We start from the raw sequence: 288358 nt of genomic DNA on the forward strand, positions 1-288358 counted from the left end.
GTGAGGGTGTAGATACAACCAATTGCATGTGGAGGGAAGATGATTTAACCACTAGGGTTGATCCACTACATGGGAAATTGCTTTAATGTCATGGAGATCACAAAATTCCTCATCCTGGTATTTTGCCTTGGAAACCACGGGGGATCAAAGGAAGAGAATGTCGTTTGCCATCTTTAAACATGATTCTTTCTAATAGAGAAAGATGCTTTTGCAGTCATGAAAACTGAATTTACACAGAGAGGCCCTAAAAGCCAAGCTCAAAACCTTCCAGAGGTTGTGGTTGCATGTTCCATCAAATTCAGAATAATGGTGTGTGCCTAAGAAAAGCCATGCCTTGCTCTTTGCCAGCCAGGAGGGACACAGAGGACACACAGCTGGGACCTACGAGGGTTGGGCTGGATTTTTTTTCCATACTTCTCAGGTGACCTTCATCAAACCCACTTACATTCATTTCTGAGCAGTGATTGGGGTTTCTCACGTGGAAGATGTTTTTTGGTGGATTTGGGATTATCCTCACCTCTACAGACACAGAATAAATGTAATTGTCTGCTTTTCCCTTTCCCCAGCCCTCACAAGCTGTTTTCCTGATTTCTGGCTGAACCCACAGAAAGATCCAGTGGAAGTCAACACAAACAGCTTCACTTCTCAGAACAGGCCAGAGCATCAGACCCCCTAAATTTTAAATGAAAATGGTTAATCCATGCAGAAAGAGGGACAAATATAGCCTGGACCTGTCATTTCCAGTTGAAGGTTCGGCCTTTATCAGCAGTGTCAGCACTGGGTGTAAATCAGTTTAAGGAGGGGCTGAGTGGCCAAACTGGCCCTATGGACATGGAAAAGCTCACTGACCTCTTGCTGAGATCTATTTTCACTGCCTGATATTCGTGTGCATCAAATAATGTCTTTGATGTGAACAATTATGGTTCACTTGTGGTTGCCTGCTGGGCTTTTCTCCAGCACAGAGGAAGGCTTGTGCTTTGTCCTGAGCAATAAAGATGATTGCTGGAGGATATTCCAGCAGCAATCTGTATTTGTGTGTGGGGTTGTACGTTCATGTGAACGCAGGAATCATCTCACACCTGTGGATTGTGACAAAATGATCACAGTGTGGTCATGATTTCATGGTTGTCACCTCCACCCATCAGTCCTGCCTCCAAAGGACCATCCATGCACCCAGCTCGTGCAGTGGAGGAGGTTTTGGGGTCAATTATGTTGGATTTGGCACTGGTTCTTCTGCTGGCAGTGATGTTCTCAAATAAGGTCTCCTCAGAACTCCCATCTACTTGAAGATGTCACTGCTCACTTTGTGCCACATGTCCCTGGGATCCTGGGACAACCCAGCATCTGTCTGAGGACTAAATGGCCTTTAAAGGTCTAAAGGACTTTAAAGGACTAAATGGCCTTTAAAAGTCCCTTCCAACATTAATATTTCTATGATTCTCTGATTTTAACAGTGATTTGGTCTGTCTGGTTAACCTTTCAAATTATGAGGTCATTATGCTTAACTCTAAGCAAGAACCTCCCCAGCTCACAACTTCCTTCTTAGTTTTCCTTCTCTATGTCTTCTCCAGGATTGTGAGGAATAAATTAAAATATCAGGTGGAACACCTCAAACACAATGTCTTCACGATGGTTTTATTGCTTGTTTCCAGCAGTGTCAACCACAGAGAAGAACCCCCTCTGAAGCAAGGAGGTGAACCAAATACAAAGGAAAAAAACAATTAAAAGAAAAAAATAAAATATAGCCATTTCGTTGCATATGTACAGAGTCAGACCAAAAATAAATAACATCAGGCAAAAGGCCATGGAACAAGGCAGAGATTTCACCTGTGCTGAGCAAGCAAGCCTGTTCTTGCTGGCATGGAGGGTACATCACAAGCACCTGGTACAGAGAAGCCCACGCAGACAGAGATCTCTGCTCACAGCCCGTGCCCATCACCCTCTGCTGCCAAAGCCAATTTACAGGAGGGCAGAGCAGAGGAGTTCACAGCTGGAGGGAGAAGGGTCAGCTGGCACCAGCTGCTGACCCACAGCTTGAGGTGTTTGAAACAGGCTCTGAAAAATGCACTTTGGAGTTCAAAACTGCCTTTCTGAACTCGGTTGATCATCATCATCATCTGAGTATCAAAAATGTGGTGTTTATTCTTTTTTTTTTTTCTTTTTAAATGTGCTCTTCAGATTTCCTCTATGTACAAATGTACAATATCCACAAAACTTGGGTATAAAACACTGGTGCTCTGCTGCTGCCAAAGTGTGTGTCCTCAGGGTCTGGCCCTCAGAACACAAGTGGGCATTATTTTCCTTACAGACCTGTCCCAAATGTTTGTTTTCTCCCCTGTGATTTCACAGTATTCTAGAAATGACCAGAATTTCAAACCCAGGGCTCTTCAGGATATAGGACAACATGCAAGTTAGGACATTCAGGAACGGGTGGAAAAGGTGGTCTGTGCTCCCAAGAAACTCCAGATTAAAGGCCATCTGTGCATCTGCACAGGTCTCCAGGGGAAATAATGAGGTCAGTCACTTTAATTATACATAATAACAAGGTCCGTCACTGTTTTGTACCTCATCAGACTAAAATGCAAATTGGGTTTGGAGAGGGGATGAAAAGCTGACTGACTGAAAGGAAATGGATTGAAATCCACAATTTGGGACATCTGACTCCACCTGCTGTCATGGATGTATTTTCTGAAAAATACTTTTGCCAGGATTTTTCTCCTGAGAAGCTGAGAAGCCTCAGAGGAAAAGAAAAACAATAATTATCTGCTGCTGTGGAATGCAACAGGTGCATCTGTGATTGGTCTCATGTGGTTGTTTTTAATTAATGGCCAATCACAGTCAGCTGGCTCAGACTCTCTGGTCAGTCACAAAATTTTACCATCATTCCTTTTCCTTCCTTTTGATGAAATCCTTTTCTTCTATTCTTTAGTATAGTTTTAGTATATAATTTCCTTTTAATATAATATATATCAAAAAATAATAAATCAGCCTTCTGAAACATGGAGTCAAGATTCTCATCTCTTCCCTCATCCTGGGACCCCTGTGCACACTACCACAGCCCTGCCAGTCTGGGACTTGAATCTTTCCCTTTTTCCAGCAGTTTAGTGCCTGAGTGATGCCAGCAGAGCCCTTCTGGATGGATGTGGGGGTGTGTGAGCCCCTGCTCTTTGAGGTTCATCTCCACTGAAGCAGCTCTGTGGTGCTGGCCCCATCAGCACTGCAGTGGGAAAAGTGCAAATTTGCGTTGTGGGCCAGGGAATTCAGGATTGCAATGCCTGTCCCCAGGAGTTTGGCACATTTAGGGTGCAGAGATGCCACGGGGGGGAAGCACAGGGCTGGGAGGGAAGCTGGGCTGTGCCCAGCACCCAGTGGGACACAGCAGGAGGAATGTTTCATGTGGGCTTTCCTGTTAGGGCTGCATTCACCTGCCAGAGAAGGGACATTGCTCCTGGTCCTCCTGTGCTTCCACAGGCCATTTATCAAACCAAGATGCACCTGTGTGCTCAGAGTAAAATAAGCTTCATGGAGACACACATTGGCACTTCCCAGTTTGAGATATTCCCTTTTGGTCAGAAATTATTTTGTATTTCCTTTCCCTATGTTTCCTTTCCCCTTGTTTAAACCCTGAGGTGAAGCTAGAAGGAATGGAGACAAAAAAAATCCCCCCAAACCCCTTTAATCCCTGCCATGGAGCCAATGGTGTTCATTCACTCCTGAGCTTTCTTTGGAACTTCATTTTCCTTTTGAAAAACTGCCATCAACATTTCATTAATCAGCAGGTGCATTTCTCTGTGAAAGCATTTCCATCAGATTGGAGCAGAGATTTGGGTTTAACCCTCTGCCCTGGGGCACAGACGTGACCCTCGTTGCTTTTAAGGTGAATGGGATAGAGAGATAAAAGGAAATATGATGATTTGTTCATGTATAAAATATCTTTTCTCCAGCAACACCTTCCTGGAGAAAAACATGACTTGTTTCCTAGCAAAAAACCCCAAACAAACCAAAAATAAAACAAAATGCTCAGATCTTTCAGCTTCTGGCCTTTTCCACTTTTCATTCCACAACGGCAGTAATGCTGTTGCTCCTGCATACATAACTCTGATTTTAAAAACTTGCTTGATTTTAATGCCTCTAAAATTCTGCAACAGAATGAATTTGCTAAACCCTAAACATGGTCATATTCTCATTTCTTACTGTTTGTGAGAGGGTCACAAAGCAACACAGGTCCCAGCTGAACGAAATATCTACAGTCTAATGTTAGCATTGAACCTGCTACCTCTAGACCTTGACAATAATTTATTGTTTATATTTTAATTGTTCTACACTTATGAACAAATATAATAATTCAATCCCTGAAGTATAGAACAGGAGGGGCTTACTCTGTCCCTGATGTGAAAAGGGAGTAAACAGCTCCAGAATGAAGAAAAAAGAATTATTTTGAAGGCAAATCCCAGTTTAATGCTGGTGTAATTCAGGAGTCATTGCCATGAACTGATTGGTGCAAGCAGGATCAGAATTTGGCTTTATTTATATAAAGAGTTTTGGAGCCCAAATCCATGATCCTCAAACACATCTGTGCCTTTTAACAGAGGCAGAAGAAGCTTTCACAGAATGACCAGGTTGGAAGAGACCTTCAAGGCCATCGAGTCCAACCCAGCCCCACCAGCTCAACCAAACCCTGGCACCCAGTGCCACATCCAGGCTGTGTTAAACACACCCAGGGATGGGGACTGCACCACCTCCCCGGGCAGCCATTCCACAACTTTATCACTCTTTCTGTGAAAAACTTTTCCCTGCTATCCAGCCTGTATTTCCCTTGGTGCAGCTTGAGGCTGTGTGCTCTGGGTGTGTCAGTGCTGCTGCAGACAGAGCCCAGCCCCAGCTGAGCACAGGCACCTTTCAGGAGCTGCAGAGAGTGATGGGGGCAGCCCTGAGTCTCCTTTTCTCCTTTAATACATTTTAAGAGGCACACCTCTGATCTTTGATGCAGCAAATGGATGCAATTTCCCTGCTGGGGTCTGTTTTGGGTGGGGAAGCAGCAAAAGTGCTGAGCTCTGTTCCGTGTGGGGCCAGGTCATGGGGCCAGGACAGCTTGCTCCACGTTGTCATCTGCAGTGAAGTCCTTGAATTCCATTTTATTGATGAGCTGGATGAGAAGCAGAGTAGACCAGGCCAAGTTCTGGAGCCAAATTCCTGCACTAAGCCAGTCAAACAGGGTCCAATCCCAATGTCATCATTCTCTTGATTGCTCACGTCCCCAGAGTGAGACAATTTCTCTCTTTATGAAGTGATTCCACCCCCAGCTCCTGTGTTTTCCTGGAACACAGCTGGGCTGGCAGCTTTGCACTGCTGACACTGCCATGCCTGTCACAGCAGGTCCATTCAGCAGGTTCATTTAACCCCTCAAACACCCCTGACAGCAGAAAGGAGGCATGGCTGGATGTTCAGTGATGAAATAATTGTGAGCAGGGTGCCTGGGGGCACAGCTCTGGCATGCTGATGTACTCCACAGTTTTTGAAGGAGCTCCTCAGCTTAGGGAAGATCCCATCTTCAGGTTCCTGTGTAGAACATCCTGGTGGGGAATGTGACAGGCTGCAGAGGAGCCTGTGGTGAGGGTAAATATCCAGCTGGGGTTTTTCCCTGTCACATCTCCAAAAGGCAAACCTTTCCTGGCTGTCTTTGGCATATGGCTGGTGCTGGCTTGGGTTAGCACAGGGCTGGAACACAAAAAATGCTGCAAACACACAAATTTCCTGCAAATGGAGAGGGAAAGGGAGCACAAGGAGAGGAAAGGGAAGAGCAGAGGGAAAATGCTCAGTGTGTCTCACAGGATGGCTCACAGGCCTGGAACAGATGGGAAGGGATTCCCTCACATCCCACAAAGGAGGCTGCTGGCAGTGGTGCTCCACAGCTCTGTGCTCCAGCTCCTCTGCTGCTTGGCAGGCACCTGAAATTCCAGTTCACACCTCAGTGGATGCATTCTCAAGATTGGGCAGTCTCTCCTCTGCAGCCCATCAGTTTTCTTGGGTATAAATATTTACCATGGCAGATGAACAGGGAGAATGGCTTTGCAGCCTGATGGATCCCATCTTTCCCAGGCTGACATTGCTTCAGAACTCTGAACCAGTGAGACAAAGCATTTTACACCAAGTGGAACAATTTGGAAGCTGAGACTGAATTTTCCCTTGCTCCTTCTGGGCTTCTTTGAAGTTAGTAATTCACCTGGAAAAATGCAGGTCAAATCCTTGCTTTGAACCAGGCACAGCAGCAGAAGTGGTGGTACTGGGGGGATTTCTCCAGTGTTTGCTGGGTGAGTCCTAATCCAGGTCTGAAAAAGCTCAGCAGAGCAGCACAAGCACCAAACACAAAGAGAATCACAGAATATCCTGAGTTAGAAGGGAGCCACAAGGATCATCGAGTCCAACTCCTGCTCCTCCACAGGACAACCCCAAAAGCCACACAAAACGCCTGAGAGCATCATACAAATTTTTCTTGAACTCTGCTCAGGACCACTTCAAAGGTTCTTGCTTTTGAGAACCTTCTGGATTTTAATGGGATATTGTTTGAGGGGTGTCAAGGCATAAAGGCTTCAATTCAAGAAAAGTGGGGAAAATTGGAGCATCCTCTTGTTTTCTCTGCATTTTGGGAATCGGTGAGCTGCATTTTGGTGATCTCATGGCCCGTCAGAGTTGGATCCTCACTGCTGATGTGGGCTCAGTGCAAAGTAGCCATAACAAAGCTGGCTCACACCTGGCCAGCCTGGGATCACCAGCACTGTAATTCCAGGAATTTTCATGTCTTCCTGACGTTTTAGGACCTGCAGGCTGGGTAGCCATGTGACAGGTCTGAGCTGGCTCCCTGCAGACTCAGGACTGCACCTTTGCCCGTGGTGGGTCACAGTTCCTCATGACTGCAGCCCACCACACTGTTATCAGTCCTACACCTGGATGAATGCTTTGGGAGAACCCAGCTGAGCTGATAACAGGCTCTGGGAATGGTTATGGATGGAACACTGCCCTGTCAGGACTCAGAAAGGAGCTGGATCTGCAAGTTCTCCTCCTGGGCTCAGTGTGGTTTGTTGGCATCCTTTGCTTAGGGCCAATAACCCCCAGCCCCACCAGGCTGCAGGTGCTTCCCTCCATTGAACTTTCATTTCATTGTGGAGAAACAAAGCAGAGACATTGAGATCTCTGAGCTCTAAAAGAGGAGCTCACCTCCCTCTCCAGGTGCCTGTGTTGGTGACCCAGACACTCCTTCACAAGGACATATTTTAGTAGGATTTACCCAATTACTGAGGGTGCTCATGAGCTGGGCAGGGATTTCTCACCCTCAACATAAAACTTTTTCAACCCCACTTGATGCAGTTGAGTGGGACACAGACATGAGCATCTGTATCCCTGTATTTTGAGTTTGGGACTGTGGGGTTGCCTCAAATGAGCAGGACTGGGCTTTAACATTTCTCCTTTGCCTCTCCACCACAAAAACAAGAATAAAAAAAAAACATTCTCCCTTGGTTTTAATGGAATCCATGTGCATTCTTCAAGTAGGAATTGCCCCTGTGTGGAAACTAAAAGGCCTTCAGAAAAGAGGTAAAACGCACACACACATCTTAAATATCTGGCAATGCCTTCACATAGGATGAAAGTTTCCCAGAAAAGCTGAAGAAGAAATCCATTTAATAGCTCCTGCACTCCTTCCTCCCTCCTGGAGTGCCAGTTGTGTGCTGAGACAACCTTGTCCTGATGAAAGCAATTTCACCTGCTGCTGTGACACTCATTTTTTTTTCATCTGGAGAGTGGCTCCTTATGGCAGCTCTGACTCAATTAAGGATTACAGGGCCCTGTATTTCCCTTTCCTGACAATGTGTGCTAAGCAAGTGCAAATGAATTACAGCCCAATTATTTCCCCCTGATCCCTAATGAGCCTGGGTGCATCCATGCACCGAGATCTATGGGACAACTTAAAGAGAATGAAAAAACACAGCCGTGCTCTGCTTTTGGCACCTGGCCCTGCTTTTTATACATGCAAATCATGCATGTATGTTCATGGAACACAACCAAGCAAAACACCATGTCACCAACACAGTCCTCACGCTGCTCCTTCTCAGTGATCTGCTCTTCCACAGGGTTCCTGGAAAGCTTCTGCTCCCAAGGGTGGTGGGGAAATAGCAGAACACACTGGGGCATCCTCTGAGGAGCTCTCCTGGTGCTGCAGCTTCATCTCCACCTGTGTAAAATGTGGGGGCCATGTGCTGGCCTCTCCCTTCCTGCTCATGTTCCTCCTGTCCCTTCTCCCCATGTCCCCAGCACCATCTTTGGTGCTGCATCATCACCTCTTATCCACAGGAATTTTGGCACATTCATATGTTTGGTGGTTGTTTTTTTTTTTTTTTTTGTTTTCCTGCTTCCTGCCTCTGTCTTTCCTTTACTGGCTCATTTTTTAAAAAAAAAAAAAAAAGTGCAATTTGTCTGTTTCAGAGATGCCAGTTCTGGAAAAGCCACCAAGGACTGAGGCTCTCCCTCCCTTACCCCCAGTACTTCATTATTTATGTCACACCAGCATCTCCCAGGCTGTCCTCAAGCAAGTTGGACAATTCCTCAGAGTTATCAATCCCTGAGGGCTTGAAACTGAAGCTTAAGTTGGACAATTCCTCAGAGTTATCAGTCCCTGAGGGCTCGAAACTGAAGAGTGAAAGGCCTGAAAAGAGGAAGAGCAAAAGTGTTCCTCTGCCTCTTGGCTCGTCCGATCTCATCCTGGACGCCAGCGGCTTTTCCAGTTGTGTGTCCTCTGTTGGCTCATGTGGAGCAGGTCATTTCACAGGGGTCTCTCATGGGATCACTGATTCCCGGGGATCCTCGTGTCTCAGTTTGGGATGCTCAGTGCCTGGGGAGCCTCTCACACCAGGGAGAACTCGGCCTGGAAGCCGGAGCAGCGGCGCGTCTTTGGCGAGCACTTGGTCAGCATGGAGATCTGGGTGCTGAAGTTGGTGCCGTTGCTGCCCAGGGAAGGGTGGTGGTACTTCATGTCCGAGCCCAGGAACCGCTCCAGGTGCCACCTCCGCCACTTCCTCTTGAGCTCGGCTTGCACCTGGGCATGGGAAAGAGGAAAGGCAGCACAGGGCATCACTTGGTGTTTCACAGAACTCCCAGAGGGACCAGGTTGGGAGAGACCTTCAAGGTCATCGAGTCCAACCCAGCCCCAACAGCTCAACCAAACCCTGGCACCCAGTGCCACATCCAGGCTGTGTTAAACACACCCAGGGATGGGGACTGCACCACCTCCCCGGGCAGCCATCCCAGAACTTTATCAATATTTTATCACTTTTTCTTAATACCCAACCTAAATTTCCCTTGATGCAACTTGACACTGTGTGTGGTCACATTTCTCTTCACAGAGAAAAGCAAGGCACAACTTCCCAAGGATATTTCTGGGAATCGCAGTGAGGAACCTCAGAGAAAGAAAGATCAATTCTTATCTCAATTGCTGCTCCTCTTGTTCACAAGTGGAATGCACTGTGGAAGATTTTTTACCTGAAGGGAACTGGTAATTGGATTCTGGTGTGTTTTGATTAATTGACCAATTGGATCCAGGTGTGTGTGTTGGGACTGTCACTGACAGTCAGGAGATGCTGTGCAGTTGAGTTGAGTGCTTGTGTAGATTCAGTTGAGATGCAATGTAATATAGTGTAATGTAGTACAGAATAATCTAGTATAATAAAGTAATTAATCAGCCTTCCGATATCTGATACCACTCTCCACATGCATTCATTCTGTTCTAGCTGCAAACATTAACCAAAAAAACTCTGATGGTCTGGTCTCACCTCTCCATTGAGAAAGCAGTACAGCACAGCCACCACAAACCCCTGGGGAAAGGAGAAAACAGGATTTTAGCACTGCAGACAGAGTGTAGATCCATTCATCTCCGAAAGGAGAGATCACACAACCACAGAGTTGTTCATCAAGCCCAACCATTCCCTCAGCACAGCCAAGTCCACCACTGGCCCGTGTCCCCAAGTGCCACATCCACACAGATTTTGAACACTTCCAGGTGCCAGATGTGCAGTGATAATGATGCAGACAGGGTTGTTAATAATTTACCACTGAATGAAACTTGCTGCTCAGAGCCCCATCCACCCTGGCCTTGGACATGTCAGTGATACAAAAACTGAACTGAGTTGTTTATTTTTCTCCTTAAAGTATGAAAAAACACAGAGACATCAATGTAGACAGGAACATTTTCTTTTAATTTCCTAAAATGAGGGAAAATAATCTCCTTCTGGAAGGCAAAACATAAATTTATCTTTCATCCTGGCCAGGCTGGAGTGAGTAGATTTTCCACAAAGGTACAAGAGCAATATGGGGCATGTCCAGAAAAAAACCCCTGTACAGCTCTTTGCATTTCTCCCTGGTGACAAACCTGGTGACCCAAATGGTGGCTTACCTGGAATGACCCAACCACGAGCTCAAAGACCAGCTTCACTTCTGCTTTGAAATTGTCAGGGAAGAAAGCAAACATGATGTAGTGAATGCCAAAGAGAGGGATCAGCAGCAGAGTGGACTTGGCCAGCCTCCTGTTGGAAAGACAAACATGAGCCACCAGGGGAGAGGGAAGAGGCTAAGAGGCTGAGGAATCCTGCAGCTGAGCCCTGAAATAAACCCTGAAAATTTATTATTTCTCCCTGTCCCACAGACTGCAGATGGCTGGTGATCTCAGACCTGGTGGCACCATAAAATGTGACATTTTTATTCCCAGTAGCTCCACTGGAGGTATTTCTTTCTCCCTCCTCTCTTCTTCCCCGCCCACCAGAGATCTTTTTTTCATCTCCACAAGCTAAATCATCATCTACCAATGTCTTTGTTTGCCTGGGATTTCTGAAAATTACAGCTTCTGGGAAGGAAATGGTATGTTTAGCTGGGAATAATGACAGGCTACTGCACAATGAATGTCTCCAAAGGAGGGGGATGAACAGTATTAGTGCTTAATGGCATCATGCTGGGTAATCAGGGGTTTAATTAGGAAGAGATGATAATGTATTAAATGTAATCATTATTTGAAAAGTAGCTGGCAGAAAGAAAATGAAATCAAGGGTCTAAGGATGCTTGTGGGGGTTTTGTCTCCCTTGGTCACTCCTATCTTGTGATATCTCCTCCTCTCTCAGAGGCTTCTGGATGGAATAAATCTATGGGATTTGGAATAATATAATAATATTTTGGAATAATATAATAAAATAAATGGGATTTTGGAAATATTCATTTTTCCACCTGCAACCCTATTGAAGAGGAGACGACCATCCTTTAATGCATCGAACTCCGATTTATTGATCGATCAGTCACTTTAAATAACAGTGCTAATTAACTTCATGCATATTCCAAAATCCAGGTTCACGATAGGCTAACAGAGAAAACTCTAACCACTCCTTTTGTTTTACAATACCTATAATTGTTTATTAAAAACAAAACCAGTGTTCCCACTGTGATATTAAAGGTTCCCAAAACTTCCATATCTGTTCCCAGGGTGCCATCTTTTCCCAGAGAGGGTGTTTTGCTTGTTATGGGAAGACTGTCTGAGAACCTTATTGTTTATAAAGTGATACATGAGAGAGCCTAATTGTTTATAGTAATCAGCCTGGGAACTGCTTTTGGAACTGCTTCGCAACTACCTTTTACTGTTCTCTCAAGTGTATGCCTTCATGGCCTTTTTCTTTAAGCCATGCCTGAACTAAACTCTCCACACAACCCCTCCACCTCCAAAGCCTTATCAGGCTCAGAGCTCTCAGGCCATCTTCATTTATTTGGCACCTGCAGGAGCCTCCTGGGAGGCTGATGTGGCAGCTCTGTGCAGAGGATGCTCATCCCTGTGCCTCCCAGAGCCCCTCTGTGGCTCTCCCTGGCTCTCCTCTCAACAATAAGGCTGTGATTGGAGGCTGTGGCTCATCCCAGCAAGATGAGAGCCTGCAGGGAGATGAGGAACTTTACAGGAGTTTGCCTTTCTCACATCCCTCACTAGCAGGCACATCCCTGCTCATGGGGATCCAAAATCAGAGTTCTCTGAGGAACATCAGCCTAGAGGAGGAGATGTGGTGCTACCTTTGTGTCCCACATTGACAGAGATGCTGTTTGCAACCTCCAGTGGAATAGAAAATTTCATCTGATCATTGCAGACAATACTGGGCCCTTAATTACAATATTTTCCCTCCTGGCTGGACTGTGGTGATGAAAAGGACATAAATGACAAAACTTGAGCCTTCTCCTTCAATTTGCACACCTCACACCACTCTCCTGCTCCCAACACTGAGCTTCACCAGATACTGAGTTTTAGATTTTATTCTGGCATCAAGAAAAGGGCTCTGTGATTTTTTTTTTAAAGACTCCACCACCTAAACACTGCACTCAGGAAAATCATCACCCAGTCCCAGTGTCATTTCTCCCAGGAAGCTCCAGCCTGGCTGTGCAGGAGGCAGAACTGCTTGGGGGATTGTCTGAAATTGGTTAAATCTGCTGGAAACCATGGATTCTCAAAACCTTCATTACTCTGATTCCCAGCACATCCCAGACCTTCACTCTCTGACTTGTCACACCTGGTGACAGGTAATTTTAGGAGAACATGTGTCCATTAACCTGCATGAACCTGCTCCTGTCCTTGGGACTGGGCAAGAGTGAACCAACATTTCAGTCATGCTCCTTGAAATCATAATGGAAAAGTTACTCAGAGGAATTTAATGACAATATTGATCCACAGACATGGACAGAATGGAGAGATGAATTTTGCTCCAGTTTTCTGTGGCAGAAGACAAATTCCATTTGCCTGAAATATTGTTGTCCCACTCTTGCGCATGTCCCTGTCATTTCCAGAAAACTGCTTGGGGAGACTTGTTTTTACAGCTTCCAGCACATGAAAGCCCAGTTCCCTGCCTGCAGCATTAATGAGGGAGTCAGCAGCACCCCTGAACTTCCAGCCTGCAGCTAAGCTCAGACCTTATGGAGTTGAACAATGCTGTCAGCAGGCTGTGTGTGTAGAAAACAAACAGTATAAAATACACATGAGAAGGAAGAAGAAATGCAAATGAGCTATCCAGGATGCTGTTAGTTTAAAACAGATTTATCTCAGATTTGGCAGGAGGAATGCACACAGAATCACAGAGTCATTTGGTTGGGAAAAACCTCCCAGACCATTGAGTCCAACTGATCCCCACCTTGTCCCCAGCCCAGAGCTCTGAATGCCACCTCCAGGCCTCCCTTGGACACCTCCAGGGATGGGGAGCCCACAGCCTCCCTGGGCAGCCCCTTCCAATGCTTCACAACCCTTCTGGTGAAGGAACTCCTCCTGATGTCCAACCTGAACATCTCCAGGCACAACTTGAGGCCATTTCCTCTCATCCTGTCACTTGCTGCCTGGGAGAAGAGCCTGATCCCCACATGGCTCCAACCTCCTTTCAGGGAGTTGTGGTGAGCAATAGGGTCACCCTGAGCCTCCTCTTCTCCAGGCTAAACACCCCCAGCTCCCTCAGCATTTCAGCAGCAGTTTTCTGCTAAGAACTGTTGGATCCTGCAGTCAAACCCCAGAAGTCTCCACAGATTTCTGCCTAAAAGTAAAAATCTTGGGACCACACTGAGAACTCACCTTGGTGGGATCTAAACTTAAGTTTCAGACAATTAGTATTTGTTTTCCTTGGAAAGTGTGGTGTCTTGTACCTACTGCACTGAATTCAGTCAACAGAGTTTTCCAGATGTGGCTGGTGGCCAGGTGCCATTGTACAAGGGGACAAGTGTCCCATAGGTCCTATGTCCTGTGTGACAGGTCCATGCAAGGATTGGAAGTGTCCTAAAGCGCCTGTGGCTTGGAAACCTCAAATTTTAGGGCCAGGTTGGAAGAAGCAACCTGGGATAGAGGAAGGTGTCCCTACCCATGGCAGGAGGTTAGATGAGCTTTAAGGTCCCTCCCAACCCAAAATGTTGTGGGATTCTCTAATTTTGTGAAGTGAACAACTGATTCATTCCCTAGGGGAACTGAGCCATCTTTGCAGGTGGTGAAGGAAGGTGAGCATCTGTGGATGTCAGGGTCAGTTGTCCTTCAGCAGAAGCCCCTGTAGAGCAGGTCAGTGAGGGGAGCTCTGTGTTTTACCAACACGCCCTACATGTGTTTACAAGGCAAAAAGAGCTTTCCTGGCAGCTCCACCTCACTGGAAAATGTGTCCTGAACCCAAAGCCCAGCATGACCTCTGAGATAATCTGAGCACAACTCATCAGGTGCATGTTGGCAGCACTTCTGCTGAGGTGAACAGGAGCTGGCAGTGCCAGGACAATGCTCAGTACTAGAAATTATTTAAATATGCTGATTTAATCTATGCACCTGCTGTAAACGTGGGGTGTGAAGATAAAATTCCCCATTGGAAATCCAGAAGGGCAGGTGGTAGAAAGCACAGGGTCTGGTAATGTAGGTGTGTTGTGATGACAGAAAAAATAGGTAATTGGCTTTGGCTGCTGCCAGGAAAATTAAAGTCAAAAACTGGCATTTCCTTTCAGAAATCTGAGAATCTCTTGAGGTAGATGAAATGAATAATTCACCATCACCAGAGAGAAAGTCTCAGTACTGTGGCTGGGCAGGATTTAAGGAACATGTGGTTACTTTTTCCATCCTGCAGGAAGATGAACTGAGATTTTTCAGGGTACCCAAAAGCACAGCTCCCTCAGAAGACAAAGATTTACAAGCAGTGACCATGCAGACACTGGACTCTTTTATTGAATTCTTTTCTAGGAAACATTTAATAAATATCAAGGATAGCTGAAAAGCGGAGCCAGAACAGTGGGAAGAGTCAAAAATAACCTGGTCTGGACTTTTATTTTATTTGTATTGAAGCCAGAATAAATGTATGCAAATAGACATTTCTTTCACTCTTAAAATACTGCAGCTGATACCAGCCTTGGCCACTGAGAGAGATGTTGATCTCTCTGGCATGTTGTTCATTATATAAAGCCCCATTAAGGTCAACCTCATATCCCTGGAATAAAAGTATTAAGTCAAGTAAAACTTCTAAGCCAGTGATCTTTCTCAAAAGAGAAGAGAAATGTATTAAGTTAATCCAATCTTGTTTAGAGATCTCTTTTAGGATGAGGAAAATTTGTCACAGATCCTACTGAATGGTAATTTTCTAGATCTCTTCTTTTTTTAAAAATGAGGATCAGGAAAAAAAGGCTTTATACTGTGGAGAGCAACTTTTTGTTTTACATGAGGGTCCTTCTGCCTTCAGAATCCAATAAACATTAAATATTCAAAGAAAAATTATATTTGGCTTCATGATCATTATTATTACTCTTGTTTCTTCATCATTAATCCCAGGAGAAATCCCTCTCACCTGCCACAAACTGACATAAAACCTGACCAGCTCTTTTAGTAAATGCTCCATCTCCTGATTTCTAATCTGCTTTAAGCAATTAAAATTAATTGATTTTGATCAGTGCAGACAGATGCAATCATGAAACAAGATGCAATGAAGAATTATCAAGCAGCCAGGCAGGTTTCCCGAAAAACACTTTTAGGATAGGGTTGGGAAGGTCTGGGACTTACGAATATTGGCTGGTTTCGTTGTGCCCAACATCTGGGGAATGCAGCTTCTGGACTAAGATACGGATGATGCAGATGAAGAGGATGAAGTTCACCTGTGGAGACGGGAAGAGAGGGGTAAAACATCAGCATTCTCCTCCAGGGAAAAGAGCCCATCACTAGAGGAAAACTCCTCTCACTGGAATGATTTTTGCCATGGAAGGAGCTGCCGTTTAACAAGCCATGAGCAGAGAGAGCCCCTTCTCTGGGGCAGGGAGCACATGGAAAACCGACACAGGATGATGGCATCTTGGGCCTGACATCAGCCTGCTTGGGACTTCGTGTCATACATCCCAAGTATGATGATGTCAAGCCCATAGAGCACAGCTTTGCACGACGTCCTGGAGCGCGCCCGGCGGCTCGCCAGGCGGTGTAGCAGGCCCTGGGTCTAGAAGCCTAAAGATAGGAAATGCCAAGTCATGGTGAATGGGCTAAAAAGACCCCTTTCTGCCTTTTGGAACCCCTGTTTGTCTCTCTATAACCCTGTAGGTTGCTCACCAGGCGGTGTAGCAGGCCCTGGGTCTGCAAGGGCCCTGTGGTGTGCAGAAACCTAAAGATAGGAAATGCCAAGAGTTGTGAATAGCCTAGAAAGACCCTTTTCTGCCTTTTGGAACCCCTGTTTATCTCTCTGTAAGCCTGTAGGTCCCTTTCCTTTAACCCCTGCCATTGGGCCCTTTCTGATCCCCCTGTACCCTACATAAAGGGCTTTTTTAGCCTGGTTCTGGCAGAAGAGCTGTCACTGGAACCCTTCTCAGAAGAACCAATAAAGACATTGCTGTGGAACCCCACACGGCCTTCTCCTCTCTCTACCTGCACGACGTCCTGGAGCGCGCACGGGAGGAGCCGCGTGTGGCGCCCGGTGGCTCACCAGGCGGCGTAGCAGGCCCTGGGTCTACAAGGCCCCGTGGTGTGCAGAAGCCTGAAGGTAGGAAATGCCAAGTCGTGGTGAATGGGCTAGAAAGACGCTCTTTTGCCTTTTGGAACCCTTGTTTATCTCTCTATAACCCTGTAGGTTGCTCACCAGGCGGTGTAGCAGGCCCTGGGTGTACAAGGCCCCGTGGTGTGCAGAAGCCTGAAGATAGGAAATGCCAAGCCGTGGTGAATGGGCTAGAAAGACCCCTTTTTGCCTTTTGGAACCCCTGTTTATCTCTCTGTAACCCTATAGGTCACTTTCCTTTAACCCTTGCCATTGGGCCATTTCTGATCCCCCTGTACCCTATATAAAGGGCTGGTTTTGCCTGGTTCTGGCAGAAGAGCTGTCACTGGAACCCTTCTCAGATGATTCAATAAAGACAGCTCTGTGGAACTCCAAATGGCCTTCTCCTCTCTCTCCCTGCATCTGCCTGCTGTGGCACCCAGCAAGCTGAAGGGCTGAAATCACAAAGAGCTGATAGTCACTAAAGAGATGATCTCGCTTCAGCTTGTGTCCTAGGGTGATGTTATGACGCTTGTATCCCCATCCGTGTGTTCTGGCTATGCTGGATATTATGTTCTGCGCCTTCAAGACTGGCTCTAAAGAGTGAATGTTTTGTTTTGGTTTCTTATCAGCTGCTCCCCCGCGGCTGGTGGGACACACAGACAGGGCAGTACATAGTGCTGCTTTTGCTTTTTGCTTTGCTCTCACTCTTGCTTCTGCTTTGCTTCTGCTTGCTCTTGCTTCTGCTCATTAGCTAGTTTAGCTAAACAGTCCAAATTCCTTCCTGGACTGTTTTTCCTTTCCTTTTTTGGACCAGCTCGAACCTGCTCTGGACTGGGACCTGGGAACACCAAGAATTTGCACCTTGTGGCTGCTGCAGCTGCCCCAGCACCAGAAGGACTGATAACAGAGTGACCACCCCCAAGAAAGACTTTCTGAATTTGTCATCTTTTTCAGAGCAGTGACAGAGTGGCGCCATCCAGTATTGTTCATTTTGTATGCTGGGGGTGCTGTGCCTGTTAAATAAACAGGTTCTTTCCACTCCTCTCCAAGGAATCCTTCCCAAACTGTTGGGGAGAGGGGCCCTGTGGGTTTGCTTGCTGGAGGGGCCCCCTTTGGAGATTCTCTCCCAAATTTGCCCTAAACCAGGACAGCTTGCTAAGGTTGCCTGTGGCTGAGAACTGCCTGGGAACTCAGACAGTCTCCCGAACAGGACTGTGCTATCTGGGACCCAGCAGCCTGCTGGGGACACCCTGAACCCAGCAAAGGCCGATTGAAGGCAGTGGCATGGGGCCATCTGCTGAGCGTGGTGAGCCAGGGAAACCAAACCAAACCAAACCAAACCAAACCAAACCAAACCAAACCAAACCAAACCAAACCAAACCCAGTCAAAAATTGGCATCTCCTTTCATAAATGTGAGAATCTCTCTAGGCATATGAAATGAATAATTCACCATCACCAGAGAGAATTTCTCAGTGCTATGGCTGGGCAGGATCCACTCCAGCAGGCCTCTGCTCAATCCTATTTGTTGCCATAGGATTTAGGTTTTATGTCTTTCAGATCCTGTACTGCTTTAGGGTATAGATCTAAAACTCCATAGCCTATCAGCTGCTGATCTGCTGTTTTATTCAGATAAAACAATTCCTCTCTGGTCTGAAACTCAGGGACACCTGACTGTCTCAGGCCCTCAAAAGTATAAACAGAAATGAGCAGACTGGGGGTATATGACTTAATTACCTGAAGCTGCAATTGGAGGATTTGATGCCTTGGGTTTTAGGGTTTTTTTGGTTTTTTTTTTTTTTTTTTTTTTTTTTTTTCAGGTTCTGTGCTGCTTTAGTGTGTGGGTCTGGGTTTCATATTAGGGGATGGTGGGCTCTCTTCACAGTGTAGGCAGACAAAACAATTCCTTGTCTAGCTGGGGACCAAGGACATATGATCCAAATCTCAGGCCCAAGAGCATAAACAACGTGGGCTGAAGAGAGAAAAAGGAGGATGGGACTTTATGGGCTGGAGCTATGACTGGACAATTAACTCCAAAATACAAATGAGCCAGAACTTATAAAAATATGACATCTTGTGACCAAGCCCTCTTTTGCTTCCATCTTGGAGCCATCTGGGCAGGGCCATGACTGTGGCTCCAGTACTGCCAGGGTGTGACTTTTGAAGGTTCTTCAGTAAATATCCTCTTTATTCCCCTTAACTCTGCCTAGCGTCCTTTCCAGCTGTTTAAGACATCAGTATAATCCCTGGTATGTAAATGGACCAAACTTGTAACTCTATAAAAAACTCATGACCATCATCCATCCTGGGTGTAGCCCCTCTCAGAGGTTTCTGACTGCCCAAGGTGAACCTTTGAAGGCCTTTAAAAAAAACCCACTTTTATTCTCTTAATGTTGTCTAGCCTCTGTTTCAGGAAGCCACTCCAAGGCATCATATTTGCCATGTTCTTTCTTGTGCAGCAAGGGACAGACCTCACCAAGGCAGCAGGGAATGTTCCCTCCTGGGATGTTAGACCAGAGCAGCCTGGCTGATACCCAGGTTTTAGATGGTTCTTTTCACCCCAAAATCTCACAGTGCCCCACCAATGTACTCAAGCAATGTGAACCTTATTTAATAGCAAAGGTGTAGAGGTAGGAATGGGAATGTCCTGATGGCATGAACTGAATGCAAATCTGCTTCTTTCAAGGTCCTCTCTGTTGAGTCATCCTGTTACTCATGCAACACAAACAGAAAAGCAATGACAGATTTCTGGGGACTTAGTTCAGCTACAGTTTGGCACACAACCTCTTTCTTTATCCTTTCATGGTCAGTGAATGTGCAAATGATTCTGGTTTTTAGAGGCTCAGCAGCTGGAAGGGATTGTGTTAAACCAGCCAATCTGATTCCCTGCAAAAATAGATGATAAGATTTCTTCCAGCAATTCCTACACTTATCACAACAATAGATGAATAAAACAGACTGAAGCCCACCTCTCAAACAGACACTTTTTTCAAAGCCTATGAGTGATTGGATATCCATTGCATTTCTTGGTTATGATGCACTGCTTAATCACTTCTTACCTACTTTGAGCAATTTATCACAGTTTCTGTTTGTATTTATTTCCTTAAAAAATGGTTTGTGTGTCTGATTTGGTGGGAAGTGAAATTTATTAGCCCCAAACCAGCATTATCTAGATCAACTACACTAATGATCATGGATAACACACAAGCTGCTGCAAGAAAGGCAAGAATGAAACAATTAAATTCTGACTGTGTTGGCTTGGAGAGGTCAAGAGCAGAGTGGAGTGTGTATATGGGCCTGGTATAACCTTGGAATTCCATGGCAGAAAATACAGGAATCAGGATATTGGAGAGTTGTTTAGATTATTTTTTATCCCTAGAATGTAATCAAAATAATCAATGTGTTCTCAGTGTTTAACACCTTGTACACAAGATATATCTCCTGAACCTTAAAGATCCTATAGATCTCCTCTATGTATTTCTTCCTTGTACACAAGATATATTTCATGTACCTTAAAGATCTTACAGATCTTGTATATGTATTTCTTCCTTACACTGAAATATCAGCTGTATTCCCATGGATTTGGAGGAAATGCTGCATTACCCCCTGGAGAAACCTGCTGTTCATCAGCCAGTGGCTATCATGCCCTTCATTTAGGAAAGATTTATAGGATATCTGTGAAAGGAAAATCAGGAACTGCTGGGTAAATTCTGTTTGGCAAAGAGGAAAAGATTTATTGGCCAAAAGAAAATACAGACCCATTGATCTGAGGAGAATAAAAGGGTGTGTTTTTTGACTGAAAGCTTATCTCAGGCAAGGGAAAATGCTATCTATAGCTTTCCAGGATGATATACATATTTGGAGATGTGTCATCTAAGGACTATATTTCTTTCCAGTGAGGTAAACAGAGCAAGATGTCATTATTGAAACATTCAGTCTGGAATTCCTGCATGATAAATGCTACAGAAAAACAGAAAAAAAGTCTTCTTGTAAAAGTCATAATGTACATGGAATAAGATGGATGTCTAAGGAAAGATTTCTGTTTAAAAGAGATATATTTGATTTGATTTAGGTTGCATTTTCTTTTTTGCTTCCCTTCTCACATTGTTAACTTCATTTAACAAAACTCAAAACTAAGTTTAACTCCAGTTCATTTGATCTTAAGGCTTGGAACCATGCCCAACAGAGCAATGTTCAACAAGGATGGAAGGACCCAGAGATCCTGAGAAGTGTCCTGGTTCCTATGGTCAGGATTGATCATATCCAGAGAATTAAAATAAAACACTTCTGTTGATTTTTCTGGAAATTAGCCAAATTTCCTCAGAACTTACTCCAAAAATACACAGCTGGAATGCAACTCTGTACTGCATGAAAGAGGCAAATTCCTGAGGGAATTCATCTACTCCCTTTTTATCTAAGTGGAAATTCATGGTAGGACTCATGTTAATTTGTAGTGTTGACATCTACAACTGAACAAGTCATCCTGGTCAGCTCAGAGAAACAGAACCCCTCCTAGAATGGGTCATCTGGTGGAATTCACTGATTCCTGGGGCAAAATGAGCTTTTCCTGGATGTCCAACCACATTTCTCCATCTCTCCGTGGTCGCCACCCCACCAAGGAGATGGAGGTGGTCAAAGCTACATCAAATCAGCTCCACCCTGGTGGACTGGCCATTCAAATTCCTCCTGTGGTCAATGCTGCAGGTAAGGGTGCTTATCTACAGGAGGAATTTCCTCATCTTAAAGCAGATGTTCATTGTACAGTGTGATTTTACCTGGCATGGGCATTTAAGGACATTTCTCAACACCCCTTCACCCCTCCCCAGTTAGGACTAAAGATGGCTTTGCAGCCAGCAGAACGTGCTGATACTTTACCAAAATAGACACCAAAATAGGAGTTTTAATGATCCACCAGAATGGGGATTCCACTATTTCCTCCCAGCACCTAAAAAGAAACAAAGCCAGACTTAAAACATCAAGCACAACAAGCAAGCAGGTCTGTAGCTTTCTCTTTTTTCCCTAAAAGCTCAGTTTTGCTAGTCCGGGTTGTGAAGAGGACTAAACCTTGTGTATGGACTGGGAATTGCCAAAACTTGCTGTGAGCACTGGTAGGTACCAAATATCCCAGAAGTAATGTCAATTTTTTTCCTCTTGGCCGTAGAATGGGCTGGAGGATGTCAGGCAGGATGGATGTCGGGGTGGATGGTGATTTTTCTTAATTTCTCCTACACTGAGCTCTGCTGCAGGGAAATTCTATGGAAGCCAGGAAAATCTATCAAAATCTATGAAAAGTTTCACCAGGGCTCTCCACCATTCTGGATGGAGGGGGTTTGATAAGCACAGAGCAATTGGCACCAGCAGAAAAAAAAAACAACCAAAAAACCATCACATCCTTCTGAAAAAAATACCAGCCAGTGGTGGGGTTAGTCCCATAAATCCAGCAAGCTGCACCTGAGCTATGGATGGGGTTAGAAGAGTTAAAAAAGGGTCCAGGGTGGGATTCATTTCATCCTGAAGTCAGAGCTGTCTGCACACACCGCCCCTCACCTGGGACTGCATTTTAAAGCCAAGGAGGAAATGAGAGGAAAGGACTGATATGGAAATGACTGATATTGCTTGGGACACCTTTATCTGCACAGCCAGGTGACAGAAGGTGCATTTTTAGGAAAGCATTCATGGAAATTGGGCTGCTTTCATGTAAGAATGAATTAGTGGTGCCTACTGCAGACAATTTCACCCAGATTCAGCTCCTCTAATTCCAAATTTTGGCAGGGAAGGCAGGAGGAGATGAAGAGAGGCACTTTTAGGGCACAGTTCCTCAGACCTATATTAAGCATTGACTTTAGGGTGATAAAAATTGCACTCTGTGGACTACACTGACTGAATCTGCTCTAACTCTGCAGGGAGATGGAGCAAATTTCTCACATACAGATGCTTCCAGTTAGGTGTGTGCTGCCCTTTCATTTAGAATTAAAGTGGCCCTAATTTTGTCTAGTGCACTTCATTTTTGAAATAAATTGAGACAGTTCGAATGAAGGTCACTTGCACTTGGAGTTAAAATGTTTAAATAAAGTCTCAGTGTTATTTAATAAATCTTACCTCATTAGGGTTTATTTCCTGTAATTTTTCTCTTCAGATAATGAAAAAAAAATCTGTGTAAGGTATTAATACATTCTGTAAATTCATGCTCTGTTTTACTCAGCACAAAAATGTAGGGCTTTAAAGCCCCCAGAAAATGCAAAGAATTCTGTATTTTTATTAAGAATTTTTGGAGCTTAACGGGAATATACAGCAAGAAAAACTGGCATCCAGAATGGTTAAATGCTCCTGTCTCTGTCTCATTGTAGAGGCTATTTATTAACAGAGTAAATAAGGTCAGCTTTATGCAGATAGAGTGAAACCATAAAGGAAGTGAGTTGCCCTCAGGAAATGTGCTGGCGTGACTATAAATCAAAAATGCAGTGAGAAATCTGAGCTGCTTCTTGTAGTGAAAAAGGGGCAAATCAGGACACATTTGGAGGGGAAGAATGCATGGGAGAAAATGTATTTAACTCCAGGATGCAAATGCAAGAAGTGAGGGAATGCACACTGAGGACAGAATCAGCACTTGATTCTGCCTCTCTCTGGGGTGTTTTCCTATAAACCCCTTTCCAATTACTGCAGTCTGACTGCTTGAATAAAAGCAAGAATGAGGATTTCGGGATCAAATCCTCTTTACTTGCACATATCCTTGGATAACTGTGGTGTCTCATTTTCTTAGCTGCACTCTATCTGCTTCTTATACAAAATATCAAAGGCTGCTGCTAAGTTAAAAAGGATGAAGAATAGATCCTAAAATCTGCTTGAGAAAAAAGAGGGAAAAAAGAAGGTTTAGCCTTTTCCTGTGGGAGAGAATTGGGTGTGTTTATAAATTCCCTGCTGCATGTTTAGGGTCAATTCTGCACGGTGCAAAGCTCTGCTCTGAGCATGGGGCCAAATGCAACCATCAGGGTCTGCTGAAAAATTCCCTGCAAATATCCTGGCCAAGGCACTGGGAAGTAAAGAGGGGGAGTGATTGGCCTAAAATGACATTTCAGGGAGACCTTGGAGAGCTTCCTGGCTCCTGGTGGCAGAGGAGAGGTGCCACTGCTGTTTTTTGGGTTGCTAAGGCTGCAGGACTTTCCTTGGCCATTTAAAGGATTTATAAAGGAAAATATAACTGATATAATTTCCTTATAAAGGAAATATAACTGAGTGCACAGGCTTACCCAACATCGAAAAAGTAAATCCTGACAATTGTCCAGGCAGTGATGAACACAGAGGGGGCACCTGAGGAGAGAAGAGATGGTGCTGCTGTCAGAAACCATGATCAAAAGGTTGCCTGATTTCATTGCCAGATTATTTAAAATCTGCATCATTTCCCAGGGCTGCTCTCCCTCCCTCTGCACCTCTCCTGAGTGACTGAGGGGTGCCTTCAACCCTCGAATTTTCAACCCTCACATGCCAAACTGCCATCGTTGCCTTTCCCTCCCTGTGGCCATGCAAGATCAGCTCTCTGGAACTGCTCCCAGCATGTTGAAATTCCTGTTGAAGTGCCTGGAAAAACCTTCCAGGGGCGAAATGCAAGGAACAGGGGTCACTTGAGCCACCTACAGTGTGGACACCTGTGCCTGAGGAGGTCACCACAGGTTCTTTTCAGCATCAAGGAGCAGAATTGTGTGTTTCTCACACACAGGTCATACAGCTACATTAAATGTTTGATTTAGAACAATAAAAATGAAATATCCCTGCACTCTTTTGCCCTGTAAGGGAGCCTGGAGTGCCAAATTCACAGGTGAAGCTGCCTCTGCTCCTTGCTCCATGATCTGCCACATTTGGGTGTTTTTGTCCCATCCTTGTGCTGGCTCTTTTCTCTCTCTTATCTTTGACTGGATTTAGGTTGGAAATACTCCAGGAAAGACATGTCTCTTTGCTCTGTGTTACTCACAGATTGTGTACACGTTATTACCAGTGATTTCCAAGTGCAATGGTACTAAAACCAGTAAAACCTCTAATTAGTGCATCCAAATTATTAATTCATGCATAATCCATTCCAGACCCATCCCTGATGCTCTTGCAAATGATGGATGACTGAAAGGCCAAAATATCCCTCAAGCACTTGCCATGTTCTGGAATTGCCCTTTTGCACCCAAGCAACCTCAGGACACATTAGGAGAGCAAGAAATTTCCTTTGATTTAAATCATTACCTTCATGCATTTTTCTTTAAAACCTGCCAGCTCCCCAGTGCTGAAATAAAGAATATCTGGAGCAACAGGCGAGTTTAACAAAGGTCTGACCTGAGGAACTGAAACGAGACCTGCTGCCATCATCCCTCCTTCTGCCCAGTGCATGGAGAATCATCTCTGCTTTCAGTGTGAAGGCAAGCATAGCTCCTGCCACTTTCAATGGAAGTTACTCCATGGATAATTGAGCAAATCCTGAGTCCTGGCATGTCCCTGGACATGGCACAATTTTATTTTACTTTTTCTTCTCAATATTCTTCCTTGCTCTAATTATTTCTGCTTCAGCTATTGAGAGCAGGCAGTAGAAAGCTGTTTGCTTACTTAAACATAAATCTTCAACTACATGGTATGAAAAGGGGAAAAAAATCTGTTTCCTTTTTGGAGAAATAAAAGAAGTTGATCTGGTAGGATTAATTTGCATAAGTCATAATTCAGTGGTCAGTTGCTTTGTGAAGAGCTTAATTCTCTCTTCCTTACCATTTTTCTAATTTTATTTTGCTATTTTATTTTATTTTATTTGAATTTTTAAATTTTTAAAAATTTTATTTTATTTAATTTTTTTATTTTCCTTATATGATTTTAGTTTAATTTTATTTGATGCGTTTAAGACTGGATTTGCATTAAGCTGGAGAAATCACCAATGCAGTGAGCAGGTTATCAGCATTGGCACACAGGTGATGGGATCTTAGGGCAGCTGGCTGGCCTGAATTCAGTGTCTGGGTCAATCCAGTTCTACTTTGCTAGGATCCATCCTTACAACTTAAGATCAATCCATGATATCAAATTTGGAATTCTTTCCCAATATCCAATCTAAACCTACTCTCTGTCAGTTTGAAGCCATTCCCTGTGTCCTGTCCCTCCATTCCTTGTCCCCAGTCCCTCTCCAGCTCTCCTGGAGCCCCTTTATGCCCTGCCAGGGGCTCTGAGCTCTCCCTGGAGTTGTCTCCTCTCCAGGGGAACATTCCCAGCTCTCCAGCCTGGCTCCAGCCCCTGGAGCAGCTCCATGACCTCCTCTAGAGTTGCTCCACAACCTTCTTTTTTGGGGACCCCATGGCCGGCTGCATCTCTGCAGGTGGATCTCAGATGAGGAGAGCACATCACAGAATCACCTCCCTCAACCTGCTGGTCACGTTTCTTTTGATGCAGCCCAGGACACAGCTGGGTTTTTGGGCACTTTTTGAACTCATGTCCAAACTCTCACCCACCAACCGTCCCAAATCCTTTTTGGGACTTAGAGGGGCTGAGTGCTGCCTACAACATCTGTGCTAGGGTGATGTTATGATGCTTTATCCCCATTCCTGTGTTCTGTTTATGCTGGATATCATGTTCTGTGCCTTCAAGATTGGCTCTGAAGAGTGAAATTTTTTTTTTGGTTTTGCTATCAGCCGCTCCCCCACGGCTGGAGGGGCACACAGGGCAGTACATGGTGCTGCTTTTGCTTTTTGCTTTGCTTTTCACTTTGCTATTGCTCCTGTTTTTGCTTCTGCTCATTAGTTAGTTCAGCTAGGCAGTCTGAATTTTCCCTGGACTGTTTTTCCTTTCCTTTTTTTGGACCAACTCGAACCTGCTCTGGACTGGGCCCTGGGAACAACGAGAGTTTGCACCCTGTGGCCTACCCGGGGCCTGCTCTGGGCAGCAGCTGCCCCAGTGCCAGAGGGATTGAGAACAGAGTGACCACCCCCAGAGAGACTTTCTGAATTTGTCATTCTTTTTCAGAGCAGTGTCACCCAGTATTGTTCATTCTGAGTGCTGTGGGTGCTGTGCCTGTTAAATGAACAGGTTCTTTCCACTTCCCTCTGAGGAATCCTTCCCAAACTGCTGGGGAGAGGGGCTGTGTGGGTTTGCTTGCTGCAGGGGCCCCCTTTTGGAGATTTTCTCCCAAAATTTGCCCTAAACCAGGACAACACCTCTGCCCCACCTGAGTGCCCGGGTATCTGTGCTAAATTCCTGCTAAAATCACCAGTGAAGATCCCCTCCTGGAGGAGGAGCCACGCACCCCAGCCGATCAGGATGTACCACCAGAAGTATTTCCTCTCCGAGAAGAAGGAGATGACCAGCAGGGTGTGAAGGTACAACCCCTCCACCAGCAGCCAGAAGAAGTTGGCCATGACACAGTACTGGAAGAAAACCATCATGGCCTTGCAGCCCACCTGGAAGAGAAGATATGAGCAGTGGTGAACTGTTGGAACCCTGGCTGCTGAGAATTTCTGTGATTTCTGTGCTGCCAGGCACTGACCCCCAGAGAACACTGCACTGACCTGAGGCTGTGGAGAAGTTTCCAAAATGGAATGACAGAACTGGGATTGTGGGTGTGGAGTTTGAGTAGAAGTGTGTGATATCACAGGGTGGAAAACTTAAGAGCTGAATGTTTTAGAATATAGTGATAGATATAAAGCAAAATGGAGGTTTTAAAGCAGAAACTGGTCCTTCTTCACCTTCTTCTTCATGAGTTTAAGTAGTATTGTGTAATTAGATAAAAAAATCTGCATTACAGACCATGAGTAGTTAGTTTTTAAGTTAAAAGTAAAAATAACTTGTGTCATTTCTTGATTAGACAATTTATACTTAAAAATGTCTTATAATAAAAAAGATACAGCTCCATTTTTAACTCATTAGAAATAAGTACTATTAAACTCACACTTTATGAGACTGTAATGTAAATAAGAACTAATAAACATCTGAGTCCAAACAAGAAATGCCATCTCACACATTTAATCCCAACCTTAACAAAAAAAACCCCAAAAAACCAAAACCAAGACCAAACAAAAAAAAAAAAAAAAAACAACAACAAAAGTAAAAAAATCCACATAGTGGTGCCCTGTGTTAGGAACAGCAGCACATTCCCACAAGAAAGAAATTTCCACCAAATTACCAGTGACCCTTGCTCTGGGTGTATCTTTGGGGTTGCTTTGTGCAGCACTTGAACTCCTTATGGAATGAATTCTGTGGTGAAAAGTCTACAAGAAGTTGCTCCTCTTTAGGATAAGAAGGACTGGGATATGTGTTTTTAAAATAAAGGGTAGGCAGGAGAAGCAGGGCAAGCACACAAAAGCATGCAGAGGTTTTATTGCTCTGGAAGGGGAGAGATTTGAAAAGGGAAGGTGAATTGTTTACCTTCAGGAAATGAATAATTAAACACAGTTACTTGCTGTGTGGAGATTTCACTGCAGCTCAGGTAATGGGAACAGTTCCCTTAGCAAATAAATAAATACAAACAGAAATTTCTGACACTTAAGGGCAATTTCTGACACTTGGCACCCACTGCATCATTACACATCCTCGAGGCTGGCTCAGCAATTGCCCTGCTGCTTTCAGTGGGTCTGCCTGAGTGACACCCTGCATTTTCTGAGGCAACAGTTTGCTCAATCTCTGGTTGGTGGCACTTCCCTGGTGTCCTGCATGTGTAGAATGTTTAATTTAGAGCAACAATTTTAATTTAGAGCACCAGTGACAAGACCCCATTTTCCCCTCTACTCCTCCCCTGCTGAAAGCAGTTGCTACGAAACACTGGTTAAAAGGAGAAGTGTGGAAAGAGTATTTTTCAATGCCACGTGTTTTGGGAGGAACTGTCCCCACCCCCAGGCCTAAACGCACCAGTGTTTGGCCCTGGGGACCTTGCTGGGCTCCTGATAACCATCTGGAAGGTAAACTCCCTCCCAACTCAGAATATTCTGTGCGTGACTTCAGGGGCTGCCAGGGAGGGAAGGTGGCACAGGGCTGGGCTGGCAAAGCTGGGGATGCAGCAACCTCATCCCAATGGCATCACTGTGGCATTCACATTTTCTGAAAAATCTTTTCACCCAGGATTCTTCTCCTGGGAAGCTTAGAAGCCTCAGAGAAAAAGGAAAACAATTCTTATCTCATTTGCTTCTCCTGTGTTGTGCTCCTTTGGAATGTGTTTGGAGATTGTTTACCCACAGGTGATTGTTCCATTGGATTCTGCTGGGAGTTGTTTTCACTCAATGGCCAATCAGGGCCAAGCTGTGTCAGGACTCTGGAGAGAGTCACGAGTTTTCATTATTATCTTTTTAGCATTGAGCAAATATCCTTTCTGTTTTCTTTAGTATAGTTTAGTATAGCATTCTTTAATATAATATAATATCATAAAATAATAAATTAGCCTTCTGAGAACATGGAGTCAGATTCATCATTCCTCCCTTTGTTGTGGATCCCAGCAAATACAACACATCCCCACACCCTTGGTTTCTCCCTGATATTGTGTGCACGTGGCTGTGTGACACTGCCACCCCTCCTTCCTTTTCCCCAAAGCTTGCTTGGTGTGTCTGCAGCCAGCAGGGATCTGTGTGTGAGTGAATTCCTTCATGGTTTCACTCTGTGGGTGTTTGGCCCTAATTCAGCAGCTCCCAGGTGAGACATTGCTGGAACCCAGGACATTCCTCTGGCTGCCCTGGAGGGCTCCAGACCCTGTCAGGGGGCTCAGAGCCCTTGGCACAGAGTCACAAACACCTGTGCCTTTGATTTTAGCCCATGGAAACAATCACCACCTTTGTGTGAGGAGTTACAAGCCACAAGAGTTTGAGTAGAATGATAGTGAATTTATCACAGGGTGAAAAAGTAGAATTTTGGGGATTTAGAATGGGGGTTCAAGAGGCAAGATGGAGGGATCTGGGTGTGTCCTGTCCTCCTTCTTGGCCTCCATCTTCTGCTGGGATGGTGACACTTCTGGATTGGTTTAGAGTAGAGACAGACTGTCTAACATAGGTGATAGGTATTGGAAAATTATTGTAAATAAAGTACAGGTAGGTTTTAGTATAAAAAGATAACACCACCCCAAGGGCGGTCAGTGTGCCATGAACTGACCTGCTGGACAGATCTCAGCAGGTCAGAGAAAAAATGTCATAGATAAGAGAAAATAAACAGCCTTGAAAAGCAAAGCCAAAGAACCTTGGTCATGGGGCTGGGAAAAAAAGACTTTTTAATACCTCAGGAGCCATTTCAAGCACACAAAACCCGGGAAGACACGAGGTTTGAGGGGGCAGATCTGATGCATCTCAACCACCTGCATGTAAAACAAGGATTTCCTTTGGGGACTGTGCACCAGGGGATCACTTCTGGATGGTTGCACTGAGCTCACGGCAGAGGCAGGAGCACAGCACGAGGGAAGGCTGCTCACAAGCAGTGCACGTGGTTTCTGCCCAGCAGGAAGGGAAAGGAAATCCCTCAGGAAGGGATTTCCAGCCTGACTTTGCAGAGCTATTGCTGCACAGAGAGAAAGCTGTGCTGAACTCAAGCTGTGGCAGCAGAAATTGCAGATCCAAAGCCATTCCCTCTTCTCCCAGCACTGGCAAACATCAATTTTGTGGCAGTCTCTGGCCCTAATTCCTCCCTTAAAGGGGTGGTGACTTGTCACAAAAGCTGAGGTGGATCATGGTTAGCAGTTGGATCTGATCATACCCTAGGTCTGTCCAACCTTAATAATTCTATAATTTAAATTAATTAATTTATTTTATTGTTTTATTTTTCCATGCACATGGGCAGCAGCTGAATTTTGGCAACTTCTTCTTCTCTTCCTGGGTAGCAGATAAATTCTTTACTCCTGGCTGAGGGATATTTGCTTACTTGAGCAGTTCCTACCATTCTTGGAATTTTTGGTTTTACCTGGAGAAAAGACCATTTTGTGCAGCATTTTGAGTGCATGGCAGTAATGCCTTGCAGCCAGGGATCCCGTGTGGCACTGGAAGACAGCTGGATGCACTGTCCTCTCCTTAAAATTAAATAATGACATTTTTCCACTGTCTGGGCTTGCTAGTGCTGCCAAAAGTGGGTAAGTTTAAAGCAGATTTCCATGAGAGGTGCAGTTTGATTGTTGATGATCCCATTGATCCTGTTTGACAGTGGCACATTTGGAAAACAGCCCTTCCTGGCTTTTGGAGACCTTATTCCATGCAGCACTTGGTAATGGGTCTCCACCTTCCTGATTGATTAAATTCAGCCTCAGAGAGGCTGGTTTAATGCTGGGGAATAAAATCCTCCTTTATGTAAGATTTCTTACCCTTTAGATGACAGGCACAGGGCAGAGATGAGCCATTACATCTCTAGAATTTATTTTTTTCCACAAAGAGCAGAGCTCACGATGTGTCACTGTTGAAAGACTAACATGGGCTATTTTTAGAGCAGACATTTTCAAGAGAAAAAGCTGAATTACATCACTGCTTTTGCTACTCTCTCTTCTCCCACAGGCTCATTTACAGATTATTTCCTTGCCTTTCCTCAGGGACCTTGCTGTGCTCGTGTCCACAGCAGATGTGGCAGTGAGATGGTTTTTCCCTTGGTTTTGTGGCTCCTCTCTTGTTCATCTCTTTAGAGCTGCATTAGGGATGTGTCATTTGCTTTTCCCATGAAAATCCTTCCCTTTCCACATGTGTTTCCAATGGCTGAACTCTGGGAAGGGTTCTGCCTCCAGCCAACAGGCACTGGGCTCTTGACTCCTCCTGACAAACTCTTGGAGCCCAACACTTTTGTGCTTCTCTGCAGATTCCTCACAGCCAATAAGAAAATTTAACTTTTAGTATTGTAAAAGAAAAGATTATTTCTATTGTAAAAAAAAAAAAAAAAAAAAAAAAAAGATGATTTGCTTGAGGATGGGGCCTGTCTTAGACCTGCTCAAGGGCTTTCAAGAGGAAGAACCAAAGAGAAGGGACACAAGGGTGGGGACAAGAAGGCTGAGAGACAACCCTGCCAGGCTTTTTCCTTGTGCCCATATTTTACTTTTGGATAATGTTAGCCCTGAGAAAAATATCTTTCTTTTCATTTTTTAGGTGAGTCAGCTGGTCACTACATCAGTTTTATGACCCACCTATAAAAATACAGTTCAGATGCTGGAGGCAGTAATTAGCTCAGAGCTGAATCTGCACTGAATATACATTTATCATCCTCCTCAGTGGCAGTAACTCATTCATAACTCCTGAAATTAGTCAGTCTGGACCAGCTGAGGAATTTATCAAGCTCAATAAGAACAGCTTAGTTGGACAGGAGTTGTTCTGAGTTTTTGAGGTACACACACATCCATGATCAACCTCCTGTGAATGCAACAAAACTCTATTAAAAAAGGCAATCAACTCCACAGAAATGCCAGCACAAGCCTCTCTTGCCTTCTTTAGCAGGGATAGGGCTTGTTGCAGGTTTAGGATTTGGGTTCAGGAAGGATTTAGACCACAGAAGTACAAAGGAGCACTTGAGTGATTGATACCCCACAATCTGCCACAGCTGGACTGGGAGCACTGGAGTCTCACAGCCCCAGTCACGAGAATCCCCATCCCCTGTACAGAATCATGGAATAGTTTGAGTTGGGAGGGACCTTTTAAAGGTCCCTGTATGGCCTGTCCTGTGTGTGGACACAACCCCTTTGCAGACCCCACATTCCTCCCTTGTACCCATAAACTCTGTGGCTTCCTGAGGTGTGGAAGGCTTGAGGCAGGGCACCAAGACTTCTTTAAGTCAGATTAAAGATATATTGAAGACATCCCATGCAATCCTGGTCAGTGACGCAGCTCCTGGCATTATTTATGGAGTTGGGACGGCGCATCCAGCAAAAATGTGGGCTCAGATTTGCCTCAATCCATCAGCCATGAAACCTTGAGACCTCAAAATGCTCCTTTAAGGTTCTTTGGTGCTGTAACCTGGACTACCACCAGCACTGCAGCAGGAAGAGATTTACACTGAGGTTCCTGCAGGTGTCTTCCACAGAAGACTGATAAAAACTCCTTTTCCCAGTGACAGATTTACCCAGCACTTTTGTTTTATGTTGCCCAGAAGACACAACCTGTGGAAGGGCTGCTGACTGATGGTGCTGCATTTGCACACACAGCAAAAGCTGATCTTCTCCCCAGCCTGGTCAAAGAGGATTCCTTGGCCTTATTTAAAAGCTTTTCATAGATCCCACTCATGACCTGGAAGATGGGACAGCACTGGGCAGGTATTGCCTGCTTTGGAGATGCTGAAATTAAGAATTTCCAGCACAGGGACTGGCCCAAGCCTACATGTCCATTACTATAGTTCCACTTCAGACACTCATAATCATAATTAAATTCAGGAATACATCGCTTTTGAGCTGTTACCACCTCACCCCTTCTGTTGAAACATCAACTTTAACCAAAGCATAATGAAATCTGTAATAATGATCCAGTAACCAAATAATTGCTCTGCTTGTAAGGCTACACATATGGTTAATTCCCCATCTCACTATAATGGCACTGGAATTAATATATGTGTGAAATTCCCAATAATTTTATACTCTAACTGCTCTGTCTATGGCTTAACATGGCCCACTAATTTCTGTGCATGGAGATGTCAGGATGGACTCAGTTTCCAAACAAGTTTTCAATTTTCAGAGGGGATTTTTTTCTGTTTTTAACTTAACTTTTAGTTCACAGAAGCAGAGAATCATTTGGTTTGGAAAAGACTTTCATTATCATAGAGTCCTATTGTAAGTCCAGCATGCCAAGGCCACCCCTAAACTGTGTCCTCGAGAGAGGGAAAGAGAAAGAAAAAGAAGAAAGAAAAAGAGAAATAAAAATAGAGAAAAAGAGAAAGAAAAAGAGAAATAAAAATAGAGAAAAAGAGAAAGATAAAAGAGAAAGAAAAACAAAAAGAGAAATAGAGAAATAGAGAAAGAAAGAAAGAAAGAAAGAAAGAAAGAAAGAAAGAAAGAAAGAAAGAAAGAAAGAAAGAAAGAAAGTAAAAGAAAAAGAGAAAAAGAAAAAGAAAAAGAAAAAGAAAATGAGAAAGAAAGAGAGAAAGAAAAAGAGAAAGAGAAAACAAGAAAGAAAAATAGAAAGAGAAAGAAAAAGAGAAAAAAGAGAAACAAAAAGAAGAAGAGAAAGAAGAAGAAAAAGAAAAAGAAACTAACTTATCCTAACTTAGGCTTAGCACACCCGACCCGTTGTGTAAGAACAGCAAAAAAGCAAATTAAAAACAAACAAGCTAGACTTCCTGGCAAAAAGCCATCACTTTAATTTCTTCCCTCAGTTTAATTGCAGTTGTAGACCAGGTTCAAACAGGTGGGCTATAAAAAAGCCCCACAAGTTTATGTTTGATAATCAAAGTGAATTGTCTTCAAAAACTCAAACGAGAAAATTCCTCCTAAATCAATTGGGTGCCTTTGACTCTTTCCCTCCCTATCACAGGCTGTGACAAGCAGGGAATTTCCAACAATAAATTGCTGCACTAGTGAGTGGTTCTGCAGCTTCTCCTAGGACAGAAATTTAGGATGCTAGGAACAATATCTGTGAATGAAGAAATGTGATTGAAGAAATTCTTAAAATGCCATCTTGACGGGAGCAAAGGGGCCCACGATGGACTCCACTGTGAAAGTCTCTGTGAAAGCAATTTATGATCTATCAGGACTTATGAAAAATAAAAGACCTTCATGGGAATAGTAATCTTATGTCTTGATGATGAACCTTTCAGAGGCTTCAACTCTAAGTGTAGAAATGCATTATTAACAGCACAGGCAGATCAATTTAACTGGATTCATGGCCAGTGCCTGCCTCAGGCACAGGAAAAAGGGGTCCCAAACCCACATTTTCCTGTTAATTTCCTGTTCTGCACCCATCGTGCCTTAGAAACATAATGCAAGAGCACTCTAAAGCCTTACCAGTGGCTAATTAATTCCATTTATCTTAACCTGCTTTCCTTCAGGTCACAACCCATTACATTTTCCCACACCCATCATTGCCCCGAGAGCATGCCCTGCAATTCTTGCCTCATGTCAGCTGTCACAGGGCAATTTATGAAGCCATTATAACCTGGATCTGTGTCTGGGCTCGTGGATTTGTTACCACTTCATAAAGCAGAGGTGCCATTCCCAGATGGACGAGCTGGGCTGTACAGCCTGACCCAGGCACACTCCCCTGCCTCAGCCAGGTAAGGCTTTCCTGCTCCCATCAAAACTCTGCAGCAATGGACACATCAGGAAGGAGCTTTTGGATCAGTTTCTATTTATTTCTCTTTCTATTTCTATTTCTATTTCTATTTCTATTTCTATTTCTATTTCTATTTCTATTTCTATTTCTATTTCTTTCCTTGGCCTCTTCCACCTGCAAGAAAGTTGGGCCATTGATGAATCTGCATGGAGCATTGTATTCCTTATTAGAGAATTATTTCTGCAGAAAGAGCTCAATCCAAAGTCATATGAAATCCAAAGTCATATGAAATCCAAAGTCCCAAGACTTAATTTAAAGTTAATTTAAACTTGGTTTTTCTCTGTACTTTCACCTCCTCGGTGCCAGCTGAAAATGGCAAGGCATTTATAGAAACAGAATCCCAGAATGTTTTGGGTTGGAAACCTTAAATATCAACCAGTGCCACCTCCTGCCATGGGCAGGGACACTTTTCACTGTCCGAGGGTGCTCCAAGCCTTGTCCAACCTGGCTTTGGACACTTCCAGGGATGAGGTGAGGATTTACAAGGAAATTACACGAGACAGCCTCTAATTCATGTGCAAAGCATGGCAGGGGCAGATCCTGCAGTGATTAAAATAAATTGAGTTGCACCAGTAAATTTTGTCTTGAAACAAATGGAGTTGCACCAGTGAATTTTGTATTAAAACAAATTGAGTTGCACTAGTGAGTTTTGAATTAAAATAAATGGAGTTGCACCTGTAAATTTTGTATTAAAATAAATGGAGTTGTACCACTTTACACTGATGAAAAATGTGGTGCACATGGCTGCTCTTCATGCCTTGCCCACTTCCCACGCAGGCTTCCTCAAATCCAAAACTGGATTCAGGAAGAAACTCTTTTGTCTGCTTTCCCTCACACAAGAAGCAACTTTAGCCCCGTGACTGTGATCCTCAAGGCTATTTAAGAATTTCTCTTTGCTGATTTTAACAGGGGTTATGTAACTGTCAGTCTTGAAGGACTCAGCCTATTTTGTCTCTCAGGAATTCCTGTTTGATTTTTGGGAGCTGTCTTACTTGTGAGTATTTCTGAGATGCTGATTAGCTCTGGCTGGCCTAACCTGGGTGTCAGATGACTCAGAGTTGAGTTCAGGTGTAAAAATAGAATTATTTTGGTAAATGGATGAACTGTGCCTGTTTTGTCAATCACAGGATAAAGGCACTCATGAGCACACCTGCAGTGGCAAACCAAGTCAACCACAAAGCAGCAACTAAAAAGAGAAGGCAATCAGGGTTTTAATAAAGCCCTTCCTCACCTTTTTCCTATTTTCCCTCTTTTTTGGTGTGTTGGTGGCAGCCCATGATGGTGGCACTGCTGTGTCCAGGATTACAGAATCACTTAAGTAAAGAAAATTCTTCCTCCAGAGCTCTGCCAGTCTGACCTTCATTCCTGGGTTAATTCCTTCTGCTTCCATTCCTGTTTTTTTCCTTCTGCCTACATTCCTGGGTTATTTCCTTCAGCCTCCATTCCTGTTTTTTTTCCTTCTGCCTTCATTCCTGTTTTTTTTCCTTCTGCCTTCATTCCTGTTTTTATTCCTTCTGCCTCCATTCCTGGAGTTTTTCTTCTGCCTCCATTCCTGGGTTGTTTCCTTCAGCCTCCATTCCTGTTTTTTTTTTTTTTTTTTTTTTTCCTTCTTCCTCCCTTCCTTCCCTCTCTTGCTTTGCATGATTTACAGTTCTCTAGGACTTGTTTGGGTTTTTTTTGTTTCGTTTTATTCTTTTTTTCCCTTCCTCTCTGTTTTGCTGTAAACCTTAGATTGTAGCAGTGATCATCAGATATCACACAAGGAAACAGCTGACTCTCTAATATTTGTTTTGCTTTAACACAAGTGCATAAAAAACCTTCTACAGTTCCATTTCTTCATCAGCCTGCATATCATGGTGCTCCCACATGGATCTGAGTGGGCCTCACTGCTGGAAATGAAAATGTATCTGTCCTCAACTTCCATAAATAAAATTCATTTAGGGGTCTGTAGCTGTTATCAGTTTGTCTTGAGGGAATTACAGTAAAAAAAAACCAATTTTTCACTCTGAAAATATGAGATATTCATGCAAATTCTCAACTGCTGAACTCCCACTCTCCTTTGCAAAGAATAATTTTTGTGCTGGAAATTTTTTTGTTTTACTGGAATAATACAAAAGGGACAAGATAAATGATGTGATGTCCCTTGGCTGAATCTCCAGCAAGGGCAAACTTACAAAGCTCAGAAAAAAATGTCAGCTTGAATTTAATCTGTGGAATCTGATCTTTGTTTACAGCAAACTGTTGGCTTTGTCTTCAGCAGGGCTGGAAATGTAAGTGGTTCATCATTATGATGCCATCCAGATATGACAGTAATGAAACTATATCAAAACCCATCCCTAAACCCACAAAAAAATTAAATAAAACAACGATTGAAGTGTTCAGTTCAATCCTTCTGCCACATTTGTTGTTTTGGCTGTTGTTTTCTACAGGGTGTACCCCAGGGAGAGAAGGAAAGGGGAAGATAAATTGTGGGAATGCCAAGAGGGAAGGGCACTAAAGCTAAGGAAATCAGGGAGAAAAACTGAAACTTCTAAGGAGGCCTCTTGAGTCTGGCAGGAAAACACAACCAAACCAAACCCAACCCAACCAAACCAAAATGGAAAAAACGAAGGCAAATCCAGACTGAAAAATGGTGCAATTTTCCCCACACAATGAACAATTTGCAGGTGTAAAAAAGCCACGTGCAGCAAGTTTCCCATCAGAAATGACCAATTAGTAAGACAGAACATGACCTGAGTGAGTCAAAACCAATACTGAGGAACTGAATTGAAGAATTTTTGAAGAACTCAGGGTGGGTGGTTCTACAGAGCCCTCTGAGCCTCATCATCTCCACATCCAAGTGCTTAAAGCCCCAGATGACAAACACACTCCAGCAGATGCCTGCTTTTAATCCGTTTAAGCCAACAGGATGATTCAGTTACACATAATTACAATTAAAAAGCTCCATAAGTACTTTATGAGAGAGAGGGAGCAAGTGAGTTTGGTCTCCTCATGGTACCTGGAGCAGAACGTGGTGTCTGTGGATGGCCCTCACACCCCTCTAGAAAATTCCCTGCAGGGTTTTGTTCCTTAAATTTTCCACATTCTTTCTGTGGAAAATCCCACAAAAATCCACTTTTGGAAGAGGTCATTCTAAGGATTCTCTGTTAATTTGGTGAGAGTTCTTCTCTATTTGACTTGTTATAGTATGTGTTGTGAATCTGTTAAGATTGTGTTGGTAATATATTTGCAGTCATAAGGTACTGGATAATAATAATATTATATTTAAAAATATAATATATAAAATACAAACATATAAAATATTTATAAATTTATGTATATAAATACATATAAATATATCTATATAAATATATAAAAATTATATATATAATTAAATCCATATGTAAATAGATATAAATATGTTTTTATATATATATAAATATATAATATGTAAAATATATAAAATATTATACCATTAATATAACATAATATAATATAATATAACATAATATAATATAATATAACATAATATAATATAATATAATATAATATAATATAATATAATATAATATAATATAATATAATATAATATAATATAATATAATATAATATAATATATTAATATAGACTATATTAATATATAATATATAATATATAATATATAATATATTATATATAATACAAAATATAAAATATATATTATATAATATATAATATATAGTATATAATATATTATATATTAATACATTATCTATTACATTATTAATATAATAATCATACAAAGTGTATTTCAATAGTAGGGAGAGCTTAAGCTACTCTAATTGTTTTTCTCAAGTCTTTAATTATGTCATATGTCAGTGGTACATATTTGGGATTTGTATTTTGTTTGCCATATTTTATTGGTATGGCTATTATTTGTGTGGATGTCATGTCAAAATCTCCTTCCTTTCGTGTTTTTTTTTCCTAATTTTTGCTTAATTGGTAGAATTTTGGATGTCTCTTGAAGAATCTTTTGTATTATTATCAGAGCTGGCTCTTGGAATACGAGGAAATGGGCGAATTCTCTGTTTTTATTCTGTAGGTTTGTGTCTTGCAAAGATGCAAAGGCTTTTCTTCAGGCATTGAGGGTGTATTTTCATTCCTTCATTCACTGTGCCTAGACACAAATCTAACAGACTGGGACACCTGGGAGGAGGAGAAGGAGTGAGGGACATTTACAAAGCCACCAGTGCTGAGTTCCCTTGGTGTGGGACAAGGGGCCTTGTGCAGGTTCTGGGTTTAAAGATCATTTAAACCTTCTCCATTTAGTCATAAAAACAAGCCCTGCTTGTCAGCTCAGGGTTTCTGACTAATGAAAACAGGTTGATTTTTTTCACCCAAACAGCAAGACTTTTCTTTCCCCCAGGAGAGAGTTTATCCATAAAGTAGGACCAAGGACCACACATCACTCTGCAAACATCACCCAGTGCTGGCTCACACCATCACTCAGTGATGCTCATCACATATATTTTATATTTTGGCTGCACTGGCCCTGAAATGCTTACAGCCACATTCTCAGGCACTGTGGCCCATAGAAATGCTCAATAAATTAATTTTTTGGGGTGTTTGTTCATGTTGAACTCAGTAGCAATCCAGTTCTTTTTGAGTTTATAGTGGTGGAGAGTTAAAACCACACCTGAAGTGTTCCAAACTAGGTAAAATGAAATAAAAATACAGTAAAGCCTATTAAGAAAAGGGGTTTTTATTACATATACATCTTTCTGTGTTGGAGTTTCTACTTGATTAAAGCATTGACACACTTGTTGGTGGAGAGTTTAATGTATTTTAGTGTGGCTGGAGCACAAAACATAATTTGAAGTCTTTTACTGCAGCAGGTAATATCAAATTGAGGACTTTGGTGCCTACATCAGAAATGCTGGGAGAGGTTTATATTCATTTGGATTTTATAGCCCTAAATCTGTTCTGTCCTTACCCTTTCATTCCCTAAAGGAACCGAGTGTGGTGTTTCTCTTCTAATGAAACACTTTTATTGCTTTGGGTTTGCCCTGTTCTAAACCAGAGTAGCAGTGAGAGCATTCAGCAAATTGTTTGCTCAAATCTCTCCCCAGACTGAAGGAGCTCAAGGCCACATCCATGACACACACAGCCTTCAGTGAATTGTGTACAAACATTACACACACAGCCTTCAGTGAATTGCGTATAAAATCCTGGCTATATGAATTAGCACCAGGTCTCCCAATTCAAGCTTTACCCTGCCAGTTTAAAGCACAAACTTAGCTCAAGCCAACCTAACCCAACCCAACCAACCCCACAGGAACACAGTGGATTTTACAACAATTTTTCCTAACAGATTAATGTTAGGAGAGGCATTTTGTGTCAGTGTTTTTAGACTGTGACCTAAAAATGTTGTCCAAGATGCTGGTTCAAGACTGCAAGGGGTATGCTCAGCCTAATGTGGTGGAGACAGGTTTGTCCCACATAATTTTATAACTGGTATTTATCATCCAGCCATTCACCTGAGCTGGCAATGAACTCAAAAATTTTCTGATGGGGAGAAACACAAAAATGTTGTAGCCATGGGGCACCCTGAAAGTGCAGGTATTCTGGATTCTGCAGGAAAATTCTGTATTTACACCCAGAAATGTTTCTGCATGGATGAGAAGCAAACACTGGATCCAGCAGAATCCAGGGCAAACTTCCACAGGGATGAGAGGCTGGTTCACACCCCATGGCCTGTCCTGGTATGACTCTTCTGCCAATTGGCATTGACAATTAATCTGTGGCAATTTATTCGAGTTTCCATGTCTTTCTACCCATTCATGGACCTTCAGAAGAAAATCCCATTCCAAGAATCCGGAGGGGATCACAGAGAGGAGGGAGCACACAGGGAAAGGAATCATGCTGCACACAGTTCTTGGGAAAAGCTGAGAGGAGGCTGCTCTGGGTTTCAAGGTCATTATAACAGCAGGGACAGGACTCAGGGTGAGGACACAGGAAAGCCAGCGAGCAAGGAAAAGAATGGGCAGATGGAAAAGAAACGAGAATCTTTTTATCTGGTGGTATGACATAAAAAACAGGTCCAGAGGTATCAGTATCAGCAAGCAGCTCATCTAATGCTTTGAATTTACTATGGAGAGTTCCTGGTTTTCCTTTTTTTTTTCCCCTGGAGAACTTCTGATCACATCTCTTCATTTTGGTGATTTCCATTTCCTGCCAAAATTTATTCATGACTGGTGTCCCCTGACGTCAGTGTGGCCTTTAGATAAACAGCCCTTCTCCCTCCCTAATGTTTGCTCCAGCTGATAACACTGAGTTTGAAAGGCAAAAAAATAACCCAGCTCCTTTATTCCCCTCATTTATCACCCCAGTAGGGAAATCTCACAGTTGCAGACAGCGAGCATGGGATACTGATTCAGATGAAAAATGGATGATGATGATGGTGTCTGCACAGAGATTTCCTGCCTGAAATCCTGCAGGGATCTGGTCACCTGAGCCCAGGGAACTATCCACGTGCAGGATCCTTCTCCCAAAGGATCGAACAGCATTCCAGACTCCAGGGAACAGATTAATTAGAGCCCACTGTCTGTGGGTGCACATAACACACACAGCTCATGTGGAAGTACTTATCCCATAGATAACTAAAATTTGTTATGGGAATTTGGATCTGACTCCCATCCTCATGGAAGAAAAAAGGTTTTATTGAGTCCCTAAACACTTTTGACCAGGATATCCAAGAAATTTGCATGTGGCTGGGAGATGGACACAGGACTGACAGGAGCCCCGCAGTCCTGTACAACCTCGTTGTGGGTTTGACCTGATAAAATCTTGAAGATTCAAAAACACCTCTAGGACCATCAAGTCTAACTTCAGAAAGGATTAGATATAAAATACAAATACAAACATTCTGGACTCTGATAATCAATTTATTCCTTCTCCATATAAGTCAAATGGCAGCAATCATGGATTTCTTTATCCTATGAGAAGAGGATATGAAATCTTCCCAAAGTACCACCTCACATGCATTTGCAAGGTAATTTTTGGTGCATTGCTTAAGAGGGGCAACAAAATGAGGTGGAAATTTCGAGGCTACTTACTGAACTCACAAAGCAGTGCTCAGACTCCCCACTTTCAAAAAGGATGACATCCTTGATGAAGACTGCGATGGCTCTCATGATGAAGGACATGAAGAGGTGCATGTGAATGTAATTTCGAGTACAGTGTAGTTTTCTGTTGGGAAGAAATGAAGCATTTCTGAATAGCAAATCTTCTCAAAAGCATTCTTTTTATATTTACACATTTCTTCTACTATGACATAGAGTTCCAATTAAACATTCGAAACCCTGAGACAGGCTCTGGTCTGATGAACATCACCACAAATCCACTTAAGCCTCTTTAATTCCACAGAATGTGGCAATCCATGTATCTGCAGCAGTACTGCTGCTTTTTCAATCCTCAGAAAAACAGGAAAAAATACAGGATGACAGAAAACAGGTCCATCCCCGTGCTCTCCACTGGAAAAGAAATGTTTTTGACTGTGCAGACTGTGCTCATGATAAAGGGCTTTTTTCTACAGAATGTTTCTGCTGCAATAATTCTTTTCAAAGTGAAATGTCTTTTCAAGCAGGCAAATAAATTCTTAGCATCTGTTCCCAGAATTAACACATATTACAGACTTTCTAGAATAATATGAACTATATTTTCACTTTAAAATTACTGGTTGTTAATGATACTGAGAACTACACCAGAGTTTTTCTATCCCTTGCCTGCTAATATTTTGAAGATGAATTCCAATCAAGTGGGAATTTTTTTAAAAGAGAATTTACACCAGCTAAAGTGAAAGGCCTGATAGTCTGGAAAAGGGTGCTTTGTAAGACACCAGAACCACACCAGACCTAACTCAGCAGCACAATGAAATGATCACCTCTTAATGAGCCAGTGGGCCCTGGCAGGGGTTGTTTCCATCATAATCTCTGATGATGGCAAAATAATGGGGCTGAACTGAGTCCTCTGTGCCTGCAGGCCAAGGCAAGTCAAGATAAGCTGGTTCCCACCAAGGAAAAACAGGATCCTCAATGGTTTCATCAGCCTGGCTGGCACTTTGTGCCTTGTGGAGGCTGTTGGTTGTGTCTGATTGACTCCTCCATTGTAAGAGCAGTGGAGAGAGCACTTGAGAAGTGATGAGTTCCTGAAGGGTGAGGCAAGCCTTGGTGTGAGTTACCCTTGAAAATGTGCTCTGTCTTACATGAGGAGATGGAACCTCATCCAAAGGGCTCTTCCATCCCAGCTTTTTGCTCATCTCTCTTTACATAAATTAATTTACAATAGGAGATGACATAGATGCAGACATCTTCATTGGAGGCACCCAAATTTAGATGCCTGAATCTATTGCAAAAAATAGAGAGCAAGAATTTATCCATTTGTTGCAGTGTGGGATTGCAACGCCACTTGGTGAGCTCCAGACTATCTGTCCATCCATCCATGGTCTCCTGGTCTCCTGCAGGCCCTGCATCCTATCTGCCACACTTGTGCCCATCTCAGGGACACCAGCAAGTTTAAATGGCCCTGGGTGTCTCTGTCTTGCCATAGAGTGACAGCAGGAAGTGTTTTTGGAAAAGATTTTGGGAGGAAACAGGGTGCCCAGAGAAACTGTGGATGTCCCATCCCTTGGAAGTGTCCAAGGCCAGGTTGGATGGAGCTTGGAGCAACCTGGGACAGTGGAAGGTGTCCCTGCTCATGGCAGGGGATGGAGTCAGATGATCATTAAGGTCCCTTCCAACCCAAACCATTCTGGGATTTTGTGATCCTGGATTTTTTGGATGCAATTTTGGATACCATTTTGAATTCCTACTTTAGGTAGAAATTCCCTGGTATCCATATACAGGACACTGTGGACTGTAACCTTTTAAGAGAGATCCATCATAGAGCAATCTGCCTTTGGTGAGATGAATCCCCTTAAATAATTGGATTTTTTTTACAACTCCCACACAAACGTCACAAATCACACACCAAAACACAGCCACACTGATGATGGAGGAACCTTCCTCCCTTATCCAAGACAGACTGACAGAAATCTTGGGCATCTTCCTGTAACACTCAAAACCTGCACAGCTGTCACCTTGTTCTTCCAAGTTCTTCTATGCCTTCTGATGCTACATTCTCGTAATGAAGATTCTCACGCACTTTTCCGTAAATTATTATTGTTTTACATTCTTTTCTGGAGGAGGAGAAATTTGATGGACTGCTGGTTTGCCCAGTGTCATTGGAGAGGTGGCACTTTCACCCTCCAATCCACAGTCACTTTTGAAAGTCTATAAATATTGGAGTCAGAAATTAAACTTCCCTTTCTTTTTTACCTTGGTGATTCCATCATGCGTGTCATTTTATTTCATGTCCTACAGCAACACAGCCTTATTTTGTGTCCTGTGCCCACACAGCCTGAAAATCACCAGCCTCTGAGCCCCTTCCCTGATTTTTTTTCTGCTGGTGGCCTTACCTGAAGAGACACAGGATGATCATGGCAGCTGTGAGGGCGATGAGGGACAGGGTGTGCCCGATGGTGTAGCCGGTCTTGACCGTGCCGTAGAACGCCGTTTGCTGGTGTGAAAGAAAGAAAACAGAGCTTTCAAAGAGGTCCAAAGAAATCCTAAACACAGCGTTACTGACTGCTGGGACAAGGAAATCATCATTCTCCTTTCTCTTAGAACACCTCCGACTCCTTCACCCTTTAAAATCCCATCCAGTAATGAATGTGGTGTGAGTGTGGAGAACTCATCTGGGTGCAGCAGGGCTTGGAACACTCCAAACCCAGGTTAAAATTACACAAGGGAAAGGTTCCTGCTGGAAGGAGGCTGCTTTGACACCTGCAGAGACAGCTCCAGCCTAAAACCTCGTGGAGCAGGAGTGGTCAATGCTCAGCTAAACAGTGCACGACACTGGGTCTGATGTGGTGAGAGCAGTGAAATTAATTTTATTATTATTCTGTCTGAGGACAGAACTTTCTGGGAAAATGGTTTGCGTTTTTGCTTTTGAGGGACTTACACCGTTGTTTAGGCAAGCAAAACGTTCTCACTGTTAACTCAGAAATATGTGTTAAGTGGGAAATTGGTTCATGGTTTTTCTCTTTGATAGCACACAGAGGGAATCTCTGAGCATGGCACAGCAAAGGGCTTGGATCCAACAGGGAATCCCAGTCTAAATAAAACGGGCAAATAAGTGCTCCAAAGCTCTCTAGCAACACTCTAAATCAATAGAATTTGATTTTCAGCTTGAAAAAAAAGAAGAAAAATTCAAGAGGTAAAATTATTTAGACATTTATAAATTTAAAAAAAAATCCAAGTTTTTATGAGAATCTGACTCTATTTATGGAAAATTTTATATTTTCCAGCTCTTGACTGACCCTCCTCTGCTCTTCTCGTCACCATCTTCTATAAACAACCCAAACAACCAAAACCATAAAGAGCAGGTTAGGCAGAAAATCTAAACCCAACCTTGTTTGGAGAAGTACTCTTCCATAACATCGAGGGTTGACATTTTTATGTGCTATTTTCCCAGGCTTGAACAAGTATTTGGTACTTTACAGAAGCAGGGAGGCTGGGATGAGTTTCAATCCTTTAGCATTTGCACAAGCCAGCTTGGAGAGGTGTTAAAACAAGATATTTTTCAGAGACAACACTGGTTATGTCTTTGACCACAGATCTCAGAGGTGATTTAAGCATCATGTCCTTCCAGGCACATCACTGAGAGCTTTGGGTCACTCTGAACAGATAATTCAAGGCTTTCAGGACAATTCATCTGCCTGGTCTTGCCCAGATAAAGCTCTGCAGGTGGGGCCTCACCTGAGGGGGGCAGAGGGGCAGAATGCCCCTGTGGAATCAGCCCAGGACACAATTGGATTTCTGAGCTACAGGTGCACATGGTCAGAGCGTGTTCAGCCTCTCATCCACCAGAACCCCCAAGATAAAATCTTCTTTCCAGCCTTCCTGGAGTCTCAAAGGCAGCTCTGACTTTTCTAATTAAAGCAGCTAACCTCCCTCACGTTTAATCTTTCTCTATTATCTCTATTTTTGATGGCACCAGGAGGTGCAGGACGAAGAGGCTGTCCCACACTTCATTTAGGAGAGCAAAGTAGCCCTTCTGCTTCTTAGAGTTATTCCCAGGAGCAAGTTATGCACAGAAGGTTCCTGGTGTTATTCAACAAGCAAATCCCTGCTTTCCCCTTCATATTTTATAGTGATTAATCCCTGTTGTGCAGAGAGGGATGGTTCTGCATGCAGCTTTAATGGAGGATGTGGGGTCATCTCTGCTCTGGAAACAGCACATAATGGCTTCTCACTCTTCACTGCACTTGCTAATGACAGTTGGTTCCTATTTCAGAGATATCAAAGCAGAGAATTTGACCCAAGATCATAAATGGAATTGAAATTTCACTCAGGGTCCAGATTATAAAATATTCTTATTAGGAAAGAAAGGGATGTAGATAAGTGGAGGCAATGCCTGCCAGGATGCCTGACTGTTTTACAGAATGAAATCAGGAAAATTCATCATTGTCTCTTTGACTTCTAAAAGCTTCTGCTTAATTTAACTGGAGTGTGATAATAACAATTATTCAGGGTAGGTGCTAAATTGAGATTAACTGAGATTTATTTTCCTTGGTTTCTATTCAGTAACCTCAACATTTGTCCCTTGGTTAAAAATGGGAAACATTTACAGTTTTGGGAGGAAAAAGAGAGAAATACTGATATGAAGTCTTTCAGGAGTCAAGTGTTTTGGGGTTCATGTCATTCAGCCCAAAGTCATCGGGGTTCTCTGGAGAGTAAATGAAAAGGAATTTCTTTGGAGAGAAATGTGGGCTAAACTGACCTCTGGAGGTTTCTCTATTTCACCATTTTCAGGACAAACCTGAACCATCAGAGACCTGGTGTTGGAACCCTGGATACTGAGAATTTTAGACTTTCTGTGTTGAAAGGCGCAGATCCTCAAGAGAACAATGCATTGACCTGAAGCTATAGAAAAAGCTTCCAAAATTGATTAATAACACAAAGATTGGGAGTGTGTAGCTTAAATAAAAGTGTGTGACATCACACAGTGGAACACTTAGAGTTTAAAGTTTTAGAATATAGTAATATATATAAGGCAAGATAGAAGTTTTAAAGCAGTAGCTAATCCTTCATCTTCACCTTCTTCTTCATGAGTTTAAGTAGTATTTTATAATTAGATAGAAAAGTCCACATTGCGGAACACAAGTAGTTATTAAGTTAAAAATAAAGATAATTTAATTTCTTAATGAGATAGTTTTTCCTTAAAAGACCTCATAGAGATAAACATGAAGCCATTTCGTAGCTTATTAGTGAAATACTGTAAAACTCACAACTTATAAGACTACAATAAAAATAAGAATTAATAAACATCTGAATCCAAAATACCATCCCTACATATTTAATCCCGACCCTGAACAAAGCAAAAAACCAAAATAAAACCACAAGAACCCTGGGGTGGCCCCTCTGAGCAGATGGAAGCACAGCAGGGAGAAGAGCATCACCTCTGACAGAGGAGCAGGATAACAGCCCCACTCCCCATTTGCTAATGCACCATTTCTAAAGGTCAGCTTGGAGAGGGGCTCATCATCCCTGCATGGACCCCAAGAGCAGCACTTTGGGGCCTCTATCATCTGCTGCTGTAGGCACTGCCAGAACTCACACACTGCCCTTATTTACTTTTCATTTTTTTATGTTGCTGTTTCTGACCTGAGACCAAAAGTTCATGAAGTTCTTAACTCCTGGAAGCTTATCAGCCTTTCCTAGACCTCATGTCCTGTACAGCCTGCTGGTTTTTTTTTCTCCTCCCTTTACTTCTTGCTCCCCAAACTCACTGCCAATTCAACAACAAGAAAACAAAAATCTATTCTTCTTCACAGGCTGCTGCTGCATGTTCACCCCCTCTTCAGCCACCTTTCACACAAATTGGAAGGAAAAAAAGCAAGAAAAACACGGTGGAAATCAAAGGAAAATAATTAAGAAAGAATTAAAAGAACACAATAGAAGTTCTCCTGGTAACACGGAACTCTGGCAACGCTGCAGGCTGTTGGGTGGCAGGAGCATGTCCCAGGAATTCCCAAATCCCCTGTGCAGCAGGAACACTCCAGGGTCTACTGCTGCTCAGAGTGACCCTGAGATGTGTCAGAAAGTCTCTTTTCCTGCCCAGCAGTCAAAGAAGGAGTCAGAGCTCTTCATTTCTCAGTCTCAAGGTTGTTTCTTGTGTCTTATCTATAAAATTCTTTCTCCTGTCCAGCCAAGGTCTGCTCAGCAGGTCAGTCAGAGGCACACCGGCCACCCCAGAGGTGTTGTTATCTTTTTATACTAAAAATTATGCGTACAATATTTACAATTACTTCCCAATACCTACCACCTACGTTAGACAGTGAGCTTCTACTCTAAACTGTCGCAGACATCTTTTATGGAAAATCCTTTCCTTAGGATTTTTCCTCCTGAGAAGCTGAGAGGCCTCAGGAACAAAATGTAAACATTGATTATCTGCTGCTGTGGAATGCAACAGGTGCATCTGTGATTGGTCTTGTGTGGTTGTTTCTAATTAATGGCCAATCACAGCCCAGCTGGCTTGGACAGAGAGCCCGAGCCACAAACCTTTGTTATCATTCTTTGCTATTCTATTCTTAGCCAGCCTTCTGATGAAATCCTTTCTTCTATTCTTTTAGTATAGTTTTAATGTAATGTATATCACAAAATAATAAACCAAGCCTTCTGAAACATGGAGTCAAATCCTTGTCTTCCCTCAACCTGAGACCCCTGTGAACACGGTCACACAAACCAATTTAAAAGTGCCAACATCACAGCAGAAGATGGAGGACAAGAAGAAGAAGGAGAAAGGCTGGACACGCCCAGATTCCTCCATCTTGCCCCCTGAACCCCCATTCTAAAAACCCCCAAAATCTAGTTTTTCTTGTAACAAATTCACTACCATTCTACTTAAACTGTCGTGGGCTTGTAATCCTTCATATAAGGTCGGCAATTGTTTTTTCCAAGGGCTCAGTCAAAGGCACAGGGTGTTGGGCTCTGTGCCAAGGTCTCTGAGCCCCCTGGGCAGGGGCTCGAGTCCTCCAAGGCAGCCAGAGGAGTTTCCTGGGTTCCTACAGGACACCAGCCAGAGCTCTGGGTGGGGGTCCTTGCACAGCAGAGCTGGAGCTGTGGTTTCTGCAGGCACACAGCTCAGCCTGAGGGAGGGACACTTGAGGACGTGAAGCGCTGGCTGACCCTGAGGCAGACTAAGGCTCTCTTCAGCACAGCCCTCAAGTTCTTTGTGCACCTCTGCCTTTGCTCTCTTCTGTTTCCTTTCCCACTCAGAGCTGGCTCAGATTCCCTGTTAACTCTTGGATTGCCTTGGCAATGTGTGGCCATGCACAGAGACCTCTCACCACATTGAGTCACAGACTCCCAGAATGGGTTGGGTTGGAAGGGACCTTAAAAATCATCTCACTCCACCCCTGCCATGGGCAGGGACACCTTCCACTGTCCCAGGCTGCTCCAAGCCCTCTCCAGCCTGGCCTTGGGCACTTCCCAGGATGGGACAGTCACAGCTGCTCTGGGGGCCTCACCATCCTCTCAGCGAGGAACTTCTCCCCAATTTCTCATCTAAACCTGCCCTCCTTCAGCTTAACACCATCCCTCCTTGTCCCATCACTCCATGCTCTTGTGAAAAATCCCTCTCCAGCCTTTTTTTAAGCCCCCTTTAAATACTGAAAACACATATTAATTAATTATTGAGATTCCTATGTCCAACATTCACTAACACTGAGGTATGTTTTAAACAGCAACAGAAAAAAAAAGCATGAGCAGAGGTTTAATATAAACACATTAAGCTATTATATAAAAACATAAATACTGCAACATGTGATTGCAGTGAAGTATAACTTTCCATGCATAAGCTTTTTCTTGTTGACTGTGGGACTGCTTCTGGTGATTAGTTTAGATTAGATGCTGAACTTTGAGTTAGGTGAGGTGAATCTTGCTTCTACCATTTGTTATCCTCTTTAGACTTTACCCTTCATGTCTCAGCATGCAGCAAACCAGTAACAAACTCCTTCCTGTGGAATGACAATACTCTGCAAAGCTAATTATACCCAGGTCAGTGATTGCTAATTTATACACAAATATCCCAGAGAACTTCTGGATTTTCTATCAAAATTTAGTAAAATTTCATGAAAATATGTGTTCTCTACAGTGATGTGCATATTTAGCTGTTTGGGATGTGCAGAGCAGCAAAAGATAATTTTTATCCTTTTAGAGTTTTTGATGATTATGTTGCCATAGAAAGATTGGAACCACCATATCTACTTAAGCATAAATATAAATATGGAGGGCTTGTTTCAAAGTACACTGTGGAAAATAAACACCTAAAGTTATGTGTGGGCATCATATGGACAATGATCTGATCTTCTCAGGTCCTGACATCCTGGAAATTTTGGATGCTCCATCCCTGGAAGTGTTCAAGGCCATGTTTGGAACAGCCTGGTCTAGTGGAAGGTGTCCCTGCCCGTGGCAGTGGGTGGATGGGATGATCCTGAAGTTCCTCTCCATCCCAAGCTGTGCAAACCCAGGGCACTGGGAATATTTCTGTGTCTGCTCTGGGCTGCCCTGACCCCCAGGGCAGCACTGACTCTGACCCTCATCCATGGAGAAAGTTTCCCAGACTCCAAGACAGACTGGAACCCACCAAAGTGTGCAACAGATTATAGAGAGCAGTGTGGGTGTGTCACTGGGTGAGAAATTGAGGGTTTGGGGTTTTTAGTGTGTTGTGGATGGCAGCAAGATGGAGGGCACAGGGTCTCATCCTGGGTTTCTTCTTCATGCTTCTTCTTCTTCCTTCTCCATGGGTTCGGGTGGCATTTTGTAATTGGGCAGAAAAGTCCCCATGGCAGCTCTGTGGGATCAGTTATTGGGTTAAAAGGGAAAATAATCCAGGTGTCAGCTCTTAATGGGATAGTTTAGTCTGAAAAGGCCTTGGAACAAGAGATTGTTGGCCATTTTGTGCCTTCTGATGAAAAGCTGCTGAACTCCCAGCAGTGAGACTGTTTTACTGATAAGAAATAATAAACACCTGAGTCTGAACATGAAATAACATCTCAAGTGCCTTCAATCCAGACCCAGAGAAACCCACACCTGGAACCACCAAACCATTCCATAATTCTATGAGTCTATGACATCAAAGGGAAGATAACTTCCTTGACCAAACATTTGAACTCTGCTTCCAAGGATCCTCAAGAGGATCCTTCCCTCTTGAGGAATCAGAGGGGAATGGGAAAAGTTGGGCATGGGAACATCCTACAATTCTGATATTGATCTCTGTTAAATCTTGATGTCCACCCACCCAGGTTTACAAACCTCTTCCACTGGAGTGCTGTTGGAATCATATCCACAAGCTACAGCGTAGGGTGCAGGGTACACATCTGACCAGCCCTGGCTTGTACAATTCCTGGTCACATTCCCTGCAAGAAAAGAAAACAACATTATTTAAAAAGAAACCTTCAGCTCACTGTTAAAACCACTTCTGCCTCTTGTGGTATAAATGCCAAAGCACAATTCTTGTAACACTTAGAGAAAAACTCGCATGCTTTTCCCCTGTTATTAATTTTTCATATTACACAGAGCTCATAAATGGGAGGCATCTATTCTGTTTTAAAGTCCAGACCTCAGTAGAAAAGTACATTTTAATACAGAGGTGCACACAAAACATCCCTTCAAGTGGTACCATGCTGCCAGTTGTACCCAGACCTTTGGTTCCTGGCACTGCACCAGTATTGTTTGAATGTTTTATTGTCACATTGACTTTGTTCCTGGAAAATTTTTTATCTAAACAGAGCAGTGAAGTATTTATGCCTTTCACTGTGCCTGTGAGAAGCCAGGACAGGGATAGATAAAGGGCTCATTTCACACCATGCAGATAAGGCTGGGGGTCTGGGAACCAAATGCAGTCCTCCAAACCCAGACCTTGCCTACAACTGAGCCCTGAGCAAATGTGATTCCTGAGAAATGTACTGCACTCTGGTTTGTGAACAAAACACTTCAAAATTTGGCTGTGAAGGGAGAAAATCCACACACTGGCAACCTGTATTGCCTGTTTCAACTTGCACACTCCAGGGCAGGAAGATTTCCTGGACTGTCAAGCTCGCTGAGTGCCTGGGGCCTCTGACCAGCCAAAAAGAGCTTTAATTAACACAAGAACATCTCACTCCCTCAGCCAAACTGTCAAAACTGAAGTTTACATGGCTCTTTGGTACTCAGAGCTGCCTGATCCATCCAGGACTGTAAGAGCAAAAAGCACTTTTCACTTTGTAAAACATCTCTGCTCCCTGTCCCAGCTGGACCTCAAACCCACAGCAGCTCAATCCAGCCAAAGGAGGAGAGAGCAGCACTCAGGACAAGCCTTACCCCAAGAGGTTTGTGGGCTAAAAGGCCAAGATATGGGCTTGTCAAAAAATAATAAAACAGAAATGCACCCAACAGCACATTGTAAATTCCCCCAGCACCTCCCCTGACCACCAGTGCCCACCCTGCCCACCTCACTAAAATCCCATTACTGGGGCATCCCACTGGTGCCATTCACCTCACAAAACTGGAAAACTGGTCAGTACGCCAGAATGAACAAACAGAAATAAAACTTTGCTTCTTAAGGTGAAAAATGACACCAGTGAAGCTCAAAGAGCTTTGCAAACATTTCCAACAATTGAGCTCTCTGCACACAAGAGTAAGAAAACTCCTGCAAATGCGACCAAATCAATTATTCAGCTGTGAGTCACAAAAATATTTGAGTATCACCTCCAGCAATTTCTGACACTTTAGTAATCTGAGCATCTTCCCAACCACGGGCCTGCTCTGCACGGAGAACAATCCCCTGCCTGAAGTCACTTCTCCAATCCCTGTCACAGACGGATTTTGACATTAAACTTGCTCCTCTAATCTGTCTTTGCAGCAGATCTGAATCTGGGAGGTATTGTAAAAGCAGGGCCTACAATGCAGGGAAGAATGATGAGGAGAACTCCATTGATTCAGAAGGATAATTAATCACTTCATTATATTATTATTCTATACTATATTACACTACATCTAAACTGAAACTGCACAAGTACCCAACTCAACCAAATCTCCTGACCAACCATCAGGACACAGCTTGCAGAGATGGGTCAAGAAAACAAAACACCCACACCAGAATCCCATCAAGCAAATTCCTTCAGGTAAACAATTTTCCAACACATTCAACGTGTTCCAAAACACAGGTGCAGTAGATGAGATAAGATTTGGTTTTTTTGGAAAATCATTCTTTTCTCTGCTTCTCTCAGGTTCAGAGACTGCGAATCCCACAGGGAGGGCTCTCAAAGGTGCTTTTCTTCATTTTTCCATGGGCTGCTGGCCCAGGCTTTCCCTGCATGGCCACTGTTTGCAGTTCTTTCCACCAGGGTTCATATCAGGATCATAAAGGATCTTGTGCAAACAAATCAAGGACACGACTGTTGGGTGCTTTCAGCTTTTCTGAGTTATGCAATTTCTGTTGTTTCTTCTTTGTTACAATGGATCCCATTATCTGAACTTCCCTGCTTCCCATTTCCTGCTCCAAACTCTGTTTGGGGATGGCTTAAGATTTCACGGTGGTTTTCAATCTTTGTTTCTTATTCTCAGTGAGCTAAGGTGTGCTTCTTTCAGCTTATTTTTCTCCTGTTTCTTCTTTTCAATTGCACTTCCTCACAATTTTATGATTATTTAAAAACTCTCACCTCTCTCAATACCTACAGAAATTGTCCCAATGCTTTAGCAGATGTGGAAACCAAGGTAGAAGGAAAATCAATGACAAAGCATCCGTGGGATTAAAAAACTAATTATAAAAATTACTGTGATTTTAGGGAAACAGAGGAAGAGTTTAGGGAAACTTCCCAGAGAATTTTTTCTGCTACCCTTTGCAGCTCATGTCACTTTTAGATGTGGAAATTCACACACATGTTGTGATACAAGACACCTTTCTAAAACCTCTCATGTTCACCTGACATCTGAGAGGTACAAAAAGTAAAAGACTAGAAAATAAAGATTTGATCACACCACAATTTGCCTCAAGTAATGGATGATGTCTGTCCTCAGACCAAGTAACATTTCTACTTACTGCTATTTAAAATATCACTTTCTATACTGAAAATGAGCATAAAATTTGGGAAAGTGCCTCACAAGCTTAGCTTTCCTTTGAGGTTCACAGGCTCAGGTTAGACTGAGGTATCACACAGATTTTTATGTTCCAATGTCAAATCCCAGCTCTGCTGCAGATCCCCGATAAAAATCAGACATTTTTTGTGGTCTCACTGGCTCTTGTTTTTTCCAGACTTTGGTCATAAAGTCTAATTATTTGTCAATGGAAAAGCAAAATTTTCAAAGCACCAGAAGTTGTATTTGCCCTTTTCCAGAGCTGTTTCTCATCAATTTCTGTAACACAAGTTCTCCCTAAAATAAGCACCAATGGAGTACATTGAAAATGACAGAAGCAGAAAACACAAACTTTCTGTACTTGGAATTTATCTCCAGCCTTTCAAAGCCCACTAGATTTCCCAAATATTCCCATTTCCTATCAGACTGGAGTTAAAATTTTCAAACTGTACTCCTGGATATTTAATGAGAAAGGAGACCAGGGGTTTATAATTACATGTATTTAGCAATGCAGAGTTGAGGAGATTCACTGAGAGATTGGAAGCATCCCAGTGCCTGAAGTTTGTGCTCCAGGCTCTCCTCTGTGCTTTGGAAAAAGAAGAGGAAAGTCCCTGGTGAGAGCAGAGTCCCCTCATTCTCATGGTATTAGTTAAAGCCATGAATTAATCTGGGTTTTTCTGTGGGGTTTGTATTTAATTTTATCAATGTCACAGTGGCATGACTGTTCCTAAAAGCAATGAGGTGAAGTTTTCCATTTAAAAAAAAAATTGAAAAAGCCACAACTAACTCCCATTTGTTTTAATAATAACCTCGTTTTGCCTTGCAAGAGCTCAGTTCCTGCTTTCGTAGCATCCCAGAATGGCTGAGGTTGGAAGGGACCTCTGGAGATCATCTGGCCCCAAACCCCTGCTCAGGGGTGGTCACCTAAAATTTAGGCATGACCAGATGCCTTTTGGATATTCTTGGAATCCTTCAAGGATGGAAGCTGCACAAGCAAATCTTGTCTCCATTCAGAATCATGAAATCATCAAGGAATTATTTGGGTTGGAAGGGGCCCTAAAACCCAGCTCCAACCTCCCACGAGACCCCCTTGCTGTCACTGAGAGGAATTTCCTGCCATGGTTTATTCACGACACAGCAGATGAAAAGGGAGGGGTTTGTGGAGCAGAGATAAAACCAGAACATTTTCTTTATCAGAGGTGTTTGATCTGGGTGGGAGTTAATCACTGAACACATGAACTGAATAAATGCACAGAGCTGTTGTCTTGCTCTCAATTTTTTTTCTCCTGCTTAATTTCTTTCTGCCTCTCATCTGTTTCAAACACACCCTTCAAACTCTGAGACACGTCTGAAAGTTCATGTTACAGGTGAAGTTTTACCTCTTTGATCTTCGTGGAAAAAAACCCTCTTATTGGCTTTTAATGGGAGCTTGAATTCAGACAAAGAGATCTGAGGTCAATCATGGCTCAGGGGTGTTGGGTTTTGCCCCCCTCTTGCTTTCCTTGCCCTTTTCTGTAACAATTTCTGAAGCAGAGGGGAAGGTGGTGACTGATTGCCCAGCAATCACTCCTGCTTCTCTAGCACTATATTCCATGGACATAAATCGATATTTTCAAGCAGAAACTATTAAAGCAGTAACATTTCTATTATTTACCATTCCTGAGACACTGCTGAGCCCACTGGCACATCTCTGCTTTCATTTTTATTATTGATCTGCCCCACTGTTCCTGGGAAACACTTGGAACTTGCAGACAGCTTGCACTTAGCTGGATGCTGAAGTGCTTGGGCCTGGGAAAAACTTATGGGGAAAGTCATGACAGGATAATTTCCCAATTTGCTTCCTCTGCCTCAGTTGTGGTCTCACAATATCATTCCTTCAGTACAATTTCTGCCCACTGTTTATTGTTATTTTATATTTTTGTATTTAATAGCTTCATGTCATAGTAGAGCCTTAATTTTTTAACTTGATTTTCTCCCTTTCTTGTTTTTCACATCACTTGGCCTGCAGATATTGCTGCCACATGACCAGTGCCCTGAAACTTCCTGCACCCTGTTTTTGTGGCAAAACTCCATTTTGCCTTATTTTACTCTCCCCTTCCTGCATATTTCACTTCTAAGAGTGAAGATCCTGATCCTTATTACAGATAATTCCCCCTTTCTTAACAATAACAATGTTCCCCTTGATTAGGTGATTAGGCACCTTTTGGAAACTGTTTTTTCATCCTAAAAACAGAGCTGTCAAATTATAGGAAAAGATTCTCATTAGATCTTTTGATCCTGCAATTACAGAGTTCCAGGAAACATTTAGGAAAAAAAGATGCACATTTTTGGGTAGAGGTGGAAGTGTAGCACCAATCCTTCAGAGGAGTGTGGACAAGTACTGCGAAACCTCAGGTGCAAATAAATCATGGAATCATAGAATGGTTTAGATCTTATCTAAAAGATCAAGTCCAATCATTAACCCTACACATCCATCAAACCATGTCCCCAGGTGCCACATCCACACGTTTTTGAACATTTCCAGGGATGGTGATGCCCTCCCTGATCCTCCTTTTCTCCAGGTAATTTTGCCTTTCTGATATGAAGGCACATGTGTAGAGCAGAGAACCTGAGCAGGTCAAGGGTTCTCAGTAAAGAGAACTCCAAAAAAACCACACTCAACTTCTTGGGTATTTTAATGACCATTTTGTAGCAAATAAATAATGGGTATGGTTAATGTTGGGGTTCTTTAGAGAGATGGTGTTGTCTTCTGCTCATCTGCTGCTCTCTGCTCATCCCTATCCTCATTTTATTCAATTTCTGCTCCAGTTTCAGAAGCAATGCAGAATAAAAAGTGTTCACGAAGGAGGGGAAAGGAGAGGGGAAATAAATTTAAAACACCCAAGGGAAAAAGGAGTTTGGCCAGCCCAAAACTCAGATGGATCTCACCTCTCTGAGTGGGATTCCAGAGCTTGGCTGTGCTCATCCCCACCCCTTAGGTCAATTAATCTCAGAGCTGAAGCTTAAAACCTGTCAGTGCTAATTTAATTTGTGCATGGCGGACAATTTGCTTTTGGAGAAACTGTGGGACATAAATCCCTATTACAAATGTCATCTTCCACGTGTGGAAAGAGAGCTGGAACACCCTGGTCAAGGGGTGGAAAGCAATGCACTTTAATAATGAAAGGCGCCAAAAATATTTTCATCCATCTCCCTCACATGGCACCGACGAACGTCATGAAATAATGAAAATTTTCTGGATCTGTGAATGCCATAAAAAATTAATGTCAAATGACATCAGGACAGTTTAAGGTTTTAAAATGCCACAAGACATTTTATCCTTTATTAACCATGAGATGGGATATTAGTCATTTGAACAGCTTATTCTCCATGAGGCAGGAAAATCACATCAACTCTTTGTTCCCTGGTATTTCACTCTTTTCCTGCCATAAACACATTAAAAAGATTTTCTCTGGCTCACAACTTGATAAAAGCTTCCCTGTTCCTGCAAAGGGATCAAAGAGTACGACACAAACATTACCCAGATGATTGAGTTCCTTGAAAGCTGCTCAATGACACTCACTGCTACAAAGGAAGAGCTGCTTCACAACATTTAATGGCATTAATTTTGCAGCAAATCCTATAAAACAGGAGGCAATCTTCCCCTCCCTTTATTTGAGACCATCACTGCTTTCCCGGTTTGTTGATGGTTGTGTGCAAAGTGAATCAGAGAGAATCAAAGCTGCTGCTTCTGCTTTGGGAATGGCATCAGTTGTTGTGTTGGTGCTCTGCTGAGGTGGGATTCAATCCTGTTTGAAGACATTCCCATCTGCCAGAGCCACTGTGCAATATTTTGATTGCAAATGGAGAGAAATATGTGGTTTATGGATGGCATTAAACTCATCCTGGAGTGGGAATCTAAAAACCAGATCTAAAAACCTGATCTTCATCTCTGACCACAAAACCAGCTCAGAGACAGTCACTGAGGTTTAAAAAGGCCTCTAAGAACATCAAGACCAACCATTAACCTGACACTGCCAGGTCCACACTAAACCACATTCCTATTTTTGAACACTTCCCTGGACAATGACTCCAGCACTTCCCTGGGCAGTCTGTTCCACTGCTTGACCTCCATATAAAATCAAATATACACTACATTCTCCTCATCACTCAGCTCTGGTGAGATAATGTACTAAAACGCATTTAAAAGAGATTTTCCTTGGTGTTTTACTAACTCTGCTGCTATATAAAACCCAGTGAGTGAATGCTGTGCTCAGGGGAGGGCAGAGAGCAGGAGCAGCAGGAAATTGCTACACACAGCTGATCCCATGCACAGGGGTCTTGTCCTGCAAGATGTGATATCACAGCAGCTTCTGCCTCTTCTCCCTGGGTGTTGACACAGGAATAATGAGCTACCAGGGAATTCTGGAAATGAGGAACTCAGGGCTAGAATACTGTTGGAGCCCTGGCTGCTGAGAATTTCAGATTTCTGTGTGGCCAGGCACTGACCCCCAGGAGAACACTGCACTGACCTGAGGCTGTGGAGAAGCTTCCAAAATGGAATGATAGAACTGGGATTGTGGGTGTGGAGTTTGGATAGAAGTGTGTGAGATCACAGGGTGGGAAACTCAGAGTTTAAGGGTTTAGAATACAGTAATGGATATAAAGCAAGATGGAGGTTTGGGGTGGAGGCTGTTCCTTCTTCTCCTTCTCCTTCTCTTCTCCTTCTCCTTCTCCTTCTCCTTCTCCTTCTCCTTCTCCTTCTCCTTCTCCTTCTCCTTCTCCTTCTCCTCCATGGCTTTGGGTGGTTTTGTGTAACTGGATAAAAAGTCCCCATTGCAGCCATGTGTGGTTGGTTACTGGGTTAAAAGTAAAAATCATTTAGGTGTCATTTCTTAATTGGACAGTTGATCCTTCAAAGGCCTTGCAGAGAGAGATGGGGCTCCATTTTTAGTTTGTGAGAGTGAAGTGCTGCAGAACTCAGGGTTTGTGAGAGTGTGACAGAGATAAGAACTGATAAACATCTGAGTCCCAACAAGAAATACCATCTCACACATTTAATCCTGACCCTGACAGAAAAAAAGAAGCCAAGAATCTGCAGGATAGGACTCCAGGGATTTTTAGTTTCCTTTCCGTGCCTGCAATGAATTTTGGTGTAATCTTGGGCAAGTCATCTAATCAGCATGTGCTGGTTAATGAATGAAGTGCCCAGGCCTGTTGAACAGGGGTGATATTGTCTCCCTAACCCCATTCCTAATTTATCCTGTGTGTTTGTACTACAGGCTTTAAAAATGGAGGGTCAGCTCAATACAGGATCTCCAGTGCAAAAGAACTTAATTCTCTGTTAAGGCCTTCAGGGCTTCCACAATAAAAATAGTGAAAAATAACTGTACACTACCAGGAGGCACAATCAGCCCTGTTGCTGCACGGCCCCTTGGGACCTGAGTTTTAAACTAAAGCTTCTCAGAACACCCTGAGCAGTGAGTTAAGCTACCTCCTCCATTAGCCTCCCCTGCCCATTATTTGTCAGGTTAATTCCTTGGCCTGTGGTCAGATTTGTCATTCCAGCAGAAAAAAAAACCAACCAAATTTATTACATCCAGTTCCAGCTTGTTCATTTTCTGTCAGAGACTTAATTAATGATTGTGTTAAACTGCTCATTTTGCACAACAAACACAACTGTCCCACAGGTTGATTCAATTTTCACTGCACAACATCCATATTATTGGATTTCACCAGGAGCCATTTTTGCATCCCTGAGGTGCACAGCAGTGCTGCTGCACGTGCAGGGAGGATGTTCTGATGTTTGGGAACTCATGAATGGCTTGGAAGCCTCCTTCACCTCATATCCAAACAGGACAACCCCCACGGCAGGAAGGAATGATGAGGAGGACTCCATTGATATCAGAAGGCTGATTAATTATTTTATTATACTATATTATTCTGTATTCTATTACATTACATCTATAGTGAATCTGCCAAGCACTCAACTCTGCACACATTGCACAGAATTTCATGACTGTCAGCCCACAGTCCTGACACACACACACACCTGGCCCTGATAGGCCAAGGAACAAAAACACCATCACTGTGGGTGAACAATCTCCATACTGCATTCTACTTTGGCACAACAGGTACAGAAAATGACATAAAAATATTCTTGGGAAGAATTGTACCTTGCTTTTCTCTGTGAGGAGAAATGTGGGGTTACACACTTGGCCCTGACAGGCCAAGGAACCAAAATACCAACAATCTCCACATTGCATTCTGCTTTTGCACAAACACAGGCACAGCAAATGACATAAATATTGTTTTTACTTTCTCTGAGGTTCAGAGAACGCGAATCTCAGAAATATTTTTGGGGAGAATTGTGCCTTGCTTTTCTCTGTGAAGAGAAATGTGGGGTTACACACTTGGCCCTGACAGGCCAAGGAACCAAAATACCAACAATTTCCATATTGCATTCTACTTTTGCACAAACACAGGCACAGCAAATAAGAATTGGTTTTCCTTTCTCTGAGATTCAGAGAATGTGAAACCCAGAAATATTCTTGGGAAGAATTGTGCCTCGCTTTTCTCTGTGAAGAGAAATGTGGGGTTACACACTTGGCCCTGACCGGCCAAAGAACCAAAAGACCGTCACTGCGGGTAAACAATCTCCACATTGCATTCTGCTTTTGCACAAACACAGGCACAGCAAATGACATCAATATGGTTTTTACTTTCTCTGAGGTTCAGAGAACGTGAATCTCAGAAATATTTTTGGGGAGAATTGTGCCTGGCTTTTCTCTGTGAAGAGAAATGTGGCGACAACCTCATGCCAAGAGCTGGTTTCTCCCTCATTATTGAGATGTTCCCCCCGTGGAATGATGAGGAACCCCCCTGGGAGTGAAGCTGTGGAGCAGATTTGGGATTTGCTTACCCAGGTAGGAGGTCAGGAACCTGAAATACTTGGGGCATGGCCGTACCACGACTTCTCCCACCTCTGCTTCGGGCCAGCACGTGATGTTGTCCCACTGCCTCCTGCAGCCTGGGGAAGAGACAAAAGCAGATGCTGGAGCACTCAGGAGTACTGGATGCAGCAGAACAGCTCTGCAAAGGTGTGTAGGGCCCCTCACCCCAGCACAGGCACCTTTTGGAATGAAACCCTGCTGAATATTTCCTTTAAGCACACAGCTTTCAGCTCCCCCAGTTCCTAAAATTCAGCACTGTAATTTTCCAGAAATCAGTATGGATAGAACTGCATATAAGGGCAAAAAAAAAAAAAAAAAAAAGAAAACTATGGCAAATCAGGGTTCTTGATACAAGAACAGTGTCTTCTCCTAGATTAAAAAGGTAGAAATTCCTAATTAAATATCTCTCTTCCTTGCCCTTGATGCAGTAAAACACCTGATCTGAACCTGTGAGACATGGTCCCTTTCCTTCTGTGTCTCCCCCAAATGCCATCATCTTTTCCTCCCCATTGCAGTGATTGTGCAGCTCTCACAGCAGGAAGGGGACACAGGTGACAATCAAGGGGTCAAGGACCAAAATGCCTTCACCAGAAGCAGTTTTCTTCTTTAAAAGGGAAACACAGAACACTTCTGGAGGCTTGTGGTGGTGTTCACAGGGGTCTCAGGATGAGGCAAGAGATGAGGATCCGACTCCATGTTTCAGAAGGCTGATTTATTATTTTATGATATATATTACATTAAAACTGTACTAAAAGAATAGAAGAAAGGGTTTCATCAGAAGGCTGGCTAAGAATAGAAAAGGAATGATAACAAAGGTTTGTCACTGACCGAGACAGTCGGGACAGCTGGGCTGTGATTGGTGATTAATTAGAAACATCACACGAGACCAATCCCAGATGCACCTGTTGCATTCCACAGCAGCAGATAATCAATGTTTACATTTTGTTCCTGAGGCCTCTCAGCTTCTCAGGAGAAAAAATCCTAAGGAAAGGATTTTTCATAAAATCTGTCCGTGACAGAGGCTGAGCAGGGACAGTGCTGTGGCCAGGAGAGGAGTGAGGGAAGGTGGCACATCCAGTCTGGGAATGATGAAATAACCAACACAGGGAGAAAACACAGGGGTTTGTCAAAATGAGGCATTGCTGAAGATTTTCTGGGTAGAATCAAAAGAAAAAATACCATGCCCTTTCCACAGATTTCTAATGTTTTGATTTTGCCCTTTTATTTCTCAAAAGGCATTAATAACACCCCATGCATGCTGCACTGTTGGATCATGTAATGTTAATGCTGAAGCCAAAAGGAGTTGGCAGGTTTGAATTAAAAAACAAAAAAGGACTCAAACACATTTTTACATTGATATGTCACCATTTTAAAGTTCTTAGCAGAATTTTGACATTTCCCCCCCTGCTTTGTATTTCCAAGAGCCAGGCACTTCAGTTGCTGCCTGGGTGAGATGGATGGGTTGTCAGCAGAGCTCCCTGCTTCCAGCACCTCTGCTCTCAGTTATTTGTCCCACAATAAATGTTATTTAACATTTAACAGCACATCAGATGGAAACACTCCCCCAAATGTGACTCATGAGCTGTTGAGGTCACCAGCCCCACAGGGGAGTCTGGGGTGTGAGGAACAAAGTGGTGACAAAATGTTGAGGAAATACTCCTCAAGTGCCTATGAGAACCCCTGTCAGGCTGCACTTGTTGGTAATTACACCCAAATTCCTCCTTTAAATCATCTTGTACTCCCTGAGCTAAGGAGAGGGCTGGTGTCATCACCAGGCAGATCTGTCGCAGATCAATAGAGAGCACACAGAAATGCTTTGAAGCTGAAAAAGAACCCTTAGCTGGCTTTCAAAGTGATCTTACAGGTTTTTCCTCCCCTCTTCTTCCCTGAACAAACCGAACTTTTTAAATAATGAAGTCCTGAGCTGAGTTTATCAGAGCCTGAAAAAGGGAATAACTGATGGTATCTCCTCCGTGCAGAGCTCATTAAAAGTCAGGTTTCAGGTCCTGCTATCAGGTGCCCAGCTCAGCTCTCACAGCTCACACTTATCTCCCACCAAAGAGCCAGCAGCTCCAACAGGGGCAGGATATTAAATATTCCATGGAAAATAATTCCATGGTGGAATATTTCGTGTTCTGCAATATTTTCCTCCACCAAGTGCAATGAATTGGAGTGCAGCCATTACCTCATGATAGGTTATAATACAAAATAAAAGCTATCTGATAGCATCAGATGGCTTTTTAAATGCCCTGAATTATGCACTCTGTGAGAGTTTTGGTGATCTGTATCTTTTTCTCTGTTGACATTTTTCAGCACCACCTGTGATGTGTGAAGAAAGCTTTTAGGTGCTCACTTTTGTATAAAAAGCTTCTTTTTTTTCCTGATAAAAGGAAAGTGAAACTGGCCTTGCAAGACACATAAAGTGTATTTTTACAAATTACTGCTTCTGTAAACACACCCTGCGCCTGCCTGATAGCTCTTACCACACTAATCTTCCTCACTGCTGTCCCAGACATGCTGAAAATATTTCTGCAATAAATAAAGAAGGGAATGGAAAGCAGAACTCTGGCTTTGCCTGTGAGAATCAGCAAATCTTGGAATGGTTTGGGTGGGAAGGGACCCTAAAGATCATCTCATTCCAAATCCCTGCCACTGTCCCAGGCTGCTCCAAGCCCCATCCAGCCTGGCCTGGGACACTTCCAGGGATCCAGGAGCAGCCACAGCTGCTCTGGGCACCCTGTTCTGTGTCTTTCTTGTGCTAATTATCTGCAGTTCAGGAAAATCAGTAATTTTTAGTGAATAGAAGAGAATAATTGGAGTTTAAAGAATAGGAACAATCAAAGATTGACACCTGCAAAATGCTTTGCATGCACAGTCCAGTGCTGTAATAATCTCATCACAAGTTCAGGTAAAGCTTTGTGCCCTTTCATCTGACCCAGCACACAGACAACATTTAGCAAAGAGCCTTCCAGAAAAGGGTTTTCTTCCTCCCAAACTGATGGACTTTTGTGGTGGGGTTCACAGGGGTCCCAGGATGAGGGAAGAGATGAGAATCTTGACTCCATGTTTAAGAAGGCTGATTTATTATTTTAGGATATATATTATATTAAAAGAAAATTATGTATTATAACTATCCTAAAAGAATAGAAGAAAGGGTTTCATCAGAAGGCTTGAAAGGAATAGAAAAGAAGGATAATAACATCTTGTGACTGACCAGAGAGTCTGAGCCAGCTGGACTGTGATTGGCCATTAATTAAAAACAACCAACATGGATCGATCACAGATGCACCTGTTGCATTCCACAGCAGCAGATAATTATTGTCTTTCCTTTCCTCTGAGGCTTCTCAGGAGAAAAATCCTGGCAAAGGGATTTTTCATAAAATATCATGGTGACAGACTTTATCTTGGAAAACTGCTGGGACTGGGGGCTTGGCAGGCAAAACTCCATCTGAGGGCAGAAAGAGCTGCACGGTGCCTTGAAAGAAGGAAATCCCTCCCTTCTCTGTGGCATCACTTGGATGCAGAAAAGAGGACAAGTATGGCTTGATCACATCATGTTTGGGAATGATCAGTGCTTCCCAATCAATTAATTACTTAATTAATCAGTAATATGATATGCTATGCTATGCTATGCTATGCTATGCTATGCTATAATATAATATAATATAATATAATATAATATAATATAATATAATATAATATAATATAATATAATATAATATAATATAATATAATATAATATAATATAATATAATATAATATAATATAATATAATATAATATAATATAATATAATATAATATAATATAATATAATATAATCGTTGTGTTCTACCTTCCACTCAGCGTCTGCAGGGAGGATACAAAAGTATTTATCAATCCTCACTTGGCGCAGCAAGTGGCAATGAGTTATAAACACACCTACTCTCCATTTCTATCAAAAACAACTGCTCTGCACACCTGCCTGTCCCAAAAACCAGGGGATGCACACTGCTAGAGGCTGTGCTGTGCTTTGGGAAGGATGCCAGGTGAATCTGGAGGAGCTGTATAAAAATAAATGTGTGGCTTTTCCAAGCCAGCAGCATTTACCACCTCTCTGGGTGGCATAGGTGCAGTTTTTAAAGTCAGGGTTAGGATATTGTTGGAGTTGGCTGCTGAGAATTTCAGATTTCTGTGCTGCTAGGCACTGACCCCCAGGAGAACACTGCATTGACCTGAGGCCGTGGAGAAGCTTTCAAAATGGAATGACAGAACTGGGATTGTGGGTGTGGAGTTTGGATAGAAGTGTGTGAGATCACAGGGTGGGAAACTCAGAGTTTAAGGGTTTGGAATACAGTAATGGATATAAAGCAAGATGGAGGTTTTGGGGTGGAGGCTGGTCCTTCACCTTCTCCTCCTTCTTCTTCTTCATAGGTTTGGGTGGTTTTGTGTAATTGGATAAAAAGTCCCCATTGAAGCCACCAGTGGGTGGTTATTGGGTTAAAAGTAAAAACCATTTAGGTGTCATTTCTTAATTGGACAGTTTATCCAATTAAGGATAGTTTATTTTTTATAATGACTTGTCATTACAAAAATAAACTTTAAAAATTAAATAAAAATTTTTAAAAGAAGAGGGTTTTTTCCCCATTTTAATTATTTTAACTGTGACCCCCACACCCTCAGCTTTGCCCTGCCCTTCCTTGCCAGACCCTGAGGTGCTCTCTGGAGATGAATATCTTCTCCTGGAGGGCTGCAGGGAGAAATCCTTCACTCCTCTAAGGAAGCTGGAGCTCAGATCCCTCAATCCAGCAGCTCAGCCTTCCTCTCTGCAAGCCAAATACCCCACCAGCAAGCCAAGGGCTGCCCCAGCCTCACTCAGAGCCCTCCTCTAGGAGATTCTGGCTCAGAAGCAGCTGCAGGAAACACAGTGACACAAGAGCTCTCATTTCCTCTCCCTTTGAAAGGTTGATAAACAGAAAACAGGTCAATTCTCACCCTGGTTTGCAGAACTGGCAGACTGGAGCATTAAAAACCCATTTATTGGATTCATATCTACGCTCACAGCAAACTGTGGTCGAAGCTTATCTAGGAAGCAGCAGAGAATGACTTTCCCTCATGAATAAAGATGAATTCCAGAGCTTTGGCACAGCCCTGAGATGGGACTTGGTCTGGCTGAGCAAAGAGATGAATGGCAGCAGGCTGGTACTCTCTGAAGCCAGGAGAACTCCCAGCTCAGGGAAAAACCCTTTGAGCACATCAGTCTTTCACTAAATCATAGAATTATTCAGGCTGGAAAAGGCTTCCAAGGGCATCAAGCCCAACTCTACCCTCCAAACCCTCCCACCCAATTCTCCCTAATGCTTGGGGTCACTCCAGGTCTCTTGTGGAAGACATTCCCCCACATTTTGCTCTTGGGATCCCTGTTCAGATGCAGGGAGGCCCATCTGAGCCCTGGGGTACCTCAGGAGCTCTCAGCACCCTCAGGGGTAACAGCAGGGCCAAGGCACAGATCAGCTAAGCCAGGCTGGGCCATCCCAGGGCACCACCACAGCCTGCTGTGCTGCAATAAAATCCCATTTTCACTCCAGTTTCATACCAGCAGGCAGCTCCCAAGCTCTCAGCACTGCAAATAGCCACGGGGTGACATTTATTGTCCCCCTGACAGACCCAGCCCTGTGGCTTGCCTCGTTAAAAGTGTCTCATTACAGCCAATTATCACAGCATCCATCTCCCTGTCCCAGCTGAGCTCTGATCCTCCCTCACTGAAGGGAACAGACCCCAAAGGATGGTGCCTGCACCAATCCAGAACTCAGCACCACCCATGAGTTTGAATTTAATCTCAGTGCAGGAAAACCCACCATGAGCCCTTGGTCACCTCTGCCACCACAGAGAGCAGAGACCTCCCAAATGAGGGATGATTTTCTATTTAAAAGTTGTATGAAACAATAACAAAATATCACAGATAGATTCTTTTTATGCCATAAATTTTGTAAATTAAATGCAGTTTTGATCCTGAACTCAGGAAAATTTTTGGAATTCACAATCTCCTGTGCCCACCACCCAGGGAAACCCCTGGCTCAGCACTGCCACCACAGATTCCAGAGAGCAGAGACCTCCCAAACAAGGGATGATTTTCTATTTAAAAGTTATATGAAACAATAAAAAGTATCATAGATAGATTCTTTTACTGCCATAAATTTTGTAAATTAAATGCAGGTGAATTTTGATTTGGAATTTAGGAAAATTTTTAGAATTCACAACCTCCCGCGCCCACCACCAAGGAAAACCCCTGGGTCACCACTGCCACCAGAGATTCCAGAGAGCAGAGACCTCCCAAATGAGAGGGAATTTTCTATTTAGAAGTTATATGTAATAATAAAAAATACCTTAGATACATTCTTTTTCTGCCATAAATCTTGTAAATTAAATGCAATTTGGATTTTGATTCTGAACCTAGGAAAATCTTTAGAATTCACAACTTCCTGTGCCAAGGCGCTGCACAATTTGTGTCCACTGACAGAAAAATTCTATCTTTTTCTGAATTCATTTTGAACCTGTAAATAGCCACGGGGTGACATTTATCAATTTTCTATTTAAAAGTTGTATGAAATAATAAAAAATACCATGGATAGATTTTTTTTTTGCCATAAATTTTGTAAATAAATGCAGTTGAATTTTGATTCAGAGCACAGGAAAATTTTTAGAATTCACAACCTCCCGTGCCCACCCTCCAGGAAAACCTCTGGGCCACCACAGACTCCAGAGAACAGAGACCTCCCAATTGAGGATAATTTTCTATTTGAAAGTTGTATGCAATAATAAAAAATACCACAGATGGATTCTTTTTCTCCCATAACTCCTGTAAATTAATTGCAATTGGATTTAGATTCTGAACCTAGGAAAATCTTTAGAATTCACAACCTCCTGTGCCAAGGTGTTGCATGATTTAAGTGTCCACTGGCAGAAAAATTCTATTCTTTTCTGAATTCACTTTGAACGTGCTCATTGCTGCTTTCACTAGGAACTGCTCAGTTCTTTTACAAAGACAGAAATATTCACAGCCTAACCACAGCATCCCTTTCCCTGGGGAGAAAACCCATAAAATCCTCTTTAACATCCCTCCTCGGGCATCTCTTTTTCAAACTGAAGTGTCCCAGCCCATTCAGCAGCTTCCAGCATAGAAACAGCTCCCTGTCATTTCTCCCTGGTATCCTTGGTGGGTTTAATTCTACCCCATCCTTTCCCCATCCCAAAATTCAGGATAAGTGAAAAGAGTTTGCTTTGGACTTTGCCTCAATATCTGTGGCAAGTCTGAAATTTCATTTTTCCCACAAGCTGGACTTGATGATCTTAAAGGTCTTTTCCACCCTAACAACTCCCTGATTCTGTAACAACAAATCCATTATTTACTATAAAACCTGGTTTATACTTCTGCAAGTAGAAGCTGTCCAAGCACTCAACAGGAATATATTAAAAAATAAATTTCTTCCTAAATGTTTGGAGAAATTTGACCCCAAGACATAAGAAGGAAACCTCACCTTAAAGCCCCCAGACTAATCAACATGAAAGAAATCACCAGTGACTGTTGCTGGAGGGTGATTTTTAAGCATAAAAATCTTGAAATTTTCCATCAACAACATCTATTGGGAAATAATTTATTTAAAAAAAAAAAAAAGTTTGTAATCTTTCAGCCTTTTTTAACCAACAAACTAAATAAACACTCAGCTTATTTAATCCCTCCTTTTCATAAATCAAATTTGTGAGCTGAGCCCTTCTGCCTAGCTCCAGAACATGTAAACTGAAAGAAAAGATCCAAGATTTAAGAAGGTTTACACAGGGTGTTGCCAAAACCATGACTTACCTCCTCAGCAGCCTCTAAACAAGACCTGCATGCTCCGAGACAGAGTGTGCTTAAAGGATTGCTCCAGGGTTTCCTCACTCAAATCCCTCTGCTCTGCCAGGAGTTGTACACAACTGGATGTACACACAATCAGACTTTGAATTTAGGGACCTTTCCTAGATGGATTTTCCCATATTGGCATCTCCAGAGAGAAATTCATCGTGAAGATGAGTGGCTCACCCTCTAGGAATGCTTTTCCCAACCTCACGATATTCCCCAGGTAGAAAGGGTGGAGACCATCATGAAAGTGCTCTGATAAAGTCAATATTATCAGAAAAACTAAAAGAAAAGTTGAGGAAGGAGAATCTTTTTAACCAGAAATTGCATGGGATTTGAGAGGGATAAACACAGGCTGCTGTCAGAAACAAAACTTCTGCATAGATGGATTTCATCTGAGCTCCAGATTAAATTATTAACTATCTAGAGCTCTGAAAATACTTGGAATTTATTTTCCATTGCAACAATGCCACTTCTTCCTTATTTCCAAAACCTTTGCATGGCTGTGTGCATTTATCTATTATCCCATGTTTTTAAAAAAAAAAGGAGCCAAAACTTCTGCTGGCATTTAAGTGTGGCACACTCTCCAAATTAAAACGCCTTTTCCAACATAAATTTATGTCCACTTAAGTGGCTGCTAATCCTGACAAACCCTGGGACAGCTGTTCCCAAATCAAACAAACCCTGCTGTCATTAGAGAAATTCCAGCCAGGAATCAGCAACAGCAAAACCAAGGCAAAGCCTCTACCCCTGCTGTGTTTTAAGGCAGAAAACAGATGTGTGAACATGTTAACATCTGTGGAAAGGTGAGGTTAGGGTGAAAAGCAGGGAGGTGATGAGGTGCTGTGTGGGTCTGTGCTGGAATTTCATCCTGGTTTTGGTGGGTGGGTGGGCTCACACAAGCAACTGAGGGACCACTGTTGGAAACAGGGAATTGCTGAGGTTGGAAAAACATTTTGAAGTCATTGAGGCCAAGAGTTAACCCAGCATCACTCTGTTCACCACTGAATCACTGAAATTCAACTGGGAATTAGCAGTGCTCACCGGAGAGCTGGAGCTAAATCCCAATCCCAAGCACCTGGTGATAAATCCCAATTTTCAGTGAGGCTGGGATTGCATTCCTCCCTTCTGAAATACAGAATGGTGGAATAGTTTGGGTTGAAAGGGACCTTTAAAGGTCATCTTGTTCCACCTCCTTGCCATGATTTCACCTCAGCTGGCCAAATCCCCTCCAAGCCACTGAACACCAGCACAGAGATTTTCTGTGAAATCTGTTTTTTTCCCCTACACACTTGAGCTGCTCACTAAGATTTTAAATATTTAAATATCCCTTCATTTTAAATATTTTTACCACAGGCAAGACAATCTGAACAGGATCCATCACATCCTGAAAGAGCTGCCTATACCTGGCCAGAACACACCAGAGAAACCCAAAACCAAGTGAAAATCCCTCGCCAAAAGTCATTCCCATGCCATGGGCGGTGTGTCCATGGAGCAAGGATGGGCAGAAAAAGAACCATTTTTAAGGAAATTTTGCTGATTATTGTTTCCTCAGAAAGAAACTACTGGTCTGGAAGAGCAGCTTCAGGCTGGATCAGCCAACACCAAAGTCTGGGGCTGGGTTTTACCACTGTGACATTGCTGCTCCTCCCTCATGTTTCAGGGGCCAGATTTCACACAGAAGAATCTGCAAAAGTTCTCCTCTGAAAAACCCATGGCATATTTCTATTTTGAGTTTCCAGGGATTAGGTTCCACCTCTGTAAGAGCTGCAGCATGAAGGTGTTTGGGAAGAGTCCCAGGGAGACGAGGGAATGGTGAAGGAAGACCATTTGGAAGGACCTGTCCTATTTAGGTGTATCTTGATCATTGCCAAAGAACTGGCAGAAAATTTCCTGTTAAATAAAAGGGAGCTTGACTTTGGTACTGGTCTTGCATGAGAGTCTGGGGTTTAAGGTTTTCAAGCCCCATGGCTGAATTTTCTAATGTTGTAAGAGAGGCCACCCTGTGAAGGAATGGAGGGGACTGATGCCACATGTGGGAATTGTCCAGTGCTGCTGGTCAGAGCAAGAATGAAACTAAGAGGCCCTTTGTATCACTTAGGCTGGAATAACAGGAAAAAAGTAAATTAAAAATTTATAGAAGAGAATGTGGCAAAAAGCCCAGCAGGTCCTTCTTCCTTTAGAGAGACCACCAAGTTCAAACATAATTTAGACTGAGCTAAATTGGGGTTTTTTGAGCATGATGGTAGAGGTTTGATTTAGCAGACCAGCAGCAGCCATGTAATGCCATTCCTGTTGTCCCAGGATTTTTTAAGAGGCTGTTAGATGTGGTACAAGGCTTATGAGAGCTCTACACAGCTCTGAAATGACAGAATCACAGAAGCTTTGAGGTTGGGAAAGATCCCTAAGGTCTCCAAATCCAACCACCAGCTCAGCACCACCACGTTCACCACTGATGCACATCCTCAAGTGCCACGTCCACAGATTTCCCCACCCTGCTTTGGGCACTTTCTGGAATTTTGAGCTGGATCAGCCTTCTCCAGCACCTGGAGAGCTGCTGATAACAGGATTGCCCCACAAATGCCACTGACACCTCATCTGCCCCAAGAGGGCTTGTGAAACGGCGAGGTGAGAATTCACTTGAACTTTTCCAAGCAAGGAACTATTAATTATTTCTTATCTTGCTGCACTATAAACAGATGGTGATGAATAAACAGGCTCCTAATTTAAACTTCATCAATGTTTTTTTCCAGCTTGATTTTTAATTTCCATATGTTCACTGCTTCTCCTCCCATCAAACTTGATTTGACTTCTTTAGGGGGGGACTGACAGAGACCCCCCCAGGCTCCAAATTTGGCTTTTTTTAGCCAGCCTTCACTGTGGAGCAGCAAAAGCAAAATTCAGAGTTTAAACAACATGGGCCATTTCCCACCTGGATTTTTTTCCATGCCACAATGGTGATGATGACCTTGCAGAACTCATCTCTATCTCACAGGTGTGAGGCATGTGCAAGGTAGCAGACGTGAACAGACATTGAGAGGGGAAATGCCACTATTTTTCCTGTGTTTTCCATTTTCCAGGCTTTTTTTATTGGGTTTTGTTATGTTTCCAAGACAGACAGGCTTAGAGAGCAACCAAAAATTGCAGCATTGAAGGACCAGGGGTATCAGACCAGGTTGGATGGGGCTTGGAGCAACCTGGGATAGTGGAAGGTGTCCCTGCCCATGGAAAGGGGATTGAAAGGAAAATATCTTTAAGGAGGTTGGAAGGAGATGATCTTTAAGGTCCCTTCCAACCCAAACCACTCCATGGCTCTGTGATTCCACAAAGGCCATGCTCCCTGCATATCTTGGTCTCCAGAGCTGCTCATCCCACCCAGACACGAGTCATGGTTCCTTATTCAGCTGTTATCCCCTAAATAACTCTGCTGCTTCTGAAAGAGTATCTGATTGCAGAGCAAATTAATTAGCAATAATGGGATAAACAGATAATGAGCTGAGCCAGCCGACCTAGACCTGACTGATTTTCCTGCCTTTTTTTAAAAAAGAGAGGGCTACTCTTTAAAATTTATTATCATTTAATTTGTGTGCTTCGGTTTAAGCTGAACTGTTTGTAAATTAAAACCGTGGAGAAGCGAAGCTTTCTCCAAAAAAAATAAAACAACAAACCAAAAACAAAGCAGAAATACTCCTTTGTGCATGACATAAAAGAGGCAAGTGAAAGTGGTGATTCCTGCCTTGCAGGCATCAGGAGCTCAGCAGAGGGAGGGATTTGCCTCTGTCTGTGATTCTGGGAAGGAAATCCTCTTCTTGCAGCCCTTGGGAGAGCTTCCCTCCTGCTGCTCAGTGCATTGTCAGCTGAGCAGCCACTGTGCTGCACACAAATATCCTGCAAAAAGCACCTGGAGCTGAATCCCAGTTTTCAGTGAGGCTGGGATTGCATTCCTCCCTTCTGAAATGGTGGAATAGTTTGGGTTGAAAGGGACCTTTAAAGGTCATCTTGTTCCACTCCCTTACCATGATTTCACCTCAGCTGGCCAAATCCCCTCCAAGCCACTGAACACCAGCATAGAGATTTTCTGTGAAATCTGTTTTTTTTTTTTCCCTACACACTTGAGCTGCTCACTGAGATTTTAAATGTTTAAATATCCCTTCATTTTAAATATTTTGACAACAGGCAAGACAATCTGAACAAGATTCATCACATCCTGAAAGAGCTGCTACACCTGGCCAGAACACACCAGGGATACCCAAAACCAAGTGAAAATCCCTTGCTAAAAGTCATTCCCATGCCATGGCTGTGTGTCCACGTAAATCTGGTCTCTGTCGACCTATTCCTGATTTTAGTGGCAAAGAACCCACTCCTGTGTTAAATCACATATTGTATTTGTGATAGATGAGTAATGCAATGATTGACTCTCACAATTAATGGACAAATATCACGGATACAGGTTAAGAAAAGTTTTATAGATTTATGGTTATGTTGTACTATTGCATTTGTGCTAGATGAGTAATGTGATGACTGACTCTCACAATTAATGGACAAATATCATGGATATAGGTTAAGAAAAGTGTATAGATTTGTAGTTATGTTGTACCCCCTCACGTGGTTTATCAAGGGACAGCTGGAGTTGGCACATCTGGGAGGGCTGGCTTGTCACTATGGAACATCTGGGCTCTAACCAGGATTTGAGGAGGAGATCTCCACCACTGGACAGCAAAGAAGGGGCTGATGGACAGAACTTTGGGAGGGGTCAAAGGGTTAAACAGGGAAAACCTCGATTGTGAGGGGGCTGAGCAATGGCAGGGAAAATCTTTTGCTCCCAGCGCTGTAACATTTTTTCTTTATTCATCCTTCTCTTGTATTTTTGCTAAGGTTTAATAAACCTTCCTGAACTATGAAAAGTGAGTATCTATTTCTCCCACATTTGATGTCTTTGCCAGTTATTTCAGCATGGAAAGAACACCAGGGCAGGGGAGTGTGCAAGGCCAGTCCTGCTCACCAAATCCAGCTCTGTCCTGCAACACAACTGCACCCCACACACCCTTCCACAAACTGGGCAAGCTCTGCCATGAAGTCCATAAAACTCTCCTTCCTGCACACCTGCAGAGAGGCTGCTAGGTCTCCTCTGATGGTAACAAACTTCCTTAAAAGCCCAGACTTTGATCTTCGTGCTGTTTGGTTCTCCTCTGTACACTCGGCCAGCTCCAACTGCTTTTCCCTGTGGACTTCCCCCTCGCTGCATCCTCTGCAGCCTTTCCTGTGATGGAAAACTGTGGGAACCCAGGAAACTCCTCTGGCTGCCCTGGAGGACTCGAGACCCTGCCCAGGGGGCTCAGAGACCCTGGCACAGAGCCCAACACCCTGTGCCTTTGATTGAGCGCTTGGAAAAAACAATTACCAACCTTATATGGAGAATTACAAGCCACAAAAGTATATAAGCAGAATGACAGTGAATTTATCACGGGGTGAAAAATAGATTTTTTGGGTTTTTAGAAGGGGGGTTCAGGGGGCAAGATGGAGGGATCTGGACGTGTCCAGCCTTTCTCCTTCTTCTTCTTGGCCTCCATCTTCTGCTGTGATGGTGGCACTTTTGGATTGGTTTAGAGTAGAAGCTCACTGTCTAACATAGGTGATAGGGATTGGAAAGGAATTGTAAATATTGTACACGTAGTTTTTAGTATAAAGACATAACAGTGCCCTGGGGGCAGGCAGAGTGCCTGGACTGTCCTGCTGGATGGACCTCAGATGGACAGGAGGAAAAGTTTTATAGATAAGGAACAATAAACAACCTTGAGACCGAGAAAGGAAGAGCTCTGAATCCTTCTTTAACCACCAGGCTGGGAAAAGAGACTTTGTGACACATCTCAGGGTCACTCTGAGCAGCGAGAGACCCCGAGAGAAAACAAATTAAATAAACTTCTCCTCATCAGAGTTAGGCAGCATTTAGTGACCCCTGGGCTGTAGAATCACAGAATCGTCAGGGTTGGAAGAGACCTTTAAAATTATCGAGTCCAATTGTCAAACTTCCTAAAATATGGGTAAATCCACAAATAATGAATCATTCTCCTAAAAGGGAATAGATTTACATGGATCATCTCCTTCCAATCCCCTGCCATGGGCAGGGACACCTTCCCAGGTTGCTCCAAGCCCCATCCAGCCTGGCTTTGGACACTTCTAGGGATGGCAGAAATTTAATCTGAAAAGAAACCTGGATTTGATGCATGTTCAGCCCCGTGAGGAAGGGGTGGGTGTTTGAAGACAAAAAAAAAAAACAAAAACAATGGGTTAAGAAGGTCACTGTTGTTTATCAGTGGAAATCCACCTGCTCAACCCCAGCCAGTGATCAACCTCAGCACCATCAAGTGCTCTTAACAAGTGACTAATCTGCCTGACACATCAAATTACAGCTGTGATTAAGCTCCTCTGATCAATACCATTGATAATGGCTCCTAAACAGAGCTTTCTTTCCAGAATGTACCGAGACACTGTGTTTATTTCCACTCTTTTGATTAGAAAGGATAATAAAACACTCGTTAAACCTCAAGTGGTTCTCCTTTTCCTGAAAAGGTGTGGGAAGCAAAGAAGGCAACACAACCACCTGGCCATAAATCAAAGTGTAACACTGCAGATCACAGGGAGCCTCAATTTTCCATCCAATTTGCAGGATGCTTGCCATCCTCCTGTTCTGGAGGATGGAACGGGGTTAAAATCATGTTCTTCCTCAGAGTTGTACTAGGATTTCTCTTTCCAGCAACACTCAGATGAAACAGTCATCACCTTCATAGGATCTCATGTCATCACCTTCATGAGATTTCTCTCCAGCAAACTCCCCCCTTGCCCCCACCCATCAAAGTTCAAAGTTTGATTTTACAGCTCAGGCACATTTATTGAGTTCTGGGGCCCCACTCCAGAAAAAAAACATCTTCTTTGACCTACTTGTGCTCACATTCTGTGAACAGTCTGAAGGGGAAACACATCCTATGTAGGCACTTGGAAATGGTCAGTGCACACAGCATTTAACAGAGTTCTCCACACATTCATCCACATCACCCATTTAAGAGCCAACAATTCTGCTTTTTTCTGTTGCCCCCAGGGCAGTTGTGAATGTCTGGATAATAAATTCAGGTATTGAGCTCCTAAACACCTGCTGATGTTTTGGGTAAATGGATGCCAAATGCATTCCACAAAGGAAGGGACCTTAAAATCATCTCCTTCCATGGGCAGGGACACCTTCCACTGTCCCAGATTGTTCCAAGCTCCATCCTTGGGCACTTCCAGGGATGGAGCAGCCACAGCTTCTCTATGAGAGGAATGATGGATTTGTCTTTCCAAACAAGCTGTGGGTCTGCTGGTGGATAAAACCAGCACTGAGAGAGAAAAGAAACAATGGGAAGGATTCCACTGGCTGAGGAATGGAAAAAGAGATTTGCTTTTACAAATCAGCTTAAGGTTTGCTGATAATTGAAATTAAACATTGAAAGATTAAAGAAACAATGGGGAAGAAAAACCCCTAAATTCCACAAGAATTAAAAATTAAAAGGGAGGGTTATACATTAGAGGGAAATCTTTGGTATCAGGGAGTCTGAACCTCTCAAGTACCTCAGCCAATGGGGAAAGCGAGAGGGAAGAGCAGGTGGGAAATTGGGATAAAAAGGAGGCTGTGTTCTCCAAAAGTTTGAGAGACCCAGGGGAATGCCCCATGGCCTCTCCCTTTATTAGAATAAGGCCAAAAAGGACTCCTCTCTCTCCTTTTTGGACATAAACCTCTGGTGTTTGTGGATTAATTTTCCTGACATCTGGAAACCTGTGTCAGGCCTCACCACCCTCACAGGAAAGAATTTCTTCCTATTATCCAGTCTAAACCTGTCCTCTTTCAGTTGGAAGCCATTCCCCTTTGTCATTCCAGTTCCAGTACTGTATTCACGGACAAAACCATTTTCCTGTGCTTAAATCTGCAATTTCTGAATCAATCCAATTCATCAGTAATGACCAGTGGAGATTTTTCCCAGTCCAATATTTCAGCATTCCAGGGAATGATGCAGTCCGACATTTCAGCATTTCAGGGAAAAAACCTCTCCAAAGGATTTCTATGTACTGGCTTTGGGCATTAATGACTTGCAACGTGGCTGTGTGTCTTTACTTCAGAATTGGGAAAAATATTTCCAATAATTAAATTCTGTTGTTACAGGGAAAAGAAAAGAAAAAAAAAGAAAAGAAAAGAAAAGAAAAGAAAAGAAAAGAAAAGAAAAGAAAAAAAAAAAAAAAAAACAAAGAAAAAAAAAAGGAAGAAAAAAAGAAAGAAAAAAAAAGAAAGAAAAAAAAAAAGAAAGAAAAAAAAGAGCTGTTGTGGATTATAGTTTCCAATGAGAAAAAATCATTTTGGAAAAGCAGAAAAAGCACCATCACTTCAACTATTTATTCTCCTTTTAATGTATTGTATTTAATTAAATTTCTTTAAATATCCATGAAAACTAAATTAAGCATTTAGCTGGCTTTCAGATGAAGGTTTTTATCCACCCTGAGTTCTCCCTTTACTGGATTCCAGAAGAACATTTCTTCAAAAGACTCCATTTAAATGTACAAAGACACTTGAAACAGCTTCCTAATCAAAGCCAAGCATCCCTTAGCAGATAAAAGCAGGGGCCAAAAGCCTTCCTGGCACCCAGGAAGCTCCTCCTGGGATCAGCTTGTCCCAGGATTCTGCTCCATCAGAGCAGTCCTTCACTCTGTGGCCTGGCTGCAATCATTGCCAGTGGAGACTTTCCTCTTCCACTTTTCCCTCTTTTGGGAGGAGGGATGAAAATCTCAAGCAGGATTTCAGATTCATCTTCCCAGCAAAAAATGATCCCTTTTTTTTTTTTTTTTTGGATTCTGGCAGTCTCATCTAGGCTCCTACTCACCTTATACTGGCAGATGTGGGGTTGGTAACTTGAGAGAGGCATTTGGAGGGGGAGAGATCCAAGTGGATGCCTTAATTTGGAGTTCTGGCAGCTCTGCTGCAGGACAGGGTGGGATGGGATGGGATGGGATGGGGTGGGATGGGACAGGATAACCCCAAAACCTTCCTCCTTTCCTAATCACTTTAGCAGGAAGAGGGTTAAGGAGACTGAAGACCCTTCCAGGGGGATTTCTCAGCGTGGTGAGTGCTCCATGGACAAGGAGAGGATCTCAGCTGCCTGTCCCAACTGCAGAAATACTTCACAGCCTTGGAGCACCCTCTGCTCCACCATGAGGACAGGAGCAATTTTGGCATAGGGAAGGGAGGGCAGTTCAATCAAAGGAGATGGTCACAATGACTTCTCTTGAAGTTATCTGAGGCCTGGAAGAACTTTAGGCTTTCAGCTCCCAAGGAAAAATTGGAAAAATTCCAGTTCAAGGAGGTGGACTGTCGCAGACAGTCTTTTCATTAAAAATCTTTCCTTAAGATGTTTTCCTCCTGAGAAGCTGAGAGGCCTCAGGGGTGTAAATAATAATTGTCTGCTGCTGTGGAATGCAACAGGTGCATCTGGGATTGGTCTCATGTAGATGTTTGTAATTAATGGCCAATCACAGTCAGCTGGCTCGGACAGAGAGTCTGAGGCAGCTGCCTTTGTTATCATTCTTTCCTATTCTATTCTTAGCCAGCCTTCTGAGACGAAACTTTTCCTTCTATTCTTTAGTATAGTTTCAATCTAATATACATCATAAAATAATTAATCAAGCTTTCTATTAACATGGAGTCAGATCTACGTCTCTTCCCTCATCCCAAGACCCCTGTGACCACCATCACTGTGGACCACCGTGATTAAACCCACTGGAACACCTCAGTCAGGCATTCCCAGCCAGGAGGCTGCAGGGGAAGCTGCAGAGCTGCTGGAACTCTTGTCTGGCTTTGGAAGCACCAAAGCTTCCAAAGCAGCTGGAGGAATCCTTGCTGCAGCAGCAGGAGGGCTGGGAAACGGGCAGGACGAGGCAGCTGTGAGGCTGAGGGAGGTGGGTGTGCCGGCGGGGAGGGACAGCAGCGTTGCCATACCTGCGGTGCGGTTGTCCCAGGTGAGCTCCGCCAGGCACTGGCTGCGCTCCTCCTCGATCTCCTGCATGATGCTGCACTCGGGCCGCGTGCTGGACGCCTGCAGGGAGGGCACAGAGGGACACAGTGAGCAGAGCCCATCCCCAGGGAGGCATTCCTGGGCATTCCTGGCCTCGTGGGGCAGGCTGGAGCTCTCCAGGACCATTGCACGGATCTGCACCCAGAGCAACCCAGAGCTGCTGAAAAAAAAAATCAGCATTTCTCTCCATTTCCTTAGGAAAAAAAACCCCACAACCTATTTTTTTTTTTTTTTCTGATGATCAATGTGATAATTCACTTGTGGGGAATTTTGGAAGGATTCAAGATGCAGCCTCTGAATTGTTTTTGATGATGTGGTTTATTTTTCTTATCTTCCACATGGGCAGGAAAGGTGAGTTCAGCTCACATCTTCACAGCATGGCTCAGGAGGTCACCAAACCCTTAGTTACAAGACCTTTTAAGGAGTTATTGACCAATAAAACACTGCCAACAAGGATTATTTATGGTTTTAACCCAATCCTTGAATATTTAGTTTTATGGACCCATGCTACAGTGTGAGCTTTCTGAGCCAATTTTGTTATGACACACAAATCCACAGTACTGCATTCTAAACTTGTTTACATCTGTAACCACTTCTATTTTTTCTATATCTTAAACTCTAAAACTCTAAACTTTCCTCTTCTCAGCTTAACATGTTTCTGCTTTAAACTATAAATCCACATTCTTGCTTCTGTCACCCAAGTTTGGAAGCCTTTTCCAAGGTCTCAGCTCAAATCCTGGGTTAAATTCTAAGCTTTGGCTTCCCAAAGTTCTGAGAGTTCCCTGAATTTTGGATTCCAACAGATGAGGAGCAATTCTGCTGCTCTATGCTCTGGGAACCCTGCCTGGCTAACCAGCACCACCAGCTATGTAGGGCAGGGCAGATTTAATATTTATGCCAGGAGCAGTGGGACCTGCGCTTCGTGGTTTATTCCCTGGCTCTCACACTGATTCAAAGCACAACAAACCCCAAATCAAATAAGAGCAGGATCTCTGATGCAGATTAGGAGATCAAGGAGCTAAAAAGGAGGAAATTCCCAGTGAGAAGGCTTTTCCCCCTCAAGTGGTTTCTCCTCAGTCAGCCCTAATCAAGTCTGTAATACAACAGTGGCTATAAATGTTGAGGTAATTAATTGTGGACTCCTCACAACGTGCAATTCATGAACTGCCTCAATCATAAAACGTGGGAATGGTGATTTTTTAATTCCAAAAACAGGAACTCATGCATTTCTCAGTGTCCCCTTGTCACCAACACACTCTCAGGTTGGAGGGGACACCTTGACCATTGCCATGGCCAGAAACTGAGGCTGCTGCAACCCCAGCTCTTCTAAAGGGATTGCAAAGGGCATTCAACAGGGAGAAAAATGGATTTGGAGAAAAATGGATTTGGAGAAAAATGGAGCTGGATTTTCAGAAATCCAGCTGCAAAGAGGTGGAGAGAAGGGAATGATGTCAAGAGAGCCAAGCCTTGGCTTGAGTTCACGCTGTCCCTGTTAAATGTAATGTGGGAAAAAACATCAGTGGGGTGAACTTCAGGAACAGATCATGAGGACACAGGAGAAGTGATTGATTCAGTGTTCCCTCTTGGGATAACCATGTATTTTAATCAGAAATAGGCAGAGAAAATAAATTAAGAAAACAAAAATAATTTCCTGTCTCGTTTCAAAATACGTCAAGTTATTGCTCTGTTGATATATTTGCCAGTCAAGGTTTTAAGACATAAAAAGTCCAGCAATCCTTTGAAGGAACAATTGTTTGATGTAAAATTGGGTTAAGATTAAAAAAAAATTTAACACAATAAATTAATCTCACCATTTCCTATTAACCTATCCTGCTCTCTTCCCTGTTTCATGCCATGCCTGGTTTAGATTTTAATTTCCTTTAGGTTGGGAGTGGGCCTTGATTAGTAGTGTATAAACAAATAATTGTGGTTTTCTAGTCAAATTAAAAATAAATAAAAATACAAACACCAGAAGAAGGGGAATCATTTGGAGCTGTCTTCGTTCTCAAATATTTCTTTTCCCCAAAGGGAAACAGATCTTTGGAAATTTCATCTTGGCTCATCTGAAATACCATAGAGTTATTTTGTTTTGATTTACAGTTCTTCTTGCCATTTTATTTTAACCTTAAAAAAGCACAAGGGGAAGCGTGAGAGATTTGCAGAACACTTGCTGGAAAAATAAAGATTGAAATGTTTTCAAAACATTCTGACTTTTTCAAGGGGAAGTTTTAACTCTCTGGACTTAAACGTTTGCCAAATTCATCTCACGTCTATAAATACCTCTGGTTTTCACTTTATAAATTAATTAATTCATACTACTCTAACTTTGATCAGGGTTGGCAAAGCACTCTGTAGTTCTACAACAGATCTGAATTTTTTTTAGGCTGAAGACTTTACTCCAAGCCCACTAGCAAGTACTTCACTGCCACTTCTTCCCTTCACTAAAATCTCATGCCTGAGTTGGATAATTGTATATTCACCTCAATGGTCTAATATTTACTTCTGAGTCACTGGTTTTATCACCTTTAAAAAAACAAGTGAGCTTCTGTTTTGAAAAGTGGGGTTGTGACAGGCTCAGGTAAATTTGATTATATGTAGAATCTTTAAAATCTCATCATTTTTCGCCATACAATCCAAAAGAAAATGCATCTATTGTGAGAGGCTCAGGTAAATTTGATTACGCATAGAATCTTTAAAATCACATCTTTTTTTTTTTTTTTTGCTATACAATCCAAAAGAAAATATATATCTATGATAGGCAAAAGTCTGAAAAAAGAGTGTCCAGCAGCTAAATACCAAAATACAGAAGATCTTGGATTTGTGGTGCTGGTGCTGACTTCTTGTGAGCTTTCAGGGAAGGTGGGCGCTCACAACAACTCCACATAAAACTGCAGGTTGAGGGCAGAGGGGCTGGAAAAGGTCCTGGGGGCGCTGGTGACAGCAGCTGAACATCAGCCCAGGTGTGCCCAGGTGGGCAGGAAGGGCACTGGCCCTTGGATTGGACAGGAACTGGGGGTCCTGCAGGACCAGGGTGGGAATTGTCCCCTGTGCTGGGCACTGGTGAGGCCACACCTCCAACCTGGGGTCAGTTTGGGGCTCCTCATGACCAGAAGGACACTGAGGGGCTGGAGGGTGTCCAGAGATGGGAATGCAGCTGGAGAAGGGGCTGGAGCACCAGGAGAGGCACTGGTGAGGCCACACCTCAAATCCTGGGGTCAGTTTGGGGCTCCTCATGACCAGAAGGACACTGAGGGTCTGGAGGGTGTCCAGTGATGGGAATGGAGATGGGGAAAGATCTGGAGCACCAGGAGAGGCTCAGGGAGCTCAGTCTGGAGAAAAGTTGCGGCTCTGCACAGCTCCTGACAGGAGGGGACAGCCAGGTGTGCCCTGCTCCCAAGCGACAAGTGACAGGACAAGAGGGGAACAACCTCAATCATCACCAGGGGATGTTTAGTTTGGATATCAGGGAAAATGCCTTCACTGAAAGGGCTGTCGCTATAGGACAGGAAAGAACACAAGCTCACACCTCTGTTCTCAAGGTGAAGGAAAAAAAGGGAAGTTTATTTTCTGACTCCAACATTTATAGTTTTCTAAAAGTGACAGCGGATTGGAGGGTGACAGTGCCACCTCTCCAATGACACTGGACAAACCAACAGTCCATCAACTTTCTCCTCCTCCATAAAGGAATGCAAAACAATGAGTTATTTACAGAAAGTGTGTGAGAAAGTTCACTACAAGAATGTCAACATCTGAAAGCTTAGAAAATCTTAAAAAACCAGAGTGACAAAGGGTTAACCCTGGCACAGGCTGCCCAGGGCAGCGGTTGAGTCACCATCCTCTGGGGACACTTAAAAGCCATGTAGATGTGGCCCTTGGGGACACGAGTGAGTGGTGGCCTTGGCAGTGCTGGGCTAATGATCTTGGAGATCTTCCCCAACCTTAATGATTTTATGGTCCCATAAAGAAAGAGTTGGATGTATCTCAGCTCCTCTGTCAGTGGGACACATCATCCCTCAGTTTTAGCTGAGTCAGAGCTCTATGTTTAGTCTGACCTGATTTTTTTTTAACCATTCCTCCAAGTCCACAGAGAGCAAGCAAACCCCAGCTCTGAAGGCTTTCATCCCACTCCACTGCCTGTGCTTGGATGGCTCCAAACTTAACCAGCCAGCACTCAGCTGGAAAAGGTCAGTGATGTGTGAATTTAATGCCCACAGAGCTTTAACTCAATCAAGGTCAACAAACAGATTCACACTGGAGCACCTGGAGGTTATGGCTCATTTTTCACATTAACTAAAGGAGTAAATAAATAACTCTATCACTCCTCCTTCAACCTCCTCAGTGATAACAGCAATAACCCTCACATGTCACAGCAGTCACTGATACAGGCTGAGAAAGGCAGGTGGAATAAAAATAACACAAAAATATCACAGTTTTGACATCATTAGGAAACACACAGTGTGGGTTTTTTTGCTGGGGGGTCATCAGGGAACAAGTGCAGCTGCCTTAATTCCCCCCTCCCAAGTGACAAAATGCTCATGAGGTTGGGAAGAGCCCTGAAGAACAGTCAGTCCTGCCTAGCAAGAGGAGGAGCTAAAAAATTATCTTTCTTTGATCTATTCCTCCTGGAAAAGTTGAATTAAACTTTACAGACAGCTTTGTACAAACTCACTTTACTAATTCTCCATTTCTAGGAGAATTAGTAAAGTGAGTTGGTACAAAGCTGTCTGTGAAGTCGAATTCTTCTCATTTTTACTATGTTGTGTTGTTCTGTTTGGGTTTTTTCCTATGGAAAAGGCAGAGATTTTGGGTTTTGGCCTCTTTCACTGCAGTGGGCAACTGGCCACACAGACAAAGGGCTGGGGAACACACGAGTTCACTTTTCCCATCCAAGAAGTAAATATAAAGCAAAAAACACAACAAGCTCTGGTTAGCTCATGTCAACATCAGAGGGTGAGCTGTAATCCAGTTTCTTGGGAATACCCATTGTGGGTGAGGCTGAAATGTGTTAACCACCCCTCCAATCCCCCCTGGCATGCCCCAAACACCCTGTAAAGGTGTGTTGGGTTCGTCAGGGGTTTTCCCCCTCTGAAAGATGAAGGGAATGTTCCTCTGGATGTGATTTCTTGCAGCCCTGAGCTCTGCAGCAGCTCTCACGTAACAAGGAGTTGTAACCAAAGTCTTTAGTAATGAGAGTTTTCCTTCCCAACAGATCCCAGGGATTGTTAGAGGATTACTGAGCAGTCTTGCCGCTGCAAATAAAGCCTTTGTGTACGCTCCTTAATGAAACACAATTCCAAAGACTGCCAAGACTTGGAGGAGCTGCAGAAGTGTTTAGTCTCATCTGCAGGGCCAGAATATCCAGGGGACACGTGGCAGCTGCTCAGAGACAGGTGGGAGCCACAGGAGAAGGGCTGTGAGCTCAGCGCGCCCCTCTCCCCTGATCTCAGGTGTGGGAAATGGATCTGTAGGGAATTCTGCAAGCCTGGCAGAAGGCTCACACAGTGTGTGCATCTGTGTGCAAACCTCGGGATAAAAAATACTGATTTAGAAATAACATTGAATAAGACAGCGTTGACAGAGAAACAGAACTACACACAAGTTTCAAAAGATAACCTTACAAATAGGACTGGGTACTTTGGAGAAATAGAATAGGAAAGATGCATTGTAGTGAGACCCACAAAAAGTAATTTTAGTTGACTGGCTTTAAAGCATTTACAGCATGGTGTGGCTAAAGCTGATAGGCCAAGGAACACTTTATAATGTATTGTAATTAGGAAAGAGTTAGCTTCTAATTATAAAAACGTAAATTATAACATCTCTATTGTCTCACCCTTCACATAAAACTAAAAAAAAATTAAAAATTAAAACACCTCAATTACCCCATCTTTAAAGGAAAAATAAAAAACAAAAACAAAAAAAAACCACCAAAAAACCCCCAAAAAACAAAACAAAACAAAAAAAAACCCAAAAAAACCCAAAAAAAACCCAAAAAACCAAAAAAAACCCCCACCAAAACCCAAACCAACCAAACAAAAAAACCCCAAAAATAAAACAAAAACAAGACCAAAAAACCCCAAAATGAAAACAACACCCAGGGTATTATTCCCGGGCTCACTTGGAGCGCACTGGTTGGAGACTCCGGAGATGAGAACCAGGGTGACCATAGGAATAAGAGGATTTGGGGTCAAACCGAGGAGGAGAACTGAGAAGTTTCAGATGATGCAATCCCACCCCTCAGCCATTTCTGCTCAGCTCAGTGGACACGGGTTCACTCCCAGCTCTAAGTGACAATTTCTCCCCGTCCCCGCTTCCCAGAGCTCCTGCGAAAACAGGAATGCAACGAGACAAGAGCAAGTCGGTTCCAAGAGTTTCTGTAACTTGACTTCAGTCACTGCTTGAGGTTGAGATGGAGTTTCTTAACCCTTTCTCATGTGAACCACAAAGGAAATGAAAGATTTGAGCAGGCAGGTCTTATTTCAAGCATCAGAAAATAACCTCCCTCTGGCTTTCATCCGTACTCTTTATTTGTAGGAACACAGGGCTGAAGGGACTTCTCTCAAAACAACCCTGGCTTTGATTTCTTCCCTAACTTCATTCAGCTCTGTGTTAAAACTTGATTTTTAGATCCTTTTTTGTTTTTTTTTTTCCTTTTAGACATCCTCAGGAAAATACAGCTTTATTCCTAAAACTCCTCTCAGTCAGCCAAAAAATACAGTGTAAAAGGGCAAGAATGAGAAAAGGAAGACACCAAGGATTTTTTTTCCTATAGTGATGACTGACACAATTTCCAACAATAAGGCTGTCAAAAGCTGCAAAAGCTCCAATGCCCTGGGGAAAATAAACTTTGTAAAAGGGAGTATTTATGAAGTATTATAATTATTTGCTCTTCTGAAGGACCATTGTGTAAGAATCCAAAACCATGTTACAAATGTCGTGAAGTAAATTTTAAATATCAGTAATATAGACAGAATGAGAGATAAATCCAAGTTTAAAACACCCCAAACCTTCTGTGTGCCCTTTGTAGGATCAGTCCAGAAAGATTTGCAAACCCAGTGATTTTTAAACAGAGAAAAGTTATTTTCTCTTGTGTTGTAAATAAATTTCTGTGACCAAGCAGCAGTGAGGGACCATGGGCAGCAGCACATGTCCCTGGGAGACTTCCCCAAATAAGAGTGTTGCAGACATCTTTTATGGAAAATCCTTTCCTTAGGATTTTTCCTCCTGAGAAGCTGAGAGACCTCAGGAACAAAATGTAAACAATGATTATCTGCTGCTGTGGAATGCAACAGGTGCATCTGGGATTGGTCTCATGTGGTTGTTTCTAATTAATGGCCAATTTCAGCACAGCTGACTCAGACAGAGAGCCAAGCCACAAACCTTTGTTATCATTCTTTTCTAGTCTATTCTTAGCCAGCCTTCTGATGAAATCCTTTCTTCTATTCTTTTAGTACAGTTTTAATGTAATATATATCATAAAATAATAAATCAGCCTTCTGAAACACAGAGTCAGGTCCTCATCTCTTCCCTCAACCCAAGAACCCCTGTGAACACGGTCACAAAAGAGGCCCAGGCAAATTCCCAAATCTCCTGAGTCCCACTTAGCTGCTCAAACCACTGCACTTTATCATCCTGCCAAACATAATCCTGCCAATGACTGATCCATCATCAGACAAGGAAAGCAGATGTCTTTTCCCAGCTCATCCTGTCAAACAAAGGCAACTTGGCCAAATCCATCCAGCAGCTTGGAGGCTCAGAGCCCCCTTTTAGTCAGATTCTCCCATTTCTGTGGGAGATTTCAGGGAAAAAGGAGAGTTCTGCAAAGGGCTTGGAGAGCCCCAGGGAAAGGGAAGCTGAGCAGCTGTGCTCCTTAACTCCTTAGGGACAAGCTTGCAAATGTCTCTGCTGGGAAAAAAGAGAGGAGTTGAGGTTTTTAAGGAAGAGAATGTCGCAGACATCTTTTATGAAAAATCCTTTCCTTAGGATTTTTCCTCCTGAGAAGCTGGGAGGCCTCAGGAATAAAATGTAAACATTGATTATCTGCTGCTGTGGAATGCAACAGGTGCATCTGGGATTGGCCCATGTTGGATGTTTCTAATTAATGGCCAATCACAGTCAGCGGGCTTGGACAGAGAGCTGAGCCACAAACCTTTGTTATCATTCTTTCCTATTCTATTCTTAGCCAGCCTTCTGATGAAATCCTTTCTTCTATTCTTTTAGTATAGTTTTAATGTAATATATATCATAAAATAATAAATCAGCCCTCTGAAACATGGAGTCAGATCCTCATCTCTTCCCTCATCCTGAGACCCCTGTGAACACTGCCACAAAGAGAACCCTGGAAAATCAGTTATGACACACATCCAGAAGGGAGGCAGCACCTGAGTGAATTCAAATGAGCAGGAGACAGCTCTGATGGCTGGGTGAGCACCTTCTGCTCCTTAAATTACCAGCTGGAGTAGCCAAGGAGGAGTTTCCTCTCCAGGAAGCTCAGAGTGAGGATCTGAATCCAGGCTGGAATAGAGGGATGCTGCAACACTGGCCTCAGCAGTGCTTAGATCTGCATTAAAGCGCTGCAAAATCCCTCATGGCTGAGGGAAAATGAGAGGAACAACAATAATTATCCCAAAAAGAGTAGGGACAGAAAAGAGGGAAAGAAGTGGGCTCCACTACCTGGAGTGCAAATCAACTTGTAGTTTTCCCTGAATTACTGATCATTGACTACTCTTAATTTCCTTTCCCCTTTGGGGAGGGAAGTCTGTTCTTTATAATAAAAATGTTCCAAAATTTACCCATTAAACTATTTAAACCTTCTGGATGAAATTCAACTCCAAAGCTGCTCAAATTCAACTCAAATCTGCTCAGTCAATGACAGGAACAACAGGAAGACAAAGGGAGATTCAGATACAGACCTGCCTGACCCCCAGGGCTTCAGGAACAGGATTTGGAGACCTGTGGGCAAAAATGATGTGTTTGTAATGTAAACATATACATCTTCACACTGATTGTGCTTCCTCACCCGAAGAGAGAAGCAGGAACTTTCAGGGCAGGAGTAACTCCAAACTGAAGGAACTGTCCAAAGCAGGCAAAAGAAAACTGTAGTGCTCCATCCAGGGAGCCTGAGGCTGGGTGGGTGCCCACTGTGCCAATATCTGAAGTTAAATGAGTCAAACCCCACAGACCTAGGCTCATCTAAACAAAATCATTCCCCTCCAGACATCCAGCCCCATCCTCCCCTGGAATGCCCCAAGAGCCTGTGGAGATGGCACCTGGCAGGATCCCTATAAAGAAGTTGAGTGAATACTTGTGAGCACTCTGATTTGTTCACAGGCTGGGTTTTCACTCCAAGATACAACAACTCTGACATGCTGCTGTCCAGGAAAGGCCCAGGGCTCCAGCAGAACGTGCAGGTAAGCTGTTAATGCTGTCCTGAATTTCTGTTCATCCAGCACTGAGTCATCTCCTGAGCAGCCACCTCTTCACTGCCGTGCACAGGAAAAATGCTTCCTAATTCAGAAGGGACTGAAAAACCTCAGATCCCAATTCCTGACAGTCTCCATCCATCCCTCCATCCATCCATCCATCCATCCATCCATCCATCCATCCATCCATCCATCCATCCATCCATCCATCATCCATCCATCCATCCATCCATCCATCCATCCATCCATCCATCCATCCATCCATCTCCATCCATCCATCTCCATCCATCCATCTCCATCCATCCATCCATCCATCCATCCATCCATCCATCCATCCATCCATCCATCAAACCATCCATCCATCATCCATCCATCCATCCATCCATCATCCATCCATCCATCCATCCATCCATCCATCCATCCATCCATCTCCATCCATCCATCCATCCATCCATCCATCCATCCATTCATCCATCCATCCATCTCCATCCATCCATCTCCATCCATCCATCTCCATCCATCCATCCATCCATCCATCCATCCATCCATCCATCCATCCATCCATCTCCATCCATCCATCCATCCATCCATCCATCCATCCATCCATCCATCCATCCATCTCCATCCATCCATCCATCCATCCATCCATCCATCCATCCATCCATCCATCCATCTCCATCCATCCATCCATCCATCCATCCATCCATCCATCCATCCATCCATCATCCATCCATCCATCCATCCATCCATCCATCCATCCATCCATCTCCATCCATCCATCTCCATCCATCCATCCATCCATCCATCCATCCATCCATCCATCCATCCATCCATCCATCCATCACCCCACCCAGCCCTGCCTGCTCTCCACTCCAGTCCATTCCAGCTGTGCCACCTGAGTCTTGTTTTCTTCCTGAATCCAACCCTGATGCCATCCCCAGCAGGTCCACCTGCCATGACATTCAGCCCTGGAGCTGAACTCAGATCTGCCCAGCTTCCCCAGAGAGCTGGGAGGCTTTTTGGGTCAGGATATTGCAGGGGGGATCCCAAATCCAGAGGAGCTGAGTCTGGCAGGTTGTCCAGAAGAATCCTTAACCTGGCAGGTGGGAGATCAGTGCAGAGCCTGGCACAAAATTAAGAGCTTGATATGAACCACAGTGAAGTCCTGAGGCTCTCTTCTCTTCTCTTCTCTTCTCTTCTCTTCTCTTCTCTTCTCTTCTCTTCTCTTCTCTTCTCTTCTCTTCTCTTCTCTTCTCTTCTCTTCTCTTCTCTTCTCTTCTCATTCCCCAGACCTCTCCCACTGCCTGGGATTGGTGTACACACATCACATCCACAAAACCTTTGTTAAACAGGACCCCAGAGGCCTCCTGCAAGGCTGGGTATTGGATGTCACTTATAACCAGGGAGCTGGACAAAGCAAACCGGGCATTCTCCAGTTGTCAGCAAAGCTGCGGTGGTTTGGTCTGAGGAACAGCAGTTTTGGTCACAAAGAGGCAGCTCCTGTTCAGTTTTAGGGGAAGTGAAAGCCCTGAGGTTGTCCAGAAATCCAGTGCAACCACACCACCAGGAAAGGAAGGGCTGGGGTGACAGACACCAGGCTTGCCCTGCATCCCTGCTGGAAACCCTCACAGCTGGAATAAGCACCTGGAGCTTCACCTGGAGCTCTGGGGATGTCTGGAGAGGAGGCAGATCCTGTTCACAGCTACTCACTGCTTTTTTTTTTAATGCATTCATTTAAGGACAGCAAAGGGAAATGTTACAGAACAGCTTTAAACTGAAAGAGAGTAGGTTTTGATTGGGTATTGGGAAGGAAACAATTCACTGGGGAGGCCCTGGCACAGGTTGTCCAGGGAATTTGTGGCTGCCTCATCCCTGGAAGTGTCCAAGGCCAGGTTGGATGGGGTTTGGAGCACCCTGGGACAGTGGAAGGTTTAGTGTCGGTATCACATCCAGAAGAGCAATCAGGAAGAGAAAGAAACAAGAAACAGTGAAAACAAGAAAAAGAGAATGCATAAAATAATCCTTCCCATGGGCTGTGTTGTGGCCCTATTCACAGGGGTCTTAGGTTGAGAGAAGAGACGAGGATCTGACTCCATGTTTCAGAAGCTGATTTATTATTTTATGATATATATTACATTAAAACTATACTAAAAAAAATAGAAGAAAGCCAGCCTTCTGATGAAATCCTAAGAATAGAATAAGAAAGAATGATAACAAAGGTTTGTGGCTCAGCTCTCTGTCCGAGCCAGCTGAGTGTGATTGGCCATTAATTAGAAACAACCACATGAGACCAATCCCAGATGCACCTGTTGCATTCCACAGCAGCAGATAATCAATGTTTACATTTTGTTCCTGAGGCCTCTCAGCTTCTCAGGAGGAAAAATCCTGAGGAAAGGATTTTTCATAAAAGATGTCTGTGACACTGGGTTATCCAGCAGTCACCACAGTGCCCTTCTAGAACACAGACTGGGATAAAATTTTAACCTTCTTGGCTATAAGTATCTTCCACATCTTTTATCAAACCAACCTAAGAGCAATTCCAGGATGATTTTACTATTTGTACATCGCTTCCATTCTAAGCCAGTGGCCCTAAACAGGGCTTGTTTGTGCCACTATTCAGAGCTTGCTGTGAAAATCCAGGTATGTTCCTGGAACAATCCACAAGCACATCTCATTTCAAATAATTCACTCTCAGGTGGCTGCTTCCCCTCAAAGGGGAGCACAAAAAACACAAAGGTGTTGGCACAAGAGGAGTTTGGCTCATTCAGACATTGGGCAGAAAAAGGAATGTTCCCTCTTTCAAATGGAGCAGAAGTGGCTCAGCCAAGGCTCTGGATGAGCACATTACTCATGGCTTTATGAAGCATTTCTGTCAGAGCCCTGTAGTGAATGGTTCCTCACAGATGGTCTGAAGCGTCCAGGTGTGCCTTCCAGGAAGGAGGACATGCTGGGATGAGCTCTCAGGAAAAAGGAATGAGCCTCAGGACAAAGTCATTGTTCCTAAAAATGAGGGAGTCAAGAGTGCTCAGAAGGTTTGGAACCACTCCAGAGCTTCTCTGACAGAAATCTGGACAGGGCCACCTCTCCTCCCTTGCCTGGGGAGGGTGGGAAACAAAAGGAGAAGTCATTTCTAAAATGAGTGGAGCAGAGCAAGGTTAGGACAACTACAGGGATCATTACTGCCATGGAAAAAAAGGATTCACAAAAATGGGGAAAACCATGCAGAGAGCAAGTGAAGAGATCCTGACCTAAGGAATGTTCCTCAAAATGAGGGAGTCAAGAGTGCCCCAAGAGCTTCTCTGACAGAAATCAGCACAGGGCCGCCTCTCTCCCTCGGCTGAGAAAAGTGGGAAACAAAAGGACAAGTCATTTGTGAAGCAGAGCAAGGTTAGGACAACTACAGGGATCATTACTACCATGGGGAAAAATGATTCACAAAAATGGGGAAAACCATGCAGAGAGCAAGTGAAGATTTCCTGACCTAAGGAATGTTCCTCAAAACAAGGGAATCAAGAGTGCCCAAGTGGTTTGGAGCCATTCCAGGCTCAAGAGCTTCTCTGACAGAAAGCAGGACAGGGCCACCTCTCCTCCCTTGGCTGAGGAAGGTGGGAAACAAAAGGACAAGTGATTTGTGAAGCAGAGCAAGGTTAGGACAACTACAGGGATCATTACTGCCATGGAAAAAAGGGATTCACAAAAATGGGGAAAACCATGCAGAGAGCAAGTGTATATTTCCTTCCCACTGACACTTCTAAGCCAGCACAGGATGGACACATGGACAGAGCTGAATCAGAAGAACAGAACATGCTGGAGGACACTGATTACCCAAGGGTCTCCTAGAGGAAAGGTTCTAATTACATTTAAGTTTGCCAGCTTTGAGTAAAGACATTTTTGATAACCCTCCTGTGCCCAATGGCCAGTGCACATGGAGGACATCATGTGTCTGAGCAATGGCTGAGGAGGGACATCCTCATCAGGATTTAGCAGCCTGAGTACAGATTTTAGGAGGAATTTAACAGTCCTGGAGGAGTAAACATTGCTGGACTCAGTAAACAGAACTATCACAGTCCTGTGTGCAGGGTCTGTATGAAGGTATGGGAATAATTCAAAACGTGGTTCCACTCCTGATGCCTGAAAAGGGAGTTAAAGCCACAGGTTGGACAGGCTGTAACATGAGCCTAAGAGCCTGAAAAGGTGACAAATGGGACATGACACACAGGACATGACACACACTCGCCCACACTGTCTAAACCAGGCACGCACACAGTTCTTCCACCTGAGGAGAGCTCTGACATCTCCCCAGGAGCCTGAGGGCCACACTGAATCCTTCTGACAGCTCCCACCACCTCCCTGCCCACAGAGAGATGCTGTGACAGGGCTGCATCCCCCCCACCCACACCTCTGAGCACACAGCTGAGGGCCAGCTGGGACAGGGGATCCCAGAGAAGGCTCAGATGGTGGAAATATCCACATTCCACACTAAAACATGGAAGCTGCTGGGGTGTTTTGGAACACAGAATCATGGAATGGTTCAGGTTGGGAGGGACCTTGGAGATCATCTCATTCCAGCCGTCTGCTCTGGGCAGGACACCTTCCACTACCCCAGGCTGCTGCAAGTCTCATCCAACCTGACCTTGGACATCCCCAGGGATGGGACATGGTGAGGTTTGGCCAGGGAAGTGATTTCCAATAGTTTTAAAGAAAAAATTATCAACCCATCTTGCTTCCTGCAGGGATTCACCACCCTAACCTGGCTGTTGGGTGACAGCTTTGCTGCCCATCCATCCCCAAACAAAACCAACTTCCAGCACCCCCAAACTGTGCTCCACCAGCTCGTGGTGAACCTGATGCTCAGGATGATGGTTAATTCTGCTTTATTCCCCCAGGCATTTCCTTCTGTAATTCCTTGCCTGCTCCAAGTCTCATCCAACCTGACCTTGGACATCCCCAGGAATGGGACATGGTGAGGCTTGATCACGGAAGTGACTTCCAATACTATTTCCAATAGTTTTAAAGAAGAAATTATCAAATTATCTTGCTTCCTGCAGGGATTCACCGCCCCAGCCTGGCTGTTGGGTGAGAGCTTTGCTGCCCATCCATCCCCAAACAAAACCAACTTCCAGCACCCCCAAACTGTGCTCCACCAGCTCGTGGTGAACCTGATGCTCAGGAAGATGATTAATTCTGCTTTATTCCCCCAGCCATTTCCTTCTGTAACTCCTTGCCTGCTAACAGCACAGATGGGGGAAAGAGATTAAAGATGTTTCTGCTTTGTCTGGTTAAAAGGGAAAATATGGAAGAGCACAAATGACACAGAAAATGAGTGCTTTGATGACAAAACCAAATCTTAGTGGTACAGCATCACCAGACCTCTCTCAGGTGATGCCACAGGCTGTAGATCTCTGTGTTTTACAAAGGTAGTGTCTTTAATGTCTTTTGACAAAGAAACCAAAGCAGAAACCCCCCCCCCCCAAAAAAAAACCCACATAAAACCAACAAAAAAAACCTCAACCTAAGGAAACCCCAAACCACAAAACTCCACCTAGAAAGCCACAACAAAACTGTCAGTTGGCCTCTGCCTCCAAAAACTCCTTCCTTATAGAAAAAAATAGATAAAGCAGTAATAAACCCCCCTAAATACTTCACACTCTCTGAATGTCTCTAAAAGACCTTTCCATGTGCCAATGTACATTGATATCCACATCTGTCAGAGATATGAAATATTGAAATGTTCTCCTCAAAACACCCTGGTCTGACAGCAAAGAGACAACAGAAGAAGGGAGAATTTGTGTGGAAAAAGGAGTGGGAAAGAAAATAATTGGGTCCTACTTCCACGGGAACAAGGGAAAGACTTCAAATCTCAATTTAGGAATTCTGGATATGAGGAAAACAACAGAGTAGGCAATTAGGAAGGTAAAACAGATGGGCATCAGTGATCAGGACACCTGGGAAGAGGATCTTGGAAAGAAAACAATGTTTAGAGCAGCAGGAGGAGCAGAAAACCTCTGAGCATTGCTAGAAGTCTCAGCCTGGCTGTCAGGATCAACTCAGCTGAGCAGAAAATGCCTTTGAGCAACAGGGCTAAAAAAAGAGAACAACGGGAAAAGAAACCGAGTGAGATTACTATGCAAAGAGCTGAAATTCAAGAGAAAGCCAAATATAGCACCAAGAAAAGGAGAACCCACAGGGAGCCCCACCCCAGCTTCTGTTCACTGGCTTCTCCAAAGAACTGGAGGTGAAAATAGAATTTTACTAATGCAAAACTGGAACAGTTACACATGAAAATGATTTAGCTTGAATTTAGCTTGATTTAGCTTGAGAGCAACAACAGGGCTGGGTGTAAAGGGGTTTGGAAACAGCACTCAGACAGGAAAAACGTGCTCAGATGGGATGGTGGGAGTGGCACCACCTGGCTCAAAGTCAACAAATGTAAAGCTTTTTTATATATAGGAAGGAGAGGGGGGTGGAAAAGATCCAGACTGCTCTCAGCAGGTTAATCTGGGTTAAATACACAGGACTTTTGAACAGGACTTGAAAGGAAGAGTGATGGAAAGCGGCAGCAAATGGGGATGGGGACAAAATATAAAATGTGGTTTATTGAGAGTATATCATGGCAAGGTAACTTATAAGGTTGTTTTATAATGTAATTCTTTGGGGGGTTTTTGGTTTTTTTTTTTTTTTGTTTTTTTTTTTTTTTTTGTTGTTGTTGTTTTTTTTTTGAGGGGGGAGAGATGAAAGTCAGTGAATTAAATCTTTCTGAACCTCGGTAAAAAGACGGGGCAAACATTGTGAAAAATGGACAGAGAGAGGTAATTTAAAGGATGCTGGTGGTGCCTTTGGAGTACTCAGCCCTTCACAGCCACCTCCTCCTTGCTTTAGCAGCCCCTGCCTGCTTGGCACCTTTTCCATCAGGATTGGATCTTTCCTGGCTCTACCCCAGCATCCCCCGGTCACATCAAATCAGGACAGCAAAAACACTGAAATTAAGGCAAAAAATTTTTTCTAGGATGAAAATAAAAAGTTAGGATAAAAAAATAATAATAAAGTAACAAATTAAAAAAAAAAAAAAGTCCATCTAAACTCAGTGAGAGAGAAAGCAAATGTGTAATCAATCACAACCAGCAAGGGCCTAAACAATAAGATTTCTTCCCAAGGATATTTATTAAATGTGGGGAAAAGGGTTTAAATTGCAGGGACTGAACTCTCTAACGAGACAAATGAGGATTAGAAGCAAAGCTTTGCTTGGGGATGGTTTAACACTGCCAGAAGAGCCTTTCTGGAGTGTCTCTCCCAAATCATTTGGGTCAGCTTGTACTGCAGGTCCAAGGAAGAACCTGATGGTAGGAGCCGTGCAGGTGGTAAAATTAAATATCACAGAGGCAAACAGCTGAGCTCCAGAGACCCTTCCAAACTCAGCTGACCTGGGTCTGCATGGAGGTGATGCTGAGTTTGCCAAGAGTAAAGGGAGAAGGAGTAATTTAATTCTTGGGATTTTTCTTTTAATTATCAGAAAAAAAACCCCACAAAGATTAGGACAGTCCATAAGAGCCTGACTATTTTATCCCTGTTTAAAAGTAAGAAATCCCAGAAATGGTTTCTATAACCTTTTCTCCCATCCTTTATCAGTGTCCCCATAGATCCTGACCCATTCCTGGGCTTCTCTCTGCTGACCATCAAAAAGACTTGACCTGTATTTTGAAACTCTAGATTTCTGTGACTGCAACTTAAGGCTTAAATTTTTAGCTGTACCCTACCACATCTGTGGTTCTAACCAGACTGGTTATGGAGCTTTTTCTTCCTCCTGCTTTCTATTTGCAAAAGTTTCATCAAATACTTAAAGACAAGTCGTGAGTTGTCCCTCAGTGTTTCATTTTCTAGAATAAACATTCCCGATTCTTTCATTTTTTTTTTTTCTTCAACAGCATTTTTCAGACCTTTTATCATTCTTCTGGCCCTGCCTGGACTCCAGTTTCAAGTGTTTTTACTCCAGAACAGATACACGTGCTCCAGTTAAAAGCCTGCCAGGGATTATTTGCTTCTTTTTCCTTGGCCAAAACAAAAGTTTGGTTCCAGTTTCTTGTTTATCTTACTTGCAGCCTAACACAGGCAGCAGCCAAAAGTAAAACAGGTTGTCTATGAGCTCAGCCCAACCTCTGCAGAAAATGAACTAAGACAAAAAACTTAGAGAAACTCTGCTTTTTCAGGTGGAGAAGTTCATAAAGCTGGGGAGGACAAAAAGTCCTGTCAGGAACAGAAACCCAGGGTAATTTTTCCAGGTCCCTTATCTAAGTCTTAGTGACATAACCACCTCTCAGCAAATTAAAATATCAGTGCACCAGATGAACTTTGTGTTCCAGAGTCACAGCTGAACAGGGAAGAGGAACTGCATGGAATAACATCTACCCCAAGGAAAAGCAGAAAAAATCTCAGAAAAAGGCATCCCCCTCCATCCCCTCCTGAAGTGGCACCACATATTCCAACAGCTTCTGGATGTGTATTCATGTTGAAACAGGAGGGTAAAAATACCTTGTCCTACAAAAGCAACACCAAATGATAAAAATAGGAATTCTTAAAAGACAAACCCCAACACTTCCTCATTTTAGTCCCTCTCCCTTCACACAGCCCAGCAGTTCACATGCACGTGGGTGAAGCTCACTGAGGACTACAGTTTCACAAATTCCTGGGAATTCCCTTTTTGATAAGGACTGTATTGTGTTCAAACATCAGGCAGTTTGGACATGGCAGGAATGAAGGTAATCAGGGAATCACAGAATCAGTCCTCTGTGGCTTCACTTTTCCCTGAGGATGTGTACAGCTGACAAGACCAGTTAAACCACAGACCCTGACATCAGAGAATCATTTAGGTTGGAAAAGACCTTTTAGACCATTGAATATAACCATTATTGAGTCTTTTATTAGTAAATTTGAGGATGGCAAAGCCTGGATGTGGCACTGGGTGCCAGGGTTGAGTTGAGCTGTTGGGGCTGGGTTGGACTCAGTGGTCTTGAAGGTCTCTCCCAACCTGGTCATTCTGTGTGATTAACCCAGCACTGTGAAATCCACCACCAAACCACGTCCCCATGGCACCTGAAGAGCAACCAGTGTAAGATCTTCACCTGCAATCCCCAACCAGCAGCAATGTCCTGTCAGGATTTTAACTCAGGATGCAACTGGAAATAAGACGACACTTGCAAAGCCACATAATGGATGACACCCAATGAACCCAGCCAAGTTTACCCATTCAGGAAGGATAAATCTCAGGGCTTCAAAATGGTCTGGACTGGGCCATGGGTGAGGGCTGGAGCTGGCAGGGTTAAAGGTTGCACTTGATGATCTTTGAGGTCTTTTCCAATCTAAAAATTTCTATGATTCTGTGGATACAGAGGTGAAATTGCACAAGCAGATTAAAATCTCCTTTTCAAAACTCCTTCTGCAACAGCTTGAGCTGCCATCAAAGCTTCTAATCGCAAAATGCCTTAGAGGAAATAACCACAAAAAACATCCTAAAGGATTAAGGTGCTTCATTAAAAATAAAAATAATAATGATTAAGAAATCCAGCCCTTTTCCCTCCAGAGTTTGAGCTTGAGCAGATATTTTCCTGGCCACATCACACACTCCTGGATATCCCAGATTTCCCACAGAAGGCATCCACCACAAGAACACTTCAAGCACGGACACGTAACAAACACAGCCCAGAGAATTTTCTGAAAACATTAATTGACATAACCCAGCCAAGTTCTTAAGCTGCCATCCATGCCCCATGGAAAGGAATATGTTCTATAAACAGAGATATCTCCACAAACAGTGATACCAAGCAGGAGATCCCCCTTTTCCTGTGTTCTACTGATTGGAAGCTGAGTTTAATATACAGCACATTCTTTTTTTTTTTTTTTTCCTCTGGTTTTATTAATTGTACCAAGTGTAAATCTGTTAATGAAACAGCACTTAAATTGTTCATAATAACATGAAAACCAACTCTCTGTGAAATGAATGAGGTTCCCCTATCAGGTCCTCTCTGTGGACTGTGGAAAATTTCCCTGTGCTGTTTAGTGTGTTTATTAAGGTTGGGTTTTGAATAAACAATTGTTTAGGGAATTGATCATTGCTCTGTTGATCCTCTGCACCTTTCCAGGGAACACCATCCCAACAATGCCATTAGGATGATTTTATCCTACTCCCCCTGCCAAATTGCCATCCCTGACTTCCAGACAGCACCACCAGAATGTTGTGGGAGCCTAATAAAATATCCCTGCTGTCCCACAAATGATGCTTCTGTAATAAAACCCATCTTCCTCTCGTGATCTCTGCATCCTGACAAAAAACTTCCTTCTCCTGATGACCAGACACCAGTTTGAGGATGGGGAACCTCCTTCCCCTCCTCTTGGTTGCCCTGTTTATGAAATCATGGAATCATGGAATGGTTTGGGTTGGAAGGGACCCTAAAGCTCCTCTCATTCCAGCCCCTGCCATGGGCAGGGACACCTCCCACCAGACCAGGTTATTTTTTTGCACACAGGTCACAGTTCTCCTGGAATGGAAGGGCCAGGCCACCAAAGACACAATGGTGATCCAAGCCAGGCACAGCTTCCCAATGGAAATCATTAACTTGGAGTAAAAACCTCACTGCAGCTCAAGCATGAATTGAACAGGGGGGATCGGAAGTGAAAATAAATAAGTGAACCAACAACCCAGTGTTTACTAAACTAAGGCAAACAGAGATGAAGAAATACAAACAAAGCAGCATGAAATTTAGAAGCATTAGATGAGAACCTGAAGACATCAGGAAAATTCTGCAGCTGGTAAAGATAAGAGTTTAATGAGAAGTTAATATTTTTAGATTTTTTTTTTTTAATTTGATTTGTTTTGAGTTTGGTTTCCTTGGAGATTTTTGAGTTTGGATTTTTTTTTTTTTAACAAAAAAATTACAACAAACAGAATTTTACAGACCGTGCACACTCCAGTAGAGGAAAGTTCAACATGAAATAATTCTGATCTGCATTTGGAAAGCAGCAGGGCAACAGGCATGGCTCTGCTGATGACAGAGAAGCTTTTTCCAGCTCATTAGTAACAAAGGCAGATGTTAAACAGCATCCACGAGAGATAAACATTTAAAATTAGCAGGCCTGGACAACTTGCACCTAAGAGCATTTGTAAAAGCTGGCTGAGAGCTGTTTGAACCCAGCCAAGTGCAAAACCCGGACTCGAGCAAGAACAGACTCAGTGCAGATCTCCAGCACAGCAACCCGGATTTTGGGAAAGAAGTGATGTGGCGGAGAATTTGGGGATTAAAAGAGGCAAATAACTCCACTTTAACTCCAGCGAGTGCTGCTGGGAGAAGGCAAACACGGTTGTTTGCTGGATAAACTGAGCAGAGAGGAAGGACAAGAAGAAAATTCTCCTTTTTTGCACGGCACTGGGAGATCTGTCCCATGACACCACGTCAAGGATTTTAACAGGCCAATAAAAACCAAAGGAGGGTGTGGAAAGGAAGCACAGAAGGAAGTGGAGGAGCCCTGCATCCTTCTGGATGCCCCCAGGTTATCTCAGTGGCCACTGGGAGCACGTTCAGGCAACCCAACCGGGTGTTGAATGTGCTCAGAGACCCTTTGCTATCAGAAAATTCAATCCGGCAGAGTAAATCGCAGTGGGACGTGAACTGAAAACCTCTGAAAACCCATAACCCTCCCCAGATTATCTCCAATAATAGCAAGGGCCAGGGGAAATGTGTTGGGCTGCTCATCTCAGCCCCTTGAAAAGCAGAGTTCAGCAGAGCATAAGCTACATTTTATCAGAAACAGGTGGTTGGACTCGATTTACTGGAGGTAACTGGTGAAAATTAGCTGCTTTTAATAGCTTGCCAAATAAAATAATCTGTCCCTCCCATCAGGGATTACTCTAATCTTAATATAGTTCCAACTGCACAGACTTCCTGGGTTTTGATGTCAGATTTTGGCCCAGGCACTGAGATGTTACATTTTCCTTGGACTTTCTCAAGTAGATGTTGGCTTCCACTCATGAAAGCCCACTTGCTCTTGTTTGGAAAAAAAACCCCACACATTTAAATAATGAAGTTTCAATAATGTTCTCAATTGTAAGAGCAGGAAATGCTGCTCAGATAACCTTGAAAACTCCACTTCAGGGGCATTTCTCTTTGATTAACACTTTGGGTTGGAAAACGCCAGGTCAAGGTCTAACTATCCATGTCATGGAGCAAGAAGAGGCAGAGAAAAATCATACTGATCCTGCTGGAGCCACAGGTGCTGTCAGCTCCCAATGTTTCATCAGGAAACTTGCAGTATCTTCTTTTTTTTTTTTTTTTTCCATATTCAGTACATCCTGGTCTAGTGAAAGGTGGAATGGGATGAACTCTAAAATCTCTTCCCACCAAAGCCATTCCATGATTCTGTGATCCCAGTCAAGAGGAGCAGCAGCAGAGAAGAAAGATGCCAAACCTTTGTAATCCAGCTGATAAATAAATGAGAAATTCAATTTTTTTTCTTTCTTTTTTTTCTGACTAATTTAATGATTTTTTTTGCTGCTGGTTTTGCTGGTTTTTGGGGTTGCCAAAAATGACCAGGAGCTACTGGTATTTCACCAGCACAGACAGTGTCACAGACCTCTTTTTATGGACAATCCTTTCCTTGGGGTTTTTTCTCCTGAGAAGCTGAGAGGCCTCAGGAACAAAATGCAAACATTGATTATCTGCTGCTGTGGAATGCAACAGGTGGATCTGGGATTGGTCTCATGTGGATGTTGGGAATTAATGGCCAATCACAGCCCAGCTGGCTTGGACACAGTGTCAAAGCCACAAACCTTTGTTATTGATTCTTTCCTTTCTATTCTTAGCTTAGCCAGCCTTCTGACATGAAACCTTTTCTTCTATTCTTTTAGTATAGTTTTATTGTAATATATATAATAAAATAATAAATCAGCCTTCTGAAATACGGAGTAAAATCCTTGTCTCTTCCTTCAACATAAGCCCGCTGTGAACACCGTCACACAGACAGTGGCATGGAGCTGGTTGCTGTGCATGCAGGAGCAGACAGAGAAATTGCACCCCAAGGCAGAATTCCTTTGCCTGAGGTTTGCTTCCCCAGTTCCAGGTGAAATTCTCAAGAGCTGGGAGAGCCCATGGTCCAAGGAAAGGTGTCTGAGGGACCTGTCCCCTATGCTGCCCTCAGCATACTGAACTGGCACAAGGCCCTGCCTGGGGCAGATAAATCCAACATCAAAGCTCCAGTGACCACCAAAGCAGAGTTTGGTATCTTAGTCTGCAATCCAGTCCTACCCTGGGGATGTTTTTACAGGGCAAAAGCAGGATCTGAGTTTATTCTTGCTAAAAATGAAGAATGCCTGGAGTCTCCCTGTCCTCTGCATAACATCTCCCTCTGCTCCATGTGTGAGAGAAAGAAATCAATCTTGAATGAGGGAGATGTCCTGCAATTCCAGGGAAGAGACACCATTCCTACTCTTTTTTTTGTTGCTGATTTTTGTTCTTCAAAGCTAGAACATCCATGTCATCAGTTCTGGGCTTGCTGGACCCCACAAACCCAGCCTGGGGCTGGGGACACAGTGAACTCTGGCTGCACCTGGCCCTCAGGAGCTATTTGGATATTACAAAAGAGAACTGATTGTGCAATCCCTGTGCCTGCAGATGTGCTGTGGGATCCCACTTTAACCCTCTTGCTGTCTGTGAATGCCTCATTGTGCCATTGACATTTTCTAAAAAAATCCCTTCACCCAGGATTTTTCTCCTGGGAAGCTGGGAAGCCTCAGAGAAAAGGAAAACAATTCTTATCTCATTTGCTTCTCCTGTGTTGTGCTCACATGTGGAATGTGTTTGGAGATTGTTTACCCACAGGTGATTGTTCCATTGGATTCTGCTGTGAGTTGTTTTCACTCTTTGGCCAATCAGGGCCAAGCTGTGTCAGGACTGGAAGGAGTCAGGAGTTTTCATTATTATCTTTTTAGCCTTCTGTCTGTATCCTTTCTGTATTCTTTAGTATAGCATTCTTTAATATAATATACTATTATAAAATAATCAATCAGCCTTCTGAGAACATGGAGTCAGATTCACCATTCCTCCCTGCCACAGGGCACCCCACAAATACAACCCCCCATCCCATAAAGGAGGATTGCACTGCTTGTGGTTTATCAGACTCATCTAGGTCTTAGCCTCGGAGCAGGGACCTAAAAAGCATCTTCAGGGCTGGGATTTCACAACCCAATTGTTTCACTCTTCTGGCAGAGTTCAACCTTTTCCCTGAGGATCCTCAGAGCTGAAAATGCCTCTCAGTGCCGCAAGCTCACACTGCCAACTGCAGAGGTTGGTCCAGCAAGGGAAGCTCTTCCAGACAAGAAATCCAGGCTATTGCCAAGAGGAAAACCATGCTTAAGGTCAGGAGCCCTTCAGAAACTCCAGCCAGCCCCATGAAAAATGAGGATTTTCTGTTCCACAGCCTGTGCTTTGCTCACTGCAGTGAACTTTGTGTTCACCATCATCTGGTTCCTACCATTAACTTCCCTTAACTGGGTTTCCTGACCCCAGGGGTTGTTTCCTGCCCAGAACATCCCATTCCCAGCCCTGCACACGTTAATGAGGGCCAGTTCTCATTGTAAATGAGAATTTATGGCACTTTTAAACCACAGCCAAACCAGCACCAGGATCCAGCTGTGCCTTATGCATCCATCACAGGTTTATCAGGCTGTGAGCAGTTCTGGCAAAAATTGGCTTCTCCAAGTGTGGAAATGCAGCTTTGCTCCCTAATTTCCCTCCTAAATTCCCAGTTTTGGGCTTCAGGGAACCACACACTCCTACTCTCACCTAGCTGAAAATCAAACCCAGACACAGCTCCAAGCTTCACCAAAACTAATGCCTTGTTCCTGCTAAAGGTGGCCCTGCCTTGCTCAGTTTTTCCTGACAAGAAAAATTGGCTTCTCCAAGTGTGGAAGTGCAGTTTTTCCCCTTAATTTCACTCCTAAATTCCCAATTTTGGGATTCAGGGAATCACACACTCCTACTGTCACCTGGTGAAAGTCAAACCCAGACACAGCTCCATGCTTCACCAAAACAAATGCTTTGTTTCTGCTAAAGGTGGTCCTACCTTGCTCAGTTTTTCCTGACAAGAAAAATTGGCTTCTCCAAGTGTGGAAGTGCAGTTTTTCCCCTTAATTTCACTCCTAAATTCCCAATTTTGGGATTCAGGGAATCACACACTCCTACTGTCACCTGGTGAAAGTCAAACCCAGACACAGCTCCATGCTTCACCAAAACAAATGCTTTGTTCCTGCTAAAGGTGGTCCTACCTTGCTCAGTTTTTCCTGACAGGAAAATTAGCTTCTCCAAGTGTGGAAATTCAGCTTTACCTCCTAATTTCACGCCTAAATTCCCAATTTTGGGCTTCATGGAATCACACAGAAGGGAATCACTCCTCCTCTCACCTGGCTGAAAGTCAAACCCAGATACAGCTCCAAGCTTCACCAAGCTCCCACTCCTGCACTGCCAGGTGGATCCACAACTGCACTTAGGCTTTGTTCCTGCTAAAGGTGGTCCTGCCTTGCTCAGTTTTTCCTGAATGTAAAATTGGCTTCTCCAAGTGTGGAAATGCAGCTTTTCCCCTTAATTTCACTCCCAAATTCCCAGTTTTCGGCTTCAGGGAACCACACAGAAGGCGCAGCAGCAGCAGAACGGGGTGAGGAAAGAGAAGAAGCGCCAAAGCCTAAAATCAAAAGCCTGAAATCATTAGTACCTTTTAATGTGAGCTAATGTAAAGGCTGTTATTGCTGTAATTACAGCTGTGCTTGCTGTCAGTGCTAATGGATGTGCCTTCCATGCTCACAGGGCTGCAGGCAGGGAAGGAACCTTCTCCTTCCATCCTGCACAGCTTTCCCAAGCTGGGCACGGAGCCATCCATCCACAGCTCCCAGCACGCCCAGAGCTGAGCCTTGCCAAGAGCTGGAGGAAAACCAAACTCAGAAACCCTGCCCCGGTGATTTACAGTGACACTCCACACCACAGCTGTGGTTATAGGGCCTGGGAATATTCTTGTGGTTGAATAAACAAAATAAGTGAATAATTTTTAATTTTTTTTTTAATTCTGCAAGAGATTTCAGAGTTCTGGATTGAGTTTGTAGGCATCACCTTGCTGTGCTTCTGCTCTTTTCTGTGTATCAGCCTTCCTCAAGGGGGAGATTTGTGTCATTCATCTCCTTGGTGACACGAGTTGATATCAGACAGTTGTTTCTGGAGGTGTTTGACAGCAGCATCTCATGCCACAGCTAAACCTGGACTAGGTAAGACTGAGCAACAGAACATCTTTATTTGCTCCTAGGTGAACACATATTTTCTACCAAGCGTGGCCAGAAATCCCCTGGATTCAGCCGAGCACCAGCTCCAGGCTTTGCTCCACAAAATTAAATACAGGATAGGAAATAGAGGGAGGTGCTTTCCTCAGCATCAAAGTAGAGCAAAATGCGCAGATTTTCACTGAAAAGCCTTCATTTAAAAGCAAAAAAATCAAGGTTGGCTCCCCAGAGTGCAGCATCCCCCTGGGATGGCACCATGAGCTCCTTAACACATGGAGACAGAGCAGGGATGTCTTAAAGATGGGAGAGGGGAAAAAAAAAAAAATCACATTTCTTCCGAGAAGCAGAGAAATTATCCCTGCCCTGGGATCCAAGCCACTGAGGATTAAAACTCTTTGGAACAAGAAGACAATCACACTTTTTTTCCTCCTTGTACACAAAGCAATTTGCCTCTTCAATGGCATAAGAATTAAATCCAGCTGGAATGGCTTTTTAATTAAAATCATACTTTGCTTATCAGAGTGAGAGCACTTAGCTGATTACAGAGGGAACGTGGCAAACTCTGGCATCCCATTCCCTGTGCCAAACCCTGTGTAACCCTTTGCAGCTGCCTCATCTGAGCTGTCCTCACCCCACTTATGGATCAGAAAAAGTCATGTAGGGCACACAGAGTCTCTGTAAAAGTTGAGACAAAAGGTCCTTCCCGGAATCTGCTGGAGTTCAGTTTGCTGAATCCTGGGAATTTCCTAAGCTAAAAATCTCCATATATTTAATTTCATCTCCTTGGCTGTTTTTTTTTTTTTTTTTTGGGGGGGGGGGGGGGTGTTTGTTTTTTTTTTTATTATTCATAGACAACTGAAATGTTTCTCACTGTCCTGGAAGGCCAAAGGCTGAGCCCATTCCTGGCAGGTTCCCCCCACTCCAATGGTTGGGGAGCCCTTTCTTCCCAAGCATCATCACCCACACTTGCTGCCAGATGGGGACCACAAAATTCCCAGCTCAGGATAGGGACAAAGGGAACGTGGCAAACTCTGGCATTCCATTCCCTGTGCCCCAACTCCCTGTGTAACCCTTTGCAGCTCCCTCATCTGAGCTCCCCTCACCCCACTTATGGATCAGAAAAGTCATGTAGGGCACACAGAATCTCTTTAACAGTTGAGACAAAAGGTCCTTCCCTGAGTTTGCTGGAGTTCAGTTTGCCAAATCCTGGGAATTTCCTTGTTGTCATTACAGTGCAAGAGCTCTATTATCATTACATTGCAAGGGTTCCATATTGCCAGAGTTTCAAACCTCCTTGATGTTTCTCGCGGGCACCTCCTCTAAGCACTGACTTTCCTTTTCCTTGCAGGAGCCAACCAACTCCAGATCCCACCAATCCACTCTTTTATAACACTCTTCTGATTGGCTGCAGGTGTGGCCTGTTAACATCAGGCCTGCTCCTAAACTTCAGTAATTGGCTCAGCTGCAACTCTTTATGGGATAAGATTACACTCTGTACCACCTCCATTTACCCATACTGTATCCCCCTACATTTCCTAAGCTAAGAATCTCCATATATTTAATTTTATCTCCTGGGCTGGTTTTTCATAGTCATAGACAACTGAAATGTTTCTCACTGTCCCAGAAGGGCCCTGAGGCCAAAGGCTGAGCCCATTCCTGGCAGGTTCCCCCCACTCCAATGGTTGGGGAGCCCTTTCTTCCCACACCCACACTTGCTGCCAGATGGGGAGCACAAAATTCCCAGCTCAGGATAGGGTGGGAAACTCTGGCATCCCATTCCCTGTGCTAAATCCTGTGCAACCCTTTGGAGCTGCCCCATCTGGCAGCCACTTATGGATCAGAAAAATCATGTAGGGCACACAGAGCCTCTCTAAAAGACAAAAGCTCCTTTCCTGAATCTGCTGGAGCTCAGTTTGCTGAGTCCTGGGAATTTCCTAAGCTGAGAATCTCCATATATTTAATTTCATCTCCTTGGCTGGTTTCTTTTTGTTTCTTATACAACTGAGATGTTTCTGGAAGGGCCCTGAGACCACAGGCTGAGCCCATTCCTGGCAGGTTCCCCCCACTCCAATGGTTGGGGAGCCTTTTCTTCCCAAGCATCATCACCCACACTTGCTGCCAGATGGGGAGCACAAAATTCCCAGCTCAGGATAGGGACCAGGCAGGGTCACACCCCCTCCAGGTGTCCCCTGAGGAACTCCCCACATCCCTGGGGTCACCGGGAGCTCTCAGCCCGCTGGGGTTGCTCCTGTCACAGCTTCCAGGAGCATTAATGTGCCACAGCCAGGCTCAGGTCAGCCCAGCTAAGCTGATTTATCCTGCTGGCTGCAGGGCAGGATTTTCCCAAGCACAGCCAGGAGTTAAATTCCAAGGGCCCAATGAATACATGGCTGAATTCCTGAGGGCTTTTATGTCCCTGTGTCCTTTGCCTGCTCCTGTGAGGGGAAGGGATGCTGGGGAGATGCTGGAGCTGAGGTCTTGGACTTTGTGCTGTTTGCAGTGATCCTTTGGGAACTGCCTTGAAATAGCCAAGGAACTCAGCAGCACTCTCCTTACAGACAGAAAGGAGATCTGATGCTACTTGCATCAGGAAAGACACAGATTTTAGCTCCACTAAAATGATTTCAGCCACAAGGTGCTGATTTAGGCTGAGTTAACCATCTCCAGGTCAACCCCAAGAACACACGTGTTGCTCTTCATGTGCCTCCCACAAAATTAAGAAAATGCAGCTTTTCCCTTGCACTCCTCCTGCCACACAGGAGTGCTGCTTTCCATCCCACCACTCCAATGCCATCATCCTGCAGGGAAACAAAACCCACTGATAAACCCCACAGGAGACACCTGATGGTGGTGTTGGGAGAGTCCGCAGGACGAGGTGAGAGATGAGAATTTGACTCCATGTTGTCAGAAGGCTGAATATTATATTATATTATATTATATTATATTATATTATATTATATTATATTATATTATATTATATTATATTATATTATATTATATTATATTATATTATATTATATTATATTATATTATATTATATTATATTATATTTCCTAGAACTATACTAAAGAAAGAAAAAGGACACATCAGAAGGCTGGAAAAGAATGAATAATAAAAACCTGTGACAGACTAAGAGAGTCCAACACAGCTGGCTGTGATTGGCCATTAATTAAAAACAATTCACATGTTTGAATAAACAATTCTCCAAATTACATTCCAGAGGAGCAAAACATGGAGAAGCCAAGGCTTCTCATCTTGCCAGGAGAAAAAATCCTGGCAAAGGGATTTTTCAGAAAATATCACAGTGACACCGGATCTCAGTGGCCAGAATTTCTCAGATTCCCAAATACTTTTAAACTCCAGACTTAGCTGTATATTACATTTCTAAGCCTGAAAACGTTCTCCCCCAGTTAAATCTGCTGCTGTTGAAGGGAGTTAGAGAACTCCAGACTCCAAGGCTCAATAGGATTGAAACTGATCATTGTGATAGAACTTTCAAAAGTGAAACTCTTCCACTGTCTGATTTGTGGCACAGGTCATGATCCCTTCCCTGGGTGGGTCAGACTGACCTGAGAATCAGCGAAGTGGCATTTCCCTCCCTCCCAGAAATGGCTCTGCCATCAAATAAAGATGTGGCCATCCTGGCCTGAAAAGAAAGTTTAAAAGCAAGACTTTTTCCTTATTTATTCACCCCTCTAATAAGAAAAACAACTTAGGACTCCTGAACATATCCAGTCTCCTGATGGGAAGAAAAGGGGGAAAGGCTATTCTGTTTTTTGTTCCTCATGAACTAAGAATAAAAATGAGAATTCCCTTCATCCCTCTCAACTTCACAAAATAACCACCTTGCTGAGATTATTCCTCAAGTGAAAGGTTAGAGGTTTTTGTTAAGGGAAAATATCTTTGGAAGGCAGTCAGCAAGGTCTAAAGTGAAGAGACCACTCGCCAATCCTCACATCTTGGCCTTAAGATCAATTAAATCTCATTTCCCAGTAGCCACATGGCCCAGTCTCAGAGGGCAGCTCTGGTCACTGCAGAATTTTAATGGGTTCCCCACTGCAGACCTCACTGCTGGGGTACAAATTCAATTTTAGATTTCTCTCCCTCCTGCCCCTTGTAAGCAGCTCCTGTCCCTGTGCATGTGGGGCTGGAGGTGCTCACTGCACCTTCTCTGGTGAGAAGCACAATTTTTAATTTTGCTGTTGTTACTTTAGCACAGTGTGAAGAGTCTGGGTGAGACTCTCTATTGCTCATACGAGGACAATAAAAAATATCAATCTTCCTCTCCATTCCAGTTATTTTACAGGAAATGGGCCACACCTACTGTGTGAAACACCCTGCTGGGACTGTCACCCTGTGCGACCACTGAGCACATGGCCTGTGCCATCCTGCTGGAAACCATTCCCTGGCTCTGCTCCTTGACAAAACACTCCTTTCTCTTCATGGCCACAATCCCCAGGACACTTGGCTGGCCCAGGAAGGCCAGATGGATGGATGGATCCTTCAGAACAAGGGGTGATGTTGGCAGAGGGCAGTGAGCCCTGTCAAACCTAGAGCAAAGCTGCCCAGCTGGCTTTGAGCTTCTGCCACACACACACACACACCCCCAGCAGGTTCACACACAGCCATAAATTCCAAAATAACGAGCCTGGAGGAAGATTGTCAAAAGAGGGATCATCAGTGGGACCCTTCCACCAGGGATCTGGCAGATCCACAGCACTGGTGGGACTGGGCTCTGAGGAGACACCCTTGAAGTCTCCCAGTACTTAAAGGAGGTTTATAAAAGAGAGGGAAACAATTCTTCACATGGGCAGATAGATATAGGGCAGGGGAAGGGTTCTGAACTAAGAGAAGAGATTTATTAGATGTCAAGAAGAAATTCTCAGCCAAACATTGGCACAGGGTGCCCATAGAGGCTGCGGCTGCCCCTGGATCTCTGCAAGTGTCCAAGGCCAGGCAGGATGGGGCTTGGAACAACCTGAGACAGTGGAATGTCCACGGCAGGGGGTGGAACTGGATGATTTTAAGATCCTTTCCAAGCCAAACCATCCCATGACTCTGTGCTGACTACACAAATCCCTTCGGAGATCCTGCCCATCCCTCAACAAACCACACTGGATTTCTACACTGGATTTTAATTTCCAAGCCAGAGGAAATGCTCCTCTTTCCAGGATGACCTGTTCCCATCTCCTACTCTCACCTGGATGAAAGTCAAACCCAGACACAGGTCCAAGCTTCACCAGGCTCCCATTCCTGCACTGCCAGGTAGGTCCATAACTGCACTGATGCTTTGCTAAAAGTGGTCCTGCCTTGCTCAGTTTTTCCTGACAGGAGAGCAGGAGGGTGAGCACAGCACTGAGAACAGGATCTCATCTCACTCCCTTGCTGCTGCAAACCTTCCCACACCCAGATAAATCCAATTCCATTGAGTATACAACACTCCTGCACCAGCACTGGCTCTTTACTTTAGAATCATAAAATCCTTAAAACCGGGAAAGGCCTCTGAGCCCAACCATAAACCCAGCACTGCCATGTCCACCACTGAACCATGGCCCCAAGCACCACCTTTACACATTTTTTGGCCATTCAAGGAGGGTGATTCCACCACCAACAGGAGCAGCCTGTTCCAAAGCTTGACAACACCTTCAGAGAAGGAGTTTTTCCTAACATTTCCATGAAAAAAAAGATGCTTCCATTCCCCCATGTCACCACGAGCCCATGTCATCCCCATGACATCAATTAGCAATGCTAATCTAGCCAAACATTAATTACAATGCCTTTAGGATGTAGGCAGAAAAAAAAATTAAAAGAAACAAGGCAAAAGGAAGTCTCATTTCCAGGTTGGGTTTTAGGCATTCAGCCACAAGAGCACCCCCAGCAGAAATTTCATTTTCAGAGCCTGGAACTGAGCTCAGCTTCCCAGCTTTATCCTGAACTCTCCATCTGGGGCTGAATTTGTTGGTTCATCTCCTTCTCCTGCTGGTGAGAACAGCCCCAGTGGATGCTGTTCCTTGCCTGTGCTTTTCCCCAGGCTACTCTGCAAGGGAAATCAGCATTTATTTTTAGGTCCATTGCTCTCTGACTGGTTGGGCTCTCCTCCCAGGGCTGCAATATATATTTAATACTTGTTTGCAGAGCTGACAGCCCAGGAAGTTTGAGTGGTGAACTGGCACAGGCAAGAAATCATTAAAAAAGGAGAGGGGCATCAACCTGCCAAACGTTTTAACTCCCTTTCTGGAAAGAGAGACTTGAACAATTCAATTGTTCACGGGATTCAGCAATCCCATGGTGGGGAAAGAAGCAAGAATCAAAGACACAGTTGTTGTTTGATGAGGATGATGATGGTGATGATGGCTTCACTGTGCAATAACAAATCCTGTCAGATCTGCAGCACAGGAACATGGGTGGGATACATCATCCGAGCAATTTTCAGAGGAAAAAAATAATCAGTAAAAAAAAAAAAAAAAAGGCAGTATAGGAGAGAGAAGTGCACCTGGGCTGTTCAGCATTCCCAGCACAGGGAATGTCCTGGGAGTGCTGGAACTTCTGGACATCCAGGTGGGACCAGCAAAGCCAGGGTGTTGTAATTGCAGGGAATACCCCAAGGAAGGCAGGAATGATGAATCTGACTCCATGTTCTCAGAAGGCTAATTTATTACTTTATAATACTATATTATAATAAAGAATACTATAATAAACTATACTAAAGAATATAGAAAGGATACTTTCAGAAGGCTAAAAAGATAATAATGAAAACTCCTGACTCTTTCCAGAATCCTGACACAGCTTGGCCCTGATTGGCCAAAGAGTGAAAACAACTCACAGCAGAATCCAATGGAACAATCACCTGTGGGTGAACAATCTCCAAACACATTCCACACAAGCACAACACAGGAGAAGCAAATGAGATAAGAATTGTTTTCCTTTTCTCTGAGGCTTCTCAGCTTCCCAGGAGAAAAATCCTGGGCGGAGGAATTTTTTCAGAGATGTGAATGCCACACCAGGGATCCAGCTCAGATCTGTGATCACTCCACAGTGGATCTCCCAAGGGCTGTGCTTCCCAACCCTCTGCAGCTCAGGACTCCTGCTCATGGTCACCACAACCTCCATCCTCTCCCTCATCCCATCTCCCCAGGGAATCCCATTCTGGGATCACAGCTCCTGGCCAGACCCTGAGCTCCCCACCACAGCCTGCAGCAATCCCATGGGTTCTTTTCCATTTCTTTCCAAAGCGCAGGGACAGTGCTGGTGAGTTACATCAGGTGTCACCATAATATTTTCTGAAAAATCCCTTCACCAGGATTTCTTCCCCTGGGAAGCTGAGAAGCCTCAGAGAAAAATGCAAACAATAATTATCTGATTGCTTCTCCTGTGTTTTGCGGCTTTGGATTGCGGTTTGAACATTGTTTACCAATGACAAATTACAATTGTCATTTACAATGACAACTGCTTACCAACTGGTCGTTATTTGATTGGTTTCATGTGAATTGTTTTAACTTCATGACCAATCACAGTCCAGCTGTGTCAAGGCTCTGGAGAGTCATGAGTTTTTCATTAGCCTCTTGTGAAGCCTTCTGGCTGTATCCTTTCTCTATTCTTTAGTATAGTTTTAGTGTAGTATTCTTTAAAATAATATAATATCATAAAATAATAAATTAGCCTTCCAAGAACATGGAGTCAGATTCTCAACTCCTCCTTCGTCCTGGGGACCCAGCAAATATCACACATGAGGGATCTTTCCTTCAGGAAAACTCCACTTTTCCTCAGCCCGTTACTTTGCTCCTCTTCCACAACTCAGTTGTGGTTTTTGGAAGACGTCCCCTCAATAAATCCCTGCCTTTGATCCACCTCCCTGTAACAACAACACTCAGCAAACAAATTTGCACAGACAGCCAAAGCTTCAGCTTTGTGGCTGGGTTTAAAAAGATTTCCAGATATTTGCTTGGTCCCTTAAGGCTCAGGTCAAGTAGACCCAAGGCAGAGAGCTCCAACTCTAATTTCCTTTTCTGTCTACAAAACCATCAGGGCTTGGCTGACACAGATCAACCACCAGACATGCCTGGCTCTGGGAACAGCTTTCCAGTGAAAGCAGCACAGCGAAAAGGTGAATTTTAATAAAATTAAAGTAAATAACTGTATGGTTGAAATGGGAGCCATGTGTCGGCAGACAATTTAAGGAGAAAAGCTGTTCCTCTTATTTAATATAATAAAATCATTCCTGTTATTTAATATAATATTTATTTTAATTATTTAATATTTAATAGTTTTAATAGAATGAGGTAACTTAAACTTTTTAACTTTAGTAGTTGTTTCAATAGTTGTTCCTACTATATATTATAATTGTATATAATATATATAATTCTTATTATATATTATATATTATATATATTCCTATTAGTTATAGTTCCTATATTAGTTATAGTTCCTATATTAGTTATTATTTATTAATTGAATATCATATGAATAAATATTATTCATTATACTAGTTTAATACAAACTATTAACATAATAAAACTATTATAATAAATAATAACCTATTGATATTTAGAAAAAATATAATATAATATAATATAATATAATATAATATAATATAATATAATATAATATAATATAATATAATATAATATAATATAATATAATATAATATAATATAATATAATATAATATAATATAATATAATATTTAGAAATATTACCTTAACTTCCTCAAACATTAACCACCAATGTATTATTTATATAACATAAATTCACAAATTCTCATGATAAAAATATTTTTAAAATAGCTTTTTGAAAACTAAAAAATATTTATAAAATATTATTGTATCCCCAAGTCTGTAAGATCCAAATGGAAACAGCTGAGGTTGCAGGCACAAATACACCAACACCAGGCGTCCCTTCCTCCTGGTGTATAAATTTAATTATAGTGCAGATCACACACTTCCAGAGCACCTTCAGCCCCTGGCAGACACCAGTGAAGCATCTCCAAAAGAAGCAGGGACCAAGATGAATGGATCTCTAAAAGCAACATCTCAAAGCAGGGTTTTATTAAGTGCTCTTCCAGCCATGATTGACTGCTGATATATGACCCAAGGTATTTTTTATTTGACTGACTAGCACAGCCAGAGGCAGAAAAAAAGCTTTTAAAGCTCTTTACCCCTGGAACACAGCGAGGAAATTCCCAGCCATGCATTTCATGGGACTGAAAAAACTGTTCTGAGTTCTGTCAAGGTCGTTAATTACAGAAATAAAAATCAAAAAAGAGCAATTAGCACCTGCAGAGACTAAATCAGCCAGGCAGGAGGAGCTGGTGGGGATGTGAAGAGTGATCACCTCTGGGGCAGCATGGAGTGAGCAGGTGGGAAGGAAACTGTGGCATGACATAAAAATCCACATCTCCACGGAGTTTGAGGCGTTTAGTGCCCACAAGAGCCAGGAATGCTAATTTGGGAGCTTGGCTGTAAATCTGTGGCTCTCGTGAAGGATGGGAGAGATGGTTTTGCCACAAGACAACCTCCTCAACCAGCACTCTGATTTCACAACAGATTTTTTTGCTTCTATATACAATATTTTATATTGCAGTACTCTGCACCCTCATTTATCCTTTTTTTACAGAAATTAGGCATGCTTTTAACATCGGGGTAGCCAAAACTTGGATAGAATTTATAGTTTTACAGAAAAAAAGTCCAGTTGGATCACACATGAATCTAAATATTCTACCTTCTTGGTAAGCACTGATTTTCAGGCTAAATCCACAGCAATGGCTTTATTCCTCTTTTATCCCTCAGCAAGTGTTGCTACACCTGAAAGCACCCATTTTATAAGCATAAATATATATTTATATATTATAACTATATACATATATATAAATGTCCATTTTGTTCCAATGGAAGCTGCTATTTCTCTTGATAAAACCTTTCCTCATCTGCATTGCACACAAAAAGGCAAAGATAAGCCTTTGATACACCCTGTGCTGTGTGAATTCCCTGGAAAGGGAGGAAAGAGAGGGGCAAGAAGGAACAAAGTTTAATTTTGCTGGAGATGCCGAAAACAAAACTGTTGGAACAATTCCTGTGCCCCAACCACAAAGCATCACCTCCAGCAGGTGGAAAAAAAAGCTTTGCACAGAGAAATTCTGCAAAAAACCGAACTGTCCAAGGAGAGTCAGGGAGCAAAGAAGGGCAGAAAGGGTGGAAAATTTACTTGAGAAGGATCACTGGAATTAAGTGCACGGCTGAGACCCCAACTGCAGATATGTTTAATGTCATATCCGCCCCAAAAATGCACTCAGCCTTGCAGCCAACATTTGAGCACATCAGAAATTCCTGGAGTAGTGCTTGGACTCCTCTTGGTGCCCTGGAAATCCGGGGGATATCTCAGCAGCAGAATTTTTCTCTGCCTTTGAGGATGTCAAGCACAAAACCAACCTGTTCCTATTGTGAAAATGGGCTGGAAAAGCCCAATTGTTCTTAAAAAGCAGGATGAAAATGGTAAAAAATCCCAATAGATGGATGCAGATGTGGAAGGAAACAAGTGAAAACCTAATTGTTCTTGAAAAGCAGGATGAAAATTAAAAATCCCAATAGATGGATGCAGATGTGGAAGGAAACAAGTGAAAACCTAATTGTTCTTGAAAAGTAGGATTAAAATGGTAAAAAAATCCCAATAGATGGGTGGAGGTGTGGAAGGAAACAAGTAAATTGACTCTTCTGCCATTTGCATTTTACTTTGGCAACAGGAAAACCTCAGGAGCTCTCAGGGAGGGGATCCCAAAGCTCCATCATCCCTCCACAGAACTCCCAGCACATGCTCAGCGAGGGCAGCAAAGCAGCCACATCATTCCTTGCTGAATTATCCCAAATTACACAGGGGGAAAAAGCAGCCAAAAAATGCCAGGCACAGCTCAGGACTGAGCCCAGCCACTGATGGTGAGGAGGATGAAGTGACTTTAGCTACTTTAAACCAGGCAGAGGTTTAATCTCCACTGAGGAGACTCCTGAGGGCAGTGAAAGGTGACTAAAAATTAAAAAAAAAGAAGAAAAATAAAAGAAGAAGAAGAAGAAGAAGAAGAAGAAAGGAGGAAAAGGAGGAGAAGGAGAAGAGAAGGAGAAGAGAAGGAGAAGAGAAGGAGAAGAGAAGGAGAAGAGAAGGAGAAGAGAAGGAGAAGAGAAGGAGAAGAGAAGGAGAAGAGAAGGAGAAGAGAAGGAGAAGAGAAGGAGAAGAGAAGGAGAAGAGAAGGAGAAGAAGTGAAGAAAAAAAGAAAAAAGAAGAAAGAATGAAAAGAAAAAAAGAATGAAAAAGGAATAAAAAAGAGGAAAGAAGAAGGAAAGAAGAAGGAAAGAAGAAGGAAAGAAGAAGGAAAGAAGAAGGAAAGAAGAAGGAAAGAAGAAGGAAAGAAGAAGGAAAGAAGAAGGAAAGAAGAAGGAAAGAAGAAGGAAAGAAGAAGGAAAGAAGAAGGAAAGAAGAAGGAAAGAAGAAGGAAAGAAGAAGGAAAGAAGGAAAAAAGAAGGAAAGAAGAAGGAAAGAAGAAGGAAAGAAGAAGGAAAGAAGAAGGAAAGAAGAAGGAAAGAAAAGAAGAAGGAAATAAGAAGAAGAAAAAAAGAAAAAAAGCAAGTACACGTGTGCCACACAGCCATGAGCAGGATGTACAAGTTCCCCTCTCCCCTGACAAATGGATGGGGTAGAAGGAATAACAATAATCACCACATTCACTAAAAATGAGAGGTGGATGTGGCAAAACAAAGGTGCAGAGGTGTAATCCCCAGCAGGGTTTGGATCCTGGCCATTTCCAGGCTGTGTGCATAAAAATGCTGAGGGTCAGCCTTGAGGCTGCTTTTCATTTCGGTGCAGATGTGCAGAGTTGTATGTTATGTCCTTTTTTTTTCAGGGGTGGTGGTGATCACAAGCACATTTAATTCTGTTTCATTTCCTTCCTGCCTGGCAAGGGGATATGTGCTCCTCAAAGTCTGAGCTGCCACTTGGGAGAGATGAAATAAAACCTGGTTTTGGGTAAGGAATTAAGCAGGCTGCAGGGAGGGGCTCAGCATGGAGGAACTTTCCTTTGTTTTTTTTTTCACTCTTACACCACTCAATAAACCAGTTTGAGGCTTAAGATCTCCAAAGAGAGGTGTCTGCCAAAGGAATGAAGTGCCACGGTATCTGTCAGATCAGAAGGAGGTGACTTTAATTTTGGTGTTCACAGCATCACAGAGCCCCAGAATCCTACAATGGTCTGGGTTAAGAGGGACCTCCAAGATCATCTCCTTCCAGCCCCACAGAGCATCTGCATCTTTCCTCTCTGCCAAGGGATGATGTGGGGATAATTTTGATATTTTTCTATCCCTCCAGTGGTCTGGAAGTGGTCAGCAGCACTGACCCTGCCCTCACTGCTGACCCCACAGGAGCTCAGTGACCATCCCGGTCACTCAGACACCCAAAATGCCAAAATTGGGCTGTCCTGATCGGCCAGGAGAATCCCACCTGCAAGGGAGCTGCCAGGCTGAGCATCCGTGACAGCCAGTGACATCTGGGAGGGCCCTGGGGACACTGGTGGGGATGTTCCACATCACCAGGGTTTAATTGGAACATCTGCTAAACACAGAATATCCCGGCTGGAGCCTCAAACGTGTCTGTTCAAAAGACGCCCAATGGATTTCAGCTTTCAAAAGGAGACACCAGGTATTGACATTCTGCCCTCCAGACAAGAATTGTGTTTAAATAGATTTTTTTTTCCCCATAACTCTTGATGATATGACAAGGATGAGGATGAAAAAAGCTGTGGAGCTGATACAGGAGGAACACTCCAGCTGAAAAAAGAACAGGGTCGTGGGGGTGGTGGCTCAACAAACAGAGTTGGGATCTCTGTATTTAATTCTTTGGCCTCTTCTCCACTTTAAATTGATGCAAAACAATGCAGCCAGCAAAGTTTATCAAAATCCCATCACCCAACCAGCTCGTTAGTGAAACATGTCAAAAATAACCCCAGTTTGGTTCTGAATTAGAAAATAATCACAATTCTGTGCAAACACCAGAATTTAAATGCCAAGCAGCTTTACAGAAGTGTAAATCTCCAGCTCCCAATGCAAACAGTGAAATGGAGAGTTAGACCTGCTCTAGTGAGGGGAGAAATCCACCTAATGCCACTAATGGAAGAATTTAAGGCTGTTAATATCCACTGGTGCAGCTGACTGAAAAAGTGACTGTGTTAATTTAAAATACATCAGGGTCTCTATGCCAAATTCCTGTAGAGGAATAGGGCTTTACATCCTGGAAATCATATATATATATGATATATACATATGATATACATATTTTATATATATATATGATATATACATATGAGATATATATATATACACACACATATATATGGGCATATATATACAAACATAAATATTAAAATTTCTAAATACATATTAAAATATATAAATATAACTACAAATGTATAAGTATATATATGTATATATATACACACTATATATATATACATATAGATATACATACACATACATATATACATATACATATATACATATATATGGGCATGTATATACAAATATAAATATTAAAATTTATAAATGTATAATAAAATACATGAATATAAGTATAAATATATGTATAAATATAAATATACAAGTATATATATATACACACACTATACATACACATATTTATATGTACACACATATATATACACATATACATGGGCATATATTTAAAATATAAATATTACAATGTATAAATGTATATTAAAATATATAAATATTAGTATAAGTATAAATATAACTACAACTCTAAATATATAAGTGTATAAATATATAAATATATATCTGTAACAGTCAGTGCTGGAGATAAGATCTGCCCCAATAAAGTGCCAGCAAAGCAGCACTAATGCGAGCTCTGCAGCCTTGAGCACACATCCCTGCTCACAAAAACCTCCCTAAATTCACTCCACAAACCAACCAGCTCCAAATCCCCCAGCTGGGGGCTGATGCCAGGGCTGCACTGACCCTGGGGCTCTGCATCTGCCTGGCACACGCAGCACCGGGGGCAAAAACAGCAGAGGCAAGGGCTGGAAGAGCAAGGAAATCTCACATCTGCTCGCTCCCCTGCACCTCACCTGCTTGCGCCCAGCAGGGCAGGGCTTGTTCACAGAGAATATTTATTTATTATGGAAATATTTATTATGGAAAGTTTAATCAGAGGTTCTTTGCTATTATAGCTCTCCCCTCGTTAGGGTTTACGCACGAGGCTGAGCTGGTTGAAAGCCTCGGTAAAGGGGATGCTGCTAAGAAAGCTGAAGTTCTGGGGTGGAAGATATTCATGCTGGGTTAACACCATGCTCGTCAGGGGGAAAGTTACTGGTTCATCCTCAGAAAGTTACATTTCTTGATAAAAACTATTTATCCTTAAAAAAACTTATAAGAAATACAACTCTATTTAAGTTATTAAAATAAACCACTACAAAACTGACCATTTATAAAACTATAATAGAAACTAATAAACATCTAAATCCAAACAAAAATTACCATCTCATACATTTAATCCCAACCTTAACAAAAAAAAAACCCAAAAAAACAAACAAACAACAAAAAAAAACAAACAAAAAAACCCCAAACCAAACCAAACCAAAAAAAAAACCAAAAACCCCCACCAAAACCCAAAAAAAAACAACCAAAAAACCCCCAAAAACCTCACCATGCAACTTTTCTTTTACATCTTCAGGAGCTTTTGGGTTTTCTAGCAGCGCTGAAGCAGCCTGGTATTGCCCCATTTAACAAATAAATGGGTTTTACAATGATCCAAGCAGCATCCAATGGCTCTAGGAGCTCAACCCCTTCTCAAAAATCTCCTTAAAACCATCCCCAGGCAATTCCTGAGTGCTAATGAATGAACTCTCCCTGTGTCAGAGTTCTGGATGCTGAGAATTTTAGATTTTCTGTGCTGACAGACTCTCACCCCCAGGGGACCCTGCATTTAACATGAAACCATGGAAAAAACTTCCAAAACTGATTGATAACACTAAGATTAGTGTAGTTGATTAGAAGTGTGTAATATCACAAAACAGAAAACTTAGAGTTTAAAATTTTAGAATATAGTGATATATATGGGACAAGACAGAAGCTTTAAAGCAGTAGCTCCTTGTTCTTCTTTACCTTCTTCTTCATGAGTAGTATTTTGTAATTAGACAAAAAATTCTGCATTGCCAACTTTGAGTGATAACTTTTAGCTTAACTTTTAACTTTTAAATTTTAAAGTTAAAAGTGAAAATAATTTAAGTATAATTTCTTAATTAAATAGTTTAGCCTTAACAAACCTTGTAGCAAACATTGTGAACCATTTTGTGCCTTGTTAATGAAAGACTACAAAACACGCTGCTGTGAGACTGCAACGCAGATAAGACATAATAAACATCTAAAGAATAATAATAATAACGATAGCAGTAATAAAAATATTATCTGATGATAAATTATTTAATAATTAGATAACAAATTATCTAAACAAAAACTATCTAAATAATAAACTATCCTCTCAAGGGCCTTCAATCCCAACCTCAACAGGAGTAGAAGAAATCCCAGGAAAGGTGAAGGATGTGCCCAGGGAGATGAATCAGCCCACAGAAATCCCTCCTGCTCTGGGCTCTCCAAGTCACCTCCAGCTCCTTTAGTCTGTGCTTTTGGCCCCTGACCTGGGATTTTTTCTTGGCTGCATTTCCTAGAGTTTGATTCTTGATTCTTCCCTCTTCTTTCCAACACAGTTGATGAGAGCAGGGAGTTGGGCTACATTTAATCCCACAGCCTTTCCCAGGCATTGGAAAACCACAAATCCCTGTCCCCTGAGGCAGGGTGATGCAGCAGGGGAAGGGACAGCAGCACACAAGTGACACTGCCACGCTGCTGCTGACCTGGGCTGAGGGCAGGGTGTGTGACCTCCTGAGTTCCTAAAACCCAGCTGAGTCCTGCTCCCCACCAAAGCCTGACGTAGATTTTTTTATTCTGCACAGATAATCCGAGCCCTTTTTCCTGAATTTCAGCCACTCAGGGTGTGACAAATCTCCTCCAAGTGCACTCAGGTCTGACTTAAATAAAAAAAGATCATCAATTCTCAGGCCTCGTTTTCCACAGTGTCTGGTGCCCTTCTCCAGGCTGCCAAGAAATGATGCTGGACAGGGAGATCTCCCTCCTGTCCCAAAAGATTTGTGTCTACATTCCAGCCCAAACACCAGAAAATTCCCACTCCTCCCAGACTATCGGCACATCATGTGGAAGATTGATTTTGACAAGTCACCAGTCTCTCCAGTTGTTTCTGCTGGAGACCATCTGGTAAAGGCAAAAACCTCTCTGTATTTTTTCCCCTTTTTTCTCCTCTGAAAATGAATATAAACTCTGCACGTTTGCCATTTCTAAGGCAGCCTCACAGCTGAGACACCTCTCTCCTGACATCACCACTCACTCAGTCTCCACTTGCAATTTGCTAAATGTGCAGAGCATCCCCTGCCCTGCATCCCCAGACTGCCCCGATGCCTCCTTGGAAAGCCAAGTGTGAGAGGCAAAAAGCCACTCAAAAACTCACTGTGAAACACTGAGAACAAAATGTTTTGTCAGCCTCAGGAGCCACCATGGGACAAAAAGCAACTCACCTGAATTTGCATTTCTATCCAGAGCAGCCCTCTGGCTCTCACACCTCTCACTGAGGGGATGGAACCAGAGGATTTTTTAAGGGTTATAAAAGCAGAGGAGATGCATCTCCACACCCAAAATTCACAACCCAGCGCTTTCCCTGTCCATGGTCCCACCTGCCTCCTGCTGCTGAGTGTCTGGTAAAAATCCCTTTTTAAATATCACCCTGGTGGACTCTCTGCTGTTACACCCATCCCAATTCCTGGCTGGCAGTCCCGAGTTTCCCTGCTGGACACAAACCCCTGGGCTGGGAGGGTGTGATAATGATGCTGTGAGTGCCCCTGCTGTCCTGCTGGTGAGTAAAACACAGCTTGAAACACCTTCAAGTATTTCCCTTAGCAAGTTTTCCTCCTCAAGATACTGTTCCCCCTCACTTTTTTTACAATTTTGCCTTTTTATGCCCTAAATAAGAACCCACAATATTATTCTTGCTGATTATGTGTCCTCTCTGAAAACTTTATAGAGAGGCTTTCAGAGCTACCCAGACACAGGGCTGGGCAACTGGTTCTCCTGAATGAAGTCAGTCATGCATTTCTACAAGCAAAAATGGAATAAATCGTACACCCAGTGATACACACAGGGTTTGTGGCAAGGCCTTTGTTAAACACATATTGTAATTGCTAAAGGATCCTTGTGCAGGAACTGGCCTGGAGGGTTCCAGTGAGAACCTTGTGGTTGTTTTGTTTAAAGTATATTTATGTCACTTCACAGATCCTCAATCAATGACAGGAGGAAAGAGACACAGACGCAGCTGAAGTGGCTGTTCTGATTTCGGCAGAGCTCAGATTTCACTGATTTCCCACACTGATCACATCTCCCGATGAAGAATCAGATCTGAGTTGTTTTATTCTTTCCCATCACAAACCTACTTCAAGGCTGGAACAGAGCAAAGCTCTGAAGAAAAGCACAAATTACACCAGCTGGGCAGATCTGGCTAATTCAAGGAGCTTGGAAGTCTGAAGGCACGTGGAATCCACCAACTGCTTCAAATTATCCACATCTCATGTTCTAGACACACGCTGGGAGAAAAAAAAAATGCCTAATTTGTAGCTCTTCAGGCCAAATTATCTTAATCACACCCCTAAAAGCAACACAGAAGAACCTAAAAGGGATTATTGTGCATTTACACCACATCACCACCATTAACACTTGAATTCCAATTTTTCCAAGCTGCCCTTGGCAGGAGAGCAGGACTTTGGTGAGCATGGCCTGATGACCTCAGCAAATGAGATCTGCCCAATTCCCTCTTCTCCACAGCGTGCAGGATGAGAGGGGAAAGTTTATAGCAGCAATTAGAAACCACATGGCTGCAAGAGTTTTATGGTGCTGAACTTGTTGATCAGCCACTTGTTCAGAGGTTTTTTTTACCTCAAGGACGTACCGATAAAAATTATCACAAGAAATTAAATGAAATAAACCCAAACCAACCAAGCTCTGCTGAGCCAGGTCCCAGAGCTGGGTTATGACTGCAGAGCTACTTTTGTTTTAAAAATCAGCCCCAAAACCCCAGGTTTAAGCTGAGAAACAAGGCAGGGATTTTCTCCAGCACTGAGGCAGTTCAGTATTAGTCACCTTGCAGATCAGTGCTGATAAGGAGCATGTGAATCTTTTTAACCCACCAGCATGAACCAGATCCCAAGAACATTAACAACAACAACAACAGAATAATAAAAGGGTTGGAAAGGAAGCAGTGACAGGGTTGCACCCAGTCTTGTGCTGCCCCAGAGCTTTAGGGGTTTGTGCTCATTGACGGCAGCCCAAGAGCATCACCCACAGCCTGATCCTGCCACCCTTGCAGGGTGAATTTCAGCAGCCCTGTGACCTCACCCTCTGCAGGATCCGGCCCCACAGGAGCCCCTCATGCCAACAATCTTTAAAGAAATGGGAATTGTGCCAAGGGCTTCAGTGGAAGCAGGAGCTGGAGCAGCTCCAGCAGCTGATGAGAACGCTGCCCTCTTCTCCTTTCCCCAGCTCCAGCCCTGGACACTTGGGCTATTTTGGATCTTCCCTAAAGCAAGCTCTGTAGAATCCCAAGAACTGATTGCCTGGTCCTTTTTATTTTTCAGTACTTTAATCCATTTTCCCAACCTGTTCATCCTCTAAGAAATTCTTTGGCAATGCAGATGGGTGAGGGGCTCATGGCGACAGCCAAAAAAAAATTTACAATTAAATCCATTTGTTTCATTCCTTGTGGAACAAGGGGAGAAGAAAGGGGAGAAGGAAAGGGAGACAAGTGATGCACTGACACATCTGGGTTAACTTCCACACTCTGAGGCTCAGCTTGCTTGGTCTGACTCTGCTTTAAGACCAGGCTGGAAGATGCTCTGAGCAACTGGTCTACTGAAAGCTGTCCTGCCAACAGAGCTTTGGAATCAGATGCCATTTATTTCCAACGATCATACAATTCTGTGATGGCTCTGTGACCACAAGCAGAGCAAGCACAGGTGACAACCCAATTGTGGAGGGCAACCTCAGCCAGCCCTACAGGATGCTGGGGAGGCAGGGAAAACAGCTGTGGGAGCAGGTTACACGCGAGAGGAAAACTCAGCCACAGCCAGCACCACATCTCCCCCCAAGCCCAGGCTGCTAAATTAAAACCAGTCTCGCTCTAAATCAAACCCTGCGAGGAAACGAGCTGTGAGAACAAAGCCAAATAATGGAACTGCAGACTCCCTGAATGGTCTGGGATGGAAAGGAGCTAAAGATCCTCCGGTTCCACCCGGTGCCATGGCAGGGACACTTTCCCTGGAGCGGGGAGGGAGCTGAGCGTGCAGGAGCCGTGCTGCCCTGTGCCTGTGCCTGCTGGCACGGGGGTTTAGCTCGGCTCAGCTCGGCTCGGCTGGTACGTGCGAGTCCGTGCGGGGCAGCCACAGCTCCAGGAGGAACAAACCCGAGACATCACGGACCCGACAGCGGGGAAATCACACCTGGCAGGGACACGGCAGCCCGGACACATCCCCTGCTCGCAGCTCCGGCTTTGGAGCCCTGGAAAGCGGCTCCGAGCTTTGCCCAACTTCTGGCAGCCGCAGGGAGCGCCCATGCCGGAGCCCCTCGGGAAAACCTCATCCCGTTATCCCCAGGTGTGGGGCGAGCACTGCACGACTCACCGAGCTCCCGAACAGAAACCAAAGAGAACCGAAAGCCACCAAACCTGAATGACAGCGAAACGCGGAGCCGCTTGTGGAACAAAACGCAAAAATCCCGAAGGGAATCCCTGCGGCTCAAGTGGATCCTCTCACATCCCCTCACGGGAGGGGACGCACACCTGACCCTAACGGGGAGCCGGGCGCTCGCTATTTCCCGCATTCCCACGGCCGGGGAAAGGAGCAGATCCTCCCGAAGTTGCCCGAAGTTTGCCCGGGGCGCTCCCCGCTCGGTCCCTCATTCACTCACCGCGGCCAGCAGGCAGCCCAGCAGCGGCACGGCCCCGCGCAGCCCCGGGCCCCGCATCCCGCCCGAGCCCCGCCGCATGCAGCGGGCACGGCACCCAAGGCAGCGGCAGGAGGAGGCACGGGAGGAGGAGGAGGAAGGAGGAGAGGAGGAGGCAGCGGCTCCGAGCCCGCTCGGCCGAGCCCGCACCGCCCCCGGCACCGCCCCCGCCCGCCCCAGGTACGGCCCGGCCCGGAGCACCGGCTCCTTCCCCCTCCTTCTCCGTCCTTTCCCTTCCTTCCCCGTCCTTCTCCTTCCTTTCCTTTCCCTTTCCTTCGTTTTCACCCCGCTTTCCTTGACCTTTATTCATTTTCCATTCCCCTCTTTTCCCCTCTTCTTTCTCCCATTTTTCCTTCATGTCCTTTCTCCTCTCCCCATTTCTCTTCTCGTCCCCCTCTTCTCTAGTTTTCATTTTTTTCCCCTGTGTCTTTTTCCTTTTCACCCCGCTTTCCTTGACCTTTATTCATTTTCCCTTCCCCCCTTTTCCCCTCTTCTTTCTCCCTTTCTTCCGTCTTGCCCTTCCTTTCTTTCCCTTCCTTTCTCCTTTCTCTCCCATTTCCCTTCTTGTCCCCCTCTTCCCTACTTTTTATTTTTTCCTCTTTATCATTTACCATTTCCTTTTATTTCCTACTTCTTCTTTTTTCCCCTCTTCTTCTTCTCTTCCCCCTTTCTCTCCTATTTCCCACATTTCCTTTTCACCATTTCCCCCTTTCCCCTCTCTTCCCTTTTTACTTTGTCTCCCTTTTCATCTTTTTCTTTCCCCCCTTTCTGTCCCATTTTTTCTTTTTCTTTCCCATTTCCCCCTTGTTCTCTATTTACTCCTTTCCTTTCCTTTCCTTTCCTTTCCTTTCCTTTCCTTTCCTTTCCTTTCCTTTCCTTTCCTTTCCTTTCCTTTCCTTTCCTTTCCTTTCCTTTCCTTTCCTTTCCTTTCCTTTCCCTCACATTTCCACTTTTGGGAATGTGACCCAGCACTCTGGAATTGAAAGGAATGATTAATTGATGCATTTGGCTTCCTATGAAATAATTGCTTGGTAAGAAGTGGTTAAATGGGCCAAAAATCCAAATTCAGTGATCTGTATGTATATTTTCCCCAGAAAAAGGCAGAACAATTCCATGTTGCAGGTCACTGACATGGAATTTCAGGATTTCTCAGATTGGAGGAACAGCTCAAGACCAGGCTGACCCTCATTTTTTAATAAAAATGTGGAAATCCTTCCCCTTTCCAGCACACTGGGCAGCATTTCATTTAATATTAAGGGCAATGCTCCTTTCAATTCAAGACAACCCTCAGATCTAAGCTTGCTTTAGTGTAGAAGGCCAAATAAGCACTATAAATAAAGGTAAAAATAAGAGAAATAATCCCCTCCTTGCTGTTCCTTATCCCCAGACCCACTAGATTTTCAAGCTCCAACAGATGGACAGATTTGTTGTTTTGTAAGGCACCTGCTGAAGAAAAAACCCAAAATCCTCAAGGAAAGAAAACAAAATCCTCATATTTTGGAGGCCCTGGAGACAGTTCTCTAATTCCAGGTTCTTCAATTTACTGACACAACTAAGAAAAATGTCATTTTTAGAGAAAAGGCTTAATGGTTAAAAATCCAAAGTTATATCTAGACTTTATCTCTTGTTAGCAAATCACTAAACTATCCACTTTTTAAAGCCAACCTGCAAAGGGTGAGAAAAAAAAACAAAACAGTTTAGTGTTTTTCCCCATACTTTTCTGAAAAAATGTGAATTAATTTGTATTGAAAATATTTCCCCCCCTTTTTTTTTGCATTTGATATGAAAAATCCCCATTCTCTCCCTTGTTTCTCATCATAGATCTAAAGGTGGCTTATAATTGCCAGTGTAAAAAGAGAGACAAGATGTTAATTACCTCAATTAGTTGTACAGAGGTTTATAAAGCTATATAAAGCTCAGTTTGGATCCTAAAATAACAGGGGCAGAGCTGATTATCTGGTCACTGCATCCCCCCACTAATTACAGCCACTCTGGGGTTCATTATTTCATTTATTAATGCAGCCTGAATGCTTTCAAGCAGCCTGATAAGGATAAATTTTGGGGGAAAAGAGGAGGGGAGTGAGGTATTGGTAGGTGCTGCTTTTTTGGGCCCTTTGCAGAGAGTAAATCTGGAGGATTTGGGATTTTCCAGGAAAAGTCTGAAGCACATTTTGCCCCGTGGACTGTGCTGGCTCAAGGTCCAGCTCATTGAGTGTCCTGTGGGTTTGCTGTGTTGAGGGTATGGAATTTTGGCAGCAAATAACCCTCTTGTGGTGCTGCTGGTCCTCAGGGATCAGAAGGGCTGGGTTTAATTCTTGATTAAAACCAATTCAGCTCTCAAGTCTGGTCCTGTTCAACAAGAACTTCCACAGATTTGCAAATTGTTTGTTTTCAACACCATAAATCTGGTTACATTCAATGGAGGAGGAGAGACACAGCCCTGAGCCAACAGAGTTGTGTTCCCCTTCCCTTTCTTTCATTTTTCTTATTTAATTTTATCCAGACTCCTTCTGCGCTATAATTTTTGACCTTGCCAAATGGCTGGAAAAATCACGTGTTACAGGTGTGTCTTCATTTGCATCCTTAGAGGTGTGGAATTAATATGCAAATGAGTATTAATGAGGGGTTTGGCTACTTCCAGTGAGAATTTACAGTGAATACAACAGGTAAAATGAACATTTTGCTCCTCTTCCACCCTTCTGTGCCTCACTGAAACAACATCAGGCTGTGGCACCTCTGCCTCCCTCCAGACATCATCCTGTTGTCACTCCCTGCTCTGGCCAGGTGCAATATAAAAGAGGGGAAATCTCATGTTCTTCTCTTCAATTCTTCTCCAAATTCAGATAATTCTCAAAAAAAAAAAATTTGATCATTTTTTACAAGTGAACTTCACAGCACTTGTTTGATTTGAACTCACCTCCTGCTTGTTTCATCCCTTGCGTCCAGATCTTGCCCTGCCTGTATCAGTGAAATCACATTCCATTTTCCACAAGGCTCTCTGTCAACGCAGGCTGAAAAGCCCCAAACTCTCTGGAGCTTGTGCCACACCTTTGGCATCTTTTTTTGCCCTCTTCTTATCCCTGTGTATCCTCTTTAAAACAAAAATGGGTGTCTGAAGAATTCAAAACGTCAGGTTTATGGCATGGCCTAGTGCTGGTCATGGTTTAAACCTGATTTTTGCATTGGGTGGGTGAGAACAGGAGAATTCCCAGCTGAATTACTCAGGTATTACAATTCCAAGATGTATTTCCACAAATTACTCGGGTATTTCCATTCAAAGATGTATTTCCACAAATTACTCGGGTATTTCCATTCCAGGATGTATTTCCACAAATTACTCAGGTATTACCATTCCAAGATGTATTTCCACAAATTACTCGGGTATTTCCATTCCAAGATGTATTTCCACAAATTACTCGGGTATTTCCATTCCAAGATGTATTTCCACAAATTACTCGGGTATTTCCATACCAAGATGTATTTCCCCCAAAGCATGGCTCTGAAGCAGCTCAGCTTCCATTTCCTCTCTGCTTGGTGCTCACCTCACTGGGATTGCATCCAACACATCCCTCCAAAATTCTTTCCTGACCTTCAGGGCTGGAAGGTGGCAGCTGCTTGGTGCTGAACAGCCTCTCAGATAATAAGTTGATATTGCAGCCTAGAAAGTGATTTTTTTCCCCCCTAATCTCGGCTGTGAACAATTTGAGAAAGCCTTGATCTAATTCCTTTTCCCATCAGCAGCAGCACAGTGATCACTGTCTTGGGCTGGTGCATCTTCCCTGGGTCTGCTTTTCTTCATTACCATTATTTAACTCTCTCCCTTGAAGGTAATTAACATTTCTGATGTGCCATCCTTCACAAAATGGCTTATCTCTCCCAGAGCTGCTTGGGGAAATGTCACAAATAAGAAATTTTTGGTGGACACTAATGGCAGAGTTTGTTTCCTGCCCATGTTTCTTTTTTCCCTCTGTGCCTCTGGCAACCAGAAATGCAAAGACTAACAGCAGTGGTGGCTGGAAGGACAATATTTGAGGGCTGATTCATGCAGCAGTTTGCTGCAGGCTGGATTTGCTGTTCTGTGCCCTTGTTCCCCATTTAGCTTCCTCTCCAAAGCCAACACAATGCATCTGTTCTGCTTTCCACTGGGTGACTTTATTTGAATACAGTAACAGCATCACATCCCCTGAACAAGCTGCAAAATGAATTCCTGTGCATTATTTGCATTGGGGATTAGAGGAAGGCAAACACTGGCTGTGGTGTTTTGCAAACAGCACCATTCCATCCACCTACAGGACTTCATTATTTGCAAAATGAAGCACAAACAATTGTGCTTTTCCTGTGGTTTAAAGCTCCTTATTCTGTGTGAGGTGGAAACACCAGAGTGGCCCTAGGGAAAATCTGAAGTGAGCTGACCACAGCCCAGCAGGGCTGAAAGCTCAAACTTTCTTCTATTTCTGTCCACAAAAGTTTTCCCACGAAGTTCTGGAAATCTCCACCTGTTTGGTGATTAAAGCTGTGAGGGCAGCAGAGGTGGATATTTCATGAAATATCTGAAGAGCAGGAGTGGGATATTTCAATTAAAAGCACCTACCTGATCCCAGCAGGCTAAAATCTTGTCCTTGATCTCTGGGGCAAGGGCAAATTATCCAGTTGCTGATGCTCACCTCACTCTGTAAGCTAAAGATAGCAATAATTACCTACCCAACTCCCAGGAGAGCTGAGGATTAATTGCTTCATAGTACTCAACATTTATTTCCACACAATCAAAGCCACTGGGAGCAGAGGAAAAATCATCTTTGCAATTACTATTACACATCCACAGGGGACTATCCAACTCACAAAATGCTCGGATAAAACAGTTTTCTTAAAAAAATAAGAAAACAATAATAATAATAATATAAAAATATACAAATAATATAAAAATGGAATTATAATAATATAAAAATAATATTAAAAAATAATAATAATCTTGCGTTTGGGCAGAAAAGGAGAAAAAAAAAAAAGAGAGCTCAGGAAGAACAAACCAAATTAAAAAAAAAAAACAAACTATGCAAACAAACTAACAAGCAAGAACTTTCTGCAGGCTGGGGATGGCAGGGATGGAATGAACTCAGGTGAGGAGCAAGCCCTGCGTTATGAAAGCAGAGCTGTTTACACTGGGAACATTGCAGAGCTGCTCCAGGGCACACCACGTGCCCCAGGCTCAGGGGAACAGGGCACCTCTCCCTCCTTTCTCCTTGGGGCTCTGCACAGCCAAGGAGGACAGAGCAGGGGAACAGCAGGTTGTGAGGGCACAAAGCTTCCCAGCACAGTCCTCCGTGTGAAAAACGCTTTTTCACACTGTTTTTTAAAATTTTATATTTTTATATTTTATATTTTTATATTTTTATATTTTATATTTTTAATTTTTTAAAAAATTTTATATAAATAAAATCACTTGTTTTTTAAAATTTTAAAAGTTTAACAGTAATGATATGGGTATAAAAATAGTAGTACAGTTAGATTAATAACAATTTGGACAATTTGAATTAGGATAATATGAGACAACAAATACAAAGAGTTACGGATGTCCAGGTACCTTTTTCTGGGCAGCGTGAGCCCAAAAAAGGACACAGGTTAACAGAGGATTAACCCTTAAAAACAACAGCCTGTTGTATATTCATACACCTCATACATGATGCATTAATTCCATTCAAATACAGGATTCTGTCTGGTCCTGTGAAAAAAGCCAATCACTTGTTTTTAAAATTTTAAAAGTTTAATAGTAATAAAATGTTTATAAAAATAGGAATACAATTAGAGTAATAATAATTTGGACAATTTGAATTAGGACAATATGAGACAGCAGAAACAAAGAGTTATGGACATCCAGGTACCTCTTTCTGGGCAGCACAAGCCGGAAAAAGGTTAACAGGGGATTAACCCTTAAAAGCAACAGCCTGTTGCATATTCATACACCTCATACATGATGCATAAATTCCATTCAAACACAGGATTCTGTCTGGGCATCCTCAACTTCTTCCTCTGAATCCTGACAGCGCCTTTGAGGTGGGAAGAAGTTCATTTCTTCTGATAATGGAGCAATAAATTCTCTTTCTCTGAACGATTCAGGTGTCCTGTGGCTGCTGTCTCACTGCAAATCCTTTCTTTAAAAAAAGTATCCTACATAGCATCGTTTCTATTTTAACATTTTTTATAACCTAAAACTATATTTAACACACTACTTCAGAGAATTAATACAGCATTACTTTCTAACATAACACATATAATATTCATTTGAATATTTGCAAAAAACCAATCATAAAATACACGCATTTTTCACACTCAGCATGGCTACAACCACATCTCTTAAAATCACAGCGCCCAGCAGAGGCAGGTTCTGTCCCACGTCGTGGCCACCGTGCAGAAACATTTTACCCTGACTACTGAGAGGTTTTTATCTCCTCTAACACTCACTGAGAGTGGTTTGGCAGCAGGAGAAGGCACAAGAAGCAGGGAAACCAACACGGTGATAGACACCAGAGATTACAAGAGCTAAATAAAAGCTTGGGCTCAAACACGCTCCAGAGGGGGAGATAAAGCCTGCACCTTATCATTAGAGGATGTGACACAGCTGATGCTTTTGTGGGGGAGGCAGGAAATGGAACATTTTACACAGCCTGGCCAAATGCATCACGGAGCTGCTCTGCACAGGGAGGATTGGCTGCTGGTGCCCACAGAACAAGCCCCACTTTCTTCTGGCTGGGTGATGAGAGTCTCTGTTGTTAAAACAATGAACTGTTTTTAATTGCTAAGCAGCAGGAAAGAGGAATTTCTAGAATATCATTAATTTTTGTGATAAATGTCGCGAGGCTTGGTATAAACTGTCAAGTGTGGTAAACAGTGAATAAAAAATTCAGGGCTCTTCCCAAGGTGTCTGCCTGGACTTGCTGGTGGCACTCAGGGACACGGTTTGTTGGTGGACTTGGTAGTGCTGGGTTAATGGTTGGACTTGATCTTGAGGCTCTTTGGAAGGCTAAAAATTCCAAGATTCTGTAAATTTATTGCTCTTCATGATTCTATCTCTTATCCACCTTTGGCTTCACTATGGACAAAGACCAGTCTCAGAACCTCTAAGCCTGGATGTGCCTGATTTACTGAAACCATTTTTGAGAAGGCTGAACTGCCACATCCACTTCAGGAAGGGTTAAAGAGGAAAGCCCACATTTCAGAAATCAGCATGTGCATTGAATTAAGGAGGATCTGCCTGATCCATGGTTTGTGCTTTGGGGCTGCTGGAGTCCTGAGGGGTGCAAAGAGCCCTGGGGACAGAGGCTCTGATCTGTGCAGAGCCAGATGTGGGAGGAAGGTGGAATAACAGAGTAAATGCTCAGCAAAGCATTTTTGTCCACGCTGTGGAGCATGATCCTGTTTTTCAAACCTGCTGGGCTGAGTTGCCCCTTTCTCTTTTCTAAGCCAAGTGAAAGGTGCAGCTGAGATCCAAAGCACTGGACATCCACCAGGACACTCTTAGGGATTTATCAGTCACAGGAGTGAGTTTTTCTCTTTTATTTTCCTCTCCTCTTCTGAAACGAGCAGCAAGCTCAGGCTCCTTTCCTCTCTTGCCTGCAGAGAAGGAGATCTTTCATCTTTGGTCTGTTTTTTCAGCCTTGGTCCGTTCAGCTCTGTCCAAGCCAGCTGCTCTCACACAGGGCTGGGCAGCCCTGCCCCATGCCTGGACCATGCCAGATTGTTCCTGCAGGCATCAGTCAAGAAAAAAACCCACAAAAATCACAAGGCCAGGATTCAAACATGGTAACAGAGAAGGGGGCAGCCCTGCCCTATGCCTGGACCGTGCCAGATTGTTCCTGCAGGCATCAGTAAGGAAGAAACCACAAAAATCACAAGCCAAGGCTCAAACATGGTGATGGAGAAGGGGGAGAAGGGAGTAAAACCCCCTCTTCCCCTCAAACCCCTTCTTCCCCTCAAACTGAGGGATTTTTTTGCAGCTTGGTAAGAAAATACCTGAGCCTGAAACTTGCTGTTTGTCTATCATCTGGAATTTGGTTGTTTCCACAGGATAAAGATGAAGTCAGGGGCTCTGTGTGTGGTTAGAGGGAAGGAATCTGCCTGGTTGAGGGCTCCCCTGTGAGCTCATTCTCCCACACCCCAAACAAACCAATGTCACTGCAAAGAATCAATTCCTGCCTCTGCCTGCTTGTGCTTTTGGCAGTCAGGGAACACTCCTTGTAAGATTATTGATTTTCCTCCTGCTTGTTTAGCTGGGATATCCCCTTGTTTCCAGCTCAAACCTGCTCCTCAAAATCCTCCTTGCAGCCCTGCTTGTCCCTTTTTTACTCAGCCATAATCTCTGAGAGAGAAAGAACCCAAGCAGGAATTAGAGGGCTGGGAGTTCTTCCTCCAGCCCTCCTTGTTATGCATCAGATTTAAAGCAAGCCTTTCTGGCTGCTGCAGTTCATTTCTCCTGCTTGAACTGATGAATATCCCAGCGTTTGTGCTGCTCATTTGATTCCCTTGCCTGATGCATTCCTTACATTTCTGCTGCCTCCAGGACAGATTTGTGCAAGCAAATTAAGCATCCTCACTATATGTCAGCAAAACATTACATCCACTAATGGAGGGAAGTGTTATGTTCTAAGTCCTTTCAACACACATGAAAAATAAAACTCTATTTCTTGAGGGCAATAAGAAATGACAGCACATTCTCCTGAATTAATGCTGTCTGGGAAGAATTCGTTGCACATAAATGTAATTTTCCAGATAATTTTGATGCGTTTTTTTTTTTAATTTTTCCCCTTTCTCTGACAGCTCTTCTTTCATTGTAAGCAAAAGATAGTTTCATGCCCACAATCTGCCAGACTGACTGTACAAAGCAGGGAAACCCTCTCCTAATCCAGACTAAATCGTGTTAGATTTAACAGCATTGACAACGACTGATTTTCCATGCTTCCCTTCAATTTCTGACAGTGCAAATGGCAACAACAAAATACCCCAAAAAGTCTCTTTTTCTCTATAAGAGGTGGATGAGTGAATGAGCTGAAGTGTGTGGCATTACTCTGATACCTGTGAGTTGTGAGCCTCTCCAGGAAGTTTGGCAAGGAAGTTTTCCTTGAATTTTTCAAGGAAAAAAGAGATTTTTAAACTGTGGATGCTGCTGTAGTCATCTAGAAAAAAAATCAGGCATATAAACACACACATCCCAAGGAGAGCTAAACATTATCCAAGGAGATGCCATAACACAGGCAATAACTGAGGGAAGCCAAGCATTAGGCTTTTAGGGAAGATAATTGAATTTATTGAGCTTCCCTGACGTGCTGGTGCCTCCTGTGTTACCTGGTGCCTCTGAAAGGGATTTCACAGAGAGGTGAGTGACCTTTCTGAAGGGCACAAGAGCCTGGGACTGGATTTTACCTCCAAGGTGCTGCCTTGAACTCGCTCCTCACTCACGTATCAAAGGCTTGGCACAGCCCCAGCCAAGTTCACTGGGGCTCAGCGAAGCTTTATTTGTTTTAACAGAAAATATGACCCTTGGCATTTGTAACATCAATCTCCACCCTTATCCCTCTATTTACGCTCAGCCCTCTGTGTTTTTACAGCATCTTCTCCCCTGGCTCCCAGTCCCCTCGGAACAGGGCAGCTTTTCACGTTTGTGCCGCTTTTGGGTCAGCAAACAAGAACTTTGGCTGGGGATGGCAAAGAGCAACCACTCCTGCTCCACAGCTCCACGCAGGGAGGGAGTGGCACCTGGGCACGGGGTTTATCTCCAGTCAGAGATAGCCTGAGAGCTGGGCTGTGTGCAGCTGGCAGAGGGGAAATTGTGGATGCCATGGGACACAGAGAGAGAGAGAGAGAGAGAGAAAGGGCCAAGCGTTTCTCACAGCGGCTTGTGAGAATTTTTAGGGAGTTGTAAGGATAACTTGTTCAGTATAAACAATCTGCAGGTGGTGTTTTTGTACTTCATCTTTCTGTTCTTCTCAAGGATGGTGTGTAAGGAAGGTGCTTTTTTTAACTAGCCAACCAAATAGAATCTATCCTATCACTCTATAAAAACTGCGCGGTTCTCTTGAATAAACCTTCTTTTGCTCTTTCCACAGTCCTGCCTCCCCCCGTTCCTGTGTCATTCTCGGTGCAAGAGTGACAAAAATTATCCCAGTGCCAATGCTGAGGGCAATGGGCTTAGGGGATTTTTGCTGTCAGGCAGGCAGTTTTTTGGAAGCAGTTATTGTATTTGCAGGGGGTCCCGTGGCAGGAAGGAATGATGAATCTGACTCCATGTTCTCAGAAGGCTAATTTATTACTTTATGATACTATATTATATTAAAGAATACTATACTATACTATACTAAAGAATACATAAAGGATACAGACAGAAGGCTAAAAAGATAATAATGAAAACTCGTGACTATTTCCAGAGCCTTGACACAGCTTGGCCATAATTGGCCAATGAGTCAAAATAATTCACAGCAGAATCCAATGAAACAATCACCTGTGGGTAAGCAATCTCCAAACACATTCCACATGAGCACAACACAGGAGAAGCAAATGAGATAAGAATTGTTTTCCTTTTCTCTGAGGCTTCCCAGCTTCCCAGGAGAAAAATCCTGGGCAAAGGGATTTTTTCAGGAAACATGAATGCCACAGGCAGTAATATCAATTACTTTTAAAGCATGACCCCACTGAGGTGCTGTCCCCTTCAGACATTCACAGCAGATTCCCAGGAGAAAATGGGGGTGATGGAGGTGTTTTCACTGTAAAACATTGCTAAGGGCAGCTGGGCTAGAAAACTTCCAGTGTCTGTCCCCTCTTGGATGGGATTAGCTCTCTGAGGGGGAATTTAGGCAGCTGTGCCACATCTCGCTCTGTCTGGGGAGGTGAGTGGGCTGGACTCGCTCTGCAGTGAGTCATCCCCATCTCCTTTTACTGCAGCTTCACCAAGTTTCATTTGTTTATTTGTGTGTTCCAGGCATATCTGATCGATGATGTGGCCCTGGAGTCTCACTGCACCAAAGCTCCACACTTCCCATCAAAGTTTTCCAGCAGAAAGGGGGGAGACACAGGACACAGCATCAGACACGCAGATGCAATTTGTAAAACTGGAGATGTTCTTCTTTTACCATTTATCCATGCTCAGGTTGACCCAAGGCTTTCTGTTATTGTGAATATCAAGGATTACAAAATATAAGCCTGTAATAAAGACCAAGATGAAATTCAGTCTTTCAGTGTATTTACAAGTGAGAAAATAATCATAATGATTTTAAACAATGCCAAGATAACACGGAATCTCTGCATTGAGAGTTATAATCAGTTAAGGCTTCACTTTAAGAAATTATCCACAATCAAGGGAAAAATCACTACAGACTTGGTCTAGATTTCAGTTTGCTCAAATCTGTTGAAGTTGGGGAGGTTATAGTATCTAAATTTCAGTTTACACAAATCCTGTTAAGTTGGGGAAGTTATAGGATCTAAATTTCAGTTTACTCAAATCTATTGAAGTTGGGAGGTTATAGTGTCTAAATTTCAGTTTACTCAAATCCTGTTAAATTGGGGAAGTTATAGCTAGTGCTGAAAGCCAAAAGTCTGTTAAAACTATTTCCTCTTTGGGGACTTATTCAGGGCTTTCCTGAACTGGGTCAAAACTATTCCAGAGCACATAATTAGGATTGTGTGTTAGAACAACCATTTGAACCAAGAGTCAAACACGACATTAAGAATAAGCAGGATGATTTTCATTGCCAGACAGTCTCAGTGCCACCCACATTGATTTCCAGGGAAATTAATCATGGTGGAGGTCTTTTGAGGTGATGAAGATAACAAAACCCAGTGCTGCCCAGTGTGCCACCTGTGCCTTTCATGCTGCTCAAGGTTTGCTCTATTCCTGGACAGCAAAAGAGCCCTGCAATAAAAACCAGTATTTACATGTGTTTCTTCAGCTGTGGCCCCAAAAGCAAACACACTCCCTGTCAAGAGCCAGCCTGTAAATAGTGAAGTGTTATCAGAGTGCACCCAAGTTTGCATCTTCAGATAATCTTCCAACTTTACTGGAGCCATCAGTCCTTCTTCACATAAAATGAGAGCACTGCTCCTTTATACAACCTCTTTGTTGGGCTTCTGGGTGGGATTTGTTTGCTTAACCACAGGCAAAAGACAATATTATTTGAGATTCTCCCTCACAGCCCTGTGAACGTGGCAAACAGGGATCTGCAAGATCTGCAGCACATCTGTGCTTTACAGGGTGGCAAAATGTGGGTGGCTGTGTCAAAAGCGTTCTTTCAAATGGTGGTTGTGGTTTTGAGCTCCATGTTACAGGTGTTCATTTGGCTCCTCAGGTTATTAACATTGGGAGTTTAATCACTTCCAGCCATGGAAAGATGGAGATAATCCTGATGAAAACATATGAAAGAAGTCAGATAAACCCCCTTCAAAAGTACCTTATTTCTGTCCTTCAGCAGCAGCTGAGCTCAGGGCTGCAATTTCAGATGTAGCAGTCCAGAGTGTGAATATCTGGGGGATGGATTTCACTGGGATTCAGGGTTTTGTTGTATCCAGCTGTGATTAGGTCAGCAGAAAACACACGTGGGACCTGCCCTGGCTCCTTTCCCCTGGGCAGTGCTCGGATCCAGGAGAGCTCAGCCAGGGCTGGTGAGGTGTCCCCAGAGGTGCCGTGGGTTTGCTCAGGTACCAGCTCACTCCAGGCATTAAATCACAGAATTAATGGAAATCCTGATGCTGGAATGTTCCCAGGCTTTGTGCTGTTGGGAGTTTCAGAGACAACCTGGGAAGCAAAACCCTGAGTTCAAAGCTGGTGCAGTTCTTCAGCTCTTTCAGAGGCTGACCCTTCTGTTTTCCCTCCAGTTTGGTTCGATTTTGGGTTATTTGTTCAAGCTGTAAAACCTTTGAAGTGCAATGGTTATGCAAACAGTAACAACCTGAGCTGAAGTTATCTGCTTGGACTGAATTCTGTTTGGAGTTGGAAATGGGAGCAGTGACCTGTGGGCTCCTGCAAAGAAAGGTTATCAGTGTGAGAGTCAATGCTACTTTGATTTTGGTACATAAATAAAAATTAGAAACTGTCCTACATGTTTAACCCCTTATATTCTTTTCATCTCCAAAGCTTATCAAGACTTCTCCTTTCAAGAGAATATCTTTCCACGTTTTAAAAACTGGAGAAAATAAAGCCAGATCACTTTAAAAATCCACAATTTTCATTAGAAGGATTTAAAAAAATCCTTTTACCTACTCAGTGTTCTATTAACAATCACAGTATGGAGGCAACCTGAATAATATTTACAGAGGCTAAGCCATAAAACCTTTCCATGCTCTGTACCCGTGATCCCCTTTCACATTTATCTCATGGCAGTGATAACATTTGCATAGATATGCTATGGAGAACTTGAGGCAGCCTTCAGGCACCTCCTCTGTGTTTTAAAGAATGCTGTGTGGCAAAATAATTTGAATATCCCTGATATTCCAGTGTGAAGAATTTTGAAAGAATTCAAGATGGGACTATTGTATTTCTGGGGTGCCCCATGGCAGGGAGGAATGATGAATCTGACTCCATGTTCTCAGAAGGCTAATTTATTATTTTATGATGTATATTATATTAATGAATACTATAATAAACTATACTAAAGAATACAGAAAGGATACTTACAGAAGGCTAAAAAAGATAATAATAAAAAATCGTGACTCTTTCCAGAGTCCTGACACAGCTTGGCACTGGCTGGTCAAAAGAACCCACAACAGAATCCAATGAAACAATCATCTGTGGGTAAACAATCTCCAAACACATTCCAAAGGAGCAAAATACAGGAGAAGCAAATCAGATAATTATTGTTTTCGTTTTTCTCTGAGGTTTCTCAGCTTCCCAGGAGAAAAATCCTGGGTGAAGGGATTTTTTTCAGAAAATGTAAATGCCACAGGGACTTCTGAGTTTCTTTAGATGGTGTGATTTATTTTTCTGATCTTCTACATAGGCAGGAAGGGTGATTTCAGCTCACATCTTCACCACATGGCCCAGAAAGTCACAATACTCTAAGTTACAAGAACCTTTTAAGGATTTATTGACCAATACAACACTGCCAACAAGGATATTTGTGCTTTTGACCCAATCTTTAATTATTTAGTCTTATGGGCCCATGCTACAGTGTAAGCCAATCATGTTATGGCACACAAACCTACAAAATCTTCTTGTTACCATTGCAACTACATTTATTTTTACCGTATTTGAACTCTAAAATGCTAAACCTTCCTTTACTTAGTTTAGTGTGTGTCTGCTTTAAACTATAAATCCACATTCTCCCTTCTGGCACCTCAATTTGGAAGCCTTTTTCAAGGTCTCAGATCAAATCCTGGGTTTAATTCTAAGTTTGGCTTTCAGCTCCAAAGTTCCGAGAGTTCTCTGCATTTCAGATTCCAGTATTCCAGATCTGTTGTTTAACACGGTCACAATGCTCAGGGCTTGATTTCTGGCTCAAAAAGTTATTAGTGTGGCATATCTGGGATCATCAGGAGTGTGCTGGCCAGGGAATCCTGCCAGGCTGGGCTCCAGCACTGCAGGAAAACCCCAAACCCTTTGGGTTTGCCCAGAAGATGGTTTGAGGAGGGCACAGGCTGGAGCTGAAGGGAAGCTGAGCCATCCTGAAGGCACTGCCAGCATCCCAATGCTGGCTCTAATCAGGCTCACTATTTATATCCCCAGGCAATTATTCATCAGGAGCTGCATCAGCAGACAAAAAAGATTGATTGCAGCAGAGGAACCAGGGAAACCTCACACCAGCAGCATGAGGAAGGAATCCAAAGCAGGGCCCAGACCTGAGGGAACACAGGTTTCCTCCTCAGAAGAGGATTTATTTCCCACAGTGAGTGAGTCAGTTCGTGGAGGATGAGCCTGTTCTGAGCAGTGGGACTCTGATCTTCCTTGGCTCTAAACACCTCCAAGCATTGTCTGCCCTCAGAAGTGCAGTGTTGTGTAGAAATGTCTCCAGAGATAATCTGGGAGGTTGTGAGTAGATCAGGCTTCAAGCATGAGGGAAGCATGCAACTCCTGGCAATTAATGAATTAATAAATAAACTAATTGCCTGATTAACTTGGGTACATCACCGTGATGACGTGATCAGTTTTCCTCTTATACCATATCTTGTCTGCCAATATTTTTGATATCTCTGACTGGGTTTGAGATGTATTTTTTTTTTTTTTGCCATTTCAAACCAGCTGTGATCACAGAATCTGGAATAGTTTGGGATGGAGGAGACTGTGATGGTGTTTGCAGGGGTCCCAGGACGAGGGAAGAGATCAGAATCTTGACTCCACGTTTCAGAAGGCTGATTTATTATTTTATGATATATATTATATTAAAAGAAAATTATATATTAAAACTATACTAAAGAAATAGAAAGGAGACATCAGAAGGCTAGCAAGGAGAGGAATGGAATGATAATAAAATCTTGTGACTGCTCTGAGTTCTAACACAGCTGGACCTGTGACTGGTCATCAAGTAGAAACAACTCACATGGACCAATCAAAGATGCACCTGTTGCATTCCACAGCAGCAGATAATTATTGTTTTTCTTTTCCTCTGAGGCTTCTCAGCTTCTCAGGAGAAAAAATATTAATGAAAGATTTTTCAGAAAATATGTCTGGGACAGGAGACCTCGAAGTTCATTTCATTCCAACCTTCCATGGGCAGGGACACCTCCCACCATCCCAGGTTGCTCCAAGCCCTGTCCAACCTGGCCTTGGACACTGCCAGGGATCCAGGGGCAGCCTCAGCTTCTCTGGGCAACCTGAGGCCTTGTATTGGCCTCAGATCCTTTTATGGGTTAATTAGGAGTGAAATGTGAGACATCACAGAAGATCACAGAGTAAATGTTTTTAAATTACCAAAGGAACAAGCACAAATCCTTTTATCAGAATACCTCTTGAAAATATCATCCCTCCACAGCCAGCTGAATCCATTTTGCTAATGGAGTTTCATTTGTGCCCTCAAAGTTAATGGGATGTCCTAAAATAACCAAATAATTGGGGTTATTTCCTCAAGGCTTGAGCAGTGATGTGCTGTAATACACAAGCCTTGTAAATTTGTAAATTCGTTACTAAGGAGCCTTCAATGATTTTGACACAAAAATGTGTTCCTTTTTTAAAGAGATGAAATCAAAGGGGTACAAATATTCAGAATCCTTCATATTTTAACAAATCCACATCTACCCCATCAGCAGAGGCCACTCCTTGTCACACTCAGGCCATGCTCCAGCTTGAACTTTTTGACCATATTAAATCCTAGAGCCTGAAACAGCAGCAAAAAGCAGGAAGCTAAACTGGGAGAAGTGACTGGAAATGTTCATGTTCATATGGCTGACAGTGAAATTCCAGCTCACCACCCTCACGGGGAAGATTTTTTTCCCAATATCCAGTGCAGGATGGAGTGGAGGAAAGGGGAAAATCTCCTCCATCAGCTTGTTGGTCACTCTTTTTTTGCTGCAGCTCAGAATTCAGTCAGTGAATCCACATTTCTGAGCCGTTCCATCCACACTCACAGCTCATTTTCTTCAGGGCTGCTCTCAAACATTCTGAAAAATGCCTTGTGGTTGTGGGGCCATTTCAAATCCCCATTTAGTTTATCCCCATTTAGTTTATCCCATGGGGATAAACTAAACCCTAACCCATATTTATTACACACTTCTTAGTACTATAAAACAATAAATAAAAACAAAACAACAAAAAAAAAAACCAAAATAAATCAGAAACTACCCCAATCACTCAAACTACAACCAAAACCCAAATACTCAAATTATAATTAAACCAAACAAAACCACCAATTTAGTGTTGTGGTTCTGGTTTGTTAACTTGAGATTTTGTTGATTTTGAGATTTTTTAGTTACTGTATTATTGAATATGGTGGATTTAGTGTTGGTTAATTCCTAGTGTATTAATTTTTTGTTGTGAGGCAGGATTAGGAGAAAGGTAAAGTAGGTTTAAAATTTTAAAGGGTATAAAGAAAAATTTATTAATAGTAACTAAATGAAAGAGTGATAAGAATTAGAATAAAGCTTTTAGAATATTTTTCTTTCTCTTATAACTTTTTTTTCTAATGATAATAAAAAGAAATAAAATTTAAAATTTTCGTTAGTTTACTATTTTTAGAATAGTTGTTTTAAAATTTAGTTAGGGAGAGAAGGTTTTTTGTTAATGTTATGGATATTTTTTAATAAGGGAAAAATTGGTTTCTTGTGGTTTTTAATTTTATTATGAATAGTAGTTGTAATTTTATTATGAATAGTAGTTGTTTGGGGAAATTTGTAATGCTGAATATTTTAATATAATATTTTACAGCTGTGTTTCTGGGTTATGTTAATTTAACATTATAATTTAACATATTGGGATATTATTTTATTGTCCTCTGAATGACAGTGACAGTGAAGTGTTAGCCTGTAACATCTCTGGATGTTGATATATCCAAAGCCACAGGTCCTATAACTGTGTGGAACCTCTTACTACACAGGTAACTGGAAATTTATGGGCCACCACTAATCATATTTAATTCACATCAATCCCCAGTGAAACCACTGGAATCACTGAGACATCTTTCAGAAATGGAATGAATTTCAAAAAAAAAGCCACTTTTTCATCAAAACCCCTATAAAATCAATCTTCCACTTCAGAATATAGCCCTAAGGCTTGAAGATGACTGAAATTACTTAAATGCAGAAAGAATCTTTAATTACGTGCTCATTTGAGAGGAGGAATGTAAGACTGTGTCCCTGGGTTCATTTTTCAGACTGCTTTAGTAGACTTTGTGTAGAACATTCTCCTCTGATGGTGGACTTGGGAAATACATCCAACATGGATGAAATTAGCCTTGTGAAGAGACCCCATTTCAATTATAGCTGATTAAAATTGGAATAAAATGTTCCTGTACTGGATGAAATCATGATCCATCCTTTGAGCTGTCTGTGGCAGTGACAATCCTGTGACAGATTATATATATTCTATATATGCATATTATACATATCCCTTTCCAATTAGGAAAGATTTGTGGAAGACACACACTGGGCTGCTCCATGGACAGGGCAGCTCTCCATGTGATGGACATGGCCTTAGGTCATATTTTCAATGCCACAAGAAATTTTAGGACCGTGTCCTGTGATTCCAGCATAAAATGGGACAGGTCTGGTTTGGTTGTCAGCAGAAGGAGTCTTGAAGCTGTCAGCTCTGGGGTAATTTATTCACATTGGCGCTTTCTCCCTAATCCCCATTTCTTGGTTGTTTTATCTCTGGAGAAGACAATGTAAATCCTTTCCTCCTCTCCCAAAACAACTCAGTATTTTTAAACCACAATATTTAACTCTGCATGTGTTATTGAAATCTTGGCTGGCTTCAGTTTTTGGTTTTTTTTTTTTGCAGGAATTGGTTGCCTTGGCTGTGTGGGAAAGGAGTCCCTGGAATCAGCTCGTATTTCAGAGATTTTCACACATTTAAGGGCCAGATGGGATCATTAGCTCACTCACCTTGATCTTTTACACAGCCTGTGGGATGGGATTCACCTCAATAAATCAGTCATTTAAGGAATGAAGTTAGAGTTAGAATACCTGTGCCAAAATGAGCTGCCTTCCCTCTGCTCCTTTTGCAGGTAATGGAGAGGGATAATTTCTTTCACAGGGTAATTCCTTCTCCCCTGTGATAGATTTGGGTTTAGGATGTATAAATTAATGGGGCTGTGGCCTTCTCACAGAGGGTTCATCATCCAGTCTTTGCCTGAGGAATGTCAGCAGTTTGTGCCTGAAATTGCCAAGAAATGGAGAATCCTCTTCTTTTCTTTCTTGTGCCGCTGATTTATCACCCTTGGTCTCAGAAACCAAAGTCCAAAGGTGTGACTGCCTGGGCTGATATTGGTTATAAGGGAATTTTGTGTAAGCAGCCCAGGGGAAGATACACAGCTTGCACCATGATGAATCCATCTCCATTCCCTGTTAGTGGCTGCCTGACATCCCAAAAGTCTGAGTAAAGAGCAAAGAACTCCAGAATGAGGTGACAGCAATGACTGCTGACAGGGAAAGGTTTCTGCAAGGGCCACAGGGAGGAGATGGATGTGGAGGGATGTGACAGATGAAGAGAAAATGAGTGTTGAGGAAAGGTTTGTTCAGAGAAATCAGGTTGTGGTGAGCTGACCTCAGCTAGACACCAGGTTCCCACCAGAGCCACTCCATCATTCCCCTCCTTGGCTGGAAGAAGAGAGAAAACAGGAGGAAAGGATTTTGGGTCAATGGAAGGACAGGGTGAGATCTCTCAGCATGGGCAAAGCAGGCTTGACTTAGGAAAAAATAATTTAATGTATTCCCAATAAAATCAGAGCAGGGTAATGAGAAATGAAAACCAAATCATAAAACACCTTCCTCCTACCCCTCCCGTCTTCCTAGGGTTAACCTCATCCTGAATTCTCTGGAGCTGCCTGGAATTGCCTCCTTCAGACATCACTCCCTGCCCTCTCACAGAAGCCACCCCTGAAGTCCCCTGTTACCAAAACCTGGCTTCCCAAACCCAAAACACAGAAACAGTCTGCTACTAAAAGAAGAAGACTGATAAAAGTGAATGATGACTAATTTAAAATCATTAAATCAAGCTGGTTTAATTACAGACCAAATAAATAACCTGACTAATTAATTATGAGGAGATAAACTCAAAGCCCAATGTATGTTTTAGAGGGATAGTGCTTATCTGAGGTGGCATTTGGGGATGACCACGTTCCACTGAAAATAAATGGCCAAGAGGGGACATCTGCAGCAGTGTCAAACAGCACAAAAAACTGAGTAAAACTGATGACAATGACAAGGTACAGACTAATGAAAATGTAGAAGAATCTGTACTTTCTCTGGCAGCTTCTTCTGAAAAATGCCGGATTGGTCAGTGCTTGAGCCAGACTTGCTGTGAAAGTCATATTCTTTGCCACAATAAAGTGCCAATGAAGATATTTTATGACACTTGTTTGACTGGAAAATAATTACATGAACAGGGAATAGCCAGGGAAAAGGTAAAGAATTTAGTTTCATGTCCTGATATACATTAATTCAGACACCATGTCTAACCCTCTGACTGCACAGTTAAATGGAAATAGAAACTCTACACTCTGAGTCATGGGCTTTTCTCTCTTGATCAAAAAGTCTGTGGGATTTGTAACTCAGATGCTGAGTACCTATAAGACATGGTCTGGTTAGATCCTTTAAGGATTTGTCTGAAATAATCCAAGCAGTTTGTAAAGGATCGTGTAGTTAAATCCTGGTCCCTCCCCTAACCACTGGTCCAAGCTGATTTTTTGGATATGGAATGAGATAAAAACAACATTCATGAGGGTCTGGGTGGCCTGCAGATGAGTCAAGCTGGTTAGAATGCCTGTGCCAAAATGAGCTCCCCCTGTCCAGCACCACTGGGGTCACTCCTGACACCCTGTAGACATTGCTGCTCTCCCACCCCTTTCTAGCCCAAGAGGGATGTGAAGAAATTAAAAATGATTGGGAAAAGGGCTACCAAAATGATCAGGGGCACAGCATAACACACTGGCAACTGCCAGCCAGGAAATTCCCAGTTTGTACCGATCCATGGGATTTTCCCACACCTACCTGCACAGTTTGTACTTTGTCATAAGGACACACCCTCAGGGAATTAAAAAAAAAAAAAAAAAAAAAAAAAAAAAGAAATGCAGAGGTTGGGGTTATATTCCAAATCAGTTTGTGGTGGTTGTGTGGTTATGCTGATTTACATGAGTCATATCCAGCACCCTGAGAGTGTGCAATGATTTAAAGGAATGTTTCTCAAGCCTGGGCTTGTCTGGCGTGGAGAAGGAACAGATTAAATCACATTTTGAGGTTCCCTTCATGCTTGTTTGTGTGATGCTGCATCCTGAGCACTTGTCTTGGAACTTTTGTATTGTATTTGCTGAGAAATGCCCTGACAAAGGCAGGAATGATGAATTGACTCCCTGTTCTCAGAAAGCTAATTTATTATTTTATGGTACTATATTATATTAAAGAATACTAAACTATACTAAAGAATACAGAAAGGATACTTACTGAATGCTAAAAAGATAATAAAGAAAACTCCTGACTCTCTCCAGAGCCCTGACACAGCTTGGCCCTGATTGGCCAAAGAGTGAAAACAACTCACACCAGAATCCAATGGAACAATCACCTGTGGGTAAACAATCTCCAAACACATTCCACATGTGAGCACAACACAGGAGAAGCAAATGCGATAAGAATTGTTTTCCTTTTCTCTGAGGCTTCCCAGCAGGAAAATCCTGGGTGAAGGGATTTTTTCAGAGATGTGAATGCCACACTTTTGATTCAGCCTGGGTGTAGAGCAGCGATGCTCCTGCTGTCACAGCGTGCACTATTGATTTACCACGCTGAAGTGAGTACAAGTGAAACGTGGAGATTCATTAAGAGAGACCATTTACGCCTCTGGACTCGATGTGTTTTCAAAATGATTCTCTACAACCTCATTAGTGTCTTGTTCTCATTCATGGATTCACCTGTCGAGCGACAAGAAAATAAACAACAAGAGCAGAAAATTGATCCTTGGCACTGGTGTCTGATTCCTTGGGAATTCAGCATTTGCCTCATCATTCTGGGATGCCAGGTGGATTCACTAAGAGCAGTGAAGCTCTAAAGTAGAAATATTGATGGCTCAAACATTGAGGAAAGAGGTTAAAAATACAGGATTGCTCCAGTCCCTTCCTTAAAAGTACAGCAGTTACTTTTGTTTCATTCCTCATATGCTCTCAGATAAAAAAAGAACATATTTTGATTATTTGTAACAGTGTTTTGGTCTCTTATGATATCCCTTGAATAACTGCCCATGAGTTTTCCAAAAGGTAGTCACAAAGCCATTTTTCATTCCTTTATAAGGGATGTATTTTCTTCAGGACACATGAGTAATCCTCTCTGATGTTTTCTGCCTTAGATCTCTTTTAGCGCTGAAAACTACAAAAAGGTAAATTAAATGTATCCATTTAGATGTTTTTAATTGGCAGCCAACGTCAATGAGAAACTTTGGACTGGATTTACCCAAAGGGAATTGCTAAAAGATTTATGGAGAGAAGTGAGATTTTTATCAAAATGCCTCTTTTTACTATTTTTCCTGAATAGTGTTTGTATGAATTTGATAAATCCCATGTTCACAGCTGAATCTCTCTCTTCCCTGTTTTATGATCTCCCTGGAATGTGCTCTAGGTACAGTCTCCCAAAGACTGAGGTTTTAATGGTTTAGGAAAAATGTTCAGATGGGATTAAAGGTGTTGGGAGCACAAAGGCCTGTGTGGGTGTTGGAATCCATAAGGTTAGAGGATTTTTAAGAAATGGTTAAAAGAAGTATGTAGGCCTCAGACTGAAGTTTTGTTAGCATTGCAAATGCAAGCAGAAAAGTTTCCCATGCAAGCAGAAAAGTTTCCCAAGCAGTAGATGTGATAAACTACAATAGGTCTCTGTGGAATTGGCTTTAGGATGGCAACAAGGTTATTTAATGTATATCTTTAGAACATTAGCATGAATAGAACTCTGTTCTTTGTCTCTTATGAACTGGTCTTTGTTTTAGCTACGATTACGTATGTTTTATAAGATTGGATAGAATGCTTGTCAATATGTGTTTTCTGTGCCGAATTCTAGTCTGAGATGATTTTATGTATTGCTGTATGAGCCCTGTTGGAGGAGACATTTTTTGGTGTGGATCAGTGAGCTGTCATGTCTCCATTTTGTATTTTGAGACTGATGTGCTGGAAATAAAACCAAAATCTCTTCACTGGTCTGGTTACAATGTTATCCATATTTGGATATTTTGCCACGGCCTAGTGGGTTCCTTTTTTAAGGCGTGGGCTCCTGACACCATGGGACTTATACCTGTCCCGTCCCCCGCATGTGGGTTCTGCTCCCAAACCATCAGGAGCTGATTCCCCTGCAGAGCTGGGGCATGGATGCACAAACCCCCCTGGATATGAGCAGGAATCCTCATGGGAAGGTTGGTGCAGTGACAGTGGTGAGGATAAATTTGGAACATGAGGATGAGATTAATCCATAGCTCCAGACACCAGCGTCTGACTCGGCCTCCCTTGGGACACGTTGGGTTAATCCTGAAATGTGCAGGCTGAGTCACACTCAGTAACATCACCTCTCATCCAGCAGGAGGGATTCAGGACTGGCTGCATGGCCAGACCCAGAGAGGGGTGGTGAACAGTGTGACCGTGTCCACAGGGGCCTCAGGTTGAGGGAAGAGACGGGGATTTGATTCCATGTTTGAGAAGGCTGATTTATTATTTTTATTATATATATTACATTAAAGCTATACTAAAAGAATAGAAGAAAATATTTCCTCAGAAGGCTGGCTAAGAATAGAAAAGGAATGAATGATAACAAAGGTTCTGTCTCAGACTGTCTGTCCGAGCCAGCTGTCTGTGATTGGCCATTAATTAGAAACCTCCAACATGGGCCAATCACAGATCCACCTGTTGCATTCCACAGCAGCAGATAATCAATGTTTACATTTTGTTCCTGAGGCCTTTCAGCTTCTCAGGAGGAAAAATCCTAAGGAAAGGATTTTTCATAAAAGATGTCTGCGACAGAACAGTGCTGTATCCAGCTGGTGGCCAGTCTCCGGTGGTGTCCCTCAGGGCTCTGCGCCACCACATCTCCAGTTCAATGTCCTTATTGGTGACATGGATGAGGGGATTGAGGCTTTCATCAGTAAATCTGCAGATGATACTGAGCTGGAAACTGTGTCCATCTGTTGGAAGGTAGGAGGGCTCTGCAGGGAGATCTGGAACAGGTGGATGGATGAGCAGAGTCTAACAAGGTAAAGTTTAATAAGCTCAAGTGCCCAGTCCTGCATTTCGGCCACAATAACCCCTGCAGTGCTCTAGAATGGGGATGGTGTGGCTGGACGGTGCCCACGCACAAAGCAGCCTGGGGGTGCTGGTCAGTAGTGACAGATCATGAGCCAGCAGAGTGCCCTGGTGGCCAATGGCTCCTGGCCTGGCTCAGGGATGGAGTGGCCAGAGGAGCAGGGAGCTCATTGTGCCCCTGCCCTGGGCACTGCTGGGGTCACACCTCGAGGGCTGTGCCCAGCTCTGGCCCCTCAGCTTGGGAAGGACCTGGGGACACTGAGCACATCCAGAGGGGACAGCGAGGCTGGAGAGGGGCTGGGAACACAAACCCTGTGAGGAGCCCCTGAGGGAGCTGGGGGTGCTCAGCCTGGAGAAAAGGAGACTCAGGGCTGCCCCCATCACCCTGTGCAGCTCCTGAAAGGTGCCTGTGCTCAGCTGGGGCTGGGCTCTGTCTGCAGCAGCACTGACACACCCAGAGCACACAGCCTCGAGCTGCACCAAGGGAAATACAGGTTGGACATCAGGAAAAAGTTTTTCACAGAAAGAGTGATAAAGTTCTGGAATGGCTGCCCGGGGAGGTGGTGCAGTCCCCATCCCTGGGTGTGTTTAACAAAGCCTGGATGTGGCACTGGGTGCCAGGGTTGAGTTGAGCTGTTGGGGCTGGGTTGGACTCAGTGACCTTGAAGGTCTCTTCCAACCTGGTCATTCTGTAATTCTCTGAATTCTGTGATTAATCCTGGAGATGTTTTTGGGGAAGGAATGACTGGGAGATGTAGTAAATTATTAGGAGTGAGGGATTTCCCTTGGAAGGAGCCCTGGGGCTTTCAGCAGTGTTTTGGAAGGGGCAGTGCAGGGCTGTGTCTGCAGAGAGCTCCTGGTGTAAAGAACTGAGAATTGCAGGACAGATCCAGGAGAAAATCCATGCCAGACCTGCAGGACAGATGCAATAATTGAGGATGTCACCTTGTAGAGTCCCTGTGGTTCTCCAGGTGTGAAAGGAACCAGCAGCATCCCTTCCCTCTGTCCTGTCCACTCCAGATCCAGGGCCAGCTCTGTCCCTGATGCCTTGGTGGCACTTATGGACTGCACACAAGGCTCTGTGTGCACATGCCAAGGTTTCCAGTGGAAAAGGCTGAAGATCAGCTCCTGACCTCCACCCTGAAGTGATTTATGAGGGCTCAACTCCTGAACTTCACCCTGCGGTGATTTATGAGAGCTCAGCTCCTGAACTTCACCCTGGGCTGATTTGTGGGAGCTCGTACACTCATTTCCCCTAGCTCTGCTGGGAGGATAATCCCAGAGGAGTGACAGAGCTGAGAGTCTGTCTGACAGCTGCCTGAGCCTCGGGGTAGAGTCTGGCTGAACTCAGCTTTTCCATCTGCAGGATGGTGCTGATGATCCTCTTACCTGCCAAGAATTTTGTGCTCTTCACCAGACGAAAGCACAAGGTGGGAGTATCTGGTGCTGATGACCCAGTGAGAGTTTTGCAGACACATTTTGGTCAGTCAGAGATGCTTTTTGGCGCTGATGACCCAGTGAGTATTTTGCAGATATTGTCCTATATATCATGAGTTCTATTATCATTATAGTGCAAAGATTTCATATGGCCAGAGTTTCACATCTCCTCGATGTTTCTCGCAGACAACTCCTCTGAGCACTGACTCTTCCTGGTCCTTGCAGTAGTCATTTGACTCCAGAACCCATCAATCCACTCTTTTACAACACCATTCTTATTGGCTGCAGGTGTGCCCTGCTAACATCAGGCCTGCTCCTAATCTTTAGTAATTGGTCCAGCTGCAAATCATTAATGGGGTAAAATTGCTTTCTATACTATCTTCACTTTCTTATATTGTTTCCCCCTACATGCAGACACATTTTTGGACAGTCAGAGATTCTGTTTGGTGTGTTTGGTGCTGATGACCCAGTGAGTGTTTTGCAGACACATTTTTGGTCAGTCAGAGATGCTGTTTGAAGGCTGTGCCAGCTGCCCTCTTGGGAAGAAGCAGGACAATGCACACCAGAGTCATCTTTAGAGAGAAAAGACTCCAAAAGACTCCAAAAAGGGTGGAAGGAGAAGGAGGCGGTGTCAGCAGGAGAAATTCGCATTCTCAACCAGCTGAAAGAGAAAACAATGTTCTTAACAACTATTTGAAGAAATATAGATAATACAGCAACAAACAGAACCAGAATACTCAGTAAGGAGGCTCTTGGTTTTTTTTATTAGCTCCAGGGTGTTCTCATCTGGAATAGGAACTGAACCACCTCCAAAAACACCCAGGCAATGCAATTGCAGGGACACACTATCAGTGAGCTTTAATAATGAGCTGCTCATGGAAAGGCAGTCTTGGAGGAGGAAGCTCAGGGCTGAGCTGAAGATATTTAGCAGATGGGGAGGATTATTGCAATCCTTATCCAAAGCAGCAAATATTTCATTCTGCTCTAACCAAAGCAGAGGCCCAAGTGGAGTGGCCAGCCTGGAGGTGTAAATGGAAGGGATATTATGGTAATGGAAGAGAGGAGAGGTGAGAAAAGCTTGAGAACTGCTGGGTTAGAGGTTCTGCAGGACAGAAGAGAACTGGTTTTTATTTGCTGAAACACCTAAGCCCATTCATCCAGACTGCAAACCATAGGATGGAATCCTACAATGGTTTGGGTTTAAAGGGGTCTATTTCTACACCATGCCTTCCACCATCCCAGGCTGCTCCAAGCCCCATCCAACCTGGTCTTGGGCATGTCCAGGGATCCAGGGCCAGCCACAGCTTCTCTGGAAACCTGTGCCAGGGCCTCACCACCCTCACAGGGAACAATTTCTTCCCAAAATCCCATCCAACCCTGCATCTTTCTTGGGATTGTTATGGGGCTCTGTTAAGAGTCAACTGGCTTGACTTATAAAATCTAAAGATGATTTGTGGGCTGGTCCTAAATGGGCTATAAGAAGCACAATTACCATCCAAATTAATCACTTAATGCTGAAAACATTAATGTTTAACTTCTGGGATGAGATTTTTGGTTTTTTTTTAGGGAGCCAGAGAATCCCTGCTTAAATTCTGTGGAACTCATACAAGATGTTGAGTACATGGAGCAATAAGTCTCATGTTTACACATGAGCTGTAGCTTTTTGGCTGGGCTGGTTCTTCAAGCTGTGCATTTTTTAAACTGCTTTAGTGGTTAAAAACCACTCTTTATTATTTTGAAATGTAGTGATGCTGGACATGAGCCAATTACATTTTTTTTTACCTAACACTGGGCATAACCCACAGCAGACCTTAATGCCACTCAGTAGAAGGCTGGAATCAAATTTAGAGGCAGAGGGAATTTTTATGGCTCCTGAATGCCTTTTTATGCCTCCTTTTATGCTTTTTTTTTTTTGCCTCCTGAAACCAGCTGGGTGAAAGAAATCATCTGCTGAGGAGCCATGGGAGCTCAAAGGGCATTTGGACACCGTGGGTGAAGATTTGTCATCTCCCTCCAGCTCACAGTGGTGTTCTTAGTCCAGCACGCTCAGCCATGGTCATTAACATGCAAAAGGCACGTGCTCCTTAATTATGAAGTGATATTTTTGGATTATTATTCCCAGCTAGGAGAATCTGCAGAATTTGCTGCAAAGAAATCCGTGGAGGGCATCAGCACCGTGAGGGGAGAAAATGGAACATTGTGAAAGCTTTGCTGCAGCACAGCTGCTTTCCCCGTCACATTTTACGTGTTTGAGAAAGTTTGCAATCCCAAAATATACAGGGCAGGGAGGAATCATGTAAACACAAATCTGGGATAGCAGGAGAAACGTGGCTTAGTGCTCTGAGGGCAGAGAACCTGGAAAATGGAACACTGGTTAATGGTTATCTCCTGTGAAGGGATCACAGGGTGAGGTTAAAAGGCTGAAGGTTTTACAGGTTTTTTTTTTTTAATGATGTCTGCAGTGTGAGATCCAGGTTTTTGGATTGGTCTCAAGTCTGATATAAATAAATGAGTTTGGAAAGTGAGCTGTGAAATCTCAGCTAATTCACAAACTGGCTTCTCTCAGCTGCACAAACCTTAACTTGTGTCAGGATCCAGCCCATGGAGGAGGTCAAAATACTCTGCTGGTGTTGAGTCCAGCCCACCTTCATTTTTTACATTTTTTATATTTTCTTAGGCTGGCACCAGCTGTTGGGACAAGCAGACACGATGGGCAGGTTTGAGTTATTTTTATCCCCACAGCTGTTCAATCAGACTCTCATTTAGCAGCTAAATTCTGTGGATAATCTCAATGTAATTAGAAGGTTTAGGTAAAATTCAGAAATGTGCTTAAAATTTTGGTAGTTGTTATTCTAGAATCAGCACCGGTTACATGCACATAATTATGTTTGGTGTAGTGCAAACTCATTATGGGATATAATTCTGGCCTATGTTGTTTGCAATAGAGATAAAAATTTTCATTTTGCACAAATCCTGTTTCAGAAAGAATATTTTTTTTTTAATCTGTCAGTTAAAGGACTGGGGATTTTCCTGTACAGTTCACAATTTAAAAAAACATAACAAGCTGCTACCTTTAAACAGTCTTATAATGTTGCATTGCTGATTTTGAACAGATTATTGCTAACAAATTATTGTCCATAAAAGAGAATAATTAGGATGAGGGTTAATTCGAATGAATTAATTGGTTGCCATAAAATAATTTTCCTCCTTTTTAGATCATGAAGAAATTAAAGTTTGGGTGTTGACCCAAACAACTTCTTTTCCATATTTCTGGTGGGATTTTTTTTTTGGCACTGCAAAGAAAAGAAGATTTAGCTATTAAGTTGTGAAAAACAGAGCTTGAATGATTGAGGGACCTGACAGGATAACTCCCAGTAGCCTGAGTGGCAATACAGAATTCCACTGGTTTCCAGCCCTGTGTTCCACCACTGGCTCATCCTCCCTCCTTAATATCTCTTGCATTGTCTAACAATTAAATCTGTGGCTTGAAACACAGATCTCTTTCAATTAATGAAATTAATTTTTAATTAGTTTTTCCCCTCCGTCATTATTTATTTAGAACGACACAGTTCTTAGGGGCTGCCCTCACAAACTGAGATCTGCCAGCACACCCCCAGCCAAGGAATATTGATAAGTTGTTTTCCTCACACTTCATCTTATTTATTTCACCTACCAGACATGATCGTGTACTCACTTCCTACTCTGGTGCTGCTCTGTGCAGGAAAAACCCCAATAAATTAAAAATATGTTAAGTGAGGGGGTCAAACCCATGAGAACATCATTAAGTATCAGTGCCCAGATGGGTATCCTGTTCTCAGTGTGTCTAAAGCACCTTCCCAGGGACAGGCGTTGGAATATCAGAGGTTTCCTTCACACAGTCTCCTAAATTTCCCCAGGATGAGGCTTGGGTGTGAAAGAGGCTTGGAGAACATCCTGAGATGTGTTTGCCTGGTTTGTGGATTTTCCTTTTCTGAATATCTCCAATTGTCTTTTGAACTTGTCCAACCTTTTGCTCCAAGCTCCTTCAGAGAGTTCTGCAGTTCCACATCCCTTTTTCTGGCATCTCCTTTGTTTGTTTTGAGCTGGGCACTCACTAATTTGATTTGTTGTGAGGTGATTACTACCCAAGAAGAGATTTGCTGCCTTTTCATCTTCTCAGCCACTGCTCACATCGCTCTGGATTCTGCAGGTGTCCATCATCCCTTCCTCACTCATCCCACTGCCAGGCTGGATTCCAACCTGTCCTGCTCCTTATTCCAGCACCACCAACCCATGATGGATCACCCCTTCAGTGATGGATTTTCCATGAGGATTTCACAGAATTATTATAACGTGCCCAGAACCACACACAATTTTCAAGCTGTGAGGACATTACCCATAGTAAAAATGCCTTCTATTTTCTTCTTCATTTCCCTAGAATATCCCAAATTTCATTTGCTTTTTTGACTGATACTTCTGCTGAATTGACATTTCCATAAGAGAATTGCTGGCCCAAGACCTCATTTTTCAGTGCTGGCAGCTGTGCCAGAGCCTGCCATGATTCAATCCCTCACCAGCTCTCTTGAACCCCCTTTGGGGACTGGAAGGGGCCCTCAGGCCTCCTTGGAGCCTTCTCTTCTCCAGGATGAATAAACCTTTATAACCACAGGAGAGCTGGAGCCTGTGAATGGATTTGTTTGAATGCAGCTCCCAGGAGCCCCCAAATTTACATCAGGACCCATTCTCTTATGACTTTTCTAAACATTTATCACAGCGCTGGGTAAGGCGAGGGTGGAAAAAGGCTGCCATGGTTTTAAAAGGAAAAATCATCATTTAAATTAACAGCAAAATACACAGACCTTCAGCATAAAAAAATTATACATCTCACCCACTCACCTTAAAAGAATACAAAACTAGTATTCAGTAGAGTCAATAAAAGTTAAATTTTCTTATGTGTAATCCACTGTTGGCGGAAGAACATTAGCATTTCAAATAGATTTGCTCATTAAAATGAAGATATCTTCTGATAAAATACCATTTCCTGGGATTTCAATTCTTGCACTAAAAAATGGAAAGAAGTAAAGGCAGAATTCAATGGAAATCCCCCTTCCCTTCCCTTCCCTTCCCTTCCCTTCCCTTCCCTTCCCTTCCCTTCCCTTCCCTTCCCTTCCCTTCCCTTCCCTTCCCTTCCCTTCCCTTCCCTTCCCTTCCCTTCCCTTCCCTTCCCTTCCCTTCCCTTCCCTTCCCTTCCCTTCCCTTCCCTTCCCTTCCCTTCCCTTCCCTTCCCTTCCCTTCCCTTCCCTTCCCTTCCCTTCCCTTCCCTTCCCTTCCCTTCCCTTCCCTTCCCTTCCCTTCCCTTCCCTCATTTTTGGCATTTCAGCAGGGACAGCTGTGCAGAGATGTTGAGGGTGGTGGCCAGGGAATGATGTTCCAAGGTGCCCGAGTTTTTACCAAATTCCTGGGGTGGGTGAGGACTCATAAATGTCCCAATTTCTGGTTATTTCAGTCACATTTGCAAGAACAGCTGCGGAGCACCAATGCAGAATGAAGGGTTGGAGCTATGAATCCCCATCAGTAAAAAAAAAAATCAGATTTTAAATCCAGGGAGTGGCGTGTTTAATCCCAAATTCTGGAAAGTCGGTGGTTTTAATTTCATAAACTAAACACGTATCCTAATTGAAAAACCAAACTAAATCCAAAAAGTCCTGGCAAATGCTAAAAATTACAACCCCGTGCCTCGTGCAATGCAGTTGTTACATTTCTGTTGACGCAATCAGTGTTGTTTATGTCCCTAAATCCCATAAACAACAGCCCAGCAGTAAAGACCAGGCCAAACCCAAATCATGGGTGTGTTGGCAAGAGGCTGGAATGTTGGACACACAGCGTCCTGGGGTGGAAAAAACCCAAACCTAAACCAGAACTGGGGCTGCAGGAGCAAGCTGAGCACCACGCACAGTGTGCTCCACAGGCTTGTTCAGTGGGAATGTTGTAGGGGAATTGTTTTCCTCCTGTGCAACACTGATTTAATGCATTGATGCTCAGTTTGATGCCTTGTGTAGGCTGACCTAGAGCAGAGACTAGTCAAAGTTAAAGAAGAAAGCAGGGATTTATCAAAAGGCCTCCATGGATGCACCTTGGGCAGCACCAGAGCCCAGCCAGGGCTGCACCCAAGATGAACCAAAATGGCCCCAAAATGCACGAGCGCTCCCGGGGTCTCTCCCTGGGATCAGCTCTGCTCCATTTGCACCTTGCAGTTCATTGTCCCATTCCAGCTTTAGCCCAGGCAGTCCCACCCTGCTTGTTTTTCTCTCTCCAGCCCACGGTGTTTGTGCTCCTGGGCTGAGATTTGGATCATTTGTCCTTGGTGCCCAGCTGGAGCAGGAATTGTTTTGTCTCCCTGCTCTGTGCACAGAGCTCACCATGCCCTGATGTGGAGCTCAGACCCACACACTAAAGCAGCACAGAATCTTAAAATATAAAAAATAAACCCTGAGGCATCAAGTTAATATCCTTAAATAAATCATCACCAAAGGCAGTGGGGGAATGCTGATTTCCAGCCATGTCCTGGCCTTGGTACTTTTCCTTCCAGGTCCATTTGTTTTAATTAAACAGATGGATGGTCCCGTGATCTGTGGGTTTTAGGGGTTTGCCCTCATGGAAAGGCTTCAAAACCTCCAAGAGATGATGGGGAATGTGACCTGCAGCCCAGCCCATGGTGATGGAGACTTTCACTGTGGTGTAGCCTTCGGATCCTGCACAGAAGTGCTGATTTCAGCTCCTTATTCATTAATCTCATCAAAGGGGAACAGTGCTAAAGAAAAGCTCACACACAGGAGAGGAAAAACATTAGCCAAGGGTGGCTGAGCACTGGCAGAGCTGCTGGGCACCTGGTGACAGAGCAAAAGAGGGACTGAAGTTCCCAATTCCAGGGAATTTGCTGTCTTGTTTAGGAACCAGGGCAGAACAGACAGATTTCAGGACTAGGATTTCAGCGGTTCAGTTAGTAGGGCAGTGAAGAAGAGGTAAAATATTTATTTTAATGATGCCAGGATCAATTTCATCCAATATCAACGATGTTAGCAACAGTCTTTATCCCAGCAATGCCATCAAATCTGAGATTACACTGCAGTTATTAAATCCATCCTTTAATCTGATAAATGTAGTGTGAGGACACTACCAATGTGCTCATAATCCCTCTTTATCTCTCCACTACTGGTGGCTGTAGCGTTGAGTGTGAGAGAGAATAAATGAGATTTGAGAAGCAAGATCAATAATTTTGGGCAGCAATACCTGTCTGCCAGCTTCAGAGATGAGAGAAGACAGAAAACATGTGTTGATGTTTCAAGGAAGTCAGAAACATTATCCACTGTAGTTTAAAGGTGGATTAGCTGAACCAAGACAATTTAATAATTGGATTTTTGCTGTGGTGGTTAATTGTACCACACTGATAATATCCACAGCCAAATGTTGCAGGTTCTTTCCCTTCATGGCTCCTAATGGATGGAAAATGGGTGTAGGGGATTATTAGTGGGATTTAATATGTACAGATACACCCCAAAATGTTGTTATCCCTCTGTGAGATGAGTCGCACCCAAAAATGTTCTTTGAAGAGGTATCAGCCTGACTGGGAGAAAAACAATGTTATTTTAGGTACTGTGGAGAAAATGGATGGGGATGGCAAGTGGAAATGATTGGCTTCTCAAATCTGGGATTGCAAAGAGGGGAACCTGCCTCCAGTTCCTCATTTCACAACAAACTTCCTATGTTGGGGAATCTGTATCAGAGCACAACATTGGAGGTATTTAGATTCTTCTGACATCTTCAGAACCTCCTCTCAGACACTGCCTCTTCATCCCAAAGTCCAGCTCTGTCATGAAAACTCTAATTCACCTGTAAATACATTCACAGAATGGGTAAATGCTGAGTCTTATCATATTTTTGCCAGGGTAGGATTAAATGCGTGACATGGAATTTCGAGTTGGGACTCAGATGTTTATCAGTTCTTATCTCTGTCACAGTCTCACAAACCCTGAGTTCTGCAGCACTTCACTCTCACAAACTAAAAATGGAGCCCCATCTCTCTCTACAAGGCCTTTAAAGGATCAACTCTCCAATTAAGAAATGACACCTCAATTATTTTTACTTTTAACCCAATAACCAACCACCCATGGCTGTAATGGGGACTTTTTTATCCAATTACACAAAACCACCCAAAGCCATGGAGAAGAAGGTGAAGAAGAAGGAGGAGGGGAAGGAGGATGAGAAGAAGAAGGAGGAGAAGAAAGAGAAGAAGGAGGAGGAGGAGAAGGAGAAAAGGAGAAGGAGAAGGAGAAGGAGAAGGGGAAGAGGAAGAGGAAGAAGAAGAAGAAGAAGAAGAAGAAGAAGAAGAAGAAGAAGAAGAAGAAGAAGAAGAAGAAGAAGAAGAAGAAGAAGAAGAAGAAGAAGAAGAAGAAGAAGAAGAAGAAGAAGAAGAAGAAGAAGAAGAAGAAGAAGAAGAAGAAGAAGAAGAAGAAGAAGAAGAAGAAGCCTCCACCCCAAAACCTCCACCTTGCTTTATATCCATTACTGTATTCCAAACCCTTAAACTCTGAGTTTCCCACCCTGTGATCTCACACACTTCTATTCAAACTCCACACCCACAATCCCAGTTCTATCATTCCATTTTGGAAGCTTCTCCACGGCCTCAGGTCAGTGCAGTGTTCTCTTGGGGGTCAGTGCCTGGCAGCACAGAAATCTGAAATTCTCAGCACCCAGGGTTCCAACAGATGAACATAAAAATCCTGGGAAAAAAAAAAAATTGGTGAAGCCAGAGTCATTTATTTGAGGCTGTTTCCACATTAATCAGTGGCTCTTACAGGTAAAACTCAAAAATCTACCACTGGAAAAGTGGAGCCCCCTGTCCATTGCAAGGTTGAGGCAGTGACTGCCATGAGGTGACACCAACCTTCAGCTGCATCAAAATCTCTGTGAAAGCTTCTGCCATGACAGGGCACACTGATAAGGAGTGAAAAATGGAGATGGAAAATCAGCATTATCAATCTGGAGTATTAAACTGGAAAATACTTTAAGAGGGGTTATCCAGGCTGTATATTCACAGGTCTCATGTGATCTGTCAGGCCAAGATTAAAGTGTCAGCCCTGTTTTGAGGGTTTCTGAATATCCACAGTGCCCCAGCGACATTATTCTGAAACTCATAAATCTTTCTAAAGTATGTATTAAGCAAAAAAAAAAAGAGGGATTTTCAAGGTTTTCATTGCTGTGAGAGTAAATTTGGTGAATTTCTTTTCTTAGCACAGCAGAAAGAAGAGACTTAAAACAACCATTATTCTATTTTTTTTGTTTGAAGTTAACTTCTATACTTTTTTTTTCATATGCTAAGATAATGACAGTTTACAACAGATAGGTATACAACATTTGAGTGTAAATCAACTGGAAAAAATTAAATAACCTGTAATATTGACATAAAACTCAAGTAAAAAAATAATAAAAAACTGAAGGGATTGAGAGCAAGTCAAATGCACATCCTTGGGGGATTTTAACAGAAGAGAAGGCAGCAGTGCTTTCACCATTCACAGAAATATGGAATGTCTGAGCAGAATCCATCAGCTGCTAAGCTGGAGCAGAAAAATGAAGAATTTGTGACATCCAAAAGCTGCAAGGTGTTCTCTCACAAAGATTATGCATTCAGGAAATTAGAATAATTCCTAAAATTCTGAATGAGCATCGATGCTGATTGCTGATTTTCAAAGTCTGAATATAAAAACCTACAAAGAAATGGAGCCATGAGTATGAGCCTGTGTTCAACTCAAGCTGGGAAACCCACAAATAGTGTGGAATTATTTTAGGAATTATGGCAGATCTAGAACCAGGAAAATGTAATTAACTGAACCTCAAAAGATAGAAAACAAACCATTCCCACTCTAAAATTGTCAAGTAATTTTCAGAGTGAAGGCTCATAGGGTTAATGAGAAATGAACAGAAAGGAATTGTAAGAACTTCAGCAAGATCAGGGCAAAAATCAGGATTGACAAGGTTTGAAACATCATTTTGAGATACAAGACAATCTCTAGGATACAGTTTCAACTTCTAGTCCAATAAATAAACGAATTTCATAAATAGTTGCATAAAAATAGTTTGGAGAAAAATAAAACATCATTCCAGCCAGAGCTGGGTTCATTAGGGGTGAAACGTGAGACGCCACAGAAGATCACAGAATAAACGTTTGTAAATCTCCAAAGGAACAAGCCCAAATCCTTTAATCAGAACACCTCTTGAATCCATTTTGCTAATGGAGTTTAATTTGTGCCCTCAAAGTTAATGGGATATCCTAAAATAACCCAATAATTGGAGTTATTTCCTCCAGGGCTGAGCAGTGATGTGCTGTAACACACAACCCTTGTAAATTTGTGAATTTGTTACTAAGGAGCCTTCAAGGATTTTGACACAAAAATGTGTTCCTTTTTAAAAGAGATTAAAAAGAGATTAAATCAAAAGGGGTACAAATATTCAGAATCCTTCATATTTAAAAAAAAAAATCCACAATTATCCCATAACCAGAGGCAGCACCTTGTCACACTCAGGCCATGCTCCAGCTTGAACTCTTTGACCATATTAAATCCTAGTGCCCTAAACAGCAGGAAGTTAAACAGGGAGAAGTCTCTGAAAATGTTCATGTTTATATGGCTGATAGTGAAGGAGTAGCTGATTTATAGCTGCAGATTTTATTAAAAAATATAAATTTAAATTGCACCCAAAAAATGATAAATGTGAGGTGAAACAGAATGTTTTCCTATGATTTGTTCAAAACAATTTGAGGTGACCAAGAACTGTGTGGAAAGAAGAGTTTTTCTCCCCTCCCTATAGTTTTTATTTAAATAATCCTTTTTTTAAATTCTCTTATTCTTTTCCTGTTGTGTGTGAGGAGAGGGGTTGGTTAATGATCAAAATTTTAAAAAGCTGTGCTCGTCTTGAATTGTTGTCATTCCATTACATACTAGTGCAGTTAGGTACAAATCACAATATCTTAATAAAAAGTAAGGAAATCAACAGAATCCCTAAAAATACCATTATGTTGCAACGAGGGAATTTTTGATTTGTGTTTTACCCTTCAATCTTTACAAGATCTATCGTGAACCCACCTTACCATTTATGCACTTGCTTACTTTGGAGCTGAGTCTCACCTGCCAGAGTTACCAGGATAATTTTAACATGAGACTTAATTATTTTAGACTAAAATATCACCACCAGCACTAGGATGACCACACAAGCTCCCCACCAAGAACTGAGATAGATCCCTTCCCAGAACTGCTATTTGGTGCTTTTAGAGAGGCATGAGTTAAAATACCCATGCAGAAATTTATTTACTACAGGAGTTTCAGAAACCTGGCGCTGCTTTCAGCATAATTCTGTAAAATAAGTGGAATTTCATCATTACAGCCTGTGAGATCTGTGAAACACGTGGCATTTGCACATAGACCTCTTTGAGTTGTGTTTAATATTGGTTTGGAATAAGGTCAGAATTGCATTTATTAAATAGCAGGGGAAATTATTATGCCATTTTACCTTATTTTGTGCTCATTTGGTCCTAATGATTTGATCTGGTACAACCTAAACTGAGGCACCTGAATAATCAGATCAAACAAGTGGACCGTAAATATCAACCAGAGTCAAAAAGAAAGGAAAGGAAGAATTTTTGACATTAATTTTCCATGCTAAGCTTTAACATAAATTAAATATTACTATTTATCCAGCTTTTAATATCATTGTGGAGCAAAATTCAGCTGGGTCCCAATGTAGCACTACTTGTTTAAGATGTCCAGGGAAAAGCAGAGAAAAATGTTAATTAGAGGAAAGCTTATTGAAATAAGATTTTCCTCTGTTTATTAACAGCCTAGAGGCTTAGAGGGGGGATATGCAGCAGACTTTTAATTAAACTGTTTACTTTTAATGGGAATTTGCTAGAGTTCATAGTCAGCAATGTGTTAGTGGGACAATAAAGTGCTAAGAGTGGAAAATGTCCATTTTGGCAGGAGTCAGAGGAGGAAAACAACAAAATAAAAAATAGTCCTGGTTGCAGTATAATTTCACAGAATTCAATGAATCACGGGGTTGGAAGATGTCACTGTTAGGTCAGACATGACACACACATGCATGATCAGGGTCCAAGAAGAAAAAACTTCTATTCTGTGTGTTCTCCAATTTATATACTCTTAACAAAGCGTGATCTTAAGTCATTAACTACATCACAATAACTTATTACATTCATTAGTACAAAGCAATTAACGTCAATATAATTGGCAAAAGTTTTACAGAAATTTAATAAAGCACGTATACACATCTACTTATGCACGTAGCCTAGCTTACAAAAATTTTAATGTATTTTTTCTAATCTATTTCCATGGTAACAGTGTTATCTTCTTCCTTGCTACACTCAAAAATCATTAATTGTTATTTCTTCTATTAACTCAGCTTTGCTTGCAACTCAACTATCAAGACCCTCCATAGAACAACACCTTCAGGATCATCGAGTCCAACCCAGCCCCAACAGCTCAACCAAACCCTGGCACCCAGTGCCACATCCAGGCTTTGTTAAACACACCCAGGGATGGGGACTGCACCACCTCCCCGGGCAGCCATCCCAGAACTTTATCACTCTTTCTGTGAAAAACTTTTCCCTGATATCCGACCTGTATTTCCCTTGGTGCAGCTCGAGGCTGTGTGCTCTGGGTGTGTCAGTGCTGCTGGAGAAAGAGCCCAACCCCACCTGACTACAAAATTTGGTATTTGACCACACAATATCTGGGAAATTTCTTCAGGGTTGTTAGAAAGCAACAAGAGGCAAATAAAGATTCAAAAAGAAAACTCAAGCAACACCAAGCCTGGCACATGAATATCTTGCATGGCCTTGTGGGTCCATGGCAGAATCATCCAGAGTCACCCAGAAAAGGCAGATTTGGAATTTCCAGACTGGCAGAGACAGTGCCCTTATTGCTCAGCTGATTGAGCTCATCCTTGGTGTAAGGGTGGGGCATGGATCATCTCACCAATTTTGGGCAGCATTTATAGGATCACCCTCTGAAGATGCTCATCTCTCTGCTTTGAGTTAGAAGGAGCTGGAACAATTCTCTGCTAAACAGGTATTTGCTTTCAGTATTGGAGAAGATGAATTCCATTTTGATGAACAGAGATTACTGTAATTGGGATACTTTCAATGTGGGGTTGTGGCACTCAGATTCTCTGAAAATATCCCTTCACCAGGGTTTTTCTCCTGGGAAGCTGAAAAGCCTCAGAGAAAAGGAAAACAATTCTTATCTCATTTGCTTCTCCTGTGTTTTGCAAATGTGGAATGTGTTTGGAGATTGTTTACCCACAGCTGATTGTTCCATTGGATTCTGGTGTGAGTTGTTTTCACTCTATGGCCAATCAGTGCCAAGCTGCGTCAGGACTCTGGAAAGAGTCAGGAGTTTTCATTATTATCTTTTTAGCATTCAGTAAGTATCCTTTCTGTATTTTTTAATATAGTATAGTATTCTTTAATATAATATAGTATCATAAAATAATAAATTAGCCTTCTGAGGAATGGAGTCAGATGCATCATTCCTGCCTTCATTGGGGCACTCTTATTTACAATATAGGGTGATTCTGAATGGAGTGAAATTACCTTTCTAGAACTGTATTGAAACATCTGCACCACTGTAAGTCAAGTTGTTCTGTAAGTAAAAGAAATACGGATGTTTTAGGCAGTATTTGTCTGACCTATTCAGATACCCAGTTTAGCAAAAAATTGATTCTGTTCTGTACTCTGTCAACTGAAGTTCTACTGCTGCAAAGCCATCACTCTCCAGACCTTCAGGATGGGCCAGAAAAATTCCTGCCTGGGGTGGTTTCAGTGACTCCCACACTCACAGACAACAGGGTTGGACAGGATGATTATATATGGAAGCTTCTTACAGCCAAGTGCTTGCCAAAGACAACGAAACCAATAATCACTTCTTTGGGCACTGAATTTAATCAGAACCACCAGAACTCTGCAGAAGACTTTTTGTCAGAGCTCTGACAGAGGAGAAGCCCGAGGTCTCATAGGGAGCTGGCAGCTCTCGGGCAGGAATCAGCACCATGGACAGGGGCAGCCACATCCCTCCCAAAATCCCAGCTCAAATTTGGAAGCAAATGCCCCTGATTTCAGGGATCGGGGATTTATGGATTTACACAATGGTTTGGGTGGGAAGGGATCTTAAAGATCATCTCATTCCACCCCCTGTTATGGGCAGGGGCACCTTCCAGTAGACCAGATTATCCCAAGCTCCATCCAACCTGGCCTTGGACATTTCCAGGGATCCAGGGGCAGCCACAGCTTCTCAGGGTCTCCTCACCCTCAAAGCCAAGAATTCCATCCCAATAGCCCATCCAACTGTGCCCTCTGCCATTTTATACCATCCCCTCTTGTCCTATCACTCCATGCCCTTGTCCAAAGTTCCTCTTCAAGTTTCTTGCAGCCCCTTTAGGTTCTATAAGGATCTAAGGATCTATTGCATTTATTCTACTTTTTTTTTTTTTTTTTTTTTTTTTTTTTTTTTTTTTAATGGAGGATCTGAGTGGCACTCAGAAGTATTGGCTGTGACATCTGCATTGTCTTAGCAGGAAATACAACAAAACCCCTGTTGTGCACAAGACAAAAAAAAAAAAAAAAAAAAAAAACCAAAACAACCAAAAAAACCAAAAACATACAAAACCTGCCAATTTCAACAATGAAACAATAATAGGGCATAATTACTCAGTATCACACAGGAAAATTAGAAATGTGTTCTTTCATGTCTTTTATCCTCAAAGTTGTACCATTCTGGCCTTATCTTGTTCTTTTGTTATGAGCAATGTCAGTAAAGAGAATTTTGATGCAATTCTTGGACTGCTGTTCACATCATCACTTGATCAAGTTACAAGGTCATAACAGGAGACCAAAGCTAATCAGATGAGCAAACTCAGGTGACTTGACAACTGCCAGCTGAATTGTTTCATTATTTTGATTAGCAAATGCCTCAGGAGTCATCTTGTATTTACAGGGAAAATGAGAAAATGCCATTGTCCCCTGCTTGTTTCCAGAATTGCCTGTTCCCGTCTTGACTGTGAGATTTTTATACGGATTTTTCCCTCCCTGTGCTGTTTATCATCAATTTGCTCAACTTTATTTCTCCAGGAGAGAAACTGCATTTTGCTAAGGAACAGTGACAAAAGGAGGAGGTGTCTGCCCGTTTCTGTTTTGTGAATAGAGGAAATCCTGGATGTACCTCTGAGCATTACCAGGACAATCCCCTACCTCCAATTCTCCTGTGGGGTTTGGGTTTTTAATGTAATAAAGCACCCAAAGTCTTTACAGTGATTTTCATGCACAAATTCACTCCTCTCAATGCTAACGACCTTCATTAAGTGGTGACTGGTGTAAATAAGCTTAGGCTATTTAGGATAATGTGTGTTTCATAGGCCTGCTAGATGATAAAATTTCCTTATTATTGCAAAGTTTATTGCCTTTGCATTTTCTCCTGACATTTTAAGTGAAAAGGGGTAAATTTTAGAGGTTTCTCTGACTGCTTTCACAGGTGATTACATTCCCAAGACTTCATGAGTCACCAGAGATTACCTTTTAGGCCTCTGGCAAGTATAAAATAAAATATTGTGCCTGCAAATCCCCATGACCTCGGCAAGTGAATCAGTTTACCTCTACTGATATAACTGTACAGATTTTGTCCAAAGAAATTAAAAGTTGTGGCAGATAACAAGTTCCGGGGAGCTGAAGGTTGGTGCCTTTGTGTTTAGATCCTGGGGTTTTGTGGTGCAGTTCCATGGGCTGCTGGATGCTGTTGACTTGTTGGTGCCTGCATCCTCTAACCCTATAAAAATGGGATCAAAGTAATGGAAAAGCAGCATCATCAGCCACAAATGTTCTTCATCTTCTTCCTCACCTGTGCTTTGATTGTTAGAGTCTCTTTTCAGGTGGGAGTCTCTCAGATTGTGCTCTGAGCAGGGTTTTACATCAGAACCAGTTCTGGCAGCCCTGCTGTGGGCAGGAGGAAGGAAATTCCCTGTGCTTGTTACAAATCACAGCCAGGACTCTACAGAGGTATCCTGGTTTGAAAAGACAGGTTTCTGCTAGGAAAGGCAGGAGCCTCCCTTGAAATGGAAAATGTAAACACCCTCCTTCTGAATTATTATGATTTTTAAATTAGGGGCTCTCAGGCAAAGATACGGGAGTAGGAATAACAGTTCTTTACTAGGAGAAAATAAAATACAAATGTAATAGTACAAAACCACTGCCAGAGTCAGAGCAGTCCCTGCCCCCTGTGTGTCAGGGGGTGTCCCAGCCCCATCCCAGGGGGGCTCAGCCCTCCTGCAGTGCCAGCTGTGGCTCTGCTGCAGCAGGGATCCTGCACAAGGGGGGAGTTTTCCTCTGCAGCTCCAGGGCTGCTGCAGATGGGCCTGGGCTCCCTCTGGCCATGCAGGGCAGCAGAAAGCTGCTCCTCTGGCAGTGCAGGGGGCAAAGGCTGCTGTGCTGGGCCAGGCTCAGATTGGATCCAGGTAGGAATGCTTGGCTCCTCCCCTGGGCGGAGCATCTCCCCATGGGATGCTGGGATTGGATCAGCCCTGCAGGGACACTCAGTGGCCATGGACAGCAGAGATCTCCTGCAGGGAGGGTTGGCTGGGGGAGAGAGAAAGAAAAAACTGCCCCATGAACAGAGATAACTGCCCCACCTCTGACAGATGGAAATAGAATGCACACTCCCATCCACACCTTGCATTTTCAACCCAAGATAATGGGATACTTTGGTTCTGAATTGTTTCATCAGTTTGTGCTCAACCTGCTGTTCCAGAGCTTCAGTGGGGTATAATTACACATTTCCTTTCTTAATTAATCAAGTCAGTCCAGTTGAAAGAATAGGAGGCTCTGCAGGTGTCTAGAAATCTTTAAAGGGAAAAGAGACGGTGCTGAGGGAATTGAAGTGTCTCTGGCTATTGATGACTGAGTTATTTTGGATGTTGGCATTGTTTGAATTCCCATTTGAAGTTCAATTTGGGTCATGTAGAGAGCTCAGTATCTTGATGCCAGCAGCAGTTATGAGAGAAATGAGACCAAGAGGAAAATCAGAGAGTCCCAGAATGTTTTGGGTTGACTTTAAAGATCCCCTAATTCCAATCCCTTGCTGTGAGCAGGTGCACCTTCCACTAGAGTTGCTCAGAGCTTGGTACCATTTCACTCCTTTTGCCTGTTTTATTTTTGGGGTTTATTTTACACAATAGTGTAAAATTGATTGTCCCTACATTGCCCATTACCTTCCTTTCTAAACGTGAAGGCTTTACTTCATATTTTTATGAGATGCCGAGGCACAGATTCAAATATGATTTTCCTGTTCCTGAGCACCTTCAGGGTCTTCCTGAGATTGGAACTCTACACAGTGACATATATAAAACTTCCAGCTGCTAACACAAAGCACTTAAATGTCCCTCCAGGCCACACATGAACCTCTCAGGTCAGGTCAGCTGTGGTATAAATTGCTAATAACAGCACGTTTGTCTCCTTGCATAATGCAGCTGTGGCATTAATTACCACTGGGGTTATGGGTCAGGCTTAGAAACCAGCTGTAAACTTGAAGTATTTGACCCCTTTTTTCCATAAATCTCAAAATTTTCTCCTTATTGACTCGGTTGACATTAAATTCAGCTGTTCACCTTTTTAGCTGGATCCTTCTTCTTCTGCTTAATAAAGGGCAACAAAACATAGCCCAGTTATGGGAAAAGAGCAAGACACATTTTTTACATTAAGAGTTTGCAGGCGGGAAAAGAAATAAACAGAAGGATTAAAAAAAAAACCAAAACCAAAAATCTCCACCAAACCTAAACTATTGCAACCAACAAATTTTCAGATACAGCCAAAACACTCCAACTATTTATTAAGAGTCAGGAACCCCAAGTCCCATACACAGTGTGACACAGGCAGCTTCTTGGCTGCAATATATTCCTTAAATCATCATACTTTCAAAAATCTCTGACAATAAAATGGCCTTTCACCTTTCCAGGTGCAAACACACAGAACTGCCTGGTGCTCTCACTGCATCTTTCATCCCATTTTGTACCAGTATCTGGGAGGACGTGGGGAAGGAAGAGAGAATTTACAGGCTGCTAAAGGGATGCTGTAGTTTACCACCTCATGTACTTTGGAGTACATGTATGTATAAAAATAAAAATAAAAGAGTCACACATAAATATAAATATAAATATAAATATAAATATAAATATAAATATAAATATAAATATAAATATAAATATAAATATAAATATAAATATAAATATAAATATAAATGTAAATATAAATATAAATGACAACACACATATAAATATAAAATATAAATATATTAAAATTAAATATAAATACTTGCACATAAACGAATGTATGTATGCATGTGTTTTATATATATATTTATAATTTATTGCTGTCTCTCTAAAATCCCTCTGGCTTTACAAAGATGTTGCCTGCCTCAGATCACTGCCTCTAAAAGCCAATCCCAAATCTGATGCTAAAGAGTGACACTGAACAGCAGAGCAGAGGATCCATGGCTTGGCTCACATTCTCTAAAGAGGGTGGAATGAATGAATTAGGACCATGAATTGGGGCCTTTGACTCAGATTTAAGTTTATTATTTGTGCTACAGGGTGAGCCAGAACATGGCTTCTTTTTGTGTGCACCAGCAAACTTGTTATGGGCACAATCTGTATTTTTTTTAACAATTTGCACAGGTTTTTACATAAACAAGTCGATGTAGCAGTCACTAAAACAGCAGCACTCATAAAGATCCACTCAGGATGAAAGTTTACTGCTTTATTCAATACTAACCCCCTTTAAGCTGCTGAAAGGCCAATTATATGTTGCTGGTATGAGTTTTCATTTCCTAACAGTGTCATTTTCTGCTGTACAACCTGCAGCATGTATTACAGTTTGAACAGCACTGGTTTATCTCTGCTTTTCATTCATTATTTCATTTTCCCTTCCTGCCTCACAAACACATCTCCACCAGGCTCAGCTGGGTGCTTGTCGCCATGATATTTTCTGAAAAATCCTTTTGCCAGGATTTTTCTCCTGAGGAGCTGAGAAACCTCAGAGGAAAAGAAAAACAATAATTATCTGCTGTTGTGGAATGCAACAGGTGCATCTGTGATTGGTCCATGTTGGTTGTTTCTAATTAATGGCCAACCACAGTCAGCTGGCTCAGACTCTGTGAGAGTCATGAATTTTGTTCTCATTCCTTTCTCTTCCTTCTGATGAAATCCTTTCTTCTATTCTTTTAGTATAGTTTTAATATATAATTTTCTTTTAATATAATATATATCATAAAATAATAAACCAGCCTTCTGAAACATGGAGTCAAGATTCTCATCTCTTCCCTCGTCCTGGGACCCCTGTGAGCACCACCACAGGTGCTGGCTGCTGAGGAGTGCCCTTGGTGCTGTTCCATGGGTGCTTTTGAAGGAGGGATGTTTTCCTGGATGTCACCTGGTGCTTGGTGGCTTTTTTGAGGACCTCTCTGCCCCCCCGATGGTGCCGCTCCCGATGCGTCAGCGCCGTGCTTGGCAAACAGCTGGAGCCACCAGAGGCGGGAGCTCTGAATGCCACAACCTTCCCACAAGGAAAATGAGGATGAGAATGCCACAACCTTCCCACTATGAGAATGAGAATGCCACAACCTTTCCACAATAAGAACCACCCCCTTCACCCCCCCTCCTTCATCCACTGCAGGAATGGCATTAGAGGAGCTCTTGGATCTGGAATGCAGACGGCACTCAGGAGGAAGAACACGAAGACGTTTTTAGAAAACTTCCATTGCGGAGAATTGTAAGAGCTGGAAAAATAAATACTTATATAGACACAAGACACAGGCTTTTATTGTTTTTTTTCTTTCCATAGCAGGAAGCAAACATTTATTCTGAGCTCAATCCCTGCTCTTAATGCATAATCCCCAAACAGCTCTAGCGTCATTAAGAGCTGCAATAAAATGATTTTCCTTTTTAAATAGCCTGGCGTGGAATTTCAGGCTGAGCAGAAATAAAAGAGACAACTGGAAAACCAAACAGAAATTCAGGTACAAAACATTGCTAAGACAACAGACAGTTGTATTACGTGACTAAACTCCCACATGTGGAAGGAGCTACAGGCATTAGGTGATTCACTGTTTAGTGCAAGATATTTGTATATATTTATGACCAAGAGATTGTTCTGCAGGCTTCTCTGTAATGAAAACCAGGAAATTTTACATGGTGGTTCTTAAAGAAACACCAATCCAACATTCTTACATGTTCAGCAGTGCTGATTGCTCTATCTCTCTTGCTTCCCCTCTATATCAAGACCTCCCCACTTTAGGTGGAGGAAGAAGAGGTAGGGATGATGAACAGACTTGTTTTTTCTCACTGCAGGGTACATTTCATATCAATTCCCATTCTCCCCATCCTGTCACATGTTTTATTTCCCATTTCACATTTCACATTTCACATTCCACATGTTTCATTCTGTTTTTATTTCCTGCTGCTGCACAGCCCAGCTGTCGTAGAGTTTGTTTCTCCTGTAAAAACTCTCAGCAAGACTGGTACCTCTACAAGGATGGGCCTGAACTGCATTTTAAAATGGAATTATAAAATCCTAGGATGGGATTTTGTTGCCTAACCCATCATATAAAGCCATGTTGAGGTTCCATCAGAGCACTGGTCTTCTGTGGGTTCCATTTCATATTTGGGATCCCACTTCAGGAGTCTCAGGTATCCTAAGACAGAATCCTGTCCTTCTGGGACATGGATTTGACCCTGTCAGTTAAGAACTGTAAATTTAGCTTTCTAAACCTGCAGGATGATAAAAAAACCGGAGGAGAGCAAAATTGTGGATCAAGATAAAGATCATTGATTAGGGAAAGCAGAAGCTGCACACACAAGTAGTGCAGAAAGAGGAATTTTTTTTAGTAATTCCCATCTCTGGGGAGATTCCAGCCTCTTCCTGGAGAGCAGGGCCACTCCAACAGTCACTTTAGTTGCTGAGTGCCATAATCACCAACAAGCTTTTATTGCTGAGCACATCATCATAAAAACTGAGTGTGAGAGAAAATGCAGTGGAAAATGAAATGCAGCAGAAAATGTAGAAATTAGGGAAAAAAGGAAAACACCCAGATGCAAATATCCTGTGAAGACAGACCCCTGGGTTCAGAGGCATTGACCTAAACTGGATTTAATTAGACTGACAACCTTGGATGTAACTTGAGTGACAGCAAAAAAAAAAAAAAAAAAAACAGTATAAAACCCATTTTTTATAAAACCAGTTCAAGCTCAGGGAACTGGGAGATCAGAGCCACCACTCTCTTCCTTTCACAAAACACTTGACCCATTCAACTCCTGGGGGTTGCGCCAAATTATGTCCAGAGGTTCCTTTCAGCCCAAATTATTCTCTGATTCAAATTTCCCTCCAAGGCAAGCCAGTTTGCACTTCAAACAGGGATTCATTCCTCAAAAGGAGATGCCTTCCAGGCAGGGCTTTTTTCCATCTGACACTGGTGAAGAGGATTCCTGGAAATCAGGAAATGGAGCTGGATCTTCCACCCAAGATTCCCATTGTGTTGATAACCAAATTCTGCAAAGGGATCTGCGTCAATGACAATAATTTAAATAATTTTAAGAGAAGCTCATTAACTTCTTTGGGTTTCTTTGCATTCTTTTCACCATTGGTTTCCCAAAATATGGTCTATATTAATGATCTATATGAATAGAAAATATTATCTACGAAGTCTTTCTGATACATGGTTGAGATTCAATAAATTACAATAACTTAGCTTCAAATGAAAATCTTGCAAACATAAGACCCAGCTCATTAACATTCAACACAAATCTCTTATTCCAGTAAAAATCTGCCTTCCCATCTAGTTACAATTCTGTTTCTGCATTTAATGGGTTGAAGGGTAATTAGTATGGGGTGGGAGAAGCTGCATTCAGGCACAGCATTCTGAACCATCTCCAAATATCATGCAGGTGCCTGTCTCCTGTAATTTCATTACTTACTGAAAGCCTTGTAAATTCATCTTTTAAAACATCAGGGGAAGCAGCACCATGAGATATCTGTTCTGATTAACTTCTACAATTAATAAAGATATTTCCACAGTTTAAACTCATCTATTCCAAGCTCAGCCACGGGTCAGATTCAAAAAGATATTTATTTTTCATTTAATAACCACAGGATTCTAAGTTTAAAATGAATTAAAAACTTATGCAAGCAAAATTAAAGAAAAAATATTTTATTTAATCTTTTAGTGTCAAGTTAAGTCTTTCAGCGGTTTAGACAATGCCTTTATTAGCATGCTTTAACTTTTGGCCAGGCTTGGATTGATCAGGGAGTTGGAGTAGATGATCATTGCAGGTAAATTCAAAGCCAAATATTTCTGTTCTATTCTCTCCTATTTTTATATCCCATTCTTACCTGGTTAGCACTGACCTCTGGCAATGTAGCCTATAAAATAAAGGCAGGTATTTACTGACCCAAGATGTGTGTGTAGGATGTCTTGGAAAATGGGGAAAAAATTTAATTCTGCAGGAAATCCTGGCAGAAAGGCAAGTCTTGGTCACTGGTATGATGTCATGCAATATTTTCTCTGTCCTAAAAATAGTCAGAAAGTGACAGCCACTGTTTATCATTGCAGCCAGTTCCAGAAAGTGCTACTTTAGTCCTAGTAACAATCAATTTTTATAAAATGTTGAACAACATTTACACAATCCCCTGTGATGTCTGCACTTATGGTTAAAAGGAGAACAGCCAATAAAACAAATTTAATAAGTTGATTAAATAATTCAAAATTCTGCTTAGATAAAGCAGTGAACATGAGCCACAGTTTAATGGACTTAATGCCATCCACGGCATTTCCTCCCCACTTTGCATCTTGCTCTGAACAATTAGATGTGCTCAAATATATATTTATTTGTGATTTTTTTTTAATCACATCTCAATATAAGGTGTGAGGTCATTGTAATGGCACAAAACTCTCATGGGAGTTTCACTGAGTGGAGAACAAATGAGAAATGTGGGAGCTGTGCCCACGAGGGGAATGCCTTGGCAAAGGCGATGAAAAAACCCTTTTTATGTATGAGTGCTGGGCTCAGACCTCTTTACTCCCTGAAACAGAGGGATATTCAAACTTTCAGAGAACAAAGCATCCCAGAAAATGTGCAATGTCTCCAGGTGTGCAGGAAAGAAATGGAAATGTAAAAGGAACTGATCAAGTTGATGGGAACAAGGCTGGCGGTGCTCTGGGCTTGACTGGGCCCACTGGGGTCCATCCAGCAACCTGTGCACTCACAACTCCTTCTGCAGGGAAAATAAATGTTCTTCTGTGCAGAGAGAACGCAGAGAAGAGAAGGAAATGGTGGAGACCTGCTCAGAGGATGATTCAGCCTCCTGTCATCAGCACTAGCACAGCCCTCTCCTGAGCTGTTCAAGCTCCATCCTGAAAGGAATTCACATCTTTATTGTAACTTTGGTACTTTAATCAATGTGCTGTCCCTGAACTTCCTGATCACTTCCTGATGCCTAAGATTGCTCTGACCTTGACTGAATGGCAGACAGATGTAGAAAACCAGTAAAGTTCACTCTTGTTGGAAGAATGTAAATGTTTTGTAATGGTTACTCACAGCTGGGGCAGTCCTTGACCACGAGAGTTTGAGAGGAGTTCATTGAAATCCACTTTCCATCCTCAGCATTTAAGTGCATGGGAGTTGCTGCTCTCCTTTTGTAAGGAAGCACTGCCTCTGTGTCACAGCTTTCTGTCAGCTGGGTTCATTTCCCTAATGAAGAGGAAAACCAAATCATGTATTTCAATTTAAAACATTCCATGCACAGCCCATTCATTCAGGTGTGCTAGAACATAAAACCCCATTCACATCACTCTCTAATTTTAACTTGCTGATGCAACCTGTGGGTCATTGTGCTGAATGTTATTTCTTAGCATTTTGAACTTTTGAAAGGAAATGTTTCACAGCGACACCTCGGCATTTGCGTTGTGGTATGAACATTGTGAGCACGTCTTAAATCATGTTCCTTCCTTTCACACTGCAGTGTCAGAGCAAAAGTGAAGGTTAAAGCTATCTTTCCTGAGCTCTAAGCACACTCAGACGATGAACAGAAAAAGAATCTAACAGCCTTCATCCACTTTCAGTATAAACCATCCAGCTAAAACTCAGGGGATGCAAAGGAACCAAGTTCAATGGGTTACAGCTCAGTCTTTATGAAAGTATTATTTTTAAAGCAAAGGGAAGGAGACTTTCAGATTTCTCATGTGTGGAACAAGTCCTGGCACCAGAAAGTGCAGAGCCTACAAGGAGGAAGGAGACACAGCACAGGTCAAGGAGGAGTGCTGGAACTAATCCCACTGACCCAAAGGATGCATCCTCCAAATCCAGTAATCAGTGTCCTGCAGAATGTGTCCCTTAAGCCTCAGCCTGTTTTCTGTGTGATAAAAAATATCCCAACAGTTCCCCCTTGCAATTTTGAGGAATGAAATGCTCACAGGGCTCTGCCAGTCTGAATGTGGCCTGATTTTCTAGTTGAACACATGTGGATGTACAGAAAACATTTTCACTTGTCCCAGTTGCCCCTCAGTATATTTCTGTCTTGTTTTCCACTTTCTAACTGCTGTAGACTGTGTTGCCTTTTCAGAATTTCCTTTTCTCTTTCTCTGACTAAAATCTAGTGAGTACAAAATTCAGTTATAGAAGCCTGCTTGGAGTGTTCCCCAAACATTTGTGAAGAGTTTGCTTCCTGCTGGTTCTCATTTATGGCTGAGACTACAGCTGAAGTTGTGTAGCACAGCTTGGCTATGCCATTCATTTGTATTTCACTGGTGGTTTTGGTCAGGATGACAGGAGTTGGAATCATGGAATGGTTTGGGTTTAAGAGGATTTTTAAAATCATCCCTATCCCACCCCTGCCATGGGCAGGGACATCTGCCACTATTCCAGGGTGACCCAAACCCTGTCCAGCCTGGCCTTGGACACTTCCAGGGATCCAGGGGCAGCCACAGCTTCTCTGGGCACCCTGTGCCAGAGCCTCACCACCCTCACAGGGAAGGATTTCTTCCCAAAATCCCATCTAACCCTGACCTCTGTCATTTTAAACCATTCCCCCTTGTTTTACCCACACAGTAACACTTTCTGTAAGAACTCCCTCTGCCTACACTGTTATCCTGAATGGCAGGATAAAAACCAGCTTGAAGTGCTTTTCTGTCCAGCTCCATTTCTCTGCATTGCTGCTGATCATTTGGACCCAGGCAAGCTCAGTAAATGTTGGGATGTGGGCAAACACAGCTGAGGGAGATGTGTGTTGCTTTATTGCCTTCCTGTGGCATTTGGAGCAAAACCGATCACGTCCTTCGTAGAAACTGCCTTTCAGGGTCAGCAGCAATATTGTGTGTGTAACCTGGATGTGGTTCCTTGAAAATACCTGAAGCAGCTTAAAAACCTGCATTTGGGAAGCCTGGGGAATGTTTGGTAATATTTCTGCGCTGAAGGCAGGATGATCTCCTTGCACTAATGATCTTTTCCCACAACAGCAGATTTTCTCCAACCAGAAAAAGGGTTCCTGTTGAGCGGAGATTCACAAACCTCCTGATACAGCACCCTGAAGGAGGGCTGGAGAAAAACTGAGTTCAAAGAAAGAAAATCTGTAAAGGAAGGATGGTCTCCTTTCATGATGTGATTACCAAATCTCTCTCCTTGTTGCTCATCCCTGTTTTGTGAACAACTGTGACTCCATTCTTTGCCCTGTGCAGGAGACACAGCTTCGAGCACAGATTGGTCCCATGTGGATGTATTTGACAGTTCTGGTTACTCAGTCCTGAAAAGGATTTGCAGAACATGAATGAATTGAAGACACAAGACACACTCTCAGTTTTCCACAGGGAGTGGCATTATTTTGGTGTCTGAGAGACTCCAGTGTGACACACGGGTGATTCTGCAGCAGCTGGACTTGGAACATTCTTGAGACTGTCCAACATCCTCATATAGATGTAGTTATGGTGACAAAGAATTTTCAAGATTAGGTATTTAAAAAGTATGAGAGAAAAAATACATTAATGTCAGAAGTTTCCTGCTTTAGGCTTTGTTACTGATTACAGGGATCAGACATGAGGATGAAATCTCACTCTGGAATAAACTGCAGCCACAGAGAGACATTTCTGAAAATCTAAGGTTGATTTCTCAGTGAGGTAAATACTTAGTATTGCCTGAAAAGTGCTATGTCCTTGTTCTCCTCCGTGAAGAATTAAAATGCTGAGATGAGAAAAGAGAATAGGTTTAAGAATGAATAAAAAATAGAAGATAAAACCAGCCAAACCTTTTTAGCACAGCTGATTTGATTTTCCTTTAAATTGGCATAGCTTTTCCTTGAAGAAGGATGAGATGGGACCATTCACTGTGATACATCTCCCTGAAAGAGCCATCCTTTAGACTTTGAATGAAAATCTGCTTAATGCTAACAAGATTCGAGTCCTTTATTTATTCCCAAGACAGAGAGGCAGGGATCAGACTTGAAGGCCTGTGATGGTTTTATTTGTAGACTATTTTGCTTGATGTTGGTTATCTCTGACAGCATTTGGTTCATTCCTCTTGTCACGATTACACATGTGACACGTGTGGGATGACACCACTCATGCCAGTGCCCTTAAATCTTCTTGTCCTTCTGTGATGCAGAATCCCTGTCCCAGCTCCCAGCCGTGTAAATCTGCAGGGTTTAATCAATCAGGAGCAATTCAATGCAGTCACAGGTCTGTAGCCAGTGACAAATGAAGCAAGCACGCTGTCACCAAGCAGCACTGGGGCAGCCCTGCACCTTTAGATTTGCAATGGGTTTCTCTGCAATGTTAAACTCCAAAATCCTGAACAGCTCCCTTGGCCTCTACCCTTTCACTCCAGGTCAGAACCTGTAGCAGCAAGGAAAAAAAAATCATAAAGGCTTCATAAAATCAAGCTTGCTCTTCTGGAATCAGTGTCTGGCCTTGTCAAAGCTGGCATTTTGCAAGTTCCCTTGAGAAAGCAATCCTAGTGGAAGCAGTTTGTTAACACAGCAATCTATTCCTGGGTGAAAACCAAACTGCACCTGCATAAACTGTTTTTACACCATTAGATAGAAAAATGAAAAATGGAAAATGAAAGTTGTCTCTCACAAACAACATCTCCTGCATGTACACACTGAGTCCGAATGACCAATTAATGCAGAAGAACAACTTGTTAATAACCAATAAAAGTAATTGGCAAGAAAACTACTGACCAGTTGGAGTCACACATGAGGTCTGTAAAACTGTATAAATAGGAGTTATGTGAATAAAGAAGGGGCTTTTTCCACCATGAAGAAAATGTAGTCTGAGTGATTTATTAAATGATTTAATCCCATATGCACCTGTGCATGGCGGCCTTGGATCCATGAGAGGATGTTGCTCCTCTTGAGGCAGCAGATTGGAGAGCACTTCTTGCTTTTCTATTCTCTTTTTACTGCATAAAAGTCGTTCTAAAGAAAATATCACCAAATTTGGGTTCTTTTAACACAGCATTACAGATGCTGCAGCTGCTGATTTTTGAGGGATGAAGCCATCTGTGAATGAAGGTCCATTGGGATTCCAGGAGGTGCTGAAGACTTGAAATCATAGAATCATAGAATCATAGAAAAATTAAGGTTGGGAAGACCTCCAAGATCATCCAGTCCAACCTCTGACCCACGAAGTCAATCACTAAACTTTGCCATTCTCACCCATCCCCACTGAGACTCACAACCCTCAGGGCAGAGCTTGGCTCCAGGTCTCCAAGCTGAGCCTGTTGAATTTTTCTCAAAGATGTTTTTTTGGTGTCTTTATCTCCAAGGGATAATATCAACAGGAAAACTCAGAATTCAGGTCATATACAGGGGCTGAGCTCCTCTCTGTGTGAGATTTTGAGCTCAGCAAGACAAATATACTTTTTTCTCCTGAGAATTCTCTCAGGTTTGGGTTGACTGATGTGTTTCATTTAATTGTCACTCGGAGGACTTTGGATTGTGTAATTTATTTCTTCTAAAAGGGAAGAGAAGTTCCTTGCACTCTCTTTTACTATGAACTAAATGTTTGCTTGCAGGGACTGCTCCAAAATAACTCCAGTGTGCAGGAGTTTTCTTTACTACACATCAGATCTCTAATGGGAAAAGCTGTTAGACACTCAGAAATGTTTTGTTAGGTTCCAAACTCCCTCTTCAGGAATTATTGACATTCCTGTCACTTGTGCTGAGCTGCCAGCTCACACTGCCAGTGCCTGAAGATCCCAGTGCTGAACATCCCTCAATATTTCTGCTGATGCCTTTTAAGGCTCAGATTGAGGTGTGATACTGCTGGAGCATCCCAATTCAGCCAGGTTCCCTTGTTAGCTAGGAAATGAAAGGCAAAATTAAAGAAATAAAGATATTTTTGCTTTTTTTTTTTTTTTTTGTTCCCTGACCTGCTCTCTTCTATAGGTCTTACCTTAGATGTCAAATTAAAGACTTTAAATTATAAAGCTCTGTTACAATTTCCATGTGAAATATGACAAAAATAGAATATTTATGAAAGAAAACACTAACAATTCAGTTTCCCCCATCTCCTGTCAGCTTGGATTCACCACCCAAGGAGCACAGACAAGCAAATAAGACAGCATTTTTAGGTGGAAAAGAATCTTGATCCTCGGCACACAGTGTCACCTCCAGTTCTCAACACACTTCTCCCTGAGTTCCTGCCTGTTTTATTGAGCTCCCATATAAATGGTTCTTTTTTCCTCTTCTGAAATAAAATGAATTTCACACCAGCCAGGTTTCATTACTTTGTTTATCCTTCCAAAACACTTGTGTGTCTCAAACTCACAAAACATGTCTGATTTTGTTTGCAGATGGTTTTTGCCTCCCATGAAAAAAAAAAAAAAAAAAACCAAGAGAACATTTGGTTTGATTGCACTCATTTATTTGCCCATTAGTCTGTTTGTATCTGTAATAAGAAAGCAAATGATTTCCACTGTATATTTTATTTATGGGATTTTTCTGAAGATTAAGCTGCAGAGCCTGATTCAAACGTTAGAAATTATGGGGTTGTGGCATCCAAGGACCTAACTGGAAGCATTGTGCAGGGGATTTGCGAGCTGCAGACCTTGGGTGCAGAGTCAGAGGAAGAATCTGAACTTCCTGCTCCTCCTCTCACTGCATTCAAAATTCAAGATTGCTCAAATTCATTCTTTGCCCACCTTTGCCCAAGTCCTTGTCATCCCTAAAGCAGGTGGGATCCATCAGGAATAGAGACATGGAGAAAGGGGTGGGAGGGATGGAACACTGTGAGGAAAGACTTGGAATATTCATTTGGAGAAGAGAAGGCTCTGGGGAGACTTCAGAGCCCCTTCCAGGCCCTAAAGAGGCTCCAAGAAAGCTGGGGAGGGGCCTTGGACAAGGGCATGGAGTGATTGGACAAGAGACAATGGCTGTAAATTGAAGAGAGTTGATTTAGACTAGGCATGAGGGATAACTTTTTTACTTTAGGAGGTGAAACACTGAAATGTTGTCCAGAGAGGTGGTGGAAGCTCCATCCCCAGAAACATTGAAGGTCAAGTTGGACAAAGCTCTGAGAAACCTGATCTAGCTGAAGATGCTCCTGCTTAAGGCAGGGGAGTTGGACTAGGTGACCTTTTAATGTCCCTCCCAACCCAAACCATTCTATAATTGGATGTTTCTATGATTCCAAACAAACCATGTTGGGCTGTTCACTTGTCTTTGAGTGCTGGGTTTTGTTCTCTCCAGTGGGTTGGTGCCTCCTGGTTAAATAGTTTGTGAAATTTCCTTGTTGTCTTGAGGGATCTAAAGTGGAAGCAGTGGCAAAGCACCTCCCATTTAATAATCCCAGGGTTCCATTCAGGACCTCCCCTCAGAATTTTTCAGACCAACTAGGGAAGTGTCATTAATACTTTCCATTAATTTGATGTTTCTGTTTTAAAGTGAGTGCTGGATTTTGCTCTCTCCAGTGGGTTGGTGCCTCCTGGTTCAGTATTTTGTGAAATTTCCTTGTTGTCCAGGGATCTAAAGTGAAAGCAGTGGCACCTCCCATTTAATAATCCCAGGGTTCCATTCAGGATCTCCCTTCAGAATTTTTCAGACCAACTAGGGAAGTGTCATTAATTCTTTCCATTAATTTGATGTTTCTGTGATTCCAAACAAACCATGTTGGGTTGTTCACCCGAACCATGTTGGGTGTTTTAAAGTGAGTGCTGGATTTTGCTCTCTCCAGTGGGTTGGAGCCTCCTGGTTCAATATTTTGTGAAATTTCCTTGTTGTCCAGGGATCTAAAGTGGAAGCAGTGGCACCTCCCATTTAATAATCCCAGGATTCCATTCAGAATTTTTCAGACCAGCTGGGGAAGTATCGTCAATTCTTTCCATTAATTTGATGTTTCTGTGATTCCAAACAAACCATGTTGGGTTGTTCACTTGTCTTTGAGTGCTGGATTTTGTTCTCTCCAGTGGGTTGATGCCTCTTCGTTCAATAGTTTGTGAAATTTCCTTGTTGTCTTGAGGGATCTAAAGTGGAAGAAGTGGCAAAGCACCTCCAATTTAATAATCCCAGGATTCCATCCAGGATCTCCCCTCAGAATTTTTCAGACCAGCTTGGGAAGTGTCATTAATTCTTTCCATTAATTGTAATTAATGACATTTAGCAGGGTTTGCAATTCTTTTACTTCCAGCACTTTTGAAGCTCAAAGTCCTCCCGTGTTATAAACTTCAACATTTATTGCCAACATCATGGGAATACCTTATGGAGGAGTTTTTAGCAACAGGCTATATATCCTGCCAGAGATGGAAGAAAAATGAGCTTGGATTGTTGTTTTTGAAGCAATGTTCTTTTTGTGAGTGTTCCTAATGATGCAGACATCAGATCCATTTCATAATTGTTTCTGCGTCCTGCTACGTGCAAGACACTTTAAAAAGTATTTTATTAGTAGAAATGAAAGAAAAATCCTGGCTCATAGTTCACTAAAACCTCTGTCTTGATGAGTCAGTGTGTTTCTTCCTTCCACCTCCGAGCAATTATTTTGATCTATGGAACAGCCTTGATGAATCAGATGGCTTCTTTTAGTTATAGAGGAATAACTCGCAAAGTTTTAAGGAAACAAATGACTTAGACTGAATTTCTTATTAAATACAAGAGAAAGTCTGGTAAACAGTGCTTGGCATGAGGTGCTCAGGCCCAGTGATATCTTTTTAATCCACTCTCCATAGCTTTTCCCTGCCACACACAGACTCAGAAGTTAAACAGAAGGGAATGCAAATGGAAACTGAAGTAAAACTGCTGACCTACATATCTGCTGCCACAGTGACAAGGAATACCCAGTCTGAATATTAAATAATAATAAATGAAATTAAACTGTTTCCTGGGAGGATTTGTGAAGATCTTAGCTTTGGATTGAAGCCCTAGAATTAGTACTGTGTAGGGAACAGATCATGCTCACCTTAGCCACAGGTATTAATAGATTGTATCAGAATTTTGGGGTTGTATAAGGCATTTTGGGGTTAATTTATGGGAGAAATCACATTTTTACATGCACTTTATTTTCAGGCCCTGCTTTTTCTCTCGATGGGAAACCCCTGAGTTTACACACTTCCTGTGCAGATCTCCCTGTCCAGGATGGAGAGCTCAGAAATGGATTGAATAAAACCCCCAACCTTCCACAGCCTAGTTCACTTGGTCTATTTTAGACACCTATTTTAGGACCTGTATGCCTTTGAACATCCTGATTAGATTTCCTCTACCTGAAAGGCAGACTAGGAGACAATCCATATTTATATTTAGGCAGATCAATCCCATGCTGTTGTTGCTTCTCTTTTTTTTTTTTTTTTTTTTTTTTTTTTTTTTTTTTGTACTCTTTCATTTGCTGCTGGTTGTTACATAATACCTTTTTCTTTCTTTTCAAAATAAGTTATGAGGTGGGGACAAACCTTTGGCTTCTGGGTTTGCACAGCCCTTGAGGACCAAAATAGCAAACCTTTGAGCCTGGAGCCCAGAGTCTGGAGGCAGTGGTGCCTCTTTGGATCCAGATTGGTTAATTGAGGGTAAAGTCTCATCTTGCCCTGTTTCAGCAACGCCTCAGTGAAAGCTTCAGCTAAAGGTCACACGCACTCCCATCCTGTGCTCTGTGCTCCTGAGGCTGGGCTGCTGCTGGGATGTTTCATTTTAGGTAGATAAATCCTTCAGCACACACCACGTTCTGCTGGACAGACTCCTCTTGGCATTGGGGTGGAAGTGGAGAGGAACCTGCACTGGGCATCACTCACCCAGAACACATTTGCTGAGAGTAAACTTTGCTTTCACAGCAAGAAAAGCAGAACGTAAACTGAGCGGAGAAAGATGAACCTGCTCTCCTGCAACCCCCTTCTTCCACAGAATAGCCACAAAAAATGTTTCAGAGGAGGAAATTGCTGCCTCATTTTCTGGACAGTCTGAAAATCTCTCTCCCAAGTATTTCTGCCCAGGCAATAAATAAAACCAGCAAAAATAAAAACCCGAAGCTCCAGGTGTTTTTCCCTGTGTGTTTGTGTGCTCTCCTTGAACAACCAGACGCTGACCAGGCCCATAGCTCGTGTTTTGGACAGGCTGGGGTGGGTGTCCCACCTCCCAGTGCTCCACCAGTGACATCTGCTGGTTAATGCCACCCTCGGCATCCCAGCAGCGGTGGGACCAGGTGGAGCTGACATGCTCCAGGCACCAGAGAGCCACCACTGCTGGGAGGAGCAGCCATGGGAAGGGCTGGCTCAGTTATGAAACCTTCCACATTTTCCAGGCCAGCACCATCCCTGGATCACGGCCAAATTAGGATTTTCATCACTGATTAATACTCAAAAGGGCACAATGCACATGTGGGAACAACTGCCTGGATTGATGTCAAATAAATCTGATTTAGTGCTGTAGTGCCTCTTGAGTAAGTGGAGTTTTGGGGTCAGCCCCACCTTTAGCTCCATTGGTTTAATTTATTTATTCTGTGAGTTAAAACTATTGTGCAAGTTGGTGTTTTTATGCCTCTTGCAAAAGGGAGAATTTGACTACTGGTTTCAGCCCACGATAACCATGTGAACACTGAATGAAATACATCCTGCTATTCAATCAGCTGTCACAATTTCCAAAAGATTCCCATTCCTAACTTCCAGGCTGTGCCTGTTAAGCCATAACCATGGGATTGGTAAACACCTACAGAAACCACAAATAATTGCCCTGAAAAGAGGAATTTCTGAGTGTTTGCATGCAATGATGTTTTATATTTGGTCTCTGGTACAGCACATCAGTGAGTTTAACTTGTCATTCCTGAACTTCAATCATCATTAGCATTTGGTTGAATTCCTTCCTCCAAAACAAATAGAAAATAAATGACAAACATCAAGCTGAATTCTAAAGTTCAGCCATGGCTATGCCCTTTAGCATTCACTGTTTGCAAACATTGCCCAACATCCAGCCCCTGTTTGAGAAGAACTGGTGGTTGTTTGTTTGAAGCCATTGAACCATGTGAGGCAGCAGCACTTTGTAGCCTCGCAGAAAGCCAAAAATAAAACCTGCTGTGTCCAATCCTGACAAGCAATAGTGCTTCTGTCCTTCGGTTTTTAGCGTCCTGTGTCTTGGCCAAACAGAAGGGGTGGTTCAGTAACTGGTAGAAGACGCGTTTTTACAAAATATATTTTGTAAAATTATTCCACTGCCCAAATCTCAACGTTTGGCTTCTGTTTGTGCGACTCTTGGAATCAAAGAGTCACGGAATATCCTGAGTTGGAAGGGATCCACCAGGATCATCGAGTCCAGCTCCTGGCCCTGCACAGACACCCCAACAATCCCACCCCGTGCATCCCTGGGAGCCTTGTCCCAACCCTCCTGGAGCTCTTGCCCCCCATGCCCAACCACTCTCTGGGGAAGAGCCTTTTCTTGATTTCCAACCTAAAACTCTCCTGGAACTGCTTCAAACCATCCCTTCATGTCCTGTCACAGATCATCAAAGATGGGTTGTTTGGGTTATTTTTTATTCTAGGGTTTTACTTTCCAAGTCAGTTATTTTTTGAATAGAGTTAGAGAGAGAAGGCAGGCAGCGTCCTTCCCTGAAAAACAGAGAGGAGCTTTTGCCAATGACTCCAGGTGATTAATGCACATGGAATTGCTTCATCAGCAATGCAAATTATGAACAAAGAATCACAGAATGGTTGGGGTTGGAAGGGACCTTAAAAACCATCAAATTTCAACCTCCTGTCATGGGCAGGGACACCTTCCACTGTCCCAGGGTGCTCCAAGTCCCATCCAACCTAGACCTGGACACTCCCAGGGATCCAGGGGCAGCCACAGCTTCTCTGGGCACCCTGTGCCAGGGCCTTGACCCACCCCCACAATAAATAGACACCTTAAAAATATTTTTTGTAAGAAATATGAGCTTTGCTAAGGAGGTTACTATAGCGGATATTTTTGCCTCCGACGAAGGGGTGAGAATGATCCGACTCCATCTTATCAGAAGGCTAATTAATTACTTTAATTTACTATATTATTCTATACAATATTACATTCTATTACATTACATCTAAACTGAATCTGCCAAGCACTCAACTCTGCACACAACTGCACAGAATCTCGTGACTGTCACCAACAGTCCCAACTCACACACACACACCTGGCCCTGATAGGTCAAGGAACCAAAACACCATCACTGTGGGTGAACAATCTCCATATTGCATTCTACTTTGGCACAAACATAGGCACAGAAAATGAGATAAGAATACTCTTGGGGAGAATTGTGGGGTTACACACCTGGCCCTGACAGGCCAAAGAACCAAAACACATCACTTTGGGTAAAAAAATCTCCATATTGCATTATACTTTGGCACAAACACAGACACAGAAAATGAGATAAATATTGTTTTGATCATTCTCTGAAGTTCAGAGAATGTGAATCTCAGAAATATTTTTTGGGAAGAATTGTGCCTTGCTTGTCTCTGTGAAGAGAAATGTGGCGACAGGTTACTGCACTAAAGAGACACATTTCTACGTGGCTTTTGCTATGAAAAGCCAAAGGAACCCACTTCAGCTGTTCCCATTGCAGGAGACCTTCTTGCTCCTGTTATTTCACCTTAGCACAACTTTCCAGTGAAAAGCTGATGGATAAGATCATTTCTGCTTAACCACAGGTACCACTGTGGTCATTACAATGATGACACAGTCCCATCTGACTTCTAGACATGCATTTAATTTCCTTAGATTCATGCTATAGAAACATTTCCCTTGTGGGCTGTGACACGGCCTTCACATTATATCAGACACTTTCAGTTGGACAATTATCCGAATGCTTTTTAAAATGGTAATTATCTCCCAGGGCCACAGATGCACTCTGCAGAGCCCAGGGAAGCTGGGGCTGAGCTGCTGTCAGGTGGATGCAGCACTGTGATTTAGAGATGGTTAAACTCAAGCAGGGTGGACACGAGCTGCAGTTTCCATTCGGGCTGGGAGCAGGGAAACCTCCCTGCAGTGAATTCATTCCTCAGTGCAGATATGGCTTAAGGCTTTCCAGGCTGCATCCTGAGGCACTTCCAGAGTGAGCTGTGGGAGTTCACCACATGGTCATTTCTAAATTTTCTCCAGAGCAGCCTGACGTTCTGCAGACCTGGTTTAAATCCAAATGTGCTCCCAGGCTGAATTCTCCTGCTGCCACTTGGATATTACTTACTCAGTGGGCTTACAAGGTGCTGCTGCCTGTTGAGTTCCTGTAAATCTGCAGTCACATCTATATTTTGGGATAGTTTGGAGCATGAGATAATTGCTCATTTGGGAAAACAAATGGAATAGAAAAATCATTTCTGCCAAGTAGCCATAATTTCACTGGGCTTTAGCTGTCTGCAGCTGAGTTAGTCATAGTGCAGACCCTTGGAATAATCACGGAAGAGAAAAAAGGTTATTTGGGCTATGATTGAGATACTCTGGTGGCACGACCCTCTGAAAGGGCTTTTTTGTGTTCACTGACTGAAGGGAAACAGTTCAGATCTGGATGTCTATATGACAGATATCTATATTTTCTCTACATCCCACGATTCCTCATTTCTACATTATGAACTTCTTGGGGAAGAGTTTAACCTGCCCTGGACAATGTGAACAGCCAGCTCTTCTAAAAAATGTCAAAATTCCTACCTTGCTCTTAAATACACGTATTTATATCACACACAAAAAAAAAAAAATCTTTGTGGCACTCTTCTCTGCCTGCCCCATTTGGTTTGTTGGCTTTGAGTCAGGTTTAACCATCCCATTGTTCCCTCTTATGGTGCTTCCATCAAAATGGAATGGAGAACATGAGGTGGAACTCAGCACTTGGAAATCCCAATTTAATTAAAACAAAGAAGCTGGGCATTACATAATGTGCCATATTAGAAAGTCATTTCAGGGTTTAAATGTACAATTCAGCTGGAAAACGTAGCCAGTGCTGCTCTTTGACTAAATTTTGAATTCCTCACTTAATAATTATTCTAGAGAATATAAAACAAAGCCACCCAGAAACCTTCCTTGGAGTACTGGGAAGTTTAGTTGACTTGGGAGTTATTAGAAAGAGAGATAAATCTGATCTCCTTTAATTCCTTAAAAGTCTCTGGCAAATCTTCAAATCTTTGAAATGCCAGGCAAAGTTTGGTGCTTGGTTGTACATAACTAAGACACGCTCTTTCTCCCTCTTGTGTTCCTCAGTTCCCATTTATTTTCTCTAAAATAAAAACCTTTCTTGGGTTAAAATAAGGATTATTTCTCTAAAATAAGGACTGAATGCAAAGCTTTCCCTATCTAAACTCAAGGGCACTGAGGGGAGATTTTGACAATACTTGAACCGTGGTGTATTTGATCATTTTCTTTTACAGTGGACTGCAAACCAGACTTTTTCTTTAAATATTCTTCCATTCTCCTTAAAAAAAAAAAAAAGAAAATTCACTCAGAATCAGGCTGACACCTGAAAGCTGACTAACATCCCTGATGTGAGCAGAGTAACCACCAGAGTACCTCATGTGCTGCAGTAAGAGATAAAATTTTGTGGCTCTCTAGGGTGGAAATAATATTTATGGGGAAAAATAAAAGAGCAAATTAGAAATACAGGCTCTGTTAAACAGCTCTATAAAGGAAGAAGAACAAATCAGCAGGACTAAACAGGTGTGGAAACGACCACAAATTGCACCTGGGGGAAGTTGGTGACTTGTAATGATAGAACATTAAGAACATCATTTATAAGGACTGGCTCTGGAAGGTGTTTCTTGTTGTCTCCTCTGTTGCCTGAGAACCTCCTGCTTGTTGAATGCTCAAGGGGAAAGAAAAAGGACAAAATTTCCTCCAATTCCTGCCCTTGTGAGAGGTAACATGTAAAACACCACTGTTAGATGGTTATGGAATGTTTGTAACTTGTGCACAGTCTCACACTTCAATAAACCAGGAGAGTGAGGTTTATGCAACTCAAATGGTGATTCATATCCCATTTTTTTTGCTGCCTAAACATTAAGGATACAGCTCTAAATTGTTCTAAGCTCAGGAAGGTTCTGTTTATAGAAAACAGATATAAAACAGAAGTTGCCTCCACAAATTGATTCATTTGGTGATCATTTTGTTACTGTAATATATGGAGATGAATTCCCCTCTGGAGGTGTTGATTTGTCTCCACTGTTGCTGAAGGGAATCCATTCTGACCAGTTCAGATTAGGCAAATAAGAAATGAGAGTTTGAAGTCAGGTTGTATGAATCATATTGATGTGATGACGTTATGTTCCAAATGTAATCAGTGGAAAAGCAATACAGTGGATTGGCAAAGAATGGAAAAGCTGAAAGCACTGATTTTTCACAGCAAGCAGAAGTTAGATCACTACTGTTAAAATCAAATTCTGCTTTAGCTCAATAAACAGGCACATGAAAATAGGATAGTATTTTCTGAATCGTGAATTATCAAGGATTTCTTTTCCCAGTTTCTCATTTCTGTGCTTACAACTGAAGTGATTCCCAATTTCTTAGGGCTACAGAATGGTTTGGGATGGAAAGGACCTTAAAGATCATCTTGCTTGAAATCTCTGCCATGGGCAGGAGCATCTTCCACTATTCCAGGTTGCTCCAAGCCCCATCCTTTTGAGTTTTGACATTAGTCTGCTGACAACTCCTTGAGAATAGACTAGAGTGGAATGATCCTCAGTGTGTAATCATTTCACCAAGGCCACTTTAATTTCTCATTAAACTCTCATAAGAAATAGTGTTAGAAGCCCTACCAATGCCACAGTACATATCCTCAATTTGTTTTTCTTTCCTTTTCCACAAAGTGCATAAGATCAGACTTCGTTAAGATGATTCCTGCTTGGCAAATCCACACTTGCCTGTTACTCATCTTTTTGCAACCATGATGAGAGAGATTTAATTGTCATGTTTTATTCCCAAGGGATCCAGGGCCCTGAGGAGCACATGTTGTATTTTCAGAAGCTGTTTAGTCACTGAGGAATGAAAATCCTTCTGACTTTCAGCCAGACAAGTGTCCCCTGATCAAAGTGACCTGTGGATGAATTCTGAGCACACATCAGGTGTGGGAAGATGTGGGGACCATATAGCATTGGAGGCAGTTTCAACTGGTATCCAGTTAAACTTCACTCCCTGAGGAGTGTGGAACCACAAAGGTCTTTTTACATTATTTGGTTTCCTGAGCTTTGACAGTTTTAGAAGTTTAAATAGCTTAATAATTTTAAATGCACAGTTCTTTTGGAAAGCAAGAGTAAAGCTCATGTTGGTGGTGCAATTGAAAATTGATCTTGTAGTGAGTCTATATATTTCCAAAGGAAATATTTACATCTATCTATATCTATCTATATTTATATCTCTATTTTATATTTATCTATATCATCTATACATCTATCATCTATCTATATCCATATGATATCTACAAATGCACACCAAGTATATCAATTCAGGAGAAAATACGTGTATTAGTCAGGATTTCTGACAGTGTTTGTCAGAATTTAATGCAAACTCTCAATCCTGAGTCATGACAAAGACTGGTGGTAGAGAAAACTTCAGTATTGCAGTAGAGATGTTTACAGGAGCCACGATCCTGTGTTGGGGCTGTGGTGTAGGAACAACTCAAACCATCACTCCTCTCTTACTTATGCCCTTATTACTTCAGAGAAGAAGCCCAAATATTTTCTCCCTACACTTTCTCAGATACACAATGGGAATCTGTAAATTCCCCAAATTCCCTGTCATGCCCCAAGGAAACATGGCAGGCCAGCCTAAAGAGTATTTAATCCCAGACAAATGGTGCCATAATAATTGATTCCTAATTTCTGATATTACTCCAGCTGCATTTGTAGCCCTCACAGCCCTGTGCACCTTTCCCAAGAGTAACTTCACGTTGGCTTCTTGGCTGAGGAAAGTCTTGGCTCTTTTCTCCTGCTTAATTGCAGCTCTTGGAGTCAGTACTCCAGTCCTGTCTGTATTTTTCTGCTCTATTGGTCATGATAATACTGACTGACAACCCAGTTAAGTCTGCCAAGGGAGGAATGGGCACAGGACTGAGCAAGGAGGGAAAGATCCTTGCATGGCACATGGAATTTGGCCACTCCTTCATTACTTTGGATAAAAGGATCACAAACTTCAGTTTAAATGTACAAAACATCTTGATTCTATTATTTTCAGGATTGTAGGCTATCTAGCATGCAGATTTTAAGGGATTCTTACTTATGGACACTGCTGCTATTTGGTCTTTTTCGTTATTTGTCTTATTCACTACTGAGTATTCTCTATCAAGGAAAGTCAGTGTTAAATGACTTTCACTTTAATCAGATAAAATTATTTCCTGAAGTTAAATACAGCCAGAGAAAAACTGTTCTGCCTTGGATAAAATGGCTGTAGGTCTCCAAAGGAGTTGGGCTGATGTGCTCCTTCCAGGAAAAGTGCACTTCTTTGGTTTCTGTTTCTTGGGGAAGGGCTTGGTTGGATGTTTGGGGTTTGGGGTTTTACCCCTTCTGAATTTGTTTTTTTTCTTTTTTTTTTTTTTTTTTTTTTTTTTTTTTTGTACCTCTAGAGCCTGAAAAGCAATGAGGGAATTGGGAACAAAGCTGCAAACTTTAAGCAGACTTGTGCTAAATCCCTAAACACACTCTGCAGTCATGATGGACCAAATACCTGGTGAGAGCAAAGGGGTCAGGGGAATGTCCCTCGGGAATTTCCATTGGATATCCAGTGCTCCCACATCCCAGCTTTTAGCTGACCACAATTTTAATGTCCAGCTGAAGCATTCTCTGCTCTGTGTGAAATGATACAGGAGAAATGAACACCCAATTCACACCATCCTATTTCTCCCCACTGATTATTGAGGTAATCTCATTCCACTTCCAGACTTCTGCTACTGAAAATTTTGTATTTTTTAGTTAATCCAACTCTATCTTAAAATTAACCAGCCTGGTTGGTGTCTACAACCTGCTGAAAGCTTGGCTTGGAGTATGTTCTGCTTAAAAACACCTAACTAACTGTAGCCTAAATTTACTGGTGGCCAGTTTAAATCTATTTATTCTTGTGCCAGAAATGTCTTTCTTGTCTTTTCACAATAATTAGGAAAAATTACTGACATAGTTGATGATTCTGCAGTTGAGAAATGGGACAACATGAAAGCACCAAGAGATGTCTGAATGAAGTGTGTGTGTTGGCAAAGTCAATTTTCTTTTTGCCTTGAGATTTTCTTTTATTCTGCTGAAGCCAATAATAAGATCATGAAAGGCAGAACTAATCTTCCCTTCTGCTTTGAAATTTTCACTTTAGGTTCAGTTTTCCTTTCTCTAAGGGAAGACTTTCAGACACAGACTTTTTTTTTGTCCTGTTAGTTTTGAATGTTTGTCATTCCACACATGGAATAGTTCCTTCTATGAATTACACAGATTCACAGGGTCCATCTCAACAGCACTTGGAGAAACCTCTTAGAAGGATTTCAAGAAGAAAGTAAGTGCCTTGTCCTTTCCTTATTCTGATGCCTCCACATTAATGCTGTTATAGAGGAAGTTAATTAAAGATGAAGGGCTGGAAATCTGAGATCTTGTTGCAGAGAACAATTGATGGGAGCGGATTTTCAGCTGATTTAAACTGTGGTAGCTCTCTGAAAAAGGAGATTTGACAATGTGGGTCAGCAGGGCTCCAGGGACAAAATCTTCCTTTCAAGTTGTTACAGACTGTGCAGTAATTAGAGTCCATGAGGAAGGAATAAAATGTGTGTGCAAAGGATGATAACACTTGATATCACTTTTAAGGAGTCATAAAAATTCTTCTTCTCCATTCTTTTCTCTTTCCAGAGGAATGTGCTGCGATTACATTGACATGTCTTAACTCCTTGTAATAAGGGGAAAAAAAGCCAATGTAGAAAATAAAAAACTTTCAGAGCTGATTTTTACAGAAGTCACATTTATTCTGAAGCAAAATCTACTCACTCCATGCTTGGCATATTTAATATTTTGAGATGTAGTCTAAACCAACCAAAGAAAATAAATTTGCAATAAATATAAGACAGGGATAAAGGTATAAAGTCATTTCAGACTATTTAATTTACCCTGAAATATAAATGTTAACTTTGTCTTTCCTGCAGAGCTTGTTATTTTCAAAGTTTCCTTTGTTAATTAGGGATTGTCAATCATTCAGACTCGCGGAAAAATCCAAACAAGACAAAAGAAATACTTGGAGTCATTCAAAAAATAAATATACATGGCTTGAACTCCTGCAACTGGTGCTGGTGCTCCAGGGCTCCTCTTTGCCCGTCAGCATTCCTGCCCAAAGATTTGCCTGCTGACATTTACATGAGGAGGTGGCATTTGCTTTTGGGGAATGCATTTGGTGTCACGTATTCTTTGCAGTAACTCTTTTGTGATGGCATGTAAAGGTCATCTCTGCAGAGCAGGGAGCATTTGTAAACTTCCTGAGAAAGGACATGGACATGAATAGGAAGGATATTTTTTGTCTGAAAACTGCTGTGTTTTTCCATCACACATTCCACCATTTTTTCTTAGTTTTCCCCCTGGTTTCTTTGTATGAAGCCTGCAGGAGTAAAATCTTTTCCAAAGGAAAATAATTTCTGCATTGTGATACTGCTAAGTTACTTAAATATATATATATATATATATATATATATATATATATATATATATATATATACCTTAGTTAGAAAATTACAAATTAATTTTGCTTGTGAAAAGCCAATTATTCTGATTTGCCCACAGAAGCTGTGGCTGTCCCATCCCTGGAAATCCCAAGGCCAGGTTGGTCAGGGCTTGGAGAAACCTGGTCTAGGATTGTCCTCTACAGACACCCAATGCCATTATAGATATCCCTGAGCATCCCAGCTGGCTCCAGCTGTCAGCTCTTCTGGATGCTTCAAACACCTGAAGGCATTTCAAACAACCCTATTAAAATTTGTGTTGTCGATAATGATGTTTAAATTGCTTAGCTTATGTTTTTTAAGTCTGGTTATCTTGATAAGAAGATGTTTATTTATACTGTTATATTGATATGAATACAAATATATTTAGGTATATATTTATATGTAAATATATACATATATTTTATATTTTTATGGGTTTATATTTTTATATTTATATATCTACATATTTATATAAAATTATGTTGATACCAATGAACTGTGTAATAAATGCTCAATACAGAAGGTCAGCAGCACCAATAGATCCTGAGAAGTTTCTGAGCTCATCTCAAAGTCCCAACGTGTTTGTTTATTGAATCACTCTGTAAGCTCCACTAATTACATTGACTGGGGTTTTAATTACTGTCATGAGAATATAAATGCCTCACCCACATGGAGATATCTGCATCTATTGCCTAAATGTAAACACCCAAATCTCGAGCTGAATCTCCACCAAGGAGCCTTCATTCCTCTCTATTCCAGGATGATGGAATGACCTGAGCTCTGGGTTGTTGACTAAATTCACACTGCAATAGGTCCCTGGGTCAGATTTGACTTTTCAGGGTCACCTTGTAAAGGGCTTTGCTGGTGCTGGGGCATGTAAGCTGAGAGTGACAAAAATACCCCTAAAATTCTTTCTTAGAACTGACCTGGTGTTGTGGTTTTGTATAAAAAACATTTAGGGAAGTAATCTAAAGCTTTTATTTCTTTTCTATTTCTTTACATTGTGAATGAGAAAAAAAAAAAAAACCTGTGGGAAGGAAAAAAGTGTTACAAAAATTTAATGCTAATTTTCATCACCCTTTCTTTTAATTACTGTTAATGATAACATTAATGTTACATTAATGTTAACATTAATGTTAATGTTTTCTTTATATCCTTTTAGAGTTTTAACTCTACCTTTAAACCTACTTTACCTTTGTCCTAATCCTACCTCACAACAGGAAGTAAATACACTAATAATTAACCGACAGTAAACCTACCACACTCATCCAAAAAATGTCAAAATTAACAAAATCTCATATTAGCAAACCAAAACCGATACAAAAAATTAATGTTTCTACACAATTCCAAACTAAAACCACCACATCTGCAAAGACACAATTGTATTCCTGGCATACAGATAAAAAAGACTAAAAAGCATTAATTATTTATTCACTTCTGCCTTTGTATTTCTAAAGAAATAATGGAGCAGATGCCAGCTGAGGACACACTGTTTTCTTGGGAGAGTTTGGGTTCCCATTTATAACTTCTGCCAACAGACAGAAAGGAGAATAACTCCAGCTTTTCTGGGGCATTGTCCTGGGTTGTACTGGTGCATTCTATCGCCATCTGTCAGAGCTGGGGCAGTTCTCTCTGTCCATGGGGCAGTTTTTTCTTTCTCTCTCCCACAGCCAACCCTCCCTCCAGGAGATCTCTGCTGTCCATGGCCACTGAGTGTCCCTGCAGGGCTGATCCAATCCCAGCATCCCATGGGGAGATGCTCCGCCCAGGGGAGGAGCCAAGCATTCCTGCCTGGATCCAATCTGAGCCTGGCCCAGCACAGCAGCCTTTGCCCCCTGCACTGCCAGAGGAGCAGCTTTCTGCTGCCCTGCATGGCCAGAGGGAGCCCAGGCCCATCTGCAGCAGCCCTGGAGCTGCAGAGGAAAACTCCCCCCTTGTGCAGGATCCCTGCTGCAGCAGAGCCACAGCTGGCACTGCAGGAGGGCTGAGCCCCCCTGGGATGGGGCTGGGACACCCCCTGGCACACAGGGGGCAGGGCAGGCTCTGACTCTGGCAGTGGTTTGTTTCCTTTTTTTCTTTTTTTTTCTTTTTTTTTTTTTTTTTTTTTTACTATTGTATTTTAAATTTTCTTGTTAAAGAGCTGTTGTTCCTACTCCCATATCTTTACCTGAGAACTCCTTAATTTCTAAATTATAATAATTCAGAGGGAGGGGATTTAAATTTTCAGTTTCAAGGGAGGCTTCTGCCTTCCTTAGCAGGCACCTGTCTCTTCAAAGCCAAGACAGGCATCAATATCTCAAGTTTGAACCCCTGGAAGAGGTGAAGAAATTTTTTCCCTGATTGCTACAGCCCTGTACAGCTATTGTTGAAAACTTAGTGTTTACAGCCCCACATCCCAAAAGGGGCAAATCTCATGGTCACATTTATAAACTTATCTTTTGGGAGAGTCCAGAAAATCAGCTTTTACAGTTGTCATGCAGAAGAAGGAAGAGCCATGTAGCAACAAGATTAGTTCTAGATAAATCATAATTATTGCATCCCAGTCTGTGGAGAAATAAATTACACCATCACAAGTAAAACTAAAACTGGCTGCTCATGGAGTAGAAAATCGGTTTGGTTTAGAGCAGGCATAAAAATTATGGACTCCACAAAAATATAATTTGGTCCTCAGATAAACATTCTGAACCCCAGTTGTTATCCCATCTTCTACAGAACAAAACTGAAGGGTATGAAGCTTTTCATATCAATTCTTACACATTGTTCCTGAGATTTTTGAGATGAGTTCAGAAGTCCTAAAGATTCTGAAAAGTCTGAATAATTTTTTTTTATATGTAAACCAATTAAGAGTGACCATTCAAATATCTGTTCTGGGAGGGCTCATTTCAGTCAGGTAGATGTAATCTGATTACTATTTCCCATCCTCAAGCTGCCTGGCTCACATGGAATCTGAATTCTTTCTAATATTTATTTATTTTTTTATGTTTTTTCTGCACTGTGTCCAAGGATGCAAAGTAATTAACAGCAGGTATGTGTCAGATGTCAGAACACCTCCAGTTTTGCCCATAAAGCATCATTTAGAAGGCATCACAACTTTTGCAAACTATATTTGTCATATCATTAAGCAGTACAAATAGAACAAATAGAAAAAAATAGAAAAAAAGAAATGAGTAGAAGAACCAGGTAATGAATTTATATCAATAAAAGTTTTTCAGCTGTGGAATGAAATGTAAACAGATGAAAGGGAGGGATGGTCAGTTTAAAAGTTTAAATGTGGAATCAATCCATTGTTAGACTGAGCTGTTCTCAAAATTATTTTTTTCACATTAGTTTTGTTAAGTGATTAAAAAAGATAAAATTGAAACAATTTCTGAAAATGATTTCTGTTACTGCTGCCTTGGAAACACCACTACAGATCCCCAAATTTTGTAGGATTTCTATAAAGAGATTTTTTTTTTCACTTACCTTCCACTCAGAAGCCACAAAGACAGAACAAGATGAGTTGTTCAAGTTCCAGAAAGTAATCAAAAAACCAGAAAGTGCTTTTAGAAGTTGGAGTATATTTGTTATAATATTTGAGCCTACCCAAAAATTTATCCTGAAAAATACCAATCTATAGCACTCACATTCTCTGAAAAATCCCTTCACCCAGGAATTTTTTCCTGGGAAGCTGAGAAGCCTCAGAGAAAAGGAAAACAATTCTTATCTCATTTGCTTCTCCTGTGTTGTGCTCCTTTGGAATGTGTTTGGAGATTGTTTACCCACAGGTGATTGTTCCATTGGATTCTGCTGGGAGTTGTTTTCACTCTTTGGCCAATCAGGGCCAAGCTGTGTCAGGACTCTGGAAAGAGTCAGGAGTTTTCATTATTATCTTTTTAGCATTCTGTAAGTATCCTTCCTGTATTCTTTAATATAGTATAGTATTCTTTAATATAATATAGTATCATAAAGTAATAATTTAACCTTCTGAGAACATGGAGTCAGATTCGCCATTCCTGCCTTTGTCGGAACATTCCCAGCAAATACAATATCAATCTTTTAAACTGGGGTCATTATGAAATTCTCCAATTCTCTTTTCTCTCCAAGAAAAGTTGGCAAAAAGAGACCCCAAGGAGAGCATCATCCTCCCACACGTCAGGGTATAAACCATGGTACATCTCAATTTCCTGATTGCTGATTCTGTTTGCTGGGCTTTTCTGCAGGTTGAGTTTTGGGGAGGTTTATGTCCTTTTCTCATTTTTATTTATTAGCAGGAAACATTTGTGGTTCATGTTGCTGTGTCATTGGTCTTACAATCCCTTTCTCTTACTGTTCATAAATATTTTCACTATTTTAACAGTTTCATTAATAACAATGAGGGTTTTCTTATGGTGGAGAAAACAGGATGTTTGCCAAAATATTCCTGTAAAATTCTGCAGGAGTAAGATCCAAACCACACTAGAGCAGGACTCAGCATCCTCTTGAATATCTTGTGCTGTTTCTCTATTTTTTTCTTTTTTGCTTTTCCTCACATATAGTTTTCAAAGCTGTTCCACTCCACTCAAGGCTTGATAATGGAATTTCATATAATTTCATTCCTTTTTCCCTTTTGAATATCCTTGGTCCTTTCTTTCCCTCCCCTTCTTTATCACTCTTTCAGAGGCTTAGGCTAAGCCATAATTTTATTTAGCTTTATTTACACCAAGTAATTATTTTATTGTCTTTGCCACAAGGACTACAAGGGAGCCCTTACTTTTGTTTAATGTCAGCTAATTTGAACATGTCTTTTTACCTTTAGGCACCGAATTTTCAATATTTACCACAGATGCAACAACTCAGTTATGGGAAACATGGGAGGGAAAAAGTAATTAACAAAGAGAAAATGGTAAAAATATCAAGAAGGAAAGAGAAGACAATAGCTTTGAAGGCAATATAAATAATGATTATAAAGAAAATAAAAGTCACTATAATACAGATTTCCCAGTCAGCAGACAAATTTATCTAAATTTTTTTAACAATAGATCTATGAGTTGTGAAGGAATGTGAGAGAGAGGCATATTTCAGTTTGGAACAGTCAAGATTTTGATAATTAGATTTCTGTCACACTTGGATTAATCATTCACTTCTGGTGTCAGCAGTAGAGGCTGCCTTTCATTAAAAACAAATATCATTGTTTTGGTATTCCAGTAAAATGGGCTTTGTTGCAGAAAAAAAAAGCACTCTTGTGTATGATAATCTTTAAAATGGATATTTTCATTGGAAGAATGCAACCTGTGCAAGAAGTGAGGACCCAAATTTAATAGGAAAAAGACCAAATTAAAAAAAAGTTTGCAATTTGGACAGAACTGAGTATTATTTTTTCCTTAAAGGCTTCAGTTGACTTTGGACTAAGACATGTATCTGTCTAAGTTATCTGTCTGTACTGCTCCTAAGGCCTGGAAATTGAATACTCAGCATATTGCAGTTAAATGAACCTCATTTAACTCGGGCAAAAAGTATAAAAATCATATTTTATTAATGTGAATAAGAAGAGAGGAGAGGAGATACATTTTTATTGTTTGCTTTCCGTAGCTCTTTCAAGTCGCAGTCAGTCCCTAAAACTATGCCAGGTTTTTGCTGAGGGAGCATATTTTTAATATTTGGTGATTGTTAAAAAAAAAAAAAGTTTTAACTGCTGAAAATGAATAAAGCTCAATGTATTTTCACCTTCATGATTCCCAGTTTACAGCAGGAAGAGTGACAGAGAATGCAAAATAAAAGAAAAAAAATTAAATAATATTTTTCCTGGCTACAATAAAAATATATATTTTTATTGTATAAACATGATCAGGGAGAACTTTAAAGGAAAAAAAAAAACCATGGCAAGATATGAGTTGTTTATTGTAGCAAAGGAAGGCAGGTGGAGACAGGCTGAATATCACCAGGTAAATTCCAGGAAGGATAAACTGTTCCAGGCAGTAAAGGCTGAGAAACACGTGGGCATCAACTGAAACTGGGAGGAAAATTTATATCCATCAAAACACTGAGTTCCTGAAAAGACTCATAGGAGAGTGTGGAAGGTTTAAAGAAGTTGTGTTGCTTTGAAGGACAAAGATGTGTGAGAAAGGAGCCTGCAAGGAAGAGGGAGAGGGACTTGTTCCAAGCACAGGACAAGGGGGAATGGCCTTAAACTGGTGGAGGGTAAATTTGGATGGGATATTGGGAAGAAATTCTTTCCTGGGAGGGTGGGCAGGCCCTGGCACAGTGCCCAGAGCAGCTGTGGCTGCCCCTGGATCCCTGGCAGTGCCCAAGGCCAGGCTGGACAGGGCTGGGAGCAGCCTGGGACAGTGGAAAGTGTCCCTGCCATGGCAGGGGTGGCATTGGATGAACTTTAAGATCTCTTCCAACCCAAACCATTCTGTGGCTCAGTGATTCCCTGAATGACACTGCAGGGTGGGTGCTGAAGCTGAGCACTGAGACCCCAGATTATGCTCCAAGCTGGTGCTCCTAAGGCAAGAGAAATTCCCTTTTTCCCCCCTCCTTTTATCTCTGGATACTTAAGTCAGTGCCACAGGTGTTTTATTTTTTTTTATTTTATTTTTTAATTGGCAAAACTGAATGAGTCACAGGATTAGAGACTCTTCTCCTGTCTCTCTAAGATGAGTAAAAAAGTTCTTCAGATAAGGAAATTCAGAACGCTGAACTCTCTTAGTGGCAACCACTTGTGCCTTCAAGGACAAGGACTCTGCATGGGATCTTATGCTGCCTTCAGGAAATGATATTTCCACTTCAGTCCCTTGTTTGGTTCAACCATTCATCACTGGTTTTTACATTAACAATAGCCTTGGGAAAAACTTTCTTCAACATTTTCAATGGGGACTGGGAATTAAGCACCATTCCCTGAAGGTTGGAACAAAATAACCTGTAGGGATCCTTCCAACCCCATTCTGTGGTATGATTCTTGTCCCCTGCCCAAGACTGAAAGCAGCCATGTAAGGTCAAGGACTTTGGAAACAAAGTCCAAGACTGGTTTATCTTAATTTCATTTACAGTAGCACAGATATCGGCTAAAATAGAAGGAGGCAGAAACCCAAGAAGAAGAACTTAAAACTTACGATTTCATCTTGCCATGCTAAAATGCCATTTCTCCTGCAGAGTGAAAAATTAGAAATAGGATAAAAAGTTTCATTTAATAGGAAAAGCATAAGGAAAGTTATTCAAAATTAATTGTTTTGCTCCTCCACCATGACACACATATTTCTGATGACCATAGAATCATTGAATGATCATGGAGTCATTGAATGGTTTGACTTGGAAAAGATGGTAAAGATCATCTCATTCCAGCTCCTGTCATGGGCAGGGATGCCTTCCACTGCCCAGGTTGCTCCAAACTCTGTCCTTGGACACTTCCAGGCATAGCGGCTGCCTGTTTCCACAGGTAGAAGATACTCAGTGCCAAGATCTTTTTTTACAAAAGTTGGGGTATGCACAGCAGGAAGAAATGATTGTGAGCAGGACAAAAATAACAGATCCAGAGCCTCACCACTCCCCCGAGTAATTGCACCTGAGGGCTGTTAAACAAACTGCCAGAGCCTGTGCTCTATTTACCACCCGTGATGTTTATAAAAGCAAGATCAGGAACGCTCCTAGACGTTATGATTGAACCAAACACGAAGTAGACTTTAATCAGACAAGGTTTGCAGCCTCCCCTCAGTGTCTGGAGAGCAGCTGGGGTTGTGCCTTTTAAAGGGAATGAAGCTCCTGCCACTTCAACCCACCTGGGAAAGTACCAGGTGTTGGAGGATGAGCTGGAAGGTGCCTTTCAACGCATAAACGTTTCTCAGCATCTTTGCAAAAATCAATTTGGGCATTTTAAGGGTTTCACCTCTGCACTGGTGTGTCCACAGCTGGGTACCCATCGCCAGGGGGTCATGAGCAGTGACCTGACCCTCTCACCATCCCAGGGAATCACAAACACCAGGCATGGCCACAGCTCAGAGCTGCCGCCAGTCTCCAGACTGTATCCTCTTTATGAATTATTCAAATACCACAAATAAATGTTCTCAGAGAGTGAATTTAGTGGTTTGGAGTACAGTCAGCCCCGTGGTGCATTTCCCATTCTGCAGCCGTGCCTCCTGCCCACAGCTGGGTCCAAATGAGGAGAGTGCACTCTGGGAGGATTAGGAGGAGCTGAGATGGATGGCAAGGATGCTAAATCCTGCAGCCCACACACTGAAAAGCTCACAAGGTCAGTGCTCACAAAACACAGTTCTCTCTGTGCCTAAAATTCAAATGAAATGTTTTGATCATTACATCTCCTTAAATCATTATACTTGGAAAGCCTTGTGCAGGTGGGAGATGTGGGGAGCTGGATCTCCATGGAGACACAGCAACAGAAGCACAGTCCAACATTAATGCAGCTGTTTTATCACATGTTGGGCCTGAACTTATCCTTTCAGAGCTCTGAAATGAGCTGGATGCAGCTTGCCTCAGCTTTTCAAAGATCAAGGACACCCACACCAAAACCTCTGTGGGAACACAGCTATTCCCACTTGGGATGGATGCAGCTGGAAATTGCTAAACTTTCTTTTCCTCCTTCACAAAAGTGCAGGAATTCTCTGCACCTCTCAGATTGTAGGGATGAGGTTTCTCTGTGAATTCCTTTCCCTAGGACCAGCTGCTGTCCGCTGGTGCTGTGCACGAAGAAAAGGATGGGACGCACTCCCACCTTATGGGGGGATTCCATGCAACCCCTGAATGTACAGGAAACAGTAGGTGCAAAAATTACTTCACCTACTACCTGTGACACTTCTCCAAAAGCCCAGCAGAGCTGCTCACAGTGTGGATTTGATATGTAATAAATTTCCTTTTGTGCACCAAACCCTTTTCCTAAAATCCTGGAATGGTTTGGGTTGGGAGAGACCTTAAAGATCATCCATGCCATGGGCAGGGACACCTTCCACAGTCCCAGGTTGTTCCAATCCTGTCCAAACTGGCCTTGGACACTGCCAGGGATGGGGTGGATTGTCCTCAGGTGTGTGATTTGCAGGGGCAGGCAGGACTGGGAGATCCTCAGCAGCAATTTCAAACTTTCTCCTAAAACTCTGAATTAGACCATTCTGCAAATAACCCCCCACAACCCTCAAGTGCCTGAAAAAGGTGTGAAAATATCAAAATCACCTGGTTTAATCAACTCACAATCAGTTTCCTTTGGAAAAGGGATGTATTTGACCAGGGCTATTCTTCAAGAAGAATATTTATCTCTCAGCCTCTCCTTCTGTTAGAATTTCACTCTCCAGAAAAACACAATGAACGTGATTTGAGTTTGTTTTTTGGGCTTTATGAGGGCAGACAAAAGAAAGGAAAAGTCTTAATTTTTTCCCAAGCTTAAATGAACCAAAGAAATTATCACAGAGGAATACAAAGCAACAAAGAAATTTTGGATTGAGTCTGAATCAGGAGCAAAAACTGTCAGGTTACTCAATGATTGCCACTTCCAAGAGGTAAAGTGAATTTTTCTTAGACATAATTTTCTACTCTGAGGCTTTTTATTTGTTTGATAGGAGAAATTCAAATGACACTTAATATTGCTAAAAAATGTTAAGTCTTTGCTTTTTTAAGTCTGCAACTTGTGAATGTTTCAGTTGAGAATAACCAGTATTTTTCTTCTGGGATAAGAGATCCAGATCCATGCTGGGTAAAGCTGGTGGTAACAGCTTAGTTGAGATGTTCTGTAATGCTTTTTCTGGTCTGTATGTTCCATTCAAGGAGGATTTTGGTGTTCCTTATATCCCACCTGCTTGTCCTGATTCCTCGGGGTCATCTCCAGCCCTGTAGAATCCCATATGGCATCAGGCTGAGTAGAAGAGCTGGACAAGCTGGGGGCTTTTGGAGTTTTCCCCATTTCAATTTTCTCCATTCGATCCAATTTTTATTCCCAAGTAACCTTCATTCCTGATGGATCCCTGTTTCCCTGGGGATGGTTGAACACCTGCCTGCCCATGGGAAGCCATGAACAAATTCCTTGACTTGTTTTGTTGTGTGTGGCTTCTGGCTTCTCCTTTACCCGTTTAACAGTCTTCATTTCAACAAATGGGTTTTATCACTTCCAGTTCTCTCCCCCATCCCTCTGAAAGCGTTTGGGGAAGAGGTTGAAGTGGGGCTGAGCTGCCAGCTGGGGTTAAACCATGACCACAGGTAGGGTTTGCTTGTTCAGATGGGTAAAAATGTTGGCTGGGTGTCGGAACCCAGGACTTTCCTCTGGCTGCCCTGGAGGGCTCCAGACCCTGGCAAAGAGCTCAGAGCCCTTGGCGTGGAGTCACAAACACCTGTGCCTTTGATTTTAACCCATGGAAACAATTACCAACTGTGGAGAGCTTTGTTCAGACATGGCTTATAGAAAAAGGCCATGATCATATACAGCTGGTTAAGCAGTAAAAAGAAGCTGTAAGTAGTAAGTTCTCAGCCTTCTTCCTTACAAGAAAAACAATAACACTGTGTCCTTGGTTAAATGATGAGAAAAACACGGTGGAAAACATGGAGTTCTTGAGGCTGGTCAATAACAGTCAACAGCAGGATGAGGAAAACAAGTATTAGCCTCAACAAGAAACCACAGGTATTAGCAACAAAGGAGGGGTTGGTATGTAATCTGTAACCAATGATGAGCTCGGTTTTTGCAATATGTATGAGCTTAATTAACACTACTATAAAAGTGTGTAAGCTGGATCAATAAATCTGAGATCGATGGTCATCGCTAGGACGTGCAAGTCTCTCTTCACTTTCCTCAACTAACTTTGTGTGAGGATTTACAAGCCACAAGAGTTTGAGTAGAATGATAGTGAATTTATCACAGGGTGAAAAAAGTAGAATTTTGGGTATTTAGAATGGGGGTTCAAGAGGCAAGATGGAGGGATCTGGGCGTGTCCTGTCCTTCTCCTTCTTGCCCTCCATCTTCTGCTGTACTGGTGACACTTCTGGATGGGTTTAGAGTAGAGACACACTGTCTAATATAGGTGATAGGTATTGGAAAATTATTGTAAATAATGCACACGTAGTTCTTAGTATAAACAGCCAACACCACCCCAAGGGCGGTCAGTGTGCCACAACCCAACCTGCCAGACAGATCTCAGCAGGTCAGAGAAAGAATGTAACAGATGAGAGAAAATAAACAACCTTGAAAAGCAGAAACGATAAATCTCGACTTTTTCTTCAGTTGTGGGGCTGGGAAAAGAAAGACTTTCTAATACCTTGGGGGTCATCTCAACCACAGAAAACCAAGAGCTGGGAATCTAGGAAATCTGTTCCTCTGCTCCTACTTGCAGGCAAATTATTTTTCTGCTGCCAAAAAAGTTATTTTAACCCTTTGTTTTCTATGAATTACTTCCAAATTATTTCATGGATCTATTTTGAATCTCCTTCTCTGTGGAGCCATCAACTGCAACTCACCATGACTTCACTCCAGAGAAACATTGGCTTTTGTTTCCAAAATACTCCAGGAACATTGCTCAGAATGCTTCGAAATACTAAACAAATAATGAATGGCCCATTAAAAACCTGATTATTGAGTGAATCACTGTGTTTTTTATCTAAGGGAGTTCACACTGAAATATGTGTCATGTTGGTATTTATTCTGACCTCTACTAGAATACCAAAACCCAAAATTTCTGAAAATTAATCAGAAAGAAAAGAAAATAAACAGGGTTTTGTTAATTACAACAATGATATTATTACAGTGAGACTATTGGTAACTGTTTATATTAAAATTTCTGTATGTATTCTGTAAAACAGCAGTGGTGAACCCTGGGAAACAAATTTGGAGACAATAATATGGGACAAAGAAATAGTTTCATTGTTTGGGAGAGATGAACAGTGCTAGAGATGAGAGTTACTTGCTCTGTCAGTTGTTCTTCTCTTCTTCCTTTTCCTGTCAATAATCCAATATAAGTGAGGGAACCCAGACTAAAGAATGGAGGGTTTTTTTGGTGCATTCAGGACTGTATGCATTTATACTGCTTGAGGTGCTGCTAAGCCAAGAGAATTTTCCTGCTTTTTTTTGAGCTCAGAGCTGTCTTTTCAATGTTTTATTTGCTCAGTTTTCCCAGCAGTTGTTTGGTGTGATGGACCTGAGTGGAGCCTCAAATCAGCCTCTATTCCAAACTCTGCACTATTAGAATAATCTTAAAACTTTTTTAAAGTCAATCTCATATGAAACTCTATTTGAAATAGCTGAGGCCAAAATAATTGTTGGAGTTGGCATGGAAGAGGCTAAAAAATCTGATTTTACTTTCATGTCACCTTTGTTTCCTTGGAAAGGAATGTGTATCAGTCAAGAATCAGGGAACAGGAACACTGAGCTATGCAGTGCCCACAGGACAGAGATCTTTGGGAACAAACAGATTTTTGGCTGGCAGCAGCAGGAATAAATTATCCATAAAACAAACAGTGAGCCAGGAGTAAGGTGATTTTTGGGACATACTTTCACCTAGACGTGATCTAATAATGGATTATGATCAGTCTTTGTGTGACTGTCCAAAATGGAACATAAAACTAAAGGTTTTATATCAGAACATGGTGAAAAGTCCTCTGTAAAAGCTCTCCTTTCTCTGGATCCTCCTGATAGATTTAAATCTTGCTCAGCAAGTGTCCTTCTCTTCGAGCTCTCCAAAAAGCAATGTGAAGAAAGTTCTAAGAACTCTGCTCATCATTAAGGAGTCATTTGTTTCTTTTCTTTCTCTCTTGAGTCCCAGGGAAGGGTTAAGTTTCCAAATGGAGCTTTGATTCTTTGTTCAAGCCATATTTAGCACAGAATGCCCTGTACCTCAGCACTGACACCTCTCTCTCCGCAATAAACTTTGAAAAAAATTCCCTGGGAGAAAGTGCAATTAGAGCAGGAGAGGAGCACAGTGACTCAGAACACTCTGTTTGGAGCTGGCAGGGAAAGGATGCTCTGCTGGAGCTGGGAGATGCAGCAACAGTGAAAAGAACAGAGTCAGAGTGTTTGCCCAAAAAAATGTGTCCCACTTGGCCTCCAGAAGTGCCTTGGCTTCTCTGAGGTTATTTTGCACTCTCTTGTCTCCTGCTGCTGATCAATATTCAGCCACATGAAAATAACCCTGCACATCTGTCTTTTAACCATGGAATTGTCCCCATGGCCAAATCCAGACAGGTGACACTGTCGGAAGTTTCTGAATATTGTACTTTGGGTGAGAAGCAGCCCTGGCATCTCTGGGGCTTTTGAAAAAGCTTAAAACTGGGGATCCCAAGCCCTGGTGAGGCACTGCCACCAACCTGAGGTGCAAGGAGAACCCTGGAGTTCTCAAAGTCTCGGGTTGCTGTTGATCATTGCTGCCCTGAGATGTGCAGGATGTCTCTGCTTCAGCCCACGCAACTGCAGAACGAGTCTGGACTCTTCACTTTTTGGTCTTGAGGTTGTTTATTGATTCTTATCTATACAATCTTCTTTCTGCCCAGCTGAGATCTGCTCAGCAGGGCAGCCACAGGCACTCTGTGTTGTCCTTTTATACTACAAACTACGTATAACATATTTACACTTAATTCCCAATGCCCATCACCTATGTTAGACAGTGAACTTCTACTCTAGAGCAATCCCAAAGTGCCAACAGCACTGCAGAAAATGGAGAACAAGAAGAAGAAAGGCTGGACATGCCCAGATTCCTCCATCTTGTCCCCATAACCCCCATACCAAAAATCCTAAAATCTACATTTTCACCCTGTGAATATCTTATTATTACACCATTCAAACCTGTGTGACTTTCAGGTCCTCATACAAAGCTGGTAACTCGCTCCAAGGGTCAAAATCAAATCCCCAGGTGTTCTGGGCAGCATGCCAGGGTCTCTGAGCCCCCTGACAGGGACCTTGGCAACTCTGGACATCCAAAGGGATGTGCTGAGTTCTGACATCAAAGGAACATTCTACCTGTAGCTTGTTTAAGAGGTTACCAACAGATCTCCTGGGAGATAAGAAAGGGAAAGAAAACTGTTATTCCCTTTTTTGTTCCCTCTTTCCAGAGCTGTTTGACATCTTTGAAAAGAGCTGAATCCTCTCAGATGCTGGGCCCATGCTGAGAGCTGCCTGGGCAGTAAGTCCTGGTGCCTGGGTGGATGTGGAAGCTGTGACATCTGAAAGGATGCTCCAAGTTTAGATCTTTATCTTTTGCTTGCCAGTAGATTTTAGATTTTTCCATTCCTATGATTCTCTTTGACTGAACACTTCAGAAAAATGTATTTGGATCTCTAGTAGAGATAATTCCCCAAAGGGCAGTTCCCACTAACCTTAAACACATGGCAGCTGTGTAGGATGCAGGAGAAAGAGCAGGTGAGTCACTGCTGAGAAGCTTTTTGACATTTGGTGTTGCTTTATTGTCTGTAAAATGTGGCTATTTCTGAGAACACCGATGAGATGAAATGCTTCTCCTTCATTAATTTAGTTTTCCTGCTGAATCTCCTTCTGCTCTTGGTCATGTTTGTGTTCATAAGCTGTGCCAGTAGCTGGTGCCCATTTCCTACCAGAGGCAGGAACTTCCCAAGCCTTATCCATGTATTTATCCCAGAACACGATCTCATATAGTCTCAAAACACCCAATAATAATCTTGGTGCCCAAATATCAAAACCCTGATTTCTTAAATTCCTCACATTTTTTTGAATACGAGTAATGCTTGTCCGTTGAGGTTCTCCTAAAGTGATGCCATTCTCAGATTATTACCTGGTAAGGGAATTTCAGGAAGAAAGAAACATGCAGTTCTCTAAAGAGAGAAACAGAGCAGCACTGGGGCCTTTATTTAAGCAGTCTGACAGTAAAAGACCATTAAAAGATGGGAATGGAAAGGAAAAAAAAAAACTCTTTAAAGTGCCCTTCTCCATCTTATACTTTTAATTGGAGAAAAATATAAGTGAAAAACACTGAGCCATGGAATCTTCAACATCCCACAGGCAATTTTTGCATGGGCATGGAGTGACAGGACCAGGGTGAATGGCTTCAAACACACGGACGTAGATTTAGATGAGGTATTGGGAAGGAATTGTTCCCTGTGAGGGTGGGGAGGCCCTGGCACAGGGTGCCCAGAGAAGCTGTGGCTGCCCCTGGATCCCTGGCAGTGCCCAAGGCCAGGTTGGACAGGGCTTGGAGCAACCTGGGACAGTGGAAGGTGTCCCTGCCCATGGCAGGGGGACTTAAATTAGATGATCTTGAATTTCCCTTCCAACCTGAACCACTTCTTACCTGTCCCTTGAACAAAACAGAATTTATTTGCCCCATTTCAAGTGTTTAGGTGTTTCCAGGAAATAGAAATCCCTGGGTGACACTGGAATCCTCAGACAACAGTAAAGGGTAAAGAGCTTAAAAACAACAGGGGCAAATGAACAACAAAGAGGAGGATGATCACAGGCCAGCCTCTGAAATATTTAATTGCAAGCTGAACCTTCATTTATTTAGAGTAAATGTAGATCTGTGTCGCTGAACTCTGTGCAAATTGCCACGGGGTCTTTCTAATGCCCACTGGGCCTGAGTTCAGCAACGTGATGGATTGTTCAATTTACTGAGTAAACCAAGAGCTCCCTGTGAATTTTAGATGCTAATCTTCAGATTGAACTCCATTGCCAGCAAGACCTGCCCTACAAAGTTTGCTAATAAGAATTGATCCAACTATTGATAAGGATTTAAAGGGTTGATGCAGGATATTAACCACATATTGAACTCAGCTGCTCCCCAGCTACTGTTACAAAAAAAAAAAAAAAAGTGTAAGGCTGTTTTAAACCTGCTAAAAATTAATAGATATCATATCCACATGAAGTGACATCATTAATGTGTCATTAATTAGGGGATACCTTCATGTGAACAAGCTAATCATGAAAATTTGAGATGTGAGAAAAGAATAAGAAGTACATGCCATTGGTGTGCATATTGAATCACATATTTATCCCAATTGTCCTTCTTTTAGCAGGAATTTCTTCACGGAAAGGGTTGGCAAGGGGCTGGTCAGGGAGGTTTGGAGTCCTCACCCCTGGAGGAGTCCAAGGAAGGACTGGAGGTGGCACTCAGTGCTCTGGGCAGGTGACAAGATGGGGATCAGGAAGATTGGACTTGATCTCTGACAGATCTTTTCCAACCTAAATGATTCTGAGACCTTTAAAAGTGAAGACACAAATTTCAAAAATTATGAGGAAAGGGGGCTCAGAGAAGATTTCAAACTGAACCCAGCTCTGATCTGTCAGTGTCTTTATGGTTAAATTACTGTGGGTGGGCCTGGTGGCCTCAGTACCAAAATCAGGATTGTGTTGGACCTTACATATCTAAAAACCTGAGGACCTTTCCTCCCTGCAATTTTGTAAAAAGAAAAATCCATCAAAGTGATTTCCTTGGCACTGTAGCAATCAGACCCAGGCATTAGGATTTGGGTGTTTATTCCAAGAGGAACAAAATGGGGAAAATCATGGACACGTTCCTCAGCAGCCTCCCAGAGGGGTTTGCTGCTGTTCATGGAGAAAAACCCTCCACATCCACAGGTTTTTTTTAACATTTCCAGGGATGATGATTCCACCCTGCACAGCCTATTCCAATGTCTGACCACCCTTACAGTGGAGAAATTTTCCGCAATATCCAATCGAAACCTTCTCTGGTTCTATCCCTTTTTACCTGGAGAAGACACTTGAGTTATATCTTGGGAGATCTCAGTAGCTTTTTCTGTTTCTTCATTGCTTATTACTCCTAAAAGATATGGGGAAGGACAACAGCAGCAGAGACACAAAAAGCCCCAAACTAACTGTCTTTTGTTGAAAATCAAGACAATTCAGATGTCAGGTTACTATTAGGGAATTTTAAGAGCTTTCTCAATTAGCCTTACGTTAGAAGGCAGTAATTAGTATGTGTGTGCAGTACAGTCACTTCAACAAAAATTGATTTGGTTTAATTAGATTTACGCATCTGCCATTTTTCTAAACCTCGAAATAATTTGAAGTGTGGGTGGGCCTCCAATCCTAAATCAGAAGGGGAAAAACAGACACGTAAACCTATTGCAAGATCTGCCAAATCTGGTGGAGTGAAGCAGAGTCACAACCAACACTCATATTTCAGAATTCCTGGATTTATCCCCCATAAATTCAGTCTGACTTTCATTTGATGATTCTGAACCCAGCCAAAACTAAGCTGGTTTGAGCACCCAGCTCAACATCTTGAACATCTCAAGGGAAGTTCAAGATGTTACTGGAATGATTATCTTCATTCCAGTTTCTGGAATGATTATTTTTTTTCCTTGTCCATTATTGAAGGGACCTATAAAGACTGACATTCTCAGAGTCACAGCCAACAGCATTTACTTGAGCAAGTATTAAATTGGATACACTGAGATGAGAAAATAATCAATTAACGCTAAAAGATCCTTATCGCTCAATGGAAAAGAGTGAAACAACCCCAAAGGATATGTCTTATGAACACTGAGATTTATGGATAGTTTGTTAATAGATTTTCCCTTAAATTTCAAGTTACAACAAGAACTGATATTCAGAGGAGTAATCACAACAGGTAGTATCAGAGATGCTGAATAAAAGGAATGGATTGCAAACATTTTTTGTTTGTCAAGATCCTCTTGGTGTTCTCAGTAAATCCATAAAATTTCTCAATGTAGAAGGTGAAAAATGGAATAACAGCTCACAGATATTTGCTTCTTGGCTCTACCAAAAGAGAAATGCAAAATTAACATTTTGGATGCAGTTCTCCCACCTGAGTGATTCCATGATTTAAGGGAGGCCAAGGCACAAGAGGTGGAGAGATCAGGAGGGGAGAGGTTTGGTCAATATTGCAGAGAGAAATCTTCTGAGAACTTTGCTGGGCTTTGACATAAAGAATCTTTCAAGCTGTGTATGTTCACCTCAAAAACATTATCTCTTGCATGGAAGTTACCCACAAATTGCCTGTATTATATGTTGTGGCTGACACCAACATCCCCAGTTTTCTACATTCCCTAATTCTAGACAAGAAAGACTGGGATTATTTTTGTATTTATTATTTATACTTCATGTAATAAAAAAAAATTAAAAATTAAAAAAAAAGCTTTGTAGTTTTGTGTTTGAAGCCTGTCCTAGCAATCATCAGGATTCAAAGAAGCCTGTCTAGCAATAAATTTCATTTTGGATAGCCTTGATATACCACATCTGTATTATGACATGTCCAAATTTTTAATGGCAATTTGAGCAATCTCTCCATTTTGATTCAAAGGCTACAATGTAAATGAAGACCTAGAGAAAAAAGCCCTTTATTCAATCATAAAATCTGCTTTGATGCACCTGGTGTCACCTCTCTGGCCATGAAGGGAATTACTTTGCTCTCTCTCTTACACCTTCTAAAAAGTGGTTTTGAGATAGAAATTTTAACCTATTGACTACCAGTGCTTAAATCTGATGACAGTAGAAATCCTTGGCTGAAGTGATATCTCAGAAAGCCTCACCCTGGCCTCTGAGTTTTCAATCTTGTCTTTGGGAGATGTTTTCAGAGAAGAAAAAATACCCCAAACAAACCCAAAACCCTGTACGTCTCTCTAAAACCATTCCTTCAAGGAAGTGAAATTTCAAGGTGATAGAGGTGTGATATCTCAGCTGTGTCTCTGGGCTTTCCAGACCTGTGAACAAAGTCAGGAGCACAATTCATCCCGTCCTAAAAGAGGATTCCAAGAGGGGCCCAAAGAGCTGCATCCTGGAGGTTTCCATTCCTTTCCCCTGAGTGGCCACAGGGGAGTCAGGGGTGACTTCCATGGGTAAATGTCTGTTACAGCTGGGGAATGATACATGAGTTGGGTCTAACCATGTAATTAATTAATTAATTAATTAATTTTAAAAAATTTTAAAAATTTTAATTAATTAAAGGAGATGAATTAATTTTATCTGAATTTTACTTGGGTAAAACCTCTATTTCTGTCAGTTCGGTGTAGATGAAAACCAGATTTTGACAAGCCTGGATAGCAAACAATTTGAAAGACTTTGTCTTGAATTTTGTTTAATGTGAATAACTCTTGTGTATCATGTGGGTTGGAGCTTGGAGCAACCTGGGATAGTGGAAGGTGTCCCTGCCCATGGCAGAGGGCTGGAACTGGGTGGGCTTTAGGGTCCCTTCCAGCCCATCCCAGGATTCTGTGATCACAGAGGTGTGATTTCAAGTGCTGATCTGACGACATCAATCAGAAAGTTTGGTTTGGCTCAGAAGAAATTTACTGGGGAAAAGGAGTTTTGCAGAGAATATTGTTATAAGCTGAGGCTCTGTGACTGAAATTCAAAATAAATTGTGACATGTACATGCTGATATGATCCTGAAAACAAATTAATAATGCAGAACATAATAAAGATATCTATCCATGGCTACTTCTTGCTACTGGGAATGACTGATCAATCAAACTGGACAGTCCTGTCCTCAGTTAAAAGCCATGAGCAGCCTCTTCCTAACCTAGAGAAGAAAAGAGTAATTCAAAATTTAAGAACCTACCTATTTCAAACAATAAGGTGAGGAGTGGATATTCCTCAGGGATTGTTAATTAAAATATGCTTTCTCTCTCCCTCTCTCTTTTTTTTTTTTTAGTTACCAAACCTCTCAGCTGGGTCCAGTCTACCAGGAGGAGCCTGTTAAGTGACAGATCCCAGTGTGTGGAGATGGAGGGGAACAAACTCAATCTCACAGCCTGCTCTTAATGGAGCAAAACATTCCTTCAGTGCCAGCTGGCTCGTTAGTGACAGGGATAATTTCTCCCAGCAACACAATTACCAAAAGGTGGAACTCATAAAAATAAACATTCCTTCCATATCACAGTAAAGGTTGGCAGGTAGAGAGCCTGGAAGGATCATCTGGATTGTCAGTTCCTGTGCGCAGAGTGGCTCTGTGATAAAGGACACAATTCCCATATTCCTGGGAGGGGGGAAAGAAGCAAAGAACCTGCAGGAGGTGTCTTGGACCTGCACATCCGTGAACATCCTGAGATGCACTGGTGTGGCATTCACATTCTCTGAAAAATCCCTTCACCCAGAGTTTTTCTCCTGGGAAGCTGAGAAGCCTCAGAGCAAATGAAAACAATTCTTATCTGATTTGCTTCTCCTGTGTTGTGCTCATGTGGGATGTGTTTGGAGATTGTTTACCCACAGGTGATTGTTCCATTGGATTCTGCTGTGAGTTGTTTTCACTCTTTGGCCAATCAGGGCCAAGCTGTGTCAGGACTCTGGAAGAGTGAGGAGTTTTCATTATTATCTTTTTAGCATTTAGTAAGTATCCTTTCTGTATTCTTTAGTATAGTATAGTATAGTATAGTATAGTATAGTATAGTATAGTATTCTTTAATGTAATATAATATTATAAAGTAATAAACGAGCCTTTTGAGAACATGGAGTCAGATTCATCATTCATGCCTTTGTCAGGGCGTTCCTCTGCAAATACAATACATTGAATGCCTGGATTCCAAATTATTGCTATCACTGAGATCACAGACTTACAGAATTATGGAATGGTTTGGCTTGGAAGGGACCTTAAAGATCATCCAGTTCCAACCCTGACACCTTCCACCATCTCAAGGTGCTCCGAGCCCCATCCAACCCAGCCTTGGACACTTCCAGGGATCCAGGGGCAGCCACAGCTTCTCTGGGAAATCCATTCCAGGGCCTCCCCACCCTGCCAGGGAAGAACTCCAGCTGGACTGAGCTGGGATTGCATCCCCGGAGCTGCCAAGGAAGGACAAATCTGCCACATGTCATCACAGCCATCCCCACCAAACTCAGGGTCTTGCTTTGACCTCTCAAGCAGCGCCGCTCAGAAATAAATATTTCATGCAATAAGTGTGTTTCTTCACTGTACACCAAGTGCACAGAACCTGATAAACTTCTGAGGTTTCCTGCCAAGATTCAGTGTGGCAGATTGGGCTCCAAACCACCATACATGAATTTTTCCTCCTTATTCAAATAGCTGCACTTCCACTGCATCCTATATATTTTTTTGTAGTGTAGTGGTTTTTGACAGTGTCAGATGCTGAGTCAACAAAAAGGTTTTAATAATATGACAGAATATATATATAAAATATATAATATATAACATATAATATTATATAAAATATATAATGTAATGCAATATAATGCAATATAATGCAATATAATATAATGCGATATAATGCGATGTAATGTAATGTAATGTAATATAATATAATATAAATATAATATAATATAATATAATATAATATAATATAATATAATATAATATAATATAATATAATATAATATAATATAATATAATATAATATAATATAATATAATATAATATACCTGGGTCTAGATGTCCTAAACATGTTGAGACAAATTTTAATATGACTTAAATCAAAATTTATTATCCCACCTTCAAAGGGAGAGGAAAAACCTGAACTCGTCAATTCATTACTGAATGAAAAGAAACATAGGTGAAAAGGGATTTTTTCCCCAGCATTTATTTTTGAGGAATAGAAATAAAAATCTAACTATTAATTCTATATTTTAATTTGTTAGAGATGTAAGTATTGTTTTTCCCCCCAAATTTCTAAAGAGCTAATTTTAGTTATTGTTTTTTGAAAAGATGGAGTTGAAGCTGCATATTTGAATACTGAAATAGAGCTGTTTTTCACAATTTCTGATTCATTGCATATGGTGAAATTTTGTGTTCTAACTTGCAATCACAAAGCAGTTTTCCTACTCTTCAGTGTAGCAACTGAATCTGTTTTTCATCTGGTAACACAGATGCTTTTGGAAAATATAGATCTGAACATACCATTGTGCAGGTTGCATCTGAAGAAAAATAATTAAAGTTACGAAGTTCCATTGAAGTTACAATTAAAATTATTTAGAAGTCTGAAAACACTGAAATAATTTGTCTGTGCAATTTTGGTTTTCTTTTCTACCTGAGAAACTAAAATTCCACCACACTTTTTGACTTTTTAAATTTTTTTATTAATTTGGGGTGGTGTTTTTTGGAGGAGATTTTTTTTTGTTTTTTTTTTTTTTTTTTTTTTTTTTTTAATTCAGCTTTTTTTTTTTTTTTTATTCAGCTTTTACTCAAAGCCACTTTGTTTTCCATTCTGAGGTGGCAAATTTTCCTTACACATTCTAGATGGAGTTCCATGTTCAGCAGCAAATCTGAGCTGCATTCTAGGGAGCTGTGGCTCAGATCATACAGAGATTCAGGCAGAGCAAGGTCTCCTTGTAGTGGTTGAAATGTTCCCTCTGCAGTTAGGGGGATTTATTCTTGTCTTTCCTACTAATTCTATTCCTGGTTTTAGACCTGGTGAAGATGAGCATAAATTGCCCAAGTTCACACAGCTTTCCTGGGAATAAATTTCTCTATTTCCTCTTGGGATCCACACTATTTATTTATTTATTTGAGTGGTTCAACCAGCCAACATAGAAAAGTTCAGATGTTCCTACAGATGGGTGCTGACAAATGTCCTAAAACACAAACAAAGGATGTCTCAAGGAGCGGAAATCAGCTTTTTATATTTGCTGGCTTCAAGCTGGGTTTACAGCAACTTCTGGGATTCTTCCCAAGAGCTGTGTTCAACCATTCCTCACCACTGAGATCTTTCACCCTTAAATTCACTTTATTTCACCCTGCCAACCCCACAGCAGTGAGAAACATCCCCTGGGTGTCTGTCCTTCCCAGTTTACCTCTGCCAGTGTTCAGCTGACCTGGGTGGAAAGTTCCAGAAGCACTGGCAATCAGGCACAGGGATTTTGGGGAATGCTGAGGAGGTTTGGCAGTGCTGGAGTCCATGGAATCACTGTAAAAATGTTGTGCAAATTCAGGCTTAAGCCTCTGCTCAAGTTTATTTGAGCTGTTTGTATAAAAATTAGTGTATATATGTATAAATAATTCTATAAATCCATTAACACCAGTGGTATTGCTGAATTATACAGGGTCCTGGCTCTGTCCACACCACACTGATGAGCTGATGATTCCAGAAGAATTGTCCTGGAACCCTCTGGGAGGAAAATTCTCCAGATTCTTGATGGAAAAAAAACTGTTGCAGTAAGGTAGAAAAATCACAAAGAAAGGCTTCATAAAGTCAAGCCTGCTCTCCTGGAATCAGTGGCTGGCCTTGTCAAAGCTGGCATTTTGCAGGTTCCCGTGTGAAAGCAATCCTGGTGTGAGCAGTTCATTAATATAACAATTATTCTTGGGTAAAAAAAACCAACCAGAATCTGTATAAACTGTTTTGACACAGACAGAAAAATGAAAACTATCTCTCACAAAAAATCTTTTCCTACAGGTACACCCCAGGGGTTTGAGTGACCAATCAACACAGAATTACAGCTTGTTACTAACCAGTGCAAATAATTAACAAGAAAACTACTGACCAATTGGAGTCCCACACAAGGTTTGAAAAACTGAATAAAAAGGAGTTATGTGAATAAAAAAGGGGATTTTTTCCACCATGAAGGAAATTAAATCTGTGTGATTTATTCCCGCAGAAAGCACGGACCCAAGGCTATTTCAGAGAAGCAAGCCACCAGAATATTTCCAATAGAACTCACTCTGTGGTGATGTGAAACCCCTTTTTGTGACTTTTAAGTGCCTAAAAATAGCTGTTGAGCTTTGTCACTGCTCTGCCTGAGGCTCTTTTCCCCCTGAACCTTTTGATGGCCTTTCCTTGACCTCTGGCATCTTCTGCCAGCCCTGAGTGGTGCCATCAATTGATCTCTCACTGCGTGATGGAGCCAGCAAATTCATCACACTCATTTTCCATGCCGGAGGTCAGATGGAGCCTCAGAATTCCATAATATTTACCTGATAAACATTTACAACCCCCAGCATTCGTTATTAGCACAGGAGGTGTTGGTGTTTGCATTAAACACTAATTAAATGCTCATTTCCAGTGCTGTCGTGTGTATTACCCAGAGCACAGGATGAATGATGGCAGTGGCAGATTTCAGAGAGCAGAAATATTTGCTTGAGGAATATTTCCTTGGAGATATTTTTTTTCTTCCTATTCCCTTTATGGCAAAACAATCCTGTTTGCAATACAGAGTAATCTTATTTACCTCTCTGTGCTTAAAATCATAAAGAGCATTTGTTTAGGAAAGGCAGTTGGTTGGAACAGTGAGAGAAGAGCAGAGGCAGAATGATTTTTGGGGTCTATTATTCACAGCATTATTGGGAGCTAAAAAGGGGAAAAGGTGGAGAAAACCCCAAAGAGAAAGGAACCAGGAGCACACAATTATTTGCATTAATTTTTTTTTTTTCTCAAACAGAAGCTGGAGAGAAGCACAGCAGGAGAGAAGAGCCCACAATTGGCTGTTGCTCTGGCTGGTTACTCAGGTGTGTGTTTTTACAGGCTGATTACTCATGGAGTAAACGTGAATCACTCTTGCCATTCATGATTTGCTTTCCTTCCCCACTTTGGCTGGAATATCTGAGCGTGTGCGTTTATCCAGCTCTGCTCTGGGAAGGCTTTGAGGAGCAATTCCAAGGAGATTCCTGCTGGGTGGCCCTTCAAATTTCACACTCTTCCTTTTCCATGGGCACTCAGAGATCCTGGGCAGTGAGGAGGGTTTTTTATCCCCTTGGAAAATCAGTGTCTGAGGACAAAATTTCCAACTCACACCTGTCCTGAGAGCAGTGAACCCTCCCAGGCTGAGAGGTGTGGTTGGGAGCTGCTGCTTCTGCTGAGTTCTGTTCTGTTTGCATTGTCAACATCCACTTTAATATCTTTTTTTTCTGGCAGCACCACAATGCATATTTTCATGGAGTTCCTATTCCTAAACAAAAGGCATTGCCTAACCCACACCTCTCGCAGTGTTTGCAGGAGAGGTGCAGTGTGTGCATTCTGGGGTTTTGGAATTCCAGAGCACACCTTGCTAGCCAGAAACTTCTACATCCCTGAAACGGGGTGTAAAATTTACACCATCCAGCTTGAGGGTGATATTTGGAGTTTAAAAAACCACATTATTGGGCATTCAAACACTAAAAGTAGGTAGCAGGTACCATAGCCAAAAGCTTTTAGTTTTCTTGTGGAGAACTCAGTAAGTATCCTAATTATCTCACAGAAAAAAAATTAAAAGACTCAATCAACTTGAAAGAAAATCAAGAATTAGAAAGGCAATTTATAGTCACCTATTTAAAATCAAATCAGAGCCCTTTGCTTTCTGCCCTTGTTTGTGCAAAAATGCTGAAAGGTTTTGCTCTTGGCAATCTGAAAGCTCATAATATTTACTTTCATTTTACAGATCCAGGTGTTTCAAAAAGATATTATTTCCAGAATCATTTGGTTTTTCTGAGAGAATGAATTCTCATTTCACACTGGTTGGGTATGTTAATCCCCAACATCAGCACTTAGAAATTATGCAGAAGTGGAGAAAAATATTTTGAGCACATGGGCTGGCACCACCTGAAGACACAGAAGGAAACACGATGGTACAACAAAGACTGTGAATTCTGCTCCCAAAATTCCTATTCTAGAAAGAAAACATCTTTTCATGGCTGGTGGAAGTTCGTGAAAATAAATTTTGCAGAGGAGTCTATTTAAATGAGTGAGTTGGGTCTCCTAAAAACTTTGTACCACTCATACATTGAAAATTCCTTCTGCTAACAGTGCCAGGGAAAATCCCCTTTGCCATTGTCTCAGTGCAGTTAAGTGCAGTCTATCTTGTAGAACAAAGATTAATTACTGACCTCCAGCAATTAATTATAATCCAGAAAAGGATTAATTTACATTTGGGCTGTAGTGAAAAAAAAAAACAAACCCAAACCTATTTTCAGTAAGCACAGTCGAATAAAGTCTTGTCATTTCTTGATTATATCTAATTGAAAGAACACCTAACCTGTGACCAATAAAATCCAGGGGCAATTTTCTGTGTCTTGGTGATTGATTGTGTTTGTGCAAGGAAAACAAAAATGGGGGAGGTCAATTTACTTAACATCAGCATGAGTAAATAAAATATTGCTGGTTTATATACCTCATTAGATTTTATAATCAGGACTAAAATTAGGTAGTGGAAGCCTGCAGCCAAGTCTATATTTTGACTTGCTTGAAATGTGGGAATAGGCCTTTTAATTTGGATATTTGTCCTGGTTTAGGGCAAATTTGGAAGGAAACTTCCAAAGGGGTCCCTCTAGAAAGCAGATTCAAGACTAAGGCATCTCCTCTTTCTCCTCCTTCTAGAGGAGGAGGCTTCTAGAGAAGTTCACCAGGACAGTTTGCATTTACATTTCTCCTGGGAGAGGTTCACAGTGGGATCATTCAGGGGGCTCTGAATGAGGTCAGTGTGCAACAGGGAGGAAGACAGAGAACGGTGAGGAGATTTACATGCCTTGGCAAGAAGGTAAATGTCACCCTGGTTTTTTAAGATTTTCTAAGCCTTCTGATGTTGACATTCTTGTAGTGAACTTTCTCACACACTTTCTGTAAATAACTCATTGCTTTGCACTCCTTTATGGAGGAGGACAGAGTTGATGGACTGTTGGTTTGTCCAGTGTCATTGGAGAGGTGGCACTGTCACCCTCCAATCTGCTGTCACTTTTAGAAAACTATAAATGTTGGAGTCAGAAAATAAACTTCCTTTTTTTCTTCACCTTGAGAACAGCGGTGTGAGCTTGTGTTTTTTCATGTCCTATAGCGACAGGTGAATTCCTCCTCAATGGATAAAGCTGCAATAAAGGAATTTGGTTTTACAGAAGTTGCTGAGAGGAATGTGGGGCTGTAACACAGAATCTGTCCTTGCATGTCTGGAAAAGACCTTTAAGGTCATCAAGTCCAACCTTCATTTTGGCACCATTGCCATAAACCACATCCTCACTGGCCACATCCACAGATTTTACACTTCCAAGGATGGTGACTTCACCATTTTCCGGGGCAGCCTGTTCCAGTGCTTGACCAACCTTTCAGTGAAGAAGTTTTTTCCAAATCTCCATCTTAAACCTCTTCTGGAGCAACTTGAGGCCATTCTTCTCCTCCTGTCCCTGTTCCCTGGGACCAGAGCCAGGCTCTCCTGGCTGCCCTCTCCTGTGAGGGAGCAGTGCAGAGCCACAAGGTCCCCCCTGAGCCTCCTTTTCTCCAGGATGAACAAGTCCCATCGATTTTCTTATCTCTTAAATATCTCAGAGTTGCTCTGCTTCATTGTGGCACCACCATCCCTTTTCCCTTGCAACATTTATGATGATTTTTCAATTCACCTCTTTTTTTCTGTTCGTTTTCCTCTTTCCGTGAGCTTCTTTTTAGTGGATTTGGTATCTCTCCATGTGTGCTGCCTCAGCAACCTCTCTGAAATGCTGCTCTGGATTGAAAAAATTCTCCAAACCCATTTGTGACCGTGTTCACAGGGGTTCTTGGATGAGGGAAGAGATGAGGATCTGACTCCATGTTTCAGAAGGCTGATTTATTATTTTATGATATATATTACATTAAAACTGTACTAAAAGAATAGAAGAAAGGATTTCATCAGAAGGCTGGCTAAGAATAGAATAGCAAAGAATGATAACAAAGGTTTGTGGCTCGGGCTCTCTGTCCGAGCCAGCTGAGTGTGATTGGCCATTAATTACAAACATCCAACATAAACCAATCCCAGATGCACCTGTTGCATTCCACAGCAGCAGATAATCAATGTTTACATTTTGTTCCTGAGGCCTCTCAGCTTATCAGGAGGAAAAATCCTGAAAAAAAAAAGATTTTTCATAAAATATGTCTGCGACACTCATTATTTTTTTTTTAGGAATGGGGAAGTGCTGCTGAGTCAGCAGAGTGAGAGCACAGATCCGTGGAACGAGAGCTGGGTGGGAATTAGTGAGCCTGGGATAATGTCAGGGAGCATTCATTATGCTGCAGGGAGCAGGAGGAAATAGGAACATCATTATAGGAACATCATTATGAGCAAATTCCAGCTGCTGGGAGGAGGGAACCAGCGCCACTGTAGGAAACAGCACAATTGCTAATGGGATTTTAAGAGCTGCAAACCTGATAGGAGGGCAAGTCATGCCCAAAAAAAGTAATAAAGCTTTGGTAATCCATTATTTATGTGTGCTGGAAGGGAATATCCTGAGTGTTCTTAAAGAAATGCAAAGGCCTGCTTGTTTTCAGGGTGTTACTTTGCTACTTAATGCCCCTCCAAACCTCAGTGTAGGCAAATTTTAATGCAGAAATTAACAAGGTTTATTCTTATTTTTTATTCTTATTTCCTTTTTTTTTAAGTTTAATTGAATAGTTAATTCCTGGAGACAATCCTATGCTTATCTTCCTGTTACCAGTAAAGTAAGAAGAATTATTCCCTACAATTCCACCAGGCAACCTGTATCAATTAAGGTTTTTCATGAGTTAATGGGGAAAATCATATAAATCTAATGGCAGCTGGATTCAGGCCTTCAACAGATAAGAGAATTTTCTTCTCTGCTTATTGTGGAAGACTTTTGCACTGAGGAAACCATTCAGGATTTAATTATGCAAGGCCGATGCTTTGTTTTATGAAAGGATGAGATTTGCTGGGCACACCTCTTACTCTCTGTTGAGTCCTTCCTGACAAAATTGACTTGAGTTTATGGAATCCCAGGATGGTTTGGGATGGAGGGAACCTTAAAAATTATCCATTTTTACTCCTGCCAGGGACACTTTCCACTAGTCCAGGTTGCTCTGAGCTTCATCCTACCAGGCCATAAACACTTCAGTGATGGGGCACACAAAATTTCCATGGGCAACCTTTTCCAGTGCCTGACAAGCTCATAGTAAAGAATTTATTCCCAATACTTAATCTAAGCTTAGTCCCAGTTTGAAGCCATTCTCCCTTACCACCCTTGAGTTGCTGCTGTTTGGTGATTTTAAAAGAAATAATTTCAGGCTCTGTTTTATCTTGTTCTAGCATTGTCAGCCAAAATGCAGAACCTGTGGCCTGGATTGGAAACCCACTACTAAAAATGAGAAAAAACCATTTGGATAGCTTGTAATAATAACAGTAGTTATTAATACATGGAGTTTTTTATACCACAATTGGTAAGCTCAAAGGCTGATGTTGCTGTGAAGGGAATCTTGACCTTATTTCATGAGGGGCAATGAATTTCTCCTGAAAATGATAAGTGGAGCCAATCATTGCTCCTCAGTCATCTGCAGAGCAGTGAATTATCCATCACCCTGCAACCTCTCACAGCAAGTCAAACCCCATCTCAAACTGGCAAATAAAATGGGCAGCCTTATGAGAGAGTCACTTTCTAGGAAAATGTCTCTTAAAATTTTCATTTCTGGTCTGGCAGTACCACGTTTCATTCCTGTCCTGATGCCTTGTGAAGGCTGACCTAGAATAGAGACTAGATAGAGCTAAAGAATCAAGTATAATAAAAGAATAAAGAATAAATAAATTTTATTAAAAGGCCTCCATGGATGCACCTTGGGCAGCACCAGAGCCCAGCCAGGGCTGCACCCAAGATGAACCAAAATGGCCCCAAAATGCACGAGCGCTGCCGGGGTCTCTCCCTGGGATCAGTTCTGCTCCATTTGCACCTTGCAGTTCATTGTCCCATTCCAGCTTTAGCCCAGGCAGTCCCACCCTGCTTGTTTTTCTCTCTCCAGCCCACGGTGTTTGTGCTCCTGGGCTGAGATTTGGGTCATTTGTCCTTGGTGCCCAGCTGGAGCAGGAATTGTTTTGTCTCCCTGCTCTGTGCACAGAGCTCACCATGCCCTGATGTGAAGCCCAGACCCACACACTAAAGCAGCACAGAATCTGAAAATATAAAAGCTAAACCTGAGGCATCTTTTCTTGTCCTCTTAATGAGGAGGAAATAAAATTTGATCAATCAGTCAAAGGCAAAAACTTTGAAGACTTTAGGGCCTTTCAACTCTTAGGGTTTATTGTCAATCTTGCAAGGATCTGCAGCTTTTTAAATCACACAAGCACATGAAAACCTCACCTTGTGGTGTCGCTCACCTGTTTCTGTCCAATAAAGTCCACACTGTCTCCTGTCTCTCTTTGGTCATAACAAAAAAGACAACACTGTGGGCCCTGAACACTAGCAGGTGAGTACAATAGATTAAAATATTCCTGTTTAAAACCTCCTCAATTTTAATTCAACTTCTTGATTTTGGGGAACCTGTCTTCAGTGCATAGTTCTAGCAACTACACACAATTTGAATGTGAACTTTATGTCCAGAAAACACACTTTGGCCACGATCTGCAGGTTTTTCTCTGTGAAGGGGGACTTTCCCTACACAACCCTGAATATTTGTTCAGTTGTTCTCTAGGGAACAAGGCCTTCTTGTGTAAATTCAAAATTAAAAGCCAGATATGATAAACCTAAAGAAAAATGGGGAATTTTCTCTCTTTTACTTTTAATTTAGTCTCATTCTTTTTTTTTATTTTTTTCTCCTTGTTTTCTGTCCCCTTCCTACCCCCCATGTTCCCACTCAAATTTTATCATTATTTTGTCATTTTCCTTTGCCTTGCAGCCAGTCTTTGCTATGTGCCAAGCTTCATATTCCTTAACAGTGAAGTGAAAAGTAAGAATGAATAAATAAATAAAAATCCTTCATGGGAAGAATAGACTCAAGAACCTCATGCTTATTTAAATTAAATTTGGCTTGGAGAAAAATAAAACTTCCTCAAGCCCTCCAAATTCCAACACTTTTTATTTGAAGTGCTACAGATGGAGCACATCACACATCTGCTGGGCTTCAAAACGTGCAGGAAGCAACACTTGGAGTTATTTGTGCTTTCAATATTTCTACTGTGCCCACTGAAGAATAAAAATCCTGCTGGCAGCCTTGTTCTTGACTGATTTTTACATGATCAGGGACATCAAGGAGATGGAAGTGATTTAACTTTGCAGATGTGGACTGGAAAAAAGTCTAATTAAGCATTCTTGCTGGGACATTAAATAGTTTAAACTTAATCTTCCATGATGATATTCCTATGGGTCTGGCAGAAAAGAAAAAAGAGAAGGGACATAATTGAGGCATGAATTATGGAATAGTAATACTATTGTAAAAGAGATGGTTTTGTGATTGGCAGCAAAACCCCTCAAATTTAAATGCAGACCTCTGCAAACCTGTATTTAGTAGAAAGTGTTTATTAGGGCATAGTTCAGTCTGAAATTAAGACTTCTGGTTTTGGTCTCCTCTCGAAGAGCAGGTCACAAGCAGGAAATAAGAGCATTGTTTGGAAAGTCATCAGGCAAAAATTGACAGCTACACCTTTCTGGGAAGCAAACAAATCAACATTGCAAAATTCCCTCCCATTTATAAAAATATGTCTTCTGAACTCTTGACAATCTTCAGTATTTCCTGCAGATGCCAAATTAATTTTGCTTCATCTTGTGGAGTGGTCTGGGGGAAGGACAGTCTCAGACAGGCAATTAGGAACTGCATCTTCTAGAGATTGTCCAAAATTGGCTATATTCAGGCAGAAATGCACAGAGCTGTCTGCTTGTGTTGCAGGCATATAAACAATGTTAAATGATAAAAGCAGAACAGCAAAACTTCAGCATACAAAGGACAGAGCCCTGAATATCAAGTGGATTAAATTCATTTGCTGCTCTTGCAGAGCAACTGGTATCTTGTCACTACACTTATTTCCATCTTCCCACAAGGACAGCTCTTGTTTTCTGGTTTAAAGCAGTGTTTGAAAATAAAATATGCACCTCCTGGAGGGAGCCTCAGCTTGCAGAATGGTGAGGCTCATCCTGACACGATTCAAGATTCACACCTGCTGCAGGTTTTGTCACCAGGGTGGAGGCAGGAGGGTGGGACCCTGGTTTGTGCTCCTGTTTGTGGCTGAAATGAGGGGACAGAAGGAACAGCTCTGCTTTCCTCTCTGATGGCTTTGGAAGAAAGGCAGGACGCATGTGGGGATATTGAGCTTCTCTCATGGAACACAGGGTCAGAACAATAAGGATGAACTGGTTTCTTTCCCACCTTCTTGAGAGCAAGTATCCCCATTACTGGGGGCTTTAAACAAGACCAGCTTTTTTTCTGATAATCCCTCTTTTTCTAATATTTTGTAGTTTACCTCTTTATTTATTTTTTGGTCTTTAACTTTTATAATTTTTTAAGATAAGCATTTTGTAGCACTGTTAGTATCTTGAATTCAAGCATGATAAATATTTTTCCTTCATTCTCCATCTAAATAACCTTAAAGTGTTCCCCATGATATTGCATTAGCAGGGACACCCATGGCAGGGAGGAATGATGAATCTGACTTCATGTTCTCAAAAAGCTAATTTATTACTTTGTAATACTATTATGAAGTAATATTCAATTTTTATTAATATTATTATTCTTTAATTATATTAAAGAATACTATACTAAAGAATACAGAAAGGATACCTACAGAATGCTAAAAAGATAATAATGAAACTTGTGATTCTCTCCAGAGTCCTGACACAGCTTGGCCCTGATTGGCCAAAGAGTGAAAACAACTCAACCAGAATCCAATGAAACAATCACCTGTGGGTAAACAATCTCCAAACACATTCCACATGTGAGCACAACACAGGAGAAGCAAATGAGATAAGAATTGTTTTCCTTTTCTCTGAGGTTTCTCAGCTTCCCAGGAGAAAAATCCTGGGTGAAGGGATTTTTTTCAGAGAATGTGAATGCTGCACCCATGACCAGCACTGTTGTTCAGAGCAATCCTTCTAGGTCTGCCTTTTAGGGAAATTGGGAGAATATACCAATGCTGAGGCACAAATCCTCTGATCAGAACCTGGGGCTCCTCTCAGGTGTTGTCTGATCAAAGAGCTGGAATTTGGCATAAATTTGTCACTGGGCTTCTCCTACAGCCACTGATAGACGTGGGTCCTTCCAAAAGGTCATTCTGCATCTAAAATGGAGATATAAGATGGATGCTATAAATCACACTTGTTTATCTCTGTCTCCTCCACCTTTCCTCCAATTATCAGTTTAGAGTGGGATATATCTGATTAGAGAACTGAAATGTGCACCCTGATGGGAACATGGTTTAGTGGTGGACTCAGCAATGTTGGGATTATGGTTGGATTCAATGATCTTACAGGTTGTTCCCAACCTAAGTATTTATACAATTCTATGATTTAATGAATAGCTCAGTTGGTGAAATGATGCCTCAGGTTTTGGCTTTTATATTTTCAGGTTCTGTGCTGCTTTAGTGTGTGGGTCTGAGCTCCACATCAGGGCATGGTGAGCTCTGTGCACAGAGCAGGGAGACAAAACAATTCCTGCTCCAGCTGGGCACCAAGGACAAATGATCCAAATCTCAGCCCCAGAGCACAAACACCGTGGGCTGGAGAGAGAAAAACAAGCAGGGTGGGACTGCCTGGGCTAAAGCTGGAATGGGACAATGAACTGCAAGGTGCAAATGGAGCAGAACTGATCCCAGGGAGAGACCCCGGGAGCGCTCGTGCATTTTGGGGCCATTTTGGTTCATCTTGGGTGCAGCCCTGGCTGGGCTCTGGTGCTGCCCAAGGTGCATCCATGGAGGAGATCCTTTAAATAAATCCCTGCTTTATTCTTTAGCTCTATCCAGTCTCTGTTCTAGGGCAGCCTTCTCAAGGCATCAGAGGGACCTACAGAGACCATCCAATCCAACCACCTGGTCACTAACCCTCCATTTTCTGAGGAAAATGATTAATTTAGGTGCCTGGTCTGAATTTTATGTCTAAAATTTTAATGGATTTCAGTCCATAAAGACTAATTCCTCATTAGAAGCCCGTGTTCACATTTATCTGAATGAGCATGAATCAGCTTACTTTCATTAATCTCAATTAATCTGATATCTGAATTGCTAAGGAAAGAGGAAAAGTGCTGTCAGACTCGACTTGGGGAAATTAATTTAATTTATTCCAAGTAAAGCAGAGTGGGACAAGGAAGAATAACAACAAATTTTGGAACACCTTCCCACCACTCTCTCCTTCTTGCAATTTCCTCCGTAGCTTATTGCAGGTTATATTTATTTTAAGGAACAAATCTGTTCTGAAGTTACTTTAAAGTTCACTTGCTTAGGCACTTGGGAACAGTAGTGAAATAAAGTAATTAAAAATCTAATATAACTGACAGGTTCCTGTTAAGTCAGCCCTGCCAAACCTATGCAAAAACAATTACAGTATGCAAATGATCCACCTTAATGCTATTCCCTGTTAAATGTCAAAGAATGAAAAATGCATTGGATTATCATAATTTCCTCACCCTTATGATGATGCTGTAGTGAAAAATCTAAATGTCACTTTTCTGAGGTAGTTTATGGACAAAAATCACATCACCACTACAGGCAAATCAGAGTTGGTTTCTCTGGTCAGCTGTGGACAAGGAACTTAATTCAGCTACATTTTACTATGTGTTTCTGAAATTGAGTCAAATTTTGTCTTCTCTTGCATTTGTAATATGAGGTGGGCATAAAAATTTCAAGCTTTTGAAATGTGCATAAAAATGTCAAGTTTTTGAAATCCAAGCATTTTTCATTTGACTCTGTGTAAATATTAATGTACTGATTGTGGTTGATGGACCCAGTTCTCCACCAAAGTCACTCTGTCACTTCCTTACTCAGCTGGACAGAGAGAGAATGTGCAACAAAAAGCTTATGGATCAAGGTAAGAGGAGGGAGAGATCACTCAGTAATTACCATCATGGGCAAAACAGACTTATCTTGGGGAAATTAATTTGATTTATTCCAAATAAAGCCCAGTGGGACAATGAGAAATCAATCCAAATTTCATAACACCTTCCCACCACTCCTTCCTTCTTCCAATTTCCTCCTTCCCAAGGGCTGCAGGGATATGGGGCATGGGGGCTGTGGTCAGTTCATCACAGGTTGTCTCTGCTGCCTTTTCCTCCCCGTGGCGAGGATTCCTCACAGTCTCCTCCTGCTCCAGTGTGGGATCTCTCCCATGGGAGAGTCCTTCAGGCACTTCTCACATGGGAGTCCTCACCCTGGGCTGCAGATCTTCACAAATTCACACAGAATTCTCAAAATGACCAGGTTGGAAGAGACCTTCAAGGTCATCGAGTCCAACCCAGCCCCAACAGCTCAACCAAACCCTGGCACCCAGTGCCACATCCAGGCCTTGTTAAACACACCCAGGGATGGGGACTGCACCACCTCCCCGGGCAGCCATTCCACAACTTTATCACTCTTTTATCACTTTTTTTCCTAATATCCAACCTATATTTCCTCCACGTGGGCCTCTCCCATGGGGTCAGTCCTTCAGGAACTGGCTGCTCCAATGTGGGTTCTCCATGGGGTGACAAATCCTGCCATAAACCTGCTCCAGTGTGGGCTCCTCTCTCCACTGGGTCTCATGTCCTGCCAGGAGCTGCTCCAAAATGGGCTTTCCATGGGGTCACAACGGTTTTTTGGGCATCCTCTTGCTCCAGCATGGGCTTCTCCACTGCTGCAAGTTTATTTTTGCTTCCCCATGGACCTCCATGGGCTGTAGGGCACAACTGCTTCTCCTTGGGCTGCCCAGAGGCAAATCCCTGTTCAAGTTCCTGAAGCAGCTCCTGCCCCTCCTTTTCCATGACCTTGGTGCCTGCAGGGCTGTTCCTCTCACATATTCTTTTCTTTTCTCTGATTTATCCTGTACAGCAAATCCTTTCCCCTTTCTTAGCTCTGTTATCCCCAAGATGTTGCCAATGCCTTGACGGGCTCAGCCTTGGCCAGCTCTGGGTCTGTCCTGGAGCTGGCTGGAATTGGCTCCATTGGACATGGAGGAATCTTCTGGGAGCTCCTCACAGAACCCACCCCTGTAACCCCTCCACTACCAAAGCCTGGCCACCAAACCCAGCAGAATTAGTAGAACAAATTCTTTTCTAGGCAATGATCATGTTAGGGGTGAGACAGTGGAGCTGCAGTTGTGAGGAGGAAGACACCAGAGTTCAGTCATGCTTTTATAACTAAAATGAAATACGAGAAAATAGTGCAGAAATTCTGGGGTCCACAGGAGAGCCAAAAATCAAATCCCACCCCCAAAAATTGCCTTAATGCAGAATTGGCCAGAAAACCAACAGGCTTGTTTGTAGGACATGAGGTTAACAAACTCTAATAAAAAAAAAAAAAACAACAAAAAAACCACCCCAAACCAAACAAAACCGAAAAAAATGTCCAAAAACTAAACTAAAACCAACCTGACAATTTTTTACTTCTTCAGCTTTATCTAATTTCTCAGAGTATGTAATTCCAGAGGTCTGAGCTTGTCTACATACCCCTGTTTCTCTTTAAGATATAAACCCAAATAGATTATTTCACGCCTCTCCTAAAAGTCTAAAACCATGTCAAACAACAAACAAGAATATCTTTTGTTTTTCCACTTTCTGCCTTATTATCTGCTGTTTGACACAGATGGTTATAAACAAAGATCTAAAGAGAATTTTAACTCCTAGGGAAGAAAATAAAAACATTTCCTGATACTGCATTTTTTTTTTTTTTTTTTAAGGATGATGGATTCTGCCTTAGTATCTCTAACTCAGTAAAATCTCTTATTATGTTACAGCAAGGGTTTGGAGCTGGTGAGCTTGAGGGAGAGAAATGGAGATGGAGGAAGGAATGAGGGATGAAAGAATGAGAACTGCACATGTCCCCAAATTCATTTGAGTTCCAGTCTTGGGGGTGAATAAAAAGTACAAGGCTTATAATATCAATACCTAAATTTGAAGTTTAATGTTCACTTTATCCAGCCTGGTTTACAGTTTTGTCCATGATTCATACAGTATTGAAGTCTTTTTTCTTTTTGCTTCAGACAAATGCAATTCAATCAGTTCTTATCCTGAGGGACTGGAAAAGAAATATTGTTTTATTACAAGCCTGATGTGTTCTCTACAGCCATACAGCTCTAAAATGTGGGATCACTCATGGAAAATAATAAGATATTTGTAGCTATTTATTTCTGGGGACACTTGCCCTGGTACCTCTGGTATCCAAGTACGTGGCATGCTGTAACACAGTGTGCTTTGATCTCCTGTGGGGCAGGATTCACATTCCATGGAGAAATCAGTCCTACACAATGGCTCTTCCTCCAAAAAGGGGACAGCAACTAGCAAGAGAAAAATAAACTGGGAAAACTCAATGGATCTTCTGGAGCTCAAACCTGGGAAATGTGCGCTGACCTTCAGGGCCAGGTGATGCCACCAGGGCCATGGGAAGCAGGTTTCCCTGCCCTAAACACAGAGTCACAGCTGGACCAGAGGTGTAGGTCACTGCAGCAGTGCTGGGGGGTAGGATGGTGGGGATAGATGGAGAGAAGAGATTTCTAAAGCCAGGTCTTGGAACTTCAGGTTTATGTCCAAGGGCCTGGGTGCAGGGCCCTGCTTGGAGCTGCCTCAGAGCAGGCCGCAAAGAAGGAGAGAGGTAAAGAGACAGAAGGCAAGAGCATGGTAAAAACGATGAGAGAGCAAGAAAGAGCAAAAAAAAAAACAAAGTTCCCGTTACAATAACATAAATCTTCTGTGCTGAATATTCGAATTCTCACTAACCAACCTAATACTGTCATCATCAGAGAGCAAGAGTTCCATATTGCTGTTTCATACCTTCTCTAGTCACTGACTCTTCCTCATCCTCACAGCAGCCAACTGACTCCAGTTTTCCTACAACCAACTTATCCACTCTTTTATATCACTCTTCTTATTGGCTACAGCCAAGGCCTGTTAAAAGCAGGCCTGTTCTCAGTCTCTAATAACTAGCTCACCTGCAACTCCTTAATGGGGTAAGATTACTTTCTATACTACCTTTATTTTCTTATGTTCTATCTCCCTACGTAATACAAGATACAAATCCTACAGCATTTACATACAGCCTATAAGAATCATTACATTGCCATACTGTGTGACATTTTAAACCCTAAAAACTCCCCTTTTGGCCCCTTCTGCCAAGTTAGCAGGGTCTGCTCTGACCCTTGGGTTTGTCTGCAAGCAGAGGGTGTTGTTTCATCAACAGGGGATCACCTTCAGCTGGCCTTCACACCATTGTTTTCCAGTTGTGCAGTAACTGAGGTATCTCAAAGCTTACTTTCATTTCAATCTCGCTTATAGTTTCTGTATTCTCAAAATCTTTTGCCAGGCAATCATATTTATAAGGCTTTCCTGTTTTATCTTCCCCAATATCATTAGCCAGACCTGATTGGTGGAAATGTTTGTCTCCAGGTCGATAATGTGGAAAATCATCTCATCCAGATGAGAGGAGACTGAGGGAAGTCCTGATCTCAGTCTGCAGCTTCCTCAGGAGAAGTGGAGCTCTGATCTCCTCTCTGGTGACCAGTGACACGACCTAAGGGAAAGAAAGGCTGGAGCTGTGTCAGGGGAGCTTCAGGTTGGAGATCAGGAGAAGGTTCTTCTTGTGGAGGGTGATGGAGCTCTGGACAGGCTCCCCAGGAAAGGGGTTATTGCACCAAACCTGACAGAGTTCCAAGAGGTTTTGGACGACACTCAGGCACAGGGTGGGATTTTTGAGGTTGGCCTGTACAGGGGTAGGAGCTGGACTTGATGATCCTCCCAGCTCAGGATATTCCATGATTCTGCAATGATTAATGCTGTTACTTAACTCAGCTACGTTTTCTCTCAATTCCCATTTCATGTCCTTCTCACTTGTGTCCATAACTCTGTTGATCCCTTAGGAGCAAATTCTGCACAATTTTAATAAAAACTTCCTGGATCTCTCTGCAGGGTATGGATATGTCTGGATCACATCTGGGAACTCAAGAGAAAGAAATACAGACTGCAGGAAGGAAAGCAGAGCATTTCCAAATATCCATTTCCCACTCCTTCCTTTATTTGCCATGAGAACTGGAGATGAAGTTTTGGGGCTGTTGACATCTTTCCTTTCCTGAGTCATTTCATTTAATGAACCCTAAACACATCAGTTGGAAGGGCTGACATATGAGACCTGTCAAAGTGAGATCTGAGTCAAGGCAACAGAGAAATGGTGGCATCAGTCAAGGAAACTGGTTATTTGAACATCCTTCTCAGGGATTCTTTATTTCCCTGTTCATTTAGCTGCTCCAGGGAAAATAGATGGAGAGGGGGAGAGAGACAAATAGAACATCTTTCCCTGGATCAACAAAACCTCTGTTCCACCAGCCCCTAGATGGAATGGTCTAATGGGAGGTGGAAATGAAGATTAAAAGGTATTTTTGACACAAATAATATGTCAGAAATACAGGGAGACTGGTCAGTCTTTGCAAAGGTCTGTGGATTTATTAGAGCACCGAGGGGTGTCAGCATTCTGGGAGTGTGGAGAGCAAATCTACTGCAAAGTTTAGCACCTCAGACAGAAATAATTGGCTGCTGATCGTGTGAGCAACCAAGATTAGATTAAGTAAGAATTCAGTTTTTTCCAAAAAAATACAAGGATGCAGAACCTGCCATTTTCTCTGTACTGATTTAGTGGTGAATTTTACTTTGCTCATATAGATAAAATGAATTCTAGAGGAAGATTACAGCTTCCTTAGAAAGATGCCAGAGTAAATTGAAAACTACATAAATTGATCTGAGGCTTTGAAGAGAATATATTTAATGCTTTTCTTTGCCAAGAAGAAAAAGAGAGAGAAGGGAACAGAGGCAATGGTGATCTTTGACTGTTTGGTTTATTTGAATGCTTTTCTTTTTGGAACCCATAGTACCAATTTTGCTACTTTGTGTTTGCTCATTCTACATTTATTATTATTTATTTATCATCTTGGTAGCATGTATTTATTAGCCATAAATCCTTGTAAAGTTTCCCATTTCTGTATTATTTGTGTCTCATTTTTAGCCACAAATTTCAGAAAAATTACTGTTCCTGCACAAGGGGCACGGGGTAGATGTGAATCCAGGGGATTCCTCCCACACCCAAGGGAATTTCTGTCCTGATGTTCCTTCTCTCAGCCCCTTGCTTTGCCCAAATTTTAATCAAGCACAGGCAAGGCCAGATTTTGAACCTGGGGAGCCGGAGCATCTTCTTCAGGCTGCTGCACTTTTCTCCTGGGAGGAAGACTGCAAAGATCAATTTTTGGATGGGTAAAATTTAGTGGCACAAAGCACAGATTCAGTCACTGCTCCAGAATCCCAGGAGGGGATTCTCTGCTTTTTTTTAAAAATAAGAGTAGCAAACTTGTATTTATTTGTCATCTACCCTCAGCTTCAGAGGGTTTGAAGGAATTTTGCTGCAGAGAAAAAAAGGAAGTTGCCTTTCCTTCAGACAGCTACCACGTGGAAACAATTTCAGTTCCAAAAATGGCTCTCTGGGAAAATTCTGAGATAATGAAAAATTCCAATAGGCTGCTTTGAAACCTTGATGGCATAAATTTTTTTTGTGGGAAATCCTGATTGTAACTGACTTACCTGATCTGTGGGCAGTGTTGGCTGATCTGAAACCTCTGACAGCTCTCTCTGATCAATCTATAATAATTTATGCTTCTTCAAAACAGGTGCCCAGGAGGAACCAGTGCCTGTCCGATCAATTTTTGAATTTGGGCAGAAATTAAATGGAGATTATCACTGGGACCTTGTGAAATTTTACAATGAAAGAAATAAACCATTAATAGCTTGTTTAAAGAAAAAGAATGAAAAAAAAAATCCCCCTAATCAAGAGATTAATAATGATCAGAATTTCCTTTCTGGAAAAAATTCATTTAAGAAAAATCAATAATTGCTAAAAAACTAATCAATAGATAAAGAAATGCAATATTTTATTGGGAGAGAAATTTCAATTTTCATGTCTTCCAGCTGCAAAATTTACATAATAATTATGGAATGTCAAGTCCAGCTGGTGAAGAATTGAACTCTTGACTGATTTCACACCCAGGAGAAGATAAATCTCTTTTACCTCTGCCTTTGCCTGTGTTAAACTGAGCAATGAAAACGAAAAGTTTTCCCATTTGAACACTGCCTGCCAGATTAGAGCATAATAAAGCAGCCCACTATTTGTACATTTTGCAGAGATATTAAAAATACAATCCATAAAACCAACAAATTATCTGCAGGACACTTCTTGCTGATTAGGTTTTATCAATTTTCCTGGATATACCAACTCTCCACAGAGGCTCCTCAAGATTAAATTGACTTTGTCTTTGGGGATTCAGAGCAAATAATTCAAGGCTGTACATTTTCAATTAAAATGCTCAGCCAAAATCCAGAGAAGGCAGGTGGAATATTCTAACCAGACTAAACACTGTACACAGAGAGCAAACATCACCTCAGAGGGGAAAACAGCATTTCACATGTGTCCAAACCAGTCTGACAGACAGGCTTTTGGAGAAAAATTTTCATAGATTTTCCATCTATTTCACAAGCTGCCTTTCTGTATTACTGGCCATGAAAATTCCTTTGAAATATTTAATCAATTTAGAGGAAAATTAATTTTTTTCCTGTCTGAAGTACGTTTAAAAAAAAGAAAAAAAAAAGATGAAGAAGAAACTTAAAAAAACCCCCATATTATTTCTAATCTTATGCATCTTTCTTTAGAAGACATAATGAGTAAGAAAGGAAAATAAATAAAAAATAAAAAAAAAATTAGATTTTCGCTATTTTCACATCTTTGGTTCTGTCCCATTCAGCCTTGTGGGCAAGGTGCCTCAGTTCAAGGTCTCTCAGTGACTAATTTCACATTCAGCCTCTGACTAATGTGGGCTTTATCATCTGATGTGATGACACAAAGCTTTTTCCCCTAAATATTGATCTGAAACGGAGAGCAAGGGGAATGTGGACTTGGTTACTCCATGCAGTCACAGCAGTGAATTAAACCCTGCCTTGTGCCATGTGTGAAACACTTTTGATGGTTTTTTTCCTTCAGAAATCCTGTGGAGTCTTAATTGGTTTTTTTTGGGTTTTTTTTTTTTTTTTTTTGGGGGTGGGATTAAATGTGTGAGATGGTATTTCTTGTTTTATTAGTTCTTATTTATATTACAGTTTCGCAAAGTGTGAGTTTTATAGCACTTCACTCTAAGAAACTAAAAAATGGAACTCTTTCTCTGCAAGGTTTTTTAAGGATAAACTGTCCAATTAAGAAATGACACCTGAATAATTTTTGCTTTTAACCTAATAACTAACCTTTTAACCTAAATAAGCTTTTAACCTAATAACTAACAACTTGTGGCTCACAATGTGGACATTTTTATCCAATTACACAATATCACTTAAACCTATGAAGAAGGACCAGCCTCTGCCCTAAAACCTCCATCTTGTTTTCTATATTTATTGCTCTATTCTAAACCCTTAAGCTCTGAGTTTCCCACCCTGTGGTATCACACACTTCTATCCAAACTCCACACCCACAATCCCAGTTCTGTCATTCCATTTTGGAAGCTTCTCCACGGCCTCAGGTCAGTGCAGTGTTCTCTTGGGGCTCAGTGCCTGGCAGCACAGAAATCTGAAATTCTCAGTAATCAGAGTTCCAACAAAATCCAAGGGCAGCCTGGAAGGAATAACACCAGAGTTCCCCATGTGTGTCTGCCTGATTAAAGTTCTCTTTGCTTTTTGGCTTTATTTTGCACTAAACTCTGACTTTTTGATTTATAGAGGAAAAGACAAATAAAATGTGAATCCATTTTTTTACAACTCAATAATTTGTTGTCATTACACTGTGAAGCATTTGGGGCTGCATCAGTTGACTTTAGGAACTGCATTTCTTCTAAACTGCCTTCTTCCAACCAGGAAGAGAACACTTCAGAAGAGTCAATATTTTCCCTGCCCTAATGATCATATTTCTTTTAACCTTATTATGTCACTGTTATCCCATTTTAAATGAACTGGATAGAAGAGGAGTAAGTTTAGCCAGAGGTTGGCTCTTTATTCTGCTTGATTGATTTTATGTACCTGCTTATATTTTGCTTCGAATCAGCTCGTTGTAACTCACTGACCCAGTGAAGGAATTCTTGATTTTTCCCTTTCACCAATAAAAAGAAAATTGGTTTAAAGGCTTCAGGGCTATAACTCAACCCCCAGAATTTTTATGTCCTCACATCTGGGTTGCTCTGGTGATTGATTGAATATCATAGCCTAATTTCAAATAAGTACTGAAAAATGCAGGGGCAAACTCAAATAATTTTAAACTGACACTCACAGAGCATAATCTCCATGATTTTTAGCTCTGCTTGTAAAAGATTTTATGATAATTTGGTTTTTGCAGCATTGTTTACATTGGAAAATGGTGTGGATTTGGTGGTAAAATACTGACATTGAAAACGATTGATGCTATCTTTAAATCCTCAAAGGCCATTTGATGCCTCTTTGTGTCCTTGTTGGACATGATGAGATTGAAAACATCCGACAGCCTTCTGAAAAGTGCCACCAGCCAAATCCAAATCCAAATCCAAATCCAAATCCAAATCCAAATCCAAATCCAAATCCAAATCCAGCCTGTTTTTCCACAGTTCAGGTTAAAATTACAGCAGTAAATCCATAGTTGAAAAAGCTCTGTTTTGCCAAAAGGAAGCAGGGGAAAAAGCCAAATGGAATAAAAAAATTGGTTTGATAATATATTCTTAAATGAAAACTATTAAACTATAAAAAATGCAAAAAAAATTGCCACAAAACTCTCAAATTTTGAGATTTATTTTTATCTCTTTTCTCTGTTTTTTAGATTCATGTGGATTAAGTTTTGCAATATATCTATTGTACTATATTACATGGGTATTATAATATAACTTTATATCATTAAACAGTTCTCTTATCATGTATTAGCTATTCCTGGGAGTACATAAAAATATGAGTAATTTGTTTTTCAAAAAAATTTGGTCTTGGTTCACAAAATTTTCTCTGAAATAAAGGGACAGTGCAATCCATAAATTAGGTGCTGTTTCATTGGCCTTTTTTTTACTATTATTTGCATGATTATGAAATTATTTATCAGATGTTATTTTACTTCAGGACACATGTCAGAAAGAGGTGGTTGGGCTTATAATTTTTTCATTTTGGCGTGAGGACTGTTTCTGGTATTAGAGAAGAAAATAATGATAATGAAATAATGTTAATGATCATGACAATAATAATGATGATAATAATAATAATGTTAAAATGATGACAATAATTATGATGATGATTCACAGTTGGCTTTTACTTATTAATTATGCACAAAAGCCATGAAAATCTCATGTGATTTGACCCTAAGTGTTTAAAATAATAAATGTTTTATTAGATAAAAGTCTAGAGCTGTCTAAAAGAGTGAGACACCTCTGTTTTGTCCCTGGCTTTGCTTTTTTTCCGGTTCAATCACCTTGAGGAAAAAAATTGAGTTCCCTGGTGGCTCTTCATATTTACATGTTTTTATCCTCAGAACATCAAAATTTCAGACTATTTGTTCTTTGGAATCAGATCTGTGCCATAACTTAGGGTCACAGAGCACTTAGCACAAGTGACTTCAGCCTGGAGCTTGGAGGGCTTTCAGCAGCACAGCTGAGAAATAAAAATGGGATGGAGCCTCAAACAGGGAAAATGAACATTGGCTGCGAGGTGACAATATGGATGTGATGCCTCAGGTTTAGCTTTTATATTTTTCACATTCTGTGCTGCTTTAGTGTGTGGGTCTGAGCTCCACATCAGGGCATGGTGAGCTCTGTGCACAGAGCAGGGAGACAAAACAATTCCTGCTCCAGCTGGGCACCAAGGACAAATGATCCAAATCTCAGCCCCAGAGCACAAACACCGTGGGCTGGAGAGAGAAAAACAAGCAGGGTGGGACTGCCTGGGCTAAAGCTGGAATGGGACAATGAACTGCAAGGTGCAAATGGAGCAGAACTGATCCCAGGGAGAGACCCCGGGAGCGCTCGTGCATTTTGGGGCCATTTTGGTTCATCTTGGGTGCAGCCCTGGCTGGGCTCTGGTGCTGCCCAAGGTGCAGCCATGGAGGAGATCCTTTGAATAAATCTCTGCTTTATTCTTTAGCTCTGTCCAGCCTCTGCTCTAGGTCAGCCTGCACAAGGCATCAGATGAAAAACAAAACAACTGTTCCCAGCTTTCTAACCTAGGAGAGGATCAGGAGGTATTTTGGGGCTGTTCCTGTAAAAGGGTTCAGAATAAACATGCAGGTGTCTGCCCTTCATGTGAGGTGGAAATAAAGGCTAATTTTTAGTAAAAAAACCCAATAATTATGAACATTACTGGCCATAGCAATGTTTTGAGTGAACTTTACACAGAGAGTGCCACCACAAAAAGAGGTGACAAGGCAGGAATCAATTCCTAGCAGTGACACTTTCTTCTGTGCAATGCTGCTTTGGATTTAAGCCCATCAAACCCTCATGTATTTTGACAGGCCTGACATGGTTAATCACAAGCATGATTTGAGGAGTTTCAGACTCAAAAGAAATGTAATTAGAAGCTACTACAGGGTAAGAATGCTTTCCCATGGTGTATCAAGGTAGTAAAGGCTGCTGACAAGTTGACGTGGAAAGATCTCACTTCTATTTTAAAAATAAATGTGCTAACTCCTAAATATCAGTTCTTAATCGTTTAAACTGCACAGCCCTTTGTGTGCTTAATAGGATGAAAAATGCAATAAAAATGCCATCCTGAGAAAGCAGCTGCCTCTCAGCACCACTAATGACAGCATCAGCTGCTTGTGGGCCCTGACTCTTCTGGGGGGAAAGTAGGGAAAGATTATTTCTTTCAAATTCATAAAAAGGCTCAATTATATCTTAATTAAGCCTATTAGTTTCTCCCTTTGGGGGACAGCCTCACATTTCCACTGGAGGCAAAGCATAGATATCATGCCTGGCATTGTTCCCCACCCTCTTTGCTAAATTACATCCAATAAAAAATGGCAGCAATGCCACACCTGATGCTTTTATTCCATCAAGATCTCCTGGCTGTGACCTTCTGGGCCACAGTCATTTTCAAACCTGAGAAAAAACATGGAAGGTCTGAGTTGGCCTCAGAAATCTCTTTTTTGTTGTTGTTGTTGTCTGTGGTATACTTCGGAGCGTTTGGGTTTGAATAGTTTCATTAGGCTTCAAGGAAACTTAGGAAAAATGGCACAGCTGTTTGTCTTGGGTCAGTATTGAGTTGCAAGTTAGGACAAGGATTTATAACAAATTCTAGAAGATCCTGTGTTTCCCCTTCCCTTCCCTTCCCTTCCCTTCCCTTCCCTTCCCTTCCCTTCCCTTCCCTTCCCTTCCCTTCCCTTCCCTTCCCTTCCCTTCCCTTCCCTTCCCTTCCCTTCCCTTCCCTTCCCTTCCCTTCCCTTCCCTTCCCTTCCCTTCCCTCCCAAGATTAGAATCTCATGTAAATAAAACCAACAGGAAAACAAGCACTGGCCACATCTTGAACAATTCTAGATATTCCTGACCATTTCTCTTTACTAGGAAATAAAAATATTCCCTTGTATTCACTTCCAAAGCACCTGGCAAGGTGGATTTTCTCTCTTCTTTTTCTTTCAAAGCCTTTGTGGTCCAATAAACGATTCCATCCTCTCCCTGGATAGTGTTTGGAATTCAAAGAAACTTCCTTAAGAGGTGTTCATGTCTAAAATGAGCTTGTATTCAAATGGTGGGCAGATTAAGTATTGGAAAAAGGGAAAAAGAAGGGAAATATTTTGTGCTAAGTATGTTGATCTGAGCTGGAGCTCTTAATAAAAAAATCTTGTTAATTAGAATATTTGTGTTTCTTCCTCTTTTGTCAGGTGTCAGAGTCATGGGTTTGGATCAGAACAGAAAAAATAATTTGGAAATATTATGGAAAATGAAAACATTAAGAATAAAAGGTAAATCCAGGCAAAAGCGAAGAAAGATTTTATTTATTACAGTCCAGTTCTTTCCTTTCCTTCCTTTCACTTTTTCTCATTTTAGCAGCTTTAAAATGCACTCTCCAAATTCAGACAATTCCTGAGGTTTTGTTTGGGATTTATTGGCTCTGATTTAGATGAGTAAAGGTTGGGTGACATGAATCCCCCCTTCCAGCTCAGACACAGCTCTGCTCCTCCAGTCTTTGCCATCCTCTGGAGATTTTAGGCAGGACCAAGATCCATTTAGGATGGTTCAGCTCACAAAATGAGACAAGAGCAAGTTCTTTGAGCCTGATGTAACTGAGGGATGGTGGTCAGAGGAAGAACAGAGGAACTGTAAGGGGGAAAAATAAAATAAAATAAAATTAAAATAAAATAAAATAAAATAAAATAAAATAAAATAAAATAAAATAAAATAAAATAAAATAAAATAAAATAAAATAAAATAAAGTAAAATGAAATGAAATGAAATAAAACAAGATATAGATGTATATATAGATAGATATATAGATATAGATATAGATATAGATATAGATATAGATATAGATATAGATATAGATATATAGTAGTACTGGAGTGTATTATGTTTAATTTTATGATTTTAAACATGTTCAGTGCCTGGAATGGCCATTCCATGAGCAGCCATCGTGTACACAGAGGGAAGCAGGAATTGTACATTTATTTAAAGGATTTGTTGATGTTAGGGCCCAAAAAGATCATCACAAGCCTCAGGTTTGATCCAGAGCAGAGAGCGCTCACTCAGGGCTGGAGTTTATATTTTTAAAGAGTAACCTCAGCCTATTTGAAATATGGCAAGCAGTGCAGGAATCCTCAGTTTTACACCTTCCTTTCTATTTCTGCCTCTAAGTTTATATATGAAGTGTTCTTTCAAACACCAGGAAGTGCAAGCTTTGCACTTTTGCCTTTCCTTGGAATAAAATCCAGCACTATTCTGGTGCTGCTGGGAATTCTGCTCTTCCTCAAACCCTGCTGCTGTGGCTCAACCTTTGGGTGTGTAAACCAGAATGTGCCTGCAAATCATTTGTCCAAAAGTTTATTTTAATTTTTATATTTTTTTTCTGATTAAAAAAAAATCAAGAATTCTCCAAATGATGTATTAATACATCAAAACAACTGGAAAATGTAATATTTTTTTCCACGTATTCAGTAATAAAATTTTGTTATTCTATTGCAAGAAATGTCTTTTCATAGAGTTATTTCTATATTGGTGACTTCAACAGAGGCAAGGAATGTTGCAGGTTGTAAATTGGTTTATTTGTAAAGTTTTAAGATTTAAAAAAATTAAGATTAAAAGTTTTTAATATTTTTAATTAAAATATTAAAATTTAAGATTTAAAGTTTTAGGATTTTCCCCAGTGTGAGGAACAGCCCTTTGGGGCCAGCAGACTCCAGCAACACCCCCAAAAAACCCTGGGCATGGTCCAGGATTTCCAGTGCTGCAGGAGCCATTCCCAACAGGCAGTTTGTGTTTGGTTTTAGTGCTTTTTTAAATGGTTTTATTCTTTAAAGATGAGAGTCTCTGCATGTATTTGGCCTAAAAACCAGAAAATCACTTTATTTAACTGGACATTTGTAGCTATAAAATATCTAAGAGTTGTAAGCAGATAGCTCTGCTTCCTGGGGTTTGGGGTAATTATGAAATCAGAGTGTATTTAAGCCAAAAATTCCCTGCCAAGGGTCTTAAATTGGGTGTTGGTAAAGAATCCGCTATGTTAAATTTATTTAAATGTATTTAACATACATTATTAGTGTGTTATTGATGCTAAATCATAAAGCAGATTATTATTTGCATTCTTGGCATAAAGTTTAAGAAATCAGTGAGGCAAATGGAGGAAATCTGTCGCATCTAGAGATGTGCAGTCCATATTTGCAGGGCTACCACCTCTAAAAATGACATTATTAGTCTTGTTTCTTTATGTTTACTACAGCAGCAGTTTGAAAACTTTCCTGTCAGGTCCTGTCCTGTTCTTTTCCCTGAAAACTGACCATTCATAGAAATTAGAAGCAAAATACACTGTCAAAAACAGCTTTTCTATTTCCATTTTAAAGAGGAGAAATGAGGCCAGTAGGGACTAATTATTTATCCAGTGGAGCCTGGAACAATAGTTCTTAGTTTGATTAATTATTGACAATTAGAAAGTAATTTTAATGTAATTTTTTTTGCTTCTTGCTGTCAAGGCACAATCCCTGTAGGGAAACAGACAAGAATCTGCAAAGTGGGTTAATGATTCGTCCTGGGTCTCGTAGAAATTTAGATTTTTATTGGGTTTTTATTGCTGTTTTCACAACAGCTGCTCAGTGCAGGCCTGTGGAATGAAGCAATGCCCTTCCTGATTTAAAATACTTTAAAATATTTTAAAATTCTAAATTTTAAATTTCTATGACAGGGAGATCATCGCCCCTCCTCTGGAGAAGCCACCTGTCCACGCTGGCTGTACCTGGACTTCCATCTTACACAAACCCAGTCATTTTCCATGGTTCCAGTTGGATATTGAATCCCATCCAGTGCCCATGGATTTGCAGTTTGTATTCCATCCTCTTTCATGCCCTCAGGGCTTCCTGATTTTTTTATTTTTCTGATGCAATAATTTTGATTTTCCTGTGGAGTGGCAGCTGGAAGGATTCATCTCAGCTTATACTGGCAGCCCAGGGCAGGTGGCAAAACTGCCTGGAAAAAGAGAAGCTCCCTTAAAGATCAAATGAGATGAGACACATCTGACTCCTGCTCTCCTGGAGGAATTTCTGTTTCTCTTAACAGAAAAAAAGAAAATACATCTATTCTTAACGCTGATGTTTCAGATTGTGAGAAGTTATGGAAATGAGTATCAATTTTGCTGTATTAGAAAACCGAATAAATGTCTTTGAATTATTTAATCCAATGTCCCAAATTACCACAAGGCCATGCTATTTTTTCCTACATGAGAAGGTGTATAAAAATTTAAGCATGTTCTGATATTTTTTCCTTTCGTTTTTGGCATTATGTTCTTTTGAATTTCATATCAAACAGCATCAAAATACTACTTGTCATCCATATGTATCACTATAATAATAGAATAAGCAGAACTTCTCCAAAGAACTTTGAGAAATAGGAAAGCAGATGCTTTGTTTCCAATAACAGATGTAACAACACTTCCATAAACTTTCAGCTTGAGATATAATAAGATTTTAACAGTGAAAAATATTTTTTTCCAGACAAGTCCAAATGCATGGTTTTGGGTTTTGTTCGTTTTTGATGTTTTTTGGTGGTGGTTTTTTTGGTGGTTTTGTTTTGTTTTGGTTTGGTTTTTTTGTGGGTTTTTTTGTTTGGTTGGTTTTTGTTTTGGTTTTGTTTGTTTGTTTGTTTTTTGATTTTTTTTTTTTTGTTTTGTTTTTTATTGAGTTTTTATTGCCATATATTTTATTGCCTATAACCGAAAGGGACGTCTTGTTTTTTTATTTGGTTTTTTTTTTTTCTGGCAGTGAACAATGGTAAAATTTCTCTTTAACCTGCAGTAAAATGCTCTTGAGGTGCAGAAGGTGAGCTCTGCCACTGAGATATCTTGAAGGTAGTTCAGTGTCAGATGGACTCCTGCCCAAAAACTGAGAGGAAAACTTGTTCTGTTTCCAAAACAAACTCATTCTCACTTGGAGAAGTCACACCAAAGACGGGTTTTCAGCTGTCATGAACTCACCCGGGTGAGGTCAGGAACTGGCAGTGAAAAGGAGAGCACACCTGTGTTGGAAAAGGGAGTTCACAATGAGCTGCTCAAAGGATTTAGAACCAGCAGGACAAAAGGGGATTGTCTGCAGCATTCTGGTGTGGAAAAGCAAATTCCAACACCCTGCCCTGAGCACGGGGCTGATCCAGCCCAGGACTGTGCTGGAGGGCAGCTGGTGGATGTTCTTATTGTTCTTCATGCCTTGTGCAGGCTGCCCTAGAACAGAGACTGGGCAGAGCTAAAGAATAAAGCAGGGATTTATTCAAAGGATCTCCTCCATGGATGCACCTTGGGCAGCACCAGAGCCCAGCCAGGGCTGCACCCAAGATGAACCAAAATGGCCCCAAAATGCACGAGCGCTCCCGGGGTCTCTCCCTGGGATCAGTTCTGCTCCATTTGCACCTTGCAGTTCATTGTCCCATTCCAGCTTTAGCCCAGGCAGTCCCACCCTGCTTGTTTTTCTCTCTCCAGCCCACGGTGTTTGTGCTCTGGGGCTGAGATTTGGGTCATTTGTCCTTGGTGCCCAGCTGGAGCAGGAATTGTTTTGTCTCCCTGCTCTGTGCACAGAGCTCACCATGCCCTGATGTGGAGCTCAGACCCACACACTAAAGCAGCACAGAATCTGAAAAATATAAAAACTGAAACCTGAGACATCATTCTGCTTTGGGCAACCAACTGATAGGGACATCTCATTAATTAAAGAGGCATTACAGGCCCATCCAGAAGAGAACTCCTGGTACTTGAAGGTTTCTTTTGTCCTAAATCAGTGTCACAATGTGTTTGCTCATTCCACATCCAGTGCAGGAGTCCAGGCTTTTGCTCTAAATCCAGGGTGATCACGACCTCATCCTGTGTCTCTCGGGACCCTTGGTCTCTTCTTCAAGGCATCCAGTTCCACTCCTGACCCTAAGGACACCCCAAAAATCCCACCTTGTGCCTGGGAGCACTGCACAAGCACTTCTGGAATTCTGGCACCCTTGGGGCTGTGATCATTCCCTGGGAAACCTGTTCAGTGCCTGACCATCCCTGGGGGAAGAACCTTTTCCTGACCTCCAACACAAAACTCCTCTGGCACAGCTTTGTGCCATTTCCACTCCTGGCATTTCCACTTCAGACCCTCGATATGCTTGTGGAAAATCAGCTCTGCTCAACAGGGCTGGGCTGTGCTCTTACCCAGCTCTTTCCCTGAATTCTGCTCCTTGGATGTCCATTGGAACCCCAAATACCAAGGCTGGCCTCTTCTTGAGGGCGCAAAAAGAAGAAAAACTTGAGACAAATGAAAACAGCCTCTTCCTTTGGTGTCTGGAATGGATGCTGAATCAATTTGGGTGATCACTCACTGCCCTGTCCCTCTCGATTTAGGGTCCTGAGATGCTTTGCTGTAGATTTTGAGACATCCAACCAGATTTTGGAGTTGTTTCTTCTGTCTGTGTGCAGTTGGTGACACTTCAGAGGTTTTTGTCTTTCTCAAACTAGGCTCTTCTTCAAAAGCGACAAAAAAGCCACATCTGACAGAAAAGTTGGTGGTTCTGCCCTTTCATCCACTTGGGATTTCAACATCATCTTTTCCACCAGCAGTACAAGAGAAAAAAAAAGGTGAAATGCATGATTTTTTTTTAACATGACCAAGGCAACAAATTTTCTCTTATTCTTGTTCTCAGAGATGGATTTATTTTTCATTTTTAGAAATTAATTTAAAAAGGAGAAATCATCATGAGGCAGAAATGGGAACCAGACCATTTCAGCCCATACTTGTTAATTTTCCAAAGCTATGAAATATGGGCTTATATAACTAAAATTACTGGGCGGCTGTAACCATGAACATTGTGATCGTCCCTACCTGTGATAATAATGCAAAAGTGAAATAAAATTCTCCTCATCACCTCCACCAAGAGTTAATTTTCAAGATGGTCAAATATTTCAAAATACTGAACTAAAAATAGCAATGTTCCTGTAAGTTGTTTAAACTGCTGGAAAAGCTCAGGCTGTAAGAACAGGGTAAAGCCTCTCGCACGTGCACAAATTCAAACGTTTACAGTCATTTCTTTGAATTAAACTCTTTAGAAAAAAAAAGAAAAAAAAAAGAAAACCAGAGCTACAATGCTGTTTGGTCAGCTGGGTTCATGTTTCCAGTGAATGTTTGGCTTGAGCACTATGGGTACCAAGCTGAACAATTGCAATGTTTACCACACTGTTAATAAAAATATTAATAAAAGGGCTTATTTTTTTGATGTTTCACTTAAAAAAATAATTTGGGGGTACTAGCTAAGGCATTCAGCCTGCAGGTACTATGTTGTCTCTTTTCCAAAATGTTGTCTCCTTCCATTTGAGGAATAATAGAAGGGATGCACAAACTGTTGGAGACCTGGGCTTTGCAGCTGGAATTTTCTTCTACTTTTTCCAGCAATTATTCTCCATGTAAGAAAGGAATCTATTACTTTCCTTACAGAAAGCATGAAAGCAAGCAAATAAGGAGAAATTAAATTAAAAACCCAGAAAGACAGACAGAACAGACACCAAATGAATTGGAGTCATAAAGCAAAAAAAGGACTGAGACTGTTATCACACAAGAAGTTACACTCAGAGCAAACAGTCTGCAATGGGCAAGGATGAAATCATAAAGGTGAAATTCTACATATTTAAATTAATATTCTATATATTTAACTATTAATTTAATTCTATATATTTAACTTAAACTGTTCAGTTTTTAGCATCAGCCATGACAATCTGCATTTGCATCATCTGCCTTTGTTGGAATGACTCCCTTTTAGGAAATGCTTCTATTTCCACAGCATAAATACTTGAGCATAGAATTAAAAACCCCTAATTATTAGGTAGCTGTGGTGAATTTTGCCTTGGATAAAACCCCATGAATCACATTTGGCATCTTTTGCCATTCTTTCCATAAATAGAGCAGTGGGTCCTGACATCCATGGGGTGTTAACACATGGCTTGCATGGGATATTTTGCACATTCCTAAAGAAGGAATTTGCCTCACCTTGTCTTGGTTGGTCTTTCAAGACCAGCCCCATGTGCTGGCCTGAATATGAACCCTCCTTTCCCCATCTGTGCCTCTCCTGCCTCACGGCAGTTTAACAGCTGCTCCAATGCCAAGGGGGAGCCAATGCCAAAGCTCCTTCTTCCAACAGCTCCAGTGCTGGCCAAGATTTGTCCAACAGCTCTGTCCTGTCAGAAATCCAGCCCAGAGCACCACCAAGAGCTCTGCTGGGATGGGGAAGTGTTCTCCAGACCCTGCCTCAGGTACTGATTGATCCTGATGCCTTGTGCAGCCTGACCTAGAACAGAGGCTGGACAGAGCTAAAGAATAAAGCAGGGATTTATTCAAAGGATCTCCTCCATGGATGCACCTTGGGCAGCACCAGAGCCCAGCCAGGGCTGCACCCAAGATGAACCAAAATGGCCCCAAAATGCACGAGCGCTGCCGGGGTCTCTCCCTGGGATCAGTTCTGCTCCATTTGCACCTTGCAGTTCATTGTCCCATTCCAGCTTTAGCCCAGGCAGTCCCACCCTGCTTGTTTTTCTCTCTCCAGCCCACGGGGTTTGTGCTCTGGGGCTGAGATTTGGGTCATTTGTCCTTGGTGCCCAGCTGGAGCAGGAATTGTTTTGTCTCCCTGCTCTGTGCACAGAGCTCACCATGCCCTGATGTGGAGCTCAGACCCACACACTAAAGCAGCACAGAATGTGAAAATATAAAAGCTGAACCTGAGGCATCGCTGCATTTCCTAACTAACACAGGATTGGTGCCATCAATGTGCTTCCAGCCCCTTTGCCCATCCTCCTCCTCTCAGGAGCTGCTGTTGGTGCATTCCTGCTCCTCAGCCTGGTCCATGCTTGGCTTGGGATCTCTGCAAATCATCCCTGACCCAGCCATGGGTGGGATGGGAGGTTGCTCAAAGCCATATGATTTCTTCTTCTTGCCCACACCATTTAAAGCACATTTAATCACTTCCAGATGCCTCACTCATGGTGTTGCTCTTGGATGGGGTGGGATGTCCAACGAGCAGGTTGTGCCACTCAGATTGAACTATTTTTTCACCTTTCTTGTTATTTTTTTTTACCTGATGCTGCACCTTGATCTGTCAGGAGAGATATTATCTGTGTGTCAGCAGAGTTCTGGCCGTGTTAAAATATTTCTAAGTATTTTAAATGAAGTTTTGCTGGTCATTTACATGACCAGCCAGATGTCACAGTTTGTAACTACATTCTCAGAAGTTTCTTGGTTAAAAATACTAAATCACCAGCAATTATATCATAAATAAGTGGTTGTAGGATTTGAATTCTCATCCAAATCCAAGAATTATGATTGCAATTCCTGTCCTTGAGACCAAACAAACCAAAACAGCCAAAGGTGATTGCATGGTCAGATCTCAGTATCAGGGTAAGCCTGCAACACAAGGCAATAATCTAAAAAAACTAAGCTAAAATAGTAAATATAAGAATTCTGGGGGAAAATAATCTGCTTTTCCAGCTCCTGTGCAAGAAGGTAGATTGTGGCAGAGAATTGAAATGTGTTCCTGGAAATGTCTTTCTCTGAGAAAGCACAGATCTACTCTGAAGCCAGGGAGCAGCATAACAAATACGATTTCAGAATCTGTAATGCAGATGTAGCTCAGGCACAAAGATCAATCCCATGGACTTCAGTGCATGTGGGAAAAGCAGGGCTGGAAGTGGAGATCAGTGACTTTGGGGTGGATCTCTCAGGGTCAAGGTTCACTCTTTAACCTCAGGTTGTCTTGCAGTGGAAACACTGAAAAATTATTTTGTTCCACCCAGTGTCCTTCAAAGAGATATCTCTTATCTTTTGGATTCCTCAGGGAATCTCTCTATCCCAGAACAATTTAATCTGTCCTGGTTTTATCCTTCTATGTGGGCGTTCAAGAAGAGTATTTGTCATTCAGGAATTTTCATTCATTCCTTCCTCTCTGCCTTGTGGAGTCACCACAGGAGAAATGAGAGAAAGCCACTGAAATGTCTTGTTTAGTCCTTTTTCTAACTCAAACAAGGAAACTCCACCAATTTCTCTTCCCTCCGCCCAGCTGACACAAAAGCAGCTACAACATAATTTCCACAGCCATAAAATTCTAAGTGAAGGCATAAATCCACCATGCAATAATTCATTTAAGTGACTAAGCGCTCTTAATAACCACTCTCTCATTTTAAAGTTTAATTATTTAAGAGTTTATATGTCAGAGTAAACTTCCACGTAAAGTAATAACTACAGCCTCCAGTAAAAATTGTTCAGTATTTTGTAAACTGTTGAAGTTTTTAATAGTTATTGTATAAACTCTGAATGGGTGACAAACAGAAGGTCTAGAGAATGTTGCAAAAGAGATCTATTATGGGACACTGGAAATGTTCTAAATTTCAGATTTGCAAAGGGTTTTGTAGGAATTTATGAGCCCAAGAGAAGAAAGCCATGTAAAAGCAAGGTGGCTCATAAAAATCATCTGTGTTAGGTTTTCTGCATAGATAAGAGAGGGAGGCATCTCCAAAAGGTGATTTTTTGGCAGTTGTGAATGTTAAATTTCCGTCTGAAAATATTAGTAATGCTCTATTGATTACATGGGGAATTTTAAAAACCAGATCTGAATAAATGCTTAACTTTGACATTTTTGAGTCTTTGGGTCTGAGAACAAAACTGCTGATGTGTGTCTGTAATTTATGACATTTGGAGAATTCTGAGACTCGGTATCTCACTCTGACAAAGAGTTGCATTTATTCCTGTTGAGATTAACTTTATTTTTTAATTCTCAAAGAAGAGAATGCAGTTAGTCATGCAGATAGCTCCTTTTTTCTGCTAACACTTTTATCTACAGGTACCACATGCAGTGGTGAAACACTTCAGCTTATTTTTATTTGCTGGGAGTGGAAGGAAGATCAGAAGAATGGCTTCAGAGCTGGGGGTGTCCAACTCTTGCTGGATAAAGGACATTCAAAATGCACAAACAGAAAACAAACATTCTGGGACTCCAAATAAATGGCAAATTTCTTTTCTGGAAGGCATTTCAGAATCTCAAAAAATTGAAAAAATGCTTTTGAATACATAGAATTCTAGAAAAAATGTGATCCAATTCATTTTATGGGATTATTCAAATCAAAGCAGGTGTTTTCTTGGAACAAATGAAGCTTTGCTGACCCATACAACACTCAGACCTCTTGGGGCTATTCCTGTACATGTGGATGCACAAGCTGAATTTGATTAATTACCCAGTAGAAATCCAAGGGGATTTCTTGTGAAATAGCATTACCTGAAAAAGAGATATTTACATTTGCATATATATATATATATATATATATATAAAATTATATTTACATATATATTTATATATATATTTACGTATATTTTTATATATTTACTATATACAGATAAGATCTAAAAATGAAAATCCAAGGAATTATTATACACATATAGGGACATAAAAGCAGGCGAATAGCAGATTTAGGGTTAAATATGTGAGTATTCTATTAAAAGTGTGATGACAGCTGCAAAAATCCAGGAAGTAAATACATTTTCTACCTTTAACATAAATATGCATAGTGTCCAATTATGTGCACAATGCTCAGGAACAGGATGGAATTAATATTTAATTTTTATAACTTGCTATCAATTATTAAACATTTCCCCGCTGGAGATTTTTAAGGGCCAGCTTACAACAGAAATTAAAAAATAACCAAATAGTTCTGAGTCACTGTCTGCCCAAACTAATACCTTCAGAGTGACTCATTCTGATGTATTTAGCCCATAAAATACCAGCATTTAAACTGTTCCTGAAAATACATTTATATCCCCTGGAATCAAAGTTTTGTCTTTAAACTCACTGTGAACTATAACACTTGTCTTATAAAAGCCCATCAGTTGACCATTACAGACTCTTGCACAAGAGAAGATGGAAGATTTCTTGTAAAATTTATTTCTCCATTAATTACAGGGATTTGTCTTTTCCTGAATGAATCATTCCTACCTCATGGAGCCAGGTTCCCATAACATTTTTCAAGGCAGTTGAGGCAATCGGACAGCAAAGCACTTAAAAAGCAAAATCTCTCTCTCGGAATTGCTTTTGTGTTTCCAATGAGTTTCCTTCCTTCTTACTGTGCAGTGCCCAGGGCAGAGTTGCACAGGATGGTGGAATGGTTTGGGTTGGAAGGGGCATTCAAAAACATCTTATTCTACCCCCTGCCATGAGAGGAACACATTCCACCATCCCAGGTTGCTCCAAGCCCTGTCCAGCCTGGCCTTGGGCACTTCCAGGGATCCAGGGGCAGCCACAGCTCCTCTGGGCACCCTGTGCCAGGGCCTCAACACCTTCACAGGGAAGGATTTCTTCTTAATGTCCCATCTAACGCCACCCTCTGTCTGTGTGAAGCCATTCCCCCTTGTCCCATCCCTCCATCCCTTGTCCCAAGTCCCTCTCCAGCTCTCCTGGAGCCCCTTTAGGCCCTGGAACGGGCTCTGAGCTCTCCCTGACTTTTCCCTTTTCCCTTTTCCTTTTCCTTTTCTCCTTTCTTTCTATCTCCTTTCTCCTCTCCTCTCCTCTCCTCTCCTCTCCTCTCCTCTCCTCTCCTCTCCTCTCCTCTCCTCTCCTCTCCTCTCCTCTCCTCTCCTCTCCTCTCCTCTCCTCTCCTCTCCTCTCCTCTCCTCTCCTCTCCTCTCCTCTCCTCTCCTCTCCTCTCCTCTCCTCTCCTCTCCTCTCCTCTTTTATTAGCTCACATCTTCCTTTCCTCCTTATTTCTTCTCTCCTAAGAAGTAACAACCCCACAGCTGCCACCTGGGATTTCATTGGAAATTCCTCACCAGCTGCTCATTCCTCTTTTTTATTTCTCCCTGCTTGTTTGGCAGCTGGAAGGAATTGTGGAAGCAACATCCCACCTTCACATTTGGGTAATAAACCCTTCTCCAGCCTCAGAACTCTTCTCACTTCCCTTTGTAGTCACTGAGGGGGGAATGGGAGGAGATGTTCAATGATGCTGTGAGACACATCCAGCTCTGGAACAGATTTTTATTTATAATGATTTGACCTGTGCTGGCTGCGAAGGCAGAGCAGGGTGGCTGTTTCAGTAAACACCCCCACTGGAGATGTCATAAATAGGCAGGCACCTCTCAGTTTGTCCAGTTCATTGCTCCAGCTCCTAAATCTCTTCCAAATTATTGCAGTATATTTTTTTCCCCAGTCATTAATCTGCCCTGTCTGCAGAGCAGAGAAGGAACAGCCTTATTTTGTGTTTTGTTGTGAAACAAACAAAATAAAAATAAAGCCCTGGAATAGCAGCTGGAGTTAATCCAGAATGAAACACACAGCTTAAAATGGAATGTTTAAAAGGCAGCATTTAACCCCTCTGCCATTAACAATATGTTTCTAAATAAATAAAGGCTCTAAAACCAAGGAGAATTGTTTTGGTCTCAAAAAGTCAAAGTTAATATTTGACTTTTAATAAGTATTTCACACTTCCTTCCCTTTTTTTAGGCAATTGGGGAAACTGTCTGAGTGTCACCCCTCTTCCAAATTTATTTTCCTGCAATTTTACTCTCTGCCAAAGAAAATCTTGCCCATCTCTAACTGTATAAGATGGAAGAGAATGTCTGAAGCCCATCAGCCTGACACAGACAATAATCAGTAACAAGGAAGAGCCCAAAAATCTTTCCTGGAATCTTTAGTAAATCTGAAAAATCCTCTCTTTATTTTGTGCCAACAAATCAGCAGTAGCTTGAGGTTCAGTCTGTGTTGCTTTTCTTGTCCACTTTCCAATTATCCTCATTTATTTTCTGGGAATAAGGAACGGGTCAGCTGCTAAGAGTTCATCCTTCTCTGCATTGCCCAGTAAGTTTATGAATTACAGAAAACAGCTGAATTTAAATTGTTCATTAAAGAATCAAAGCCATCTGACAGAAATGGCAGTGCAGGTGTAGATTTTGATTTTTGGGAGAGCAAAAGATGAATGTACTCTAAATAAACCCGATGGGGAGATGAGGATGAGGTGGATGATTAACAAGACTGGTACTGGCAAAGTTAAATACCTAATTATGTTCTCAATCAGATGCTGCAGAGTGCAGAGGCAAAAGTAAGTGGTGTTTTAAGAAAATGAGGTTTTAATGGAACTTTTCTTGGAAATTTTCACAAAGAAAATGGTGGAAGCATTCTAAATACATCTACAGTGGCAGTTCTCTATTTATTCACGTTTTTAATCATCCAAAATCTGTGTAGTGAAATCCTCACTGCCTGGTTTTAGAGGCTGCATAAAGGCAAGAAAAAAAAAAATGTTGTCTATAAAAGCTGTGCCATGTACACCAGCAATTCCAGGGACTACAATCAATGCACTGAAAGTGATTATAAGCCAAGAGACTCCAAATGCTGGGAATTTCAGCAGCGTTTGGAATTTTTCTCCAGAACAAATATTCTGGAGACCTTTCTGGCTAAAAGGTTGAAGTAACTGGAAAACAGAACGAAGCTCAAGACTTGGAAGGGAGTAAAGGAAGGAAATGCACTCTGAATTTTGGAATACCCAGGAGTAATTTATATATAAAATCACTTGAGAATAGATGTGCTTGGAAAGACAGTAGTGATGTAAATGTCATGGATTGATGGGTTTTTCCCATCATTTTTGCTTCCCACATGCAATTTTCACAGTTGAATTAGGGTTTCCATGATCCCTCTATCAGCAGTGGATGTCAGGTATGGCTTTTGGAGATTTTCCTACCCCCAGCTCTTTTTCTGCTTCTCTGAGTGCTCCTTACCCTGTTTCAACCAAGAAAAAATGATTCAGGACAGACCAGAATTTTGCCCAAATGGATCAGGGAACAGGCAGAATTCCAGTGGCAGACTTGAGGGAAGAGCAGAATTACCACAGAGATACACTGGGGTCAGCATGGCTGCTTGGGAACTCCAAATATTTAGTTCATAACTAGAGAAACTGGTTCAGGTTACCCTGCCCTTTGATTTAAACACAAAAAAAACCAGAGAACAACTGGAGATTTATAGGTCTCAAACAGCAGATTCAGAGTGCTTAAGCAGGACAGACCTGCAGCATTGACACAGGGGGAGAAAAAAGGAAAAAAAATTCCAGTATTAAAAAAAAAAAGCTCTAATATTAATATCCTGTTAGAACTACTCCTTCTGCACAAGGATCAGCATCCTTTCAAATTAATGGAGAATGACAAACTATTACTGTTCTGAGAAATCATGCTGATGTCCCATTCTCAGTGTCTAGAGCCCTGGAAGAATAAGGTTCAGGACTAAAAATAAAAGCCTTTCACTAACAAAATATTTTAAAAGTTCATTTAACCATTTAATAGTTCCAGGAATGTGTCTCTTAAAAGTCTTAAAGTTCTTAGAAAATTCCTTTACTTTCCCAAATACATGCTTATCCATTGGTTACACAGCCCACAGGATTCCAAGAAGATCTGGAATATTTTAAAAGCTACTTGGAAAAAAAAAAAAAACCCACTACTTTTATAAGTTGATCTCTATTCCAATAGTCTCAGAATTTATTGTCTTTTTTTTTCTTTAACTGCTACACTGCCATGTGCCTTTTTTGCCTTATTCCCTTATTCTTTCCTTCATGCAGAGAATTACCAGTGAATGCAGGGATACCTTGGTGGCTCTTTTAACATTCTTTGACTGACTGAAGTTCCCACAAATTTTAAAAGGATCTTTGCACACAGGCAGTGCCCTGTTGGGCAGTCAGGATGGTCCTTATCCCTAAACTCCAAGTGGATCCAAACCATTCCATGCAGGGCTTTGTGGCTGATGAGACATGAGCAGAAAGGATTTGATGAATGGGAATGGGATGAGCGGAATCTCTGCTGTTAAACCTTTGCTTAGGTTGTTTTTTTGATGCAACTTAAAAACCCAGTCCTTGTGTTGCCCTGCTCATCTAAAGTTCTTCTAAGCCTTTTGACGTTTACATTTTTGTAAAGGAGTTTCTCACACACTTTTCATGTCAATAATGATTGTTTTACATTCCTTCCTGGAGGAGGAGAGAATTGATGGACTGTTGGTTTGACCAGTGTGGTTGGAGAGGTGGCAATTTCATCCTCCACGGTCATCATTCATCAATCCATGGTAACTTTTGGAATTCTGTAAATATCAAGGTCTGGAAATAAACACACCTTTTTTGTCTTGGACATCTGAGTGTGTGAGTGTTGTTCATTTTGTGTCGTATTGTGACATCCTTGTATAAACGCCTGCTTCTCTTCACCATTGCAGTTCTCCCTGCCTTTGGAGACAGTTTATATTCCAGAGTGGGTTTAAAAGGAAGGTTGTGATATCCCAGGGTGGATGGATGGCCTAAGTGCAAGCAGCAGCTATTCCTTTAATGCTTAGACTAAACACTGATCAAAATTATCTTCTTTTGGTGGTTGAGTGCTTCCAGTTTTCCATTTCATATCGTCAATTTTATAATTTACAGTAGCAAAATAAGTTCAACCTTAAGAATTTTCCCAAGATTCTGGCTGGGTTCTTCCGACACTAAGGAAACCACTGGAGATTTTAGGGTGCTGGGTGCCCCAGCCTTGTGTTTCATCCAAAGGTTTCCCCTTCAGCAGCCTGACCTTTCCGACCAGAGCAAAGTCAAATCCATGTGTAACACTGGAGTTACCCTTCACCCAATCCCAATTATACCCCAAAACAGCCAACCTGAGTAAGCTGAGCTTTGTCCTCAAACTGGAGTCCCCACAGGCTGTCCAGGGATTTCAGAGACTCTCTGCTGTTAAACCTGTGCTTAGGTGATGTTTTGATGCAGCTTAAAAACCCAGTCCTTGTATAAACGCCTGCTTCTCTTCACTATTGCAGTTCTCCCTGCCCTTGGAGACAGTTTATATTCCAGAGTGGGTTTAAAAGGAAGGTTGTGATATTCCAGAGTAGATGGATGGCCTAAGTGCAGGCAGCAGCTATTCCTTTAATGCTACTCCTGTTGGGAAAATATGAACTCCTGGCTCTTGCTTAGACTAAACACTGATCAAAATTATCTTCTGAGTGCTTCCAGTTTTCCATTTCATATCCTCATTTTCCTAACTTGCAGTGGCAAAATAAGTTCAACCTAAAGAAGTTTCCCAAGACTCTGGCTGGGTTTTTCTGACAATAAAAAAACCACTGTGGAGATTTTAGGGTGCTGGGTGCCCCAGCCTTTTGTTTCATCCAGAGGTTTTCCCTTCAGCAGCCTGACCTTTCCCACCAGAGCCAAGTCAAATCCATGTGTAACACTGGAGTTACCCTTCACCCAATCCCAATTATACCCCAAAATAGGGGGTAACCTGAGCTTTGTCCTCAAGCTGGAGTCCCCATAGGCTGTCCAGGGATTTCAGGGAGTGTCCCTCTCTGCAGACACCCCGAACCCACCTGGATGCATTCCTGTGTCACCTGCTGTGGGTGGCCCTGCTTTGGTAGGGGTTGGACTGGGTGACCTCCAGAGGAGATTCCAACCCCAAGGATTCTGTGATCAGGAGGAAGGGAGAAATTTGAATGCTGAAGATGTCCAATCTGTTGAGCAAAGGGCAGTGAAGAGTTCTCAATGTGTTCCTTTGCCACTATGTGCTCCCACAACTCCTCAGTGGGGTCCTGCAGGGATGTTCCCATTCCTCCATGGTTCTGAGGTTTCTGTGCCTGGTGTTGATGCCTTAAGTTTTAGCTTTCATGTTTTCCAGCTTCTGTACTGCATTGGTATATAACTCTAGACTTCATATAGAGTGTTAGCAAGTTCTCCTCACAGTTCAGTCACACAAAACACTCCTTTTCCAGCCCCAGAACCAAGGACACCATTGCAGCTTCAGGCCCAAAAAGTACAAACAGCAAATTGAGGAGAGCAGTCTGGGAGGATGGGACTGCATAACCTGGAGCTGCAATTAGACAATTAACCCCAATATGGAAATGGACCAAAACTTATAAAAGTGTGAAAATTTGTGACTCGCCATCCATCTTAGGTCCATCATGGGCAGAGCCACAACCAGGCTCTTGTGCTGCCCAAGGTGTACCCTTTGAAGGCCTTTCAATAAATCCCTACTTTATTCCTTGAACACTGTCCAGCCTCTGTTCCAGGTCAGCCTCTTTAGGCACCAGTTCAACCCACTCTCTCCACATTTCAGCTCCTATCAGCATTGCACCATTTGTAGGACTTGCAAAAAGCTGGATGAAAACCAGTATAAAATAACTCGTGTCTCTGTGGTGTGATGGGAGCAGAGAGCAGAGAGCAGAACTTCAACATCACAAATGCAAGGGAACTTAAACATGTCCAGAGGTGCTGTTTGTTACTTAAAGCATGAGGGACAGTGTTTAGTTTTTATCTTCTTTTTCTCAGGGTCGGGATTAAATGTGTGAGGTGGTATTTCTTGTTGGGACTCAGATGTTTATCAGTTCTTATCTCTGTCACAGTCTCACAAACCCTGAGTTCTGCAGCTCTTCACTCCAACAAACTAAAAACGGAGCCCCATCTCTTTCTCTGCAAGGCCTATTAAGGATAAAATAGCCAATTAAGAAATGACACCTCAATTATTTTTACTTTTAACCCAATAACCAACTACCCATGGCCACAATGGGGACTTTTTTATCCAATTACACAAAACCACCCAAACCCATGGAGAAGAAGGAGCAGCCTCCACCCTAAAACCTCCACCTTGCTTTTTATATATTTTTAAATTCTAAACCCTTAAACTCTGAGTTTCCCACCCTGTGATATCACACACTTCTATCCAAACTCCACACCCACAATCCCAGTTCTATCATTCCATTTTGGAAGCTTCTCCATGGCCTCAGGTCAGTGCAGTGTTCTCTTGGGGGTCAGTGCCTGGCAGCACAGAAATCTGAAATTCTCAGCAGCCAGGGTTTGAAAAGGACAGAATGATGGAGTGGGTGAAGAATTGCCGGAGAAGAACTCAGGAGGGAGCATTTCTAGACAATAGCCCAGAGGATGAACTTCTAAAATTCATCTCACCCCTATATTCTGTAGTAAGCATCCTGATAAAATGAGTATTCAGGGGTGTAACATTATTATAATTGTCCTCTTGCAAGACTTTCCAGGTTAAGCTTTTTTTGTAGGTGAGCAAGCAAAATTGAATGAACCATGTTTTTCCCAGCTTTCATCCTCATCAAGCTACTTCAATTGCCAACAGTTACAAACAAGCAATAAAATGGTTACTCCTGGAATCAATATTCAACGCAAAGAGCATGAAAGGAATATCTATAAAAATATATATATTAAAAAAATCCCTGCTTGTGTAGATTTACTGGAGCTGCTTGTGCATTTCAAGAGGACGAAACAGGATCTGTGTTACAGCAGATCTGTCATTTACCCTCCCTTTACTACAAGCAGTTGCATTTAATTAAATTTTAATGCTGCAATCATCTTCATTCAGCCAAGAGGATAATGTGTTACTTCATGCACTTACATTATCTGTGTAGTTATTTAAAAGCAGCACACTGCCTTTGTGTACCACCGTTCCCACACCTCTCATTTTTCTACCACACAAGGAAAAAGCAGAAAGAGGGAAGAGAAAACTGAATCATGTATTGGAGGAAGCATTCTGCGTGTAGGAGGCACCTCCTGCCTGCCTGAGCTACACCTGAGCTTGTTAATATTAATTTATCTTTCCTCAATTTCTACTTAATACATTCGGGAGTCCAGGATTAAAATCCCAAAGCAGAGCAAGGCAGATGAGTCACATTTTGAGAGATCTATGTCTCTGCCATGACTGGGAAAACCACATGAGGTTACTTGCTCTAAACCACAGACATCTGAATTTTGGGGAAAATAGGTGTACAGGGAAAAAGGGGGTTGTTGAGGATCCCTCTGAAACTGGGAAACTCCCTCTGAAACTGGGAAATTCCTTCTGAAACTGGAAAACTCCCTCGGAAACTGGGAAATTCCTTCTGAAACTGGAAAACTCCCTCTGAAACTGGGAACTTCCCTCTGAAACCCTCTGACCTCCTCCCTGGGCCAAAGGCAGCTAAGTGTAGAGGTGATAGATGTTTCTGATACATTAAATAAATAAGTTGGGGCACATAATTTGTATCTCATGTGTCTTTATTTCATTAGAAATGCACATTATTGCTGTTTTTCCAATCTTAGTATCCTGCTTTGGGAGAAATCTGAAGTCTGTTCAACTTTTCTGGTTTCCTGAGCATCCTGCAGCCCTGCCCTGAGTAATTTGTGGTGTCCATCCAGCACATGATATTCTAAATTATATTTTATTTTTGGTAGTAATGGAAAACACTTGTCAATTTAAACATGGAAAGGCTATGGTTGTGTTGTGTGTGCTAGAAGCGGGAATTTGAAGCACAACACATGATCCAGGTTGTTTAGTGTTGGTCTGCACAGATTTGTGCAATTAAATGCAGCTGTAACCAGCAGCAGGATCAGGATTTTACTTACAACAAGGTGCAGAAAAGTTTTTTCATACTTGGCAATGTATATATAAAAAAAAAAAAAAGAAACAGAAAAAGAAGAAAAGAAGATAAAAAATTAAAATGAAAATAATAAAAATAAAAATAAAAAATAAAAATTTCTCAAGATTCAGTTACACAGAAATGTGACAAACCTCGATGGTTTCTCCATCGAGAAGGTGCTAATTCATGCAACATTTATGGTAAAATATTTTATATACTCAGAGCTTCATTTTGTTCCATTCCTGGGGACAAAATACCAGAAGGAACAACTGAAAGGGAATTTTCTCTGACTTTTAAATTCATATAAAATAATAGGTATTTAAGAGAAAGGGTGGCATGATAGAAAAAAAAAGAGTGGGCATAATAATCAATTAATTGAGGTTATATTTATCAAACCTCACTTGGTGAGGTATAATTTAAAGATAAAGGAAAAAGGTTCGTCTGACCAAACAGAGAATTCTGCAAAGCTTCCCAGAACATTGATGCGACATCTCCTGTGAGGTTATTACTTGGATCACCTCTGTGTGAGCAGAGAGCAGAAGGAGCTTGGAAAGCAGAGCTCACCTCACAGAAATGTAGGTGGCAAATGTACATTAGGTGATTTGCATCTCCCTAAGTCTGTAAGAGGAACTCAGTGGGACAAGGTCAGCTGTAAATGTCATCACTGAAGATTCCTGAAGTCAATTATAATTTGCAATTTTTCCAAAGCCAAAGAGCAAAAATATCTGAGAACTACAAGAGCTGCACTGAAATGTTTAAGTGGAATCAGGTCCCGTTTCTTCAAATTTTAACTTTTATCCACTTGAATAATTAAGCACAGAAGTTAAATCCCCTTTTGAAGCCTGTCCCTCTGCTCTTATTTCACTCTGATGGCTGTCCTTGATCTGCCTGGGTTATTGATGCTCTGGGTGAATAACCAAGCACCAGGAGCTCTGTGTGGAGGCATTGGTCTGGCATTAATTCTATTAAACACCACATTTAATGATCATCTGTGCAGAAGCTCTGTGAGATGTGGGAGGAATGAGCAAACAAATTCCTGACTGCTGATCAATAAAGTGTAACATCTGAAATCATGATGTGGCAACTTTTAAAGAGTATCTTCAAATCCCTTTTTTTAACTGAGATTATCTTTCAGCTTTTCTTTGTCCAGCCTTTGCCATATAAACTGCTCTGGACTCGGCTGATTTTGCCTAGCTGAGGGGGCTCTGAGTGTTTTTCTCTGCTTATAAATAAAATGAAAGATTTCTCTTCTGCCCTGATCTGATTATGGTACCTATGGAAGATGGAAAGAAATTTTGAAATACATCTCCCTTCACCATCGTGGTCATGATGAAGCACATCTCCAGTCCTCCCCAAATCACCTGGCAAAGGGATGCTGGTGGTGATGGCACCTGTAAGGGCCTGTGTGCAAGGAGAAACTCAGTTTTTAGGACTGCTCATCCTTCCCTGAAAGTTGTTTCCCATGTTCTGCAGAATGGGTTGGGTGTTTGGCATGGAAATGGAAGATGGAATTTCTGTCAGCCTGCCCATTACCTCTAGCAACATCTAAAATTGCACTCTGATGTAATTTCAATTCCTAATAGAGAAATACTGGCCATTATCCTTTAGTTTAAACACTACTTGAAAAAAATCACCAAATTCATAAAGCAATGCAATAGTGTATATATAAAATACAATTAAAATTACATACACGCACACATGATGACTGTAATTTTTTTGTAATCAAAAGCTGTTATATCTTAGTTCACCCACTCCCAAAATAGACTTTGTGGAAAAGGAACAGCTCCAGCCAGCAACAGGATCAAATGTTATCTTACCATGCCTCAGCTGCCAAGGAAACTTTGCTCCACAGAGTTTGCACAAGTCGTAACTGCTGTTATAGAAAATCAACATAATAAATACTCCTTTGTTGAACTATTGGAAAATGATGGAGTTACAGTCTATAGAGTTCTCCTTGTCTACATTACAAAGAAATCAGGAATGCTTTAACATCCAGAGAGCAGCTGGAGTGTGAGGAACCCCCAGCAACCACCTGGGAGAAGTGGAGATGGCTGTGGTTGGAGCCCTGGCTGCTGATAATTTCAGATTTCTGTGCTGCCAGGCACTGGCCCCCAAGAGAACACTGCATTTACCTGAGGCTGTGGAGAAGCTTCCAGAATGGAATGACAGAACTGGGATTGTGGGTGTGGAGTTTGGATAGAAGTGTGTGATACCACAGGGTGGGAAACTCAGAGTTTAAGGGTTTAGAATATAGTAATGGATATAAAGCAAGATAAAGATTTTGAGGTGGAGGCTGGTCCTTCTTCTTCACCTTCTTCTCCATGGCTTTGGGTGATTTTGTGTAATTGTGTAAAAAAATCCCCATTGCAGCCACGAGTGGCTGGCTATTGGGTTAAAAGTAAAAATAATCGAGGTGTCATTTCTTAATTGGACAGTTGATCCTTCAAAGGCCTTTCAGAGAGAGAGATGGGGCTCCATTTTTAGTTTGTGAGAGTGAAGTGCTGCAGAACTCAGGGTTTGTGAGAGTGTGACAGAGATAAGAACTGATAAACATCTGAGTCCCAACAAGAAATACCATCTCACACATTTAACCCCTACCCTGGCAAAAAGAAGATAAGACTTGTCAGCTGTGACAAAATGTTGGGAGGAAACCACAAAGTTATGAAGAGTTAAACCACCTCTTTTAAACCAAAATTATAAATTGCAAAATTATTATTGCAAAATTATAACGTGGAATGTGTGGTTTGGAGTATGGAAAAACCAGCCTGGTAAAAATGTTCAATTTCCAAAGAATTCCATCAGAAAATGGCAGGTACAATGCAATGTTCTCAGCAAACGATGACAGATGTTTATTTGTTTATTTTCTTATGTGTATGCAAGGAGTAAATACATTATGCAGAGATATATCTATCCGTGTTTATACAGAGAGAGGCCATGAAAATAGGAGACAGCTACTATGAAATAGAAGGCAGGACATAATTCATAAGAACAGAGGAACCCTGCTTGTTCTTGGCTTCTTTTTACTTTTGCTGTCATGATAAGGATTGAAGCATTCAAGATGATGTTTCCTGTTCAGAATCAGTTTCCTGTCACTATCTATCTCACAGTCTCACAAAACCTGAGTTCTGCAATATTTCATTAACAAGGTACAAAATTTCATGAACAAGGTACTATCTTTCTTTACGAGGACTTTAAAGGCTAAACTGTCCAATTAAGAAATGACACCTCAATTATTTTTACTTTTAAGCCAATAACCAACCACCCATGCCCTGCAATGGGGACTTTTTATCCAATTACACAAAACCACCCAAACCCATGGAGAAAAAGGTGAAGAAGAAGGCCCAGCCTCCACCCCAAAACCTCCATCTTCCTTTATATCCATTACTATATTCTAAACCCTTAAACTCTGAGTTTCCCACCCTGTGATATCACACACTTCTATCCAAACTCCACACCCACAATCCCAGTTCTATCATTCCATTTTGGAAGCTTCTCCACAGCCTCAGGTCAGTGCAGTGTTCTCTTGGGGGTCAGTGCCTGCCAGCACAGAAATCTGAAATTCTCAGCATGTCTCCAGCTGCTTGAAAGGTTTTAAAAGGTCTGTATTTTCACCACATGGAAAATCCCTTTTTCTTCTGTCCACTCAGGTTTCTCAAAGGGTCTCCAGGATAACTCTTAGTGTCCACTTGGGTTTCTCAAGCCGTTTGTTGAGGTTTCCAATCCCTATTTCCACATGTGTAACTCCTGGGCGTAGGGACTATTTGAACACCTGATTTTATTGTCCTTTCACACTTAATTTAGGAGGATAATCCCCATAATCCCCCTTGTCCCTCTCTCCCTAATTGGCAATTTATGAACCACTTCCTGGAGATGTTCACCTCTCAGCCTTGATTGCAGAAAACACCTACAAAGTTCTGCTTCACCTCTTCCAGAGCCATTCCCCTCCCAAAAAGCATAAAAGAACCATGAATTTAAATCATTCCTATCTACAACTTGCAGCATGACTATTCTCCGTGGCATGTGAATTTATTGTCATGATAATGGCAAACTCTGCAAAACATGCAACAGATATTTGTTATTCATATCTTTAAAATATTAGCTGGCACATACACAGTTTAGTAACTATGGCAACACTGATAAATTTGAAAATAATGGCTCTTATTTGCTTTGTACAAAAAGGTCAAGGACTGAACACTTGGAGCACAAACAGGAAGAGCCAATTTTGAGGATTAACCGCTGGAATTGGTGGTGTTAGCATTCCCCATCCTGGTAACATTCATCCCTGGGCACCAGGGACCCATTAGGGATTGAAAAGGGAAAATGTCTCTCTTGAGAAGCAACCAGGAGAGATGAAATTTCCAGTTTCTACGAAATGTTTGATTTCCTCTTATTTTTCCCTGACCTTTGAGTGATTTCATTTTTCTTAAAATCACCCTAATGACCTTAAAACTTTCCCAGAACTGGGATAATAGGCTATAGTATGACTCCACACATGGACAAATATTGACAGAGAACATTCACATAGGAACTTGCTGTGAGCCCTGCTAGGCCTCCACCCTAATTGTTATTGCCAATACCTGTGGCAGGCTTTTTATCAGAGAATTAAATACCCTGGCATTGCCTCATGCTGAGCAAACAGGGGCTGGAAACCCAGGAAAATAGATCTGGATGGTCTCAGCTTGGACATAACCTGGCTGTGCCAAAGTCTGGCATTCTTTATGAATTAAAACCAATATCAAAATAGGTTTTAATTTAAAAAGTGGATTTAAATCAAGAGTACTAAGGAGGAATGACTTCAGGGAGAAGCCTAAATAAGAAATACTGCAGATATCCATGGGTTTTCCTACATATAGCAGGGACAAATTGCCATCAGCAGGATTTGTGTGTGCATGAGGGTGCTCAGGGTGCTGAGTTGTTGTAACCCTGGCTGCTGAGAATTTCAGATTTCTGTGCTGCCAGGCACTGACCCCCAAGAGAACACTGCATTGACCTGAGGCCGTGGAGAAGCTTTCAAAATGGAATGACAGAACTGGGATTGTGGGTGTGGAGTTTGAATAGAAGTGTGTAATTGTGGTGTCTGTGAGGTCCCCAGGATGAGGTGAGAGATGAGAATCTGACCCCATGATCTCAGAAGGCTGAGTTATTATTTTATTATATTATTTTATTACTAGAATGGTATACTAAAACTATACTAAAGAAAGAGAAAGGATACATCAGAAGGCCTAACAAGAATGAATAATAAAAACCTGTGACTCCTTCCAGAGTCCTACACAGCTGGCTGTGATTGGCCATTAAGTTAAAACAATTCACACAGAACCAATCAAACATTCACCCGTTGGTAAACAATGTCCAAGCCACATTCCAAAGCAGCAAAACAGGGAGAAGCGGATCAGATAATTATGGTTTACATTTCTCTCTGAGGCTTCTCAGGAGAAAATCCTGGGCAAAGATGAATTTTCAGAAACATCACGGTGATGTATAATATCACTGGGTGGGAAAATTATGGTTTAAGGGTTTAGAATACAGTAATAGATATAAAGCAAGATGGAGGTTTTGGGGTGGAGGCTGGTCCTTCTCCTTTGGTTAGGGTGGTTTTGTGTAATTGGATAAAAAGTCCCCATTGCAGCCACGGGTGGTTGGTTATTGGTTTAAAAGTAAAAATAATTGAGGTGTCCTTTCAGAATTGGACAGTTGATCCTTCAAAGGCCTTACAGAGAGACAGAGATGGGGCTCCATTTTTAGTTTGTGAGAGTGAAGTGCTGAAAAACTCAGGGTTTGTTAGGCTGTGACAGAGATAAGAGCTGATAAACATCTGAGTCCCAACAAGAAATACCATCTCACACACTTAATCCCAACCCTAGCAAAAAGAAATTAAAACTCCACAATGAGTGGGAGAAGAGCTCTGACTTTTGGGAGAGCTCCAGCAGATGCAGCAGAACAAAGGGACAAAGCCCTAGCACAGATGCCAGGATCTGGCATAATTATAAACCAAGAGAAACAAGGCACAGCCACTGGGCAAACAAAGGTAGGATGGGAATGCAACCAGGGCTCCACCTGGACTCAGTCCAGGAAGAAAAGGTAGGAGGGAAAATCAAACTGGGCACCAGGAATTTCCCTATCACTTTGTACAGAAATCACAGAATTCCAGAATGGTTTGGGTTGGAAGAGACCTAAAAGATAATTTTGTTCCAAAGCCCTGCCATGGGCAGGGACACCTTCCACTGGAGGGAAGGTTCTGATGGATGATTAAACAGGATGGGCAAGGTCAGCATCTTCTCTGCTCTGGACACTCTGGGTGAGAAGCACTTTATCCTGATGGATTTCACAGGATATTTTGGTAGCACATGAAGGCACTGTGAAAATGTAGAGATCCTCTTTCCTGCAGTGTCAAAACCAGGTGAGACTGTGCTCAGCTGCTATAAAGGGATGGCATCATTCATCCAACAAGATTTTTATAATTGTTTTTGGGTTTGATTGCACGGTCTGCAGGATGGGTCTGTTCTTAATATTCACTCTTAGGGTCAATCTGAGCAGAGCTGGGCAATAATTCAATTTCCCACTGTCTCCCCAGTGCTTTGAATCACCAGGGATGCAGCTGGGGAAGAGGAGCAGCTTGTAAATCTGTCACAGCAGAATTTCTCCTCTGCTCCCGGGCACACACGTGCTGGATCTTGTGCTGGTGTGGGAATCTGACACACCAGAGAGTGTGACAGATAACATATGTTAGTCTGAGCTCTCACTCCCCAGCCTCAGGATGTGCTGGAATGTTTCTTTGAATTGAATTGCAGTTATCTCATGTGCTTGGCAATTTCAAACACTCTGTGTGTCTGTGTAGCAAAATCTCTTTACAGATTATTAAATAAAAACCACCAAAGCCAACAAGTCATCTAATCTAATTTTCTGCATAGCAAAAGTTATTGGTGCTTCCTAAATTAACTCCTGTTGAATTAGTACTTGCTTATGTGGGGGAAAAAAACCAAAAAAACAAATTAATGCAAAAACCCCTGGAAGTAAAATTTTTTGGTAGTTGTCTCAATTGGTAGCTAGGTTCACATTGTTCAAAAAAGGCATTTTCATCCAAAAATGTGGATTACAAAAAATTATTTTAGAGCAAATTCATATTCTATTTCTGATTTACCATTGATATTCTTTTGGTTATGACCTCCACTTTTATTCTGATTAAATAACTGCTATCAAGGCACTTTTGCATGATCAAGATAGAAGGATTGTTGATTTGTCACAATTTTGCTTTTAAATAAACGCATTAAAGAACACACCAGTCATTTAAAATGTTTTCTACTTTCTAACTGCTTTTTGGACCATTTTTAGTTGTGTGACTTTTGAATATTATTATAAATGTTTGATCAAATTGTGTTTTGTTGGTTATTATGCTGATTGTATCTTAATGGCAGAGTCACACACTCTGGATTGCATTGTGACATCACAGACTATTGTTAACTGAGAATTGCTTGTTGAAAGCACAAATTATTCCTTTCATGACCAAATTTATTTATTTAGTTTCATTTCTTTACTGCCATTAATCATGACGCAGGTCACGAGTTTCCAGAGAAATAGGATAGATTTTTTGACACAATTTGTAAACCCATAAAGGCTTACAATACAGAAATTGATGAGGTGAAAATAGGATCTCTTCTTTCTTACAACCTAAACCCAAGAGTGAAGAGTGTGATTCCTGCTCACCCATCAGTAAGAATTAGTAGGAGGGAACCCAGACAAAAAATATCCATGTGGTATTTCCTGTAAATGTCTGTATTCCTAAAGTGAGGGATAAAATGAAGCACATTGAGAAGAAAATATTTTCCTTGTGGAGACTCCAGCCTGAGGCAGAACTGATCTGAGACAAATTGGAAAGGGGGAGAGTTCTGCCATGGTGAAAGAACCATCCCTGCTGAGTCTGGTTCTTTAATCTGCCTTTCTAACCAGCTCCTGGAGAAGGAATAGCCAGCCTCAAGCTGCACCAAGGGAAGTTTAGGTTGGAGTGGAAACCCAGGGCACTGGGAATATTTCTGTGTCTGCTCTGGGGTGCCCTGACCCCCAGGGCAGCACTGACTCTGACCCTCATCCATGGAGAAAGTTTCCCAGACTTCAAGATAGATCAGAATCCACCAAAGTGTGCAACAGATTATAGAGAGCAGTGTGGGTGTGTCACTGGGTGAGAAATTGAGGGTTTGGGGTTTTTAGTGTGTTGTGGATGGCAGCAAGATGGAGGGCACAGGGTCTCATCCTGGGTTCCTTCTTCATGCTTCTTCTTCCTCCTTCTCCATGGGTTTGGGTGGCATTTTGTAATTGGGCAGAAAAGTCCCCATGGCAGCTCTGTGGGATCAGTTATTGGGTTAAAAGGGAAAATAATCCAGGTGTCAGTTCTTAATGGGATAGTTTAGTCTGAAAAGCCCTTGGAACAAGAGATTGTTGGCCATTTTGTGCCTTCTGATGGAAAGCTGCTGAACTCCCAGCAGTGAGACTGTTTTACTGATAAGAAACAATAAACACCTGAGTGTGAACATGAATTACTGTCTCAAGTGCCTTCAATGCAGACCCAGAGAAACCTGCACCTGGAACCACCACAAACTGGATATCAGGAAAAGTTTTTACAGAAAGGGTGATAAAGTTCTGGAATGGCTGCCCGGGGAGGTGGTGCAGTCCCCATCCCTGGGTGTGTTTAACACAGCCTGGATGTGGCACTGGGTGCCAGGGTTGAGTTGAGGGGTTGGGGCTGGGTTGGACTCGATGATCTTGAAGGTCTCTTCCAACCTGATCATTCTGGGGATTCTATGAATTCTGTGAATTCCCAGGTCCATTCCCTTTCTTGGACATGCTCCAATGTCCTGCTTGTATCAAGGTGCCCTAAAATGACCCCAGGATTGGCGGTGTGGCCCCACCAGGGACAATCACTTCTCTGCTCCTGCTGGCCACACTATTTTTGATTAAAAGCTGACAACATTTCATTGGTTTTGGTGGACTTTCAATGCAACCCATTCTCATTTTCTTAAATAAATTCTGTGAATCCCTTGGGATCTCAGTGCCGGCACTGAAAAGTTGTCTTAAAAGTACACAAAGAAATTATTAATCTTAGCAGTGAAGAAAATGTCATTGCTTTTGTTACTGTTGGAAGAGTTTATTTATTTAAGGTATTTTTAAATAAAGGTTTAAGTTCTATTTTTTAACAGCAGTCTCTGAGCTTACACAAATATGTGTTTTCATCCAAAATAAAATGTCACCTTCTGTTCCTGAGGAATTTGATAGATGCTGGGAGAAAGACATGACTGCATTTTGTTTGGACAGACATTAATATCATCTAGCAAAAGAAAAACAAATAAAATCAACCACAGAATGGTTTGGTGAGAGTTCCATTTATCTTTAGTTTACAAACCTGTTAAATTTCAGATATGTGGGTCAAAATATTTGCCACATACCCAAAGACATCCGGATTCAGCCTGTGAAGAGGCAGCTTGAGTTTGTGAGGTTTCAGATCCAACCATCCCACTTAAATTGCCACAGTGGAGCCTCTTGTCTCCCCTGCAGTCTGGTCCTCATCATGATGCTGATATCCAAGCCTTGGAGGAACTCCATGATTCCCCAATCCCTTCTGGGCTAAAAGGTCTGAAATTAAATTCCCAGGGCAAAGGAGGAGTGGGGTTGGCAGCCCTGGAGAAGGGTTCTCAAGCACAAAGAGCTTTGTGATGACACTGACCAAAGAGACCCTGAATTTGGTGTAGAAGAAATTCATGTTTCCTCAGCGTCACTTCAAGAGAGGTATTGAGTGGTGTCCCTTCAAATGAAATATGAAATTGCCTGCAGGCTTTTTATTTATTCATTTATTTGTCTACTTATTTATTTATCTCCTTTGAAGGGGAGAGATCTGAGTGTAACCTGCTCCTTGCTACTCATGCTGTGAAATTCAACCTCAGTGACACAATTTGTCTCTTTCTATCAGTGTCAGAAAGGATTAAAACATTTTCAAGCTGATAAAGACTGGAGAAAGTGATGTCAGACCATGCAATCCTCGATTCTTGCTGATATAACACCTACAGTAAATTCTGAGTTTTGGAATGGGGGTTTTGAGGACTTTTTCCTTCAGAATATTCATTCTACTTAGGAGTTGCCACATCAGATTATAACTGGAACTATAATTTGTACTTTAACACTTTGGCATCTTCTGATTTTGAATATTCCTTTAATAAGTCATTTTTCCTCCAATTTCTCCAAGGAACTCCTGGTGAGGAATGGCAGGAACAGCAGGAATTCCCTGAATATGCATCCCCTTGCTAAGAGCTGGCATTGATTTCCCATTTGCAGATATGAACTCCGCAAAAAGATGTGCAGGAGGAAAAGGCAACTTCCTACACTTGTCCTGCCACCTTTGCTGCAGAAGGACTTTTTGGATTGCAGCAGAAGAACATTTTGGATTGCTGCAGGTGAACATTTTGGATTGTTGGAGAAGGACATTTTTGCATTGTTGCAGAAGGACATTTTGGATTGCTGCAGAACATTTTTGATTGCTGCAGAAGAACATTATGGATTTTTGGAGAACATTTTGAATTGCAGTAGAAGAATATTTTGGATTGCAGCAGAACATTTTGGATTGCAGTAGTAGGACAGTTTTGGATTCCAGCAGAAGGACATTTTAGTTTGTTGCAGAAGGACATTTTGGATTGCTGCAGAACATTCTGAATTGCAGTAGAAGAACATTTTGGATTTCAGCAGATGAACATTTTGGATTGTTGAAGAGCAACATTTTCGATTTCTGGAGAGCATTTTGGATTGCAGCAGATGAACACTTTGTATTGCTGCAAAGAACATTTTAGTTTACTGCAGAAGGAACTTCTGGATTCCAGCAGAAGGACAGTTTGGATTGTTGGAGAAGAACATTTTGGATTGCTGCAGAAGGACATTTTGGATTGCAGCAGATGAACATTTTGAATTGCAGCAGAAGGACATTTTGGATTGCTGGAGAACATTTTGGATTGCAGCAGAAGAAAACTTTGGATTGCAGCAGATGAACATTTTGGATTTGAGGAGAAGAACATCTTGGATTGCTGCAGGAAGGAGAAATGGCACCTGGGACCCTGTCAATGCCTCCCAGGGGAGCAAATACATCCCGGCTCATTCCTTGTACAAGCCAAGCAGCACCTGGGAGATGCTGCACCCCTTGCATGAGATCTTTTCTAAAGCTCCACAAACAAGACTTTCTGATATCTCTGCAGAAGTCTGAGCCTTGAAATGTGTAGTTTATTATTATTATTAAATTAATTCTTTGTTGTTAGTACTGTGGTGGGTTGACACTGTCTGGAGGGGCACCCAAGCCATTCTGAGCCTCCCCTCTCCAAGAGAAAAAGTTCATGAGCTGGGATAAGGACAGAGACACATCAGTCACCAAATGCAGTCCCAAGCAAAGCAGACTCAAAGCCAGGGATGTTAATTGAATTTCTTGTGGAAATTCAAAACAGCAAAAAACTCAGTGTGGGATGGTGAGAAGTACAATAAATCTTAAAAACACCTTTCCACCCATCCCTGTCTCCTTCCCAGCTCTGCCTCCTCCCCACCAGAGGTGCAGGGAGATGGAAATGGGGGTTGTGGACATTCACATGTTGTTCCTATCACTTTTTAGGGAGAGGAGCCAGAGTCCTTCCCCTGCCCCATTGTGAGGTCCCTCCCACTGGAGACAGCTGATCTCCACATGAGATTTATTATCTGCCTTATAATGATGGAAAACAAAAATCTTCCTGCCTTTCGTAATCACACGGGAGGTGAGGCAGGAATGGCTGAGCTGCCTGGCCATGCCAGAGGGAGCTGAATCACAGATTTATCACAAAGGCTGCTTTGGTCACCCAGGCCTAGAGGGGATCCTGGCTCATGGGGCACAGGGGCTGAGGGTAACTCACTCCCTGAGAGCCCTGCTGGCTGCTGGAGCTGGCCTGTGCTTCAACAAGCACTGCTGAGGAGGAGTTCTGACCTTTTCATCTGCTGTTTTGTCTCCCACATAACATTACTGGAGGCTGTGCTTATGTCTGTTCATTTTTTTCTTCTTGACAGATGGTCTGATACAGCCCATAATTCTTGACAGCAATGGAGCGATAAATATTTCTCTGACTTTCCTCTTTTCATTAATTTATTTTACAGTACTTCAGAGTCCCAGAAGTATTATTGTAAAACTTGTTTTAATGGTACTCCTGAAATCCCAAGAATTAAAGCCAGTAGATGGAGAATAGATGTGATATTTTATTATGATGTTAAGGAGTCTCTCCCAGGTTAAGCAATCTGTTTCGCTCATATGCTCCTTTTGCATTTTCATTCTTTTCTGACTCTACTGCAGCTCAACAAGATGTTTCTGTCTGTCAGTTAATTCTTCTAAGATCCTCTCCTTCTTTCCCTTTTGACATGTAAATTTAAATTATCTTGTTGGTGGGATTTGAATAACTTCTAGTTCAAATTTTAGAATTATGATTTAAAAACTTAAATGCAGTGATAGGACAAGGGAGAATGGCTTTAAACTTGTCCTGGTTCAGAGCAAATTTGGGAGAGAAACCCCAAAGGGGCTCTAATAGGAAAGCAGATTCAATTGGCCCCTCCCTGCCAGCAGGTCCGGGAGAAAATACCTCCTTGGAGAAAAGTGGAAAAAAACTGTTTATTAAACAATAAAACCTAAACAATATTAACCACTAAAACCCCTTGCCGCTCCAAAAGAGATGACAAACTGAGAAAGTCCCTCCCCGGGTTGCAGCTCAGCTCACTCAGTCTCTGATCAGTCCCTCAGTGCTGGAAATGTCGCAGGCCAGGCCCGGCCCGGTGGGCCTCAGGTGCAGCTGCCGGTGCTCCCCTGGGTGTTCAGGCCAGAGCAGGTTAAACAGGGCCAAAGAAAAGGGAAAAAACCACAGTCCAGGGAACTTCTTTGCCTCAGCTAGCTAAACTAACTAAAAGCAAAGGAGAGCTCTGTCCTGCTGTCTGTCCATCCACAGATAACACAGCCCAGGAGCAGGAATGTGGAGGAGTGAGTGCAGTGTTTGAAAACAAACTGTGCTTCTTCTGTCCCCCCTTCACTCTCTGGAATAAGTCTTAAAGGTGCAAAACTTATTATTCAGCATAATAGAATGAGACAACTGGGGATAAGAGCATCATATAGTCAACCTAGGACAAAACTTAAAGAGATGAGGTTTAGACTAGAAGTTAGGGGAGAAATTCTTCCCTTTGAGTGTGGTGAGACCCTGGAATTGCTTCCCAGAGAAGCTGTAGCTGCCCCTGGATCCTTGGAAGTGTCCAAGGCCAGGCTGGGCTTGAAACACCCTGGGATAGTGGAAGGTGTCCCTGTCCATGATAGGGATGGAAAAAGATGAGTTTAAATGTCCTTTCCAACCCAAACCATTCTATGATTTCATGCTACTTGTCCCTGATTTTTTCCAATGGTCATTCTCACCACACAGTTCCCCTTGAGGGCTTTGTGGCTTTGTTAACTCACAATTTCACAGAATTCCTGGAATGACCATGTTGGAAGAAACCTTCAAGATCATCCAGTCCAACCCAGCCCCACCAGCTCAACCAAACCCTGGTACCCAGTGCCACATCCAGGCTTTGTTAAACACACCCAGGGATGGGGACTGCACCACCTCCCCGGGCAGCCATTCCAGAATTTTATCACTCTTTCTGTAAAAACTTTTCCTGATATCCAACCTGTATTTCCCTTGGTGCAGCTCGAGGCTGTGTGCTCTGGTTGTGTCAGTGCTGCTGCAGACAGAGCCCAGCCCCAGCTGAGCACAGGCACCTTTCAGGAGCTGCACAGAGTGATGGGGGCAGCCCTGAGTCTCCTTTTCTCCAGCAAAAACAAGAGGTTTAACTCCATGGTTTTAAACACTCAGAACATGCTACAAACTCCACACACTCTGCTAAAACACAAATGAGCCCAGTATTGATTGCACAGGAGGGGCATTCAAGCATCACCTCAGGTAGGGCTCTTGCCTGGTGCTAGAACACACTGCACTGTCAATTGGTGCAGCTGGAAACACTTGCCAGTGTTGGCTCATCCCCTTGAATGGGGAAGCAGCTGGGTCAATAAATTTGACATATTTTCCATTGCCACAGTGAGGTCAGAGTCATTGTTCACCCCTGTGAATTCCTGTGCTGCCAGGCTGACACAGCAGCACAATTTGGGAAATGGACATGGGAGGTCTTCAGCTCAGCAAAATGATCTCATCAAGAGTGGCTAAAAATGAGCTAAATGGGGAAAAAAATCCCCATAACTCCAGTTTTGAATGATGTCCACAGAAATTCAGCTTCTAATTTATGATATGTTTTTGCTTCAGTGTTTGCATCACATTTGAATGCTTCTGAAGCTGAGATCTTTTGGCTGGAGAAACTTTAAATACACATCAGCTCTTTTCCTTTTTCACAGTAAGAGGTAGAAAACTTTCACATATTCTGAAAAATCCCTTCACCCAGGGTTTTTCTCCTGGGAAGCTTAGAAGCCTCAGAGAGAAGGAAAACAATTCTTATCTCATTTGCTTCTCCTGTGTTGTGCTCACATGTGGAATGTGTTTGGAGATTGTTTACCCACAGATGATTGCTGTGAGTTGTTTTCACTCATTGTCCAATCAGGGCCAAGCTTTGTTGGGACTCTGGAGAGAGTCAGGAGTTTTCATTATTTTCTTTTTACCCTTCTGTCTGTATCCTTTCTGTATTCTATAGTATAGTATAGTATCGTATAGTACCATATAGTATTCTTTAATATACTATAGTATTATAAAAAAAAATTAGTCTTCTGAGAACATGGAGTCAGATCCAGCATTCTTCCCTGCCACAGGAGTCCCTGAAAATACCATACAAAACCAATAATATTTAGCCTAAGGAGCCTAATTCCTATCAATTTGCTTCAACTCTTGCTCTCAAGTATCTCTTGGTGCAGTTTTCAATTCTCTCTTGTCATGAAGGGCCCAAAACTGAGCCCAGGATTTGAGGTGCAACCTCAGCAGTGCCCAGCACAGAGGGATAATCCCTGCCCTGGTCCTGCTGGCCACACTGCTGCTGGCACAGCTTGGTGCCATTGGCCTTCTTGGACAGCTGGGCACTCCTGGGTATTGTATTTGCTGTCTGTGTCCCAACAAAGGCAGGAATGATGAATCTGACTCCATGTTCTCAGAAGGATAATTTATTACTTTATAATAATGTATTATATTAAAAATACTATACTATACTATACTATACTATACTATACTATACTAAAGAATACAGAAAGGACACTTACAGAAGGCTAAAAAGATAATAATGAAAACTCCTGACTCTCTCCAGAGTCCTGACACAGCTTGGTCCTGATTGGCCAAAGAGTGAAAACAACTCACAGCAGGATCCAATGGAACAATCACCTGTGGGTAAACAATCTCCAAACACATTCCACATGAGCACAACACAGGAGAAGCAAATGAGATAAGAAATGTTTTCCTTTTCTCTGAGGCTTCTCAGCTTCCTAGGAGCAAAATCCTGGAAGAGTGGATTTTTCCAGAGAATGTGAATGCCACACCTGGGCTCATGTTCAGGCCCACATCCCGTAAAGGATGGAGATTCCCCTCAGCCCTCCTTCTGTTGATCTATTTACAGAAAACTCGCCTTTTTTTCCTGAGTTCCACACAGAAATCTATGTTGGGGCAGGCCTATCTTCTTATTTTTGAAATTTTCTATCTTCTCCTTGCTTTGAATCTTGTGAGCCACAGGCACTGACCTTGTTTTTGTGCTATTTCTCTGACACTCTGGGACCGCTGCAAAGACTTTAAGAACAATTTGCCCACATAAGTTTCTACTTTCCAGCAGCTGTGTAGAAATGAAGCCTTAAATTTGCTTTTTTCAAAGACAACACAGATTCTGGAGCCCTGTAACCAAACCCCATTTTTGTGGGATGCGTTTGGGAAGGTTTTCTCATGGGTCTCACACAGCTGAGGCAGAGGAGAGTGAGGAATCAGGGATCTCAGACTGAATGAGAGTGTTTGTAGCTCAGAGTGGAAATGCAGCTCTCTTTTCTTTCGAGGTATTATGAAATATCCTGCTGTGATTGCCATGTCTTTTATCTCAAACCACCTCAGCCTAGCCCTGAAAGATGAGAGGTTTTTGTAGCACACTGATCATGAGCATGAATTGGTGATGATGCCCAAAATGCAGTAAGAGGAAGAGTGAGGAGAGTGTAATAAATATAAATAGCATAACTAAATAAAATAAACAGCATAAATAAAAAAAAAGGTGAGTATAAAGTTCTTTAAGTGGCAAATTCTCAGTGAGGGGAAAAGGGGCTCACTTCCCTGCAGAAATGTTGGTTAATATTCCTGAGCTTACTGAATTGTGGCATTGCTGGGTGTGATGCTCCTGCTGGGTATTCCCTGTGCAGATATCCTGGGCTTGTATTGCAGATCAGACCCAGTCAGGGCAAATTTTTATTAGACTTTCATTAGGTTTAATCATCTTCAGCTTTTTATGAGCAGAATGTCTGTGATTTTTAGTGGCAATTATATCCCTGCAAGGACATTCAGTAAACCTACACTCAGCACTACAGTCTAACACCTCTGAGGTATGTCCTGTCTCCTTAAAATTTTCCACAGAATGAAGAATGAACACAAATCACTGCTCTTGGCAAGAGAGCAAAAACAGAAAGATTTCAGAGAGGATGGCTTGGATTGCTTTGTTCATGCACTCACCTCCTTGTCCTAATTTTGGAAAGGAATTGAGGCAAAATGAAGCGGATTGAACACGGTGAATAAATAATGCCTTGTTTTTATACAGCTTTATATAAAAAGCTTTTATATAGCATTTTCTATAGCCCAGTCTCACAGAGCCCTCGTGGCAGTGCTATTCCAGGCATTCTGCACCTTATGTAACAGAGCTGTCCTACTGCTGACTTTGAAATGGATTTGCTCTTGGCCCTCACATCATCTCTGACAGAGCACACCACACATCCTCAGCTACTTCTTCCAGCAATTTCACTTTAGTTTTAGTTTTAAATGTGCAAAGGGAAACGTGGGGTTCTCTTTTTCCAGGTGAGCTCGAGCTGCCAGGTGCATCTCAACAGCAGAAAAATGCTGGAATAGATAATTTCTCCCCACACACATATTGTTCTCCTACCACATCATCAATAATATCCTGCACAGAATGAGGGAAAATGATAAAATTCACAACTCTGTGTAGTTTGCCACTTCTTACATTTTGGATTGATAACACAGATAATTGAAATGAGTTTTTCATGTCACCCCGGCCATCCTGTGTTGTTTAAGGAGTGGATAAAGCATCTCCAAAGTGTAATTTATATCACCCATAAAAGGGGTGCCCAAGAGTGAAAAACTCTGCATGCATTTTTCTACAGATGATCTGGTGTGTCTGTTACATCTATAAAGTGAAATATTCTTAAGTTTAATTCCATAGATAACAGTTTTTCTTTTGAATAATAGTTGTAAGTTTTAGATATAAAGACTTTTCTCAAAACAAGTCTGATGAAAAAAGTGGCATTTTCCAAGTTCTTGTTTGTAGAATCTTCGGGGGAAAAAAAGTGTTCCTATTAACTAACTATATTTATTTGATAATTTTAGTTTTGTACTTAAATTATTTTTAATAACGTAGCTCAGTTTAGTTCTTAATATAACACAGACCACAAGTCATCCAGAAATCTTGGAAGTGAGAGGTTTTCTTTTAGCACTTTATTTTTCACACACCACAGGAAAGAACACAGTGTTCATCTGAAAGCAGGAGAGCTTGTGCCTGATTATACCCAGCTATTTAAATACTGGTCCTTATTATACTGCAAAATATTGCATGCATTTATTAATTTTTTCTTCTTATTCTTCCAAGCTGAGGTAATCTATTTATTGATGCGCCATAAATCATTCTCTTCCCCATCCTAATGCAGCAAAATAAAACGTATTGGGTGACAGGAATCAAGTGTCTACTTAACTCAAGGACATATTCACTGGTGTTATTCCCAAATACCATACTGTAAATACAGAATTATAAAAGAAATTTATCCTGAAAACCAAAGAACTCTGCAAGGTCACTTCAAGAATTTTTGTTTTGGCTGTTCCCATGGGGGACCATTTTTATCATATGGTCTAAACACTGAGCCCAAAGTGAAATATTTTGTGTTAAAATAAATATTTTAGATATTTCTCTATATATTTCTATATATTAATATATTTTAATTTTTTTGATATTTATATGTATTTTATATAGATATTTTAATGTATCTTTTAATATAAATATAGCATATTTAATATAAATATAAACAATAATTGTCTCCTCTTTCATGTGAAAACAAACATGACTGAGAAATGCAGCACAAAACCACTTGTGAGCTGATATAGATTACTCAGGGAATCATTTTTAAGTAACCTGACTGATGGAGGCAGAAATATGTGTGTGATATACTGGGAAAGACTGGGCTAATCATATTTACCAATGGGCAGAGGGGAAAATCAGATATTTATTTGTTTTACTCAGGCTAAACCTGCAAATAACAGAATAAACTGAAAACCTGAATAATGTGATGTTTTAGAATTTGGTTCCAGGGTTGGCTTAAGCAAAGCCGATGATAAAAGAATTAATGTCTCGTCCCTCTTCCTGGGATGGCTCTGTCCCATCCAAAACTCTTAAATGCCAAGGAATACCCGCTCATGAGCTGAAAGGATGAAGGGACCACATTCATTTGGGAGGAAAAACCGAATTCAGTCCTCTGTGGGTTAGCAATGATATCTTACTTTAAAGCCCAGGTAAATCTCTCTGGCCTATTTTATCATTTCCTGTTGTGGTTACAGTCTGTGGATCCTTCTCTCACATCCTGTGGTGATTTGTTATTGCAAATTTAGGTTAGGTAGCAACACCACAAATTGTTATTGTGGTGTTGCTACCTAACCTATACTTCATCACATTTTAGTTGCTTTTCCTCTAAATTTATTAACTTCAATTCAAGCTTGGCAATTAGAACTTTGCAGGTGTTCTGGATATTTGCTGTATGTGACCAAGAAACCTGGCCCTGCTGTGAGACATGGACCAAAGAGTGGATTTGTGTGACAAGAAGTGGTGGAACGACTCATTTGCCTCAGACTTTTGAGACCACAAACAGAAGCAGATAAAATTCCAATGTCCCGCACTACCCAGTGTCTGGTCTGTGGTTTTTGCCAGCACCATGAAGAACATCTCATTTAATCCACAGAATAAATGTGGCAGAGGGAAATTGTTGGCAACAAGAGTAGGAGCAGTTCGTATTTGTGATTTTGAGTTTCTCACTGAAAAACAACTCTTCCTCAACATTTATCCCAATAAAGTGACTGCCACAAGAGAAATATTTCCATTCATCTGCTTAGCGAAATGGTCCCTCTGCATTGTGTCCTAAGGAACCTAAAAATGTGTTCACCATCCCTCAGAAAGTTTTCCCCAGAGCAGCAACTGCTCTGATTATCCCCATTACTGCATCCCTGACTCCTGGGTTCCAGTCAGAGAAGAAAAATCATATTTGCTTGCACACTTTGGAGTTTTGAAAAACTTTTACTGCTGTGGGAGACATGCAAGAGGCAGAACATTCAGCTTGTCTGACCTGATGTGGTCCTGCCATGGACCACATCAGTCCAATTCCTTTGGTATTTGTCATGTCTGTGGGGCTAAATTACTACACTGATTTTTTTTTTTTTTTTAATGAATGCTTTATCAGTTCCTTTCAGCCAGGATTCAAACTTCCTCCCTCTGCCTTCCTTTGCTGTGTGTAAAACTCCATTTCCTTTCCCTTTCTGGGCACAGAAGATAAAGTGATCCAGAACTGAGCAGTGCTTGTTTGGGGCCAGCTAAAAGCCCCACAGAGAGGCTGGCTGATAAACACCAAAAAATAAATGGATTTCATTAGGGCTTTTTGTCTATTAGTTGTGGGTTTCATGAGGAAAATGGAGTTACCTGGGAAAAAAATCATAGTTCAAACTGAAAGAGGGGAAATTCAGGTTACACATGAGGAAGAAATTGTTCCCTGGGAGTTGGTGAGGCCCTGGCACAGGGTGCCCAGAGAAGCTGTGGCTACCTCTGGATCTCTGGAAGTGCCCAAGGCCAGGTGGGATGGGGCTTGGAGCAACCTGGGATAGTGGAAGCTGTCCCTGCCCATGGCAGGGGGTGGGAATGGATGATCTTTAATGTCCCTTCCAACTCCAGGATTCTGTGGTTCGTTATTCTCATGGTGGATTTAAGGGAATTGCCATTATTTAGTGTGCAGCACACTCATACTTGGAGTTGTAGCTGATTGCTCAGCCCCTTTCCTCACCACTTCTCTCTCGACTCCCAGACCCATTTAATTCCAGGACATGAGAAGCCTGTTGGAAGAGAAAGGGAGAAAAAGGAGAAATTAATGGGAATGGAGTCAGAGAAAAGCTTTGGGGGGAGGAGGTTCATATGGTGTGATTTGAATTCCAAACCAAAGGTGAAAGAAGGAAGCTTGAATGCAATCAAACCCAGCACAGTGGGGCCTGGATCAGCTCTGGATTGTCAAACCAGACAGGGAGAAATGATCCTGCAATATTTTATCAGAAGAGAAGCTCTCTGATAAAAGAAAGGGCTCTAAGAGCTGTGGAAAATAAAGATTATTAAAGTTGGAACCAGCAGTGATGAGGGACATCAAACACCTACATCTGGGCTTAGTGGAGCTGTACAGCTGGATGGAATTTAGAGATTTTTTGAGGTGTGGGAATGATTTCAGATTTTAGGTTTTGGCTTTTCTATTTTTCAGATTCTGTGCTGCTTTAGTGTGTGGGTCTCAGCTCCACATCAGGGCATGGTGAGCTCTGTGCACAGAGCAGGGAGACAAAACAATTCCTGCTCCAGCTGGGCACCAAGGACAAATGACCCAAATCTCAGCCCCAGAGCACAAACACCGTGGGCTGGAGAGAGAAAAACAAGCAGGGTGGGACTGCCTGGGCTAAAGCTGGAATGGGACAATGAACTGCAAGGTGCAAATGGAGCAGAACTGATCCCAGGGAGAGACCCTGGGAGCGCTCGTGCATTTTGGGGCCATTTTGGTTCATCTTGGGTGCAGCCCTGGCTGGGCTCTGGTGCTGCCCAAGGTGCATCCATGGAGGCCTTTGAATAAATCCCTGCTTTATTCTTTAGCTCTGTCCAGTCTCTGTTCTAGGGCAGCCTGCACAAGGCATCGGAAAGCAACAGGATTTGGCAAAGCATCCCTGTGAAATGGAAGATTAATGGGGGAGAGGTTGATCTTCACACAGGCCGTGTGACAAGGCTGAGGACAAAATCAGGAGAGCTTAGACAAGATTATATTTGACTGTGACAGTCATCCTAAACCACCAAGGAGTTCAGCCTGTCTCCCTCAGATGAACTGTGAATCCTGATAAACCCATGTGCATACTTCAAACAGATTGAAACCCACTGTAACTAAACCCATATTGAATTACAAACTGCTGCAAGGTTATTCCAGTTAAAACACAGCATTCAGACGGGAAGTGTTATAAAGCACTGAAAAAATGAGCAAAAAAAATTGTATTAAAAAAAAAAAACCTGTATATGGGCTAAATCAGCCTCCTAAAACCATCTCCAGAAGGCTGAAGAGTGATTTTTCTGCTGTTGAGATAGAAGAGCCAGAAGACAGAGGAGTGAAATAATTCCTAAGAAAGCACTGGTAGAAATCATAAAGCCTTTCTGAACTATTTGTTCTCTCCACTACACCCATTTCTTCCTTATTCTCAAGAATGACCTGAGATTGTAAAATATTCCAGGTCTTAGTTGAACTTGGTTTATTGTGTGTGTGTGTAAAATACCTTTTTTTCATTGTGTGTGAGTTGAAAGGGAAAATAAATATTTAGTGACAGGTTCTTCAGATCATTCAAACACCTGCTTTTTCTCTCCTCAAATTATTATTTATTATTTCTTCCCTTTTTCAATGAGTTTAATGACATGGTACCATATTAAATTTTATTCTGATACATTATTTCTCTTTGACTGCCTTGAGTAGGTAAAGGTGTTAATAGGGAACAAAATCTAACTCACAAGGTTGGGAAATGGAGAACATTCCCTCTGTTTCTTCCCCCCTAAAAGTTGTGCAGAATTACTTTCCTTAAATGGGAACAGAGACTGAAAACTCTGCCAAAAGCTCAAGCTCAAAGGTAAATATTAGTGTCAGAGTACAAATAAGGAAAACACTTCTAATTTTATAGTGCCTTTCATCCAAGTGTTTCAAAACATCCCCCAGATATCGATCACGACTTTCTGAGGGATTTTTATAGGTCAAGCACGTCAGTACGAATTTCCCATCACAATGTAAGAGGTGAAGAGCCACTAAAATGGAAAAACTGCCTTCTGTGGTTTGTTTCTAACAGCTGAGAAAGAGAAATCAAAATAAAGGAGTTCAGTTATTTTTTGTAATTGTAATAATGGGGGTTTTTATATGTGTGTTTAAAGGAGTGTTTGGTGAGAAATCCATAAAGAAAACGTTCCTGGATTCAGAATTAACCTTTTTATGCCATCCCTTTGAAATAAAATTGGTGGGGTTTAAATAAATAAACTTTATTTAAAGTTTATTCCATTGACCCTTGGAATAGCAGATTAAATGATACAGAAATCAGATATGAAGAAGTTTGTTCATGTTCCTTCCTCATCCTGATTCCAGCAGTTACTCAGACTCTGTGGCCAAAGTTTTTTTGCCCTTTCCATTGCTTGTGCAGATTTTTCCTTAACCACTTTTATTCCAACTGATGCCCCAAAATCTAATTTTCCATGAGATGCCTTTTCCAATCAGATTCCTTTTGGCTGTGGAGAGTTGAACATAAGGATACAAATACTTCACACTGCTGCTGTGGAGGTACTCTCCAGAGTAACCTAGGAGTAGAACGTAGAATAAAAACCAAAATTCCCTCAATCAAAATCAACCCAAAATTTGGGTGACCTCATGATTGGTGTAGGTTCTAAATTAGCTGTACATTTATATTCTGTGAGCTCAGTATCCAAAGGGATTTTCCCACCTTTTTAAAAACAGGTTTAGGGGCAGCAGTTTAAAAGCTAAGGGAGTTTGAATGCGGAAAAATTTCTTTCCACTGCAAAAGTTAAAAGGCAGGAAGGCTGGAAGAAATCTTTATTATTCAGGAATGTATAACACTGTAGATGAGTGTCATGGTTTGACCCGGAAACAGGATTTCTGGGATGCTGCGGATGGGGCCAATGAGTGCTCAGATTTGAATATTGCCATGTGGCCCAACCACTGAGACAGAGAGAGTGCAGCCTGTGTTTGTGGCGGTTATCTGGGAATTTAGTAAACATGAAACATGTGCTGGCAGCACGCAGCCCGGCTGAGGAGATGGGGGGGGGGGTGCAGCCAGGAGTCCAGTCGCTCGGGGAGTTTTATTTGTACATAATTCCCCTAAACTTGTTCTCCAAGAATTCAATTGGAATACAAGAAAATGCCTTAAATAGCAAAGTTTTATTGGAACTCTCCTTCCAATTGTCAGAGTAATGACCTCATTGTCATGGTTTGACACTGGCACAAGGCCAAATGCCCCCATGAAAATACACCTTCTCTGGTGTCTGCTGTGAGATTTTGACCAGGAATAAACAAAGCAGGCTCTCACTTGAAAAAAAAAGTTTATTACCTAAACTACAAAAACAATTATTAAACTACACACAAAAGAAAAAAAAGGAAACACAAGGAAAATGAAAACCTCACAAAAACACTCTCCTCCTCCTTCCCCCTAAATTCCCAATACAATACGTCTTCCAAAATCACCAGTTCTGGGTCCAGCACCACCCTTTAGAATGCTCAACTTTCAGTTCCTCAAGAGGAGAGGGAGTCCTTCCATGTGTCGAGGTGGCCTTTTCCGTCCTTGTGCCGGTGCTCTCACCACCGAACAAGAATCAGGACTGCTTCCAGGGTTGTCTTTTTAAGGATGCTTTGTCCAGTTCCAGAAAAGCACAGTCTTTTACCTTTGGGACATCTGCCCCCCCCATATTTTATATACCCCCTGGGGTCGAGGGGTACCCACACTGAATCTTCTTTGGCTCTGGGACATTTCTCCCCCTGGACTCAGTCTCTGTATCACACGGAAACATGGCTCTGTCCATGGCTACACAAAAGAGACAGAGAGAGAGAGTGCAGCCTGTGTTTGTGGCCGTTTTCTGGAAATTTAGTAAACATGCGCTGGCAGCAGGCAGCCCGGCTGAGGAGATGGGGGGGGTGCAGCCAGGAGTCCAGCCGCTCGGAGGAGTTTTAACCCTTCTTGGACAATGAAAACCTTACTGAACATTAACCTTTCCTAGACGAGTGATGAAGGTCTGGACCAGAGAGAGAGAGAGTGAGAGATGTTGAAAGAATGGAGAAGATGGAGTGGCATTTTAAGCTGGACTCTTTCGTGTAGCCATGGACAGAGCCATGTTTCCGTGTGATACAGAGACTGAGTCCAGGGGGAGAAATGTCCCAGAGCCAAAGAAGATTCAGTGTGGGGACCCCTCGGCCCCAGGGGGTATATAAAATATGGGGGGGACAGATGTCCCAAAGGTGTGAAGGTGAGATACTGTGCTTTTCTGGAACTGGACAAAGCATCCTTAAAAAGACAACCCTGGAAGCAGTCCTGATCCCTGTTCGGTGGTGAGAGCACCGGAACAAGGACGGAAAAGGCCACCATGACACATGGAAGGACTCCCTCTCCTCTTGAGGAACTGAAAGTTGAGCATTCTAAAGGGTGGTGCTGGACCTAGAACTGGTGATTTTGGAAGATGTATTGGGAATTTAGGGGGGAGGAGGAGGAGAGTGTTTTTGTGAGGTTTTCATTTTCCTTGTGTTTCCTTTTTTTTCTTTTGTGTGTAGTTTAGTAATTGTTTTTGTAGTTTAGTTAATAAACTTTTCTTTTTTTCAAGTGAGAGCCTGCTTTGTTTATTCCTGGTCAAAATCTCACAGCAGACACCAGAGAAGGTGTATTTTCATGGGGGCATTTGGCCTTGTGCCAGTGTCAAACCATGACAATGAGGTTATTACTCTGACAATTGGAAGGAGAGTTCCAATAGAACTTCGCAATTTAAGGCATTTTCTTGTATTCCAATTGAATTCTTGGAGAACAAGTTTAGGGGAATTATGTGCAAATGAGACATTAAAAGTTGTCTTTTTAAATTATTTTTTTTCAAAACCCAGTATCTGTGAAGCTTTAACAGTGACACAGGTGTTGTTTAAAAAACTAAGACGTAATTATCTGGGATTTGGAGAGTTACTGATGATTCTCAGCGAGAATGAGAAGCAATTTGGTCGTTCTCTGTTAATGTGTGAAGTGATTTATAAGGGGAGCAGTAATGAATGTTGTCACTTCTAAATAAAACAAAGCACTTGTAAAGAACATTGATCTGTCCTTTTTTTTTCCCCAGAACTTAGATGGATGAAGATTGCAACATCAGCAAGTTTAACAAAGTTAACTCTGCCAGCTACAAACCATTCTTCAAAGCTATTTCTCTCATTCTACAGAAACCAGACTTTTTTTTTCTTTTTGATTCATAATATATTTCAATTTTGATGCACCTAAAGGCAAGTGCATATTCAAATAAAGCAAAATAAACTGGGAATTAACATTATCAATTTTTAATATTTATATCCTCTTACTCAAGATGACAACCAGACTCTAATTTTTATTCCTTTTTTTAATAAAGAACACCACCCCAGTGATTAGAGGAAAATTAAGAAGTTTATAACCACAAGCTCTGCAATTTCAGCCAAATTATTCTGCTGGCACCTCTTCATTACCTGTGGATTCATTATCCTGTTTAATGTGGCAAAAAACTTCTCATAGGATCACAGAGTATCCTGCAGGGCTTCTCTCAGTGTAACCCTCTATTTATTTATTGTTGATGCCTCTTTGCCATCCAAAAATGTTTGAATAATGGAAGTAACAGGGTTTTTTTAGTAAATGATGTATTCTTGGTTTAAAAAGGTAGAACAAATTGGAGGTATTGCAAAGATAATCAATGAACAAATATGCTCATGAGACACAGAAATTAATTAAAAATAAAATGTGTTAAATATGTGTTAAATATATCGACTACTTTACCTATTATGAAAGATCAAACCTAATGACATTTGCTTACTAATCTTTCATTTTTCAACTAAACACGGGCAAAATATATTGGATCAATATCTTATTCCCTAACTCATGATCTTAGGGAGAAAATAAATTCTTTGGTTTCTACAAGGAGACATCCCAGATGCACTTCCCAGGAAAAGAGTTCAGGTGTCTGAGAAGTCTGGGAGGATAAAAGAACAAAGAATTTGTAGGTTCCAGCTCTTTTTGGTTTTTTCCTACTAAATATTCCCTTCCTTCTCCCTGGGAACAGTATGGTGATATCCAACTCTCTTTTGCTGTGGGACAATGGTGGGCACAGCAGATAAATCATTCCAAGGAGTACAGAAACAAGTAAATTATTTGGATCATCACACCTGAGTCTTGATCCTGTGCCATGGCCAATCATGAAGAGGTTGGAACTACTCCATATCCAAACAAATTGAGAATTTTATCCAAATAAACAGCACAACAGCACTTTCACAGAGAGCTGAAAGTCATCCAGAGAAAAAGCAAAGAAACTGCAGTAATTTCTCCAGCTGTCAAAAGGCACTTGACAGAATTAACCAAAATTAATGTGGATATCTCCAGTTTCTGAGTAAATGTGGCTTTAGTTCTCATTCTGCTTTCATAACTGGAACAAGATGCGGTGAAATTGTCTGGATGCCTCCATGTTGGAAATAAATTAGTTCCCCTTCATAGTCTCTTAAGAAGAGGGACTTAGCAAGGCCTTCTGTTATCTGCTTGTTTACTGAGGCTCTGCAATTATAACCAGGAAAATAGGACTTGCCAAGTAGCGAGAATACAAATGGAAAATTTAATCTCTGAGGGCCTGCCTTTGTGCACAGACAATAATTCAGCTGTACACACCTATTTGCATTTATTTCATCAGGTTGGAACATCAGAGCTCTACCACAACATAAGCTAACGTGGTTGGGACTGAAAGAAGCGCCATGAGAGGAAGGTTTCAGATTCTCAGGTGGCTGGGATCATTTGAGATAATGTAATTCTGCTCAGGGTCCTCCTCGAGGGGTTCACAAGCACCAGTTTGACTGAAATGCACAGGGATTTTCCTCCAAAAAGAGGCATCAGGGTTGATGAAGATGAATTGGTGCAAAGGAATGATGGAAGCATGGATTGGTGTTGGGATAAGTTGGCCAGTGCTCTGTCACAGACATTTTTTCATAAAATCCTTTCTTTGGGATTTTTCCTCTTCTGGGAAGCTGGGGCCCTAGAAGAAGAATGTAAACAATTGATATCAGCTGCTGTGGAATGTAGCAGGTGCACCTGTGATTGGCTCATGTTCCATGTTTACAATTAAGGGCCAATCACAGGAGCAGGCTCGGAGACAGAGTCCCTGGACACAGAATTTTGTTATTCATTCTTTCCTATTCTATTCTTAGCTTAGCAAGCTTCTGCAACTCTTCTCTCTATTCCTTTTAGTATAGTTGTAATGTATTATATATCATAAATCAATAAATCCAGCCTTCTGATCATGAACCAAGATTCTCGTCCATCTCTCTCACCCTGAGGAACCCTCGCAAGTCACTGCAATAGTCCTCAAATCCAGACTGACCATGAGGTCTCCACGAGCAAATATGAGATAGAAGAGCTTTAACCAAATCTACCTCCACGTGCTTCTCCCCACCTCAAAATCCTTATTTTCCATGTCAGATGGGAATGACCTTTATGGGAACATTCCTCATCAGGCCTCCAACCCTTCTTCCTTTTATTTTTTATTTTTCATATTTGTATCCTCATTTCCCTCACCTCAAAATCTTAAGGACATTGGATTATCTTCTAGTAACTCCAATATTATTTTGCTCTCTCTCCCCCCTTAACCACACTGACCTCTCAGTTCATTTCACTGAGCCTGTTGGAACTGATCTCCCTGCAAATCCTTCTCTCTGCATTCCCTCCTACCTTTTAGCTTTCCTGGGGTTCTCATCCCATAAACACCAAAAATTCCCATCAGCATATGGAACAGCACTATCATCTCCCCTGAACTCAAAATAAGGAATAGTTATTATCCATCCAAAGGCATGAAATACACTTTGCACTCAGGAGCTTTAATTTTGAAGCTCCTTAGACTCACTTTGTTTCCCTGAAATTATCTTGATTTATGAACACAAGGTGTACCCACCATGGGGAAACAGGTATCTCACATATCACTTCTCATACGCTTAACTGTGGGGTTTTTTTTGTTCCAAAAGACCCCAAATTTCTATATTTACTTCCTTGTTTTCTTTATTCATTTGTCTTTAGGGAAAGCAACAAATAATACTCTGCTCTGGGAAGGTAATAACTTCAGGACAGTCTCTTGAGTATTCATATTCTTCAGAAAGTAAAATAATTTTTCACATAGTTAATAAAAAAAGGAAGTTAGAGGTCAAGAGTCAAGCATCCATTGATGTTCTAATATTCTATTTCTTTATTGCCTTTGTTTGCAGTGAGAGAACAAAATTACAGTGACTGCAATTTTTTAAAATAAAATTGGAATATAGTGTTGGTAGATTGATGACTTTCGGCACTCAAAATCCTTGAAAAAGCTCTCAAATATAAAAAGCTGAAAGGAGACCCTCTTCTATTAAAGTCAAAATAAACTATAGTGATGGCTTCCCAAGTCCAGAATTTCAGTGCATTCTAAGTGTTCTTCAAACAGATTTGATGATGCACTTCAAACCTGGACTCTGATAGAAAGAAAAGTCTTGTCTCTTGTCCATCTTCTCTCCAAAACTCGGCACTCAAAGTCCTTGAAGAAGCCCTCAAAAAATTCTGAAAGGAGACCCTCTTCTATTAAAGTCAAACTAAATTTCAGTGATGGTTTCCCAAGTCCAGAATTTCAGTGTATTCGAAATTCAAACAGATTTGATGACGCACTTCAAGCCTTGACTTGGACAGAAAGAAAAGTCTTGCCTCTTGTCCATGTTCCCTCCATGACTCCAGAGTTTCTTTTGGTGATTTTATGCCTTTTCACTGGTCTTCCCCCAAAATATGAAGGATTCAGTCCTAAAAACTCCATCAGAGTATTTTTGTCTTCTTTCTCACTTCTTTCCACCACTCCTTTCAATGAATTCTTGTGCTGGTCACTTCTGCAGTGCTGCTGACAGAGTGGGGGACTCTGACCACGTAATCACCTGCACAGCTGAGGTGTTGGCTCCCTTGTTCACTCCTAAATTTAATTAGCTTTTACCTCAAGGAATATCTTCAGCATTTGTGCTTGGAATTCTGATTCGTTGAGTGGGATTTCAGTTCTCTGGAATTTTCTACATAGGTCTGAACAGGAGTGTTGTGGTTTAAACCCAACTTGGAGCTCAACACCACACAGCTGCTCACTTCTGATCCCAACATGATGTAGGGAAAATAAATGGGAGGGTAAAAATGAGAAAACTCACAGGTTGATATACGAACATTTTAATAATTCAAATAAAATAATATTTGTGACAGAAAATAACAACAATAATAACAACAACCATAACCATAGCAACAATAACCATAATCATACTCTGAATAAAATATAATGGAAAGGGGAATAATTTTTAAAGCAGAGCGAGCACAATAAACCTGCAGAAAAACAAATGATGCAAACGCAAAACAATTTTTCATGACCAACCAAGCAATGCCCAAGCAGTCCCCAAGCAGCCATCCCTGGCCAAATTTCCCATTAGTTTATATGTTGAGCATGATGCCCTTGGGACAGTTGGAATCAGAAAAGAAAATACCTTGACTCTGTGCAAGTGCTGCTTAGAAATAACTAAAATGTCACTGAATTATCAATCCTGTTTTCAGTACATTTCCAAAATTTAGGCTCATATTAGCAAGCATGAAAAAAATTAATGCTGCTCCAAAAAAAATCAGCACATGGGGTTTTTACTGTGAAGGGGACAGGAAGGGTATCTTGTTCCCTAGAAGTCTTAATTCCTTAGAAGTCTTAATTCCTTAACATCCCCACTGGGACAGACAAGAACAGAAGTTGGCTGCCATCATAATGGGGTTAAATTAACAGGCATTCGTGGCTTTTTAATGTTTTTCTCCCTTGTGTCATTGCAGAAATCCCTCCTGACTTCATGGAATCTTTTCACAGAATTCACCACAATAAATACTGGCTACAGAAATACATCATTCACAACACCAGGTTAGATTTGATTTACTTCCTGGAACCAAATTCCTTACCAGTTCCCAGGGAGCTGCAGTCATTCAGGGGAACATTCCTTTTCCATAAAAAACCTGCCAGGACTTTCAAAAATCCAGCCTGTCCAGTACAGTCCCAAAGGCATTTCTGGGGACTGCTCAGTGTCCTGAATTTCCAGGAAAGTCATTAAGCTGGAACATTGTAAGTTGCTAATAAATTTTAAGTTCTATGCCCTGTAAATAGAATCCAAGAGAAAATTAGGATCCTCTTGCAGTGACTTAATATAGGCACTGTCCCACTGCAGTAAATCTCCTCTATGTGCAGTGATT

At 42.0% G+C, this 288358-nt stretch overlaps 1 protein-coding gene across 1 annotated transcript; it reads right to left on the reverse strand.

Annotated features, from left to right (window-relative positions):
- Positions 1-1614: 1614 nt before the first annotated feature.
- Positions 1615-124689, reverse strand: VIPR1 (vasoactive intestinal peptide receptor 1). Its single transcript, XM_063173501.1, has 13 exons — positions 124590-124689; positions 78721-78817; positions 60801-60908; positions 51098-51201; positions 44197-44297; positions 41798-41930; positions 26777-26930; positions 23766-23826; positions 21394-21463; positions 15566-15657; positions 10442-10571; positions 9822-9863; positions 1615-9088 (listed from the first exon to the last, which is right to left on the reverse strand). The coding sequence occupies exons 1-13, from the start codon at positions 124665-124667 to the stop codon at positions 8897-8899; spliced, it is 1362 nt and encodes a 453-aa protein (XP_063029571.1). The 5' UTR covers positions 124668-124689; the 3' UTR covers positions 1615-8896.
- Positions 124690-288358: the final 163669 nt, after the last annotated feature.

This window comes from Melospiza melodia, chromosome 1 (assembly GCF_035770615.1).
Source record: "Melospiza melodia melodia isolate bMelMel2 chromosome 1, bMelMel2.pri, whole genome shotgun sequence".
In the NCBI taxonomy this organism is placed as follows: Eukaryota; Metazoa; Chordata; class Aves; order Passeriformes; family Passerellidae; genus Melospiza; species Melospiza melodia.

What these genes read in the sequence shown, in the direction of transcription:
- VIPR1 (XM_063173501.1), bottom strand. Translation starts at nt 124,667, where the DNA reads ATGCGGCGGGGCTCGGGCGGGATGCGGGGCCCGGGGCTGCGCGGGGCC. An exon ending in CTGGGACAACCGCACCGCAG is followed by an intron (nt 60,909 to 78,720) that starts GTATGGCAACGC and finishes TCTCTTCCCCAG; the next exon opens with GCTGCAGGAGGCAGTGGGAC. An exon ending in CTATTTTGGTGTCTATTTTG is followed by an intron (nt 15,658 to 21,393) that starts GTAAAGTATCAG and finishes CCGTCTCCACAG; the next exon opens with GTGAACTTCATCCTCTTCAT.